At 41.3% G+C, this 206,440-nt stretch overlaps 3 protein-coding genes across 15 annotated transcripts in view; 1 reads left to right on the plus strand and 2 right to left on the minus strand.

Annotated features, from left to right (window-relative positions):
• Nucleotides 1-726: 726 nt before the first annotated feature.
• Cep192 (centrosomal protein 192) lies at nt 727-88,180 on the minus strand. Of its 10 annotated transcripts, none has more exons than XM_052155885.1 (47): nt 88,116-88,180; nt 87,456-87,626; nt 85,555-85,722; nt 83,742-83,870; nt 83,159-83,304; nt 80,835-80,887; nt 79,421-79,541; nt 78,229-78,356; nt 76,397-76,538; nt 75,022-75,146; nt 72,307-72,667; nt 70,999-71,142; nt 69,523-69,587; nt 68,275-68,484; nt 64,798-64,921; nt 64,355-64,429; nt 63,490-63,683; nt 57,415-58,231; nt 57,203-57,323; nt 54,031-54,199; nt 50,931-51,834; nt 49,270-49,418; nt 45,349-45,579; nt 42,115-42,240; nt 41,796-41,939; nt 41,611-41,671; nt 40,325-40,464; nt 40,144-40,236; nt 38,981-39,099; nt 37,668-37,844; nt 36,102-36,192; nt 35,150-35,326; nt 29,877-30,137; nt 29,374-29,489; nt 27,240-27,349; nt 25,470-25,614; nt 22,450-22,640; nt 21,884-22,007; nt 19,884-19,989; nt 18,941-19,148; nt 16,032-16,111; nt 14,962-15,057; nt 9,764-9,883; nt 9,183-9,304; nt 6,990-7,119; nt 6,523-6,581; nt 727-1,159 (listed from the first exon to the last, which is right to left on the minus strand). In XM_052155885.1, exons 3-47 carry the CDS (start codon nt 85,716-85,718, stop codon nt 1,021-1,023), a joined length of 7,707 nt encoding a protein of 2,568 aa, XP_052011845.1. In that variant the 5' UTR covers nt 85,719-85,722; nt 87,456-87,626; nt 88,116-88,180; the 3' UTR covers nt 727-1,020. The 10 variants fall into 10 exon arrangements, with proteins under 10 accessions (XP_052011845.1, XP_052011850.1, XP_052011849.1 ...); XM_052155890.1 differs by having other exon boundaries at nt 63,556-63,683; nt 88,089-88,178; XM_052155889.1 differs by having other exon boundaries at nt 6,990-7,116; nt 22,462-22,640; nt 88,089-88,178.
• A 3,745-nt stretch (nt 88,181-91,925) lies between these two features.
• Seh1l (SEH1 like nucleoporin) lies at nt 91,926-116,588 on the minus strand. 2 transcript variants are annotated; one of them, XM_052155897.1, is made up of 9 exons: nt 116,261-116,462; nt 111,748-111,798; nt 105,635-105,781; nt 104,480-104,691; nt 101,563-101,661; nt 98,496-98,636; nt 97,821-97,978; nt 95,379-95,529; nt 91,926-92,690 (listed from the first exon to the last, which is right to left on the minus strand). In XM_052155897.1, the coding sequence occupies exons 1-9, from the start codon at nt 116,369-116,371 to the stop codon at nt 92,498-92,500; spliced, it is 1,263 nt and encodes a 420-aa protein (XP_052011857.1). In that variant the 5' UTR covers nt 116,372-116,462; the 3' UTR covers nt 91,926-92,497. The 2 variants fall into 2 exon arrangements, with proteins under 2 accessions (XP_052011857.1, XP_052011855.1); XM_052155895.1 differs by lacking the exon at nt 91,926-92,690 and adding an exon at nt 93,731-94,297 and having other exon boundaries at nt 116,261-116,588.
• Nucleotides 116,589-165,970: 49,382 nt separating this feature from the next.
• Ptpn2 (protein tyrosine phosphatase non-receptor type 2) overlaps nt 165,971-206,440 on the plus strand; it is a 68,823-nt gene continuing 28,353 nt past the window's right edge. The window contains exons 1-4 of one of the 3 annotated variants that reach the window (XM_052155212.1): nt 165,971-166,186; nt 182,808-182,898; nt 196,096-196,196; nt 206,168-206,266. In XM_052155212.1, the coding sequence (XP_052011172.1) occupies nt 166,118-166,186; nt 182,808-182,898; nt 196,096-196,196; nt 206,168-206,266 (360 nt within the window). In that variant the 5' untranslated portion in view covers nt 165,971-166,117. The remainder of the gene's footprint in view (nt 166,187-182,807; nt 182,899-196,095; nt 196,197-206,167; nt 206,267-206,440) is intronic. The other 2 variants (XM_052155213.1, XM_052155214.1) reach the window with 2 other exon arrangements.

The following is a 206,440-nucleotide window of genomic DNA, read 5'->3' on the forward strand; positions in this document are numbered from 1 at the left end:
AAAACAAAAGAACAAAAACAAGTTTTTCAAATCCTCCTCGCCTCTACCTTTTCTTTACACCAGTTCTCGCCGCATCCCAGGTTAGCCTCTCACCCTCATGCTTCAGATTCCTAAGTGCCAGCATTACAGGCATGAGTTATCACATTTGACTTTGCAAGTCTGATCTCTAAGCAAGGGGAAAATGAGAATGCAGAGATTCGGTTTTCTATCATATTCTATGATGCCTTTTAACTGTTCTTGTGTGTACGTTGTCTGGGACCACAACGGTAGCAATACCTGTGGGCTTGTTCCAGCCAAGAGCCAGCCCAGAGGCTGCTGGCTAGGCCAGTGGCTCAGGAAATACACCAGAGACCAGCCAGAAAGCAGCCACTCCCCAGGTACCTCCTGGGTAGCTGCTGTCATCTGACCTCACAGGCCTGGTTCCTTGACCCCTCCCGGCCCCTCCCAGCCCCATTGAAGGCCACAGAATTGGCCTTGTCCTGCAGCAAGTGCATGACTGCAAAGGTCCACACTGGGCCCAGGAGCAAATACAGTGAACAGGAAACAAGTAAGCTTTCCTACCATCTCCACAAAGAATATGAAGACTATCTCAACAACCAGCTCACAGACAGAAGCTGTATAATACAGAAGAAATCATTACAGACTCCGAGGCCTGTTCTTGGGAATAATTAGGAGGATAAAGCAATATTCTCATTTTTATAATGTGGCAACACATAAAAAGACAAGTTCAGTTTAAATATCAACTTTATTTGTAAACATACCACATTAAAACATATGCCATATTTATTCAGAATGTCATAATCAATGTAAAAATAGAATATTCTCCCCTGTAAATGTTAATACTATGAGCGAGATACATGATATTTAGTGAGGGCTTCAGGAATAAATTCTTTATAAAACAAATCTATAATTTATACACATTGAATTTATCATACAAAATATATACAACAGCATAATTTTGGTGTAGAAAAATGAGATTGCCAAAATATAAGCAGGTCATTTACACAACATGTATTCTAGTTAACTTTTTCCAAGGGATTCACCAATTAGTCGCACAGCAATACTCTTGCCTTCATCTGTCTGGATCACAAGTAAAGCTTCAAATCTGCCCACTGCCTCTGGTCTGAAGTGCACTGGGATGTGGATATAGTGTCGGGCCCTGTGGAGGACATGGGAAGACGTACAGTGACAGCAGCCATCAGCTGTCTGTTCCAGCACAAAGCTGGCACAGCACAGGCTTGATCCAAGAACCACTGAATTCCACTTCTAAATTCTTTAACACTAACAGTAAGCAAGATGCTAACAAAAGGAAAGGAAAATCTCAAGTCAAGGAGACTCAGCTCTGGTGTGTCTGCCTCGCACCCTGAGGTGTGTGGTTTAATCCCCACCCTCTTTTTGTTTTCCTGAAGCAGGGGTTTCATGTAGTTCCAGCCGCTCTCCAACATGCTGTATGGCTGACAAAGACCCAGAATTTTAACTCTCCTTACCTACAACTCCTACCCATGCTAGAGTTTTGTGAGAAGTTATAGAAGCCAGGACTTCAATCATATAAAGATAAGCACACTCCCCAACAGAGCTACATACCCAAGCCCCAAAACAAACAAAATGAAACATGGAACAAAATATACCAATTAGATTAACAGAATATTGGAACTCTAACTAGGGCTAGCCAATTAAAATAGGAAAGAGAAATATTTTGCTTCTCTGCACCCATATACAAACTTAAGTCACTACCTACACATCTACTTATATAAAAATCCTGGATTTCCAAGGAGGAAGACCAAAGTGTGGATGCTTCAGTTCTTCTTAGAAGGGGTAACAAAGTATTCACAGGAGGAAATGTGGAGACAAAGTGTGGAACAGAGACTGAAGCAAAGGCCATCCAGAGACTGCCCCACCTGGGGATCTATCCCATATACAGTCACCAAACCCGGACACTATTGTGGATGCCAGGAAGACCTTGCTGATGGAAACTTGATATGGCTGTCTCCTGCGAGGCTCTGCCAGAGCCTGACAAATACAGAGACAGATACTTGTAGTCAACCATTGGACTGAGCATGGGGTCCCCAATGGAGGAAATGGAGAAGGAACTTAAGGAGCTGAGGGGGTTTGCAGCCCCATGGGGGGGAGCACCCGGCCAGAATCCCGCACACCGCCCCCACCCCCAGCAGCTCCCAGGGACTTAGGGACTGGATCACAAACCAAAGAGTACACATGGAGGGACCCATGGTTCCGGCCACATATGTGGCAGAAGATGGCCTTGTTGGACATCAGTAGGAGGAGCAGCCCTTGGGCCTGCGGTTGTTCAATGCCCCAGTGTAGGGGAATGCCAAGGCAGGAAGGCAGGAGCACAGAGTCAGGGGAAGGGGGCTGGGACAGGGGGTTTCTGGAGGGGAAACCAGGAAAGGGATAACATTTGAAATGTAAATAAAGAAAATATCCAATAAAAAATACTTATTAGTTAATTTAAAAAATCCTGGCTTTACTTAATCCAGGCACCAAACTATAGTGTAAAATAGTTAAAACCGCTCCCCTTCTAATCAACATTACTGTGTAAGTTTGTTTCTGAATAAAAAATTTTTCTTGAAGCTTTATTTTTTAGATTATAAGGACTGGCAAAAAAGGTCTATGTTAAAGATCAATATTAGCAGAGGTGTGTCTTGTCCATAAAACTGTCCCTGGATATACTTTGTGGCTATAGCGAATGATCTTTCTATACTTTATGCACAGCCTGCCCACATGTAGTCAACAATGTCTGGTGTAATCACGCCAAGTCAAAGTCAGTAGCTTTCCAGACTCCCTTATGGCAATGGACCCTACCCTCCTCAGAGGCATGGGATCTGAAGTTTGGTGATCAGAAGTGGCATACTCTCTTACTAACATATCTGAGTGTTAGTTTTGTTACTAAGCATTGTAACTAATGTTTCCTAATGAAACAGTACTAGCTTTCAGCTGCAGAAAAGCACCCCCAGGCTGGAAAGATGGCTCAGAGGTTAAGAGCACTGGCTGCTCCTGCACCACTCCCACAGGACCTGATGCCCTCTTGCGGATTAGCTGGTACCAGGCACACAGATTACACATAGATACATGCAAGCAAGGATTCATACCGAGAAAATATAAATAAATCTTTTTAGAAAGCAGGAAAAAACTAGCTACTGAAAGATTGTCTGCTTATTTTCACATGTGGTGAACCCCTGCCTCCACATACACATGATTAAAAATAAAATCAACCTTTAAAAATCAAAACGTCTCAAAAAAACCAAAATCAAAAAAAAAAAACAAAAAAAATTAAAAAAAAATCAAAACAAAGAAAGATATACTCTTTTGTGAGTCTAAGTTTCTTTAGATGCATAACTGTGATCTGAAGTGATGGCTAACACTGTCAACCAGACAAGATCTAGAAATGGCTGAAGAGACGAAGCCCGTGAACAAGACTCACACAGCACCAATCCCTGGGCTGGTCCTGGGCTGCAGGAGAGGCAAGCACCCGGAACAGCAGCACGGCTCCTGCGTGTGGCTCCTGACTGCAGCTGCAATGTGACCAGCTACCTCACAGTCCTGCCGCTGACCTTCCCACCACAGCGGGACACACAGAGATGAAATAGGCTCTTCTTTCTTAGGTTGCTTTTTCATTAGCAATTTTTTCATTTTTTTTCAAAGAAAATTAACTAAAACACCCAGGTTGTACACAAAAGTAGGGTTCAACCTTAAGACAACATTCTCTAGCTTTAGGGCAAGAAGTCCACAAACTCATGTCAATAATAATGTTTACTTTTACCTGTGTAACAATGAGACCTTTCTTTTTAAAGGACAGAGTTTTATCGTGGAGTCCAAGACAGCTTCCAAGTGCTCCAGCTCTCAGGGTGCAGAAACTGCAGGTGTGTGCCACCATAACTGTCTGCACTTTCTTGGATTTGTTTTTTTTCTTTTTTTTGTTTTTCCCGAGACAGGGTTTCTCTGTGTAGCCCTGGCTGTCCTGTCCTGGAACTCACTCTGTAGACCAGGCTGGCCTCCAACTCAGAAATCCGCCTGCCTCTGCCTCCCAGAGTGCTGGGATTACAGGTGTGCAACACCATCACCTGGCCCTGTCTGCACTTTCTAAACGGTTTTTTAAAAATATTATTTCATTTATTTGAGTACACTGTAGCATCTTCAGACACACCATGTGGTTTCTGGGAATTGAACTCAAGATATCTGCAAGAGCAAGCAGCTAATACTCTTAACTGCTGAGTCATCTTTTGGAAACTGAGTAAAATGTTATTTCAAACAAACAAACATATGTGTGTGTACATGTATGTATATATGTATGTATATATACACATATGTATATATTGTGTATATAATGTATATATGTATAACATATATATAACTATATCTGTTATTATACATATATATACATTATATACATAATTTATATGGAAATAAGTTCCCATTTTCTACTGGGACTGTTATAGTGCAATCTGTAAGAATCTACAAGAAGCAGCAAAATGGTGACTGTACTGGCTGGTTTTGTGTGTCAATTTGACACAAGCTGGAGTTACCACAGAGAAGAGAGCTTCAGTTGACAGAAATGCCTCCATGAGATCCAGCTGTGGGGCATTTTCTCAAAAAATCGAGTGGGAAGAGCCTAGCCCCTTGTGGGTGGGGCCATCCCTGGGCTGGTGGTCTCACACCAGTCAAATGGCTAAGGTCAAAAACTCAGGAGAAAATTGGTGCTGGCGAAGATGTGGAGAAAGAGGAACACTCCTCTACTCCATTGTAGGGTTGCAAGTTGGTACAACCACTCTGGAAATCAGTCTGGCGGTTCCTCAGAATACTGGGCATTATACTACCAGAGGACCCCGCTATACCACTCCTGGGCATATACCCAGAGGATTCCCCAGCATGTAATAAAGACACACGCTCCACATATCAGCCCTATTTATAATAGCCAGAAGCTGTAAAGAACCCAGATGTCCCTCAATAGAAGAATGGATACAGAAAATGTGGTTTTACACTATGGAATAATACTCAACTATTAAAAGCAATGAATTCATGAAATTCTTAGGTAAGTGGGTGGAACTGGAGAATGTCATCCTGAGTGAGGTGACCCAAACACAAAAGAACACACATGGTATGCACTCACTGATAAGGGGATATTAACCTAGAAGCTCAGAATACCCAAGAAACAATTCACATATCAAATGATGCCCAAGAAGAAGGAAGGAGAGACCCCTGGCCCTGGAAAGGCTCAGTGCAGCAGCATAGGGGAATACCAGAATAGGGAAGTAGGAAGGGGTTGATTGAGGAACAGGGGGAGGGGAAAGGGGCTTATGGGACTTTCGGGGAGGGGGGATCAGGAAGGGAGAAATCATTTGAAATGTAAATAAAGACTATACTGAGAGAGGGGGGGGGGGCTGAGCAAGCCAGGGGAAGCAAGCCAGTAAGTAACATCCCTCCAAGGCTTCTGCATCAGCTACGGCTTCCTGACCTGCTTGAGTTCCAGTCCTGACTTCCTTTGGTGATGAACAGCTGTGTGGAAGTGTAAGCTGAATAAACCCTTTCCTCCCCAACTTGCTTCTTGGTCATGATGTTTGTGCAGGAATAGAAACCCTGACTAAGACAGTGACTAAATCCAGGCAGCTCCAAACAGATGAACTATATCTTGTTAAAAATTGAGATGAGGGGCTGGAGAGATGGCTCAGTGGTTAAGAGCATTGACTGCTCTTCTAGAGATCCTGAGTTTGATTCCCAGCAACCACATAGTGGCTCAAAACCATCTCTAATGGTATCTGGTGCCTTCTTCTGATGTGTTTGAAGAGAGTGGCAGTGTAGTCACATAAAATAAATAAATAAATCTTTAAAAAAATTGAGATGAAGCAAAACATATGAAATAATCTGACATTTCAATTGTCAAAAAATTACATTTGAATTTAGGTGTCAATATTTAACAAATGCATAGTGTCACAAAGATAACTGATTCTATACCAACCACAGACTGAATTCTGTGGCCCTACCCCCAAAATGTGTCTTAACCTGGTCATTGTCTGGCTTATACCTGTAATGACTCAAAAACAAAACAAATAACAAAACAACAATCATTAGCTTCTGAGTACAAAGAACACAGAGTCTAGACTTAAGAACACCCAGTGGTGCCTGACGGAAGACAACTGGGAAACATAACAATAAGCATGTCCCTAATTCACTGCAGAATTCCTGGCTCAATGAGTGAAAATAAACTGGTAATCTCGGTCCTGACTGGGGAAAGCAGCACGGAGCAGGAAAGCTATGTCTGCTGTGGACACAAGTGAGCAAAGGGGACTAGCACTGGCTCAAAGCCTGCGGCCCTGTGGGGCCACACTGTCAAGTGACCCACAGAGAGTACTGACACACCCTAAGCAGAATTCTTAGACTGCTTGGCTAATTGTGACAAGTGAGCAGGACGCCCCTCACTGTGTCGCCAAAGCAGAAAGGAAGCTTCAAAGAGAAGATTTCTCCTGTCCTCCACCCTCTCAGAAGAACAGCAATTCTCCCTAAACTTACCTCAGAGAGTACTTGGAGTGTTTGATGTGGAAAGGCTCTCTGGGGCTCAAAAACTTCAGCTGGAAATTAAAAGGGAATACATTGTAACAGTAGGAAAATTTGGAATTTGTCATACATGAAACTTGGCTTTGCTTTAAAGATACACTGAGTAAATTTAGGTTCAGGAAAAAAATTAGAGACTTATGTAACAAAAACACATTAAAGAGTTTTAACACAAATTTTCTCTATTTTGATTAATGTAAATGTTATCTAGAAATGTACTGTGTAGCAGAAGATATAAGGAAAAGAAGTTAAAAATTTTAAATTTGATTTTCAAATTAAAGACAATTTGCAAATAAATTTCTTTTCAAATACAGAAAGCAGCATTAAAGCATTTTTTAAAATGTATAACAACTGAAATATGCAAAATATATCTCTAATCATTAAGAAAATAATTTTTTGAATCCCACATAACATTTTCAACTTACCACATGAGTAAAAAAAGAATTATTTCGCAAATTGACTTTCAGTGTCCTGGATTCCCCAAGTTTGGTTGGCAAGAACATGTAGACATCCTTTGGGGCATACACTCCACGATGACTCAGGTCAAGCTGCCTGCTTTGAGAAGAGGTTTACAAAGACAATCAAGGAGTCTGTAACTAAAGTGTTTCCATGTACTATATATATACTGCAGTGCAGCTTCCGATTCAGCTCACAGACTCTTCTTGTTTTGGGGCTTATCTAATCCATGTGGATGAGGCCACAGGGAGGCTCTGCAGGTGGGCTGGGGCAGGGGCACTGTGAAGGTGACATCTTTCCCATTTTTGCTTCAGTTCTTGTCACCTGGACCAATCATATCTCCATGGGCTGTTCTGAGTTGTGCATAGATGCTGACCTCGCTGAGAACCTTGGCCTTTCAAGAGGAAATGGGGGTGCTGCCTGTTTCAGCCCCAATTCTATATACTCACCTGCCAATCTGCTCCTAACCACTCTCTAGACTCCACTTCAAAACTGCTAACCTGACATTCACCTCAGGCAGCTGTTTGTCATATTCCCTGTTTACTTCCTCAGTATTTTTCAGGGCTTATGATCAAATCTACCAGTGTAAAGGCGGGCCTGTCAGGGCCTTCCATTTGAAAACTGCGGAGGGAGACTCGGGCAATCCACCAACCTCAACTTTAGCATCTCTGAGCATCATCTGACCTCAAAGAATATGAGAGGAACAGATTAAGGACAGCAGAAAGAGGATGCTCTTTATAAAGAGTTCTATTTCTTTAAAACAAAATACATTATTGCAAGCATTAGAAGACAGATAACCAAATTTATATATTAAACTTAGTGGGTTTTAGTAGACCTTCTTCTAAAAATCTTATTCCAGAAAAAAATTAGGCTTAATTATTTATCTATCATAAGATTTTCATTGATTATGATAAATATTACCATTAGAACAGTATCAATTAATGATATAAAAATCTACTTTTAAAAATGTTAAGAATATACTTTCAGGGCTGGAGAGATAGCTCAGTAGTTAAGAATACTTCTTGCTCTGGCAAGATTGTTTTCAGAGAGAACATGGTAGTTCACAACTAACTGTGTGACTCCAGTTCTAAGGGATCTGATGCCTTATTCTGGACTCCAAGAACACCTGCACTTAAGTGATATATACTTCACACAACACACATACTCATCAAATAAAAATAACATGACTCTTAAAAAAATGATGATCATGTACTTTCAATCTGCACATGCCTGTCCCACTTACAAAGAAACAAACAAACAAAAAAAAACCCTACTTTAAGGATTTGTTTTTATTTGTGTGCATATGTATATGTCTAGATATGTGCAAGAACCTGTGTATGCAGTACACGCGGAGGCCAGAGGAGAGCACTGGACTGATAATCCTTTGGAGCTGACATTTACAAGCAATTGTAACCGCCCAACAAGGGAACTGGGAACTATACTCCAGTCTCCTGCAAAAGCAGCAAGTGTTCTTAACTGCTGAGCCATCTTTCCAGCCCCAGAATCTACTTTCATACTCTTCTTACAGAAATATAAAACAGTACATCCATTTTGGGAAAACTATTTGCCAACTTGTTTTAAAGTTAACATATGCTTATCATGTGATCCAGCAATTTGGGGTAGATTCTCCAAAATGCACATGAAAGACAGGCGTAGTAGTCTGCACTTGGTAGGCTGAGGCAGATGCAGCTCTGTTAGATCAAGGACGACCAGACCTACATAATGAAACCCTGTCTCAATGCCCCCACAAAAAGAAATGTACATAAAATGATGATCATAGTACTTTAGTTTCACAGTAATCCAAAACAATAGGATACCCAAATGTCAATGGAAAAATATCATTCATAAATGGAATGCGAAACAATACAAAAGAATAAACTGTATGCTCAATAGCACTAATGAATCACAGGAAGTGGAATGTTGAAAGACCTCAGACACAAAGATGTGCATGCTCATGAAGCTAAAGCAAAATCCATCCTATGAAACAGAAGCCAGAACAGAATAAACTTTACTTCAAAAGGATACATTAGAACTTTTCAGAGGAGAGATACTATCTCGGTGAAGAATGGAAGTGACTCTTGTAAGAACAAAGGTATGTTAGTGCTACACCGATTTCTCACCAACATGCACAGAAACTCTCAAGGTAGACACAGTGTACACACCCAGGCTTGTGAGCAGTGGTCTCAGACATAGCACACCTCCGGGACATGACTGCGGCATCTACTTTAATGAGGGTATCTCTGGAGGAGCATGACTCTTCAGGATCATTCTCTGCCCTGATGCTCTGTATGAGGGGGAAAAGAAACACACACACACACAAAGTGGGAGGAGAAAAGGAGAATACTCCAGAAAGCACAAAGACATTTCCTCATGTGAATTCCATTATTTAAAAAAAAAGAAGGAAAAAAAAAAGAGTGTAAAGACATGATTATTTTTAAATCCTTTGAACTACAAACTCTGTTCTGTATACTGTTTAGTTTTGTTACCCCCAATGCAAATGCCCAGACATATACATACACTTAGCAACTTAGTTAGGTCAAACATAGTTTATGTGGAGTTTAGACAATAGAGGCTAATGCAGACTGCAAAGACATCAACTAATAAAGCCTGACAAGAATCATGAGGCTACACAACATATTAGTGAAAGTGAAACCATATCAGGAAATTGTATATTTTGAGATTTTTTTTCATTTAGGGTTTTATTATATACACACTCGCTTACTGTATTCAGGAAAATACTCACCTGCCCAGAGAGCTGGAATCTCAATGTATGTTTCATGTGAGGTTCTTTAGCAGGGTGGCACTCTACATCCCAAAACTGGGCATAATTTCCTCTGTCTCTGGGCAGAAACATGATAGAGACCTACAAAACACATAAGGCAAGACATATAGGCCCCAACTCTACACACAGATTAGGAATTCAAAGTTTAGTGTGAATCAAGTAAAGTAACAAATGTATTTACACTGGCTAGTTTTCCATCTGAAAAAATTTGATTTGAGGGCTAGAGAGATGGCTTGGTGGTTAAGAGCACAGGCTGGCTGGGCAGTGGTGGCTCATGCCTTTAATCCCAGCACTTGGGAGGCAGAGGCAGGCGAATTTCTGTGTTCGAGGCCAGCCTGGTCTACAAAGTGAGTTCCAGGACAGCCAGGGCTACAAAGAGAAACCCTGTCTCCGGGAAAAAAAAAAAAAAAAGCACAGGCTGTTCTTCTAGAGAACCCAGGTTTGAATCCCAGCACCCACGTGATGGCTTACAACCATTTATAGCTCTAGTTCTAAGGAATTCAGTGCCCTCTTCTGGCCCTCAGGCACTGAATTATGTGGTATACAGATATACATGAGTAAAAAAATTGATACACATAATCTAATAATTTTAAAAGGATTTGGAAAATTTTATCACTAGTATGACATATCTAAAATATATTTCTGTTAAAACTTCATATAACATTTCCCTCAAATGTACAGTATATGCTTTTATGGAGGAATGGGGTTTTTCTAATACTAGAGCTGTGTCACACATATCCTGGAGAAAATCCCACCAGGAAAACAATCTCCTCTTTCAATCTCACTAATGAGGCCTTCTCAGTGAGACAAGAGAACAGAGGAAGGTGAGGGTCACCAGCCCAATAATGCACATGGCGCTAAACTGTAATAGCACATACAGTAAGCCATCAGGATCTAGTCACAACTAGCTGCCATGCTCACACTGCTTAGCTACATACAGTCTGCACATGTACAAAGGACAACAGGGCTAAAGGGCCCCCAGTAGTAATTCTGGTTAGTGACAACAGGAGAAAAACTCCCAACAGTAATCACTGGTCTGTAGCAGTATCCAGGGCCCAAGAAACGTAGGTGTGAAGACAACTGAACCTTTACAGCAGCAACCACGAAACCCTTGCTTCTCATACAAACAGTGTCCAACTGCAGCCTATAGTCACAACTGACTTGATGGGCCCCAGCAACCACCCAACAGAGCACCACTTTCTAACAGTCAGGCATTTATTTCCCTGCAGCTGCTGAGGCAGCAAGGGAAATGAAGCACAAAACAAACAAAACAAAACAAAACAAAACAAAACAAAAAACCCAGCTGCTACTGAAGCCATGTAAGAATCTCCCCCAACACCCCCCCCAAAGCAATAGGCTCTGTTTGATAGCCTTATATGTGAACAGTCCCAGTGTCGTTGCCGTGGTGACTAGGATGAAGCAAAACCCCACTAAACGAAAGCTGGCTGGAGCCCCGAGTGCAAGTGAAGTGGGGAAACAGGCTGCAGCCCCCAATGAGTGAATGTCTACCTGCTCCTGGGGGAGTATGGAGGAGCAGCCCCTCTCCGCAAAGGTCATTAGCCACCCACAGCTGAGAAAAACTTGGGGTCCCCTTTGAACAGATAAATATCTGCTTCCCTCCACTTCCATGGCAGAGAATGGGGCCTACTGACCTAGTTGAGTATGCCCTTGAGTGTTACTAAGCTCTCTTGCCCCTCCTGGGTTTGATGCGAAAGGAGAGCTTGAGAGAGACAGATATGGGTTAGACTGTCTGAAGGGGAAGAAAACCGTAGATTCTGGCTCCCAGTCGGAATCCACTCAGCCTGCTGTGTAGCCAGGATAGAGGATGACCTTCAAGACAGACCCATTGGTAGCTTGCCACAGTGGCAGCTTCTGCTTCAAGTAAGGAACTCACTGGAACTCCTAATGTTCTGCCCTCAAGGAGTCAACCTACAGCTGTAAGTAGGGGAATTTATTCTTACCCCAACCCCCAAGATGCAAACAGGAACCCATTTCTGCACCTGTCTATAGCCTTTAAGGTCTGTCAGAAAGACAAGAGGCTGCTATAACCTATTTTCTACAGACTCGCTCTACAAGGAACTGCTCTTGGTTAGCACCCCGAGACACTCTGAAGGCTTCAAGCTGTAACACTTGCTGATTGTCTCTGAGCTGGCACCTGTGTAGGGCACAGCACTGTCCTCTACTTTCCTATTTAAGTTGTTGCTCCCATGTGGCAAATAAAGGCCCTGCCATTTTCCCTCCATTGTCTGCCCACTCCATTCTTGGATATCTTGGGACAAGAAAACTTGCCATCTCACTATGATAACAATGTGACAATATTTTAAAGTAGTACTTTATAAAGTCAGTGTTTAAAAGCTGTCTTAACCAAAGAAACTAGAGTTAACAACAGTGATCACCGATGAGTCAGTATCTGAGTCTGAGCTAACAAACACGAACACATGCAAGCCTCATGTGAGCGTGTACCCATTCCTGCCCGACAGTGTAGAGACAGTGCCCCGGAGGCTGAGAGCTTAGAGGGAACAACAGAACAGACCCAGATGAGAACACCCAGTCCCAGTCCAGGAAATTAACACTTACTGAAGCAGAGGGGGCGTAAGCGTGAAAACAGTAACAGTAACATCCTACTCAGGTATAAAGCAGGCAATTTGTCTAGAACCAGGAAATGTCAGGCCTCTTTAAAAATTAAACTCAATGTAAAACAAAGGGGGGGGGGGGACCCTGGCATTACTGTCCATCACACACTCAATACACATCCTGAAAACCTCCACACTTACTACCTAAGTCAGCCTTTATATCACACTGACCAATACTTCAAAAGATTATTGCACACTACTGACACTTTTCAATCAGGCAACTCCCCAGGATTTACCCTATATTCCTATTTAGTAACTCCCAATTCACCAGGCTAAATGGGTGGGTTTGTTTCTTTGGTTTATTGTCAGTGTCATATCCAGAGGGAAAGTGTATCTGCTCACATTTCACTAGGAAAAGTCACATGACATTAAAAAATAAAAACAACATGGAGCTTACATTTCTAAATAAACATACATACATACAAAAAATACACACACACACACACACACATGAATGAATGAGACTACCCACAGAGAGTACAGAGAGAAGCTTCTTTGGACAGTGCATGGTGGTTAATGTAGAAACTCACAAACGGTCCAAGTGCAGGGACAAGAATCAAGGGAGTTCCCCATCACAAATGTGACATCTGTACAACTACCCTGCCTAAGCTCAGAGACCATCTGGGAACAGAGAGCTCAGAGGATGAAACCAAAACTGTCCTCAGGACAGGACAGGACAGCTGACCTCACACACTCACAGCAGGGCTGTAACAGTGAAAATCCAAGTCCACCCAGTTAGCTTTCAGCACCTCATGCTGTGCCTCAAACGGTCAAGCTCAGCTACTGCTGCAGCATCATGGCTGACTGCCTACTGCCACGCTCCCTGCCATGATAGTTATGGACTCTAACCCTTTGTAAGCCCTAAACAAACCCCTAAGTTGTTTTGGTCACGGTGTCTTATCACAGCAGTAGAGAAGTGACCAAGGCAGCAGGCCCGCTTGCCTTGGAACTCACTATAGAACAGGCTGCCTCAAATTTAGATCCGCCCATTTCTGCCTCCAAATGTTGGGATTAAAAGTATGTGCAACTATGCCCAGCAGCCATTTGAGGTTATTCACAAGTATAGATCCAGAAGTAGAATTGCTAAGGCATACTGAAATTATATGTTTAAGAACTGTCAAACTTAACTTCTATGACCACACCATATTATAATACATTCCCAACAGCAACACATAAGAATTCTAGTTTCTATATGCTTAGTAAAACTATCGCTTTTTTATTTTTGTTTTTTAAGATATCTTAAACATTTTAGTAGATTAACAAGTGACAGTCCATTTCTGATTATGATTGCATTTTACTAATGACTAACAATTCTAAGCATTTCGAATTAATTGAGAAACATCTATTTGAATCCTTGACTCATTTTAGAAATTGAATCATTTGTCTAAGTTAAATGTTATATATTCTAAAGGCAAGTCCTCTGTCAAATACATGGTTTTCAAATATTTCTTCCACCTTGAGAATCTTTTTATTTTATGGATGGAGTTGTTTGGATGCGTAAGTATTACTGTTAACAACTCACCCTTCTTTGACACCTTTATTGGTGTCATATGAAGACTTGCTGTACCTATCTTCTAAGGGCGGTTTGCATGTGTAATGTCCATCTGTCTCACGTTTGCACACTGGTGCCCGGCTGGTGGTGCTGTCTTAGAAGGCTCTGGAACCTTTAGGTACTTGGAGTCTACCTGAAGGCAATGGATCCCTGGGAATAAGCCTTGACGTGTTATAGCTCAGCCCACTTCCTGTCCACCCTGTGCTTCTCATTCTGCTAAGAAGTGAGGCAACGGGGAGTCCTCCATAAAGGGCTGGGTCCCCTCAAACTGTGAACCAACACACCCGTCCAGCCCTCAGGCTGCTGCTACTCGTCGGGTGTTTTGTGGCTGCAATGAGCAAAGTAACTACTGCTGTGGCGACCAGTGAGCTCATGTCTGACCTGGGCAGATCATGTCATCCAACTGCCATTTGCTGATTTCTCCACTTTGTCTCAGTTTACTAATTAAGAATATCAGCTGAGCACAGACATGAGGGCTGAGTTCTCTGCCACCGTGTGCCCTAGTCACCAGGTTTGGACAGTGCTTTGAGGTTTGAAACTGAGGACTATGAGTCCTCCCCGCAGGGCTCTTTTCATGTTCTTTCCATTACTGTGGATCCCTGTGGATGCATCTTTGGGAACTTTAGGACAGCTCTGTCAACTTAAAACAAAATTAACAGGAAACAGTAGTGTATGAACACAGAGAAGTAAAAGAAGGTTGGATAGGAGCACACAATCAGAAAGTAAATGCTTAGTCTCAGAAATACTGAAACCTAAAAGGAGAAGACTCCACCAAGACACACACACACACACACCCTTTTCCGGCTTATTTTGTGATATAATACATAACATTCCTGGTACCATCTTCCCACATCCTGGTTTATGCCAATATCAACTTTTCTATTAACTATGCAATTTTCTATTAACCTCAAAATAGATTTAGTACCATCAATGATGATGCTCTTACCAGTTGTCTATAAAATTCCAAAACTCACCTTTTGGATTCCATGGCCTTCTAGTGTGCCAGAAATGGGAGAACACCTGAATGCTGTGTAAGTAGCTCTAAAAACATCTTCAGTTTCATCAACTCCCTGGAAAATAATAATTTAAAAAAAATTACATGGCTATTTAATTATTATTCAGATTATAAAAACCATATCCAATAAACTAATCAGAGATCCCATTATTCTTACAGTTATGGGGGAACAGGACAAAAAGTGGATCTGGAACACACAGTACATTCCTAAGAAAGAGCCTCCTGGCCAGATGAGCTCTGTACATGACATTACACTGATGCTATTTATGTCAAATGATTGTCTGCCCCAAAGACCCCAGCACCTACTGAATGTACAGAGTATCTACTGCAGAGCTAAACATTATTGCAATATATCCAGGAACTGTCTACCTCAACTGTGTAACAGGCAGACAGAGCAGTGCACACCTTTGAGCACTTAGGAGCAGAGGCAGGAGGATCTGTATGAATTTAAGGCCAGTCTAGTCTACATAGTTCTAGGCCAGGCAAGGTTACATAGAACTCTTGTTTTAAAAAAGAAAAAAAACCTCAAAAACCAAAAAAACAACAACAAACAGTGTCACAAAATACTGAGCCATAAAAATGACAAGCGGTTCTCTTTGGGCAGTAGCACTGGAAAAGCTACACAGCAGGTGCACGGGGACAAGCACCAGCAGTGTCCCACCCCACCTGCAGCAGTTCCCATGGGCTGACACATGACAGACATACCAACAAGTGAGCACGGAGCACAGTGCACATAGAAGGAAGCAATGTGTGCACGCAGGTTCAATAAAACCCTGAACATTTCTTAAATTAGATTATTTCAGACAAAAATCAGGACTAGGAAAATTAAATGGAGTAAGCACTTTTGCATTCTTAAATACATTTTCCAAGTTGACTCTCGGAATTATCTGGTGAAAGACTAGGGCTATATCATCCCTGCCTACAGAAAAACACAAGTGAATGATCTGGCGGCACACACAGCCAAGATGCAACCTGCACTTGCATTCAGGGTCTGAAACAGCTCAGAATCTTAACAGTTAGATGACTGACCTTAACATATGGGGGAGCAAAAGATGACAGGTGCCACTTTACATCTGTGGGGCCACAATTCTCCAGTTCCAGATAGTTTTCTGAAAAGAAAAGAAAAATGTACCCCTTGACTTTGAGAGATTAGTGGCAAGCAGTTCTGTGACAAAGTTCATGACCTTACAGTCCAGTGGAAACTACAGAATTTTCTAAAGAATCAGATGTGTCAGATATCCTGTTTCTAGACTTTTTTCAAAAGCACAATGCAAAGATATTGAAGGGCTGAAACATGAAAGCAAGATTCTAATGGACAAGGACATGTGTCAATGATTCTCATGGTCAGACTAGAGAAGAAGCAGATTTTGTCCTGGGTCCAACACCTCTACGAACTCATCACATGAGCACTCAGCAAGCACCAGTCACAGTTTACAGGCCAGTACCCAGGGAAACCACAGGGAAGGGGAAGGACTAGGTGATAGCAGGACACAGGGCATCAGTGGACTCAGAGCTCAGGTGCAAACTCTAGAACCTGGGTTACAGGAGTAGCACTGAAAGGAGCTCACAGAGGAGAAACAGAAGGCCAGGCAAAGGACAGGGACAGGAAGAGTCCTGAAAAAGCAGACTAGATGGGCCTAGATTTAAGCAGAAGGTGTCTATGATGACAAACTTTATTTAGTCTAATGACTTCTTCTCTATGTGTGAAACAAGTCAGGAGTTGAAGAAAGTGAGATGACTTAGAACAACTGGGACACAGGCTGCTGGAGAGAACACAGTAAAGAGCATTTGGGACTATGAACCTGTTTGCCCAGCAATGTCCTGATGCTGGAGTGGGGACACAAGTGGCCAGACAGCTAAGTTAAACCATGGCTTAACAGGAAGGCAAAGAAAATCAAAATCAAAGAATTGGGGGAAGGCTGTTGCTACATGGATAGGCCTCAGGATTCAAGGAGTCTAAGAAAAGAGGGACCTGAGCTGAATGGAGAGGGCATGAAGGATGTGGCCATTGAGTGGGGATGTCACCAAGGTTGGAAAGACTAAAATCTCTGGAGCAGAAAACAGGTCCTGAGCTACGAGTGAGAGTAGGGTGAGCTCCACGGGTAAGCAGTACACACAGCAGAGGACTGCAAAGACAACGAAGTCAGTGGAAGGTACCATACGTCTCAGGGAGACAGGGACCAGAGTCCTTTCTCTGACACCCAAATAATATTGTTCATTTAGCAAGGGTCTGCAAGGAGAAGAAAGAGACAAAGATAAAAAAGAAATTATGTGAGGACTTTGGAGGAATATTAACTAAAGAGTACCTACTAGTTGGGAAAGACCAGGTTTATTGCTTAATATACATAAATGAGCACATGACTGAGTGAATCCGCCCTCAGTGATGGTTACAACAGTCCCTTAACACATGGGGAAACAGTGGTGTATGTAGCCTCTTAAGAACCTAAAAAACAATGAGGGTCCAACCCACTGTGGTAGTCTGAATAAAAATGGCCCCTATAAGTTCATAGGGAGTGGCACTATTAGAAAGGTGTGGCCTTGTTGGAGGAGGTATGGCCTTGCTGAAGTAGATGTGGCCTTGTTGGAGGAGGTGTGTCATGGGGGGGGAGGGGAAGGTTAGCTCTGGTGTTTCAGAAGCCCAAGCCAGGCCCAGAAAGTAACACTCTCTCTCTTTATGCAGCCCACTGATTTGGATGGAGAACTCTCAGCTACCTCTCCAGCATTACGTCTGACTATGTGTCATCAAACTTTCTGCCATGGCATAAAAGGACTAAACCTCGGAACTATAAGCCAACCCCAATTAAATGTTTTCCTGTGGGGCACGTAGGCTGTACCACCATAGAAACTAGCATGAAACTAGCAAGGTAGAGCATGTTCAAACCACAAAAATCTCAAAAACCTGAGATTTAAATCTCAGCCTGAGATCAGCAAGAATGGAATTAACTTCGTTTCTGTGCCTGCCTCAGAGCACATAACGGACATCCCCAACCAGGTGATCACAAGTAGTCAGTCACATAGCCCCACACCTGGAATTCTTCCCCATGCTAATGAAGCATCTCGGTAGCCTTAGCCTTTAGTCACTGACCTTTGCCCACCGTAGCTATTCTCACCTTTTCCCCAAACTATATAACCTTTAGTTCATCCTGAATAAAGGTGTGTGTATAAGGCTGCCCTGAATAAAAGTATATCTAAAAGCTAAGATCATCTCAGTTGTTTCATTGAAACTCACTGGAGAAGGCCTTTGCCTAAAAGAACTGTAATATTAAGATCTTCAGAGAAGGTCTTCTCTCTCTCCCTGTTTCTGTAGCATTAGCTCCAGGGATCCTGTTTATATTAGACTCTGATTCACCCCTCCAGGATCCAGAAGGAAAACGGACATCAGCTCCTACCCATTCCAGACTTGTCAAGTCCTCTCCCAGCCAGTGTAACAGATGTCTGGACACCCCAAGAGGAGAGGCAGAACTCAGAACCACATTTTCCTTTGTCTCTGTGATTATGGTGTCTCTTCACAGCAATAAATCCCTAACTAAGACAGTCATCTCATTTCTTCAACTACTGGGTCAGAGATCTGGTTGGAACAGGATAGTAATTACCATCTAATGAAACCTAAATACACAGTTATTAGAGTCTGAGCTTCAGATTTTAAGACTGTGTTTCCATTATTGAAATGACTGCCAATGGCTCCATGATGTTCTTCTTAAATAGGAATAAAATTTGTACTTATTAACTCAAGGTGACCTTTCAACAGAAGGGGCAAAAAGTATAGTTCAGAAGGAAAGCATGTGTGATGCCCTGGCTTTGATCCCTAGCATATAAAAACAATTGAATACTAAAAACAAAACAAAAGAAAAAATAACTAAAAACCAAGTACCAGACTGCATGCATCCAATGCCATCTGACCCACCTGACTCTGTAACACTGTAACCCACTGACCATACCTGAGGTTTTACCAGGTTCTGTTGGAGGAAAAACCACTGTCTTGCTTCTAATTTCAACTTTTGTGGAAGGTGGTTTTGATATTGGTTTTGTCAAATGATGAATAGAAGGCTCAGGTGCTGGGGCAAGAATTCCCAATGTGCAGGAGGAGGGCAAATGAGGTAAAGGTTCTTGAGTCAAATCTTCTCGAATTTGAACTTTTACAATTTTCTGAAATGAGCCAAATGAGTAAGACACAGAAGTAGCTACTAGTTTAAAAGACACACATTCTGTGATTTAAATTATGGTAAAGAAATTCCAAACAAATAAAACATTGAGGAATTTAGAAATTAAAGCTTATTCAGACTCTGGTTCTATTTCTGCTCTCAGCAGTAGCCTTTCTTCTCCTCCCTTCCTTCCTTCTACTATCCCTGCATGCATGTGCTATGTATGTGTAAGTGCACACATATATGTGCCTTAGCACTCATGTGACAGTCGGGATAATCTTGAGTATCATCCCCCTTGCTTTACGTCAGGCCTCTTGTCTGTGTCTGTGTACGATGCAGCTGGCCCTCCAGGGCTCTCCTGCCTGCACCTCCTACCCCCGTGGGCTCCTGGGGATAAGCAGATGCCGACTCCTGTGTCTGGCTTTTCCTAGGTTCTTAAGCTCTGAACTCAGGTCTGACACTTAGAAGGCAAATACTTTACCCACTGAGCCAACTCCTCCTCTCTCCTTCCTTCCTTTTTGATTTTAAAGCAAATAGTTGTCAGGCCCTTACTGTCTATCACTAGTCTCCCAAGAAAACAGTTCAGATCACAAAGGGCAAAATTCTGTACTGTAAGTGCTCTGAGTCAGAATGCCTACCTGGGTTTCATTTGATTTTTGAAATGTACAACTTAATAAGGATTCTGAACCTGAAACTACAAAATAAAAGGAACACTGTTCAGAAAAGCAAAGAGACATACCTTCTGTCCGTTATCACAGTGTATGTAGATCAAACCAGTCCATGGGAACATTGACTCTTTTGTAGACACAGAAAAATTAGGACTTACAAGAATTTGTATTTTACTCCTTTAAAAAAAAAAATAATGAACACTGAGAATATTCTTCACTTTTATATTATTAATGACAAAAGTTAGAAATAATGTTCTGCCAATAACCATTTCCTGTGGCTAGGGAATAAAAACAAGCAAACAAACAAAAACAACAACAACAACAAAAACCACAGAGAATGTGTTTTTTTTCTCTCCTTAATTTCCTGACACAGTTCTTCTGCCCTCAATACCCAACAATGACAAACAGAAAGCATATTGGCACAAATCCTCAGCCCAAAGGAAAACTCACTGGAATACAAACCACTGAACAGAAATACTATCTCAGAATCAACTCTAGACAAATTCATACTACACAAACCCTGAGCCAACTTTCAAGTAAACTGAAAGAAAATGTAGGTGAAAGGGTATGTGTGTGTGTCTGTGTGTGTGTGTGTGTGTTAATAATCCAGTTATTGATCTCTGTTCTCAATTTCTCTTCCAGGACCATGTACGCTAATATAAGTTTAAATGTAAAGATCAGACTTATGTCTATGAAAAATCACATGTGTCAAAATAGCATGGCAAAATTATTTCCATTGCTAATATCGAATACATGGGGCACCAAGGTCATTTGTAAAATAACTGTTTTACCACCCCCATTCTTTTTCCTCACTGGTGGCAAAGGTCTGCTGCATGTGATAAGCATTCAGTACAAACTGAGCTGACTGCTTTACTCCATGGATACTCTGGGTACCCTGTCCTTACAGTAGTTCAGAGCATTAGTCCCAAAACTCCACAAATATGCAGTCATAATTTTGCAAATGTAAATGAACTCTATGTTGTTCTTCTGCAATGCTATTATTTACAAATACTGAGCCCCTTACACGGGAGAGAACTATGCTAACCAGATAAAATCCCCAGAAAGCTTCAGAGCTACGGTTTTCACTTTGTCCACATCAGGCTGTGTACAGAGAGTACCCGAGTAGGAAAGGCTACTCTTTAATAGACTCCATCTTAGGACAGATTATGTAGAAAAGTATATGCTAGGCTGTGGCTTAGACATTTACAAGTAAGAAAGTTCTGGCTGAAAAATGTCTTCAAAAAAATACAACAACAAAGCAAGCAAGCAAGCAAACAGAATGGAATGCACATGTCAAGCAAGGGCACAGGAGGCAGAGCAGCCAGGCTCTATAGAGACTGCCAGCCCATCACATACCTGCTTTTACTCCCTACATTCTGAATTCGTTAGCAGAGTAGTGTGTCAGAAACACTTTGATATCATATATTCCAGGGTCTCTGTTCCTTATCAATCATGTCTCTTTACCACATCAGAGTACCCTACTAGCTATGTGTATGATCTACTCCACTAAAAGTGGTGATTCTGTGTGTTACAAAAATCACATGTGTAATTTGTTGGCACAAAGCAAACTTCTATTGAATAACTTTATTTGCTTATTTGTGCAGTGCTGGGAACAGAAAGTAAGTCCTTGTAGCTGCTAGGCAAGAGCTCTTATGACAGAGCCATACATTAACCCAGAACAAGGTTATATGAGGTGAGTTGGTCCTTCAGCTGGGACAAGGAAAGGAATCAGTGGGAACAGAAGGGAAATACAATCAAAATACATGTATGTTAATATGCATATAAAATGTTTTATACTCATTATATGTAATTAATACATGATTTTAAAAGGTCTCCAAAAATCTGGGCATGGTGGTGCGCACCTTTATTCCAAAGACTCTGAGGCAGAGGCAGGGAGATCTCTGAGTTTGAGGCTAGAAGATCTCTCAGTTCAAGACCAGTCTCATCTACAGAGCAAATGACAGCTAGGCCTACAATGAAAAACCTTGTCCCCCAAAAAACTAAACTAAACTAAAAAGCCTCCATGATGGCATTTGAATAAAACACAGAAGAAAAGAAAAAACATACTTACTCTGGCATGATAAATCCATGTTGTGGCGTGACTGTTAGACAATGTGCTGGCCAGTACAGCTCAAATTTCAGTAAAGTAACAGAATTATTTATAATCTGGAAACATCCAGTTTTTGCCAAATCACCTATTGTATCAGATAAATATTAATTGCATTTAGGAATAATGAAAAAGATACATATTAGTAATAGTGAGTCCTGAGTAAATGCACTTATATAATAGTTTTACTTTTCTCAACAGTTCAATTGTAGGAATTGAGTCTGTGTTAATGAAGGTCTTTCTGATAACCTGGGAACTAGAAAGACACTGGCTACATTAAACCAGGTTAGAGGGACTATAAACTTGACAATGCTCTCATTTCAATGCCCTGATTTCACTGTGGGAAACACACATGTGTTTTCCTACTCTGAACCCACAGTATCAATGTTAAGTCAATAAGCAGCAAGTAGAGCTCCTTAGGTAGAGCAACAACCAGTTGTCAGGTGTCAGAGGTGGGAGCCAGTCTAAAGTGAGCAACAGATACAGCGATGTAGACCGCATTCCAAAATGCTCTTCTGAGAAGTTCTTACCAAGATACTCACAAGAAGAAGGAGCTATCAGAATCAAGTGTTCCGGATGGACAGCCCACTTCTCTTCAGGGGTTGGTGTGTCCTGAGCAGGGTGGGAAGTTTGTGAGAGAAAAGATGGACCCTGAGGGCCTTTAACTGGCAAGACATCCAAAAAGACATTGCCGCTTTGTTTCCCGGAAGTTCCAGATTCACTGGGGAAATTAGTTAAAAGTCGAAAAGTAAGAAAGATACATTAAAAATATTAACAAATCTGTTTGTTTCACATGTTTATATCAATGCTTCATAAAATAAAAAATTATGACAGGAGTAAAAGGGTATGATATACCACATATATTTCAGTAAATACAAAGTCTCCATGTTTTTATACACTTGAAAGTGCTCTATCAGGCCTAGGGTGTAGCTCTGAAACAAGTAAGACAATGCCCTAGGATTTGACCCTAGTGTCACAGGAGACAAGACAGAGAATTAAAAAAACAAAACAAAACAAACAAACAGTGTAAGCTACAGAGCACATGTGTAACTTAAACTATTTAGTGATTTCCATATTTTCCTTATTTTCCTGCCTGATTTCTGTATCTTAAATCTCTTAAAAGTTTTACTGGAAAATGGCCAAATAGAAAGAAAAACCAAATACACTAAGCATAGTGGTACACGCCTTAATCCCAACACTCTGGGGCACTGACAGGTAATTCTCAATGGAAGAGGCCCACATGGGATACCAGCAAGAACTACAGTCAGACTTGTTAAATAAAGAACCACAGTCAGACTTTGTCAAAGAAAGAAGAAAAAAAGAAGAAAGAGAGAGAAGGAAGGAGGGAAGGAAAGAGAAAAAAGAAAAACCAAATTACATTTTAAGGTATCTACAGCTGTACATTGATAACTGGTTTCATGCAGTGACAAAATCCATTAAAATAGCAAAATCTTCTGGAAAAATGTTAACACAGCCTCGGAAGACTCTTTATTCTCTAGTAAGCCTTGTAATCATGAAGGTTCAAATCATGATTGAAGTTTTATTGTGCAATATCAAAACTCTTCCTGACACATGGAACCCAGCTCTATTTCCAAACAACACCAAACAGAAAATAAGAGGGGAACCCCCACTTCCTCTTATTTGGAGATTGGAAGACTGAGTGAAACCTTAAGGCAAAAGAGGATAATGGGGTTAAAGAAAAATATGTAATTGTGGGAAGGATATACTATAGTGATAGATAGGAATTGAAGGCACTGACACAAACTCATGTTTGCTTTGTCTGACATATAGAAATGTGGATGTCTGCATGAACCCATGCATTTCTTAGCTTTTCCACCACAACAGCACGAGCACATGCAGTGTTATTCCCAGATTTACAATGCCACTCTCTAAAAAATGGAACTTCTAAGAGAAATGAGCAATGTAAAGCCGGGCAAGGGTATGTCAGATAAACCCTGAGTATCTTGCTGTGATGGTGAGCTAAGAAAATACCTGAGGACTGATGGAAGATCCATCAAAAGACAATGAACCAGAGTGAGATGGGAGAAAAGGTCACAATGACTCTACCAACCACCCTGCTCTTAGGACATAGCAAAGTCTCTTCTTTACAGTGGACAGCCAACTAATAAACATAGACATGGAAAAAGGAATACCTTTGGTTACCTGATAGGAATAACATGAAATCCTCCCTGACAATTCTTTCAGGCAACAATTCCAGATGTAAAAAAATGTTACAACAAACTAATTTATCATATCTGAATATTTGTTCAAAGATAGTGATTTTGTAGTGGAGAACCAGAGACACTGTTTTAACCAAGTGATTGAAACATTGCTACTGCTGATACGCTTCTAATCCCAGCAGCCAGGAGGCAGAGGCAGGTGAGTCTCTGGGAGTTTGAGGCCAGCCTGGTTAATATGTGAGGAAACAAAAACAAAAACCACCAGGACAGGTCTATGTCCAGATGCCACCTGTGAAGATGCACAGAAATAAATTTAAACTGTGTCATTTCTTTGAACTTGCAAACTAAAAAGTCATTCCTAGGAAATGGCCAGCAGAGGGCTGTAGTCTATTTCAGTAGGAATACTCAGGTAAAAGGGATGACTAGTGCAAACGTACTAATCTCACAGTCAGTAGTACATTAGTGCCTCTGTCTATGGAATGCCTGTAGTAGCGTGTTTAGTAGTACCAACTGTACACAACTGTCTGTGGTAGAGAAACCTGAAATTCATGAGCCTGTGAGATAATCCCCTTAAAAATTATTGTATACATTATTTAATAACCAAACTATAAAACAGAACTTTCATGTTTGAAATAGCTCCCTTCTGCCATCCACTGCTGGACACAGAGAACCTGTATTATACTGGACTAGTAACAATATAAAAAGTATCTAGGAAACACAACAGACAATCTCAAAATTGACATAAAATTACAATCTCAAACTTGATTCTCCAATTAAAAGCAAAACTTAAGTATGGAATTCTTTTGACTGAAGTTCTGACTTGATAATCCATTCATATACTCTCATCTATGAATGGTAAAAAAGGATAGAGACTGTTCATTAATGAGAAGACAGGCCATCAACATACAATATAATCTTGGACACTATAGAAAAAGAGGATCTTCTTTCATAGTTTAACTATGGAGAGCTTTATAGTAACACTTAAAGATGTATAAACAAAGCCCATGTACTATGGATATCTGTCTAGATGTTAAATATTCTAATTCTGATAGGTTAATTATAGGAGTAATATCAGCACCTGAGGGTTCCTCATTTCTGCAATTCACTGTAATGTAATTAGGACAAAATCTCTATAAATAAGAGATGGCAACAAAGCGTGGTAAAACACTAACAACTAGGGTATCTGAGACCTGGGTTTTTCAAAAATAGTCTACACTATTTTCAAACTTTTCCAGGAATTATAAACAATTTCAAATCAAGCTAAAAAGGAGAATACCTGAGAGAAAATAGCAAGGCATAGAGGGGAGAAGATGAACTAACTGCAGGATGGATCCATCCTGGAATCCGGGGAAAGATTCTATTTGTTTTACCTTTTAGTTTCAGCACTAGAGGAAGGCTGAAGAAATTCTCTGCTACAAATGGAATCTCTGAATTCTCCGATTACTGACAGGGTAATTTTACGTATGCTTCCATAAAAGAGCTGAATGTCATTAGGCCGCTGAGGAAGATCACATGCTGCAAAAAAATACACTTTGAAACACATAAATCTTCACACAAGCACAGCATTTACAAATAGTCATATTATTTCCTTAGGTTCGGGTAGGAAGTATCTCAATTATTAATACCATTGACTGGTATAGACCATCCACCACCACAGCTGAGAAAATCTGAATCAAAATGTAAACTATCATCATTGCCACTCTGGGACCTTTGGCAACTTAATGAACTTGTCTGAGCTGTAGCTTTCCTTAGCTATCTGGAGTGGTGGTAATCATCTATCTCAGGGTGCCATGGACATTTTTCAATATCTATGGTGAGCAAGATGCCATTCCAGTTTTTCAGGCTAGCTAAACTTCTAGAGTGGCGCTCTGAGATAGCTATTGTGAGGCACATATTTAAAAGGAAGAACCTGAAGCACAGAAAGGTTAAAGGCAAGGTTCACAGGCCAATCTAGGCTTCCTCATCTAAAAAAGAATGAAATTTTAAAGTGTATTTCATTCTTTAAAAGGTATATATTTTAAGTGAAAATCATAAACTAATACAGTAAATTGTTTTGTTTTTCCTGAATCAGGATCTCATGTAGCCTAGACTGATCTTGTACTTCTGACCCCGACTCCACTCACAAATGCTTGCGGTACATTCATTTATCACCATGCCACACAGTAAATTTAAATTTATAGTAACGATGCTATGACTATAAATTATGAGAATAGATTACTTATTACCCACTTTGTAAGAGACCAAGACAAGTATTTGTAATAGTGATATGTTCAAACAGATGTCATGAACATACTCAGAGTTCTACAACCTTCTCACAGGCAATGAATGCATGGCACCCATCATCACAACCACGTGAGACTGTGTCTATCCACACCACAGAATACTATATTCTGATGTTCAGAAAGCTGGTCAAAGTCCCAACTCACACCACCTTAGATGAGTGATCTTAAAAGTTATTTGAGTTCCCAGTGGATTTGCCAAAACATCTCTTTTCACAACACATTTCTTCAATTTCTAAACAAGGAGCTACCCTGAACAATCGCTCCTCATCATGGTCCATCTTCTCCACTTGGTCTACATTTCCTGTTCTTCAATTATTATTCAACAGTCAACTCATTCTCAGTGACTGGCCCTTTCTCTGTGCCTCCCATTTTATGATATAAAAATTAGAGTTTGTACGTCTTAGTACATTTATTCCTTGTGGATAAATAAACACAAACATCTGAATGTTTCTCTCAAGTGAGACTAAGCATCTAGGCTAGTGCTCTGCATGTCTATTTGGGATTTTTTTTTAACACCTCTACATCACTAAACACGATCAGGAAACCTAAAACAACATGAACCTGAATGTAATAATGGCTTACATCCTTCTTCCATTTATGAACCTGAAATCTAGATACTTTACCAATATCTAAAATATTTATAAAGCAACACAACTCTTCCATCTTCCATCTGATTTCCAAAGCAACTCTTACAGAGAAGAAACAAGAAGGAAACTGAGACTCACTGATGTGGTTTGTTCAAAGTCAGACAGCTCTGACTCAGATGGATACCATATCCAAAGTAAACTCCTTCCTGTTCCACTCCATGCCTGGATAATACCACGTGACCCAGAACATCAAGGATGTTACAGTTCCTACCTTCATCTAATAGTAGCTCATCCTGAAATGCTTCAGCAAAGTCGATGTGTTGTAGCACACTATGTTCTGGAAGTATCTGCTTTATGATTCCTGGTTTATGCAACAGAGCTCTGCGAGAAAAGATTTTTATTGACTTTATATATAAAGTGACCTAAACCAGATTCTAACTAAATTACTTGGCAAACCCCACTAATAGCAGGATATATTCATACATAGATCACATATCGTAAATCATAAAATAAGTACTTTTTAGAGCCAAACCTGCTTTCGAAGTTCAGCTTAAATGGTAGCAGAATCATTAGTTTTAGTTCAATAGTAGTATCAAAGTAGGGGCCTTTAATGTAAGAGTAGAAAGAGAAGTGGATTCTTCCCAGGGCTTATCTTGCCATTATTTGTGACAATTTGGTCAAAGAACTTGCCTCAGTGGGGAGAAAAGAATAATAAGAATAAGCTGTTTATGGAAATATTTAAGCAACCACTTAACTACTATAAAAATAAACATCTTCCAAAGAATCTTTACAGTGAGAAATAAACTATAAACGTCTCTATAATTCTCAGATGTTCACAACCAAAGGAAATTTCAGTACATAACTCTATGGTAAATAGAAGTTATGAAACAATACGCTAGGGTTTTTTGCTTGTTTGTTTTTTTTTTTTTTTATGTTTCAATATAGAAAAGGAGAAACAGGAAATGTGACTATGTCCTTTCTCCAAATTATTCTAAAATAATGAAGAAGCCAGGTTTACTGTGCTTGGTAGTAATGCCTGTAATGGCAGCACTCAGGGAAAAAGAAAGAAAGAAAGAAAAGAAAGAAAAGAAAGAAAGAAAGAAAGAAAGAAAGAAAGAAAGAAAGAAAGAAAGAAAGAAAGAAAGAAAGAAAGAAAAGAAAAGAAAGAAAAGAAAGACAGACAGACAGAAAGAAAGAAAGAAAGAAAGAAAGAAAGAAAAGAAAGAAAGAAAGAAAGAAAGAAAGGAAGGAAGGAAGGAAGGAAGGAAGGAAGGAAGGAAGGAAGGAAGAAAGAAAGAAAGGAAGAAAGAAAGGAAGAAAGGAAGGAAGAAAGAAAGGAAGAAAGGAAGAAAGAAAGGAAGGAAGGAAGGAAGGAAGGAAGGAAGGAAGGAAGGAAGGAAGGAAGGAAGGGCTGGAGAGATGGCTCAGCAGTTAAGAGCACACTGACTGCTCTTCTGAAGGTCCTGAGTTCAAGTCCCAGCAACCACATGGTGGCTCACAACTATCTGTAATAAGATCAAACGCCCTCTTCTGGTGTGTCTGAAGACAGCTACAGTACTTACATATAATAAGTAAATCTTTGGGCCAGAGTGAACAGGGACTGAGTGATCATGGTTAACCAGAGCGAGCAGGGCCAACAGGAGTGAGCAGAAGTCCTAAATCCAATTCCCAACAACCACATGAAGGCTCACAACCATCTGTACAGCTACAGTGTACTCATATACATAAAATAAATAAATCAATCTTTTTTTTTAAAAAAAAGCCAGCTTCAAAGCATCACAAAGTAGCCATCACTCTCAACATGTGTTTCATCTATCTTGTCCTTAAGTTCTGTAGCCCTAAAACCTCCATTTTGCAACAAGAAACACCCAGAACTTAACACATAATAATGCACCAATATTTTAATCATACTTGGCCTAGAAAAATATTCCAAACTTTCCAACTCTATATTGTAAACCACATGAATATTAGATGTACCAAATTTTATGAACTATCTATAAGGTATACCCATCTACACACTTCTAAAATATAATGATCCTTTCTAGTAATTTATAGCCTTTCTAGAAATATCCTAAATTAATCATGTAGGTTTATATACTATAACCTGGGGTAGGAAAGCATGATGCAGTATGCTTTAAGTTTGTAGGAGCAGTGTGAAGCATGATGGTCCTACTGGATAAGGGAAAAAAGCATCCATAAATCAAGAAAGAAGGCAGATTGTAGGAAAGCACATTTATGTTTCCTCCAAGTATCTCTAACTCACATTATGCCAACTTCTGAGCCACACAAATTTTACCAATGTTTTTCTTTATCATTTGACTACCAAATAGTGAGGTGTGTTCTAAGTCATCAACTGTCCAGATTTCACCAGTCAGCTCCCAACGTTGTCTAAAGTTAAGCTCTACCTTCGATACTGCTGTCTGGAGATTTCATCACCACCAAACATGTAGACAGTTAACAATTCTGTTGTAGGTTTATCGTCATTCCTTCTGCTTGATGGATTGTATACTAAAGTAATATCCTGATACAACAAAAAGAAAAGCAGGAGCATGAATATTCAGTATTTTTCCTTAGTAAATTATCTCACTCTGAATAAACAGTCCTACAATCCTAAGGAGACCACAGAGAGAACACTTGTATACTCAGAAGGCAGAATCTGGCCAGTCTCTGAGGACAAGGCCAGCAAGGTCAACAGTTCCAAGATAGCCAAGGGCTACACGGGAGAAACTCCATCTTGAAAAAAAGAAAAGAAAGAAAGAAAATATGTAGAGCAGCTCTCCTGGAAAGACTAGGTAAGTCTTCTATTCCACACTTCGTCCCTACATGATTTTAACACTTGGACATAAAATACTAATTAATATTAACCAAAATATAACTTTATGTTTTAGGGTAGAGATTGTATACTTACTTCTTGGGTTCTTTCCTTAAGTACAAATTTATCTGGAAAAATCCTCAATACTTTAGGATCCAGCAAGACTTTCCTCTGAGAATCTTTAAAACATACTGCTCTAACAAAGGCTGCTCTGGAGCCAGTGTTGCGAACAGAAAAAGTAACTTTACTTTCTTTGCCAGGAATTAAGCCATTCATTGTTACCAAGTAACTGTCTGATAGTTTCTTAACATCTTCTAAAATAAGATTACTTGTTCCTCCATATCCAGACAAAGGTATCTAAAAAAAAAATATAAACATATCCAAAATTATTTTTATATAAGAAAGCAGAAAATTTAATTACAGTCAAAAGAAAACATAGATTTAATACAATTAAAGCTTTTAGTGTTTGTATCCTTGAGCTAGCAATTATCCAACTTCTAGTCCACCACTACAGGTATATGTGTACGTAGGTATGTATATACATTTGTAAAGGAAATACAAACAGCACTTCCAAACTCTATTAACCTTCTGACTACATAAAGAACAATCATTTCCTGTTGCATAACTCAAGCTTAACCAAAGAACAATAATATGCTTCACCTAACAAATGAATGCAAGCATAGCCATACTAGTAATCTTGTAATTTACTTTGAAATGCCTAAAAACTAAGTGGTAAGTGTCAGCTGTGTGGTAAAACTGTAGAATGTAAGTGGTATTTTTGCAACTTCTTTGTAATTTAGAAACTTTTCATAATAGGGTTCTTTAGGAGAAATATGATTATCTCCTTTCTCCAAATTATTATAAAATAATTAAGAAGCCAGGTTTAACTGCTTAGTGGTACAAGCCTGTAATCACAGCACTCAGGGAGGCAGAGGCAGGTGAATCTATGAGTTCAAAGCCAGCCTAGTGTATACAGGACAGCCAGGGCTATACTATCATCTCAGTGTTTTTGGCAGAGTTACTGTGAGAGAGAAGCCTGCAAACACAACTAAACTGAGGACTAGTACTCAAAACTCCAGGCAAGGTAGAGAACTGGAAACCTGAAACTGAAGGCAGGTTTGAGAGATACTTGCTGCAATTTTTAACAGGATCTGAGCCTTCTAAACAAGGAGACTCAGAGACACCTTCTTTTATAATGAAAGAAAGGAAAGCATTTACCTTGCTAAAAACTAACTTTCTATGCTGGTCAACAGGCATCTCTAAAACTTATTTTTCACAGGTTCCAAAAGGTCCGTTGAGGATATGGAAAAATCAACAATTGATTTTGACTTGCTTTATGTACCTAATCAAAACAACACTGAACACTAAACTGAGGATCCTCGTAAATTTGATTTATTATAAAGTAATAATATTTCTAAGACCTTCAGAACAGAAACCTACAAATCTTATAATTTAAAATGACTTTCTACAGCTAAAGGAGACAAAAATATTTCAATTTTTCAATATTTCAACTTTTCTACAGTTTTATGCATAAATTATCTGCATAAAATTAAACAGGAAATGATAAAGAGAAAAGGCATCTTTGAAAACACTCAATATATGTATTCTTTCTGTAATTTCGTCCCTCAATATCCTCAGGGGATCTTCCAGGCTAGCCTCTCATATCCATGAGTACCAAATTCTGTGATGCTTAAGTCCTTTATATAAAATGGCATTGTTGTTACACATGACCTCTGCACATCCCAACATACCCTTTAAATCATCTCTAAAGAATTTATTATGCAATACAATATAATTGCTATTGAAATAACTATTGTAGCATTTAGAAAAATATCAAGAGAAACAATATAAATGCTCAGTAGAGATAAAGGTTACAAGAGTTTTTTGGCTCTATAGATAAAAGTTCTTTCGGTACAAGCATGAGGTAAGAGTTCAGATCACCTATAACCCAGTACTTAGTAAATATACCCAAAAACCCTAAGGTAAGCTAGCTAGCCAAAACAGCAAGTACCAGGTTCAGAGTCTGATTTAGTAAATAAAGCAAAGTGACAAAGGAAGATCCAAAGTCAAGCTCTGGCTTCCATGTGCATGCACACATGTGCATACCCACACGTGTACACATCATACATATATGCTAAAACACAAAAGCTAAAACTAACTTGACTTGATGTCAACAGGTCCACAGATTAATCATTGTTCTAAAGGAGGGTCTCTTAAGCTCAATACCATTGGCATCTGGGCTGGATTTGTGGTGTGAGGTGGTGTGGTGGTGGGGGGGGGGGGGCGCGAAATACTCTTGTCTTAGTATCAATTAAGGCAAAACTCTCAATCACCATAGATGGAGAAACTAAGATATTTCATGACAAAACCAAGTTTACCCAATATCTATCCACAAACCCGGCCCTAAAAAGGATAATAGGAGGACAACACCAATACAAGGAGGGAAGCTTCACCCTGGAAAAAGCAAGATAGTAACCTTTCATCAAACCCAAAAGAAGTTAAGCATTAAAATTTAAAAAATAACGTCAAAAATGATAGGAAGTAACAATCACTATTCCTTAATATCTCTTAACATCAATGGACTTAATGCCCCAATAAAAAGACACAGACTAACTGAATGGATACGTAAACAGGACCCTACATTTTGCTGCTTACAGGAAACACACCTCAGGGTCAAAGACAAACACTACCTTAGAGTAAAAGGCTGGAAGACAATTTTACAAGCAAATGGTCTCAGGAAACAAGCTGGAGTAGCCATTTTAATATCAGATAAAATTGACTTTCAACCCAAAGTCATCAAAAGAGACCCTGAGGGACACTTCTTGCTGGTCAAAGGAAAAATACAAAAAGAAGAACTGTCAATCCTGAACATCTATGCACCAAATGCAAGGGCACCCTCTTTCGTAAAAGAAACTTTATTAAAACTAAAAGCACACATTGCACCTAACACAATAATTGTGGGTGACTTCAACACTGCAATTAAGGCAATCAAAACTGTATCCAATATTTCCAAAAATCTCTGGGAGCAACATAGCCTGGGGTTGACCACTGCTCTCAAAGACTACAAAACAGAGCTGTATTTAGCACCGCAGGGATTACATATGAGTTATGTGGGTTCTATACTTACATAGTCTCAGTTAACCTGAGTAGAATGAAGAGTTTTATCTTGGGTTATGTTGAAAACAAAATGTGATATTCTACCTACCAATTAAAAATGGTGCTTAACATACACTCAACATGGAAAAAACCTAATTTTTATTTAAGTCCATCATGCTATGCTATTCAAAGCACAGAACATTCCATTCATTCCTCAGAACCAAACCATAATATTGGGACAACAAGAAGCCATATGTCATGGGGAAGATATTGAAGTGCCAATTCAGAGTGTGTAAATGATGAGACAGGGCTGGCTTTCCAGATTCCCTTAAATATTTTATCTTTCATGGTGTCTTTTTGTGAGATACAAGCCATTTTGACCTGGAGAATCCACAGATAAACCTGACCCTACCCAGCTCTATGAGACTCTATGCAGGCAGAAACTGCACTAAGACCCTGGTTTAAGGAGGTCCCAGGCTAGAACTAGGACTCGGTGACTGTTAAATCAAATGGTTCTTCCCTAAATGACTAATGATCTCAAATCTTGGCTAATAACTCTGGAAATTATCACATCATATTCAGGATAGAGTGAAGAACACAGTTCATTTAGCCTGTTCTACAAACCTAATTTTATTTTCACAGGAAACTATGCAGCCATATATTAAAGCTTTGTCACGAGGTCTGAGAATGACCACTTTACATATTCAAACCATTTGGCCCACCCTGGGACCAAGTACACTGCTCTACAGATAACAGGTTAACTCACTATTCTGGGCAATCTTCTAATTGATTACATTCCCATGTGACACTAGAAAGAACACAAATTTCAGTCCTGCTCTCCCTTTCAGATCAATGTACAATTTGAGGGTTCACATCTACTTGGTGGAGTGTCATTTCACTGTGTTACCCTTGTTTTCTTTCCTCAGTGACTTATCCCTCTTATCTATGGTTTTTCTGAATATATTTATGTAAATGGTTTAAAATTTGTCAGGCTGAAGAAAAAAATTGTCTCAACAGTTAAGAGCACTGGTCCTTCTTCCAGGGGACCCAGGTTCGATTCCCAGCACCCGCACAGCAACTCTAAACTGCCTGTAACTCCAGTTCCAGGGGATCCGACATTTTCATACAAGCAAAACCCCAATGCACATAAAGAAAAATTAAAAATCATTAAAAAAAAATCTTTGTAGGCCCAGTATCTGGAACACAGTCTAGAAGATTATATCAAGGGATATTTGCCAAAGTTTGAATGTTGGTGTCTCACAAAATTCATCTGTTGAAATAATCCCCAGCATGGCAGTATTAAGAAGTAGGACTTCCAGGAAGTAATGAAGTCCTGATAGGCCTGCTTGCCAAAGTGGAATGAGTGTGCCTATAAGAGGGAGGGGAGTGTCATACCCTTGTACCAAGAAAAGACATGGAAAAAAGAAGTGTCAACTCTGAAGCAGACTGCAACAGTCAAATTGCTGGCAAGTCAAAAGCTTGGAGACTCAGCTTGAGAACTGTAAGGAATAAATGTTTAAGAATGATCAGGTGTAGCCAGACGGTAGTGGTGCACACCTATAATCCCAGAACTCTAGCAGTGAGTGCTTTTTATATGAGAGGCAGAGGCAGGTGATTTCTGAGTTCGAGGCCAGCCTGGTCTACAGAGTATCAGGACTTCCAGGGCTACAAAGAGAAACCCTGTCTCAAAAAAAAAAAAAACAAATAAAACCAAAACCAAAACAAAAACAAAAAGAATGATCAGGTGTGGGGCTGGAGAGACGTCTCGGCAGTTAAGAGCACTGGCTGCTCTTCCAGAGGACCCAGGTTCACCTCCCAGCACCCACATGGAGGCTCACAATAGTCTGTAACTCGAGTTCCAGGAGATGCCTCACCCTCTTCTGGCATCCATGGGCACCATACACACATGGTTCAGAGACATGCAGGCAAAACGTTCCTACACATAAAATAAGATAATTATCTAGCTTATAGTATTTGTTGTTTACAATGGACCAAATGGGCTAAGACAATATTTTGCTGAGTAGACTAGTTCTACCTGGATATTGTTAGGTATGTTTCAAATATCTCAAACAGAAATGAAACTTTAAAACCATTTAGGATTGCTTTTTATATGAACCTCATAATGGTCACTTTTAGTGACTTGATAATTATTCTATAATTTGTTTTTAAGTCTAAAACTGAAAAATCAAAATATATAATTTACCAATATTAAAGCAATGGTTATAATTTTACGTGAACTTCATGGAAGAAAAAAAGCAATAAACTTCTCTTACCATAAACTTAATGCCTGGCTGTGATCGATTTCCAAGTTGTTTGATTTCTAGTTTAGCCAACATGCAAGATAATCGAGTAGGTGCAAATAACACAGAGATTACAAAGTCCTCTCCTGGGCAAATTCTGATTTCACAATTACTGGTCAATCGCTCTTCTGAGCCAAAAGTGTTCTGAATCTACAATTTAAAAACAATCACTGTATAAACTCAAACACTAGCACAAATAAAACAGGCATAAATACAAACTCTTACACTTAAGTCTGAGTGTGAGACAGGGCTCGGCAACTAGGATCACTGCTCTTACAGAGGACCCAGGTTTAGCTCCCAGTGCCTACATGACACTCACAAACCTCTGTAACTCCAGGCCCAGAGAATCTGACACCTTCTTCAGAACTCTATGGGCACCAGGTATACACATGTTGCATAAACATACATGCAGGCAAAACACTCATACACATAAAACAAAATTTAAAAATTGTTAAAATTTATAAACAAATCAGTTGGTCTGAATATGGAGACAGTCTAGTCATAGAGCGCTTACCTAGCATGTATACAACCCTGGACTGCAAAAAAAAACAGATACAAAAGACACCTAGTCTGGGCTCAGTGCAGTGGCATATACCTATAATCAGTGTTTGGGAGGCAGAGGCAGGTAGATTGCTGTAAGTTCAAGGACAGCTTTGTCTACATATTGAATCCCAGGCCAGCCAGAGCTACATAGTGACAGCAATCTTAGACAAATTAAACAACAAATGCTCTGCATATATTAAGTGTTCTGAACTCTGAGAAAACCTCAGACAGAAGCCATGTGTAGGGTACTGTCTGGGGGAGCCAGCAGGATCATGAATTTTAGGCCAGCTTTGGCTATACAATGAGCCCCTATTGTATAAACAAAACAAAATAGTTTTTAAAAAGTATTTAAATCAGACAAAACAAAGATCAGAGTACAAACCTGAAAGCAATCCTGATCTTGTCCTTTGATAAATAGTCGCAAATTTTGGACTGTAGTTGTAGAACTGTTTCTTAAAGCTAGTTTCTGGAGCCTAAAAACAATTACATATTTTAAATGTCCTTTTTTCTATAGATACTGCTACAGTGACAAACACAAAACCAACTAAAAACCTGACCACAATCCACAATGTGTAAAGATAGGATGATTGTGTCACCTTAATAGGCTAAAATCATCTCTCCACAATTATGGAATTTGTTTCTTAAAATGTAAAGCTTATCATCTTATTAAGGCTCACCTTAACAAGGGAAGGGTTTTAGTTTAGTATCTCTAATTTATACATTATATATATATTCTACACTATAAAGAAAGTCTACAGAAGTAACTGAAGAAAGTCTCGTGTCTTTAATAGAGCTGAAATTCTTTGCTCAGTCTTGTTTTCAGAGAAACAAGTGGTCAGAGCTACCAGGCTTATTTGTACAACAGTCTTTTTCAGCAGTATGCTGAATTAACTCTACTTTTTAAAAACATTAGAATATAAGTGGATATAGAAATATCAGGTTAACTGGGCGGTGGTGACACACGCCTGTAATCCCAGCACTCTGGGAGGCAGAGGCAGGCGGATTTCCGAGTTCGAGGCCAGCCTGGTCTACAGAGTGAGTTCCAGAACAGCCAGGGCTACACAGAGAAACCCTGTCTCGAAAAAACCAAATCAAAAAAAAAAAAAAAAAAAACCAAATAAATAGCAGGTTGCTAGTATGAAGAACCCTGCATCTTTGAGGTTATTTCCTCTCTTCACTTAATACAAAATAAGTGTAGAAATCCCTGTTGTGCACACACACACACAAAAAAATGAAAGTCATTATCACTTAATTTGAAGTCTGGCTGGGCGGTGGTGGCGCATGCCTTTAATCCCAGCACTTGGGAGGCAGAGGCAGGCAGATTTCTGAGTTGGAGGCCAGCCTGATCTACAGAGTGAATTCCAGGACAGCCAGGGCCACACAGAGAAACCCTGTCTCAAAACAAAACAAAACAAAAAAAAAAAAAAATTGAGGTCTCTTCTAAGTATTTGTCAACTGGGCTGGGCAGTAGTAGCACACACCTTTAATTCTAGCACTTGGGAGGCAGAAGCAGATAGATTTCTGAGTTTGAGGCCAGCCTGGTCTACAGAGTGAGTTCCAGGACAGCCAGGGCTACACAGAGAAACCCTGTCTCAAAAAAAAGAAAAAGGAAAAAGAAATTGTCAACTGGATTGCAATCTCCCTAAACAAGATACAGTGCCTCGATTATCTTCTTTCTGACTTTCCATAAAAGGAGCTCTCATACTCTCAAATGCTCAAAGAGCCTTTAAAAAAAAAGGCAGTTTGCAATGCATTCTAAAAATCAGATATAAATTTTTATAATTTTTTTAAAATTTTGGTTCATCATCAAAAAGATTAGGCAAATATATTATACCTTTATCTCAAATCTAAAAAGAACTATACAGTCATATTTAACATCTGAGAAAATAACATAAGGGAATTAGACAACAGAGTCTCAGTCATCTCAGCTGGTTGTGTGAATACTTACTGAGTCCTGCCGAGAGGGACACCACCCCAAGTCAGAAATTGCTTGTTGGACAGAATCAATGGAATGTCTGAGCAGTGAGGCCCAGGTGGCAGAGATTTACTCCCAGAAGAAATCACTTCACCTCTTAACATTACTTCATATTGAGGTCCTAATGGCTGCACAAATATTATCAGGATCCTACCCAAAGAAGAAAAGAGAGTAAAGTATCCCATAGTCAGTTCTTCTGGCAATTATAGCCTATCCACTCCCTTTGTCCAAAAAACTAAGTTTGTGGTGAAAACAGTATCTCTACCCCAAAAGCTTATGTTCCAGGGAAAAACCCACATAAAAGTGATAATCACAATAAGGCCTGCATGGTAGCACAAGAGAAATTTCTTGAGGCTAGCCTGGTCTACAGAGTGAGTTCAAAAACAGCCAGGACTACACAGAGAAACCCTGTCTGGGGGGAGGGGGGAAGAAATTTCTTGAGGAATTTGGGAAAAGTTGACAGCAGCAGGGTTGAGGCAAGCACTTGAGGCACAAGTACTTAACTAGTGCCTCCTTTCCACAGAATTCTAGTAATAAACTCCCTAGACATGGGTGTTCTGCACTCCACGCTGGGGAGAAGCAGTGTGTGTCTCCATGGGTACTCCTGAGGCATATACTAAGCTAGCTCCATACAGTCAAGTTCAAACACAAATAACAATGAGACTCTGACTGAAAATTACTAATGACTTAAATGTAAAAGTCACAGGTCCTGGAAGAGACCGGGGAAGAATTATAAAGCAATAAATAAAAAACCAAAGTAAAGACATTTTGGAAGAAAAAAAGTTAAAGAGGAACACTATAATCATGCTTTATTATTTATTTTTGTTAGAGTATACCAGAAATAGCAATTTTTAACGTGGATTTAGTTGGCTTAAGAGAAGCATTTTACTGACAAAATAGAAAAGCTGGGCCAGTGAGATCATTCCGTGGGGAAAAAGCACTTGCTGCAGAAGTCTAAGGACGTGACTCTGGTCCCCAAGCCTGCAGTGGAAGGAGAAACTACTCAAAGTTGTCCTGATCGCCATACATGCACCACAGCACGTGATGTCCATACCACCCACATCATACTTATAACAGTGATGATATATATGTGTGGGTATATCTGTTGTGTGTGTCTGTGTAAGTTACATATGTATATATAGACAATATGTGCATTTTCACACACAAAGGGTAACTTAAAAGATTAAAGCACAACTGCATCGCTTGTAGCGTGCATTAGGCAGCATAATCTGCACATGAGTGAAAAACAGAGAAGCAAGCGGTCATTATAAGCATTTTCCTATTACCTTTCTTCACATGCTTTGGGATCCTTTGGTGTAAATGAAACTGTAACTTCATGTTCTTCTCCAGGTCTGAGAAACAAACTTTCTGGGTCCACTGAAAACTGACTTCCTTGTTCAGCAACCTAAGCAATTACAGAACCACAACTTAACTCATGTAAGCAAGCTCTCCCTTAGATGTTCTTGTCTCGTCTTAGATTTTTTTTAATTTCTTTTTCTTCAGGCTCACCTTAAACTCAAAGATCCATCTGTCTCTGCCTCCCAGGTACTGAGATTAAAAGGCATGTGCTGCCACCACTACCCAGTTATTTTTACATTTTTAAATTTATGTATATTAAGTGTTTTGCCTACATGAATACATGTGCACCATGTTTCGTGCAGTGACCACAGAGGCCAGAAGAAGGTGTCAGATTCTTTAGAACTGGAGTTAGAGAGAAACGTGAGCTGCCACGAAGGCTGGGAACCAAACCTGGATCACCTGAAAGCGCAGCACCTGCTCTTCACTCCTGAGCCATCTCTCAAGACCTAATGTGTCTTTCGTATTAACTAGGATATGTTGCTGTTCTTTCTTCCTTCTCATTACAGTCCTAACTTGTCTTATTCTTTTTCAAAAGATTATTTCTGCCGGGCAGTGGTGGTGCATGCCTGTAATCCCAGCACTTGGGAGGCAGAGGCAGGCAGATTTCTAAGTTGGAGACCAGCCTGGTCTACAGAGTGAGTTCCAGGACAGCCAGGACTATCCAGAGAACCCATCTCAAAAACAACAACAACAACAACAAAAACCAAAACCAAACAAACAACAAAAAAAGATCATTTCTTTCTTCCTACAGCCTCCATTTCAAATCTTCCTCCTATCCCATCTCCAATTGTTGACAGCTATACTTCACTCAGCTAAGGACATCAGAAATAACCCTGTATGTGTATACTCTTCTACATAATCACAGATGTCACACAAACTTCTAGGCAACTATTCAAGAATTCTTATATTCAAGCATTGGGCTTCAGTACTAACCATAACACATACTTCAGGCTAGTGTGACTCTCAATTTTTATAACACTGTTGGAAATTCTTAGTTTAATTCTCATAGCATCAGGACAAGTTTGCCCACACAACAGCTATTGGAAAGTAAGGAACATAAATACTACTGCACTTTTGCAGAAATTCTTACCTTGATGTCTAGATAAACTTCAATATTTCCAGCGTTTTTCAAAGGCAAGGGCTGTTTGGTTGAGGAATTCACATCAGCCAACAAATAGATAGTCTACAGGGAAAATGCATTCAAAAAGCTGTCACAATTAAAGGACTATGAACCTGGACACAAGAGCATAACAACAGAGAGAAGAGGGTACCTGCAAGTCCCGAGGGGCATGGATCCTAGCTACTCCTGCTCTGGCTCGGAGATCCACACTTCTAAGAACTGGCATAGGGTTTGGGCTGTCCACTTCTATATCCACCCTGGCCAAGAATTCTTCTGCTGAGCCTAGAATTTCTATAAAAGTTTACTTTTTTAGTTCAGTAAAGAGATCCCAAATCCCGCCAGTCATCCAAAAGGTTGTCTTTAGGGATCCAAAGAAAATTCAGGAACCAGGGAAATGGCTTAGTGGGTAAAGTGATTGCCATGTAAGTCTGATGACCTGACTATGATTCTCAGAACCCATATAAAGGGAGGAGAAAACCAACTCCATAAAATTGTTCTCTGACCTTCACACACATGCCCATAGACATACACAATATTAATACATTAAACAAATTTTTAAAAAACTCAGTTAAGGCATTTACAACAATCTGTACTGGCTGGTTTTGTGTGTCAACATGACATGTGCTGGAGTTATCACAGAGAAAGGAGCCTCCCTTGAGGAAATGCCCTCATGAGATCCAGCTGTACGGCATTTTCTCAATTAGTGATGGGGGGACAGGGAAGGGCAGGCCACTGTGAATGGTGCCTATCCTGGGTACTATAAGGAGGCATGATGAGCAAGTGGGGGAGAAGCAATCCAGTAAGCAGCACCCCTCCATGGCCTCTGCATCAGCTCTTGCCCCAGGTTCCTACCTATATGAGTTCCAGTCCTGACTTCCTTTGGTGATGAACAGTAATGTGGAAGTATAAGCTGAATAAACCCTTTCCTCCCCAACCTGCTTCTTGGTCCTAGTGTTTCATTGCAGCTATAGAAACTCTTGACTAAGGGGCTGGAGAGATAGCACTGACTGCTCTTCCTAAGGTCCTGGGTTCAAATTCCAGCAACCATATGGTAGCTCACAGCCATCCATAATGAGATCTGATGTCCTCTTCTGGTGTGTCTGAAGACAGCTACAGTGTACTTACATATAACAAATAAATAAATCTTAAAAAAAAAAAAACAACCTTAAGACATAATCCAAATATAGGTGTGACTAGAGAGATAAGTGGGGAGAAAATGTATTTTCTTCGACGTTCATTTAGATTACCTATAACTACATAGGTTTGACCCAAAATATCATTGACCTAAAATATCATGCCATCTTTCCCATTCTCCAAACAACATAAAATTCTTAGCAGGAGCCTAAAATACTGTCATTTTCATTAACAAAGTAAACTGAAAATGTAAGTTTAATTATAGGATAACTCTCCCCCCGCCCCAAAAAAAACCTATGATACCTGAAGTGAGGCGTTTCCTTGGGCTATGAAAAATAACCCAGACAATCAGAGATTCTGGATCCTATGGAAAAAAAATTAGTGTATATTAAGACTGAAATCCCAATGAGCTAAAGGTAGCTTGAAAAAAGTAGCTTAAAAGTTCTTTACTTCTAAGCTAGTTTTGTTTTTAAACTGACTCAACTTACCTTTCCATCGTAACTGGCAGGCATCACGTGACTAACTACGGATGGGGCCACTAGCTGAGCCGTCACATCAGCATACGGAGCGGCTTTCAGAGAAGCACGGATGGGCTCTTTGGAAAACGTGAAGCAGCGCCAGGCTAAGGCATTCTGTTCAGAACACAAAAGTCAGGTTCAGCAGAGTCACAGCAGTAGAGCTGTTAGTAGGCTCTTTAGCAGTATAATTTACTTTTACAAGGAAAAATGTACTAAGAATATTAGCACTGCCTATAATTTTAAATCTATATATTCTATAGGCAGTGTCTAATTCGACGCCACTACTCACAGCACTAATAATCAGTCTGACTGGAACAGTAGCATGTGTCCTGTTTATTAACTTGAGTGGGAGAGCTTTCCAGCCTTCATAGGTCAGGTCACCAAAATCCAGAACACCTTTCTTCTCTGTTTCTACCTAAGTATGAAGAAAGGACTGAGTGAGAAAAGCAATCTATTATTAATGAACTATCTTATCTATGTGCTTCTTTTAGCCAGTTAAGAGTCAGAATGATGGCATTTGACAAAATTCAGCATCCCTTCATGTTAAAAGTCTTGGAGAGATTAGGAATTCAAGGCCCATACCTATACATAGTAAACACAATATACAGCAAGCCAGTACCCAGAGGTCTTTCAACGGAGGAATAGATACAGAAAATGTGGTATATTTACACAATGGAATACTATTCAGCAATTAAAAACAATGAATTCATGAAATTTTTAGGCAAATGGTTGGTACTGGAAACTATCAAGCTAAGTGAGGGAACTCATTCACAAAAGAACACACATGGAATGCAGTCACTGATAAGTGGATATTAGCCCAGAAGATCAAAATACCTAAAACACAAAGCACATATCAAATCACTTCCAAGAAGAAGGAAGGAGAAGGCCCGGGTCTCTGAAAGACTTGATGCAGCTTTGTAGAGGATTGCCAGGACAGAGGAGTGGGAGGGGGTGATTGGGGAACTGGCAAAGGGAAGAGGACTTAATGGGAATTTGAGGGAGGGGGAACTGGGAAAGGGGAAATCATTTGGAATGTATACAAAGAATATAGTAAATAAAAAAATATGAAGCTAAAAAAAAAAAAAGAGTCAGAATGATGGATAAACTTATACCTAAGTTTTCCCATTCTATTTTCCATTTTACTCTATCATTATCTATAAAACTAAGAGTTAAAGTAGGCCATGTATCCAAATATACTACAGAATAAGGCAAAGTGGCTACTACTACTTTGAAAACACTATTAGATCTTAAGATGAGACCAACATTTTATAAAATGTAAACCTTTTAATTAGTTCTATCATTAGATTAACTCCTTAATTCCTTTCACAACTTCATGAAGATCTTGGTGTATTTCAGATTCAGTCTGATAAAAAAACAAGTATTTGAAATGATGTAAACTTAAAATGATAAGACATATCAAAGGTTAAAAATGAGTGTATACGATGGAAAGACTGATTTATCTTTAACATTAGAGAACAACCTAACAAATTGGGTGAGATTTTATACAATATTTAAAACACATAAGCTTTTCTTTTATAGTTTATGAACCTACAAGGAAACAAAAGATATATTAGCACACAGAAGCTGAATTCCACAATGGGCAATAAAGGTCAAGAGGTTCTCCAAGATAGTTGAGGTTTGACACTTTCCAAAGTTAGTATATTTTAGGCTCCTTGTGGGCCAGGCAAAACTGGAATAAAATATAAACACCACACATAAAGTCCTGAAATTCAGAGTGTCCTTTCTAGGAATATTGTTTTTAAAACCACCTGAAAATTCTGTTCAAAAAACAACAGGGAACCTTCCCAAGGATGGGTATGTTTCAAAAGATTGTTTACAAGAACATCAGAGTCTGAGTCTAGGCCACACCAGCCTAGACTCAGCTGAGGCACACAGAGCCTTTCACACCTTCTTTGCATTTCCACAACATGTTCTTGGGATAATAAAGACATGTACAAAGGAAGGAAAAAATTTGGCTGAATTTTAAAGAGACATTGTAACAAAAGGATGTTAAAAGAAATTAGATTCCAAACAAAAGAGAAATGACAGAATGATAACCCTGGTCAAAAGAGACTTTAAAAAAAGCAATAAAAGAATGGCTCATTTTCAGTCCCAGCTTCTAAGACAGTACCTCGGATGGTCTAGTGTACACTGACTTACTGTATCTTATTACACCTACCTACGGCACTTCTCAAAGTTGCCTTTTAAACTCAAAGTTCACACATATGACACTGGCATTTCTGAGATTGCCAGGTGAGTACAGCAGGTCCCTCAGTTTGGGACACAGCTTCACAATGCAAAGTAACCACTGATGTTAGGCACCGGTGGCATGACCTGGAAATCTGAAATACTGTGCAGTCATAATTTTTCACATCTGCTAAAAAATGTAAGCTGCTCTTGGGCAAGTCCAAAAGTCCTGCATGATGAAGTATGCTGACCTGCAGAAAACTAGAGACATTCTTTCTCAATGGTTCCTAACAGTTTCTGAAGAGGCAAAAATAGAGAATGTCTGTAGACATTTTTGGTTGTTACAACTAGGGAAAGAGACAGTAACTGATTTCTAATGAGCAGTGGCCAGGAGGAAAGCTGTGTATCCTACATTGCCCAAGACAGGCGGCCCCTTGTATCAATAGCTTTCAAAGCTGAAAACCTAGACCTAGCAAATGGCAAACACAGCAGAGGTGATGGAGTTCTTAAGACTATCTCCAAGTTCATTTCCTTCTCCCTCTCCAACAAAATAAACAGCTGAACTAATTCCCTTCAAAAACATGAACTACGAAAAATCTCTGAAAGATTCTCCTCAATCCTATCTCTCAAGAAGGCCGCTTTGTCCTTCATTCACCCACCACACCTCTAGTCACTATGTCTTTGCAAAATTAAGTGATAAATGACAAATTAACCAAGATCCCTGCCTGCATCTCAACAGGTACATCACCTAATTAATAGTTATTATTCCAACATGGGACAATGAAAGAGAGGAGAAAGAGGAAGAAAGGAACTACTGTAACTCTGATAAGTATGTATACAAGAGAAATCATATAAAAATAGCTTAATGTTATACTCTATAATTCATTTAGTAGGTTTATTCATAGTTCCTATTTAAAAAAAAAACAAAAAAACAAAAAAAACAGTAGTTTCAAACCTTGGAATAAGAAAATAAGGGCTAATGTAGTACAAGCCTTTAATCCCAGAATTAAGAGAAGCAGAGGCAAGTGGATATTTAGGCCATCTTGATCTGTGCAGTAAGGGCCTGTATTAAAAAAAAAAAAAAAGGAAGGAGGGAGGGAGGGAAGAAGAGAGGGAGGCATAGACATGCACGCAGATATACACTCATATATATACATGCAGATATACACTCATAGGCATACATGCAGATATACACTCAGACACAAAAGTAAATAAATCTAAAGAAACAAATTTTAAGAAACAACTAAGATTTAGCTTGAAACACTGTGACAAATCTGCCCACAAATTCTTCCTTTATTAAAACATTAGCAAATGAGACTCCTTTACAGATAGTTACCTCAATAACAGGGGTTTCAGCAATGGCAGTAAGAGTAACTCTGCTTCCCAGAGCTTCTGCTTGCACTATTGTATCAGCATCTGCTGAAAATGACCAAGAAGCAACACTGAACGTACATCTGAAAATTCCAGAATTTGTGGGGATAAAAAGAATTTTTATCTCTTCTGTGGCATGAGGTCTTATTACGACTTTATTCTTGAAAACTAAATATGTTTGGGTTGAAAGATCCACCTGTAAACAGAGCAAGGAAATATGTTAGAAATGGATTTACCTTTCGAGGCTAGTTTCTAGTTTAAGATTCTTTTTCAGTCAAACTATAAAATCTAACCTTCATTACATGTTAAAGAAAACCTCTTGTAACTCATTAATTGAAAGGTATAATCAGTCCAAAAGCAAAAAGCTTCTTGACAGCTGGTAAGGACTTGTTGGTAAAAGGTAATTAATACAAACTTTGAGTTTAACCCTGGAACTCACCTGGTAAAGGAGAACACCAATGCCTACAAGTTGACCTTTGAACTCCACACCTGTACTATGGTACACATATACCCACCCGAATCTATAAGTGAAAACTAATCCATTCTCACTACGTAAGAACTAGATCCACTTCTAGTAGATTTTAAAGTGAACATATTTGCCTGTACCTTTACTCTTCTAAAAAGAACACTCAACACAGAATTCTCAGCTTCAGAAGCCTGTCTAGGATATGATTTCTATTTCTACATGCAGTGTCAAATCTCACCTTCCACCTACGATCCTTTCTGCCAGTTATTTTATTTTATCTCATTAAATGATCTGGTAACAGATGAGAAAGTAAGGAAAGTAAGAGACAGAACGCAGAGGTGATAGTTAATGCTGTCAACTACAAAATCTACCTAGCAGATGGGCATCAGGATGTGCTGGAGGAGATTATCCTCATTTCTTTATGTGAAGTGGGAAGACCTACCCATTGTAGGTGGTGCCATTCATGTCTGGGATCCTGAACTACATGTGGAAGGAGAGTTGAGTAGCAGCATACATTCAATGCTCTTTGTTTGTGGACTATGAACATGACCCAGCCAGCTGCTTCAAGCTCCAACTGCCCTGAACTACTGCCATGGTAGAACACACCCTGGGACTGTGAACAAAAATAAACCCTTTCTCTACCCTCCCTACTCACACCTTATACATCAGAGAAATAATAATTGATACGATGAAAACTATAAAATATATTTAGATGTCTTACAATGTAAATGCTGTTACAACAGGGGCTTAAAAAAGACTGTGATCCAAAATTCTTCATTTGGGTTCTATGTGAGCAACAAAAATTTAAAAAAAAAAATCTGGGCATAACAATATCTGCATATTAATCCCAGCACTTTGGAGGTAGAAAGAAGGGGATCGAAAGTCTAAATTCATTCTTGGGTTCTTAGCAAGTCTGAGCTGGCTGGAGGTACATGAGACCTAGCCTCACAACAAACAAACAAAATGAATTAACTGCAGCCCACATGTCTGCTATATGCAATGGCTCTGCACATACCCACCATTTATAAGCAGGAAATAAAAGAATCGCATTTGTATTTCTATGTATGTTAGAGAGACAGGAGCACCACAGACATAAGCAAGGGAGTGAAAAGGCCAGGCATGGTGGCATACATGCATTAATTATCCTAGTACTCCAAAGGCAAACCTAGAGGATGACCACAAAAAAATTATGGGCAGTATGATATACATAGCAAGCTGCAGGCCAGGTAGAGTTACATAGGTAGTCTATTTAAAAAAAAAAAAAAGAAGAAGAAGAAGAAGAAACAAACAAACAAAAAACAAAATGAGGCCAGTAAGATGATTCTGTGGGTAGAGGCACTTGAGCCACTCATCCAAGAGCAGCATGACTGTTAGCAGGGAATCACCACTTTCAGATTAAACTGAGACCCGCATAATAAAAGGAAATTCACACAAGATACTGTAAACCAGATAAACTCATTATAAGGGAGGTCCTAAGTCTTCCTGGGAAAACTCACTACTACTGTTTAGCTTAACATGGTACCAAACTACATGCTAAATATTCAGGTCTAAACCCAGAGACAAATGCTATCTTCAGCCTTACTCGGGGAAACTTTTCTTTGCAGAGAACAGTGATGAATACAAAGATTCACTGCCGCTCAAGGTGCTCAGAATAAAAGACAGCTGAGATCTCAGCCCTAAAAAGGAAGGGCATTTATACCAATCCCTCTAAGGTTCAGGGAATGTTATAAAAGAGGGAGCAGAAAAAAATGTAACAGGTGGGAAGAAAGGCTGAAAACTACTATGTTCCAGGCATGCCACTGCAGATTGACCTCACAGCAGCTGCCGGCAGCCTCAACTGGGACTGCTTAAGACTGACCTACCAAGGCCAACCATGAATTGGGGAGGTCTTCATGGGCCCCTCCTTTCCCTGTTGAACTATTATCGGCTAGCCATAGATTGATTGTTTTTAGCTGTATACCTACGCACGAGCTCTACACAAATCAATGGATAGTTCCAAACCTGAGGTCACACCCCATTCAGGCTAACACCAGTGAAATACATGCTGTCTTAATCAGGGTTTCTATTCCTGCACAAACATCATGACTAAGAAGCAAGTTGGAGAGGAAAGGGTTTATTCAGCTTATATTTCCACACTGCTGTGCATCACCAAAGGAAGTCAAGACTGGCACTCAAGCAGGTCAGGAAGCAGGAGCTGATGCAGAGGACATGGAGGGATGTTTCCTCCTGGCTTGCTTCCCCTGGCTTGCTCAGCCTGCTCTCTTACAGAACCCAGGACTACCAGCCCAGGGATGGCACCACCCACAATGGGCCTCCCCACCTTGATCACTAATTGAGAAAATGCCCCACTGCTGGAACTCATGGAGGCATTTTCTCAAGGGAGGCTCTTTTCTCTATAATAACTTCAGCCTGTGTCAAATTGACACACAAAACCAGCCAGTACACACAAAACAAAAATGAATATAGAAAAGGGACTTGCAAGGGGAAAGAGAACGACAGGTGAGAAGAGGTGAGACAGGGAAGGCAGATGGTGATCAGGGCAGATCATATACATGTAGAATCATGTATCAAAGAATAGTCTAATACTTCAAAAAGAAACTTTCAAAAGGCGAGTGACAGATGTCTTGTGGCTAAGAACACTCTTGGAGCAGACTTGAGTTCAGGTCCCAGCACCCACATAACTGCTTAAAGCTGTCTACTACTCCAGGGCCAAGAATCTTACACCTTCTTCTATCCTCTATGGGCACTGCACAGTTTTGGTGCGCAGACAGACAGACAAAGCACTCATATGCATAAAAATAAATAAACCTTAAAAAAACTTTCAAAAGAAAAATGTAATCACCTAGAAAAAGGAAGAAAAGAGGGGTGGCTGTAGGAGTAGTTAGGGAGAGAGGGGCCACAATACTCAGTCTGTATACAGCATCACCAATGGATGAAAGTACTCTGCTATTTTCTAAGGAGAGCAAGAGAAGTCAAGCACATCATTAACGTGTAGAGAGAATCTCTTAAAAGCAACACCTGTCAATAAAAAAGCCGATGGCCAATGAGCTGAGGTAAGAGACAGGGAGTGGGGCACTAGGAGGAAAAGAGAGGCTTCTGGGAAAGGGTGAGAGAATAAAAGGAGATGAAAGTAAACCTGCGGGGGACTGAACTCAGGATAGGCGAGAGATTGAAGGAAGTAGCGGGTCAGGACTGAAGGAGTGGTAACTAACCATTCAGAAGACTTAGAATAGTTTAAATGGGTTAAATAAGTTATAAGCTAGTCAGGGAATGAGCAAAAGTTATAGCCTAGGCATTTAATAATAAATAATTAGTCTCAGATTTGTCATTATGGGAGCAGGAACTGGGAGGAAAAATGGATTAATTTTTTTAACCAAAGTACAACAGTGAAGTCCAATAAGAAGATAAAGCAAAACTTACCTTCTCACCGTTCACACAAATACTGAGAACTCTGATGCTGACTTGTAGCCAGTGGTCAGTTGGGTTGAGAACACTAAGGAGGGTCTGTGAAGCAATACCTACACAGCAAGCATGAGGAAACCTCAGTTCCTCAGGTACTCTGGCATTCCCTGCATAAGAGTAAGTCAAAACGCAAGTTACACTAAACATCTGACTAAAAGCACCAATGGTTAAAAGGAAATGATTACATACGATTGTCTGATTATACCCAAGAGCTATAGAATAAATGCCCCAAGTGTAAGAATCCTTGACATAAAAAGGTCTCAGTGGAAGCTACTAACAACTTCTATGTCTTGTTTATAGCTCTGGGACAAACAACACAAGTAAAACTAACCAAACACAGCGAATTTACAGAGACAGAACTTTGTTGCTGCAGTGAGGCTCTTTGTCCCTCCCAAGTTATAAGCCACTGACAGGTGAGACGCTCCCGAGGCTCTACTTCCGGGTGTGCCTGGCTACAGCGTCTTCACAGCACTGTGTTCAGCCCTGTTCCTATCCTCTCACTCAGGTGAGTGTATGGACAATCCCCAGCTCCACAGAGCCAATGTCTGTCATCAGGAGAGGAGGCTGTGCATGAGAGCAGAGTCCTGCTCCTCACTACCACCGTGTCACACTCATGAAGAACCAGTGGAAGGGAACTCATTCTGGGAAATGGTCCTAAAGAGGACATTTCCTAATTAGGAGAATAGCAAAATCCAGTACAGAGGGGAAAAAAAAAAAAAAAAAAAACAATGGGACAAGACGACCTAGGAAACTACCAGCATATCATTTACTGCTCTTCTTAGTCAAATTCAGTAATCCCTTCATAGAAACATTCTGAGGCTCTCAATATAAGACAAAGGAAGAGCTTATAAGAAATAACCTAGGGGCTGGAGAGATGGTTCAGCAGTTAAAAGCACTGACTGCTCTTCTGAAAGTCCTGAGTTCAAATCCCAGCAACCACATGGTGGCTCACAACCATCCGTAATGAGACCTGACATCCTCTTCTGGTGTGTCTGAAGACAGCTACAGTGTACTCACATATAATAAGTAAATAAATCTTTAAAAAAGAAAGGGAGGAAGGAAGGAAGGAAGGAAGGAAGGAAGGAAGGAAGGAAGGAAGGAAGGAAGGAAGGAAGGAAGGAGCCCAAAATAAACTGTGTGATGCATGCCTATAATCCCATCACTTGGGAGGTGGAGATACAAAGATCAAAAGCTCAATGTCATTTTCCCTGCAGAGTAAGTGTGAGGCCAATCTGATATACAGTGTTTTTAAAAAGGAAAAAATAAATAACTAAAGGAAGGGGCTAGAGAGCTGGCTCAGCAGTTAAGAGAACTTGCTGCTCAATAATGAGGACCAAGTTCAAATCCCAGCACCCATAGCAGAGAGCTCACAAGCACTTGCAGCTCCAGCTCTAAGAAATCCAATAACCTCTTTTAGCCTCTGTGGGCACTTGCACATGTATGTGTGTGCATACACTCATAAAGACACACATACATAAATAAATATTAAAGATTAAAAAATTAAAGAAATTAATTCCAACCAACATTTCTTTCAAACAAACTAGCTTTGTGGACCCATTTGAAAAAAATTCAACTTTTAGGTAGTAACAAGCAATACTGGAGAAGAAAACACATCTTACCAAATCCAGACATCATCCCTGAGTCCCATGGTCCAGTTTCACAGTTTGTACCAACAGACTGCACAGGAAATGGCTTTGCTGTGCTAAGCAGGTTCTGGTGTACAGCAGTAGAACATAGGTTATAAAGAGAAGAGGGAGCCATCAATCCAGAGGCAAGATTTGGTCCTAAATACATCCCAGAAGCCACATGCTCTGGTGCAACAGGAGGATAAGGAGAATACCCTGAAATCCCACAGACCTGCATGCCTGCATGGCACTGTGACAAGGTGGCATTCCCAGATGAAGAGACTGGCCCCAAATACTGTGGGGCCCCAGGAGCTGTGTATAGAGAATGTCCAGTCCAGAGGGCAGGACACACAGCAGGCTGGTTCTGCACCTTAGCAACAGAAACATGAGCTGAAATGTGAGGTGCAGGATTATGCTGGTTTCCAGAGGTGCCCAGATTAGGAATCTGGCTGCTAGATTCACTGCTGGCAGTTGACAGACAAGTAGATGTTAATCTTTGACCTTGATCCACAGTCTTCTGGCTCAATACAGGAAGGTTTGGTATGGTTGGCCCAGACCGGTGGTTTAGACACGGCTTGTTCAGAAGAGTTTGGCCAATCAGATCCTGCTCACTGGAGCCAGATGTTGAATCCTTCTTACCAGCTTCCAAGGATTCCCCACTTTTGGAAGAAATATCTTGAGTGGATGTAAAGTTAGGTTCTCCATCTTCAAATCCGATCCTCAAAGGAGTTTCTGTCATGTTTCCTAAACCAGACTTACTCTGGATAACACATGGCACTGATACTTTTTCTGCATTCTGACCCGGAATTTTGTCTCTTAGTTTCTCCATAGCTTGTTCCTCTGGTGGAATAGGACTGGCTCGAACAATTGTGGTACTCAGCTCACTGGTGAGATCACTCTGAATGTGACAAATTTTGTTTCTTTGATAATCCATAAATTAAACAAAATATAACAGATTCAAACAATGCTGGTATAAATCTCTATGTGAAATCTACATGGTTTCCTGAAATACAGAGTGCACAAAGAAAAATATCTGCAAATATAAAATTCAGGCTTACACGAGTGAACTGCATCTATTGTTTTATATAAAGTTTTAAATGAAAGTTACACACCAATTACATCTAAAACACTGCCATAAAGAACCAAAGTAGTCTAACATTTTTCAGATAAGGGATTCTTTGTTAAGTTTATAAGAACAACATAAAGTAAATTATTTAGTAAATAAAAGATAAGGGGAAAACAAGCTACCAAACAATATGGACAGGAGGTTGGGATGAGTACCAAGCCAGCACCCAAGTCCTCCCAGACCCATCATCTGTTTACACTGTAAATATGCTTCAAGAGTTAAAGATGCAGGGCAGTGGTGGTGCATGCCTTTAATCCCAGCACTTGAGAGGCAGAGGCAGAGACAGGAGGATTTCTGAGTTCAGGGCCAGCATGGTCTACAGAGTGAGTTCCAGGACAGCCAGGGCTACAGAGAGAAACCCTGTCTTGAAAAAAAAATCAAAAAAATCAAAAAAAAAAAAAAAAAGAGCTGAAGATAGTAATTTGTGCAAATAGTACACCTTTTCTAATTTATAAACTACAGAATGGTTATTTTTTATTTCCTCATAATATACTACCTGAGGAATAATAGCTATAGATCTGCAAGGTGAACAATCTAAAACAAACCCCCAGGCGCACATCTAACTCTCACTCATTATATTTTTTGGTTGCATTAGAAGTTACCCTCAAGCCAAAGCTTTAAAAACAAAGATATAAAGAGAGTCCAGATTATTGGTCAATTGCTAATTGTAACAAAAAAAAATATGTCCTCATGGATTAAACTGCTAAGTGATAAGCACTGACTTCACACCACAAGCCTTCACAAAGATGAAGAAAATAGGATTTGAGAGGGCTAGTAATCCAAAAAAGTAGCAGAGAGGCCCCATCATTCAGCAGTAAAACACTGTGCTGAGAAAAGAGACTCAGGGGACAGGGGACAGGAATGGATTATTTTAAACTAAAGATATATATCAAAAGCTTATGAGGAGCTGGAGAGATGACTCAGTGGTTAAGAGCACTGGCTGCTCTTTCCAGAGGTTCTGAGTTCAGTTCCCAGCAACCACATGGTGGCTCAAAACCATCTGTCATTGCAGGTGCCCTCTTCAGGCCTTCAGGCATACATTCAGGCGATTGCTGTATACATAATAAATAAACAAATCCTTTAAAAAAAAAAAAAAGCTTATGGAACCCCATTGCTTTGTAAGCTAATCAAAAATTAAGTTTATTTTAAAAGGAGTTTGAGTGGAGGTGCCCTACATGGGTGAACAATGCTTCCTCTAGAAGATATGGGTATATGGGTTTGAAAATTCCAGTGCCAGGTTAGAATACTTTCCTACGGTCAGGGAGATCATAATGATTCCCCAAACAACATAGCTACTGCCACTGCTTTGGCTGCTCACCATATCTAGACAATAAGAACCTATTACTGAAGACACAACACACTTTGGTGGCAGAGCATAGGGAAATCAAGCTAGACCTGACCCAGAAACTTCCTCCCTGCTGGCTAGTCTTCATTGACAGATGTTATACCAATCACAGGAGAAAAGTCATCAATGGGCTTACACAGTGGGGATCCTATCTGCTACAATACTGATCTGCCAAGACAGAAGAACTCATTGGGTCAATAGTGGCTTAATAGTTATTGGGGTAACCAAATGCTTTTTAACTGAATTCGAGGGCTGCTCCAAGGGAAGGAAGTCATACTTGATATTATAATCCTGGTCAAAAGCCCATGGCTAGGGAGGTCATAGGCCCGAAGGAAACTACTAGTGTTTTGCTAAAAGGACATGTTGTCACAGTGCCTCCTAAATACTTATGTTTACACCTGTAGATCAATGCTGCTCTCAACCTTGGTCAAAGATACTTCTTTTGAAGTGGGCAGGAGCGAGTGTAGAGACATACGTACAAATACATACACACAGTAATTCACTCTAAAGATACAGAACAGCAGCACAGAGGTCAAACAGACCAGAATTCCAGTCTGAGTCAAGCATCACAAATACTTCTGGTCTCAAAGCCTTATTAAAGAAACAGTCCAAGTGCCACCCACCTTGTGGTCCTCTGCGCTTTCAGCAGCAGCTGTGACAGGAAAGGTATATTCCTGTGCAGACACGTAAGTCAGCCTGCTCATGTCAGCATGGGAGCATGCCAGCTGAGACAACTCACTCTTTAAGTGGGGACTCTGGTGATAAGCTGAGTCAAGAGATTCCAGAACACATCTGAAAGAAAAGTACAAGCATGGTGTAAGATTTTGTATAAGCAAATGACCACTCCAGCCTATCTACCACTCCTGTCTATCTATAAGCTTGAGGAAACTCAACCACAAACTTACTATCTTTAATTAGAATGATCAGTTATACTCCTGCTATTGACCTACCTGGTAAGCAACCATTAAAGAAAAGGTTGTCTCATTTTCAATAGTAAAACTATATACAGACATGTAACACTTAGTTATTCAGTCAATAAAAAATTATTGAGTACCTGACAAACAGCAGTTAATAAAACCATTAAAAAAAAAAAGCCCCTATCTTCAAAGAGCAAAACCAACACAGAAAATGGCATAGGTAAGGCAATAAAATATAAAAACAGATGAAGTGAACAACTTTTGTTTAAACAATTAAGCAGCACCTAGAAAAATCTTGACTCAGATATTCTGTACTTGAGAAATTCATCCAGAAAGAAAAAACTATTAATGATAAATATAAAACACATCATAAAAGGTATCTTTTTGATAATAAAGTAGGAAGTTGGAATGCGGTGCAAGATGAACCAAGGCATGGCACAAGCATGCAACAAAACACCCTTAACTACCAAACCCATGCTGTGAAGCCTGAGGCTATTAGCTCAATGGCTATAGCAGAATGCTTGTCTTCATTGCTATCATATAATAGAAACAAAAAACCTAAACCATGGTGCTGAATACTGTCCTCTGGCTCAAAAAGATGCTCACAATATAGTAAGTTAAAAAAAAAATTCAATGGATGAAGGCTAAGGATGTGACACAATGGCAGATCATGCTTTAAAAAAAAAAAAGCTATCAATTACTAGGACCCATATTAAAAAAAATTAAAAAGCAAAATGATAAAAAACAGTCTTTGCTATGAAACCCACATCTATTTAACACATACACACAGGCATGCACAAGCATGTGTGCACACACACACACATACACACACATACACACACACACACACACACACACACACACACACACTGGTGTTGCTTCTAGCTTATTCTGGTCTTCATCAGGCACAACAGAGCCTCCAGCCCAGATCTGGGAAGAAAAGCAGAAAGCTAAACTCAGATGGCTCAGCAAGTAAAGGCACTTGCTGCCAAACCCGCAGGCCTCGGTTTAACCCCAGGACTCACAGGGTAGAAGGACACAACCGACTCCGACAGGTTGTCCTCCCACCCCACATATACATTGAGGCATATGATGGACGTGAATGAGTACAACCACCACATAACCACACATAAGTATAACTTTAAAATGTATTCCACAAATGTATCCTATCATGAGAATTCCCTCCTAAGGGCAGAAGGAAATGAAGCAGGAAAATATTTTTCAGAAATAATGCTTGAATTCATAAGGGAAAAAATAAGATAGCCTGAGAAAGTTAAAAGATAGCTTTGAAATTTCAGTAGCTACTCAAATTTGCTCATTTATTAGTATCTTTCAATAGAGAAAACATTTGATCAATCTCTTATGAAGCCACAAAAGAGAACATTTACAGAATTAAAAATTAAAGGAAAAATTTTCATCTCAATGTTATTAAAACAACAAGACATGGCACTGGAAAGATGGCCCAGAGGTTAAGAACACTGATGTTCTTGCAGCCAGTGGGTTCAATTCCCAGCACCCACATGGCAGCTCACAAGTACCTAGAACTCCACAGGGTATCTGACAACTTCTGCCTCCTCAGTCACCAGGCACACACATGGTATACTTACATATATGTGATCAATATACTCATACACATGAAGTAAAATATCTTTAAAAGATAGTAAAACACCTGAGCTGGACACACGAATCCCAGCACTCAGGAGGCAGAGGTGGACAGATCTCTGAGTTAGAGGTCAGCCTGGTTCTCAGAGGAAGTTCTAGGACAGCCAGGGCACAGAGAAACCTTGTCTCAGAAAAACAAATAAAAACCAAAATCAGTTAGTAAAACACTATTCCATTCACTAAACCATACTAGAAAAATTGAATAAACCATGAAAGTCCCTGTTCTATTTAGCATTAAACTGTCAACTTAAGACAGTCTAGAATCACCTAAAAAAATTCTTAATTCTCTTTATCAGGTTAGTATGTGGGCATGTTTGTGAGGAATTGCCTTCACTGTCTTTAGGTGGCACCATCCCTAGGCATAGACTGTATAACAAGGCTAGCTAAGCATGACTCTTGCAGTCAGAGACTTAGGCAGCAAGCAGCATTCACAAGGTTCCTGCCTTGAGTTACTGCCCTGACTTCCGGCAATGATGGACTGTAACCTGGCAGTGGAAGGTGGAATAAACTTTTTCTTCCCTGGGAAAATGGCTCAGTGGGTAAACTGCTTGAAGGCAATCATAAGGAACTGAGTTTGAATCCCCAGCATCCATGTAAAGAAATACAACAATAAAAACAAACAAAACACCCATCAGGTGTGATAGTATGTATCAACAGTGCTAGTATGGGGAATGGATAAGAGGAACCCTTGGAGCCTGCTGCCCAAAGCTTACTGGCTTCAATAAACAAACAGAGCTCTAGGCTCTGTCAAAGACCCTTTCTCGGTATAAACTAAGGTGGGGAAACAACTGAAGCAAAGAAATTCAAGTGCTGGGCAAAGGTGGCGCACGCCTGTAATCCCAGCACTCTGGGAGGCAGAGGCAGGCGGATTTCTGAGTTCAAGGCCAGCCTGGTTGGTCTACAGAGTGAGTTCCAGGACAGCCAGGGCTATACAGAGAAACCCCGTCTCGAAAACCCCAAATCCAAAAAAACTAAAAAACAAAAAGAAAAAAAAACAAAAAAAAAAAAGAAATTCGAAGTATTTTAGGTACTACTATAAATGAACCTAAAAATGGGAGATTTTTCTTCTTTTTGATTTTTTTATAATTTAATTTTGTGATACAGAGTATACATTTTTTAAATTAAGTAGGGTTGATCTGATCAAACACATTATATGCCTATATGAAATTCTCACCTAATAGAAATAAATAAAAATAAGGTTGTGACAAGCACTTACCCTGAGAAGTTTCCAGAAATTTCACTGGGAGAAGAGTGACTGAGCGGTGACGTAGATAGTCTGTAGTTCTCCTCGTCTTGAAAGCCAGATCTATCACTCTCAGGAGAGGCAGTTTTCAAATCTATGAGAAAGGTGTATTTTCCAATAAGAACAGAAAAGACCACCAAACAACAATCCCGTACATCTGCAATGTGATTAGCCACTGTACTTACCAACACTTTTACGTAAGACTACATGACCGTCCTCAAAGGTGACATGTTTGTCACTGCTGCTTGTCTCACAGACACACTCTTTCTTCCTTCCAAGTTCTTGGTTATCTTGCATTTCTTCACATTGTTCTACAATGCTAAAGGAAGGTCCTCTGGGGTTCCTTAGTGATGAGTCACTCCCGGATGCTACAATGGAAACTGAGGCAGCTTTCTCACTGTTCAGCCTATCCAGTAATTTGTCAACAGAGTGTGACATCTGCCGCATGGCTGTATTTCTAGTCTCTCTCATGTTTGTGAGAACTGACTCTGAAGAGGTAACTTTTCTAAGTGATTGAGTATCGCTCCCTATATTTTCACCACAGAAAACAGCTTCTGCATCTTCTTCTGCTTCCCTTGTATCAGTAGCACAAACGTTCACCATACTCATGTCCTGAACAGTCTGCTCGGGTAAAGGTAAATCCCACATGTCAGATGTGCCTGCTCTTGCAAAGGGCTCTCGTGTACCTTCACAGTTACTAAGTTCCGTTTTTGTAAGGTATTTCTCCATATCAAATGCATTGGATCTGTTACTTTTTTCTAAATCATTAAGTAAGAAATGAGAGATGGGCGAACGGTCCTCTCGTGTCTCACCACCCTGGAAAGTCTCGCCTCTTCCTTTATTTGTAAGTGCCTTCATCATGGCAACAAGCTGGGTGGGATCGGTGCTCACTGACACATCTGCAATGGCTGAAGTAATGGTGCTTATTCTAAGGACAGAATCTCCACCACCAGACAGTGTGTTTTTATATTCCTGAAGCTTGTTATTACTGCAGAAAGTGTCCTAGAAGTAAGAAACTTTTATTAAATTAACTCACTCTACATACAAGGGCATGCACTGATTAGTTTAGTTTTTATTTAGTATAGTCTTCTCTTATCCAAGGGCTATATTCCAAGGTAGCATGCCAAGCTACAAATATGCTTATCCCCAGACAATATACAAACCTATGATAAAACTTAATTTATAAATTAGGCACAACAAGACATAATGGGAACCACAGGTATAAAACTGAGATGGACCCAAGAGCAAAAACTTTAAGCTACTATCCATGGTAGACACATACCAAAACATGTACCTCTGGTGACAACAGGATAGGTAATGCTAACTTCCTGCTGTGAATAACTGGAACCCAACAGCTTGTGTAAAAGCATCCTATTTGCTCAGTGTGCTGGCACATGTCTACAGTATCAGCACTTGGGATGTGCAGGCGGGAGGTCAGTTCAGTCATCCTCAGCTACACAATGAGTTCAAGGCCAATCTGGGCTACATGAGAGACTGTCTCAAACAAGCAAACAGGAAGGGAGGGAGGGAGGGAGGGAGGGAAGGAGGGAAGGAAGATGGATGTACAAAGTGGGAGGAAGAAAGTTAGTTTTATTAAACATTATTTAATCAAGGAGACAGGTTATAATTTCTTAGATAACTGTTAATACAGAAAAATGTATGAAATTAATTAAAAAAACCAAACTCATATAACATATAATCCAAAAGAATATCGAGAGAGAGAGAGAGAGAGAGAGAGAAAGCAAACTCAGAGAAACAAGCAACAGATAGAAAGAATTCAGATTCACAGACTAGTATTCCACTAAAGAAAAGTACAAAGGCTGTGAAACTGACTTTTTTTAAATCTTTTTCTCTGTTCTTAAATGAAAAATATTCAAAATAAGAATAAGGGAAAATATCCAGGCGGTGGTGGCTCACGCCTGTAATCCCAGTACTCTGGGAGCAGAAGCAGGCAGATGTCTGAGTTCGAGGCCAGCCTGGTCTACAGAGTGAGTTCCAGGACAGCCAGAGCTACACAGAGAAACCCTGTCTCAAAAACACCAAAACCAAATCCAAAAAAAAAAAGAATAAGGGAAAATTAAAAGTAAAGGGCTGGCAAAACAGCTCAGTGGGTAAAGACAGTTACCACTAAGCCTGAAGACCTGAATTCAATACCTGGAGACTCAGATGGCTCATGGCAAGAGAGAGCTCACTCCTGAAAGTTGTCCTCTGACCTTTACACACAGTCTCTGAGAAACATGCATATGAACACAAATATTATGTTTGACTATAAAAAAATTATGGGTAAAACACAGCATGACAAGCCTAAGGAGAAAAGCTTGTATTTACATAATTGATAAAAAAATCTTAGTAGTAAAAAAGCAACTGGAACAGAGGGAGATGCGGAGAATGTAGTGTTAAATGAAAGTCCCACGCTTCTGCTCAGCACCCACTCCTTCCATTTATCCAGTAAAGCACAACTCTTAAACTTGAATAGTTAACCAATTATATTTATATATAAGAAACTCCTGGGGCTGGAGAGATGGCTCAGCGGTTAAGAGCACTGACTGTTCTTCTGAAGGTCCTGAGTTCAAATCCCAGCAACCACATGGTGGTTCACAACCATCCATAATGAGATCTGACGCCCTCTTCTGGTGTGCCTGAGGACAGCTATAGTGTACTTATATATAATAATAAATAAATCTAAAAAAAAAAAGAAAGAAACTCCCAATTTCATAATGCCAATTTACAATGATAAAGTATTATCCCAGTATTTCTAACCTCTCCAAAACACCAGAAATAAGTCTGAAGCTATCAGTCTCCTCCTCTGCTCTGCCTGTCCAGTCCACCCAGCCTCTCTCCACCCCTCACTTCTCTTAGCTTCTCCTCCTCTCTCCCCTCCAATCACTGGTTCAATGTGAATGGATAGGAAATATCTTGCAACACAGAATGGTAAAAAGTTGACTACGCAGACAATTTTGATTTGTATGAACCTAAACTATAACCTCAAAAAATTTAAAGTAAAAACTGACTGAAAATAAAAACCAGATAAACATATAGTCATAGTGGATGATGTCAAAACCTAAATACCTGAAGGAATAATTTTAAGATACGATCAACTATCATTCTTATTTAGCATTAATGAAATAAAGAAGAAGGCAACAGTTATAGAACAGGTATCTCCTTCAAGGAAACAAAATGCATTTTCAAAGACTAAACAAATACAGATGTACTTAAGATGTCTAAATAAATAAAAGATGTCTTAAAACTAAGAGCAGAATTCTTGAACATACAACAAACAACATAAAACCAATTACTTTAAAATCTGGAAAACTGGACTGGAAAGATGGCTCGGTGGATAAGAGCATGAACTATCTGACAAACCACCTGAGTTCAGTTCCCACACACATGTCAAGTGGTTCACAACTGCCCAGAACTCCAAAGCAGAGGGTAGGCACCCACACACATGTCCAGACCCTACCCTCAACAAACACATAACTTAAAAAATAAATAATTTAAAATAGTAAAAATAAAATTAAGAATCTTGAATATCTTATAAATGCTTGAAAACCTAAGTAAGTTTTTTCAAGATATGTTGAACAGGGATGGGGATATCAATTAGTAGAAGAATATTCCCCTAAGAATGTGAGGAGCCAGGGGTTCAATTCTCAGCACAGCAAAAGCTGTGCTCTCAGAAAATTCATCCCACTAGATAAATGTCCGTATTAGGAAAATATTAGGAAAAGACAGAAATAATTCAGTAAAAACCAATCAGTAAGCTATACATTCATCTCAAAAAGTTAGGGGGAAAAAAGAGGAACTCAAAGCCAGTCTATGCTATATAACAAGAACTTTTTCTAAAAACAAGATTAATAATAAAAATAATGAGAGGATAGTTGGCACAGACCTTTAATCCCTGTAGTAGGGAGGCTGAGATAGATCGTGAGTTCAAGACCAGCCAGGCTCTCATAGTGAGGTTCTAGGATAGCCAGGGCTACATAGTGAAACCAGAGGAAGGAAGAAAAATACTAAAATGTTCAATTTAGAAAAAAACAAACAAAAAACAAAGGAAAATTTGCCCAATCATAAAATGTAAAGGAAAACTACAATAATTATTAAATGCTCATGGGTTAGAAGATTCAGTATTATAGAGATGTGAATTTTATTGTTCTATAGATTAAATTAATCTCATTAAAAACACATGGTTGCCAGGCAGTGGTGGCACACACCTTTAGTCCCAGCACTTGAGAGGCAAAGGCAGGCAAATTTCTGAGTTTGAGGCCAGCCTGGTCTACAGAGTTCCAGGACAGCCAGGGCTATACAGAAACCCTGTCTCGAAAATATCCAAAAAAAAAAAAAAAAAAAAAAAAAAAAAAACAAAAGTATATGGTTGTTGGTGGGTTAGTTCTTTGTTATATTAAAACTGTATGAAAATGATTTTAGTAGATGCCAAGGCAACAACAGTAGATATCAAAACAACAATATTTATGAGTAATGTAATACAGACAAAAATGATTATCTTGCATATGTGATTTTTTTTTAAGATTTTTTTTTTTAATGTGTAGGAGTACACTGTAGCTGTACAGATGGTTGTGAGCCACCATGTGGTTGCTGGGATTTGAACTCAGGTACATCAGAAGTGCAGACAGTACTCTTAACCGCTGAGCCATCTCTCCACCACTGAGCCATCTCTCCTGCCCCACATATGTGATTTATTAAAAAGTCAACACATTGGTGAAATAGAGAAAGCATAAACTAATTAAATAAACAATAGTAGATACTACTGAGTGAAAAGGCTAGGGCTGGAGAGATGAGTCAGCAGTTAAGAGCACTGGCTACTCATTCATAAGACCCAGGTTCAATTCCCAGCACCCACATGGCAGCTCACAACTATCTGCATCTCTGATTCCAGGAAATCTGACACCCTCACACCAATGCTCATAAAATAAAATTAAAGAAGTAATTTAAAAATAAAAAATAGTGAAAAGGCTAAGCCAGGCATGGTGGCTCGCATGTGCCATCCCTGCATTAGGGAAGCTGAGACAGGATGACTTATAGAAGTTCAAGTCCAGCCTGGATAACATAGTCCATCCAAGTCCAGCTAAAGCTATACAGTGAGACCCCATCTTTAAGAAAAATTGGGGATAAGTCACAGACTGGAAGAAAATAGGTAAAACTTTCATGACTGGCCAAAGGATCCTACAAAAAGATACAAAAAAACTCAAGAAATGGAACCTCACAAAACAAACTACCTAAAAGCCAAAAAAGTTATAAAAGTACTTAATTTCATTATCAATCAGGAGAATACAAATTAAAACAAAGAAGTCCCACTACAGAGCTACTCAAATGGTTAATAATACCACCTCTGTGAGGAGAGGTCATATGTCAACAAATTCTTACAGACCACTGGGAGACAACTATATTGGTGTAGCTCCTCCAAAAACTATGCCAAAGGAACCTCAGTCAAAGTCACAACCTTATTTGTGAACCATCAGTTGCACTCCACAGAGACACACACAGAACAGGGATGGTAGAGTGGGTCAGCCAACAAGGCAAAAATACTAGGTTGTTTCAGCACACCAAACATTCACTGACACTCATATAACAGAACACAACATACTAAGGAAAGTGACTGTTTATACATTCCTTTACCGGGTAAAACCTAAAGCAATCAGCCAAAGAAAAAGAATGTATGCTACATGCCTTTTATACAAAGTTAAAAACAGGCAAGAATCATAGTATTATAATAATACAACTAGTAATAAGTACTGTTAAGAAGAATTTTTTTAAAAAGAATTCTTATTTTGTTGGCTTTTGTTTTGTTTTATTTTTTCCAAGATGGGGTTTCTCTGTGTAGCCCTGGCTGTCCTGGAACTCACTCTGTAGACCAGGCTTGCCTCAAACGCAGAAATCCACCTGCCTCTGCCTCCCAAGTGCTGGGATTAAAAGCATGTGCCACCACTGCCTGGCAAAAGAATTCTAAATTATTGACAATATTTTCTATTTTTTTCATTCTTTTTTTCCTTTTCATGACTCTGGTGGTGAACACTGACGGTCTGTCTACTAGCCAAGTCAAGAGGGACACCAACTGGGAAGAAACAAAGAGTGTATGTACATACCTCAGTGTGCTTTCTCTTGATGTGAGACACAAACTGTCATAATGCATTCACTATAAGTCTATTTTATACATTCTTCTATATGTACATTATAAATTACTTTTTAAATGTTTTTCATTTAAAGGACACTGTAATAAAACTGAAGCCAGAAAAATACAGGCATACATTTTTCACAGATGACCTTGGTCCATCAAGAGAATCTAAGATGCCTTTAGGGAGAGCTTGAGCTACCTCTGTCTGGCTTCGGCTGGCAGTTAGTGTCGTGTCTTCATCCACCTGGGGATTTCTCTGCAGTTCTTCAGCCTCAAGTGTAACCGATCCTTCACTTAGCTGTGCTTGGGACTGTTGATTCAAGTCTCCTATAGGAAATAAGCAATATTCAACTTAAAGGCATGTATCACCCCTTGGAAACAATCTGATAAGAAAGTACCAGTCAGAATGATTAAATGGCAAGGAAAAAAAAATCTTTGTACTGTAAACTTTAAGTTGTCCTCAGTAAGAATGTTTAAATGACAGACATTTGGACAAAGGACAGGCTCTGAAGGAAGTCTGTGGATTTTTATCTCCCTTAAATTATTTATTCCCTTAAATTATTTAAATAAGCTAATTTAATATACTTGGGCTTCAAAAATTGATTTCAAAATTGTATACTTCTTCAGAATAACAAAAAATGAACTACACCCAGGCTTTTTATCCTTCATCCTGTATTGGAACACAGGCACATCCTGGGGGTGTAGAGATGGTTTAGTGGTTAAAAAAGCACTGGCAGTTCTTCCAGAGAACCTGGATTAAATCCTCTGCAACCACACAGCAGCTCCTGAGGCACTAGGTAGGTATAAACATGGTGCACAGATACACAGATAGACAAAATACCCAAATACATACAATAAAATAAACTTTAAAAAAGGATGGAGCACTGTTATTCAACTTCATAATCATGCAGTAAAAGATAATGGATTAGCAATAACTTAGCTAACGAAAAAAGTCTAACTTAGAATATTTTCTATTAGCTGAGAGTGGTAGCACAAACCTTTAGGATCTCTGAGTGCAAGCCAGCCTGGTCTACAGAGTGAGTCCAGGTGAGCCAGGGATACACAGAGAAACCCTGTCTCGAAAAAGAAAAACATTCTATAGATATTTCAGGAATGGTATATATAGTCTACTTTAAATTTCAAAGCATCTCTAATTTCTATTATTCCTTAACAGTAATAATTTAATAAGCCAAATTTAACTAGGTCATTTTAAATTATTCACATTTACTATAGTAGTTTATACAAAAAGATAGGTGGATTTTATCTCTATTCTCTACTTTCAGTTGAAAAGGAAATGTGAAAATAAAAAAAATTAAAAAAAAAAACATATCTACAACCCATGTGGAAATCTTATAAAGCAATGTATACATCTTCACCCACAGAATATGTTCACACGATTACAAGACAAAAGTTCCTTGCAGTCTTTTATTTAATCCACTACCTGAAGAGAAACCATGGTGAAGATGAGTTACTTCTTTTTCCAAATTACTTCTTGACACATCAGATTTTATTAACGCAACAGGTTCTCTCTCCTCTGGTGATCTAATAAAATAGCCAAAGGATGGCTGCAAAAATAATTAAACACAAATTAATTTTCCTTAATTTCCAACCACTTTGAAAAGCTCTAGATGACTTTATCTACTACTACTAAAACATCCAAATGACTTCATTCTTGCCATTTAACTTAAGACGAACCTTTTGTTTCTTCAGTCACAGCTATCATTTAATCACTGTAACTGATGTTATGAAGTAAGCCTTCCTAAAAAGTCAAAAACAAATCAGAAGTGGCACTTCCGTCAGTCCTTCAATAACTGTGATGAACACTCTCTGTTTATTGGCACTGTTCTGAATGGGGACTGGGAAAACATTGTAGAACTTAAATAATGGATACCTTGCTCTATAGATTGATCTAAAGAAAACATGCCCTGAAAGTAAGCATACTCCCATTGACTTTCATTAAGTTTCAGAAAGATCTAGGTTCAAAGAGCTTACTAAAGAGAACTGAATTTGCACTTTTCTTATATGACTTTCATATTGAAGATCTAAAATATGACTTAAGATTCTAGTTGATATTCATTTGGAAGTTTCTTCCCTGGATCCAGTAAGCTGGATATATGAAAGCTCACAATACCAAAACAAAAACTCTGAGTCAGACCTCTTTTCCTAAGCTCTAATGCTATGTTCATCTATTTAGGAAGGAGTTCAGAAAGCCACGCATGGTGGCACAGGCTTGTAATCCCAACACTCAGGGAGCAAAGATAAGTCTATGACTTCAAGGCCAGCTTGCTCTACAATTTTCAGGTTAGCCAAAGGTAGCTACATCTCCTATATTAAAAAAGAAAGAAAAGAAAAAGGAAGAAAAGAAAAAAAGAAAAAAAGAAAAAAGAGTTCAGAACCAAGTATAATGGCACACAACTACAACAAAACATAGAGTAAAAAGAGACAAGAAAAGTACAAGTTCAAGGCCAGCCTGGGCTATACAGTAAGACACTCTCTTAAAAACAAGACAATAGAAAAGGAATGGTTATTTTTCCATTTCTTTCATTGTCTCTAAAGGCCCAGTCAATCCACCTCTTTCAAGCATTTCATGTTTTAGTTCACTATATGAATCAGATGGTTCAAAAGCATGGTCTCATGTTAGGTTCTGAGGGGCTGGAGGGATGGCTCAGCAGGTACAGAGTATACTTACTGTACTCGCAGGACCCAGGCTTGGTTCCCAGCTCACAGCTGTCTGTAACCCCAGCCCCAGGGGCTGATACCCCCCTTCTGGTCCCTACAGGCACTATATGGATGTGTACAAATCCATACACACAGACACATGCATATACACCTAATTTTTTAAATTAATTTAGGGACTGGAGAGATGGCTCAACAGTTAAAAGAACTGACTGCTCTTCTAGAGGACTGAGGTTCAATTTCCAGCACCCTACATGACAGTTCTGCTCACAAGTTCATATAACTTCAACTCCAGAGGATCTAACTTCCTCTGATTTCCATGAGCACCATGCAAATACACTGTGCACATACATATATAAAGCAAAATACTCATAAACATAAAATAAATAAATCTTCTTTAAAATGCTTCATGTTCTATTCAAATTTAAGAAGCTGATTTCATTATATTGTGCCATAGTCTGGATGTGGAGTGGGCCAAGGCCTATGTACTAAGGATTTAATGAGCAGTGTGGCATCCTGGAAGGTGGTGGAACTTTAGGAGGTGGTTCCTAATAGAAGGAGGTTGTATCTCTGAGTGCATGCCCTTGAAGGGGACATGAAGACACCAGTCACTTCCTTCCTTGTTTCTCTCTCCCCCCTGCCCTCTTTGCTCTGCTATCTCTTTCCCCTTTTTTCCCTTCTTTTCTCTCACCTCCCTTACCCCAAGCTCCCTCCTAGCTGCCATGAAGTAGTTTCCTCTGTCACACTCCTGCTATGGTGTAAAGGGCTGACACAGGTTCAAAACAACAAAGCCAAATCACTATGGAGTGAAACTGTAACTCAAAATATACCCTACTTTCCTTTAAATGAATCTTAGCCATTGTACTACCATCTTACTAGGAAGCTAACACATGCTCTTAGTGAATTCAGCTTTAATAAACACTCTGCAATATAAATTTAACAAATGATGTTGCAACTCAAATTCCCTATGTAGAATAAATCTTGAATCCTTGCACTTTCATATTTCAATAGGTCACACTTGTCCCCAGCCTTCACCACCTCTCTTTGCACTGACTAAGCCTCTATCATCTGTTCCTCCTATTGTGTTCTACCGGCTTTCATCATGCAGGCTCCTGGCAAAGGTAATGGCAACGTGGAATGGAACCTAAGCAACATGACCAAGTAATTCTCTGACTCCAAGTCCTTCCTGGAAGTTCAACTAAGATACCGCCAATCTCCTACCCTACTTACCTTCACCCTGGCCCCTCTCATTAGTTCTACCTGCCTTTGATGAGCCACTCTGACACCTGTCTCCGGGCCTCACACACAAGGTTTCCCTTACCAGGACACCGTTCTCTGGATCTCTGGATGGCTGCCTCTTTATTCCATGTCATCCCCTTTGACAAGATTCCAAACAGCAGAGTGAAGCAGCTCTCTGCTCAGTCATTCCTTATAATGCTTACCACTACATGAACTGCTTGCATTTTAAAAAGCTGTATAACTGTCACTTTTTTAAAATCAAAACATTCCAACATTTTAAAATCAGATGGATGCAATAAACGAACCCTAGAATTCTACCAATCGACCACAAGTTACTCAGTACATACCTGTGTTAACTACTGTATATATAGCAACACGTTTCAATCTTACAAAATCCCACAAAGAGCACTACACTTTAGAAATGGAGAAATTAAGGGACAGAAGACAAATTGATCAGTGTCACAAAGCTAGTTAAAAGGCAGAGCCAGAACTGAAACCAGGTCTGACCGACCACAGATCCTAAGCTTTTAACCACTAGTCTGCCAAGCTCCCACGACCACAGATCCTAAGCTTTTAATCACTAGTCTGCCAAGCTCCCATTCTGCCTATGCCTGGAATATGTTGCTATATTCTAAATAGACCATTACAGCATTCTAAGTAAAAGAAACCTGGGATGGTGGCTATCCCCACAAAAACTCATGTTGAGGTTTGGTCCCCCAGATTCTGAGATGGTAGGGCCTCTTAGAGGCTTTTCTTCTAAGAGGGATGTGCCCTCAGGAAAACATTAGGGTAGCTCGCAGAAAAGTAGTCAAGTAAAGGCAAAACAGGGTTCTTTTAAAGTAAGTTTGGTTCTCTTCGCTTTCTCTTACAGACATCTTTTCCACGCATACCCATTTCCCCACTATGAGTTGTTATAACAGATTATCCAGTCTCAGGTCTTGTGGTCCAGCAACACACAATGGACATGAGTGACTTTACCATTTTACATGCATTTCATACTTACTCTTTTCACATCCTTACCACCACCAAGGCAACCAAGAGCTTCAGATCTTTCTGCAAAGAACTCTCCTAATGACAGGCGTAGATAACTGCCATCATCTTTATCGAAATCTGACGTGCCAAGCGATTTTTTCAATAAATGGTAATTAATTGTTGCTACCCAGGATGTATCGCCAAGTGCCACCGAAGGGTTCTGATCATCCATTTTTTCATCCTAGAAAAAAAAATATTGTTTTTTTTTTTCTCAACAAGGCTTCTCCTTATTTTTCTAATGTATGAAAGTAAAAATAAAAGAACTGGGAAAACTTAAAAACTAACTTTTTCAAAGCATTGTACAAACCATTCAGATAAACTTAAGGATGAGTAACTACTACAGTCTACAGAAAAACTCATTTCTGTATATCTGTTACAATATGTACTGTCTGAATAAGTTAAACACAAACTGTCACAAATTAGAACATACACATCTTTACCACACACAATAGGATTACCTTCATAAACTGTATTTTTTTTAAAGCACAAAGATATCCATGGAAATTTTAGAAACAATTTTAAGTAAATTAAAGATAAGTTTAGGGGCCAGAGAAATGGCTCAGTGGTCAAAAGTGTGAACTATTTCCTAAGGAGGACCCAAAAAACAATCCCAGCACCCACCACATCTATCTGATGATTCACAGTTGCTTGTAATTATAGATCCAGAGAGATCTGATACCATTGGCCTCTGCAGTGACCTACTTACACATTCATTCATATAACTAAAAGTAATTTTTATTAATTCTTTTTTAAAACATTGTCAGGCCACTAGCCTGACAATGACAACATCACCTTGGACCCCAGGCCACACAGCAGAAGAAGAAAATCAACTACCAAAGCTGTCCTCTGATCTCTATACATGTGCCAGCACACATGCTGGCCCTAAACATCCCTACTACAGGCACACAATAAACAGGCAAGTGCAGACCTTTAAAGATAAAGAGTTACTGCTCTGTTGTTACGGCTATTATGTACAGCACTGGAAATGAAGGGCAGTGCTTTATGTACCAGGAAATTGCTATGCCTTTAACCTACATTCCCTCACAAAGATGCATTTTAGTATTATCAGTTTTCAGCTAATAACTTAAAATAAAAGAGTTAAAGTTGCCATAACATGAAAAAATGTGAAATAATTCTATACTAACTGCTGGGGGAAGTTTTTTATCTAAATTTAAATTAATAAAAATTTAAATTTAGGTCGGAACAAGGAATTTCAAACCTGAATAAATGGATGTTCTTTATTGAATTCTTCTTCATCTTTTGCAATTAAATCCAATGCTTCAGCTTAAAGAAAAACAAGTTTATATAATTACATTTATATTAGCACACACAAAAAGCAAATTTAAGAAACAATAAGAAAAAACTTTGTCAAGGGGACAGGTGCACATGTGAGGAAGGTGCACCTCTGCAGGTGTGCCCGTCAGCTGTAGAGGCCACACGTCAACGTCAGGTGTCTTCCTCTAGTGCTCTAAGTCATATTTTTGAGAAGGGTTTCTGAACCTGAAGTTTAAGTTTTCAGTGTGCTGTCAATCCCCTAGCCTCGGCCCACTCTATCCCCAGGCCTCACTGGAGTTGGTACGTGCAGACCACTACCAACTTCTGACCCGAGTTTTTACATGAATACTAATAATCAGAACACAGGCGTCGTGCTTGTACAGCAAGCACTTTTATCTATTATGTAACTCCCTAGCTCATGAAATACAATTTATTTTAAGTATGTAAAACTTCCATTCACATGATTTATACAATTATATTAAGTATGTAAAGTTGTCAAATTTCCATTAAAATGCACACTCCTTTAACTGGTTTCAGTTGTGAAAGTTTGCCCTGGTTGATTTACACAATTGAGTATTTACACAATTGAGTATTTACACAATTGAGTGCAAGCATGACAGCATGTGCCTAGAGTCCCCGCCATTCATGAAGCTGAGGTAGGAGGATCATTTGAGCCCAGGGACATGAGACCAGCCTGATTAATAGCAAGATTTCTATCCATAAGGAAAATTCCAGACTCAGGAAATGGCTAAGTGGGTAAAACACTTTCCATGTAAGCAGGAAGACCTAAGTTTGAATCCCAAATACCCATAACTAAATAATTAAAGAGCTATGGTAAAATGTGAAAGCAGCAACCAAGAAATCTAACAGCCAAGAAAGGAGGAGGAGGACACTCAGCCATAGGAAGACTGTACAGAAGAACCTTAACTCACTTGCAGGAGCTAACCATTACATAATGTTTACCCCCCTGGCCTGATACCTCAAATACTATTATATTTCAAAGTACTTTCCCTGAGGAATCTTCTATTCAATCTGCAATGCCCTAGAATGCCCTAGTGTTGCCATTTCTACCCCTCAAAAATCAGTCATGAACATTAAAGAAGAGTTTTAGATTTCTAGAAAACTATAAATAATGATCTTCTCACTTGTCACCTGACTTCTTCACTGGTTAAACATTAGTTAAGCTGTCCCATGTCTTCCCCTGAAGTTTACTTGTTAGAACAAAAAGAAATAATGTAAAACCTCATCTGTGTTTCCTTCTACCAAACCTTGTAACCAACCTTTGTACTAAAGAATTTACAGAATGCAATTGTATTTTAGAAGGGATTTTATATGACTGACCAATACAAGCCGACTAGATTCAAAACATCATCATAAGCAATGAGTCTGGCACAATAAAAGTGGCTAACTCCATACTTACAGCCAGATCTGAAGTCTTCATTCATTTCATTATTTGGAGACATCTGTAAATCTTGTTGATCAATAAAAGATGTGTAGTAGGCAAGGTCAGTGACCCATCTGCCCTCTTCATTTTGGTAGACTACATTCTGTGAGAGATCCATTTCTAAAGAGTAAATTCCAAAACTATTAAATGACACGTGTAACAACTAACTTGCTTAATAATGGTGCTTAAGTCTGCTCTAAGTAAGTTTAAAAAAGGAAAATCCATTTCCCCAAAAGAGAGAACTACCTCTGATGGCAACAAGACAAGCTTACCCACCACGTGTATAAGAATGGGGTATAATGGGAAGAAAAGAAGGTGCATGTGCACTAGCTATCTGCTTAACATTATTATTTCTGAGCAACAATCATGCAATACTAGTATATTTGAAAAAAAAGTTTGAGATTTATTATATGTAAGTACACTGTAGCTGTCTTCAGATACACCAGAAGAGGGCATCGACCTCATTGTAGATGGCTGTGAGCCACCGTGTGGTTTGGTTGCTGGGATTTGAACTCAGGACCTCTAGAAGAGCAGTCAGTGCTCTTAACCACTGAGCCATCTCTCTAGTCCCTATTTTAAAAATCTTTAAAATCCATAACAACAGGGAGGAAGTCATAGGGTCTTCCTCTACATAGGGGAACCTCTGGCATTCAAGGGCTGATAGCGTACGGTGAGGAATTTTCTTTAGTACTGTTAATTACTAGGGAGTTATTGATACTCCAGAAGACAGGCTCATGACCATGCTTACTGACTCTGACTAAACCCCGAGGAGCACAAAACAAAAACAAAAAAGACATGAAGGTGGGATAGGGACTTAGTGGAGAGGAGTTTGTGGGTGAAGAGGATAAGAGAGGGTGGAGGGATGAATGTGACCACAATGTACGCCATGGCCGTTTAGCCTGGGCTGTTGTGGGACTCCTAACAGTGGGTAGGGCTGCCTCTGACTCCTCTGTGTGCTGTGGGGCCCTGTTCCTCCTGTGGGTTCCCTACGAAGCCCTGATATGAGGGTCTGTGCCCAGTATTATACTTGTTATACTTAGCCCAGCTGACATCCCTGGAGGCCTGCTCTTATGGGAAATGAGGAAAAGTGGATCTGGGGGGGGAGGGGGCTAATGGAAGGATGACGAGAGGGGAGGCTGTGACCAGAATATATTGTTCATTTTTTTTAAATCCATAAAAACATTTAAATATTTCAACATAAAATACCAGATTTCAATGGGGAAACTTAGCCTAAACATCGTACACACTCTTAAATTCTATTTAAAAATGAAATAGTCTACTCACTGTCATTAGTCTTTGCACCAGACTCATAAAAGTCACATGCTCTCCTGTCACAAGTTGGTGACCAAAGAGTATCAGGAGAATTAATTCCATTGTCGCCATTAGTCTTCGAAGATGCAATGTTCCCATCTTTTTGAATAAACACTGCAGGAGTCTCTGTATTTAAGCATCTATCCACATTCAGAACTGTTTCTAAATCTGGAGCCAAATGTTTATTTTGGTGAGGAGATTCTGAATCCTGTTGTATGTAGTCAGCTGGGTCAAAGGCACCTTCTGTTTCATTTGTGCTGTGACTATAAGTAGGTCTGAGAGTCTCACCCACAGCAGGCAGCCTCTTCACCAGAATATCCCCTCCTCCACATTCCTTTAAGAATTATTAACAATAGTAAGTTTAGCTTTTCACACTCATTTTGACATTTAATGGACAAAGTGATGCAATTGCTATAAAATGTTTATTATATAAATAAATGGCCTATACAGAATGCAGTATGTCCTGGACTATGTTTGAGCCACAGCTAAGCAATTTATCAAAATCCAACTTTAAAATGTGCTCGGGCTCAAGTCTATTTTCAGAAACTGTGGGGACACCAAGTTCTCAACTTGGTTATTATAATTTAAAAAATCAAGATAAAGGAGAGAAGGATATTCGTGTACTGACAATACTAATGTGCCTTATCAGCTGGGGCCCAAATGAACTAGAAGAATTCAGAAGCCTTTCAAGCTCTTTAAAGAAGATGGTGTCTGCCAATATATCAGAAAGCCTCAACATAAGAAGCCCAGGACCAAAGCACCTGCATCTCATCATTGACCCAACTTGTCCCACAACTCAAACACCAATGCAGTGCTCTGAAGAAACAACACACTAAGAAAAAGGAGGAGGAGGCAGTAGAACATGCTGAACCAAGAAAGTGAAGAAAGCCAAAGAAAGATACCCGAAACCAACTGCCAAGAGATAGAAGCTATCCTTCTTTATTCTGAATGAAGTCAAAACTAAGCCTTTAAGAGTAAATAATCAGACCTTAAAAAAAAATTTATATATATATATACATATATATATATATATGTATATATATATATATATATATGGTAATAGCAATTACACACATCAACAGATTTACAAACCAAAAGCAGGCCTCTATGTCCTCACAAGACTTTAAATTACACATTTTCAATTACCAATAAAAGTGTCTACAAAAGCAAGCCCATTCGTGTGACAAGCTGCATAAAACCAGTATAAATAAAAGCCTTTAAGCCAGGCGGCAGGGTGGACATGCCTTTAATTCCATCATTCAAGAGGCAGAGGGAGGTGGATCTCTGAGTTCAAGGCCAGCCTAGTCTAAATTGTGAGTTCCAAGAAAGAAAAGAATAGAAAAGAAAGGAAAAGAAAAGAAAACAAAAGAAAACAAAAGAAAAGAAAGAAGGAGGGAGGGATTGTTGATTAATTGTGGTAGTATATGTTCCAGGGCATCAACAGGGCCATCCCATGGAAATCTTTGACAGACAAGGCAGCAAAAGAAACAGGCAAAGGCATCTATGTTCCATATAGTTCCTGCTTTCTCCTCACCCAAGTGATGAACAAGTAGGGAATCTAGAAATTTTTAAAAGTTGCTGGGCAGTGGTAGTAGCGCACGCCTTTGGTCCCTGCGCTTGGGAGGCAGAGGCAGGCGGATTTCTGAGTTCGAGGCCAGCCTGGTCTACAGAGTGAGTTCCAGAACAGCCAGGGCTACACAGAGAAACAAAAAACAAAAAACAACAAAAAAAAGAAAGGAATTTTAAAAAGTCATCTAAGGGAGATGTCTCCTAGAACTACAATGACAGAAATCCTAAATCAGCTCCACCAACTGAGTCCCTGGGGTCCATGAGCCATGTGTGACAGTGTCCTAAAGCTTTACAGATACATTAGAGCTCTATACAGAAGCCAAACAAATTACAGAGTTGTCCTGTGTATAAAAAGACAAACCCTAAGGAAGCAATGCAGGAAAGACTGCATCTCCTCAAACCACTTGCCCAAACAGCCCTTCTTTAAGCTGCTTTGTTAGGTCTATGGAGCAAGTTATTAATATAGCATTAGATTGGTAAGTCAATTTCAATCTAGGTGAGGGAAGAAGGGGAGGAAAGCCAGGCTAGACAGACACATACAAATGCACAGACAAAAAAGGTTTGGAGTCAGAAACACCTACCCTGTTTCAAGACAGGAAAAACAAGGTGGCATCAGAACAAAGAGAAAAGTCTAACCTGAAAACAACCTTGAACAAAGTAAAAAAAAAAAAAACAATGTTTACTTTGGGTTTCTTGTTTGTTTCTTTTTAATTTTGTTTTTAGACAGGTTCCCATGTATCCCACCCAGGTGTGAATTCAGCTATGTAGATGAGTTGACTTTCAATTCCAACCCTCTTGCCTTTCCCCAAATGCAGGAATTAAATACATAGACCACCACACCCAGCTATGAGTTTTAGTAAATGACTATATACTAGGCTAAAGAACTTTTCAAATGAACAACTAAATGCATGACATCAGATGTTTAAAGCCAAGAAAATGTATACTATTGTATGATAGTGATGCCAATAATATATACAATCAACCACAAACCGTAGAAATAGTAATTTTATATTTTTTCCATATTTTTCAGGGATCAACAATTTTCTTCTGAAAATGTGGCAGGTATCATACAAACACGAGAGATTACTAGGAGATTAAATAAAATGTTCATCAACTTACTCTGCTTTGATTTGGAACAAGATCCTTCAAATGGTGTACCCCTTCCTTCTCAGTTCTCCAGGTATGAGAGTAAATTGATATATTATCTACCTGCTTTTTATTATCTATAGTACCTACACAGCCACCTAAGATAAAGAAAAAAGGTTAATGGAACAATGTCAAAGTCTAGATAGCCAAATGCAATGTCTTCTTACTTAATACTCAGTATCCATATGACAAATTCCGCAGATTGGAAACAAGTAAAAACAAGCATCAGTAGGGGTAAACATGAGAAGCCTGGCGGCATACTGAGAGCTGATTTCTAATTCTCGAAGGTCTGAAGAGGACACAATCATTTCAAATGGCCACCCAAGAACATACTGCTGAATTTCTATCAGTACCAATTCATGCAGACATGATTGCAATTATTTCTATTGTCTTTATATACACAGAACTGTTTTTTTTTTTTTAAAAAAAATGATGAGCTGGAGAGAGGGCTCAGTGGTTAAGACTGCTGACTGCGGGCTGGAGAGATGGCTCAGCGGTTAAGAGCACCAACTGCTCTTCCGAAGGTCCTGAGTTCAAATCCCAGCAACCACATGGTGGCCCACAACCATCCGTAATGAAATCTGATGCCCTCTTCTGGTGTGTCTGGAGACAGCTACAGTGTACTTAACTATAAAAAAGAAATAAATCTTTAAAAAAAAAAAAAAAAAAAAAAGAGAGACCGCTGACTGCTCTTCCTAAGGTCCTGAGTTCAAATTCCCGCAACCACATGGTAGATCACAAGCATCTATAAAAACATCTGATGGCCTCTTCTGGTACATCTGAAGACAGCTACAGTGTAGTTAGATATAACAATAAATCTTTAGGACAAACCAAACAGGGCTAACCAGAGTGAACAGAGGTCCTGAATTCAAATTCCCAGCAACCACATGATGGCTCACAACCATTAGTACAGCTACAATGTATTCATATACATAAAATAAATAAATAAATCTTTTAAAAAAATTAATGACAACATAAGTTTCACATCAACCCATCAAACAAAACCACTCAGAAACAAAGTTAACCAAGAGGTAACTGACCTCTTGCTCAGGCATTAAAAACTCTTTTCAAGGTTTTTGGGCTAAAGATTCAAAAGGAAAATGAAAATAAACTGAAAACTAATCACAACAAAGGCTTATTTTTCCTAAAAAAAATAAACTCAAATTTAAGAACAAAGGAGAGCCAGACATGGCAGCTCATTCCTAAACTCTGAGCAGTCAGAAGTCCAAGACTGAAAGGTCAAGTCCATCTGCAATACACAGTAAGACCCTGGCCAGCCTGGGTTACTATATGAAATCTTGTGTCAAACAAACCAAAAAGGAGGAGAAAATCACATTTCAACACTTACTGGTCCCCGGCCGACTACCATGGCCTTCCGCAGACTCTGTTTGAGTAGTATGACAATTTCCTGAAGTATAGGCATCATGAAGAATCAGAGGACTGTTATTTTCTGATTGAAACTCACAGTTTAAGAAACTGTTTTCATTTGCCTGTTAAGAAAGTATCTTCTTTTAAATTACAAAAGAACATTTTGAGGAAAACAGAATGTCTGCCTTATTAAGGGATGCTAGATAAACAATAAGAATCAGAAAAACCACCATGGCAAACAAAGTGTATAGTGCTTGATTCCAAGAGGCTTTAGCAACTAAGCTAACCAACAGTTTGTGAAGACTTGCTGGAGACAGGATGTTTACCAGGCCTTGATGTGTCATCCCACAGATGATTTAATTACAAAAAAAAAAAAAAAATCATCCACATCAGAGACAGGAGCAACAACATTACCATAGAGCACCCATGGGAGAGCCAATGTGAAGCAGAACAACAGCAGAAGCAGATGCCTCCACTGCTGTGAGGTAGTGTGTACACAGCAGCCATGCTTAACCAACTTACTCATGTGGAAAATGGACCACTAAAGTTCTTGCCAAACGTCTAACCTATTCTAACTAAGGGATATGGTAATGAGAAGTTCCAGATTATGGGTCTACAAAACAAAGAGCCTAAATTATATAAAATCCTTAATGCATCAACAAATTGCAAGTTAAAACAAAGAAATCCAACAACCACAGGTCATATAACCTTTGATTAAACTATGAATCACAAACAGTAAAAATAATGTTTTAGAGATAATTGAATAAATTTGAATATGGCCATAAATGTAAACCAATGTATCAGGGGCTAGAGAGATGGTTCAATGGTGGAGAGCTATTCTCCAGAATTTGGGTTTGGTTCTAGCACCCATATAAGTGGTGCACATCCATTTGTAATTGCAATCTCAAGAGATCTGACACCCTATTCTGGCCTCTGAGGGCACCAGGCACATAAGTAGTCTATATATGCATACAAGTAAAACATCCACATGCATAAAATATATTTTAATTTTAAACTACTGTACCAAAGGTATATAACAGCATATGGCTATGGAAGATGTTCTTTTTCATTGTTGATAAATTTTAGTGCATAGTCATAAATCATTTGCAATTTTTCAAATGATCCAGAGAGAAAAACTGCTATGGCAACAAGATGTTAATTGCAGAAAAAGGATTGACTACACTTTCTTCATTTTCCTGCCTTCTTGCATGTAACCCATGCTGGCCTCAAAATCCTAATCCTCCTGAATCAGCTCTCAAGTGCTGGAGTTCTTAATCCCCTTTTTTAACTTTCTTAAGCAAGGCCAAAGTAAGAGAAAATAAGAAAATCAATATTTTTCATCAATTTGAAGCCCACAGGAAAGCCATAGACTTAAGTTTAGAACATTAACATGAAATGAACAAGGTGTGGTAAACCAAGCGATGATGGCGCACGCCTTTAATCCCAGCACTTGGGAGGCAGAGGCAGGAAGATTTCTGAGTTCGAGGCCAGCCTGGTCTACAGAATGAGTTCCAGGACAGCCAGGGCTACACAGAGAAACCCTGTCTCAAAAAAAACAAATCCAAAAAAAAAAAAAAAAAAAAAAAAAAAATGGTGTGGTAGCAGGAAACTCTAATCTTAGCAAGTGGGGAGGCGTAGGCAGATAGGAGAAGTTCAAGGCAAGTTGTAGGCCAGCCTGCTCTACACGAAACCATACCTCAAAACAAAACAACATAAAAAATCTTAAGACAGTGATCTACAGGGTCAAATATTTATAAAAACAAACAAAACCAAAAAACAAAGACTAGAACATACTTGACTGGGATCACTTACAGGGAACTTAAAATCATTCTCTGGTGACTCCTGTCCTCCTGCTTCATATATCATCCCTGGTATGGCTAGTTGTTCAAAATATGCTTCTAAATGATCATCATAAAATTCTTCATCATTAATATCATCATCTATTGACAAAGTAGAATGAAAAATAAGGTGGGTTTTCAAGTAAAAACTGAACTACACATAATTTTTAATCATAAAGGCTGACAAAATATGGCAGGGCAGTGGATGACATAATTTTATTTTTATACCAAGCATAAAAAAACTATGACAAAGTCAGATGAGGCAGTGTATACCTATAAATTCCTAGCACTTAGAATGTAGGAACAGGGCTGGAGAGATGGCTCAGCAGTTTAGAGCACTGGCTGCTCTTCCAGAGGAGCCAGGTTCAACTTCCAGGACCAATATGGCAGCTCACAACTATCTGTAACTTCTGTTCTGGGGACCTGACACCCTCAAACACACACTACATGCAAGCAAAACACTAATGTACATTAAATAATAAATGAAAGAAAGAAAAAAGGAAAAAGGAAAAAGGAAGAAGGAAGAAGGAAAAGAAAAGAAAAGAAAAGAAAAGAAAAGAAAAGAAAAGAAAAGAAAAGAAAAGAAAAGAAAAGAAGAAGGAAAAGAAAAGAAAAGAAAAAAGAGAAGAGAAGAGAAGAGAAGAGAAGAGAAGAGAAGAGAAAAGAAAAGAAAAGAAAAGAAAAGGAAAGGAAAGAAAAGAAAAGAGGAAAGGAAACAGAAAATGTTTGCAAAGTCAAGGCTACCCCAGTCTACAGAGTAAGTTTTAAGTTTTAAGACAGTTACAGTTACATAAGAGTCTGTCTTAGAAAGAAGGGGAGAGGAGGGGAAGGGAGAGGAGGGGAGGGGAGGGGAGGGGAGGACTCAGAGGTTAAGAGCACTGACTGTTCTTCCAGAGGTCCTGAGTTCAATTCCCAGCAACCACATGGTGGCCCACAACCATCTGTAATGGGATCTGATGTCTTCTTCTAATGTGCCTGAAAATAGCTACAGTGTATTCACATACATAAAATGAATAAAATCTTTAAAAAAAACAAAACAAAAACAGTCTTGTCACAGGCAGAAGGAAAAGACAAAGACCATGACCAAAAGTGTACTAACTCCTGCAGTACAGACAAAAAGTGAAGTGGCAAGGGAAAGGCAGACAGCACCGCTCATGCTGTAGTACCAGAGGAGTCGTCCAAGTGTGTCAATGTTAAAGGTTTCTCATTGTCTAATAAGCTGGTGTGGCTGAAATCACTGTTTGGATTCATGGCTTCTAGATGCTTCTTTGGATCAGGCATGGCAGTCTAAAAGGAAACAAATGGTACACAGCTGTAAAAAAGACCAAGTATTTAATCTGCAGTGCAGTTAATAAATAAAAAATACAGGTTAGTCGATCAGGAATTCCACTTCCCACGGACTAGCAGCATGCCTTCCTGGCCCACTCTCCTTCCCTGCTCTAACCCACCTTAAACGCAGGCGCATGAGCTAGCCGCCTCCACAGCTCACACATCTAGTGACATGGTCAACATACCTCACAACTGAATGTGGACAATACAAGGCTTACTACGGGAAGTGAACGCACTACAAAAGCTGGAATAAGCATCCTTAATCCAAGCAAGCTTTCCCATCATTATTCAGAACTACCTATTTCTCTTCTCTCTGACCCAAGGACCAGCTAACACTAAAGGGCATGGGCAGTTAGTTTACCACAATCACGGCCCAGAATGAAGATTTAACACTTCCTTGTCTCATTTATTTCCCACTAATATATACCATATAATATATACTAATATATACTAAAACCATGGATACCAGCTTAAGAGTTGACTGCAAAATGTGCCAATTTTGAGATTGAAACCATTACATGTCAATGTGCTTTCATATTTATACAGGACAGGACTCAACTAGTCCAATAAATACATATAACACAAGTTAGTGCCAGGACTTTTATATTATTTGAGTCAGGGTCTCACTATGTGGCTAGCTTGGAGCTTGATATGGAGAACAAGCTTGAAGTTGTAGAGATCCTCAGCAGCAGCAAGAGAACCTAAGACACAGAGTCTTCCCATATACCCCAAGCTGGCCTCAAATTCATAGCAATTTTCCTACCCCAGCCTCCCAAGTGCTAGGAATATTGGAATATACCACCAAGCACTACTAAATTTCCATTTTTACTGTAAAAGTTCTGTTATGCAAAAGCTTCTATCTCTCTCTCTATCTCTCTCTCTCTCTCTCTCTCTCTCTCTCTTTCTACCTCTCTCTCTCTTATCCTGTGTGTGTGTGTGTGTATGTGTATGTGTGTTTAATGCAGGGTATGTGTGTAATATAAACTTTTACTCCATTACAGCATTCCAGAAATTGATAATATAACCAGGCAGTGGTGGCGTATACCTTTAATCCCAGCACTTGGGAGGCTGAGGCAGGGGGATTTCTGAGTTCAAGGCCAGCCTGGTCCACAGAGTTCCAGGACAGTCAGGACTACACAGAGAAACCCTGTCTTGAAAAACCAAAACAGGAAGGAAGGAAGGAAGGAAGGAAGGAAGGAAGGAAGGAAGGAAGGAAGGAAGGAAGGAAGGGGATAATATATAAAAATTTACCTTGTGTTCTTGATTATTTGTCCATGATTTTAAGTGAAAATCAAGAGCTGAATCTATTAAAGAAACAAAAACAAAACATGAAGGGACAGATTATTTTTCATCCTAATCATATTTAAAAGCAACAAATAAAAGTACTATCTTGAAACAGATAATACAGGATGATAACACAGGAATCCATCCCTACCCACCAGGAGTCAAAGACTCGGCCTCTCTCCAGGCCCACAGCAGTACAACCAGCCAAACATGGACAGAGGCTACAGAAACCACAAACTACAATAAATCCTTTCTCCAACTAAGGTTTTCCTGGAACTTGTCATAATTAAGGAGTGTGATTAGTATAAATTCTAGTCTATTTTATTGCTTTAAGTTCTGTCAAACTCATTTCCAAAACAGGTCACCATTTCCTTTCAGTCTCTTCATTGTGGTTATTGTTTTAATTGGTTTGATTTTGTTTTTGTTTTGAGACAAGGCCTCACTATGTAGTCCTGACTGTTCTGAAAGTTAAGCTATATAGACACTTTGGCCTCAAACTCCGAGATTTCCCTGCCTCTGCTTCCTCATGCTGGGATTAAAAGTATTTGCTACCACACCCAGCCACCATTTTCCATTTCTACCATCAAAGTCTGAGTTTCAGTTTCTGCAAAACTTCTTCAACAATGCTTGCTATTTTTCCTGTTTGTTTTTTTTGATTCTCTGTAATTAGCGTTCTGTCTATCTGTGTCTGTGCACATGTCTGCAGTCCCCTCAGACATGAGAAGAGGAGTCGGATCTCTTTAGAGTGGAGTTGTGAGCTGCCATGTAAATAAGAGGACTCAGCCTGGGTCCCTGGAGAAACAAGTGCTCTTAACCATGGAGTCACCCTCCAGCCCCCAATTTTTATCTTCTGATAAACCTATTTGGGGTATGAAGTAGTATTCTCATGATTTTTGACTTGCTTTTTTCTGGTGACTTAAGCTATGAAATACCTTTCTGTGTGTTTACTGGCCATGTGTACAATTTCTATAGAGAACTGTCTACTCAAACCCTTTATATATTTGTCTTTTCAATATTAAAGATCTTTATATATTTTAATACTAGTACCTTTCTATATATATAATTTGTGATTAATATATACAGAAAATATTTTATACATTTTAAATATATATTACATGCAATTATATACAGAAAAAAAATATATTTTCATTTTGGTTATTTTGCCACTTTCTTGACAGCTTACAATCTCTTCTAGCTAATCTCCTCTATCTTCAAAGATAATTGAAATTTTACATTAGGAGAAACACAAACATACCTAACAATTGTTCAAACTATAAATGTATATTTATTTGCTCATCAATCTTCTTTTTCTAAGATTTATTTATTTATTTATTATATGTAAGAACACTGTAGCTGTCTTCAGACACCTCAGAAGAGAGCATTAGATCTCATTACAGATGGTTGTTAGCCACCATGTGGTTGCTGGGATTTGAACTCGGGACCTTTGGAAGAGCCGTCAGTGCTCTTAACCACTGAGCCATCTCTCCAGCCCCGCTAGTCAATCTTCTAACACTCAAACATGGTATTATAAGTACTGAATTACCGCTCCAATTTCTATCATTGCTATAGTAAACCAAAAGTATATAGTTCTTAATTTCTAATTTTGAGTTCTTTCACAAAGAGAAAGAACAACTTGAGGGAGGAGAGTGAACACAGGTGAGACATATCCGCAGTCCTGGCAGTCAGCAAACTGAGGCAAGAGAACTGCTGTAAGTTAGTGTCAACCTTGGCTACACAGCAAGGTACAAAGTCAGTCAGAGGTACATAGCAAAACTGTCTTCAAAAAACACAAGGGGCACAAGGAAAGAAAAGGAGCAAGAACTTAAGAGTACACACACAAGAGCCACAAGCAGGAGCATCCTGTAATTGTTGATAACACCTCATACTTTGACAGAGCCTCACACTTTGTAGCTTTCCTATTTTATATATCTACTTTAAAATGAGTCACCTTTGAGTATTTTAAAAGTATAAACTTGATTGCTAAGAATCAATAATTTATTTTAGAATTTCTAATTCATCCATTATATTAATACAAACGTAAGTTTCGACTGGTAGGAAGAAAAGTGAGTAATAGCAGCACTGGAGTCTGTAATAAACAGGACAGTGCTTCCCCTACCAACAGCATGGTTCGCAAGACAAAGGAAATCCATCAAGAGAGCTCTACAAAAGCCCATGAGAAACAAAACACTGTGTTTACCACAGAACAAAAGCAGAAGACAGACAGCAAACAAAGGACAGAGAAATTAAAACCATTAAAACATATACATGAAATAATTTCTCACACCTCATACCTGGTAGCTGCAGAGGGGAAACTCCATCTGTAACACTCTGACCCTGAACAGATGTAGTGTTAGCTTGCTTCCCTTCTGCTGTTGGTTTCATTAGAGCACGTGACAAATGTGGACTTTCTATGCAGTTCTTTTTCCTTGTAGCAGAACTTTTTGAAGGAGTAATAAAATTGTTAGTTACCTTTAGGTAAATCTATAAAAATACCTGTTATTCAGTTCTCTATTCTATCTTTCTAGAAAAATTCTGGGGATTGGTGCCATGGCATGCTTATATGATCAAGCACACCTTGCACTCCCCACCCCCAATGTAATATTTAAAAAAAAGAAATGAAAAGAAAATGTAATCAGTGTCTCTTCTTTAGTCAACAGATAAGCTTTGATGCTTTGATTGTCTTCCTAATAACTGCCAGTATTTTTACTTTTGTCAATGACTGTTTCATTTACAATGAGAAAAAAATTGTAAAGGCTAAAAATGTAGTTAAAATGTAGTTAAAAGGTGTACAGAAAGATCTTTCTTACAGGCACTAAGAAGTAATAATCAAAGACAAAGTTAGACGGTTTCCCCAAGTCTAAGACAAGAACTTACTCATCACCCTGAAAGCTGAGTTGTAATCTTTCTCTTGGCTCAGTGTTGTCACTCTTGCAACTGGGAGATGATGCAGAAGGAACTGAAAACCTGTCTTCAATTAAGTATGATGCCTCGACATCAGGACACCTACACAAAATTGTTAGGATAAATTTCTTACAACTAAAACTCCCCTTGTTAGGCAAACAATATAGGATTTTTGGTAGAGTACTTGCCTGGCATGCCTAAAACTCTGGGTTTGATCCCAGCACTACATACCCTGGGTATGGTAATAGAGGCTTATTCATAAATCTATGTAGAAACAGGAAGACCAGAAATTCAAAGTCAACCAAAAACAAAAAAAACAAAAAAAACAAAAAACAAAAAACAAAAAAAGTCGGGCAAGGTGGCACACACCTGTAATCCCAGCATTCGGGAGGCAGAGGCAGATGGATTTCTGAGTTCGAGGCCAGCCTCGTCTACAGAGTGAGTTCCAGGACAGACAGAGCTATACAGAGAAAGCCTGTCTAAAAAAACCAAAAAAAAAAAAAAAAAAAACAGAAATTCAAAGTCATCTTAAGCTACAGTAAATTTGAGGCCAGCCTGGTCTACTTGAGACCTATCTCAAAATTAACTAATGTCATAGGGCTAAAAAATAAAACTAACCACCATCAAATAAAAACACAGAGGAGCTCTAGTGTTATCATAACCCCTTTATCGCAAAGGTAAAAATGCTATCCCTCATTAAATTGTTAGATTGGAATATAGTTCAATAGTGGTCAGATATTTAACCACAATCAGAATTTACACATTGCAAAGACCATACATGAAACCATATGTGCAAACTACATATTGGTCATGTGGACTGATATAAATAAAATGTACTAAGCCAAACATGTACTTGGTTATAAAACTAGAATAAAAAAATATAGCCGGGTGGTGGTAGTACACACCTGTAATCCCAGCACTTTGGAAGGCAGAGGCAGGCGGATTTCTGAGTTCGAGGCCAGCCTGGTCTACAGAGTGAGTTCCAGAACAGCCAGGGCTATACAGAGAAACCCTGTCTCGGAAGAACCAAAATATAAATAAATAATAGTAATAATAATAATAAAAGGTGGTTTGGTTCCTAAAAAATAAGATACTTGATTTGAATAATTTAAAATTATTTAAATACAAGATAAGTTACTTCATAACCATACAGCAAGGGCTAGGGAGGTGCTTAACATGCACAAGGTCCAGGGTTTAAGCTGCAGCACTATGAAAAGAAAAACAAAATCAGAAGCATTCAATAAACTGAGCTAACAAGGAAAAGGCAATCACACTAACCTAGTAAAGCATGGAGTTGGCTGAAATGAAGTAAAAACAGGAAATTATCACATAAAAAGATGCAATGGGACTGGAGAGATGGCTCAGTGGTTAAGAGCACTGACTGCTCTTCCGCAGGTCCTGAGTTCAAATCTCAGCAACCACATGGTGGCTCACAACCATCCATAATGAGATCTGACTCCCTCTTCTGGGGTGTCTGAAGACAGCTACAGTGTACTTACATATAACAATAAATAAATCTTTAAAAAAAAAAAAAAGAGGCAATGACTGCCACAATCAGGGGTCAACAATGAGAAATAATTCACCAGTCTCCTTCCTCCAACTAGAGCATATTCTTGATCATAAACAAGAAAGCATATAAAGCCAGTATTCTGAGAGAAGAAGAGAGTAAGTTATCCAGAGAGAAGCACTGCGAGCCGGAAACCCAAGTCCTAACACAGCCCACACTCCACTCTCAGTATACTGCAGGATTTATAAACCTGAAAAAAAATGTTTGTTTGAGTCTTACCTGTTGTCAATGCTAGGTCTGTTCTTGGCAAGTGTAGAAACAGCAATGGGCAAGCCAAAATTTGATGGAAGAGTGACATTTTCCAAAACCTCACTACTACCAAGAAGTGAATTGGCTAAAAAGCTGGGAAATGATTCTTCTGCTATACCTCGGAAATCTTCCATCTCACTGCAACAATAGCATTTGAAAAATAAGTTGAATATTTTATTATCATAACATCTTCCAGTGATTAAAAGAAAAATGTCTCTTTTAAAAAAAATATTTTTATAACATCAATAAGAAAGAATGGTTACTAAAAAAAAAATACTCTAACCTAAAGTAAGCTTCAGAACACCTTGATACCTTACAATTAAGAACATACATACCAAACACTAAACTTACCTTCTTATAACCAACAGAGCACAGAAATACAAGTTGGATTTACTGATTCTGGTGATTTGAGTAGGAATGCCCCCCAAAAATTCTTGTGTTTGAATGCTTGGTCTTCAGGGAGTGCCATTATTAGGTGTGGCCTTATATGTCACTGTGGAGGTAAGGTTTGATGTCTCATATGCTCAAGCTAGGCCTAGAATGTCAGTGTCCCTCTGCTGCCTGTAGATAAAGATATAGAACTCTCAGCCCATTCTTCAGCACCATGTCTGCCTGCAGGCTGCCATGCTTCCCACTATATGATAATGGACTAAACCTCTGAACTGCAAGCCAGCCCCAATTAAATGTTTTACAAGAGTTGCCTTGGTGATGGTGCCTCTAAGACGTCCATGTGTTCAGTGGAGGAAGGAATATGAAGAACCAGTAAGAAAACATAACTAGTAAGAAAAGCACAAATAGTATAAAACTAATGACTTTTAGGGTAAGCTTAAAATTTTGGTATTTAATGTTTCTGATTTCAAATGCTTCTCCAGAGCTGAGACCCGACGTGTGCTGTTCAGTACATTTCAAGCCACTGCACAAGTGCTCCAACTATCCTGTCTAAGTCTCCCCTTGGATGCCAGGAAGCTGAGACGAGGCTGCCTCAGGTTTCAGACCAGCCTGGGCTGCACAGCCAGCACCATGCCAGAAGAAAGAAGGTCCTACATTAAAAAAAAAAAAAAAAAAAAAAAAAAATTTAAACAAACTACTAGCCAGGCGGTGGTGGTGGTGGTGGTGGTGGTGGTGGTGGTGGTGGTGGTGGTGCACGCCTTTAATCCCAGCACTTGGGAGGCAGAGCCAGGCGGATTTCTGAGTTCAAGACCAGCCTGATCTACAGAGTGAATTCCAGGACAGACAGCCAGAGCTACACAGAGAAACCCTGTCTAGGGAAAACCAAAAAAAAAAAAAAAAAAAAACCCAAAACAAAACAAAAAAACCTACTAACAACACAAGCCTGATAACCTGAGTTGGATCTCTAGGACCCATATGATGGAAGGACAGCCAACTCCCGAAGGTTATCCTCTGACATGTGTATGCACACATGGAATGACAATAAGTTTCCAAAGCTAACCAAAACAAAACCCCATCTATGCATACAGCACATTCCCAAACCTTTCCTAAATGGGAAAAGGCACTAATTCCCTTAGTATTCCATTATACACCGTGTAATGGGAAGAAAATAGAATGTTATTTATTATTCTAATGCATTTCAAACAAGTAGTCACCTATGCAATTTCTCTTGCTGTTTTTTAAAAGACTGTAGTGGCTTCAATTTCACATATTGGTTTACTTGTATTTAATGAATCATGTTCATGGTACATAAAAGATTACTTCCTGTAGTCATCACAGATCTATGGATATAGTTACATACATTTTAAAAGAACATGCTGTAGCACCCAAGACAGAGTTGCCGGCAATCATCTAACTACTGGCACACTGTGATACGTGTCAAAACTAGGTAGACATTTCGTATATACTGTTTTAAAACTTACCGTGAAGTTCGCCCACGACGCTGAAATCTGAAGTAAAAGTTGGTTCGGTCGAAATGAAAACACCAGAAGCATGACTTCAGAAGGGTGAGTGCGAATGAATGCACTGTCCTATAGACAGCTGGCCTCCAAACGACTGTGTCAGAAGGGACCTCATGCTTGACTACACAAAGTCTGAAATCAGGAGCAAAGCAAAAGGAGGGTAGTAAAGCCAGTCTTTCAGTTTGCATTAGCTGTTAGGCGACTGTGCACGAAGCTTAGCAGACGCCGGTTGACATAAGAGCCCTCCCCTCAGAGCGAACACAAACTTCCTGCGGCAGAATCAGTCAAAAGGACAGGACCGCCCAACACAAGACGACAGAGAAGCAGTCGCCAGAGCACTTTGCAAGAAGAAAACACCGCGAAGCTCAGAGGCCACGGGTGCGATCCTCAGAAGGGAGCCATCACTAGCCGGACCGGAGCAAACACGGATGCGGCCGCGCCAAAGCCCAGGGAGGGAGCCTGGGCCACACGCGGACGCCTGATCTCACAGAGCAGCCTAGCCTCCAACCCGTGTCCCCACCAGGCCGGGGGGTCACCTAGAAGCCGCAGCCTTGCCCTCTCCCTCAAGCCCACCGCACCGACGACCCTCCTCACCAGGCCGCGACCCCCAGCTCCGCTAACCTCGAGCGCTAGGAAAACGTCCGCTAGAGGGGCGGACCCGCGGCGCTACAGTGCGCCTGCGCGCGACCCGGTGGCCCGCGAGGTCTCCCTCCCGTAGGAAGCGGGGCGTGGCCTCTGAACCTGCCGGGATTGGGCTAGGCTCGGAGAAGGGGCGGGCAAAAGCCTGTGATTGGTAAGGAGCGCGGGTTCCTGGATTTGAAGGCCCGAAGCCGCGCAGCTTTGCCGGGAGAAACCTTCCCGTAGGCGCCCATTTGAAAGCCTTGAGATTTATTCCTCAGTTTGAGATCTCCCCAAAGATCCGTAAGTCGCCTTCCCCGACTAGGTTTTTGTTTTTTGTTTTTAATTTTCATAACGCCGCTTAGTAGACTCATAAGCTTCATGGTTTGTTTTTAACCATTCATTCCTTGGGGTGCACACGTCTCGAAAGTCAGCTATACACCTAATCGCCTGGGATAAAGCTGGTACCAACTGGGGAAATTTTTTTCCCTTAACTGCCATTCTTCCTAAATCGCACAAATCCCATCACCGTCTGTGCTCCGCACAAGTTTTACCTGAAAAATGTATCGTGTCTGTCTTAAAACTTCAGAAGGTTTTAAGTCTTAAAAGGGAAGGGACTCCCTCTTTTCCTAAACAAATTCCTTGACACCCACAGCTTTTGAATGCCTTAAAAAAAAAAAAAAAAAAAAAAAAAAAAAAAAAAAAAAACCTTGAACATAGTATTAGAGAATTACAAAGCCCACAGTAACTGTACCTGATTTTTGCCTGCTGTGGATATCTGTTTATTTGATCATTTTCCTTTCTGTGTCCTTCAAAAGCCTCCTGGGCAGTCACTCTTGGTAAACCAACTCAAGGTTTCTTTCCGGAAACAATGCCTATTAATGGCCCACACCAATAATCCCTGCGTTTTGGAGGCTGAGGAAGTAGGATAGCGTGTTCAAGGCCAGCCAGCCTGTACATACTAAGGTGTTGCCTTAGAAAACTGAGACAATTTATAAAAACAGAAAGCAAAAAAAAAAAAAAAAAAAAAACCATCTTCTCTGCTGTCCACCTGTCCCCTTGTCATATTTTTTTCCCTTTTGTGATAATTGTATGATACATCCAATGAAAACCCAAAATCAAACAAAAACTTAACAAACCCTCAGCTGTGGGGCTCAAAGCAGTAACACAAACTGCCCTTCTTTCACAAAGATCTTAACCCAACTGGAGGTGAGCTCCTAGGTCGTCTAGGAGTTCTTTTGTGTCATTCATGCTGTGTCCCTTGGTTCCCAACTCAAGAACTATCCACAATCCTCAAGTCACTAGAACTTCCTCTAAAACACTCAGCAAGCAACCTGTTAATTCTCCAATGACAGAGATGAACTAAAGTTTATGCAGGCAGGAAAGCCTGAACTCTTTTTTTTCGAGACAGGGTTTCTCTGTGCAACCCTGACTGCCCCAGAACTCACTCTGTAGAGCCTGAACTCTTTTTTAAAGACTTATTGTATGTGAGTATGTTGTCGCTCTCTTCAGACACACCATAAGAGGGCATCAGATCTCATTACATATGGTTGTGAGCCACCATGTGGCTGCTGGGACTTGAACTCAGGACCTCTGGAAGAGCAGTCAGTGCTCTTACTACTGAGCCATCTCTCCAGCCCCAAGCCTGAACTCTTAAGGCTAGACTGCCTATATGTAAACCTTCCTCCCTGGTCTTTGTTATGTGCCCTAATTTGTAAAATGGGGATAACTGGAGCCTTGGGTGGTCCAATTCACACACCTGGGAAAGCACTCGCAAGCAGAAGCCCTTGGTATTCCTATTCAACAGATCGGAGCTCCCAATGTCTTAGCCTGCACCTTACCTTACTTGCCAACTAGAAAAGAAGACTAAAATTCCCAAGTGTATTCTACAAATCATTTTAGAACTCAGAGCCCTATAACCAGTGGTGCCTTCCAAAGAAATAGAAGTGATGCCTATCCAAAACATAAAAACAGGACAGCTCCAGTTCCAACCACTTTCAGTGGACCGCCTCAGGCAGTATCCAATCCCAGTTACAAGATATGAATTCAGAGTAATCTCACTTTGATTAAATATCATGTGTAGCCAGGCAGTGGTGGTACACGCCTTTAGTCCCAGCATTTGGGAGGCAGAGGCAGGCAGATTTCTGAGTTCGAGGTCAGAACTCTGGTCTACAGAGTGAGTTCCAGGACAGCCAGAGCTACATGGAGAAACCTGGTCTTGGAAAACAAGCTTTAAAAAAGAAAGAAAGAAGTATCAACCAACAATCATGTTCCCTGAAAACAGCTGAGGCCAGGCAGGGATTTTTATACCTACTGTGCAATCTTGACTGTAGAGCAGAGCCCATATTCACTATACTACACAGGGTTTTCCCTCACTAAAATGCAACTGCAGGCTGACTGATTACCTTTTTATTTTCCACATATCCTCTAGTGTACGCCATTAAGTATACTGGACATTCTAGCTATGAAATACTACATTAAGTTAGAGAATGGTCTCAAAGTCTCATTCTAATTCTGTAATAGAGCCACTGAAATCTCGAAGATATAAACTATTCTAAGAATTATCACAGCATCCCAAGAGCTGTAATTACAGACATGTACCACCATGTCTGGCTTATATGGCATTAAACACAACTCAAATATTCCTAAGTTCAGTCCTAATCTTTATCCTCTCCAAGTTAAGATGTTCTATAAATAAGGTTATAACAATGCCACCAGTATAAAAAATGTACATGCACATACGAAATGCTTTTCAAAACCTCTCTTTGAGCTGGAGAGAAGCCTCGGTGTAAGAGTGCCTGCTACTCCAGCTGAGAACCAAGTTAGGCCAGCAGCTCCCAAATGCCTGGAATTCTTCAGCTCCAGGGAATCTGGCACCTTCTTCTGGACTCCAAGAGCACCTGCATGCACTCATGACAATTAAAACACAACTTTTAGAAGTCATCCTTTTGCCTTGAAAGGTAAATCCTCAACAATTAAAAAAAAAAAACCAAAAACAAAAAAACGGCCAAAGTAGAATTACTAGCTCCACAGTTTTAATATAGCTTGATTTCGAACTTCATCTACAAAATAACGCTGAGTTGGGCATGGTAGTGCATGTCCAAAATCGCAACATTCAAGAGGCAGAGGCAGGCAAATCTATCTCTGAGCTCAAGAACCAGCCTGGTGTACATAGTGAGTTCTGATTCCAAGGCTATGTAGAGAGCCTGCCTCAAGAGAACTAATGAGAATAATAATGTTGAGTAATGAGACTGAAGATACTTTCCAGTTCTGAATGTCAATTTGCATGCTGACATTCTATCTTTAATGACATCTTTATTTTTTGCTAGTGTTTGTGTGTAAACTCACTCTCTATATGGTATTTGTGTGGAGTCAGGCGACTACTGCAGGGGTTGGTTCTCTCCTACCACCATGCAGTTTCTGGAGAATGAACTCAGGTGGTCGGGTTTGGTGGCAGGCATCTTTACCCACTATGCCATCTCAGCTGGCATTGTACCTCTAAGTGTAACATTTACTTACCCCTTGGGGCTGGTTCTGCTTTATTTTTTAAGCTTTTACTTCTCTTTCTCTGTTTTGTTGTTGTTGTTGTTGTTGTTGTTGTTGTTTAGTGGCAAGGGAAAAGGACACAAAGCCTAAACTGTCTTACAGTGCATTCATTTTTGCCTGGTATGGTACAAGCCTCTAATCCCAGGGAGGTAGAGGTAGGTAATGTGAGGTCCAGATCATGCTAGGCTACACCATCAGTTCCAAGGCAGCCTATACACACTCTCAAAACACAAGGACATGTGGTTTTTGTAAGACAACAGACTCACATCTTTTAAAATATTTTTATTAAATAACCTACTTGGAGAATAATTACAAAATCTCTAAGTAGTAATTCCAAGTAGTGAAAGGCTTTTTCCTTTAAAAAAAAAAAAAAGACAAAAATATCCTTATGATTTGCTGCTTTATACACAGGAATGATTTATTTTACAGTCATCTGTAACATCAGCCTATAAAATTAAAAACATTTCTTAATGTCTGAAATACAGAGTGAAGTTCACAATGATATGCTTTCCTATGAAACTACCTATCAACAGACAAAACTGAACTCTATGATAACAATTCCACACAGAATTTACAAGACAGGCACTTTGAATCAGATACTGGGAATTTTTCACAGTTAATATTGCTTTTTTGAAGCTCATCTCATCATAACCAACTAGTGAAGCCAAGGTTTCCTGGTGCAGAAGTACAAACAGGTTTGGTTTCAAACACTTGAGTTGTGATACATGCAAGACATGCCCTAAATAAGAAGGATCTTCTAAAAGAAAATGAAGAAACCAAAAAGCAGCCCAGAATAAAAGCATTTACAAGCATCTGGATAAGGCCTTTAAGTCAGTATTTTACACCCCTTCATTCTCAGGTAAGGGATTAAGAGGCCGAGAGAGGCACCCTCTGCGAGGGTGAGGATACTGGAGGCTGGCAGTGTCAGCATCGCAAGAGTGCTCTAGCAGAGGAGCAGGAGGAGGAAGGAGCTGGGCACAACTGGACCATCTTGATCCAGCCCGTGGGGAATCCAGAGGGGGAAAGAAATACCTGAAATAATGAAGACAGGAACAAAACACCAAAACAAAAACAACAGGGGGGGAAGGAGGGAGGGAAACAGAAGAAAAGAGAAAAGCAGTAAATACAAAGAGAACCAAAGAAGAGAAAACATGCTGGAAGGAAGGAAAATAAAGCTTGTATATTCATGCCACACCACTACAACAGTACAAATCAAGACTCTCACTTGAATCAAGGTTGCTTAAGAAGTATAGAAGTTTGAAAAAAATACAATCTGTTAAAGTTAAAATGCCCCCCAAAATTATCAGTACATATGTTACAGAGACATTCATTTTATAAATTTAAAGCCTTATCTAATCTCATCTGATTCTTAATTTCCAGGTCTGCTTTTCATTTTCAGCAATGCTGCATGTGCTGCAGCAGCGGGCACACATCTTTAGTGCATACATGATACTGAGAACCAACTCCAATACACTACATGGGAAAGCTGGTTACTGCCACGTGCTTTTGAAAAGTACAATCATTGGACAGCATTAGTTTCCTGCAAAAAACTTAGAATACCTACAGAATTTTGGTGCATAAAAAGGCTCAAATAATTATAGCTTGTTATTCTACCATCTTATAACTTACCCGTAATATGTAGGCAGTTTAGTAAATGAAAACGTGTATAACTTTGTCATCAAAATCAAAAGTTTCAGAAGACAGGAACTCATTGAAAAAACACCTTAAAAATCCTGAGACATGGAATTTCAATTGCATGCACATTTTCTGAAAAATGTCAACTCATGTTTCCAAATTGTCTTAAAGGAAACCAAGTCATATAGGATCACACCATAAACATTCATGCATATAGTAGAAACAGCCATCTCTTTAAAGGTATGGGATGGAATCTTAGAAGTACTTCCATCATTCCTACCACCAAATAAAACCAGCAAACGCTAATGTGCTGCTTGGCTACAAACCATGTCATCTCAACTGTGGTAGCAGGTTAATGATCCCTTCCTTTACAAGTATTTTTAATCACAAGAAAAAGTAGTTGTGTGGATAATATCACCTGTAAAGTAGTTGTGTGGATAATGTCACCTGTAAAGTAGTTGTGTGAATAATGTCACCTGTAAAGTAGTTGTGTGGATAATATCACCTATAGAGCAATTCTACAAAAGGTAAACACATTACCACTCAAAACAATCTTTATGAAAATATTTATTCAATTTTCAAATTAAAATTATAAAAACTCATCATTTTAGCTTATTGTTTTAGAAAATAAAAGACATATTCCTATATTCTGTAAATGGAATAAAATTATATTTTTCCCTCCTCCCAACTGTTTATGAGGATAATAGCAATGCTTTCCCAAGTTAGTCTCTAGAACATCCCAAAAAATTGTTTTGGTGATGATGTGTCAACAAAAAAACCTTTCCATTTATAGTGTCAGGAGACTGACTAGTACAAAAGCTATATACACTGTAACATTAAAGGCCTTTGGACTGTGTGTAGTGGTGAACAGGCTGCTGGTGCATCTTGGAAGAGATCGAATGGCGCTGGGGAAGGGAAAAAGGAGCTGATTCCATTCCTGTGTGCATGCAACAAGCAGCAAAACAGCAAAGTTACTCCAGCTAGCTTGTACTCAGCTGTGCTTTCTGTTAAAGGACACAACACAAATGGAGAAGGGAGAATGCATCACAGATCTAACACAGATGGTTACTGGCACAATAAGAAAACAAATCGAAGCTATTTATGTTAGAAAATAACACAGTACTAAAGCTGTAACCTAAAACCAGATTTTTTAAAAATTAACTCTAATATGCTTTCCTTCATAAAATAATTTGTTCTTCTCAATAGTAACTGAAAACAGTTTCTATAGTTGCAAATACTTAAACCTTCAAAAATCAAACAGCAAGATTCCTTTATTAAAAGAATACAGTAGTATCAAAACAACAAAAAATAAAGTCTATGTTCTTCTTCTGCTTAGGATGGCAACAGGATAACCAACCACACAGCCATCTTAAGGTAGAACTTTGAAGTTTCCCATCCTTTATTCCAAATTATGCCCAATTAAGGAATATTTTAAAAATTTTATATTACAAATTTACATATTTGAAATTTGAATTGAAAAAAATGACTCTAGATTATGTCAAATTTGGTTTTAAATGTATGCAGAGCAGCCTAAACTTCAAGCTCTCATATTTTACCATTTTCTCTTAGTTATTCTACTCACAAAAGACAAATATTTCACTCACTGGTCTCACAAAGCTGTAGTTATGTACTTTATTTATTTAAAATTTCAATGTGACCTGATATAAAGCCTACTGAACAGGCACTTAAAAAACAAAAAAAAACAAAAAAAACAAGTGTTTCGCTAAGAGTCAGTCCTATTAAACCACACCTCCTTTCACTGCTGCAGAAAAGAACACAAATTCATAAAGCTACTAACAGTTTTACTGACTACTGAATTTCAGAATATAGTTCAGTGGACGTAAAAACCGTCCAGCAATTAAGAGCACTGGCTGCTCGTGCAAAAGAACCAGGTTTGATTCCCAACACCCACATGGTGGCTCACATGGATCCATTACTTCAGTTCCAAAACACTGGACTCTTTGGCCTCCCGAACACCGCGCATACTGTGGTGCACGGGCATACAAGCAGGCAGAACACTCACACACGTAAAGAGTGTGCATGGGCCGGGGTGAGGGGGGTCTCGGTTCCCACAGAAGAGCCTACCTGCCAGCGGAAGTTCCATTTAATGAGTTCTGAAGGTTTGGAATATTGGAGCTCAGAGAAGGGTTTGAGTTTCCCAGCTGAGAACTCCCATTTACTGGGCTCCCATTACCTTTCAAAATACCAGTACACTTCCAGTTGTCCATGTAATTAGCTGAAAGAAAAACAGCAAATGTATTGAAATGACACATCTACTCATATAAATACATATATCTTCACTCTTCTCCTAAAGCTACAAGTAATGAGATAAGCTATGGGCTACATTTCTAAAACTATCTGTGTATGATGTATTCCCATTCAGTGCGGATGCATGTGCACAAGCATGCACATGGAAGCCAGATGCTGGCACTGGCTGACTGGCCTCCCCTTGGACTCCCCATCTTAGTTTTTGAGGTAAGGACTCTCTCTGAACCTAGAGTTCACCAATTTGACTACCCCAGCTGCCTGGGTAGCTCCAAAGCCTGCCTTCTCACAGCTGCCTTGAGCGGGAGCCTGGGCTTCACGGAGGTGCTGGAGAGCTGAGCTCAGGTCCTCACGTTTTTTACAGCAAGCTCTTTCCCAACTCAGCCATCTCCACAGCTCCAGCAAGCTACAGTTACTGCTAGGTAAGCAGTAAGTATAATTTTTAGATGAAATACATTAAGGTTTTCAAAGAATTACTAATTTAAACCAGCCATGATCACTCATAATTGCGGCAGAAGAATTGGCCTGAGTTGGGCCAACCTGGGCTACAGTGAGTTCCAGACCAGCCTAAGGTGCAGAATAAGATCCTGTATCATAGGCAATTACTTGTTTAAGCAACATGAAAGCTTTTTTCTCTTCTTTCAGAGACAATTATCTAATCTCAAAGATAAATAAGTTAATATCTGAGCTGGGATGACAGTTCAGTCAGTGGAGTGCTTGACTTGCAGCCATGTGGACCACAGTCAGCGACAGAACCCACCAGGTGTGCCCTTGTGATCTCAGCAACAGACTATTAGGGACAGACAAATCCCCGGGGCTCAACAGCTGATCAGCCAGCCTTGCTACTTGCTACTTGCTGTGTCTCCAACACAAAGGTGAGTCATAACTAAAGAACAACACCCAAGAGTGTCCTCTTACCTCTACAAACACAAGTGTTACTATCAAAACAAAATCTTTACAAGAAATAAACCCAAACTCTTTGTCTTTCTTACAATTAATCTAAATAAGGATTGGAGCTGCCTTCTTGGTGATGCACATTACGTGGGTACTGTGTCAGTGATATGTTATTGATAAGAAAACCTCTGCATGGCACTTTAGTGGTTCATCCAATGTGGACTCATTCTTTGAATGCAAAACTAGTCACAGAAGTCAGTAAATCAAGACTAATGGGAAACAACTAGGCTGTCCTACTTTAAGCTTAGAAACAAAAAAAGAGAGAAGTCCTTAAAATCTAAAAGAGGAAAGGAAAATTTGGGCTGGTCCTACAGAATACACCGTTAAGACTGAACATGGGAGACCTTCAAGGCTTAGCCAAACTGCATTTTATGAAGGAAGAACTGCTCAGGGCAAATGACCCACTGCAGTTCTATAGCTGACTTCAGAATGGAGTCAGCCTCTATGATGCTACAGACAGAAGGCAGTGTCAACTGATTAGACCAAGTTCCCTCAATGTGGCACAAGAAACTCACAATCAGAAAAGTCTCTGAGTGAGTGAGAAAGAATGTATATGTGTGTGTGTGTGTGTGTGTGTGTGTGTGTGTGTGTGTGTGTGTGTGTGTGTGTGAGTGAGTGAGAACATGCACGCATGTCCGGGTACCTGTGTACCACAGCTCTACTGGTTTTTTTTTTTTTTTCCACTGAGCTATGTTTACCAGATTAAGGACCCTGAGCTTCTTAGAAGTCTCCTCTCTCTGCCCCCAGTTCCCTAAAGGATCGGACTGCAGAATTCATACTCATGTCCTTACTCATGGGAGGCAAATACTTTTATCAAAGACCAATGGAGGCCTCTCCAGGATTTAATAAAGCAGTTACCCGAATTAGCTTTTCCTGGAGATACCCCACATCCTAATTAGTTTTAAAACTGGCTTTCTTCCACAGAGATACAAAACAATTCAATTAGCCATTAACTTCTTCTTTTTCTTTTTTAAAGATTTGTTTATTATATGTAAGTACACATCAGACACACCAGAAGAGGGCATCGATCTCATTGCAGATGGTTGTGAGCCACCACGTAGTTGCTGGGATTTGAACTCGGGACCTCCAGAAGAGCAGTCAGTGCTCTTAACCACTGAGCCATCTCTCCAGCCCCAGCCATTAACTTCTATGAACTAGGTTATCTGATATTTCAAAATAGTACAAATATAAGACAATTATTTAAAAAAAAAAAACACTAAAAAGAATTTTAAAAATATATTTCAGAGTTTATGCTTTTAAATGAAAGGTAGATATAAGGAACAACTACTCCTCTATTAAAAACCTTACCTTTCCACAACCTAACACAGCCGTCATCTCCTGAAGACGCTAGGACTGTTCCAGTTATGTTCCAACTCACCCTCCAGACCTGAGAATTATGATTATCAAACTGAGCCACAATATGGATTTCAAATTTTGTTGGACCACCAGAAGAAGTAAGTTCTTTCCTAAAAAGAGATTAACAAAGTTTTCAACAAGTGTCTTGTGTGTATATACACACTTACACATAAACACATTTGAAGTAAGAAATACAAATAAGTACACTTACCATATTCTTTCCTAATATGCACTTATGTGCCCTGCCCACTACCCCACTACCCACTACCCACTACTCAACCTTCGGGCTACATATACATCATTTCATTTGACTTCTCCAAAACCTGGACTCACTTCACCCCCAGATGATACTCAGTGCCTCTTTTTGTTGGAAGAAACAAATGGGCACATTATTCTCTGAAACCAGGTTCAGAACCCAACAGATGTAACAATTCTACAAGACAGAGGAGCAGAAAGGAAGCACAGAAACAAGGAACTGAACAATTCAGACTAAATCCTCACTCCAAAAAGCTACATAAAACACTCAGGAGGACCAGCCTGCAGATCTCGGCTTTTACTGGTCTCTACAAAGGAAGAGAAGCAGAAGGAAAGAGTACTTTCAAATTCCTCAATTTTTCTACAACTCACCTCACTGGTTTTAATGTGAAAATTCTTACATCTTTGGTTGCTATTGCCAGGATGTGGAAAGATCTTCCCAAATTTGGAGCAAACGCAGTATCATGGACAGGATCCATGACTGTCATAAGAGTCTCAGCTTTTGCATATTTCCTAATTCAAAGAAATATGAATTAAAATTTTCAGAAATAAAACTTACAAAACTTGAGGCTGGAGAGACAGCTCAGGGTTAAGAGCTTGCCGTATCCTGAGTACCACAGCTGGATTCCCAGCACCTACTTCAGGTGCTTCACAGCTGCCTGGAACTCCAGCTCACTACTTTAAGCCCAGCACTGTGGAGGCAGAGGCAGGAAAATCTTCTGTGAGCTCCAGGCCAGCCAGGACTATGTATGGAGGAGCCCCCCGCGCCCCCCCCCCCCCGTTTCAAAATAAATGAAAACAAATGTTTAATGTCAAGAAACTTGAAAAAGTTCATCAACCTATCTCAATGTTTTTCATAATGTTCCCAATAAATGCTTGCCTTTCAGGGGGGACACTCAATAGTGACCCCCAAATGACTAACTCCTAGGCCCAAACTGGAGCCTACAAATGTAACCTTATTCAAAAAAACAAAGTTTTTTATTTATCTATCATTATCACCAGGGTAGAACTAACCCTAAAATTCAATGCCCTTAGATAAGACAAAACAGGATAAACAGGGCGATGACAGTCCGCACCTTTAATCCATTAGGGTGGTGGAAGTAGGTGGATCTCCACATTAGAGGCCAGCCTAGTCTACAGAGTAAGTTCCAGGACAGTCAGAGCTACACAGAGAAAATGTTTCTAAGAAAAAACAGACTGAAAAAAACCACAAAACAGGGAAAGTGCCTAGAGTGGCTTCCCCAGCCCAGGATCCTGGGCTCAAAAGCTGAAGAGCCAGCAAAGATTGCCTAAGAGCACAGCGAAGCCAACAACTGGACTTCAACTCTCTGACCTCCAGATAGATCACCAGTTGGTAAAGAAAAAACATTCTGTTAGATTGGCCCAAGAACCAAAATAAGGCCCAGTCTGCTCCTCTACAGTTTAGTGTATCTTAAAATACTTTAATCAAAACTTAGCAAAATGAAGTCTGGGTCTGGGCTGGAGAGATGCATCCCTTAAGCACCAGCTACTCAAAAAGTGTTTAAGAGCACTGAATGCTCTTCCAGAGGTCCTGAGTTCAATTCCCAGCAAACACATGGTGGCTCACAACCATCTGTAATGGGATTTGATACCCTCTTCTGATGTGTCTGAAGACAGTGACAGCATACTCATATATATAAAATAAATAAAATAAAAACCCATTACAGATGGTTGTAAGCCACCATGTAGTTGCTGGAAATTGAACTCAGGACTTCTGGAAGAACAGTCAGTGCTCTTAACTGCTGAGCCATCTCTCCAGCCCTAGCTTTTTTTTTAAAGGGCAAGAACCTAGTATGGTGGTTCATGCCTTAGCACTCCATAGAGAGGGAGAACCATGCGAGTTCAGCCTGGTCTACGTAGTGAATTCTAGGCCAACAAAGCCCCACCCCCCACCCACCCCCACACACACACACTCCAAGCCTGTTGAAGGAAGGAAGGGAGGGAGGGAGGGAGGGAAGGAGGGAAGGAGGGAGGGTGGGTGGGTAGATGGGTGAGTAGGTTAGGTATGGCATACACCTGTGACCTCAGCATTTAGGTCAATGTCTTAGCACTAGACAAGACCATTGAGTTCCTGGCCAGCCTGTGCTGTCAGTGTCAAAGCTTTTTACCCTGCTTTTGTGCTCAGACTTCCTAAGCACCAAGACAAATGCATCATGTACCTGCATTACCTAACTGTCTTCCCCTTTCTCACTGTCCCTAAAGCCACTGTCATCTCCCAACTAGATGACTTTAAAAACCACTCACCGGGCAGTGGTGGCGCACGCCTGTAATCCCAGCACTCTGGGAGGCAGAGGCAGGTGGATTTCTGAGTTCAAGGCCAGCCTGGTCTACAGAGTGAGCTCCAGAACAGCCAGGGCTATACAGAGAAACCCTGCATCCAAAGGGAAAAAAAAAAAAAACACTCATGTTCCCTTCTAAATACTTACCACACCTCTGAAGAGTTAAACTACCGTCTGGCCCTGTACTCAGTAGGATAACAGACATACAGCCGCGGAACAGGCTCCTGCACTGTCTGTCTGTCTTCACACCCCAGCTGCCTGTTCTGTTACAACCGCAGTGCTGTTGCTGGATACAGTCTCATTCATGTGGAAGGCTTTCTGCCTCTGTCTAGCTGACTTCTACTCACCCTGTAGGTGTAAGTGAACATTCCTAACCTAATCCTTGAACCAGGTTTCCTGGGGTAGGAAACTCTTCAACATCCTGATTCTTTTAGTTCAGAAAGTTGTCCCACTCCTTAGTATTATGTTCCATTTTCTCTACAAGGTGATAAATATTGAGGTCCAAGTTACTGTCTCTTCAGTTTCCTCTTCATAAACTGGGTGCATCCCTTAAGCACCAGCTACTCAAAAAGTTGAAATGGGAAAATCGGAATGAACTCTCAGTCAAGACCAACCAGGGTAACAAAAAAGCTAAAAACAATGAGCTAGAGCCAGCTCGGCAGTGGGGAGCACTTTTGCTCCTGCAGAAGGCCTAGTCTTTATCCCCAGAACCCACACCCATCCACAACTATAATTCCAGAGGATCCAATGCCCCCTTAAGACATGTCACCAGGCATGCATTCGGCCCACAGAAAAAATGTAGGCAACAGACTCAGAAAATAAATCTTTTTTAAAAAAGCAAAAACCAGGCCAGGGTATGGTGGCATACACCATGAATTCCAGTACCTGGGAGGCAGAGGCAGAGGCAGGTAGATCTCTGTGAGTTCAAGGCCAGCCTGGTCTACAGAGGGAGCTCCAGGACAGCCAGGGCTACCCAGAGAAACCCTGTCTTGGGGAGAAAAAAAAAAAAAAACTATAAATGAAAGCACAGCACAGAAGTTGGTATCTCTCAGGAAACCAGTAACAATGAAATGACAATGCAGATAATAAAGGACAATCAGTTCAAATAGAAACACAGTTCTGAACAAAGCAGTACTGACCTGGTATTTTCATTGTATTCAAAAATCTGAACCTTGGCCATTGAATTTGGACTGCTGTCATCACTTCCCACAGCGATCATGGGGGGATGAGCACGAGAGCTAGAAAGAAGGGAAACACTTAGACAACAATACAAACGCTACTGCTGGATTAACACAATGTAAGAACTGGACTCAAGGAGACAAATAACCTACAAGTCAGTCTGACCTCACCATCACATCTGGATGTCCACCATGGACCTGCCACGCTACATGTGTGTGTGAGGACTGTCCCTCGTGAGGACACCTGCTTCTCAAGGAGCACTTCTTCTGAACAAGGGCATTCCAACAGTTAGCCCTGGAAACATCAGCAACAGGAAAGTATAGTTCTTTAATATTAGAGCTAACTAAAACTTTGTTACTAAACCATCACAGGATTAGATCCGCTAACCTAATAGAAAACTCAGATAAGCTATAAAGGGCTATGGTAATAACTGAAGGTACGGAAAGATTATTCTACATAAACAGCTTCATGAGAGTGTATCTATAACAAATATTCATATAACCTGGCTGCTAGTTAAACTTCAGAGTCAGCTAGTGCTCATAGATAAATATCTATACCCATGTTAAATATTTACAGAACCCAAATGTTATGTTCAACATGTATTTATAACAATGTAACAGAAACTAATATAAGGAAGGTTCAACATGAAACAGAAGCAAAACAAGCTCAGTCATTTTCTGTGTCTCTCTCCTCTCCTTTTTCCTCCCCATTCCCCTCAGGTTATTAAGACAGAATTTCTGTGTGTAGCCCTGGCTGTCCTGGAACTCACTCTGTAGACCAGGCTGGCCTCAAACTCAGAGACCCACCTGCCTCTGCCTCTGGAGTACTGGGATTAGAGGCGTGCGCCACCATCACAAGGCTAATTTTCTCCTTTGTAAGAGAGGAATCACTGGGACTATGTAGATGGCTACAGGGTCAAGAGCATTGGCTGCTGTTCCAGAAGACCTGGGCTCGATTCCCAGCACCCACATACATGGTGGCTCACAGAGGTCTGTAACTCAATTCCAGAGACTCTAATACCCTCTCTGGCTTCCACGGACACTGCATGACGGCAATGTAATGATATACAAACAGGAGAAATACCAATATACATAAAATAAAACTTTTTTAAGTTTTTAAAATTTGAGGAATCATATAATCTAAGAACTAATAAATCACTAAGTACAGATAAACTTAAAGTTTCAATTACCAATATAACAACTATAAAGATTACCACAAATAAAATATATACTAGTCATATTCAGGAATCAGTGAATATAAACAGTTTAGATCTAAGAGAGCAAAAACAATCAGAATAAATCATCTACATATGTAACAGTAGCTAGCAGAATTAAAACCTAAAACCTATTGACAGCACTTCCTTTCAGAAAAAGAGAACTTTCAGTTTTGTTTTCCATTCTTCTAAATATTTGCATATTTTCTTACCAAGTTATTAAAATAAACAAATAAAAAGCAAACATGAGAGCTGGAAAGATGTCTCAGCAGTTAAGATCACTTGTTAGCCCTCCAGAGGACCCAGGTTCAATTCCAAGCACCCATATGGCGACTCACAATAGTCTGTAACTCCAGTTCCTGGGATCCAATACCCACTTCATGCCTCCAAGGACACCAGACACATATGTGTTTCACAGATATACACACAAAATAAGTACTAGCTTTGTTTAAAATCTTTTTTGTTTGTTTGTTTTTTGTTTTTGTTTTTTGGATTTGGTTTTTGAGACAGGGTTTTTCTGTATAGCCCTGGCTGTCCTGGAACTCATTCTGTAGACCAGGCTGACCTTGAATAAAAAAAAATATGCTTTTTGTAATTAGATAATATTATCTAGAAGACAGTTTCCATTTTACTATCTCTATAAAATGGAGGAACCCATTCATTATCAATAGTTCAGTGAGAACTTCTGGAAATTTTTCTAAGCACAGAAAAATAAATTAGAGTATTTTTAAGAGATAGATCTGTGTAAAAATCACCAGATACATACTAACCCAAGAAGACATACTATACTTAGTCATGTATAGAACTCATACATTTTTCACAGAAAAATACTTTGGGCATTTCTTCACATTTTATCTATCTATCTATCTATCTATTTATTTTTTTGGTTTTTCAAGACAGTGTTTCTCTGTGTAGATTTTGATCTTTTTGATTTTAAATTTTATTTATTTCATGTATGTGGGTACACTGTCACTGTCTTCCAAAATAGGGCATTGGATCCCATTGCAGATGGTTGTGAGCCACCATGTGGTTGCTGGGAATTGAACTCAGGACCTCTGGGAGAGCAGTCAGTGCTCTTAACCACTGAGCCATCTCTCCAGTCTTCTGTTTAAAATCTTTTAAAAGCAACCATTGTAGCCAGGCAGTAGTGGTGCACGCCTTTAATCCCAGCACTTGGGAGGCAGAGGCAGGCGGATTTCTGAGTTGGAGGTCAGCCTGATCTACAGAGTGAGTTCCAGGACAGCCAAGGCTACACAGAGAAACATTGTCTCGAAAAAGCAAATAGATAGATAGATAGATAGATAGATAGAATGTGAAGAAATGCCCAAAGTATTTTTCTGTGAGAAAATGTATGAGTTCTATACATGACTAAGTATAGTATGTCTTCTTGGGTTAGTATGTATCTGGTGATTTTTACACAGATCTATCTCTTAAAAATACTCTAATTTATTTTTCTGTGCTTAGAAAAATTTCCAGAAGTTCTCACTGAACTATTGATAATGAATGGGTTCCTCCATTTTATGGAGATAGTAAAATGGAAACTGTCTTCTAGATAATATTATCTAATTACAAAAAGCATCTGAAAAATTAAACCAGTAAATTCTTAGCTTGAAAAAAATCACCTGCCTGCTTCATTAGACTTTCCAGAGGTGTGGTGAGCTTACCTGGAAGGGTTCCAGGAGATACAGCTGCAGCACAGCTTGCACGAGATCTCATGCTGTAGCGACCACTGGCTGAGATTCATCACATCTGGAGCCTCGTATATTCTCACTATGCCGTCTGCTGAGCAGGTAGCTAACATCAGGCCCATATGTTTGGGAGCAAATTTCACATCAGTAACAGAGGTTCTGCTGTCCACTAGAGTTGTCCTCTTCACCTGGAAAAAAATACAATTTAAACCATACACAAAAAGAAATGTGATGGATCTGAAGAACAAATGTTTTAGATTCACAATCTGCCATTTATTAGGTTTTCATTCTTGCATAAGAAACTTAAGGCCACTCTTGGTCTCTATTTCCATGAAGCACTTTGTATATACAATCTCTTAACAAATTAATGAACACTTATGCCTTTAAGAGAGAAGTCTGCCTTTAGAAAGCATCATATATTAGGTTAGTAATCTCACTAAACAGACTCATCACCAAACCAGAAACATTAGCACTTTTACACACACAGTTGTGTCTTACAAGGCTACAAGCAGTAAAGCAAACAAAGTGAGCTCCTTCAACAGTAAACCTAAGGCTTGCGACCTCTGCGGCAGCAGTAAGGGAATGGACTACATCACAGACAATACAAAACACCTGCAGACTAGACACCCTTATGGCAGAACCAGGTAAGAGGAAGTTCTCACTGCACACAATCTTTTACGGCTTTGAATTTTATATTGTGCGTGTTTATTAAGAAAAATAAATTGAAAAGAAAATAAACAATAAACTTCAATAAAAGCGGTGGAAGTCTTACAATCCAGTTTAATTCTCTGCTCTGAGAGTTGAGGAACGTGAGCAGCACACAGGTAAAAATCAACAGACAAAGGCCAAGGTAGACAAAGGGAAGGGAAGCTTTGAGCGCAACTCAGTGATAGTGCAGTAAGCCCTGGGTTCAATCCCAGGACTGCAAAGTACCTACAAATCAGAAGCCAAAAACTGTAATACTAACTACTGTACAAAATGGTATAAAATTCACAAATACACAAAATCCAGTACAAAGAAAATCCTGAGTTCCCCACTGGAACACTGAAAAGCAGGGGTACCAGTGCAAGCCCAGCAAAAGTGAAATAAATAGGAGAGAATACGGAAGGAGGCGCAAGGAACTAATCTCACCCAGTGACTCTGTCCTCGGAGTTTATCGTTTGATTCTCCGACTATTTCTTCCCATACAGCTGCTGTTCGGTCAAAAGAACAAGAAGCCAAAACTTGTCCAAATTCAGGATGAGCCCACGTCACACGCCATACAGATCCACTATGTGTCTGTTTAAAAAGCAAAACTGATTTTACTTACTTCACACATATCGTTTTACTTGTGAACATAATAGAACACAAGTAGTTCTACTTCAGTAAGGCAAGAAAGACAGCAATTTTAACATTTAAATAAAAAGTTAATTTCCAAAAACTTAAAACGTTTGGAAGCTATTTAGGATAGTGGACTTCTGGAGTTGTATTTATTATTTACTTATTCTTTCCTTATGTATGAGTGCTCTGTCCACACGGAGTCCTGCATGTGAGAAGACACCATCAAATCCCTTTGTAGATGGCATGAGCTATTATGTGGTTGCTGGGAACTGAACTCCAGACCTCTGAAAGAACAGTCAGCCTTAACTGCTGAGCCATCTCATCAGCCCCTACAGTTGGTATTCTTTTTAAATTATTTTATCTTATTTTGGATGTGTCTTCTCCATCTCCTCACTGAACCTGTACCTCACGGATTAGCTAGGCTTGGCGGCCAGCTAGCTTCTGTAGATCCACTCGTCTCTGCCTCCCCAGCACTGGGATTAAAAGACCGTGCTTCCACGCACGCACACTTCATGTGCTTCCAAACCTGGGTCCTAACAATTGCATAATTTTATTCGATTAAGAGCAAACACGGAGATGGCTTAGCAGGTGAGAGTACTGGCTGCTCTTATATAAGATTTGGGTTCGGTTCCCAGCACCCTCGTGGTAGCCACAACAATCTGTATGTAACTCTATTTCCAGGGGATCAGATGCCTTCCTCGGGCTCCTGAGGGCACTCTTGATGCACATAAATACTCAGGGAACTCTTTTTTTTTTTGGATTTGTTTTTTTTTTCCGAGACAGGGTTTCTCTGTATAGCCCTGGCTGTCCTTGAACTAAGGCATGTGCCACCACCGCCCGGTGGAGATTTTTATTTTTAAGAGTTCCCTGAGCTGGGCAGTGGTGACACACACCTGTAATCCCAGCACTTGGGAGGCAGAGGCAGGCATTTCTGAGTTCGAGACCAGCCTGGTCTAGAGTGAGTTCCAGGACAGCTGGGGCTATACAGAGAAATCCTGTCTCGAAAAAACGTAAATAAATAAATAAATAAATAAATAAATAAATAAATAAATTTAAAAGCTAACAATAGACAGAAAAGTTACAACAAAATGGTTAAATGATTTGAACTGATGTGAAGTTAAACAAGAAACTGTTTTATGGGTGTGAGCCTAAGCAGCCCAAACCCTTGTACACAGAGAAATAGTGAAACGGTCCAGGATGCATGAGGGTGCCTCTCATAGACGCACAGCGCAGCTTTAGGATGATGAGAACTGGTACTTTAACCGTGAGTCTGATGTACACCTAGCTGTCAGCTCTGCCAATGTTGGCAGTGGCAGTGGACCACAGCACCCAGTCAGGATCCACCAAGAACCCGTGTGTGCTGTGCTGATGCAGGACGCCAGACAAGGAGGATATACTGAAAGCATTTAGCTTACAGCACTTTCAACCTAATTTATGTTTATTGGTTAATACCCCATTTAAGCCAAGGAATACATCTAATTTAAAGCTCAAAATCATTTCATTGTATAAGACATATAAAGTTACATATAAAGTACTCCCTCATGATGTCAAGAATAAAAGTGGACTGATGTGTTTCACCATCAAAGAAATTTGTAAGGTCACTAGATACTTTTGACAATCACTCTACCAATTACATTTAGAAAATCTCACACTTCAATGTTTCTTTATTGTTGTTGTTTTAACATGTTTTCACATAGCCCAGGGTGGCTTAGGATTCCTTATGTATCTAAGGATGATCCAGAACTTGAGTTCTTCCTGCCTTCACATCCCCGTGCTGGGTTACAGGTGTGTGCTAAGATTTCAGGCATGTGCCCACACCTGGTTTTTGCACAACTGCCAATCAAATCAGAGTTTCTACTAACAGAGCTACGGCCCCAGCTACTCTTCTGTATTTCTAACACTTTCTCCACTTTCAGGAACATCAGCCTTCTTAAACCAGGCACGGTGGCCTACGACTTTAATCCCAGCATTTGAGAAGCAAGCAGGAGCCCCAGGAGTTTGAGGCAAGAATATTCTACAAAGTGAGTTCTGGATCAGCCAGGGCTATGTAAAAGGATCCTGTCAATATATAAATAGATAAGAAAATAAATAATAGAATGGTTTCTGAGACCAGTAACTTCTACAAGATCACAATGTCATGACAAAGGGCAAACCGCCCACTTCTCGTCTGTCTCAACTTCTGGGCTTCACCAAATGTTAGATTCTTATTTTAACTGAAGAATGAGGTATGCACAAAGATGTCACAACAATTTTTAAAAGTTTAAATAATCAGACATGGTGGCATATGCCTTTAATCCAGGCAGGTACATCTCTGTGAACAAGTCCAGCCTAGTTTACATAACATTAGGCCAACCAGGGTCAAAAAGCTAGATCCTGTCTCAAAAATTAAATTACATAGCCAGGAGTGGTGGCAAGTGCTTGTACTCTTAGCAGATGGAAGACAGATACATAAACAATGTCACAAACCTAAGGACAGCCTGCTTGATTTACATTGCAAGTCCAGGCTATCTCAAACAAATAATAAACTTGTAAATCACCATCCATTAAACACAGAATATTTACTGGATGTTTCTAAATAGCCTTTAAAAACATAGGACAGTACTAAAAAGTGAGACAGAGGCTTCCTTTGCACATGGCATGTTGATATACACTTTACTTCCAGCATTAGGGAAGCTGAGGCAGAAATACTACTGCAAGTTCAAGAACAGCCTGGGCTACAGAGCAAGACACTGTCTCAAATAAACAAACTGGAGGCCTGTGGAATAGCTTAGTCAGGAAAATGTTTGATACAGAGCTACAAAATGTGTGGGGACGTTACTCCACCTATTCTTACCATAGACCTAAAGCAAAAATTGGCTAATTAGCCTAACTTACCATATATTAAAGTTGTGAGCCTGTTACATTTAATTGATTATAGTATTTTGCTATAATGGCAAAAAACAAATACAAACATTTCTCTTTTATAATATTTTTTTAAGATTTATGTATTTATTTCATATATATGAGTATACTGTAGCTGTCTTTAGACTCCAAAGATGAGGGCATCAGATCCCATTACAGATGGTTGTGAGCCACCATATGCTTGAACTCAGGACCTTGGGAAGAGCAGTCAGTGCTCTTAATCACTGAGCCATCTCTCCAGCCCCCAAACACAAACATTTCTTACACTAAAAAACCAGAAGTAATTCAAATGTCCATCACAGATGAGACAATAAATAAAAGATGGCTGGTAATATTCTGGTAATGTGGTAATAACACATTTTATAAAACACCATACACACACACACACGCACACACACACACAACCAAAACAACAACAACAACAAAAAAAACACCAAACACACTGAATATGGTGGCACATGTCTTTAATGCCAGCACTTGAGAGACAGAGAGAGGCAGGTGGATCTCTCTGAGTCTAAGACCAACGTGGTCTGGGATAAGTTCTAGGAGAGCCAGGGCTATACAGTGTGAACCTGTCTCAAAAGATAAATACATAAAACACAACATGGATGAAACTCAAAAATATGCTACGGAAACTAGCCAGAACAAAGGAGTATATTAAGCTACTACAGTGTTGTGTGACCCTTCCTAAGGGGAATCCAATAGAATTCTATCCAAACAGAATTCTATCCAGGACTAGCTGAGCAGACCAGTGACTTTGCTTGGGTTACTTACGGGATTCTGAGACTCGGTTAACACAGAAAGATAACTATATCACCAAGTCCCCATCAGCCTGGCTGATCACAGAAGCTGACCCTGTAGCATGCTACCTTCAGTCAATCTCCTACCTTGTCTATATAGGAACACCCAAGACCATTGGCAGCTTCAAAGGAGGGTCTGACTCTTGCCCATCTCTAAGAAAGAATAGTAACAGCCTTCTCTATTAGCATAGAGTCAGCCATCATTGTGCTGTTTATTCATTCCCTTACTGTGACTACAGGGCCAGGGTACTCTGGAAGTCACCAGGGCAACTCAGCTTTGTGACAGCAATAGTCATGTGAGGCCAGGAGAAAATAGCACTGCTACAAACTATGGTCCCATAACAAATATGCAGAAACTGCTTTTGCTAAAAATTATGAACTCCTCACAGATCCACAAGGTAATTAAACAGAGGATGGAAGAACTGGCATCTCTGCCTTCATCTGAATAGGTCAAGCTCCTGCTCTACATAGGCATGAGAAATTACTTACAGGAGTATCTGTAGCCCATTCGATTCCCCTTTCAAGGCTGAAGACTTGGAAAGAAATCTCTGTTCTCAGTGAACCTATAGTCATGTTGGGTTATGAAAAGAACCAACCATTACAGGACAGACCACCCCACACTAAAGAGCAATCAATTATCAGTAAGTATAAGGCAGAAGTAATCATTCTGTAAGGATCAGACTGAGGGGGAAACATTGATCCTCAAGCAATGACAGACATAAAGGTCTCTTTAGACCAATTTTTGAAACTAGAGGTAAGATAATGATTTAAATCTAAAACACATGATAGTACCTGAAAGCCACAGTTGGAGTCACCCAGCTACAAATCATGTGACCTACAAGTGACCCACCTACAAGACATATTAGAGCAATAGTAGCAAAGATATTTTGGAAGAAACCAACCACTTTCTGACTGACTTGACACTGCTAAAATGGCCAAGAACCTGCAACTAGATAGATCAGTAACCATTATTATTCTGACAAAGGATCCTAACAATAAAATGACTCCTAATGACAGGCTGCTGTACCCACAGATCAGGGCCTTGCTCAGCCCTCATCAGAGAAGCGTCTTCCTGAAGTAGATGGAAATTACCAGAGACCCACAAGTGGACAGTGAAGAGTGACGGACTTCGGAACACTCAGTCCTACATGGGATGTGTTCATCAAAACCCTCCCTTCAAGGCTACAGATCTATACTGTAGAGAAGGCAGAAAGATCTTAAAAGTCAGAGTGACAGACAACACCACAACACCAAGAACAGAGTGTCTTCTAGTATAACAGGAGCAGTGCACACACAAACTCAGACACTGGAGCATACAGAGGTTCAAGTCAGAAGGGTCCCAGGGCTAAGAGAGAGAATTGGACACAGGGTCACACCCCTAAACAAGATGCTACCTACAACGGATACCTGTTAGCAAAGGAAAACTCCATTTCCTCCAGTGGCGTCTCACTGTATATATCAACCACACCTCAGGCAGGTCCCATACCCAGGAGCAGCTGGCCGACACAAAGACCTCCATGGTCATTTTACGAAGTTTTTGGTTTCTTTCAGCATTTTTTTTGCCTTACAGTCTTTTGCTTGTTTTAATTTTCATTTTTGTGGTTTCGTAGTGGTTTTTATGGACTTTTTGTTTTTGTTTGAGAAAGAACATAAAGTTGGGTAGGTAGTAAGAGGAAGGGAAAAAAAAACATGAAACATGCTAAAATCCTAGAGGAATTTATTTCAGGATGATACAAAATACTATTTTTCCACTCTTTTTTTTTTGGGGGGGGGGGTTGTTCGGGACAGGGTTTCTCTGTGTAGCCCTGGCTGACCTGGAACTCACTCTGTAGACCAGGCTGGCCTCGAACTCAGAAATCCGCCTGCCTCTGCCTCCCAAGTGCTGGGATTACAGGCGTGTGCCACCACAGCCAGGCATTTTTCCACTCTTTGGTTTTGTTTTGAGACAGGGTCTCTGTATCCAGGCTGGATTCTTAATTCATGGCAATCTCCTGCCTCAGTCTCCTAAGGCACTGAGATCCCATACCTGGTCAGACCTACAAATATTCTTATTATCAAATTTACTATTAATAACAAAACAATAATTTAAAAAAACAGAAACTGTATTTCCAGGAAAAGAACACTGTGTCAAGTTTATCATTTTTTCAAAGCTGAACTCAAATCATTAATACTAAAATAGCAAATATTTCAATGTTCTCAAACCATGCAAAAAGAAATACTAACCTTCCAACTAGCTGTACAGTGCCAGTCTCCGCTCTCACTCTTATCCCACACCTGTAAGGAAACAAAGGCAAGTGAGCAAGATGCAAGGAAACCTCGCCCACCGCGGAAGCCCTCCCCTCCCCTCAGGCTGCCAGAGGCCTCTAACAGACAGCCTAGTTCCTCCACTCATTCCTCCCCCGCCCTTCCTCCCAGCCCTGGTATTGCTTTAGGGGCACATGGTGCACTAGCAACAGCCCAGAGGCTCAAGCAGCATGGCAGATATGCTCCACTGAAGAACTCTGACTATGACTAAGAAGACACCGTTCCTAGCAGGTTAGATTCCTGTATCTGGTGGAACATTTTCACCAACCAATCAATATATAATGTTTTTTAGTGTGTATTTCAGTTTAAAGACTCCTGATTTGACATAAACTGGCCAACCAGCTCAACACCTAGCTCAACCAGAAGCCTGTAATCAGGCCAGAAGGACACTTATCAGACACAGTTTCCAAGGCAGACCACACCCTGCTAGGGCTTCAGAACTACAGAAAGCATTTCAGTGCCCCTCCAGGAAACCATTTTAGCCTTGGAACTCACTGACAGAAAGGATAAGAAATAAATGCATGAGAGCTGGGCGTGGAGGCGCACTCCTGTAATCCCAGCACTTAGGAGGCAGAAGCCGGTGGATTTCTGAGTTCAAGGCCAGCCTGGTCTACAGAGTGAGTTCCAGGACAGTCAGGACTACACAGAGAAACCCTGTCTCGAAAAACCAAAAAAAAAAAAAAAAAAAAAGAAAAGAAAGAAAGAAATGCACAAATTGTGGCACTAAGTAAGTGGACTGTAAAAAAGAATTTGCTTACAACATGAACCAAATACAAAGGCAGCCATCCTGATCCATCTCAGCCAGGAAGATGTAACCAGGAGACTTACTGAGGAATAAAATGATTGGATTCGGTGTCAATGTAGACGTGAAAATATTCTACAGCTACACTGCATCATCCCACAGTTTTGCAACTGATTGCAAAGGCACAGTGGGGCCAAGCTTGGCGGCATAGCCTGTAACCATAACTCATGGGAGGCAGAAGCAGCCTCTAAGTTCCAAGCCAGCCTGGTCTATGAGTCTGGACCAGATGAGGGGGAAACACACAGTGCCTGTTCACTTTGAGGTAACAAATTTTAATGAGGTAAAAGAAAAGAAAATAGCAACAACCCATGCTGGAGAGATGTCTCAGCACATAAAAGCACTGGCTGTTCTTCTTCTATAGGACCCAGGCTCAAACCTCAGCACTCTTCTGAACTCTAGAGGCACTGGAGGGACAGATACATGCGCAAACATTTATCCATTCATATAAAATAATAAAACTAAATAAGATAACTTTGGCCAGCGGTATGCGAAGCAAAGCTAAAGTAAAATATTCAATAAAAACACCAAAAAAAAAAAAAAAAAAAAACCCAGACTACAAAAAAAGTTCCAATTTAATCTATCAAAAATATATTAAGAGCCAGGAGATGGTGGCGCATGTCTTTAATCCCAGCACTTAGGAGGCAGAGGCAGGTGGATTTCTGAGTTTGAGGCCAGCCTGGTCTACAAAGTGAGTTCCAGGACAGCCAGGTCTACACAGAGAAACCCTGTCTCAAAAAGAAAAAAAGAAAGAAAAAAATATATATATATTTATATATATATTCACATATATTTATATATTTATATATATATATATAAAACTGGTAATTACTAAGAAAATGTAGCAATATTGGGAGAAAAAGTAATTCACCATGAAAAGCTTACACACATACACACACACACACACATACACACACACACACACACACACACACACACACACACACACACACACACACGACATTCAATGAAGGGTTTAAAAAGATGGCTCAGCAATTACACTTACTGCTCCTGTAGAGGACCCTGGGTCAGTTCTCAGCACCCACTGCCTACAACTCCAAAGGATCAGTTCCTTCTGACCTCATACAGGCACATATACAAACATATATAAAAATAATGAGCCTTAGAAAGTCACACTGACATTCAACTAGCCCAAAAGGAACTTGACAAAATTCTGTTTGTTTTGTTTTGTTTCACTATCTCACTCTTAACCAAGCTGGTCTCTCCGCCTCTTGAGAGTTGGGATTAAAGGCACACACCACCACCTCCCAGCCTTTTATTTTTAAGTCAGGGTCTCTCTACACAGTGCTGACTGTCCAGGAACCCATTACATAGACCACACTGGCCTAGAACTGTTCCAGCTACCCCAGCCTCTCAGGAGCTGGGATTATAGGTGTGTGCTACCATATCCAGCTTAACGATATTCTTTAAAAGATAGTGAAATACATTCAACGAATGGAGAAGATTGGTAAATGCAGTGAGCGTTCAGACAGCAAGGAGCTTACTAATTACTTTAAAGAATCACGTACACTGCAAGTGTATGTGCATGCTTGTTGGGTGAAGATCACAAAGAAGCCAGAGGGCAGCACTGGACACCAGATCTCCTGGAGCTGCAGTTACAGAGAGTTGTGAGCCTCAGGATATTAGCGCTGGGACCCACTTAGTCTCTCTGAAGAAGATACTCAGTCATACTCACTCTCTAAAACGTGTGTATAAACACAAACCTCTTGAGTAAGACAAAGTACTCTAGGCAGGAGTAGTGTCGCACACCTTTAATCCCAGCACTTGGGAGGCAGAGGCAGGTAGACCTCTTGAGTTCCAGGACAGTCTGTTCTACACAGGGAGTTCCAAGACAGCCTGAGCCACGATGTAGTGTCGATAAAGAAAAAAGAAAATGCACTCTGGACAATCCAAACACCAACTATCTGAAACTCTTCCACAAGTCAAGAGAAAAGTACCCCGTGACCACATCTGACTGCACTCCTGAAGGTGCGGCCCCAGCTCAGCGGCCTGCACTTTTACTCTCACGAGCTTTCGGGAACTCTGGATGGCCTGTCAACCATTTCCCAGTCAATTCCACCAAGTGCTCTAGCAGGGACTGCTGTAACGGGTGCTAAAAGGTTGGAGGCTGTGAGGGGCTCCAAGGCCACCTTCTCTGGGTCTACAAGCACGCGGCTCAGGCTCACTAGTACTCGAGCTGTAGGTCATCTATCCTAGTGGGATCCAGGCCTAATAAAGGGCTTCCAGAGAGGTCTTTTCTTGCCTACTTTCAACAGGGTGAACAGAAGTGGTCACACAAAATCCAACAGAGATGGGAGAGGGTTGACTACAGCAGAAACAGCACAGACCGGCAGTCCAGCGCCCAAGCTGTGAAAGCCACAGGCAGTTTGGTAACTTGACAGCCCCTTCACTGGTTGTCTATGCATGTAAGTAAGCTTTACAATGCAAAATTACGTTCTCTCCCAATATTGCTACATTATCTTTGTAAATACCATTCCTAATGGGTATAACTTGATGTCAAAGGACCCAGGCTCAGTTCTCCCAACAAGATGGATCGCAATCTTTTTTTTTTGGGGGGGGGGGGGGCTGGTTGGATTTGTTTTTTTTTTTCCGAGACAGGGTTTCTCTGGCTGTCCTGGAACTCACTCTGTAGACCAGGCTGGCCTTGAACTCAGAAATCCGCATGCCTCTGCCTCCCAGAGTGCGGGGATTACAGGTGTGTACCACCACCTCCCGGGGATGGAGCGCAATCTTAACTTGCTCTTCCTACCGGTACTTTCATACTTGAAGACAGAACACTCACACAAATAAGTCTTTAAAATTGTGGTGTTGTGTGAGTTCGAGGCCAGCCTGGTCTACAGAGTGAGTTCCAGGGCAGCCAGGGCTATTCAGAGAAACCCTGTCTCGGGGGGAAAAAATTGTAGGGTTGGGGGAGTGGAGTCGTTCTTGGTGGCACACATCTTTAACCACATCTGCAAAGGCAGGCAGATCATTGGGGCTACAGAACTGAGACCAAGTTTCTAAAAAATACATCGTAGCACACTCAACGGGCACTTGTGATAACCATCTTCAGAGACCACTTGAACACGAACAAGAATTAAAAACTGGTGTTCAGCTATTTTGGCGTTGTGAAGGAGTTTATACTTATAACCCCAGCATGGTGAAACTGTGCCTGGAGGACTACAGGCAGGTCTAGAGTCTAAGTCGCAGAAAACGTGTGAGTGTAACTGGCTAGTATTATCCCTTCAAGGAATCTCATGTGTCCTGGGCGAAGGAACACAGGCAACGCCCACAGACATGAGACACAGAGTCATGGGAAGAGGACATCCCCAGGGGAAGCCCAGGGTCAGCACATGGGCCTACAACCACAGCCGCGGCCCACTCGGCAGCCAGCACGCGCGTGCGCTTAGCGCCCCGAGGCCGAGAGCCGCCCCGCGCAGGCGCGGTAGGAATACGCCGCGAGCGCGGGCGGCCGTGACCCCACAATCCGCCGGCGGGGAGGGATCCCGCTGCTTCCGGCGTGGCGGCGTCCGCGGCTGCGGGTCGCGCGCGCCTCGGTCGGGGTTAGTCCCTTCTGCGCCGCCTCCCTCCCCTCTGTGCCGGGCCCTGGGCAGCAGAGCGTGCCGCGCGCACCTTGACGCTCTGATCGCTGGAGCAGGTGGCCATCCGGCGCCCGTGGAAATCGAAAGACACATCGTGGATGAGGTCCTTGTGGTCCGCCGCGATGCTGCGCGCCACAAACATGGCCGCCGCCGCCTGCCCGGCCCGCCTCCGAGAGGGCGGCGGTGCGGCCCGCAGCCCCCGGACTGCCGCGGAGGCACGTACGGCACGTCGACCCTCGCCTGCCCGCGTCGCCCCGGTGCGCCACGCCCCGAGGGACACGCCCTGCGCGGGCGGAGCTTCTGACCAAACCTCGCTGCAGCCGCCGACTGAGCCCAGAGATGGTGGAGGCTGGAAAAGGGAAAGCGCCTTCCGGGGTCGGCCTGGGGGTGTGTGCCTCCGAAAACACGTGATCGGTGCACCCAGCGAGTAGAGCCCTCCGGCTGCAGATTTGAATGGGAGACTCAACTGCCGAACTAGAGCTTCTTAGGAATGATAGAGGCGCCCAAAGTAGTAGCTTAGGGAGTCCGTCTCAGCGAGCACGAAGTCCGCCAGAAGGATGAAATTGAGATGAGGAGAGGAGGACCTGAAATAGTGCTGAAAGATGGCACAAGTACAACCGGCTCGAGGGTCAACAAAACCAGAATGGGGAAAAAGTTCTAGAAAGTCACCTGGGGTGATGGCAAGACCCAAAATGATGTCCAGTATTTACTTGCATGGAGCCAGTCTTTAATGGAGAAGTAAAATAAACAAAAATAGCCTGCAAAGAGAAATCTGTGAAGGAAAGTGCTCAAATCAGAAGTTGAGTCAAATTCAGGAAGTAGTGGAACATTCATTCTAAGAGGGTTTTAGGTGAGAGGTTGTCTAACTCCACCGGATCAAACTCCTGACTTTGGCTCCATGAACACCAGGATGCACGTGGTGCACAGACACACATATAGATGGAGCATGCATACACATAAAGATGTTTAAAGAATGGGAGTCGTTTAAAAAAGCACACTTTAAAGGGTCTCAAAATAATCGGTCCCAATGTTCCCTAAAGGATTTGTACAGAAACCCGCAGAGACCAATACCAGTCTTGAGTTTTCCTTATTCTTCCTTAAATTAGTAAGATTTGGGGCATGACTTGAATGACTGAGCTCCTTTGGTTCTAGCTCCAGAGAATCTGAAACATCTGGATTCCTTGAGGATCTACATGCTCCTGCACACAGCAGATACACATACATGCAGAGACATAAATAAAAGTAATCCTCTTTTAGATTATACTCCTTTGCTAGAGGTTCATCAAGTCCATCAGCTGTGCATAAAACTAATAATCATTTCCAGAGACATTAATTTCCAGAAACAAAACACATTATATAAAAGTACAATTAAGCCGGGTCTACCGCGGCGGCGGCGGCGGCAGCGGCGGCGGCGCACCCCTTTAATCCCAGCACTTGGGAGGCAGAGGCAGGCAGATTTCTGAGTTCGAGGCCAGCCTGGACTACAGAGTGAGTTCCAGGACAGCCAGGGCTACACAGAGAAACCCTGTCTCGAGAAAAAAAAAAGTACAATTTAAGCCAGGCAGTGGTACACGCCTTTAATCCCAACACTTGGAAAGCAGAGGCAGGCAGATTTCTGAGTTTGAGGCCACTTCAGAGTGAGTTCCAGGACAGCCAGAGCTATACAGAGAAACCCTGTCTCAGGAAACAAAAAACAAAAAAACAACAAAATTTTCTATACTTTAAAAAAAAAAGGACAATTAAGTCTATACTTTTAAAAGTAAACATTTATGAAAGCTAAGTTTATCATTTTTTAAAGCTTATTATATATGTTAAGAGCGGATTGCCTGCATGTGTGTAGTATAGCATGGTATATGCAGTGCCTGTAGAGGTTGAAGAGAATGCTGAATCCCCTAGAACTGGAGATATACACAGCCGTGAGCTGCCTGGTGGGTGCTGGGATACCAACCCAGGTCCTCTGCAAAAGCATCCAGTAACCTTAGCTGCTGGGCCATTGCTCCAGCCCCTGAGAGCCAAGTTTAAAGGCAGTAAACAGTTACTGAAAGTAGAATATGGAATAGAAGGGATAGAATTTTTAGAAAAAGAGGCCTGCCAGGCAACAACAGTGCGCTCCTTTACGCCGAGCGCTCATAAGGCCGAGGCAGGCAGGTCTTTGTGAGTTCAAGGCCAGGATGCTCTTCAGAGTGAGTTCCAGGACTACAAAGAGAAACCCTTTCTCAGAAAAAAATAAAATGAAAGAAAGAAAAAGGAAAGGAAAGAGAGAAAGAGAGAAAGCAGGGTACTGGAAAGATGGCTCAGTGATTTAAGAGCACTGACTACTCTTAAGAAGTCCTGAGTTCAATTCCCAGCAACCACATGGTGGCTCACAACCATCTGTTTTTTCTTTTTCTTTTTTTCTTTTTTTTTTTCTTCTTTTTTTGGATTTGTTTTTTGTGAGACAGGGTTTCTCTGTATAGCCCTGGCTGTCCTAGAACTCACTCTGTAGACCAGGCTGGCCTTGAACTCAGAAATCCACCTGCCTCTGCTTCTCAAGTGCTGGGATTACAGGCGTGTGCCACCACCACCTGGCTGCTCACAACCATCTGTAATGGGATCTGATATCCTCTTCTGGTGTGTCTGAAGACAGCTACAGTGTACTCACATACATAAAACAAGTAAATAAATCTTTAAAAAAAAAAAGGAAGAAAAAGAAAGAAAGAAAGAAAGAAAGAAAGAAAGAAAGAAAGAAAGAAAGAAAGAAAGAAAGAAAAAGAAAGAAAGGAAAAGCAGACTTTAAAGCACAGCAGGTAGGCACATGCATTATTGTTAGGGTCAGTGAATCTACAGTGGGACCGTGAACAGCAGCCTCCTAGTCTGTAATTGACAGTAGGGCTCAACCTATTCTATAGGTTTTGACAAACAGAAAATGGCATGTATCCATCATTGCAAAATCATACAGAAGAGTTTCATTGTCCTAAAAATCCTATGCTACTAGAAATCACTCCCTGTTCATCAGTCCTTCCACATGTGAGGCTGTCCTCAAGCATGCTGAAATGTCACTTGATGAGGTGCAGGCCTTGTGCAGGCCGCTCCCCATTCATGAGTGCAAAGTCTAGAAAACAGTTTCACCACAGTTCTCCCCACACCTGGCTCTTGCAGTCTCTCCATCCACTCCTCTGGGATGTATCCTTGGGAGAGAGAATGTGACTACTGATGTCCTGTTTATGGCGGTGCACTCCACAGATAATTATTCTCTGCATCTTGACCAGTTGTGGATCTCTGTATTAAGCGCTATACTCAGTGAAAAAAAGAAGCTTCCATGGCAAGGACTGAGAGCAGCATTAATCTCTGGGTATAGAGATAAAAGGATAGATTATACAGTGTGCATTCAGCAAAGTAATAATAGTAGCCCCACAGCTGATGGTTTCCCCAGCAGTGGTCTCCCACCTGATTTTATACACTAAGCATGAGTTTCCTCCTGTGGAGCGGAGCATGTCCTAAATCCAATCAGAAAGCAATTTGTTACCCAGTAACATTTATGCCACTATTGCAACACATGGGTATATCTTGCCAAATCAGTCATTATTATAGCTTGCAGGGCTCACAGCTAGGTAAGAATATTAGTTTTTCTTCCATAGCAGCCCATATAGCACCTTCTTGTAGTACCTAGCAGGGGAGAAGTCTGTCAATCAGTAACAGCGTGATTTTTCCAAGCCTTGTGACCAAAATGATGTCTTCGGCAATAGGGTCTTACCATCAAATTCTGGCAGGCAGTCAAGAGTATTGCCCTGTATTGTTTTAGGGATCTCTGAGACACCTGCAACTTTGCGTATATATTTTTAATATCACTGTATTATTTTTGCTCATTTAGCTTCAACAGTGACTCCCTAAGATACATAAATTTAAAAATCATTTGAAATTGATGTTATATATAAACATCCAATCAAAACAACAGATTTCAAGTTGAGACTCTGAAACACACACAAATTCTCAAAGGTGTTGGAGGAGCTAATTAAAGAAAACAGTTCTGGGTATGGTGATGTGTACTTGTAAATCCAGCACTTAGAAGGTGGAGGCAGGGCTGGAGAGATGGCTAGATGATTAAGAGCACTGACTGCTCTTCCAGAGGTCCTGAGTTCAGTCCCCAGCAACCACACGGTGTCTCACAACCATCTGTAATGGGATCTGATGCCCTCTTCTGGTGTGTCTGAAGACAGCTACAGTGTACTCATATAAATAAGATAAGTAAACGTTTGCTTCAGGCAGCTACTGGATCACTTTTTAAAAGAAAGAAAAGAAGGTGGAGGCAGGAAGAGCCCAGATTCGGAGCTACAAGCAGAGCTTATCTAGAATCAAAACCAAAAAGAGCAAAAGTGCCAGGCAATAGTGGCACAGTCTTTAATCCAAGCAATTGGGAAGCAGAGGCAGGCAGATTTCTGAGCTCGAGGCCAGCCTGGTCTACAGAGTGAGTTCCAGGACAGCCAGGGCTACACAGAGAAACCCTGTCTCTACCTTCAGGCTGGAAGAATGAAAGTAGTTTTATCCCCAGGTACACTGCTGACACTGTCCCCAAAGGTAGCAGTAGCCACAGCAGTCAGAATCTTCAAAGTCAATGTTAACATGGACTCACACTGTAATCCTAACATTTGGGAAGCTGAAATGATAGAGCCAGGATGGGCTATAGAGTGAGACACTCTCTAATATACCCTCTCAAAATCAAGCAAACAAACAAGAATGCCTACAACAGAAATCACACCAAGGTTCCTAGTTTCCCAGACTCCACAGACACATTCCTTTAAAATGCCTCTTAAGATATCTAGGTCTATAGCTCTTCTGTTTAATTTTTCTAGAAAATTCTGCCTCAACTGCCTCAGTCTCAATGCCTTTTTGCCCTTTATAAATTTAATTGTACAGTGTATATTTCCAACCTGTGTTTCTGGTGAGGATCACACCACACACACACACACACACACACACACACACACACACACACACACACCACACCACTTTTCACAGGTCCATCCAGGGCTCTGGCGTGCCTTACCTGACAGCAGCCGGCAGGTGGCACCAAAGCATCTCATACAGAACTATGAGCCTCAGTAACTGCAGAATTGAGAATTTATGTCATCCCTGGTGTTTTCCATGGCCTGTGAAAGCAGATAGCTTCATTAGACTGGAATCTGATTTTTCCAAGTTCCACACAGGTGGAATTTCCTCAATAAATTCAGTGTGCCTCTTGATGACTTGATGGTGAGAACAGGTTTCCTCTCTTCAGTTAGAGCCAGACGTCGGCTGCGGTAGGGAGACGACTGACCACCTGGATGGCTCTGATATCCTCCTCTACCAGGACAGCAGTGAAACTGTCACGCTGGTGGGCACTGATGGCAGGCGCCGTGGTTTTAGTACACATACTGTCTCGCTTCACCATGAAGAAGCCAAGTGACACCTGCTTCCCCTGTGGCTTCTACTTAGGCAGGATCTCTGTGCTTGGGGACCTTGAATATCTGCTCCTGGAGGAATAAGCCTGCCCAGGCTTATATTCCTGCTACTGTTCTTTCCAGGAGTGTGACATGTTGCCCTGGATTAAGGGAAACACACTACTGTACCCAAGGCTGTCTGCTATGTCTTCTTCAGAACTGAGGGCTGAACCTAGAGAGGCTTGTTTTTTGTTTGTTTGTTTGTTTGTTTGTTTGTGTTTGTTTTTGTTTTTTGAAACATGGTTTCTCTGTGTAGCCCAGGCTGGCCTGGGACTCTCTTTGTAGACCAAACACTTACATACGCCTAACAAATGCTGCACCACCAAGCTCAATGCCCACATCCTCCCGTGAAGTGCTCTCACTGAGTTTGCACAGGCTGGCCTTGAATTTACCCTGTAGCACAGGTAGGCCTTCTGCTTCCCTGACCTCGGCCTCCAGCGAGCTAAGGTAAGATTACATGTTTTTGTTACCAGCTTGATAATAGCTCTCTTTGTGATTCATGAAGTATGTTAACCTACAGTGAGTTAGATTTTACACATTTTAGCCAGGCAGTGGTGGCGCACGCCTTTAATCCCAGCACTTGGCAGGCAGAGGCAGGCGGATTTCGGAGTTCAAGGCCAACCTGGTCTACAGAGTGAGTTCCAGGACAACCAGGGTGATACAGAAAAACCTTGTCTCAAAAAAAGCAAAAAAAAAAAACAAAAAAAAAAAACCCACATTTTATCTGCTCTCAGTCAGTTCAAATAACACAAGTAATTCTGTAGTAGACAACATGCATAACATTATGTATGGCTAAGGTCTTTGGTAGAAATGTATAGTTTTTCTTTTAAAAAAATTTCCTTGGGGGGGCTGGAGAGATGGCTCAGCGCTTAAGAGCACTGACTGCTCTTCCGGAGGTCCTGAGTTCAAATCCCAGCAACCATTAAAAAAAATTGCCTTGAATATGGGGCCTCTAATTGGTTACACAATCATACATGGTTTCGGACTTCTAATCCATATCTCAAGTACTAGGACTACAGATATGTACCACCACACCTGGTGTATACAGGACTGGGAATCAAGTCCAAGGCTTTGTGCATGTTAGGTGTAAACACTGTACCGACTGAGGGACAGCCCCAGTGCTGAGATTTGTTTGAAATTGCTGTCTTCAGACTTTGTTGCAAAGGTTATTTAGAGCAGAGTGTAGGGGAAGCCATATTTGACTGCAGAGCTCTGGGATGACCTTCTCACAGCATAGATAGGCAAGGTGCACGCAGGATCCCATGCTTGTGGGAGGTTTGACAGGGCAGAGAGAGATGAACTCTGAGGTAGGTGGGCTGGCGAAAGAGTATCCCTAAGGATTTCGAAGTGAACCTGGGTCCCTAGCCAGGCTTCAACCTGAAGCCCTGAGGATTTTCCTGGAGTTTGTGTGAGACATTCGAGAGCTATGTGTTCGTGAGTTCTCATGATCAGACTACCCCAGTCAGGAGCAGCCCGGGAGTGCTTTCCTTTCTGAATGGAGCAGAAGGGAGAAGGGGACATGGAGTGGCTGCAGCGAGGACTATAGTGTGGGCAGAACAGAAGGAAAATGTGGGAGCATGGCCGAGGGGGTGGGGTGCTGAAGGACTTGATGTCTCTCAGGGTCTTGTTGATTTGAATTTTTAAAGGGGTACGTGGGTTACTCAGAGGTAGTTCTTGCAGGGGACTTGAGTTCAGTTCTAGCACCAACGTTGGGCAACCTGCTATTGCCTGCAAATCCAGTTCCATGGGGAATCCAACAGCTCTGGCTTCCACAGGTGTCTGCATTCACAGGTGCCTAACTACCCAGTCCCCAACACACAGGCACATAATTAAAAAGAATAAAAGTAACCTTTTTTTTGATACAATGTCTTGCTGTATGGTCCTGTTTGTCCTGGTATTTATTATGCACCAGGCTGGCGTTGAACTCACAGAGATCTGTCTGCCTCTCAAGTGCTAGGACTAAAGGCATGAGACACCACAACTAGCAATAACAACGCATCTTTAAAAAGGGTAAGTGTTACAGGCCTGGGTCCGTTGGCTGTGGCTGAGAATGAAAAAAAGGCAGATCTTCCCTGATTACTGTTACAAAGGTGTTATTTCCCACTGTAATTGGGGGTCATAATTAAAAGTCACAACAGGGCCCTGGGCAGAGGTGACACATGTCTTTAATCCCATCCTTCAGGAGACAAATGCAAGGAACCACAGAGAGTTCAAGGCCAGCCTGGTCTACAGAGCTAGTTCAAGGACACCAGGAACACACAGATACGCTTCATCTCAAAAAAAAAAGCAAAAATAAATAAATATAAATAATAAAAAGTCACAATAGAACCAGGTGTGTTGGTGAATACTGCAGCCCTAGTGCCCACAGAGGGTGGCAGGATTGCAGGCCCAGGACATCCCTAAGTGATAGCTGTCTCAAAAAACAAGGTCAGGATCAACGCTATAAAACGGCGGTAAAATCACAGCCTATTCTAAGTTAATTATTAATTTATTTTGCAGTGCTGAAGTTGAGCCTCTGGGGATGTAGTCTACTACTGATGTTCACTCCCATAGTCCTGACAGGTTTTCACAGGCAGAAGGGTCTCGGAGACAGGCGGTAAAATAACATCTTAGCTAAAGTCCTGGGCTCCTCAACTGTAGATGCATTTCAGAGTCCAGCCTTCTCCTAAGAAACTCAGTTGACTTTCCAGGAGTCTGTCACTTGGGTGCAAGTAAACTATTAACAACGCAGGACTGTCATGGACTTTGGGCAAGAAATCTGTGTGGCAGGACTAGGGGGCAGATGCGGTCCAGTGTGAAGAAGTGGCCATTGAACAGGACCAGGGATGAGGTACAGTGACAGCCCCTTGGGCTGACGCTCACTCTGGTGACTAAGTATCCAAGCACCGCCAGCATTGTCAACTGCGACCTTTATGTAACCTTTATGTCAAGAGTTCGATATTTAAGCCCAGATATGATACTACGTTTCCCTGTAACCCCAGCACTTGCGTGGGGAGGGGCGGTCAAAGGCCACACAGGAGTCAAGCACAAGTTCAAAGAGTTCCAGTTCAAGGCCAGCCTGGGCTATTCCCAAAACTCCATCTCAAAAATAGCAAACAAAGAATTTAGTCCTTAGGTCACATGACTGAAAACAATTTAGCACGGCTTGGTTTTGCGCTATGCATACTGAGGAATGAATGCTATAGACAAGACAGCACCCTAAGTTCAAGGCTGGGCACCGGGTCTTCATCGCATAGATCAGCAAGCCCCCACACAGGGAACAGCTGACAACAGCGACGACAAAAGTAAAGTTCCCATGGAGGACTGGCAGCAGAGAAGACACATTCCCATATATTCTTTGCCTACAACACAGTAAACTTCCAAAAGCTTAGGAAGAGGAAGTGTACATGCTGGGTCCTGCTGGCTTCTACAACACAGGGCTCTACAAACAGTGCTCACCGCCATGCCATCGTGGCTAGCATTCACATTTCCTCTCCCTGTGGTAACAGGGCAATTGCTGTTCTCGCGTCCTCACGTCCTCACGCTGTAATGGGGCTTGCTGTCCTGGGACCTGAGAAAGGAAATTGAGTTCTCAGATAATGCAATGTACTACTACCTCAGGGCCTGGCTATCTGGGACAACTGATGTGTGATGTTAGAGTCTGGGGAGAGAGAATACTTTTTTGTAGGTCACTTCTAAGACTTAGTGTGAGATGAAGGATGAAACTTTCTCAGCCCTTTGACTTCGAGTTTTTGTGATGGAGATGAGTGCTCTCACTGGCATCTGGCAAAGTATGTTTGCAACAGCACAGGATGGTAGGATGAACAAGGCTCTCCAAATGTCTACATCCAACCCCCAGACCCACAAACAGGTTGCCCTTCATGATAAATGAACTTTAAAGAAATGATTCAGTTGGGCTGGAGAGATGAGGACTCAGTGGTTAAGAGCAGTGACTGCTCTTCCAGAGGTCCTGAGTTCAATTCCCAGCAACCACATGGTGGCTCACAACTATCTGGGATCCGATGCCTTCTTCTGGTGTGTCTGAAGAGAGCAAAGGTGTACTCATATACATAAAATAAAGAAATCTTTAAAAAATATTTAAGAAATTATTATAATCTTGAGGTGGACCAGGCAGTGGTGGAACAGAACTTTAATCAGAGCACACAGAAAGCAGAGGTAGGCAGATCTCTGTATTTCAGGATAGCCTGATCTACAGAGCGAGTTCCAGGACAGCCTGGAACTGGAAAAAGCAGAAACTGACCAGGCTACCCTGGAAAAGGCTTAGACCACCTGAGGCTCCTGGAAAGGATGCCCGCCAACCTGGTGCACTGCCTGCAGGCTGTGCAGTGTGCTCCAGGGTCCCCGGTTCCCAGCTTTGTGAGCTGCCTTTTATGCTGGGGTGGGCTTTGGTAATGCAGCTGACTTTGAGTCATTTCTGCTCCTGTGCTAACCCCTCTTTTATATTCCTGTAAGTGACCTGTCTTATTCAGTGTTCTGTTGCTATGAAGAGAAACCATAACCAAGGCAACCCTCTTAAAAAATTGTAAGTGGGGCTTTCCTACACTTTCAGAAGTTTAGTTCATTATCATCATGACAGGAAGCATGGCAGTGTGCAGGCAGAGATGGTAGCTGAGAGTTCTTCATCTGGATCCACAGTCAGCAGGAGGAGCGAGACTCTCTTCGGAAACCTCAAAGCCCACCCCTAGTGACACACTTCCTTCAACAAGGTCATGCCTCCTAATCCTTTCAAGTAGTGGCACTCCCTGTTGATCAAGCATTTAAATCTTTGAGTCTATTCTTACTCAAATCGCCACACAACCCCAATCAAGCTCATTGGTTCACCAAGTTTGACTTTGGTGACATCATACTTTGGTCTGCTGTAGGTTCCCTAACTGGGTGACGAGTGTTGCATTTCCCAAGGAAAAGTTTTATCACACACTACCCATACTTAAAGGTCAGAGGCAAATACTGCGCACTTTCTGCCTCATGTGAGATGTGGACTGCTGGGCTTCATGGCTCATGCTTTTAATCTCTGCACCATGAGGAAAAAAGAGGTGAGACAGGGTGACGCGGGGAGGCCCTATCTCCTCCTTAAAAAATTGTGTGTGTGTGTGTGTCTCTGTGTATGTATATATGTGTGTGTGTGTGTGTGTGTGTGTGTGTGTGTGTGTGTGTGTGTGTGTATAATGTTGGGAACAAGCATAAGAAACGTATTCTAACTATTTCCATTTCATTTTCAGGCTCCATTTAATCATAGGGAGAAACTAAACTCAGGTTGCAGGCCCTAGGGGAGCTTGGGACTTCCCTGTGGCTAAATAGGTTCTGTTGTGTACAGTTGTCGGAGTCCAGACATTTCAGGGACAACTTGTAAGGAGACAGTTCTCTTGGGTCCAGCCCTCTCAAAGACAATTTCTCCATCTTGTTGGCAAGGTCAAAGAAGTTCATGTTCCCAGGTCAAGGAGCGAATACCTATCCCACTTCTCCAAATATTTTAATTGTCTGTTAACTGGTCAAGAATATAGAAACTGTTATCTAAATGAAGGTGCATAAGTTGTAAAAATATATAAGCAATTGCCCATTATGCCCTAATTGACTATCTATAGCTTACCCACTCCTTTGTTCCATTATCAATTTAAAATTCCAGGCCAGAATCCAGAACAGGACCTGGCTGCAAAAGCTGAATTGAGTACCTGGAAGCCTTGTGCCCTGGATACGGCCCAGTCTCCAGTGAGAACTCCCTTACTTAACCCATAATCTCACACTACAATTGGATCACACCGCAACTCCCCCCAGCTCCCCCTCGCTTTCTGTTCCCATACTTTAAAACCCGTTGTGCAATCTCCCTTCAGGGACACGGTTCAGATCCTGAGCTGGCCACCCCCATGAGCACTCAGAAAATAAAGCTCCCCAGAAAATGGAAGCTGTCTGTCAGTTTCTGCCCCGAACCCCAACAGTGATAAAGTATAAAAAGAACTGTGATAAAGAAGAAAAGATTTTCAAATCCATGGGACATGGAAGCAGAAGGAAGGACTGAAACTACAGGTGGGGAGGGGAAGAAAGAACGAGTCTGAGGCAGGGGGTTAGGCAAAAACTGTGGGAAAAGGTCATGAAGAAGAGGAAAGTGTCACAGGACCGTGAAAATGATGTAATAAAACCCTTAATTTTTATGATAAAAAGGTTTTTTGTATTGTTTTGTTTTTTAAGTTGAGGGTTTCTCTATGTAGCCTGGGCTGTCCTAGAACTCATTCTCTGGACCAGACAGGCCTCGACTGCCCACCTCTGCCACTAACCCGTTTTATGCTAACTTTTAACAATAATAACTAAAGAAAAAGAGATAATCCACAGCCTAATTACCATAATTCTTTAATCAGAGCAGACCATGAATAGTTGCATGTATTTGTTTTAGTATTTTGTAATTGTTAAGGCCTGGGTAACTGCTGTCTAGGCAGCCATTTTATGCTGTTATTACTGTTACAAGGAAATGTTCTCTTCTGCTGTTACTCGGAGGCTTTCTCATGCCCGAGTTGATTGCATATTTTGTTATCTTCTATGCTTTAGTGTTCTTGGAAACCAATCACAATAGAGATCAGTTAGAACTGCTTTGTATAGTTAGTCACAATAAGCTTGGACCTGAACCAACTGTTCAGCAGCACTTCCTGTATCTGTGTATGAGCTTTTATGGATTTTGTCTTGATAAGTTGCCCCAGAGATGGACCCCAGCATAAGAGAGACACATGCACCAATATAAGAAGCCATTTGAAATAAGACTTCCATGTTGAATGGGGGTTGAATAAAGTTTTAAGTTCCCAAGACCACCCTGGGAATTGACATTCTACTTGACAGAAAGAGATATGTGTGTGGGCAACTGACATCCTGGTTAGCAAGTTGAGACATGAATGCTAGACAAGTCAAGTCGACCCACCACAGTCAAGTAACCCAACCAGTGAGGACAGGACAAACATACAACAAAGACATATTCCTAAGGAAGTTCCCTGTCCCTAAATCCTGATTGGTGAAATAACTTGGCACAGATGTTTGTGGATTTCAGAGCTCTGTAGGTTTCTGGCTCAGGGTTGCAATCAGCTCTAAAGTCTAGTCTACAGCCTTGATCCATCAGTCCTGGGGCAAATGCTTAATAAACTACTCCTGACTAGTCAGTCACCAGTGAAACTGGCAGTTTGTGAGCCAACTCATGGACCCAAATGGTAATAATTTTATTAAGAAAATATGCATGTGGTGGCACATGCTTTTAATCCCAGAACTCATAGACAGGCAGATCTCTGAGTTCAAGGCCAGTCTGATTTACAATGTGAGTTCGAGGACAGGCAGAGCCACACAGTGAAACCCTGTCTCGGACAACTCAAACCAAAAAGAGGTGGGGGTGGGGAGGAAAATGTGAGTGTTATCGCAAGTTGCAAAAGAAAAAGAAAACAAAAATAAAAACCTCTGGGCACAAACCTATAATCTCTATAATCCCAGGTACAGAGAGGCAGAACCCGAAAGATCTCAAGATTTAAATTGAACTTGGGCTACACTGAGAAACCTTTTGTCAGGAAAACCAAAGCTAGAAGAAAAAAGAGGATAAGGAGGGTGAAGAGGAGAAAGGGGTGGGGGGAGGATGAGAAGAGGAGGAGGGGGAGGAGGAGGGAGAGGAGAGGAGGAGAAAAATAAAACATTCTATGGTGAGTGCTGTGTTCTTGTATGGTGATGTCAGCAGTGACCCAAATACTATACCGTTATTAATTAAATGGATCAACAGGTCTTAGATTTGACTCTATTGTCATATGCTGCTGACACCTGACCATTTAGAAATTGTTTCTCAGAGCCAGTGAGATGCTTAGTAGTTAAAGGGGCTTGCCACCAAGGCCTTGAGTGCCTAAGTTCAATCCTCAGACCACCCACGGTAGAAGAAGAGAACTGACCCCCCCCCCCCAATACCCCACCTTGTTCTGTAATCTCCACAAACAGATCAAGGCACATGAGCACATTAAGTATCTGTAAAAGTTTCGAGGCTGGTGTTCAGTGAGGCAGTAGCAATATAGGGGTGGGTTTGCTGGATGGCAAACTACTGTCCACACGCCTTTAGGTCTCTGCTACTTTTCTCAGGAGTAAGCAGGTTGAACATACCTAAGTCAAAAGGACCTTGCTCTAGAAAACATTTTTCCCTAGTGTTACCTAGTGGGCCTGTTTGACCCACTCACATTTCAACCCATCTTAGGGTTTCTATTGCTGTGAAGAGACACCATGACCACAGCAACTCATACAAGAAAACATTTAATTGGGGGCTGGCTCACAGTTTCGTTGGTTTAGTCCATTATCATCATGGCCGAAAGCATGACAGCCAGACACGGTGCTGGAGAAGGAGCTGAGAGTTCTACATCTAGACCCACACGCAAGAGGAAGAGAATGGCACACCTGGCAGCCTTGCCTCTGAAACGTCAGAGCCCACCCACTAGTGACATGCTTCCTGTAGCAAATCCACACCTATCCCAACAAGGCCTCACCTCCAATCATGCCACGCCTGTAAGCCTATGGGGGCCATTTCTTTTCTCTTTTTCACATAACATTTTTGTTGATTCTCTGCAAGTTTCACATCATGCACCCTAATTATAAGCCCTTCCCAGTCCTACCATGGCCGCCCTTCCTTGTAACCTGCCCGTTGTGCCCACCTGAGAACCTCAAAAGACCTCCAAGGAGCTGACTCCAATGTAATCGTATTAGGGTCTTTTTATTCAAGTTTGAGCCATCTCTGATACAGCAGGAGAGGAGGGTGAAGCCCAGAACTGAGTTTCAAGCAAGCACTTAGAGAGGTAAGCAAACAAGCAAGGGGCTTTCTAGCCTGGCACATGTCTGATTGGAGGGGGTGGGGGCTATTATGGAATTTTGTTGTCCTTTTAAAATAATTGGCTGGTGCTCAAAGAAAAACCATAAACTTAACTTCTGTTTTCCTCCTGATTGGTGGTTGTTAGGGAATGAAGTGCCAGGGCAGGCTTGTAACCTGGAAACTAGTGTTAGACGCAAGTTTGTTGGGGGACCAACTGGGAAACTTATACTAGAGAGTTCAACCTTAGGTCAGGCTTTCTAAGATGGAGTCTGAACCAAAGATCTGCCCCCCCCCCCAAAGAAGGAAAAATAAAAATATGGAGCTGCTAGCCAGGGGTGGTGGCACACACCTGTAATCCCAGCACTCTGGGGAGGCAGAAGCAGGCGGATTTCTGAGTTCTGGGCTTCACCCTCCTCTCCTGCTGCATCAGAGATGGTTCAAACTTGAATAAAAAGACCCTAATACGATTACATTGGAGTCAGCTCCTTGGAGGTCTTTTGAGGTTCTCAGGTGGGCACAACAGGCAGGTTACAAGGAAGGGCGGCCATGGTAGGACTGGGAAGGACTTATAATTAGGGTGCATGATGTAAAACTTGCAGAAAATCAACAAAAATGTTATGTGAAAAAGAGAAAAGAAATATATATATTTGGGTCTGGAGAGACAGCTCAGTAGTTAAGAGCACTGGCTGATCTTCTAGAGGACCTGAGTTTAAATCCCAGCAACCACATGGTGGCTCACAATCATCTGTAATGGGATCTGATGCCCTCTTCTGGTGTGTCTGAAGACAGCTATAGTGTATGTATATATAATGAATAAATAAATCTTTTTTTTTTAAAGATGTACAATTCCAATTTGTGTTATCTACATACTCACTGGAGCGTGCTTTAACCCTCAGTGGTCCATCTCTTAAACAGAGATGAGCCCCTCACCCCTCTAGTCCAGGAGCCTTCAATTGTGGAGAGACTCCACAGCAGCTCCAGCAGACTTTGTAAGAGTCCTCTTCAGCCAGGTGGTGGTGGACATTCTTTTAATCCCAGCACTTGGGAGGCAGAGGCAGGCAGATCTCTGAGTTCAAGGCCATCCCAGTCTACAGAGAGAGTTTCGGGATAACCAGCACTACAGCGAGAAACCTTGTCTTGGAAAAGCAAAATCAAAACAACAACAGCTAAAGAGTTCTCCCCAGTGGCTGCTGCTTTTTTTGGAGGGGGGTTGGGGTATGTGGAGGAATTGTCACAAGAAGCCTTTCAGATCCCCCTCTCTCAACTACACAAGTGCAGTCATTGACATCACAACAAAAGTAACCTCCTTGCTCTTCATAGGCAGAGGGTCAGCACTCAAGCTTCTGGTGACAGCACAGATGTGAACATGGCTCCGGCTGCTGCAGGACCACACGCCCAGACAAGGCCCTCGGGGCCTGCCTGGACCCTGGACATCAACACAGACCCCAGCTGTACTAGGGGCTTGGATCCAGATGTGGCCCTTAAGAAGAATCCAGATATTTTCTGAGTTCAAGGCCAGCCTGGTCTACAGAGTGAGTTCCAGGACAGCCAGAGCTATGCAGAAAAACAAAAAAACAAAAAACAAAAAACCCAAACAAACAAACAAACAAACAAAAAAGCGGGCAGCTCTACAGCCTACCATGCACAGCCCTCCAGGAGAGAGTTGGTCTCCCAGGAGTGTGGACACAGGCTTACAGGCCCACAGGAGGAACAAGCTCCAGCCACAGACAGCAAGACCAACTAACATGAAAGATAACCAGATGGTGAAAGGCAAGCACAAGAACCCTACCAACAGAAACCAAGGCTACTTGGCAGCATCAGAACCCAGTTCTCCCACCACAGCGAGTCCCGGATACCCCAACACACCAGAAAAGCAAGAGTTGGATTTAAAATCGTATCTCATGATACTGATAGAGGGCTTCAAGAAGGACTTAAATAACTCCCTTAAAGAAATACAGGAGAACATGGCTCAACAAGCAGAAGCCTTTAAAGAGGAAACACAAAAATCCCTTTAAGAATTATAGGAAAATACAGTCAAGTGAAGGAACTGAACAGAACCATCTAGGATCTAAAAGTGGAAGTAGAAACAATAAAGAAATCACAAAGTGAGACATCTCTGGGGATATAAAACCTTGGAAAGAATTCAGGAGTTGGCCAGGCTGTGGTGGCACATGCCCTTAATCCCAGCACTTGGGAGGCAGAGGCAGGCAGATTTCTGAGTTTGAGGCCAGACTGGTCTACAAAGTGAGTTCCAGGACAGCCAGGGCTACACAGAAAAACCCTATCTCGAAAAAACAAAAAAACAAACAAACAAAAAAAAAGAATTCAGGAGTCATAGATGCAAGCATCAACAACAGAATACAAGAGATAAAAGAAAGAATCTCAGGTGCTGAAGATACCATAGAAAACATTGACTCCAGGCGGTGGTGGCGCACACCTGTAATCTGGGAGGTAGGGGCAGGCAGATTTATGAGTTCAAGGCCAGCCTGGTTTACAGAGTGAATTCCAGGACAGCCAGGGCTATACAGAGAAACCCTGTCTCGAAAGAAAGAAAGAAAGAAAGAAAGAAAGAGAGAGAGAGAGAGAGAGAGAGAGAGAGAGAGAGAGGGAGGGAGGGAGGGAGGGAGGGAGGGAGGAAGGAAGGAAGGAAGAAAGAAAGAAAGAGAGAGAGAAAGAGAAAGAAAGAAAGAAAGAAAGAAAGAAAGAAAGAAAGAAAGAAAGAAAGAAAAAGAAAGAAAGAAAGAAAGAAAGAAAACATTGACTCAACAGTCAAAGAAGTTGCAAAATGCAAAAAGCTTGTAATGTAACACAAAACATCCAGGAACTCCAGGACACAATGAGAAGACCAAACCTAAGGATTATAGGTATAGAAGAGAGTGAAGATTCCCAAGTAAAGGGAATCTAAATAAATAAAGGGCCAGTAAATATCTTCAACAAAATTATAGAAGAAAACTTCCGTAACCTAAAGAAAGAAATGCCCATGAACATACAAGCAGCCTAGAGAACTACAAACACTGGACCAGAACAGAAAATCCTCCCAGCACATAATAATGAAACCATCAAATGCACTAAGCAAAGAAAAAATATTAAGAGCAGTAAGGGAAAAGGGGCAAGTTTCAGGGAAAGTTTCCAGCCCGGGAAAGCTAAAATCCTGGGGTGTTTGTTTGTTCATTGGTTTTGTTTTGTTTTTAGAGTTAAAGGCCTTGGCTTTACGGCAGCTCTCTCTCTCTCTCTCTCTCTCTCTCTCTCTCTCTCTCTCTCTCTCTCACACACACACACACACACACACACACACACACACACTCTGACAGACACCCTGCTAGGGCATTGAAGACAGGATTTCTCATTGTGGAAGTAGAGTTTACATCAAAGGATTTTGCTTGGATATGTGTTTGTTTGCTCTTTTTTTGTTGTTTTGGGTTTTTTTGTTTTTTGTTTTTAGAGACAGGGTTTCTCTGTGTAGCCTTGGCTGTTCTGGAACTCAGAAATCCAACTGCCTCTGCCTCCCAAGTACTAGGATTAAAGGCTTGCGCCATCACCACCCGGCCGTTTGTTTGTTCTTAAACCAGGATATCACTATGTAGGCCTGGCTGACCTGGAGCTCACAAATATAGACCAGGCTGGTCTCAAACTCACCGAGATCCGTCTGCCTCTGCTTCCCCAGTGAAGGTATTAAAGGAGTGCACCACCCCAAGGGTGGCGGGTATTAATGATAATGATGTAATTGGTGCCACAAACCCTCAGTTCCCCACCTAGTCCCAGTCCACTTAGTCTAAGGCCGGGGAATTAGAGACCTAGCTGTAGGCTTTTTCTGTGAGATTCCCTCTATCCTCAAAAGGAGAGACCATGTGTACTCTGAGTCACTTCAGAGACCTCATCATGGTGTCCTCTCTGGTGCTAGGACCTAAATTCTCCTTGGAGCCTGCTGCTCCATGTTGCCCCTCTGTCTATCCATGTTAGGATCCCAGGAGCAGACCTGGAGGAGGAGTCTCCCCCTCCCCTTCTCCCCCTCCCCTCCACCTCCTCCTCTCTCTCTCTCCCTCCGCTCTCACCCTCACCCTCACCCTCTCCCTCTGCCCTTGCCCTCTCTCTCCCTTCCTCGCCCTTGCCCCCTCTCCCTCTCCCTCGCCCTCTCTCCCTCCCCTCCCCCTCCTCCCTCACCCTCTCTCTCCCTTCCTCACCCTCGCCCCCTCTCCCTGTCCCTCTCCCTCTCCCTCTCCCTCGCCCTCCCCCTTTCCTTCTCCCCAATGTGGCCATGCTGAATATTCCCTTTTCTGCTTTTCACTATTAATTTTGCTCATTTAAACTGGCTTGTGGAGGCACTGCCTGTGATTGCTAAGTCTAATAACAAAGACAACTTGAGAAGCATGGGCTACATAGAGAAGTCTGGGATAGCCTGGAACATGGAATAAGACCCTGTCTCTAAAAGAAGAAAGAAAGAAAGAAAGAAAGAAAGAAAGAAAGAAAGAAAGAAAGAAAGAAAGAAAGAAAGAAAGGAAGGAAGGAAGGAAGGAAGGAAGGAAGGAAGGAAGGAAGGAAGGAAGGAAGAAGGAAGATGTTAGACATATATATATATATATGTACACACACATTTATTTAATTTTTTTAGGACTGGAGAGATGGCTCAGTGGTTAAGAGTACGGACAGTTCTTCCAGAGGTCCTGAGTTCAATTCTCAGCAACCACATGGTGGCTCACAACCATTTGTAATAAGATCTGCTGCCCTCTTCTGGTGTGTCTGAAGACAGTAACTGTGTACTCAAATAAAATAAATAAATCTTTAAAAAAAATTAATGTATATTTGGTGTTTGGCTTACATGTATGTCTGTGTGAGATTGTCAGATCATCTGGTACTGGACTTAACAGCTGTGAGCTTCACATGGTTGCTGGTAATTGAACTCAGGTCCTCTGGAAGAACAACCAATGCTCTTAACCAATGAGCCATCTCTCCAGCCCATTTTTTCTCTTTTCTTTTCTTTTTTTTTCCTCTCGAGACAGGGTTTCTCTGTGTAGCCCTGGCTGTCCTGGAACTCACTCTGTAAACCAGGCTAGCCTCGAACTCAGAAATCTGTCTGCCTCTGCCTCCCAAGTGCTGGGATTAAAGGCATGCGCCACCACCGCCCAGCTCAACCCATTTTTTAAAATAGTTTTTATTATGGCTCTGTGTTAAATTATCACAAGGCAAAGCAAACTTAAAGATACAGAAGAATTTGGGGTACTTATATAATGTGGGGAGGGGGGATTAGGACAGATTTATCTGTGTAGCCATGACTCTCTTAGAAATCACTCTGTAGATCAGGCTGACCTCAAACTCATAGAGATCTACCTGCCTTTGGATCCCAAGTGCTGGGATTAAAGGTGTGCACCACCACTGCCTAGTTGGACACCATGTTTGGTCATTGTAAGCACAAAGTTATACAGGAAGAAAGGTTAGAAGGCAGACAGGAACACCTTACTGTTAGTATAAATTTTTCTCTACAAAATATTATATGAATCAAAAAATAAATAAATAAAAGAGCACCTTTTTTTTTTGTTTTTTTGGAGACAGGTTTTCTCTGTGTAGCCCTGGCTGTCCTGGAACTCACTCTGTAGACCAGGCTGGCCTTGAACTCAGAAATCCACCTGCCTCTGCCTCCTGAGTGCTGGGATTAAAGGCGTGCGCCACCACGTCCAGCTAAAAGAGCACTTTTAAAATACAGTTAAAGTCGGGCAGTGGTGGCACATGCCTGTAATCCCAGCACTCGGGAGGCAGAGGCAAGCAGATTTCTGAGTTCGAGGCCAGCCTGGTCTACAGAATGAGTTCCAGGACAGCCAGGGCTACACAGAGAAACCCTGTCTCCAAAAAACCAAATCCATAAAATAAAATAATATAAAATAAAATACAGTTAACATACTGAACGTAAAAGTGCCTACCTCACTCAGCAGCCATCAAAGGGAGAACTAAGAAAGCCGGGGAGGAGAGCAAGCATGGCCTTTGCATATTGAATCTCTCCCCTGTTAGAATACAGTGAGAGTAAAGCCGCGCTGGGACCAGGTCAGGCACAGGACCAGAACCTGCGGCTCCCCTACAGCTGAAGCCCCGCCCCCGCCCTCCCCCCCCCCCCCCCCACACACACACATAGGGAATGCCCTGGGTGAATACAAAGATGGGAATGAACAAAGACATTTGCAGGCTACAAGTCAGGGTAGTGAAACATAACTGATTTAAGGTCCAGCTCCATGGGGAGGAAAGGAGAATCTGGATTCCTCTCCATCTTTACAGCAGGGAAGATGTTGTTTATTCAATCCCCAGAGATTTCTCCTGCATTAAGATGCTCCTGAATATCACCAGAGCACCACGGGGCTGCGAGAGGACAATCTGTCAGGCAATTATTGAGTATTTTCCGAAAGCGATGCTGCTCTGCAAAATGTTTTAAAATAAATTGAATGCACTCTTCCATTTGGAGATGAGGAGAAGCATATCACTTGGCTTTATTTAATAATGATTTAGATGATGGCAAGAAAAGAAAGCAAATTCAAATTAGATTATTGGCTTCTGTGACCATAAAACAGGACTCGAAACGAGAATAACCAATAGAGATTTGTCTACCTGAAAGTGTTTCAGTTGTTTTAAAAATAACATGAAAAATGCATGCTGGCTACGATCTGTGATGAATAGACATGCTGGCATTGTTATTCATAAAGTCCTTGGAAGGTCCAGAACTTCCCAGTGAACTATCGTGAAGTCGTTTTTCTCTAGTGACGCTGGAGGATGATGTAATGGAGTCTTCCACACAGCTCTAATCCCTGCCCATTAGTGCTGCACCCTAGATGGATGCTTTCCAGGCAACACATAGAACTTACTAATAATAACTCAATATCCATTGAGCATCCTGTAGCAATAATGAAAGTAGACCCAAAAGTAAACCTACATATATTCCTGTGACCCATCTATTATCTTATTCAATTTCTCACACTGAATTATGGGTGTTTTTAATGTGGAAGCTCTATTTATCCTATGGGTGGAAGATTAAATGAAAGGGATATTTTATCATCTGCTGGAAGTTTATCTCGGGCAAGAGATTCAGAATAAAAATTTCTGCCTATTCCCAACATACTATTCCCATCTCTGCCTATTGTTGTAGCTTCTCTTTTCTGAATTAAAATATCCACTCCTGGAGCCAGGTCCCTTAAGTGTCAGAGAGAAAACTAAACTCACGATTCTCGGGAAGTTCCTGAAGCTTACAAAATCACAAGGCTCCTCCCCAAGGCTATACAAGTTGTAACAATTATGGAAGGAGACTCTAGCTGGTCTTACTGACTACAAATCCTGCAGAGAGTGCCAGAGATGGAGCCTTTGTGAGTCTTCACTCATGCTGGGGTGAACTTTGTGGGGATACTGATCTCTTTGAGTCAGATGTAATACTGCAACTTCTTACCCACACTTCTGCAAATGACCCCAATAAGGTCACTGTTTCACTAAGATAAATCTGTATAGAATTGTTTATTTGGTCTATGATTGCAGTTCTTTTTTTAATTAGATACTTTATTTACCTTTCAAATCTTATCCCCTTTCTTCATTTCCCCTCTAAAAACCTCCTATCCCATCCTCCCTCCCCCTGCTCACCAACTTACCCACTCCCACTTCCCTGTCCTGCCATTCCCCTACACTGGGAGGGACATAGAGCCTTCACAGGACCAAGGCTCTCCTCTCATTGATGTCTGACAAGGCCATCCTCTGCTATATATGCAACTGGAATCATGGGTTGCTCCATGTGTGTACTCTTTGGTTTGTGGTTTAGCCCCTGGGAACTCTGGGGGTACTGGTTGGTTCATATTATTGTTCCTCCTATGGCGCTGCAAACCCCTTCTGCTCCTCGGGTCCTTTCTCTAGCTCCTCCATTGGGGACCTTGTGCTCAGTCCAATGGTTGGCTGAGAGCATCCCCCTCTGTATTTGTCAGACACAGCAAGAGCTTCTCAGAATACAGCTATATCAGGCTCCTGTCAGCAAGCACTTGGCATTCACGATAGTGTCTAGGTTTGGTAATTGTATACGGGATGGATTCCCAGGTGGGGCAGTCTCTGGATGATCTTTCCTTCAGTCTCCGTTCCACATTTTGTCTCTATATCTCCTCCCATGGGCATTTGTTCCCCCTTCTAAGAAGGACTGAAGCATCCACACTTTGGTCTTCCTTCTTCTTGAGCTTCAGTGGTCTGTGAATCATATCTTGGGTCTGTGAATTGTATCTTTTGGGCTAATATCCACTTATCAGTGAGTGCATACCATGTATGTTCTTTTGTGATTGGGTTACCTCACTCAGGATGATATTTTCTAGTTCCATCCATCTGCCTAAGAATTTCCTGAATTCATTGTTTTTAATAGCTGAGTAGTACTCCATTGTGTGATTCCAGTTCTATCTGGGATGAACAGATACTTGTTTATCTATTTCCAGAAGTCATACAACCAATGCTGGACAACATGAACACTGTTACTCCCCAGTATAGCCATCCCTTACTGTATCTGAATCATATATTTGTCTGGGTAGGATCGACAGTTAATTCATTTTGACAAAAGTAAACATATTTACTTGAGTCATAAGGAAATGAAAGCCACTCTTGTGTTTTGTCTATGCTGAACGTATTGTTCCGAAGCTTCCGGGGTGCTGGAATTACAGGCGTGTGCCGCCTTGTCTACCTTCATCTTATACTCCTAGATTGTACTCATCCATGTGAACAGTTCATATAGATCCTGCCTCTAAGATAGAGACGTGGACTCAAGACATGCCTCAGTGGCTAAGATCACTGGCTGCTCTTCCAGAGAACCAGCATCCACACAGCAGTTTGCAGGCACATGTAACTCTATTTCCAGGTGATTCTATGCCCTCTTCTCTCCTCCAAGAGTACTGACAGTCATACAGGCAAACCACCCACACACATAAAATAAAAATAAAGGTTTTTTTAAAAGACAAAAATGTAAGTTTGTGGAAAGTCCTACATTAGAAATAGTTTGTGGGGCTGGAGAGATGGCTCAGTGGTTAAGAGCAGTTAAGACTGCTCTTCCAGAGGTCCTGAGTTCAATTCCCAGCAACATCATGGTGGCTCACAACCATCTGAAATGCGATCTGATGCCCTCTTCTGGTGTGTCTGAAGACAGTTGTATACATAAAATAAATAAATATTTTTTAAAAGGATAGTTTGTGGATTCTCATAACTGAATGAAGCTAGTGTTAAAGGCTATTTACAGTGTATGATTTAATTTAACTATTACAGACTTTAGCTTTGCAGATTCATTGATTATTCAGAGTTGGTAGAAAACCTGGACCTAATTCCAGACTGTCAGACAGTCACGTTCCTGCCAGTAGATTTAGTATGTCTTTTTTTTTCAAGACAGGGTTTTTCTGTGTAGCCCTGGATGTCCTGGAACTCACTTTGTAGACTAGGCTGGACTCATCTCAGAAATCTGCCTGCCTCTGCCTCCCAAGTGCAGGGATTAAAGGCACCTGCCACCTCCGTCGGGCTCCAGTCTGTCTTATATAGCATGTTCCTGCTGCCTCTGAAAAGACTGACCCCAGGGCTTCTGTTGATATCACACAGGGGAAGCCTTGCAGTCTTTGGCCTAGATGCCTTCCTCACCTACAAGCAATGGGGCAGAGAAACTACCAAACTAGACTGCTATGTGGGTAGGAAGATTTATTGGAGATCACACTGCCAAGGTCATTCTGGAGGTGAGGGATCAGAGAGAAGAAAAAAGTGGCTGAAGGGCAAATGGATTTTATATGATAGACAGCAGGGATGGTACAGGCTGTTGGGATTGAGCAGGAACTAGGTGCCCTTGCTGAGGTAGTTAACCTTTCAGAAAGGTTAAGGGAGATTTCTGGAGGATTAAGAGTGGTTCCTGATAAACAGAAGCCTGATTTAGGAGATCTGCTTTTCTGGGAAACAGAAACGCTCCTTTAGGCCTCTTTACCCAACAACTGATCCTTTCACAGTGCACTTTTACAGAATATCAGTTTCTTGTATGACTCAGACTATCCAAATAACTAAAGCTATTTTCAGGAGGCAGAGCAGGAGGATCTCTGTGAGTTAGAGGCCGGCCTGCTCTACAGAGTGAGCTCTAGGACAGCCAGGACTACACAAAAAGACCCTGAGTCAAAAACAAACAACCAAAACGCCAATCTCTCTGTAAAACTCCAGAGTCTGTCAACTGTGGGCTCCTATAAAAGAAGAAATAAGTTACATACTGTCAAGAAACCGGGCACAGTCAAAAGTCAAAACAAAATTCAACAGTGTGAAAAGTTAAGTGCTCGATATCCGGAACCCACCATCCATCCTCTGGGCTCCAGCGGGCCTGGGCAGCTCCATGTATCTGGCTCTGCCCTCTGCAGTGTATACAGCTCATCTGTAAGCTCAGGTCAGGTGCTCTCACAGCGGCTGCTGTCCTTAGTAGTCATCCCACAGTCCTGACGGTTTCAATGGTTTCAATATGCTGGCGTCTCCATAGCCTGCACTTACCAATGGCTTCTTGGCCCAAGCTTCGAGAACTCTGCCTCTATCACATGATGACAAGCTTCAACTGTTCTCCATGACCGCTTCATGTCTCCTAAACCAACCCCATGTGTGAGACTCTTAGAGATAACAAAGTACACCTACTAGTGTGAGATACATCCTTTGGCCACCTGCGGACCTCAGCTTTGTGTACTGACCTTGAGGAAATCTTCCCAGACTTCACCTCAATGATGCTGGTCCCCTAATCACAGCTGATTTTTCAGCCCCAGAAAACAGTCATTGACTGTCCCAGCAAAGCAAAGGTTTTACTTCTGTGTTGGCCTTTCCTTTAACATTGTTGATTCTACAGCCCAAGCTGACCAGAACCAGATTCTTTTTTTTTTTTTTTTTTTTTTTTTTGATTTTGGTTTTTGCAAAACAGGGTTTCTCTGTATAGCCCTGGCTGTCCTGGAACTCACTCTGTAGACCAGGCTGGCCTCGAACTCAGAAATCCGCCTGCCTCTGCCTCCCAGAGTGCTGGGATTATAGGCATGCGCCACCACTGCCCAGCCGGAACCAGATTCTTAATTCAAAATAACAGACAAATGGTAGCGTCTTTAAGTGACTTTCAAACTTCCCTCTGAAACTTCAGTAGCTGGGCACGTATTGCCTTCACTGCTCTCAGCATTATTTCTGAAGCTCCCACAATAGCTCTGACCATGTAACAACTTTTCTAGCATCAGTCTCTCAAATCCTTCATAGCCCTCCTGTAACAACATGGTTAGGTCTGTCACAGCAATAGTCTACTCTCTGGTACAAATTTCTGTCTTAGGTTACATTCTATTCCTGAGCTTTAAAAGTCCATGACTGTGGTGGTTTGTATATGCTTGGCCCATAGGGAGTGGTACTGTTAGAAGGTGTGGCCTTGTTGGAAGAAGTGTGTCACTGTTGGGGGTGGGCTTTGAAGGTCTCCTCCTATACTCAGGCTCTACCCATTTCAGAAGAGAGCTTCCTCCTAGCTGCCTGGGGGTACGGGTCTCTCCTGGTTGCCTTTGAATCAAGATGCAGAACGCAGAACTCTCAGCTCCTTCTCCAATACCATGTCTGCCTGCATGCCTCCATGCTTCCTGCTATGATGATAATGGACAAAACCTCCGAAACTGTGAGCCAGCCCCAATTAAATGTTTGCCTTTCTAAGAGTTGCCTTGATCATGGTGTCTCTTTATAGCAATGGAAATCCTAACTAGGACAATAACCAAAGGCAACTTGAGGAGGGAAGGCAACTTGTTTCATCTTACCCTTATAGTCCATCATTGAGATAAGGAAAGAAGTCAATCAGAAACCTGGAGGGGGAACCGGACAGAGGTCATGGAGGAGTGCTATTTACTGTCTTGCTCTGCCTTGCTTGAACTGCTTTCTTCTACACTCCAGGACCATCTGCCCAGACACTGTCCACAGTTGTCTGAACCCTTCGACATCAATCAAGACGATGCCCTACTGTTACAGGATATTAGATCACACCGTGAACCTCAAGATTGAGTTATTTATTGGAAAAACCTGTATTTAGTTGTGGAGTGCTCACCTTTAGCCCACACCTTTAACTAAAGAGCTTTCTCCTTGAATATTGTAAACAGGAGTAAATAAAGTTATAGGTCAAAAGGCAGAACAAGCAACCAGCTGACAGGAAGTGACCATAGGATTGTTAAGAAAAAGACAGAGGGAGTCAGAAACATGGATAGAGAGACTCACGGGAAGTAAGAGGGAGGATCATTCAGATTGAAGGAGGTTTCTTTGAGACACAGTGAGACAGAGGATCCCTTCCAGGACTCAGCTGGTGCTTTCTCTGCCTCTCTGAGCTAGCAGGCTTTCACCTCAGTGTCTGGCTCCTGAGTCTTCACTGGTAAAACGAGCTGATTGAGACTATGCTTAAAAAAAAAATACCACCACACAGGTTTGTCTGTTGGCCAGTCTGATAGAGGCATTTTCTCAGTTGAGGTTCTCTTTGCCCAGATGTTCCAGCTTGTGTCAAGTTGATAAACAACAAGCAAAAACCCAACCCACACATATTAGCATATTATGCATTATACATTTTTAAATGTTTTTAAGGGCTGGAGAGATGGTTCAGCAGTTAAGAGCACTGTATTATTTTTACATATAATAAATAAATTAATTAAAAAACATAATTATAAAAACACTTTTTTTAAATAAGATTTATTTATTGTTATATGTAAGTACACCGTAGCTGTCTTCAGACACCCCAGAAGAGGGCATCAGATCTCATTATGGATGGTTGTGAGCTACCATGTGGTTGCTGGGGATTGAACTCAGGACCTTTGGAAGAGCAATCAGTGCTCTTAACCGCTGAGCCATCTCTCCAGCCCCATAAAAACACTTTTTTACATTTTATTTATTTCAGTGTGTGTGTGTGTGTGTGTGTGTGTATGTGTGTGTGTGTGTATACACCACAGAACATATATGAAGGCTGTCTTAGTCAGGTTTATTCCTGCACAAACATCATGACCAAGAAGCAAATTGGGGAGGAAAGGGTTTATTGAGCTTACACTTTCACGTCGCAGTTCATTACAAAAAGAAGTCAGGACTGGAACTCAAGCAGGTCAGGAAGAAGGAGCTGATGCAGAGGCCATGGAGGCATATTTCTTACTGGCTTGCTTCCCCTGGCTTGCTCAGCCTGCTATCTTATAGAATCCAAAAATACCAGCCCAAGGATGGCACCACCCACAAGGGGCCCTCCCCCCCTTGATCACTAATTGAGAAAATGCCTCACAGCTGGATCTCATGGAAGCACTTCCCCAACTAAAGCTCCTTTCTTTGTGATAACTCCAGCCTGTGTCAAATTGACATACAAAACTAGCCAGTACACAGGCCAGGAAGGATAACTTGGAGAAATCCATTCTCATTCAACATGTGGGTCCCAGAGTCAAGCCCAGGTGTTCAGGCCTGGTCTCAGACACACTTATTTATTGAGACATCACACCAGTCCATTAATTATTTTTCTCAGGGTCTAACACTAACATCCAGCTGGCCTCAAAAGTAAGGCCATTCTCCTGCCTCAGCCTACTGAATGCTCAGATTACAGATAAGAATTACCATGGCTAGAGTTTTATAATTTTTAAAAGAATCTATATGCTTTTATATTAAAATAAATGTTGGGGTTAAAACAGTATAGAATCCAGAGGAAGTATATATTTTCCCATGAAATGGATTCCTGGCATGGGGAGAATGTTTTAGGATGAAAATAGCTTCTTTTCTTTTCTTTTAAGATTTATTTTATTTATATGAATACTCTATAGCTGTCTTCAGACACACCAGCAGAGGGAACTGGATCCCATTACAGATGGTTGTGAGCTACCATGTGGTTGCTGGGAATTGAACTCAGGACCTCAAGAAGAGCAGTCAATACTCTTAACCGCTGAGCCATCTCTCCAGCCCTAGGATGGAAATAGTTAAGAGAAATATACATGCTCTCATTTTTGTTTTTTAAAAATCTTTTGTTATTTATTTGGTTTGAGACAGGGTATCTCTGTGTAGCCCTGGCTGCCCTGGAACTCACTCTGCAGACCAGGCTGGTCTCCAGGTCTACCTGCCTCTGTCTCTGGAGTGCTGGGATTGAGGGCGTGTGCCACCACTGTTTGGCAGGTTTTTTTTTAAACTTCTAATGAGGATGTTCATGTTGCCTGGAAGGTGAGAAGAGGCATATCTTTATACTATTGGCAACACTCACCCACGGGCGTAATCCTCTCCTCAGTGAGCACAGCAGGAGAGTGTCACCCTTTTTTTGTTTGGCCTTTTTATCTCTAAGTGTAGGTTGTTTTCAAAAGTGCTACGCTACACTAACAAAGGCCTGGATAACCAATATAATGGTTATTTTGTTCATGAAAAGTGAGTAAAAGGTCACATACTCTTCCCGGTTCATCTGAAAAGTAATAAGCCAAACTGAGCTGTGTCTTATCAGGCCTGGGTGATGGTCAGGGGCTGTCTGTTTACCCATCTGGATAACCAGTCAAAGCAAATTCCCTATATATATCATCTCCCTAAGAAGTAACTGTGCCAGTGGTTTTATAAACTTGATACAAACCTAGACTTACCTGGAAAGGGAGAATCTTAATCGAGAAGTGCCGAAGTGCCTCCATCAGACTGACTTGGAGGCAAGCCTGTGGGTATTGTTTTTTAAAGTGTGTGTGTGTGTGTGTGTGTGTCCACAGAGGTGAGAAGAGGGTGGCGGATTCCCTGAAACTTGAGTTATAGACTGTTGTGAGTGCTAGGAATTGAATCTGTGTCCTATAGAAGTGCTCTAAACTGCTGAACCACCTCTCCAACCCTCACATGCCTTTTAGAGTTGCAGTGTAGCAAACATACACACATAACCTCGTGTGTTTTTACACTTTTTAATTTAAGTGGTGTTGGAGCAAGAGAACCAGGCTCTATCTTTTCAAATGTATTGAAAATGTTAAGTTGTGATTAAAATGCTAAATCTCAAATAAATCCTAGCAATTAAGTAAAAGAGTAACTTGTTTAAAGTTAAAAGCAGGAAAAAGCAGCATCCTGGGTGGGCAGCAGTCTTTTGCGGTTGTGATGTGACTCTGGCCTCCTGACTCAGAGCTGTTGACATAGGAACTGTACTTAACTGGGGAATTGACCAGCTCAGCAGTGCCGGAATCACTTCTGTGATATCATCTGTGTCCTGCTGCCAGTAAATGTTCTGAAAATACTCTGTTCTGGAAAAGCTATGTCTCAATGAGAACAGTCAGTCTGCCAAAATAATTCTCACCACCTCCTGACTCCAAACAAGCTAGCCATACAAACCAGGGAGTCCTGAATGGCTGACTCTGCAAGTAGCTGTGCCTGAGAGTCCCTGACCAGTGTATGATCCCCCTACCCCCTTACTGTGATAAAAAACAAAAACAAAAACAAAACCCAAATAACAAACATCAAAGGAGAAAATAATCAGAGTTTTAGAAGTGCCAGCCCGTGACTGGGCAAACCCAGTGCTTGAGACTTTTGGGGTACACTGAATGGTAACAAGGGGGAGGACATGGGTAGGAAGCACAAGGAGAGGGCCAGGGCCCCACAGTCGGCTCTGAAGGGAAACCCGAGCATGCTAGTGATCCACAGACCTCCAATGGACCACCTTGCCTCCGGAGGGCCACCTGCTCACTCCTCTTCCCCATCCACCTCCCGGGTTTCTCCTGCCTCTCCTCCCCCCTTTCCTCTCCCCCCTTGAATTCTCCCACCCCCCTTGCTCCTTTCCCTCCCTGGCTTTTCTTCTTTCTCCTTCTCCTTTTTGATCTCCCTTCTCCTTTGGAAGAAAACCAGAAGGCCAGAGCCACTTCCATAAAGTTTTTTGTTTGAAGCCTGGCAGGTTAGACACTCCAGTAATCCCACCATTTGGGAGGCCTAGGCAAGAGGATCCAGAATACAAATCTAGCCTGATTCTCTCTCTCTCTCTCTCTCTCTCTCTCTCTCTCTCTCTCTCTCTCTCTTTCACACACACACACACACACACACACACACACACACAAATAGATGTTTCATTTGGAGGATGATGTTAGCACCCCAAATCCCAAGATAAAGGTAAAATTTCACAAAGTTAAACATTTGCATAATGTCCAGGTAGCGGTGGCACACTCCTAGTCCCAGCATTTGGAAAGTAGAGGCAGGCGGATTTCTGAGTTCGAGGCCAGCCTGGTCTACAGAGTGAGTTCCAGGACAGCCAGGGCTACACAGAGAAACTCTTGTCTTTGGAAACAAAACAAAGCAAAACAAAATTTGCCCAGTAGAAAGACAGACTTTACTTCCATAATATAAGGAAATTCTCTTATTACTCTACAGAAGATCAAAAACTAGTTTGAAACTGTCCCTACAACACCTCAGACAATCTTTTAAATCCTATATTCTGGTAAATTAAACCATTACTTTTGCTTTAAATGTTTCTTCAAAATCGTATCCTAGCATCAGTACATTTTTCATATTCTGAGTTCTTTGTTTAAAAAGCATCATCTGTTCTTTGGAGAGTTCATAGGAAAAAGGGCTCATCCTATGGACTTTGGCAAGCTTTATGCAGACATGGGCCCTCCTCGGGGCATTTTAGCTGAAGTTAGTCCAGGGTTTGGCTAAGGAAAAAAGGGATCCAATGGTCTGTAAGCAAACATATAGCCAAAATAGTGTTTTTTAAAAAGGTGGGGGGACACCGGGCGGTGGTGGCCCACACCTGTAATCCCAGCACTCTGGGAGGCAGAGGCAGGCTGATTCTGAGTTTGAGGCCAGCCTGGTCTACAGAGTAAGTTCCAGGACAGCCAGGGCTATACAGAGAAACCCTGTCTTGCAAAAATCCAAAATCCAAAAAACAAAACAAAACAAAACAAAACAAAACAAAAAAAAACTAAAAAGGTGGGGAGAAGGGCACTTGAAGTTATTTTCAGTTGAAGAGAATTGTGTGTTCCTGATTTTTCTCCTCTTTCCTTCTAAGCTGTTGTCAACAGTAGGGCTGACAGAGGGCTGATTACATTTGTCAGAAGGCATGAGGCTTTCCACACTTACCCCTAGTACTATTACCCACCCCAGTAAGGGCAGTACAAAAAACCTCTCCACTCTTAGTGGTGAATGCACTGTGGACACGGTCATTTAGTGGTAGCTATGGGCAGTTTCTGCCCTGAGGTCCAAGCGCCTTGCCTCAGAAGTCTACTTTGTTGTCCTTCCCCACTCTTCTTAGATCTCTGAGTGGGCTTGGCATGCATCTGAAGCTCGGACCAGGCTCCTTGGGGATCTTGATTCTACTTTTCCCGCTCCAGTGCACACTCACACCAGCTGATGGACAGCTACCCATTGACGCAGAGCTGGCCACTGGTGCAAGGTGTGCACAATTTCAGAAGATTCTCTAACCATGAGGTAAACCCTAGAGCTTCATTGCCATGTGGTTCTTCTGGGAAGGCAATGAGTAGATTGCAAACCTTCCCTGCTTTAAGGTTCATTTATTTACAGAAACTTGACAATTGGCTGACCCTAGTGAAGCTATCATTGTGGTCTGGTAGGTTCTCCCTCCCAGAGAAGGTATATGGCCACACAGAGCCTTCTGTGTCTGTGATTGGCCGCATATGAGGCAACAAGGGTAAAATTAATATCCTTTCTCTATTCCTCCGTCATCCACAGGTGACAATTGTTCTTTACCGTCTTGCCACATTTTAGAGAAAGATTTTATGTTTCTTTTTAATGTGCTTATATGTGACAGGTACTTGAACACATCCATGTAGGGCCTATGGATGCCAGAAGAGGGATTCCCTGGAGCTAAAATTAACAGCAGTTGCAAGGTGCCTAACTTGGATGTTGGGAACTGAATGTTGGGTCATCTGTAGCACTATTTTCTCATAACCTGTGAGCCATTTCTTCAGTCCCCGCATTTTATTATTATTATTACTTTTCTGTTTTTTTTTTTTTTTGAGACGGTTTTTCTGTGTGGCTGTCCCGGACATCCTGGACCTCACTCTGCAGAGCAGGCTAACCTTTGATCTCAGAGATCTCTGCTTCTGCTTCCTGAGTGCTGGGATTAAAGGCATGCCAGACGTCAGATATTCTTAGTATGTAACCATGAAGATGGTTTGTTTGTTAACAATCCACAGTGATGTCAACTTGGTCCTCTGCCAGTCTGGTTTTCAGCAGCAGCTTGCTCTGTTTGTCCCCCCTCTCCCATGATCCCACTCCGAGATGGCTTTTTGTCCTCCCTTGTCCCTCAATAACCCCCTTGTACCAGATCTGATGCATAGTGTCATCTTTAGTGACACTCCTTGGCCCCAGACCTACCCTTCCCAAGGCTTTGTCCTAATACAAGGGCTTTCACCCACGCCTGAAATCAATTACACCTGTGCATTTGTGCGTGCGCAAACTCAACCACCACTTCAAGGACAAGCAATGAAGGCTGGCTGGCTCTTCTGAAACAAATATGATTGTCACTATACTGGTTATTGTCCTTTCTGGGGGCCATTGGCTACTTTTGCTTAAAACTTGCATTTTTAATCTTGCAAAATTTGTGGGTTCTAGGGTATTTGAACACTTTAAACTGCCACTACAGGACATCTAAAGCATCTTTTCCAACTAATAAGTAAAGTAGGGAGAGAGCCTGTGGTCCCTCTCAGGCAGGAACTAGGGCCTTCACCAGCCTGGAAACAACTATAGAAGATTGATTATTACACTTCTGCTCTACCCCCTCCAAAAAGAATGATTTCTGAGACCACAGCTGTGGGTGGGAACTTGTGTCAGAACAAAGAGACTGAAAGATAGCAAGTTCAAAATTAATGTATAAAAGACGCCAGTTGGCAGAGGAAGACTGGAAGCCCTTCCCCGTCTGGGTTTCAGACGGCAAATGGAGGGAGCATGACTGAGGCCATTGGCAAAGACAGGAAGCCCGAGTTACTTGGGATCCGTGCAAGGATCAGAGCCTGCACAAGGCAAGCCCGTGATCTAAATACAGGATAGGTGTAAATACACGCAATGCAAGTGTCCTGTGAAATCATAGTCAGTGCGCTGTGGGCTTTAGCCTCGTCTTAGCAGCCGACTCCCAATTCCCAAACTTGGATGTGATTTCTTCTTTCTTTAAAAAAAGTCTTTTTAACATTTGTTTAGCATGCACACATGCTCAGGCGTGTGGGTGTGCGTGCTCATGAATATTCATAAGGAAACCAGAGGAGGGTGTCAGGCATCTTATTCTATCACTCTGCACCACACACAACAATAAATAAAAAATTTAAGGGCTGGAGAGATGGCTCAGCGGTTAAGAGCACTGACTGCTCTTCCAGAGGTCCTGAGTTCAAATCCCAGCAACCACGTGGTGGCTCACAACCATCTGTAATAGGATTCAATGCCCTCTTCTGTGTCTGAAGACAGTGACAGTGTACTCACATACATTAAATAAATAAAAAAATATATATATTTAAAAAAAATTAAGAATGAGAAGCAATTGGATAAGATGGAGCATGCCTGTATTCCCAGCATATGGAAAATGGAAGGGAAGGGTCAGGAGTTCAAGGTCATCCTCAGCTACACAGCGACGGCTTAAATTTGCAATAGAAAATTGTCTTCAGAAATTGAAAGAAAGCTGGACCTCGCCTGGGCAGCACAGTAGGGTGAGAGCAGGGGAGCAGGCCTTGCCACTCGGCTGCCATGAGGTGGCCTGGACAGGGCAGAGATGCTCTCTGTCCCCTTGCCCTTCAGACACGTGAGGCAGTTGGGAGAGATGACCTTGGGTTCTGAGCCTCTGAGCTGGGCCCTGACCCCAACAGCACTCAGGAGAGTGGGCCCTGCACCTTGCCTGGACAGCACAGCAGGGCTGGTCCTGACTGAGGATGTGGGAGTGAGCCAGCCTCGAGGGGGAGAGCTGGCTCTGCCACTGGCCATGAGGTGGTGTAAGACCCCCCAAAACCGAGGGTGCCCCAGCACCCCATGCCTAGGAAGGCGACACCCAAATCACTGGCGAGAAACGGTCTCGATGCAATAACATGAGGATTTCTTTATTCCAGAATTCTGGGGTCCACAGCTGTACACCACGCAGGGTTAGATGACTATGGACCCCGAGTGCCGAATTGAGACAGCTTTTATAAGTTTACAACAAAGCCCGCGAATCATAAACCAATCATTTCTTAGCATGGAGAGCTCGAGAAATGAGAGCCAATCAATTTGTACCACTCCATTAGTTTTTAGGCCAATCAGTTTAAATTATCGGAGCCCGCGCTCAGTGGACCAATTAGTTTCCTATTTTCTTGGATATCTATAGCTGCGTGAACTCCTGGATAGGGGTAATGGCGTAAGCAGTTTACAGAAGCAAGATAAGCTTAGCTCATTTCCAGTAACCTTACAGGGCCAGGATCACCTCTATTCAAGGCCTTTTTGCTAGCTCTAAACAAAGGGCAGGCTCTGGAATATGAAGTGTTTGGGGCTCCTTAGAAGGCTGGAGTTAGGCTGTATTTTCTATTCTTTCAGTGGTATGGGTGAGAGGGTGATGCCCTCTCCCTCTTTACTCCTCACAACCTGGCAGCAGTCAGAAGACTGGCTGTGAGGTGATGAAAGCAGGTGAACTGACCTTCTCCCTCTCAGGCTCACTGCAGTGCTCAGGAGAGTGGGCCCTGCTCCTCATCTCCGTGGCACAATAGAGCTGGCCCTGATGGACAGATGTGAGAGAGCTGGCCCTGAGGGTGAGAGCAAGGGAGAGTTGGCTTTGACACTTGTCTAGCATGATGTGGTATGGATTTGTGTGTGTGTGTGTGTGTTTCCCCCCTCCCCAATTGCCAACTGGAGTAGCAGAAGTTTCTGATCCATTGGCTCTCAGCACTTGCAAGAGTGGCCCTGCACTTCACCTGGGCTACTGAGTGGAGTTGACCCCTGATAGGGAGGGCACAATCAGAGGTGAGCCAGTCAGAGGGTTCGAGAGTAGGAGAGCTAGCCCAGCCCCTCAACAGGCTGTAACACTTGGAAGAGTGGGCCTCGAAACCTTGACTGGGCAGCTCAGTGGAGCTGGCTCTGGAGACATGGATGTGGATGAGCTGTCCCAGAGGGCATGGGAGCAGGAGAGCTGATGCTGCCTCCCGTTGACTGCAGCATTGGGTGGTCTAGCCAGAGCAATGCTAAAAAGGTGTCCCTGGTGGTATGCTAAGGGAGAGCCTGCAGCCTGACCAGCTGGACTACTACCACGCAGGCCCAGATTCAGGGCTCTGCCTTGGCCCACCCCAACATCTATATCATTTGTAAATGGTTGGGAGGTGTTGAAAGGGCCAGTTCTGTCCTAAGGCTTCAGGGTCTCCATGACACAGGGCAACATCAGGATGAATGGAAGGAGTCCCAGTGAGGATCTGATGTTAATGATGTCACAGAAACGGGAGATCTGGAACCAGACCAATGACTCATCGCAATGAAAATTCACAAGGGAAGATGTGTGGACAGAGAGACACACTGTGACATAACTACAGCTTCCATGGTGAGATGGCTCAGCGGTTAAGGACACTTGCCCCTCTTCCAGAAGACATAGGTTTGGTTCCCAGCACCTAGCTGGTGGCTCACAATCATCCACAATGTCAGTTACTGGGAATCCAGTGCCCTCTTCTGAGCTTTGAAGGGACAAACCATATGCATGTGGTGTATTCATATACATGCAAGAAAAACACCCATACACATATAAATAAACAAATAGACAAGTAAATATTAAATAGAATGTTGAAGAGTTGGAGGGTAGGGGCAGCAGATACAAAGATTTTCACATAAAGAACACATAGGAAAAAGTAAGAAATAGTTATAGATAAAAAGAATTGAAAACAGCCGGGAGGTGGGGGGCGCACGCCTGTAATCCCAGCACTCTGGGAGGCAGAGGCAGGCAGATTTCTGAGTTCGAGGCCAGCCTGGTCTGCAGAGTGAGTTCCAGGACAGCCAGGGCTATACCAAGAAACCCTGTCTCCAAAAAACCAAATCCCAAAAACCAAAAAAAAAAAAAAAAAAAAAAAAAAAAAAAGAATTGAAAACAAAATAAAGCAGTGAAGTCCATCTGTATTTTTGTTAATAATAATTACAACTGCTAGTATTGGGAAGCCTGGGAGGAGGGGCTGTTTATGCAGACTGCTGGGGAACTGAGGGAGGAACGGTTGGGAGAAGGTCTGGACTGGGAACTGGGAGGAGCAGTTGGGAAAATAATTAGATCAGGGGTCTCTCTCTCTCTCTCTCTCTCTCTCTCTCTCTCTCTCTCTCTCTCTCTCTCCTCCTTTCCCTCCTATCTAGTATTTGGGGGTGAAACCAGGGGGATAAAGGGTAGGAAAGAAAAGAAAAAAAACCACAAAGTAGTAAAGACCAGATACAAATAATAATTATAACTGTCACCTCTAGCTTTATATAAAATTAAAACATGATCAACACAAGCCAGAATTCCAGCGTGTAGGAGATTGAGGCAGGAGGATCACAAGTTTAAGGTTATTCTTAGTGAGTTACAAGACAGTCTTGGCTATGTGACGAAGGAAGGAAGGACGGAAGGAAGAAAGAGGAAGAAAGGAAGAAAGAAAAGAAGGAAGAAAAGAAGAATGAAAGAAAAAAGTAAAGGAAGAAAGAAAGAAAGAAAAGAAAAGAAAGGACAAACTATCAGGGTCATGGGGCTCAAGCAAGGTCAGAGTTTCAAATTGCTAAGTATAGTATACATTGGTTCTGTTCATTCATAGAGCAACTTAATGGTGAATATAAAAGCTATAAAAATATCTGTAGCAGACACTCTAAGTGCCTTTCCCATTACCATCTGCTTTCACTTCTAAATTCAAAGGTTATTTTTCCTCTTGTACATTTTTGTTCCATAGAACAAGCTCAGATTACATATACTGGGCATGCTAAGAGTGCCAGGGAGCTAATATGTTCTAGAAACATCTTTCACATTATGACAACCAGGCAGTTGACGCATAATACTCCAAGTTCTTTGCCTTATGGTTTGGAAAATTTGACAGTATGCTCTGTGCGGACTGCCTCCCCAGGTTCCCCCATGGGCCTCAGGTTTAATAGTCTGTGTGGTAAATGGCTGATGATAAGCCCCTTAGTGGCTTCCTTTTCCCCTCTCTTCCTTTGCTGCTCTCTAGTGTTTCCTGGAATCACCTCCCATATCAAATACTTGGGCTCCACTCAAATCTCTATCTCAGGATTTCCTGCTTAGAGAAACTGAAGGGAGATAACAGCAGGATCTTTTCCCAAACAATTTTATTTTTAGCTATATATATTTTTTAATCCTTTGAAAGGAAAAAAGAGCCAGTGTGCAGACATGGGCATGTTCCTGTGGGCCTGTAAGTCCAGTGACTTTGGGAGCTGAGGCAAAAGGATCTCCAGCTTAAGGACTGCTTGGGGCAATTTAGCAAGCCCCCTTTTCAAAATAAAAATTCAAAGGGGGATATAGCTCATCAATAGAGTGCTTTCCCGGCATAACAAGACTTTGGGTTCAGTTCCAGGCAAAAAAGAGGGAGGAGATATGTCAAAAAAACAGATATTACAATGCTTTACTATAACAGAGAAATGGAAATAGTTGAAGCCAGGCATGGTAGTGCATGCCTTTAATCCCAGCACTCAGGAAACCGAGGTAGACAGATAGATCTCTGTGAGCTTGAGGCCGGTGTGGTCTACATAATGAGTTCTGGGAAAGCCAGGGCTACATTAAAAAAATAAAAAACAAAAACATGGGTTGGAGAGATGGCTCAGCAGTTAAGAGCACTGACTGCTCTTCTGGAGGTCTGGAGTTCAATTCCCAGCAACAACATGGTGGCTCACAACCATCTGTAACAAGATCTAATGCCTTCTTCTGGTGTGTCTGAAGAAAGCTATAATTGTACTCATATACACACAATAAATAAATAAATCTTTAAAAAAAACCTGTTTCCCCAGAAAACAAAACAAACAAACAAACAAACAAATAAATAAATCAATAAATGAAGGAAGGAAGGAAGGAAGGAAGAAGAGAAGAAAAAGAAGGAGGGGGAGGAGGAGAAGAAGCACTTGTAATATTCAAAAGGATTCACTCAGTCACTCTTTGTCTCATTGATTTTGTTTTTATTGCCTCTGGGCATTCCTGGCACTCCAAGTACTAACTGGAATGCTGCACGGTTGACTAGAAAAGGATAGACAGGAAGAGAGCAAAACCCTAAACCAGAGCAGCCTCAGAGAAAGGCAGTGCAGAGCACAGAAGTGAGGTTTCTCGGAAGGCCAGAGTCAACAGAACCAAGTGACCCACTGGCTAGAGGACCTAGAGGGCAGAGATATGTTGCCGAGAATTTCCTGGTTTGGGTGTGGGTGAATGAGTGATTGTCATTAATGATGTCTTTAACTGGAACAGAGAATTCAGGAGAAGAAGCAGGTTCTAAAGATAAGTCTTTCATTCAGATTTGGATGCAGAGTCTAAGAAGACTGAATAGACTGTACTAATATTACATGGCTTCTATGGGTCCTCAGAGTAAGTCTAGGACTTCTGTCTAAGAGTTCCCTCATTCAAAAAGAGGCAAACAAGCCAACTACAGAAAACATAAAGAACACTTTGCACCTTACAGGATTTTATCTGTGTGTGCATGTGTGTGTGCATGTGTGTTCTGTGGTCTGTATTCAGGGCCTGTGCAGCTGGGCTGGGCAAACCTCCTCCACTAAGCTGCACCCCAAGTTCCCCTTTTTGAGGTCCTGGGGAATGAACCCAGGCCATCTGCATGCTATGCACACTCAGTACCACAGAGCCACACTTCTAGCCCGTAGGATGTCCTCAGGCCTCATCCTAGGAGTTACACACTAGGAATTCTGCAGGAACTCTTCTGTGGACACTGCCTTTTCCTTTCATATTGCTGTGGTCACAGACTCTGCTCCTGTTCTCCCTCACACCATACTTTTCTCTAAGAAATGGATCTGGGCTCTCAAGAAAATGATCGCACCCTTTGGAGTATTTCTGCAAGGTTAAAGAGTTTTACTTTTGCTGAAGGGAAGGGTGTGAACCTATACTGAAGCAAACAAGCATGCAAGCACACCTAAAGTCCACTGCAATCTTATGCCTAATGCGAAGGGGGTCTCATGTCTCGCTCTCAAGTAGTCAGATGTGGTCAAATTCTTAAATGATTTGGCTATTACTGAGCAGAGCAAGCAGAAATAAATAAAATAAGCACATATTTTGATTTCAAAAAGAGCTGACCAGGCTGGAGATATGGCTCAGTGGTTAAGAACACTGATTGCTCTTCCAGAGGTCCTGAGTTCAATTCCCAGCAACCACATGATGGCTTGCAACCATCTGTAACGATTTTGGTGTATCTGAAGACAACTATAGTGTACTTATATACGTTAAATAAATTAAAACAATGTAAAAAGTACTGACCTTAGATGGATTTTAATTTCCGCCAAGTGGCTTGAATTTCTGTATGCATTTTGTCTTATTTAACCCTTTGTTTGCCTTTCCCACACCTCGCCACATTTCTTCTCTGTTCATCTTCCTCTGCCACCTCCCTCTGTTCCTTTAGTCACCCAATTCAAAGTCCCTTTCGGACTAAGCGATGTCAATTAGAGGCTATGCCTAGCCTTTTTGAGGAGGAAGTGCTAATGGGAATGGGTGTGGTTTATTGATGCCTTGACTGTTTCACCTGCTTGAAATTCCGTGGGAATGTGGGAAAGCAGAGGAAGCATGAAAGATCACGCCACACGCCACAAAACGGCCCCAGTGTGTTGTCTGCCCCATGGAAGCTCTCATGATTCTCTGACAGTTCTCCTGAGAGGCTCTGAGCCCCAGTTTGCCCAAGACCCATAACTGGTCTCCTCTGCGTGGTAGGATTTGTTTCTTGTTTTCTTACTGTTACAAAATACCCAACAAGTAGCAAACTTAAAGGAGAAAGGGTTTATTTTGGCTCAAAGTTTGAGGGTATAGATCATTATAGAAAAGCCACCCAAGGTGGCAGGATTTTGAGGCAGCTGGTCACATTGTATCTGATGAAAGGAAAGCAAAGTGGTGAAATGCCGCCCACAGCTAGCTTTCTTTTTACGCAGTACAGGACACAAACCTGGTGCCACCTCTTTGGGATGCATCTTCCTACCTGGTATCCCTCACAGCTATGACCAAGAGGCTTGTCTCATCGATGCTTCTAGATCCTGTCAAGGTGAGTGAGTCATCACAGTAGCGTGCATCTGGCCAATCGGTTAAAGCATTCTCGGAATCTAAGCACCGGGGAGGTAGCGGTAGGAGGGTTGAGTTGAAGCCTTGGCTTACATAGCAAGACTGTCTCTGTCAAAAAGAAAATCTTCCATTTTAACCAACTGTGGGGGATTGCATCACTCAGCATGCTTTGGGCTTCACGGAACATAAAACCAGGAATGAAGACTGGTTTTAACCAGATGGAAATGTTAGTGAGATCACACTGCAAGGCAATCAGAAGGGCAGACGAGTCCTAATTAACCTAGTGACTCTGATGCTGTTTCTGTGGAAATTTCTCAGGCATTACCTTCTGCCTGAGGGCTGCCTTTATTCTCTACAGTGGATCATAGATACTCGCCCTAGGAGAGGTGCAGTGATTCTCAACTCTCCTAATTCCTTTTAAGACAGTTGCTCATGGTGTAGTAACCTCCAACCATAAAACTATTTTCACTGTTACTTTATAACTGTAATTTTGCTACTGTTATGAATTATAAGATCTGTCTTTTCCAATGGCTTTTAGGTGACCCTAAAGAGGGTCACCTGTGAAAGGGTCAGTTGACCCCAAAGGGGTCATGATCCATAGGCTGAGAACCCCTGGTTTAGAGAAGTAAGGAATACACCTATGATTGTTTTTTGCCACATCACACAAGGCTTTATAGAAGTGGTTAAATTCCTGGCTTTGAGATGGAGAGATAACCCTGTGGAAGGCATTGTAACCACAAGGGTCCCCCAAAAAACCCTAAGAGGGAAGTAAAATGTCTAAATCAAAAAAGCAGGTGATAGACTGGTCAGAGTGACACATTACTAGAACTTTCTCCCTTGTGGCAGAAGGCTTGCGGTCATGAACTGATGGAGCAAGGTCTGTTTGGAGTCCTGAGTTCAGAGATTTGGGATCAGGACACCTGGTTTTGCCACTCTGGACCTGAGGCATATGCATGCACGGTAGAAAAGGCCTGTTTCCTTCCTTGGTGGCCAGGAAGCACAAAGAGAAAGGGACCAGGGCCCCAGTAGCCTCTCCAAGAATAGCTTCTTTCAAAAAAACAAACAAACAAACAAAAAACAAAACCAAAAAAACAACAATTAACAAAACCCATCTCAGATGTATATATAGCAACAGAAAGTCTGGTAAGGCAATAGCAGTTGTGGTTGCTCCATGTTCCCCACTTTGTGTTGGGGCCAGGTCTTAGTACAGTTTTAATTTGCAATCCCTGGTGACTACCAATACTGATGTTCATCTGTACATTGGCTATTGAAATATCATCTTTAAAAAAATCCCATTCAAATAAATGTCTTATCCATTTTCAGATTGTGCTTCCTTCTTCCCTCTCTTCCTTCCTTCCTTCCCTTTTGTTTTGTTTTTCTGAGACAGAGTTTCTCTGTGTAGCCCTGGCTGGCCTTGATCCACCTGCCTCTGCCTCCCCAGTGCTGGGAGTAAAGGCATGAGTCACTACCACCTGACATGTAGGCATTCTTTATACACTTGGGCCTGATTCCTTTCTTGTGTTCATTGTAAAACCTCCTCCACTAGGGCTTAATCATTTCCTTTTTTAAAATTATAAATTTAAGCTGGGTGTGGTGGCAATACCTTTAACGCCAGCCCTCAGGAGGCAGAGGCAGGCAGGTCTCTGTGAATTCAAGGACAGCCTAGTTTACAAATCAGGTTCCAGAACATTGAGGGCTGTACAGAGAAAACTCAAAAAACAATAAATAAATAAATTAATTAATTAATTAATAGAAATTATAAAATTAGGCCAGGGAAATAGCTCACTAGGTAAGGTTGTTTGCTGCCAAGTGCAGAGACCTAGTTTGATCCCCAGAACTCACATGATGGACAGAAAGACCTGACTTAGGAACGTTCTGCTTCCCATTGCACATAAATGGCCCAATACATACAAATAAATAAATAAGTGTCAAAAATTTAAATGATAAACTACTTATATAGAACTATCGAGCTAAAAACTATTTTTTAAAAACTTCTTTTAAAAGGCAGACAGGGTAGAGGATATTAGCTCCACTTTACAGCAGATATGAAAACATAGCTTTTATCTTTAATATAAGACAGACCTGAGATATAAACTCTAGGCTTCTACATCCATAACTGTGTTTCCATGCCTTTGTGATATGGCATTTTAGAGTAATCTAATTTTGCAATGCTTTACAATGTCAGAGTAACATGTATTACATCTGTCCCTGGCGGGTTAGCTCTAGAGACAACCAGCTTTATTAATCGTCATATAACAAGAGAACATTGTCATACTCTAACTTAATTTCAAAGCTATATTGGAGAGCACCAGGAGCTAAAACCACAGCAAGGCTGGTCTGCCCCGGCTGGCCTTAAACTTACCAGAAAGCCAATGATGACCTTGAACTCACCCCATGTCCTCAGTGCTAGGATTATAGGTGTGGACCACCATGCCAAGCAAACACATTTTAAAGTGAGCCTGGAGCATCCTCACTAACTGTTTAGATGACAGGCTGGGGCTCTGAGTGAGGGGGATGAGGGAAGGCTTATTTAGGAGTGGTCACTGAGGGGAAAAGAAAGTGACATCAGAATCACTTTCTTCAAAATCAACAACCCCAGAGCCCTGTTGATGGCCTGCCACATCCTTACCAGCAGGTCAAAGGGCAAGGCTTCTTTCAGACTATTGAAGAAAAGGCTCACATATGGTGATGGCCTGAGACCTACAAAATACAAACAGTGCTGATTTTACTCATTCTGAACCAATTGAAATAGCCCTGCTTTTCCTAATATGGGTTTTAAGGAAAAGACTGACTACCAGAGAAACCAGAAAGTTCCATCTGGAAGCTAGGAGGTAGAAGGCTTTGTGGCATTTCTTGGAGTTTATAGATGGTACAAAAATTAACATAGTCTACCACTGTGAGTTCATAGATGGTACCAAAAATAACATAGTCTACCACTGTGTTATTAGAAAACACGTAAGTTTTCTTGAAAGGGGAAGCTACTTGGTAAACATTGGTCTCCAGAACTTGGGACCAGAGACAAGGGTTAGTGGGCATGAGGTATCATTACATCAGATGCACAAGTCTCTGAGGGTAAGGGCTTATGGACCTCCCTAAAAGCACAAGCATGTCTTTCTAGTAAAAGTTACCTCCTTTCTCAAACCCTAAGTTATAGGAAAGACCCTAAGTCAGATGCAGAGTAGAACACAGATCACCTGGAGCCAACCACATCTGAGCACTCAGTGGATTGACAGCAGAGGACAGTTTGCTTTTGTGCTACTTTTTTTCTTTCTAATTGTATTTTGGGTCTTTGCAAACCAAGGCTTTGGGGATATTCAGGTTCAATATGGCCTCTGGTTTGGTCCTCAACATCATCAGTTCTGGGGAGTCTTGTGTGTATGCCTTTGTCATCTAGTTGTAACCATTAAACCCTGGGACAGAAGACATAACAAAACAGGACCCCTTCCTTCACAGTATGTTCTGATTTCAGAGGAAGCCAACATGTAAAACAATGGGATATCTCCCTGGAACTGGAGGGTGTTGAGATTTGCCTACTATGAGCAGAACCTAATGTCTTCCTGCTGACCCCCCCCCCCCTTTTTGGTCAGTAGGGTCTGCTAAGCTAGAAAGGAATCTCTAAAATACATGGTAACATTTCCAAATGCCATATACTACTACAGTGTATTGTGCTTGGGTTTCTGGGTCTGCTTTGACATCTAATGAGCTGGTTGGTAAAGGCACCTTCACAGCCAGATGATCGCATCTCTCTGAGGAAATCCAAAGCCTTGGGAAGAGGGAAGAACTATGGCCTTTCCTGGAAATCAGGCACCAGCAGGCAACTTGTGAATGAGATCTTTTGAGTAAACAATACCAAATCTCACCAGGGCAGTGGTGGTTCAGGCCTTTAATACCAGCATTTGGGAGGCAGAGGCAGGTGGATTTCTGAGTTCGAGGCCAGCCTGGTCTACAGAGTGAGTTCCAGGACAGCCAGGGCTACACAGAGAAACCCTGTCTTGAAAAACCAAAAAACCAAAACAACAACAATAAAATAAAACAAATCTCCCTGGTGTTCCTCTGTCGCTGTGCTCTGTGGTAGACAGATGATCTTTTCACCTTGACATGTTATCAGTCAGACTTCAGATTCAGAACTCCTGGGGTCACTATAGGCTTTTGTGACAGCGACTTTTTATGCTTTGGTAAAGGAGTGACTTTGGCAAAGACTAGGCAAGTTCTTCCGGTGAAGTTCCACAGCAGTCTCTACAGAGTAAACATACTGATCCTGTGGGTGGAACCACAAAGGCTATAGGGTGTTCAACTGGTCTTTCCACAGCATAGAGGTCACTGCTACTTGTCTGATACAGAGCAGGATTCTTCACAGAACTGGCTCCAGTTGTCTATATGTGATTCTTCTCTTTCACTCTTCCTTGGCCAGAAGCATGACCTTGGCCTGGAGAGTCGATGACTTGACAAGCCTTCCTCCATTTCCAGATTTCTCAGGAGCCAAAGGCTTCTTTCTTCTTTACCCTTGAGCCACTATTTGTTCAGTGCTGTCACCCTGTGCTTTGGTCAATGCCATTTTGGCTCAGCAGAAATAGTTGATTTTATTTTCTTTGCTTTTTCTTTAGTTTCTTAAAACAAGATCTCATGATGCCCAGGGTAGCCTTGAACTCTCCAGGAAGCAGAGAATAACCTTGATTGCCTGATCTTCCTGCCTCTGCTAGACCTACCAGGAATGATAGTGCATGTGTGTGTGTGTGTGTGTGTGCCTCTATAATTCCATAGCTTGGGAGGTGAAGCAAGATTAATTTAAGGCCAGTCTTGGCTACATAGAAAATTCCAGACTAACCTGGGGTATATGAGACTTTATCTCAAAATAAATTAAAAAAGAAAAGAAGGAAAATAGCTGACTTTACAATTTATTTATTAACTTTTGGGACAGTGTCTCACTCTATAGCTCAGGATAACCTAGAACTTACTATATAGCACAGGCTTGGCCCCAAACTCATGACAATTCTTGTACTTTAGACTTCTAAGTACTAGATTTACAGGCATAAGCCATCACAGATGACTAAATTTAGAGTTGTATGAGGTTTCTTTTTCTTCCTACCATGTCAGTATGTTTAATTAGAAAAGAGCAACTACTTGGTAATTTTTTGTTTGTGGTGTTGGGGATGGAATAGGATCCTGAACATGCTAGGTAAATTATATTATCTACCACTAAGCCACAGTCCCAATCACAGAATAGTCTAAACAGAAAAAAAAAACAAAACCCTACTGTAAAGAATAGTTCAGTGGGGGCTGAAGAGATGGCTGAGTGGATAAGAGCACTGACTGCTCTTCCAGAGGTTTTGAGTTCAATTCCCAGCAACCACATGGTGGCTCACAACCATCTGCAATGGGATCTGATTCCTTCTTCTTGTGTGCATAAAATAATAATTTTTTTTTTTACAAAAAGAATAAGTATAGTGGGTTGGAGTAGCAAAGATGTACTAGTGAAAAGTTTAGAGAACTCAAAAGGATGTGGGGATAAGAGAGGAGGGGCCCAGTATTCTAGGAAGAGCACTCTTCCCTCCCCTCCCTTCTAGCCCTAGCGAGCCTGCAACCAAGGCCTCTCTGGGGAAGGCACTGCCTCTGGTTCACTGAAGGGAGGATGAGTCCCTGTGATACTGCACTGGGAAAACATGCTGAAAACCTCGTGCAGCTAGCTGTCAGAACTAATCAGGATCTCGGTGGCCTAGGGAAACAGCAGTTCAGTTAGCATGGTGGCTCATATGTGTAGCCTTGGTACCCAAAGCCAGAGATGCTCCATTGAAAATATTTTAAAAACTAAACCAAACCAAGCAAAACTGCTCAGAGTATATTCTCTCACCAATGTAGAGGCCAGCAACCAGCAACCCATGACCAGAGTCAGCAGGCTCTGCTTCCTCTAGGGGTTCAGCATGGGACCTCACTTGGTTTCTTCCACCTTCTGGGGCACCAAGTGTGTGTGTTCCTGTGCTTACTGGATCTATTTTTCTTCTCTCTCTCTCTCTCTCTCTCTCTCTCTCTCTCTCTCTCTCTCTCTCTCTCTCTCTCTCTCTCTTCTCTCTCTCTCTCTGTCCCCCCACCCCCATAATCTAAGATGATCTCATCTTAAATTACTTACTTTAATTACATCTGCAAAAGCCATTTCCCCCCCCCCCCCCCATGGAAGGCCATATCCACAGGTTCTAGGAAGGAATATCTAGAAAGGCCAACACTCTGCTCTCTAGAGCTCGTTGCCAGTCATCTAAGTTGGAAACTGCTCATGGAAAAATATTTCACTGACTAGTTCCTGCTGCAAAACCTCCCGAGGAATAGGGTACTAGGATGGCACTGGGTGGTGGGGACTGTTGACTACTGCAGAGTAAAGCTGTCTTAAGAGGGGCAAAAGAGTCCAGAAACTGATTTCACTTCAGCAGTGTCTCACCACTGAACCTGGGTCCTCTGTAAGAGTTAACAGAAAATCTTTTTTTGTTGTTGTTTTTTTGTTTTTGTTTTTTGGATTTTTTTTTTTTTTTGAGACAGGGTTTCTCTATATAGCCCTGGCTGACCTGGAACTCACTCTGTAGACCAGGCTGGCCTCAAACTCAGAAATCCACCTGCCTCTGCCTCCCAGAGTGCTGGGATTACAGGCGTGCACCACCACTGCCCGGCTTAACAGAAACTCTTAACTGCTGAGCCAACTCTCCAGGCCATAATATTTGGTCTTTGGCTTTTTTTTTTTCTTATTTATTGCAAGATAATGTTTCTCTATTTAGCCCTGGTTGTCCTGGAACTTGTTCTGTAGACCAGGCTAACCTTGAACTTGAAGATCCAATTTCCTCTGCCTTTTAAGTGCTGGGATTAAAGTTGTCTGCCACCATGCCCAGCCAGTGTCTCTCTTTGTAGCCCTGGTTGGCCTACAACTTACTATGTAGACCAGGCTGGCCTTGAACTCACAGAGATCTCCTGCCTCTGCCTCCAGACTGCTGAGATTAATGGCATGTACCACCACACTGGGTGGTGGTCAACATCGTTGTTGTAAAATACTTAACCAGCTTAACTGAAGCCGGCAGAGACACACTTTATGGGTTCAAAATAAAGCATGAGTCCTCGTCTTAATCCCATGTGGTTCACAGCTGTACTCGGTAACTGTTAGCAACTTCAGAGAATCAAAGTGCCTTATGTGGCTTTGGAGATGTCACAATCTTGTTATGGTCCCGAGGTGGCATTAACCTATTAAATACAAAGTGAGATACTCTATGTGGCTACCATTTCTAAGTAAAATATCCATAACTTCTTAAACTTTATAGTTTTATTGAGGTTGGCATAAAGTTAAAAAAAATCTTACATGTGCTGCTCATTGATTAATACACACAAAACATGAGTATATTATGTTCAATACCGTGCTTAAAGATGTAAAATATCGGGGCTGGAGGGATGGCTCAGTGGTTAAGAGCACTGCTCTTCTAGAGGTCCTGAGTTCAAATCCCAGCAACCACATGGTGGCTCACAACCATCTGTAATGAGATCTGATGCCCTCTTCTGGTGTGTCTGAAGATAGCAAATGTACTTATATATAATAAACAAGTAAAATCTTAAAAAAAAAAAAAGATGTAAAACATCCTCATGATTCTGGAACAACCAATCCCCCCCCCCCACCCCACTATTCCATCTGCCCCAGCATTACTCACTACTCTGCTCTTAAACTTCAAGTAAATGAGACATACGATACATCTGGCCCTTCCTAGTAGAACACCACTTGGGAACAGCACCATATGTGCACCCTGGATGACTGTGTAAGTCTGCCGCTTGATAGACTAGTCAGTTTATCCTTCCAGAAATACAGTAACATTGTCAGGAATATGTTACACAAGCCTTTAATCCTAGCCCTTGGGAGGCAGAGGCAGGAGGATATCAAGTTTAAGACCATACTGGACTACAATGTAAGACCCTACCAAAACAAAACGCAACAAGCCACACAAACCAGGCCCATCATCCCAGCTACGTGGAGAACTGCAAGTACAGGCTTGATTCGGTTTCAGAGCAAGTTCGAGACCAGCCTGCTGAATTTAGGGAAACCCTAACATTAAAATCTAAAGAAGAATAACCTTTATGTGCATGATGATCTTGCAGGCACGTATTACACCACGTATGTGCTTGGCATCTGTGGAGCCTAGAAGAGGGCATCAGACCCCTGAGCATGGAGTTACAGATGGTTGTGAGCAGCCACACCAGTCCTCTGAAACAGTACCCAGTGCTTTGAACTGATGAGGCAGCCTAAATTGAAAAGGTTGACAGACAGACAGACAGACAGACAGAGAGATGAGAGAGAGTGTGTTGGGGCTACAGCTAAGTAGAGAGTTTGCTTAGCATATGCAAGGCCCTGAGTTCACATGGAAGCCACAGCTTGGAGGTTGGGTTGGTCTTGGCGACCTTTTCAAACTAAAACCAACCAACTGACCAACTATAAAAACCAACCCAACCCCAACCAATCAAACCGAAGAATGTTCCTTGATGACACCAACATTCTACTTGTGCTTTGCACCCCACAGCAGCCACGAGCCCCGTGAGGCTGCTGAGCAGGTAAGCAGACAGACACTGAGACATGGAATTGCTATATTTAGGGATTTTATTCTTTGTGCCCAGTGCTGGGGTTGAATTCCAATTCCAGAACAGAGTTAAGTGTCGATAAAACTTTCAATTCAATACTGGACACCACAGTTCATGCTTCTTTACCCCTTCACAGTTCTTCACTTGATCTTGGCCAAAAGGCCCAGAGGCATTTTTTCACATCTCTTAAGATTATCAGATGGTTAAGATTTTTTAAGCACGTGAATTCACCAACTTTGAGTTATCTTAAATCTGAGGCAAAACGATTTCCGGAGCCAGGCGCTTGTTTCGTAGAAGGGGACTTTACATGTGCTTTGAACAGACAACACTAACTTTGGAGCTGTGAGTTGTGCTCTAAACAAGACATATTCTCCTAAATGCCTTCCCTTTTCCTATAGCGATTTGTTGGGCACAAAACTTGTTGAGATTGACATCACCCTAATGTGTTTCAAAGTTGAGCAGAGGCCATTAGACTAACTTAGATAGTATTTAAGTAGAACTTAGATAGATACTGCAGTTTAAGAAAAAACTTGAGGACTACGGAGAAAAGGAGAACTGGAACTGCGAGGAAGACGGAGCTGGCCAGAGACTTTCCGGGGACTTTCTCACCTCCTGGGCTGGGCTAGGCTCTGTCCAACGTAGCACCAGGGTGGCGCCCGGCCCCGCCCCTCCCACCTGGGCAGTCTCTGGACCACGCCCCCGCCTGCCCCGCCCCGCCTCCTCCACGACGTCCGACCCACGCGGCGCCTAGGCGGCGCGCTGACGTTCGACGCTCCAGGTACTTTCCCCAAGGCCGGCTTGGCTCAACGTGGGGGCGGGGCGGGGCGCGGAGCGCGCATGCGCCACAGTGCCAGCGCTCTCCCCGGATAGAGCGGGGCCCGAGCCTGTCCGCTGTGGTGGTTCCGCTCGCGCTCCCCCGCCGCCATGTCGGCTACCATCGAGCGGGAGTTCGAGGAACTGGATGCTCAGTGTCGCTGGCAGCCGTTATACTTGGTGAGTCTCAGGCCCGCGCGGCGTTCCGGTCTTCCGAGGATCCGAGCTCGCGCCTGTCGGCTCCGTGTCACCTCCCCCGCCTCCCGCTCGGGCGGAAGTGGCGAGCGCGGGCCGCGTCAGGGGCGCGCCTGCGCGGATAGTCCTCACCTCTGTGAGGCTTTAGAAGGGAAGCTCCGAGGTGGCTGTAGGCAGTTGGTTCTGAGGGCGGCGCCACAGCGGCGCCTGCTGGCTGCCCGGCCGGCCTCGGCGTGCGGTGCGCTGGGTGGAGGGTCGAGGGGCATCCGGCGCGGGGTGGGACGGTCTCCAGCTTCCTCGCTGACCGCGTTCTTGTCGGCCGATGTTCGGTGGCGGAGCGCGCTGGTAGCCGGAGCAGCGAAAAGGGCGAGAGAGCCCTCTAATCTGGGCCAGCGAAGGCAAAGCGGGGTCTCAGGGGTCTCGATCACTTGCGGTATCCCGGGGGCCTGTGGCGATACCAGAGCCGGTGCTGAAGCGGCGGCGAGAGTTCCTGAGGGGTCTGGGATCGCCAGTCTTTTCATTGGCTACTTTCTCCGGGAGAGCGGGTCATCTTCTGCTAGAGCTTCCCGGAACAACAGAGGCTTTGGTTGTATTATCATTGATTAAAGTAGCGTCCTCTTTAGAATTTCCTTTGCTTAGGCATACTTTACAGATGTATATATAGAACCACAGATCTTTATATGAGCTTTGCACTTGGTTGCATTTCCCAGATGAGTGCACCGGTCGTAGTAGCACTCAAAGTAACCAACAATTCTTTCGGTCCAAAAGAGGCCACATGTTTATAGGCCGCCGCTGTGCCCTGTCACCAGAGAATAACTAGTCAGCTCATACTAAAATAATCTTTACTATGAATGCTTGTGACTACCTTTTTACAGCGTGTGGGTTACCTTTTAATCCAGGCAAAACTTTCACCCCTTAAAAATGATTGATTGCTAATCATTAACGTCTACCCAAGATCAACTTTAGTGAATGATGAATTGTTAAACATGTCTCCTATGTTTTGGCTCATTACTACAGTACAGAAAGAAGCTAGAAAGCTTTCTTTTAGCTCTGGATGACTCTGGATTTTCACCATTCCATTTAATTAGATGACAGTAAAATTTTGTTTTGTTGAGGACTTCAATCCTCCTTTGAGATAAGGTCTCAGTCTATAACTTTTGCTGGCCCAGAACTTGCTTTGTAGATCTGCCTGACCTTGAACTCAAAAATAACCCCCTCCACCTTTGCCTCCTGAGTGCTGGGATTAAAGGTGTGTGCCACTATGTCTGGTAGAACAGATTTTCTTAAACTACGGACTATATTAAATACCCTGATGTACCAGGCTTAGCATAAGGCACTAGTTATCTTCATCATTACAGGGAGGTAGGCATGCCCCTTTGCTTTTCGTGGAAATCAGAGGACAACTTTCAGAATTTCGTTCCATACCATGTTGGGCCTGGAGATCGTGTAGAATATGTGTTATGCTATATATTGTTTTGTAACAGGATCACACTGTAGCCCAGACTGGCTTTGAAGTCCAAGTCTAACTACCAGTGTCTAAGTTCTGGAAAGAAATGGTAGAAATTCTTAAATGCAAATTCTAGTGGGTGTGTGTGAACTTTTCATGTTCCCTTTTCTATGGTTACATTAGTTTTAGCAGAGACTGCTTCATGCCAATGCCAAATGCCAAAAGGAGTACTGAGTCAAGAAGGAAGATTGCTGGGTGGTACATGCCTATAATCCCAAAGTTTAAGAGGCAGAGGGAGGTCTGTGAAGTATTTTATTTTTGTTGTTTTTGAGACATGATCTCCGTATGTAGCCTTGGCTGGTCTTGAACTCAGATTGTTGTGCCTCCCAAGTGCTGGGACTAAAGTCATGCACCATCATGTCCAGCACAGATCTGAATTTAAGCTAACTTGGTCTGTATAGTTCCAGGCCAGCCACGGCTACATAGTAAGATCAAGTGTTTCGAGGCCAGCCTGGTCTACAGTGTGGGTTCCAGGACAGCCAGGGCTATACAGAGAAACCCTGTCTCGGAAAAAAAAAAAAAATCCAAAAAAAAAAAACCCAGAAAAAAAAAAAAAAACCCAAGTGTGTATGTATGTATATATGTACACACTTATATACATATACACACACACACACACATAGGTGGGAGGGGGACTGGAGAGATGGCTCTTGGTTAAGAGAGCTTGTTCTTCCAGGTTGATTCCTTCAGGCTTTCAGGGACACCAGTTATGCACATGGTGCCTATTGCAGACAAAATTCAGAAAAAGCCATAAACTCAGAATTAAGAGGGAAAAGTAAAATAATAATAGTAATTACCATTATTACTACTACTATTATTAAGAAAACAAGGGTTAATACTACAACTTAATTTAGCCTAACTTATTTATTTTCTGAGACCAGGTCTTGCTTAGTATCACAAACTGGCCTTTAATTTATTACTAGGTTTGGATTTGTGACAGTCCTTCTGCCTTGCCTTAGTCCCCCAATCGCTAGGATTATAGGGAAGAGCCACCACATATGGCTTAATTGGGTACATACATGAATGCCATTAATGTCTTTGAGAAGTGAGTGAAAGTTGTGATCCCACTTAACAGGAAAAGAAAAAGCACTTACGCTGTTTGGTTGCTCAGCCTGTAACCTGTCAATTAGGAGGCTGAAGCGGGATTGTTGTGAGTTTAAGACTAGCTTGCAGCTGGACTTTGGTGGCCCAGACCTTTAATATCAGCAGAGGCAGTGTGATCTCTCAGTGTGAAGCCAGCCTAGGCTACATAGTGAGTTCTAGGCTACCCAGGACTAAGTAAGATCTTGTGTTGAAATTAAAAAATTCTAACTCAAAGCCAGTTATAGTGGCATGGTTTTAACCCTAATGCTGAGGAAGTGGTTCCAGAAAGTATCTGGAGTTTAAGGTCGTCTCCAGCTACCTGTGGAGTTCTGGGACTGCCTGGGATAATTGAGACTGTGAAAAAATAAAAATTTTGCTGGCAAGGTTGCTCTGTGGGTTAACAGTTGCCTAGCCTGAAAACTTGAGTTCAGTCCTCTGATTCACAAGGAAAAAGAGAATCACTTTTCTTTCACAGATTGTCCTTTGATCTTTATATACCTGCCTTTTTGTGTGCACTCACAGTAGCAAAGTTAAATAAAATGTAATTTTAAACAATCGGAACTTCCGGGAGATAGCTTATTTGTTCAGTGTTGCTGTGAAAGTATGAAGATCTGTATTTAGATCTTCCCAGTTTCCATAAAAAGCCAGTGTGTAGCTCTAACCTTTGTGCTGGGGAGGTGGAGACCTGCAGCTCTCTCTGGAGCTCACTGGCCAGCCAGCCTAGCTGAAGCAGTGAGCTCCAGGGTTAATGAGAGACCTAGTCTCAAAAGAAAAGGGTTTGGGGGCTATAGAGATGGCTCAAGGCTTAGGAACACTTCTCTTGCAGAGGACCCTAGTTCAGTTCCCAGTGTCCACATCAGGTAGCTCAGAACTGCCTGTAACTTCAGTGCCAGGGGATCTGACATCTTCTGTCCTCTATGGGTAGTGCAATCCTGTGCACAGACACTCCTTTACACACAAGGGTAAAGATACTTTTTTATTTTTTTTAAATAAAAAGGTATAGAACTGTCAGTGGTAAGATGATTCAGAACGTGTGTCACCTACCAAACCTGACAGTTTGTTTGATTCTTGGGACCCACATGATGGAAGAAGATAACTGATTCCTGCAAGTTGTTCCCTGACCTCCACATGCATGCCTAGCCTTCATAAGTAAATATCAGAAAAAAATAAATACAGGAAAAATACACTTGTGCTCACTAAACATTTCTTTTTCAAAAATCCTCCATAGACAAGTGCCCAAGATCTTTAAGCAAAATAGTAGTTCTGTGCTGGTACTTTCTTCTCAAGCCCAAGAGCATTAAAACCATGCTATGCACATTGGTGTTACAGTAAAAGCAGGTCAGGAGCCACTGAAGCTAATAATGGAAAGCAAGTCAGGAAGAGTTTGGACTTAATGCTTTCTTAGTATCCATTTCCCCATTCCACAGAAAAGGCTGCTGACAACATCCGTGTTGGCAAGGCTTCTAATTTTGTGAGTCTTGAGGACCTCTTTGGAAGTTTATACTTTGCTTTCTTGTTGACCTCTTGCTATAGTGGGTAATTGTCAGTCTCATAATCTGAAGGTCATGTGTTCTCAAACCTTTAAATGTTTTGTGCTAGTATTTGGCACTGAAGATAACAGTTGAAAGACAATACTCATTAGGGTCCAACCTAGTGAGAGACAAATGGCTAAGCAAATAAAAGCATGAAATTGAGGGGTCTGGTAGGGCTTGGCAAGCAAAGGTGCTAACCAAAGCTGGGCAACCTGAGTGCTCTACTTGGAACCCACGTACAGGTGGAAGGAGACGGCTGACTTCACACTGTTCTCTGCCAGCACGAGCTGTGCATACACAACAGTTTGCTAGTGTTGTATGTTTTGTATGTGAAAGCAGGGCCTGGTGTGTAGTTTGGTGGAGTATTTGCTTGGCCTGCATGTTCAAACCCCAGCAAGATTAGGTGTAATGGCGCATGCCTGGACTCTCAGCACTCTGGAGGTAGAAGCAGAAGGATTAGAAGTTTAGTCATCTTTAGGTACATAACTTGAGATTAACCTGGTCTCAAAAACATGTGGGAGAGTGAGAAGAGGATTGAAGGATAGAAAACAACATGATTAATGTATATGTACATGTATGAAATTGTGATGGAAAAGATAAAAAGTTTTAAAACTTTGACTTAAAGTGTTTATTATCAAGCTAGTATTAAGTAAAGGATGCTGAGTGAATGGGTATTTGTGCAACTATTTCTCAAAAAGTAGGGGTTTTTTTCTAGTTTATTTTTGGTTGCGTGTGTGTGTGTGTGTGTGTGTGTGTGTGTGTGTGTGTGTATGCTTGTTGTACCTGCATGTATTTCTGTGTATCATGTTTGTGCCTAGTGCTCTAGGAGTCCTAAAGGTAACATCAGATTTCCTGGAACTGGAATTATAGAGTCACCATGTGGGTGCTGGGAATCAAACCTTAGTCCTCTGGAAAAGCAGCTGTGCTTTTTAACTGATGAGCCATCTCTTCAACCTAGTAGTGAAGTTTCTTGAGAAAGGAGTGCTTGTTAACAGTCTTGAAGGGCAGATTTGTCCATAAAGAAACTGAGGGGAGTGGAAGATAATAAGTGTTCCAGGGAAAAAAGTGTGGGAAAGCCATGGCATCCTTGCACTGCTCAGAAGAAATTCCAAGTGTTGTCTGGGGCTGAGCCTGCTGTGAGGTTTAAGTGTGGGAGAATAAGGTAGAGTCTAGAAGGCTTTTGGAAATGAGAATTTGAATGTCTTCCCCTTCCTCACCCCCCCACAGGGTTTCTCTGTGTAGCCTTGGCTGCCCTGGAACTCACTCTGTAGACCAGGCTGGCCTCGAACTCAGAAATCCGCCTGCCTCTGCCTTTTAAAGGTGTGTGCCACCACTGCCCTGCACAAGCTGAACTCTTATGCCTTTAAATATAGGCTGTGGCAAGAGAAATAGAGGATAAACCCAGTTGAAAAGTTAAAGTATGTCTGGGGAGATGATGGCTATGCAAAGCCAAGTGCTTACTGTACAAGTCTGATATCCTACACTCATTTAGAACTCAAGATAAAAAAAAAAATCCAGATGTAGTGGTGCAGTCTTGAATTCTAACACTTGAAAAGCAAAATGAAAGGGACAGGAGGATGGCTTGGAAGTTCTCAGGCCAGCTAGCCTGGAGTATACAGCACAGAAACCTTGCTTCAATAAGGCTGAAGGCAAGGATTGACTCCTGAAGTTGTCCTTTGACCTCTGTGCCTTGGCAAGCATGTCCCTTCCCCACTGAAAGCAGTAGTAGTAAAAGTAGTTAAAGTAGATGTGATTGAGTTACTTTTAAGATATTAGAATAACTGAATGTAGAGTTCAGAAGAGAGGACTTAGCTATAAATACAATTAGGAAATATGAGCATATAGTTTGTATTTAAGGCTTGAGATAACTAGGCCCTGTTCATCAAGATTATCCAGATAGCCAAGTTGTAGTGAATACCTTTGGTTCCACCTAGTTCTTAGGAGGCTGAAGCAAGCTGGTCTTCTCCATGATTTCAAGGCCAGTCTGACCTACATAATGATATGCAGTGAGACCTTGTCTCAAAAAATTTTACCCAAGTAACATATAAATGGTTTGGAAATACTGAAGGCTAAGGATGCCTTCTGCATTGCTAGCAGTGTTTTTAAAAGTGGAGAAAGGAAGCCTGCTTACAGTAAAGACTGAAGATAATAACTAATAAGGTAGGACGGAAAAGCTGTCGAACATAAGAGAGTTGATAGTTCACAGGGCCACGTGCTACAGGTGGAGCAAATACAATCATTGTATTGAGCCGCCAGAAGATCAGCAGAGGACGTAAAGGGCAATTTCAGTGTTTAGCAGTCCTGCAGAGCTGGGAGCAAAGTTGGAAGAAGTGCAGAGAACTGTAGATGTTTGAAGAACTCGAAGGGAAGAGTCGGGAGAAGTAGCTAAAGCGAAGCACAGTTATTTCTCTCCCTCAGCCCTGCAATTGCTGTTTTCCCAGTTCCCACAGGTAAAATTCAGCCCTTCTGCCTCAACACCACTGGAGGTGCCTCTGTGGCTTCATTTCCCAAGTCATTTTTCTCCCTTCCCCCATTATAGTCTGTTCTTGGAAATGTGTGTATCCACTTATCCCCTTGAGCCTCTAGAATGACATTTCCTTTGCATAACTGCTCTCCTGTTGCTTCTTTCTCCTGTTGCTTAACACCTCCTGCTCCTGTCTGAGGTTGGACTAACCTACCAGTCCATGCTGGATATGAGCAAATCTTTGACATTAAGGTTGAAGAAATGCAGAAGATCTGTGTGTGTACCCAGCATCCACATGGCAGCTCACAAATGTTTGTTACTCCTGTTTAAGCATTCTGCCTTATTGCAAGTAGGTGATGCTTATAATAATATTTTATGAGTTCTGCTTTTTCTGATAATGCTAAAGGAGCTAGAAGAAAGGATTGCTCTCAAGGGTAAATCAGGATGCTCAGCTTTTAGCTGCTTGCTGGACATGAGAATGTTTACTTTGTATTTTATTACAGATTTTGCAGGTAAGAATAAATAGAGTATTTTGGTTGAGGTTCTGGCCTCCTAGTCTTTTTTTATTCCCTATAGACAATTGCTTTAGAGCATCGCTTTTGGAAATTGGTGTAGTAGCTCATACTGATACTAGCACTTGAGATACTTGAGGGTTGAGGATCTTAGAGGTCAGTCTGAGCAGTATATCTAGTTTCAAGTTAGCTTATCTAATTTAGCATCGTCCTATTTTTTTTTTGTTTGTTTGTTTTTGTTTTTGTTTTTTTGGTTTTTTGAGACAGGGTTTCTCTGTATAGCCCTGGCTGTCCTGGAACTCATTGTGTAGACCAGGCTGGCCTCGAACTCAGAAATCTGCCTGCCTCTGCCTCCCAAGTGCTGGGATTACAGGCGTGTGCCACCACGCCCTGCTCAGCATCATCCTATTTTTAAACAAAACAAAACAAACCCCAAAAAGCCATGAGTTAATAGTAGGAAGAGTTTTTTGATTGGTTGGTTGGTTAGTTGGTAGGTTTTTGAGACAAAAAACTCACTGTAGCCTTGGCTGACTTAGAATTCACAATGTAAACCAGGTTGGGCTCCAGCTAGAGATCCATCTTCTGCCTCCTCAGTGCTGGGATTAAAGTCATGTGTCACCATGCCCCAATTGTTTTTGTTTTTTGAGACAGATTTTCAATCTACAGCTCTTCCTACCTTGGAACTCACTGTTTAGCCTTGAACCAATGCTAATCCTGCATCAGTGAGTTTAGACATGGGCCATCATGCCTGGTGAATGTTGTTGGATTTGTGTGTTTTTGTTTTTTTGGGGCGGGGGTACCAGTCCCTCAAGTCCATGGCTAGACGGATGTTCTACCATGAGCCATAGCCACAGTTATCTCTTTCCCCACTCATTTTTTGAGCTAGGTCTCTGTAATTGAACATGTTGTCTTCCTTCTTTAGTATACAAGTTGTTGGGTTTACAGGCCTTGGCCACCAGGATGGGCAAGGTGAAAGACACACACACACACACACACACACACACACACACACAGAGACAGACAGACAGACAGACAGACAGACAGAATGTTGCAGTTGTTAAAATCTATATTAAGGCCAAATCTTCAGTCTGAGGAATTGGAAGGATAAAGAAATTTGCTGGTTTTGCTGCTGTATTGTGCGTAAGTGTGCTAAGGTGGAAAAGGACTTAAATTGCAGAGCTGAGTATTATCTGGTGTTACACATTCACTGGGGAGCTAGGAATGAACCCCCAGAGATAAGTCCCTTGGACTACTGTATGTATTTATATACTCATTTGTAAAGTTAATTTTGTGATGTATAGTGTGATGGCTTACTATTTTTACTTGTGCTGATGTATAGAGTCCTGAATTCTGTAATGAATTGTATTAATTTATTAAAGGTGCAAGTTTCTTTTTCTCTCCAATAAAATCACAAATAAAAACTCAAAGTAAGATTAGGTATAGTGGTTTATGCCTCTAATCCCAGTCCTTAGGAGGCAGAGGCTATTAGATTTCTCAGTTTCAGTTGAGGCAGGGCTACATAAGTGAGGCCCTGTGTCAAAAAACAAGAGTAAGATTCTCTGGCCACTTAGTAACTTGGGTCTCCTGAGTTCTTAGATTACAGGTGTGAACCACCACACCACCCTCATGTTGTTTTGGAACTGGGTTTCAAGTAGCCCAAACTGACTTCTAACTATCTGACTGAGACTGGCTTTGAGCATAAAGTCTTAGTCCATTTAAGTTAATACAATGTAGGAAAAAAAAGCTGTGTCATTTGACACAGTAAGGTTTCTTGTTATGTGTGTAAGTACAGCCTGTTCATGCCATATGTGTATAGAGGTCACTGGAAACTTTTGGGAGTAGTTTTCTCCTTCCTCAGTGAGCTCCTGGGATCAAACTCAGGTAGTCAAGTTTGTGTTGCAAGCCCTCTTGAGCCATCTCAGCAGTCTGAGACTCAAGACTTTTTACATACATACTTTTAAAATTAAAAGGTTGTTTTAATATGTAACACAGCAGGAAGATTTTTAACTAAAAGCATTTGCTTATCTCAGTTCCAGTAACTGCACTGTAGTAAATTCCTCCCTCCCCCAAATTTGTATTTAGACCAGGTATCACTTCAAGTTAATTACAAAAGCTGTCTCCAAAATATATGTGCACATACACACACATACACACACCACTTACTTCAAATTAAATTTGAATTATCTCCTAACCATATATGTACACATCTTTACATCTGTATATATACACACAAAAATAGTGTTTGGTCCTGTATTCAAATCTCACCTACCACCACCATCTGGTTCTCTTTTTTTGAGATAAGCTCTTATTGTGTATCCCTGGCTGGCCTGGCACATGGCATTGTAGTCCAGGCTAACTTTAAACTCAAGATACTCCTCTCGGTTTCTCCGGTGCATGTGTAACCTATGCCCAGGTCGCCTGTGCTCTCATTTCATATGCATAGTGTCTGTCTATCTCCCCCACCCCACCCCCCTTTTTTTTAAGCAGGGCTTCTCTGTATCCCTGGCAGTCCAGGAACTCTGTAGACCAGGCTGGTCTCGAACTCAGAAATACTCCTGCCTCTGCTTCCCAAGTACTGGGATTAAAGCTTTGTGCCACAACCCAGTTGACATGCATAGTTTTAAAAACAATTTATCCCTTTTTACCTTAAACTTGTTACTGAGCTATATCCAACAAAGCAACATTTTATTGAACTGCATACCTTTATGTAGGGCTTTTAAATAAGCTGCTGTCAAAGACATATCAAAGAAAGGTGAGCTGAGCAGTGGTGGCGCATGCCTTTAATCCCAGCACTTGGGAGGCAGAGGCAGGCGGATTTCTGAGTTCGAGGCTAGCCTGGTCTATGAGTTCCAGGACAACCAGGGCTACACAGAGAAACCCTGTTTTGAAAAAAAACAACAACAAAACAAAAAACAAAAAAAAGAAAAGAAAGAAAGCTGATCTATATTAACTATTAATTTGTTATGGAAAATACATTGTATTTCAGGGTATATTTGTGTGGTTTTAGAATTTATCAATCCGTCTTATGAAGGAAAGTATGATAGCATTAAATGCTCCACTTTAACAGAGTAGAATCAGTATAATGAGTTTCTGTTGCGGTGAAGAGACACTATGACCATTGCAACTCTTTTAAAGGAAATCATTTAAGTTTGGGCAGGCTTCAAGTTTAGAGGTTTAGTTCATTATTGTCATGGCGGGAAGCATGGTGGAGTGCAGGCGGACATAGTGCTGGAGAAGGAGCTGAGAGTTTTACATCTGGATTCTCAGGAATCCTGATCCCCAGAATCTCTGAATCCTCAGAAACCCACCTCTGGTGACTCATTCCTCCAAGGCCATACTTTTTTCTTTTCTTTTCTTTTCTTTTCTTTTCTTTTCTTTTCTTTTCTTTTCTTTTCTTTTCTTTTCTTTTCTTTTCTTTTCTTTTCTTTTCTTTTCTTTCTTTCTTTCTTTCTGTTTGTTTTTTGGATTTGGTTTTTTTTTTTGAGACAGGGTTTCTCTATACTATAGCGCTGGCTGTCCTGGAACCTACTCTGTAGATGAGGCTGGCCTCCAACTCAGAAATCTGAACTCAGAAATCCACCTGTCTCTGCCTCCCAGAGTGCTGGGATTACAGGCGTGCGCCACCATTGCCGGCTAAGGCCACACTTCTTAACAGTGGCTCCCTCCCTTTGAGACTCGGAGGGGGGCATTTTTATTCAAACCATCACATGAACTTAAATGAAAAAACAAATCTTTGCAACACATGTCTTGGAGCAACATTAAATTTCCTAGTGCTCCTGTTCTCTGCAAATGAACATTTCCTATCTTTTTCTATCCTAGATGCTCTTTTTCTTTGTAAACCTGAATAAGATTAGTCAGTAATAATCATGCTCTGACTCAGATGTTTCTGTCTTAAAATTTCTTCCACAAAGAGCATTACTTTAAAATTAGCTTCATGTAAATTCTTAGGGCACTGGTAGAAGATAGCCAGATTTTATTATTTATTTATTTATTTATTGCTAAAAATTATAGGAGTAGTCTTTCGTCCAGTTACTAATAAAGTCCTTGCTTACTTCTGAAACCCTATGCACTGGAGCTGTCTTGATCGTTCTCAGCACTTCTGTCTACATGCTTCTACTGGTACAGTCCAGTAAGTGCTGCTTATAACATTCAGTGGCTTTTCTCCTACTTCCAAAAGTCTTCTACATTCCTCAAAAACAAAAAGTACAAAACATGGCTAGCTTCTTTATAAACAGCTCCACTTCTTGGTTCCAACTTATGTGTTGATTTTTTTTCTGTCATAAAATACTATGTCCAAAGATAGTATTTTCTTAAGGAAGAAAAAGGGTTGTTTGGCTTATGGTTCCAGGAAAGGAGTCCATGATGGTGGGGGAGGCACAGCAGCAAGTAGCCCGGGCAACAGAGTGAGTGAGGTGGGCGTGGGTGAGGCTCCGAACTCTCAGAGCCTGGTGTTTCTTCCAGCAAGGCTCCTTGTCCTTAAGGTTTGATCACCTCCCCAAGTAGTGCCACCAGTTGATGACCAAGTGTTCATATACAGCAGCTGGGGGCATTTTCATTCAAACCACAGTAGTGCTGAATGTAATGGGGGTGGCTGCCTGATGCTTTCTTCCTTTAAATGTTGATTTTTTTATGGTGAGAAAGGCAACATATGAGATAGACTTTCTTGCGGCTCTTTAATGATCATCTTATAACAAATTATTTTAAGGATTCTATAAATGTCTACTTAGGAGAATCTTCTCAATTCTGTGATTTTTGTAAAAATTATTTTACTGTCTGGTTTGTTACAATTAAAAATCCCTTATAATATGTAGTGAGTGCAGTGTGCAGGCCAGTGATTTCTTAAGCATAAGTGTGCCATCGGGTGCCGTTCTTCACCTGGTAATGCAGAAGCATAGTCCTGGCTTCTGCTGCTGCAGAAGAACTCAGCACCAGAATGCTCAGCAGTTGGTTTTGCAGCATAGCCTTGGTGAGTATCTCAGCTGTTGGCCTTCCTTGTCTCTTTTTGAGAAACACTTTGTATTTCATTGACTATACTAAATGATAGGGTACATGCAGGGAAGTAGGGTACCTTTGGGGTCCTGTGCCAAGCCATGCCATTAAAGAACTATGCCATGTAATATGTTAGAGGTTTATTGGGAGAGTAGGGAGACTGAAATGCCTCCTTGGACTGGGGACATTAGGGAGAGACGGAGACACACCGTCAAAAAAGAAAGGAAGGAAGGAAGGAAGAAAGAAAGAAAGATAATGAGGGAGAGAGAGGAGAACTGGAGAGAGAATGAAGACGGGGAATGAAAGCGAGAACTGGGTGGGGCGGGGTGGGGTTAGGTGGGGGTTACACACTGCATGCACCTGCCACACCATTCACACCTGTTGCCTGGGGTGGAAGGTGACATAAGCTGCCTCTCTGTCCCTGAGATCTAACACTGAATGCTCATAAAAGTTATGTCTTGGGTATTGCCCCAAAAAAGAAAAGAAAAAAGAAAGCTGTACAGTGTCAGATGGTAGTTTGTGATGAGATTTGGTTATGCTCTGTCTCAGGGTTTTTGTTACTGTGATGAAACATCATGACCAAAAGCAAGTTAGGGAGGCTTAGACTTCCACAGCACTGTTCATTGAAGGAAGTTAAACAGGGCAGGAAACTGGAGGCAGGAGCTGATGCAGAGGCCATGAGGGGTGCTGCTTACTGGCTTGCTCCTTAAGGCTGCTCAGCCTGCTTTCTTTCTGAATCCAGGAGCACCAGCCCAGAGGTAACACCACCTACAATGGGCTGGATCCTCCCCCATTGGTCACTCATTAAGAAAATGTTTACAGTTGGATCTTATGGAACACCTGGGGTTCCTTCCTATCAGCTACCTATAGCTTGTCTCAAGTTGTCATAAAACTAGCCAACACAGTCTCATTATTTAAACACCTGATTTAGTTGCATAGGAAGGAAAATAAAGCAATAATTGACCATAGATTTATGTTTTTTGTATGGTGAGAATTCTGAAGATAGGGCTACTGCTGTGACTCCCTAATGCCATTGATAGCAGCCTTTAATTTCTGTGTAGATTTTCTTGGAATTTGCCTTTTCTTTTCTTTTAACCTAGTGATCACAGGAGGTTCCTGCCTACTCCCACCCCTTACTCCTGGACATCAAAACCCAAGAGAGGAAAAGAGTTTGCTGAGGCAGTTTTTCTTAATTGATTTAGGTTTGGTTTTTGAGGCAGGCTCTGTTTTTTTTTTTTGTTTTTTTGTTTTTTTTTGTTTGTTTGTTTGTTTTTGGTTTTTTGGATTTGTTTTTTTTTTTTTTTTTTCCGAGACAGGGTTTTTCTGTGTAGCCCTGGCTGTCCTGGAACTCACTCTGTAGACCAGGCTGGCCTCAAACTCAGAGATCCGCCTGCCTCTGCCTCCCAGAGTGCTGGGATTACAGGCGTGAGCTACCATCGCCCGGCCAGGCTCTGGTTTTAAGTATTGCCCTTGATCACTACTTCTTGGGGTTCAGGTGGTCTCCCCACCTCAGCGGAGTAGCTGCTACTGCCCAGCAGCATATCCAGGTCATGGAGCTGGCTGCAGATAGCAGGATAAACCTTGTTCTACAGCCAAGCCCAGTGCTGCTTCTTATTCCCATTAGCTACCTTTTGTCACAAGCCCTTTTAAATTTTGAGACAGGGTCTCATTCCCTATGTAGGTGAGGCTGGCTTCACAGATCCACCTGGCTCTTCGTCCCTAGTGCTGGGATTAAAATTGTACACCCTCCTGCTTGGCCCATAGGCCTGTTCTTATCTGTAAAAGGCCTTTTATCAGGCTCTTGTAAACTAGAAAGTCAAATTAGAATCCTTCCTTTAGGAGGAAGAGAAAGTGGGATTGACTGTTGGTGTGTCTCTGGAACTGCTCTTTAAAGCATTGGGCTTTCTTGTTACACAGTGAAAATTAAAAACATGGAAAACAAGCGGCAGATTGACGATCTGAGAGAATTAATTTACTAAGAGAGTTCTTTGTATTCTTAGCTAACAAAAGAAACTAAGATGGCTCTATTTTTTAGGGCTGAATATTTGGATTGGGGTGTACGTATGGCAATTTTTGTAAATCTTAAATCCTTGCTGTACTAGCTTCTACTATCTTTTATTTATATATTTTTTATTTACTAATACATTGTAATTGATTCTTGAGAACTTCATACCATGTGTCTTGATCATATTCATACATCCCTGCTCTTTCCCTGAAACTCCACTTCTCACCTCCCCACCACATTGTGCCCTTTTTTTTTTGATTTATTATTTTTAATTTTATGTGTATGGGTGTTTTGCCTGCACGTAAAATTGTATTATGTGAGTATGGTACCCACAGTGTTAAGCCGTGCGGTTGTGGCCCATGCCTTTAATCCCAGCACTTGGGAGGCAGAGGCAGGTGGATTTCTGAGTTCGAGGCCAGCCTGGTCTACAAAGTGAGTTCCAGGACAGCCAGAGCTACACAGAGAAACCCTGTCTGGGAGTAGGGGTGGGGGGAGGGAAGAAGAGAGGGTCAGAGCCCCTGGAACTGAAGTTATACATGTTAGCCACCATGTGGGTGCTGGGAATTGAATCTGTGTACTCTGGGAGAACAGTCAGTGTTCCTGTGTTCTTGACTGCTGAGCCATCTCTCTGGTCTCTATGCTTAGTATTTTAAGAAGAGAACAGGTCTGGAGAGATGGCTCAGTGTTTACACTGGCTGTGCTTCCAGAGGTCCTGAGTTCAATTCTTAGCAACCACATGGTGACTACCAACCATCCGTAATGAGATCTGATGTCCTCTTCTGGTGTGTCTGAAGATAGCTAGAGTGTACTTACATATAATAATAAATAAATCTTTGGGCCTGAGTGAAAGGGGCCTGAGTGAGCGGGGCCAGAATGGGTGGGGCCTGAGCAAGCAGAGATCCTGAGTTCAATTCCCACCAATCACATGAAAGCTCACAACCATCTGTACAGCAACAGTGTACTCATATACATAAAATACATAAATAAATCTTTAAAAAAGAAAGAAGAGATTGCCTAGCTGGGTGGTGTTGGTGCAGGCCATTAATTCAATGGGAGGCAGAGACAGGTGAATCTCCTGAGTTCGAAGTTAGTCTGATCTACAGATTGAAGTTCCAAGACAGCCAGGATACAGACTATCTTGTTGCAGATATCCCGGTCCTCTGACTCAATCTTTGTTCCCTCTTTGTAGATTTTCCCTAAGCCTTAGGTATGTAGGAGTTACATTGTGGATTTAGTAGCTGGCTTACCTGGTTAGTCCCCTGCATTTTGGCAAGTTGTGAATTACTGTAATGGTTGTGTGTGTGTGTGTGTGTGGTTTTGTTTTGTTTTTTGTTTTTGTTTGTTTGTTTTTTGGTTTTTCAAGACAGGGTTTCTCTGTGTAGCTCTGGCTGTCCTGGAACTCATTTTGTAGACCAGGCTGTCCTTGAACTCAGAAATTCGCCTGCCTCTGCCTCCCAAGTGCTGGGATTAAAGGTGTGGTTGTGTGTGTTAAAAGAAGCTTCTTTAATAAGCAGTGAGTCCTATACTTATATCTATTGATATAAGATGAATATTAGGAATGGAATTGAGAATTATACTTTGTTGTTTTTTGTTTTGTTTTCAAGAGTGGGTTTCTCTGTGTAACAGGCCTAGCTGTCTTGTAGACCATGCTGGCACTGAACTCACAGAGGTCCACCTGTCTCTAACTCCTAAATCCTGGGATTAAAGGTGTGTGTCACCAGGCCTTGTCTCCTCCCCCCCCCCCCCACTGCAATGTCAGTAATTATTATAGTGTATATATATAATTGTCTGTCTAGACTGAAAAATAAGAATTAGCAACTGATGGACAAGATTCACTATGGAAGATAGGATTATACAAAAGAACAGTTGAAGATTCTTGTGAAGGTGTCATGGAGGGAGCCCTCCCCTCTGCTCACCAGTAAAGAATTTCGCTCTTGCTCTCGCTCTCGCTGTATCCATCCAACTATCCATCTAGCTATTGAGTTTGGCCTGGAACTCAAGTGATGCACCTGCCTCTCTAGCCTCTAGTTCTTAAGTGTTGAAATTAAAGACATGTGTCACCACACCCAGCCACAAGTAGTTTTTCTTTTTTTATTAAATCCCATTTATAGTTGCATCAGAGTTAATAAGATTTCTCAGATGAAACTGTTAGCATATTATACTTGAAGAAAAAAATATGAGCTGTAATGCAAATGGGGTGAATAAATAGAAACAAAGCAACTTTGGTTTCCATATATTTAGACTTGACTGTTTAGCATTAGTAAAATTTAATCATCTTGATGATAAATGATATTTTGAAATAGAATTATACTGTGATAGAGCAAGTGTAACTGGTGGATGTAAAAATTAATAAATGCCATTTCTGTTAGCATTGTGAGGTTTGTTATGATATAAACACTGCTTTGTAGAGTATATAACGTAAGTACTTAATGTTATCCTATATTGCCTAAGAGAATATCTGTTGTTATATAACATTTAAGAGCGATATTAAATATATATTTTTGTTATTTTAAGGAAATTCGAAATGAATCCCATGACTATCCTCATAGAGTGGCCAAGTTTCCAGAAAACAGAAATCGAAACAGATACAGAGATGTAAGCCCATGTAAGTACTGTGGGTTTATGTGCATGTATATGCGTTTCAGTTTGTTTTAGGAGACATGATGCAGTGACAGTCTTTGGGTAAAGATTAATTAGTATAGCAATTTTTAAACTTTTAGCGACTTTTTTGTTTTGTTTGAGTCAGGCTTTCACTATGTAGTCCAGGCTATTCTGGAAATTACCATGCAGCACATGCTGACCTCAAATTTGCAGGCGTCTTCTTGTCTCAGCCTTCAGAATATTGGGATTATAAGTGTCAGCCAGTACCCAGGATTAATGTCTACATTTTCTCCTGTGTGTGCAGATGTGTGTGGAAGGTTGAGGCTGGTGGTCAGATGTCTTCCTTGATTCCTCTCCATCCTGGAGATCAAATCCGCCTGAGCCCAGAACTCTTATTCCAGCTAGTCAGGCTAGCCAGCTTGTTCTGTTCTAAGTTGTACTGGGGTTACAGTCAGGCTGTCACACCCACCAGACCTTCCATGCAAGTTCTAGGGATCCAGACTCCACCCCTTCCATTACTTAGTCATCTCCCCATCCCTCTTTAGTTTGAGGAACATCTGATTAGCTTTTCTAAGATCTGGTAGAATTCAGCACTTAATCTGTCTGTTGTCCTCAGATGGAGGATTCCATATTCTTGCCCTGTGTGTTGCCCTATAGGAGGATTCCTATAACACCTTAGCATTTCCTAGCCTCATCAGGGTTCTTCAGTCTGCCAGTGAACGACCCTCACCAAGGCTCTCTTTCCCTGTTGTGCAGCTCTCTTCTCCAGGATTCAGAGCCACTTTTGGGGTTTCATGTCATCCCCCTCCTCAGCACATTTATCCTGGTGTCCTAATAACTGAGTGAACACCATGAACACCAGTCCTAGAGTTCCTAGACCTCCTCAGCACTCTCTACTTTGATCCTGTGCCCACAAAGAAAGCAGGGATTTCTTATTTTGTTGCAGGGCTTCCTGCATCTGCTCTACTGTCCTATAGCTGTGACCTTCCAGGGTCAGCTCCTAAGTGCTGGGATCACAGGCCTGTGCTCCACCCCCAGCTTCCACCCTAAGCACCTAAACCCTGCTGCCTTGAAGGTTACTTCTGTGTGTCACCACTGCTTTTTGTTGTTTATTGTTTTGTTTTGCTTTGTTGTTTTTGTTTGTTTTTTACTATATTACTTAGAGTGTATATGGTTCTCATGGCACTAGGTTCTTTACGACTGACTTTTAGTTTACTCAAGTGTTGCTCTATTCCACCACTGCCCAGCTGTATACAACAGTTTAAAAAGAGGACGCAGGTTTAATTCCTAGTCTCACAGCATCTGTAACTACAGTTCTAGAGAATCTGATGTCCTCTCCTAGCCTCTGTCGGCACTGGGCACATAAGTGGTACATAGATATACACATGTAGGCAAAATGCCCATACACATAAAATTAAAATATAAAAAAATGAAGACTGGTTGTGGTGGCATACAGACAATCTATGGGGGGGGGGAGAGAAAAAGACAGACAAGAAAAGAAAAGAAAGAGGAGAAAAGAAAAGGAAAGGAAAGAGAGAAGAAGAAAGATCAGTTGTCCTTTCTGTCTGTCCTGATCACCGCTGCTCTCTTCACATACCCCCAGGCAGCTACCGCACCCTCCTCACTGGAACTTAAAGACAGTTACCTTGCTAGCTTTCAGATGCAATCAAAGACTTTCCCTTGGTTTCTCCTCTTACCCTCTGTGTCTTGTGGGATTGTTGACTGTGTCTTCCTTTTCAAAGACTTGTTTTACTTTTTCTGTTTGCTCTCCCATTTTTAGAACTGTGCATCCTCAATTTATATTTATTTTTTCTAAGGATCATTTCTTTTCCTCACTATTTTTCCCTTAATCTATGAGTGATCTCATTTTCTAGGGGGCTGATTGCCATGTTTATTTTCATGACTTCACATTTGATCTGCAGTCTAGGTCTTAACTCCAAACAGATGTTTGCAACTGTCCATCCATCTCTGTTGTCATGTGCCAACCTGACATGGAGTCACAGAACCTATGGTGTGGTTATTCCCTATATGCTTTATTCATTCTATTCATAACTGGTACACCATTTACATATTGACTAATACTGGAAACAGACTCCTTATTCCTCTCCCACATCTCATTAGTAACTAAGTAGTTAGAACTTTCATTTCCGTGATCTATTTAAAATGTTTTCTTATGTATATATTAGCTTTTTTTGGTGATTTATTACAGTAACTTCTCAAGTATTGGGGCTATGTAGATGGCTCAGGCCAAATACTGCTTTTGCAGAGGACTTGGGGTCAGTTCTCAGTATCTATATGGTGGCTTAGAAAACACCTGTAACTTCACCACATTCAACAGACATGTGCATATATTCACGCAACATGCAGGTGCTCTATCTCTCTCTCTCTCTCTTTCTCTTTCTCTCTCTCTCTTTCACTAAAATAGCCTCTCTAGCTCCATTCTATTACTGCTTTCTTCCTTTCCTGCCCCTTTAAGGCAGAAATTTAAGTTTGTCATCATTATCATTCTAGACATTTTATATACCTCTATGACCCTTTATACACATCTAGATTTTTCTTGTAGCTATTTTCCTACAAATTATTCATTTTAGTAAGACTGAATTATTTAGCATTCTCCCATTATGGCTAGTTTCTAATAAACCATGTTTTCAAGTACTGTGCTTCCTTACTGAAGTATCATTCCTTTCTTCTCTCTTTAATAACAGTGACAGTCTTCTTCTTGAAATACCAACTCAACAGTCTCTTCCAGTGGCTGTTCTTTTCACCATATAGAGGAAGTTGTGGGAGCAATGTTTTGTGTGCATGTGTGTGTGGTGTGTGTGTGTGTGTTTTAATGTTTTTTGAGACAGGGTCTCTGTCTGTTATATAGCCCTTGCTATCCAGGAACTTACTCTTTAGACCAAGCTGGCCTCCAACTCACAGAGATCTGCCTGTATCTCCTGTTAGGATGCAGAGACATTGAGGTCACTGTGAGTTTGGGGCCAACCAGGTCTACATAGTGAGTTCCAAACCAGCTAGGACCAGACCCTGCTTCATAAAGCCAAATAAATAAAAGCTGCATAATGCATAGCTGCACTATGATTCTATTAGTATGGCAGAGCTAGAATCTTGGTCCATTGCTGCTACAGAACAAGAATATTCTTAGTAAATATGTGTTTAAATGAGTTGATACGTGGAGAGAAAATAACAAAAAGTTAGAGACTTCTTGTCTTCTTCCTCCAGTGAAATGACATGGAATGGTATGGTACTCTTTTGAGAGAGGGTCTCAATATATAGCCTTGGCTGGCCTGAAATTTTTACATAGATCTAGTTGAACTCAGTGATCAATCTTTTCAGCCTCTCATTTGTTAGAATTAAAAGTGTATATTACCACACCTGGCAACAAGTCTGTGTTCATGGGTTTTTAAAATTTATTTATTTTTTATTTTATGCATATGAAGGTTTTATCTGCATGTAGTTGTATACCACACATGTATCTGGTACCTAAGGAAGCTAGGAGAACATTGGATCCTTGGGACTGGAGTAACAGGTGGCTGTGAGCTGCCATGTGGGTCTGGAAATTAAAACTGGTCTTCCAGAGGATTAGCAAGTTTTTTTTTTTTTTTTTTTTTTTGTTTTTTTTTTTTTTGGTTTTGTTTTTTTGATTTTTTTGAGACAGGATTTCTCTATGTGGTCCTGGCTGTCCTGGAACTCACTCTGTAGACTAGGGTGGCCTCGAACTCAGAAATCCGACCTCAGAAATCCAGAAATCTGCCTGCCCCTGCCTCCCAAGTGCTGGGATTAAAGGCATGCGCCACCACGCCCGCCTTCTGCAAATATTCTTAACTACTGAAGCACCCTGTCTCTCCAGCTCCTTGGACCTTTTTTGAGATAAGTCTCATACCTATCCTAAGCTGACCTCAGTTGTGGTAACTCTTCCTGTTTTAGCTTCCTGGGTGTTGGGTTACAGTTGTAAGCCACCATTAGCTGGCCTTATTTTTGACTTTTTGAGAAAGGATCTCCCTTTCTCAAACCCAGGTGGTCTTGATCCTCCTCCTCCTGCCTCCAAGTGCTAAGACCATGTGTGTTCATGGAGGATACAGTATTACAAAGAAGTTGATTTATCTCTTGCCTGTCACTGAATTGCATGAGAGGCAGAAATGTGAATTTATTCAAGATTGCCTTCTTTCTTAACCCTCTATAGTCTATGAAGGTATTGCTGCTGGAAATGTAGTAAGTATTAATTCTGTATTGCCAGAGGTGCTGAAGTGCCCTTATCCTAGCAAAATGGAATTGACACAGTTAGCAGCATGCCTGTCTTTATGTGTGACTCATCCACTGTGATGCGTGTCAGGTTTGCTGAGCCCAGAATCAGCCTCACTAGGGTTGGTGATTAGATGACAGGGAAATGAATAACCCTCTGCAAGACTAACCGAAAGGGACAACTTTTAAGTACTTAGTTGCACTCGTCAGGGTTAAGGACTATACCAAAGAATCTCAGGTTAGTGATGTCATTGATGAATACTTCAAATGCAAGAAATGAAAATAAAAACTTTTGGGGGTAGAGATGGCTCAGTGTATAAGAGTGTGTGCTTTTGCAGAGGCCCTGGGCTCAGTTCCCAGCACTTACAGGTTGCTCATAGACTGCCTCTAACTCTAGTTCCAGGGGATCTGATGCCCTCTTCTGATATCCTTTGGTATCAGGCACACACATGACATACATAACATACATGTAGACAAACTAGTCATATACCTAAAAATAAGATATACAGTTATAAAAGTTTTTTTAACAATCATATTTAAAAACAGAAAAGTGGGGAATTTGGACCACACTATTAAGTCTGGTATAGTAGGGAAAATATATAGAATTCTGTATCTAACAATTAGAGAAACATATTCTAGGACTAATCTAAATTCAGTTATAGGATAATAACCAGAATAAATGCATATTTAACCTAAATTTAGTAGTAGCTTTTTGCTATTTTCCTTAGCAAAATAAAACTTTAAAAATACAGATGAAATTTTAGTTTAGTGCTTTAAGTTCTCATTGTTGAAAGAGTTTTATTTAAAAGCTTTTTCATTAACTGTTAGAGGACTTGAGTCTTTATTTCTGTCTTCAGTTTTTAAAACTTGTTTCTAATATTCAGTTTTAATTAAGGTTGATCAAAGCTAGCTCAATTCATTTCTGTAAGTCATCAGCTGAACTGGAGTAGATTTAAAGTATAAAAGAACCAGAACTCAGTGAATAAGCTAGAGTTGATTATGCAGGAAAAGAAAGGACCTTTTAGCAGTAGTATCTAGCTTATTTTAACTCTTGAACTTTTATATAGAAATGAAACTATTCTGCATTAAGTCCAAACCAAGGAATTAGGCTCATGGGTAAATAGGCTAACATTGGATTCTAGTTTTATAGACAATAAACTGTCACCATTGCATTCTTTGTGTGTTATTCATGCAGAATGTAGACTCCTTGCAAGTTCTTTGTTGAGAAAATTTCTAAGTACGTGGGAAGTTTCACCAGAGATCTGGAAACAGCTGGTTTATACTTTTTTGTGGTTTGGGGATCAAAGCAAGGACTTGGTGCATGTTAGGCAAGTGCTAACCATTTGGTTACACCTCTACCCCTATTGTACTATTTCTTTTTCGAGATAGCATCCTGCTAAGTTGCCCAGGCTGTCTCTTGAACCAGCATGTTGGCCTAGGCAGGAAACAGGTCTTGCCTCAGCCTCCTAAGTGTCTGGGAAGTACAGGTCTACCTCATTGTTATCTCACCATTATTTGCCCCCATTTGTTTCAAAGCCAACCCCTCCTTCCCTTTATCTCTTGATTCCTTATCAAATGCAGCCTTCCTCCTCACCCTTCCTAGACTGAAGTTTCCATTTCCTAGGAAGGAGCTGTTTGGGTGCCAGAAGTCAAATGCTGGGCTAAGGACTTCTAAGTTGGTTTCATTTCCCAGCTGTTGTGACTAGTTCATAGTAGTAGTATACATGGATGTGCAGCTGTCTGTGGCATTTGGCATAGATTTCTTTGCCCATGCTTTTGGGAAATTGTGGGAGTCTTTTTTTTTTTTTTTATTCTTTTGGTATTTGTTAACTGTTTAATTAAGATTTTATATATTAGCTTATATTTTTCATTCATCATAGCTTGGGTATTCCAGTTTTCTTTTGTTATTTATGGATAGTAGAATGACAAAGGGAGTATTGAAAACATCATTACACCACCATGATATATGCCTTTAATCCCAGTACTCAGGAGGAAGAGGAAGGTGGAACTTTTGAGTTCAAGGCTCTGTGAGTTCAAGGCTAGCCTGGTCTACATAGCAGGTTTCAGGACAGCCAGAGAGATACACACAAAGATACCTTGCCTCAAAAACCAACTAACCAACCAAAACAAACAAACAAAACTTACCCTCCCACTCACTGAATAAATCAACCTGATAGTTCTTGGGGTTGTTTAAAAGGCATGTAAAGGTGATAATGTCCTTTTTTCTTCTTTTTCTTTTTACTTTTTTTCTTTAGACAGGGTTTCTCTGTGTAGCCCTGGCTGTCCTGGAACTCACTCTGTAGACCAGGCTGGCCTCGAACTCAGAAATCCGCCTGCCTCTGCCCTGCTGGGATTACATGCATGCGCCACTACCTCCTGGCTGGTGATAATGTCCTTAAAGGAAAGACCTTGTGTGACAAGTGAGCTAGAGTGAGCTGGTACTGTTAGATTAGACTTGCTGTGTTCCTGTATGTGAGGACCTGGCTTTCAGTGAGTACTAATATATAGAAAAGGCTGGGAATGTATAGCTTAGAAATCGAGTGCTTGCTCAATTATAAAGACAGGTTTGAATTTTGGCAGCCATATCCATATGTTTATTAGCCTTCTTTACTGAGACTTTTTTTTTTTAAACATTATTACTTTTGTATACATGTACATGCATTTGTGTTGGGATGGGTGGGCATGTTACTGCACACATTCTTGAAATAATGAAGTTTCAGTAGTGGATATTGTGTTAAGAGTGTGTTTAGAGGTAGGGGTGATTGAAATTAGACTCAGTGAAATAGCACACAGTACCTTTGGCAATAGTTCTATACTACATCACAGTTACATACATTTATGAAGAATTATATACACATAAATGAATGCCTATAAAAATGGGAGAATTACAGTAAGGGGTGGATTGGACCAGTATCTTTCCATGTTTTTGAATTTAATAGCTGGTTGAAGTTGGCCTTGGGTAGCATAATCCACGAGAGATGGGAGTCAGTGGTGAGCGTAATGGTCCCTAACTACCAAGAGCTTCATTTTAAAAGGCAAATCATAATGGGTTGGAGGCCTGAGGGAATGTTCCCTGCTTGCTGACTAAGTGACGGAGAATGCCCTAAGGTAACATTTTGAGCAGGCCCATGCAGAAGCCATAGTTCATTATCTGGGAAGCTCTGCTGCAGAACTCGTTCAGGATGGTGGAGCCAAAGTACACATGGAGAGCACTCTGAGTGGGAGAGCATGGCTTGTCTCCCAGAACTACCTGTATTCAGGATTTGGGGATTCACTAAAACGAAGGTGAATGTAGGAGAATTTTCAAATTACTAAAAATACTTTTAGATAAAATAGGAATGTGAAAGATTTTTGTAGCTGTCACTGGAATGTTAGATGATAACTGAGTAGTAAAGCCACTCTGTCTTTTCCTTCCTGTGCTCTATTTCCTTTTGTAGCAGTCTGCTTAACATAGGGTTGATTGCAAGTATGTGACTTCTAAAGAAGAACCCAGTATTAAATGGAAAGTTGGGCATGATTTTGTTTAATACAAACATGTAGACTGCTATAATTATGGGTTTAAGACAGAGTCTCTCACTGGTCAGGAGTTGCTGAGACTGGGAGGATTTTGAACTTGTGGTATTTTTGTTGGGATGACAGGCCTCTCTGTCACCATCCTCATTAGGAGGGGCTAGGGAGTTAAAGCCCGGTCCCTGGTGTTCTAGGCCAGCATTTTCTATCCATTGAGCTACATCCTAAGCACGAGGACTCTAGCTCAGAGTAATGGAATTGCCTTGTTGATAGACCCCAGTGAGGTCATAGTCTTGTTAATCAATACATAGAATTAGGGTGCCAATGATTGAACATGGCCTTAAGGAAACTCTATCTATGCCTTCCTTATTTCTCTTCTAAGTCTGATCACACAATACGATGGGAGTTGTCCAGTAGTCTGGAGCTGTGAACTGTTCTGTATGATTGAAATCCTTATAGTTCAGGGATGGAGAGATGGCTTAGTGGTTAAGAGCACTGACTGTTCTTCCAAGGTCCTGAGTTCAAATCCCAGCAACCACATGGTGGCTCACAACCATCCATAATGAAATCTGATGACCTCTTCTGGTGTGTCTGAAGACAGCTGTAGTGTACTTACATATAATAAATAAAATCTTAAAAAAAAAGAAAAGAAATCCTTTAGTTCAAATCCCTCTAGTCTGAAAAGAATGATGACATTACTACCTGATATCAGCAAATGGGGCATGATAGTATACCATCTGCTTTATAAAGTTATGAGGATTGAGGTGGTAACAACCTAGTAAGATGTGCCGGTGTCCATCATATCATAATCACTAAACAGTGCTTTTTGGTAGTTCAAGTTGATTCTATGGCCAGTGAGAAGCTATTTATAGTTTTTCTTTCTTTTTTTTTTTTTTAATGAGTAAACAGTTGAAATGTTCAGAGTTCCATATGTGCTAAGATTTATATTTCATCTCCATTAAAATGATAGTGGTTATGGGTCTTAGATTTAGTTCTGTCTTTGCATAGGACTCCTTGCTCAAGTTTATGGAAAAAATTATATTTATTCTATATCAGTTTTTGGCATTGAATAGTGTTGATATAACTATAAGATGTGCTGAGTTCTTCTCAGGGAAGTACCCAAGTAGAGAGTAGGAAAATGTAAGGAGAAAAAATAACCCATAATACTACCTTTTTTTTTTTTTTGGTTTTTTGGTTTTTTGGTTTTTTTGGTTTTTTTGGTTTTTTTGAGACAGGGTTTCTCTGTATAACCCTGGCTGTCCTGGAACTCACTCTGTAGACCAGGCTGGCCTCAAACTCAGAAATCTGCCTGCCTCTGCCTCCCAGAGTGCTGGGATTACAGGCGTGCGCCACCACCTCCTGACTCCCATAATACTATCTTAATAGAATTGTCCTGTCTTTGCTCAGCTTGTGACTTCATAATTGGTTTCTGCTGTGATGAACATGAACCTCCCCTCTGTTTGGCACATGACACTCTACAGTAGCAGAGGCCTTTACAATAGTGATGAATTGGGTGAAATTACTGGCTTCTTTTCTTTTTCAGTTTATTGTGAATGTTGAAAGAGGAAGCTTCTGTGTACGTCAGCCGAGGGCTGAGCAAGTCATTTCTTGAGAGATGAAACAATTTCTCAGAAGACACTGAGAGTAGGAGGCAAAGAAACTTCATCAGAAGTGGGTGGGCTTAATTTCTATCGAACTTTTAAGTTACAGTATAGTTAGATACTGAATTTCATAATTCACAGATTCACTCAATGATAACAATTAAGAACAAATAATATGGTGTTCCTTACAGTGCTGCTGCTGCTGGTCCTGTTAGGAGTGGAGAAGTGTGATTGCCTGTGGGAAGTGTGGTTCCTTTCCTTTATTTTTTAAAAAGATGGGTGGGCTGGGGCAGTGAGAGTGAGAGTGAGAGGGAGGGAGAGGGAGTTGGGGGGGAAGAGAGGGGGAGAGAGACGGGGTGGAGAGGGAGAGAGAGAGAGAGAGAGAGAGAGAGAGAGAGAGAGAGAGCGAGAGCTCTCGAGAGTGAGCGTGCATGAACTGTAGCCATAGAATGTTGAACAAGTACCGTGGACTTTGGAACTCAGGTGACATTTTGGTGATCACACTTTAGAGAGGCTGGAGGAAAAAAGATGGAAGAGGAGAAAGCAACTGTTAAGTCAAGTGTTTCCTTGTTAGAATAAACAATTCAGGCCTCCAAAGAGCAGGTAGGAGGGGCTCATGGTGCCCTTTAAAGGACTCAAGTTCCCAGCATCTACATCTGGCAGCTTACAGCGGTGATTCTTCAGCTCCAAGGAACCCGCTTTTGGCCTTTAAAAGCACCCACATACACATGGCTCACATATCACATACATATATGTAATAAAAAAATAAATCTTTAAAAATATTAAAACAGTCCAAAGATTTGAGACCAGCAAACACTACTGAATCAGGGCAAGGAAGCAGTTAATTCCCAGGTTGTCAGGGAACCTGCATGTTCATTCAGACTGAGCATGTGTAAGTGATTCCTGGTAAGGGAAAATGCAGGGTCCTTTGCCTTTGTTGAGCATTAGAAATTGTAAAGTCATAGTTTCTTAAGGTTTTGATGGGAATTTCACTTCCTGAAATGTATATATGTATGCTTTTTGTTAAGATAGCTTAAGGTGGTGTATTTTAGATAATACCAAAAACTGTCTATGGTTTTCTTTTTAGAATCTCTTTTGAGTAAAAAAGTTAGTGTTTGTGTGTGTGTGTGTCTATGTATATATGTATTTTGATACAAGATCTTATGTAATCCCTGTGGTTCTGGAAATCACTATGTGGACCAGGCTGACCTAGAATTAGAAACTCAAAAAGATCATCTGCTTCTGCCTCTGGAGGGCCGATGTTAAAGGTGTGTGCCACCATGCTCTGTTCTCAAAGACTTCTTCATAGAACTAAATAATGACTTTGCCGTTTATCTGAGAGTTTGGTTTCCTGATAAGAAAATACAAATTTAGTTACCAGCTGTGCCTAATTCTAAAAAGCTGTTCTGTTTCCTAAAGATTACTATTTTCTATTTTCATCTGCTAACAAAACATTAAACTTGTTTTTTTTAATCTTTTTTTTCAAAATTTTCTTTATTTAAAACTTGTTAAACTTGTTTTTTAAACACCCCAGACAATGCAGTTTTCCTTCACTAATTGGATAAATTATTGTTAGACAGTGAGGCAAAGGCCTGCAGTTGCATGGGACTTTGGGTGACTTTCACATAGTATCCAGTGCACCGTGCTGTGCTTTTAGTCATTGGGTGTGATTACTGTAAAGTTTTGGGTTAAAGACTGGAAGAAAATACCTGAATTCCAAGAACAGGGAAGCAATGCTTAAGCTGCTAAGCTTTTTTCTAGTCTTAGCTTCTAAACCTTGCCTTGGTGGTGGGGGGGGGGGGAGGGGGGCGGGGGGGGGGGGCATTTTATGCAGGTGAACTGAGTTCCTAGCACACCCTGTGGGGCCTAACTTATTGAGGTGTGTGTTGGCCAAAAGACTGTATGATTTGTGTGTGTGTATGTGTGTGTTTCTGTCTGTCTTTCATTTGGATTGTATTCTTCCTGTGATTGCAACATGAGAGAATGCATCCCTTTGCAGGATACTGTAGTGGAATTTACATTTTGGTGGTTGTATTGCTTTCTCTAAGAGCTTGCATTCTTCTATTGGTATGTTATCCAGGAAACATGATGGTCATTATTTTGTTAAGTAGGAAGTTGTCCAGTATCTTATACAGTGTGTCATTACGAGATGATTAGACTGTTAATAAAACAAAAACAAAAATCTTTTTAAAAATTGCTTGCTGACATCATCTTTCCTCGAAGACGTATATGTGATTTGTTATAGCAAGATCTTAGTTTTCCTGTTGGCAAGTGACATGTAATATTTACAGAGGTCTTCTGTTCAGTCTAAGAGGAACAACTGAGATAAATTATGGAAACTAAAGCCATTTAATATTTTTATTCATAGAAGAAATAGTGTCTTTGGGTTTTATTGCTGTGGAAAGATACCATGACAAGGTAACTCTTATAATGGAAAACATTTAATTGGGGCTATCTTACAGTTCAGAGGTTTAGTTTATTATCATCATGGGGGGACACATGGTGGCATGCAGGCAGACTTACTTAGTTCTGGTGAGGAGCTGAGAGTTTTACATCTTGACTCATAGCAGCAAAGGGTGACTGTGTCCCACACTGATTGTCACCTTCCTCCAAAAAGGCCACACCTATTGCAGCCTTCTAATAGGGCCACCTGTGGGCCTAGGGGGATCAATTACCTTGAAACTGTGGTAAATAGTTTAGACAGTTTGGAGTTTCCTTTTGTTATAGTTGTTTGGATTTTGGTTTAAAGTGGTAGCCCCAAAACCAGTTAAAATAGCACACACCTTTAATCCCAGCATTCCAGGAGGCAGAGTCAGGCAGATCTCTGAGTTTGAGGCTAGCCTGGTCTACCACAAAAAGGTGTGGGTTGGGGGTGGGGTGGAAAAAGGGGGGGGGGCGGTGAGGTTAGGGGTAGCCCAAGCTGTGAGATGTAACTGTAAAAAGATTGGGATTTTAAGATCATTCTTTACTGCATATCCAGCTGAGGGCCAGTCTGGGCTACATGAGATCCTAGCTTAAAAAAGAAAAAGCCAAGGGACAGTGGAAAGAGAGTGAATATTTAGGATAGATTTCTTTGAGAGGAGTAGTTTATCACAGAATATATTCTCTGAAGTTAAACATACGTTCAATTTGTAACTTAGCTTATGTTTGTGTCTTTTTATGTTTAAGATTCTATATTAAGGTTCATCCTGGGGACAGTGCTTACATGCTCATTGCTTCTTTTCTTCCTCATCTGAATGGTACAAGGTCAAGTTTGCATTTTAGATGTTGAAATTGGCATAAATTTTAAATCTGAAAATTTTATTTTTAAATGTAGAAATGTGTCTAACCTGTTAACACAGTCTTAAGTAATAAAGTGTTTCCAGCAGTCTTGTAAAGAATACAGGTTGGATGATCCAGTTATTTTAGCTTCTCCATGTTAAGAGTTATTTAAATACACTTGTATGCATGCTACCAAGAAGTGAAGAGTCTGTTCTCAGTTTGAGCCCAGTTAAGATTTTCCACATAGATCCTCAGTTCCTAGGCAGAGACTTGAGATGATGTTTCACTTCTGGGAAGGTAAGTGTCCTCTTCACTTTACTGCACATGCTGGACAGTTTTTCATGTCACTGTAGACGATAGAGCAAACAGAAGCACTTCCTTTCCAACACCAGGAACAGGATTATATTCTCACTTCCTTAATTTAAAAATAGAAATAGGTAATTTAGGATATGTCTCAACTCTCCTTTGGTATTAATTTGTTTTCCTTATTTCTCCTCTATAACTACATTAAAATATTAACATCAAATAAAAAGTAATGGAAAAGTTGAAATGACAGTTTATGACGATTTATCATTCTCTACTTTCAGATGATCACAGTCGTGTTAAACTGCAAAGTACTGAAAATGATTATATTAATGCCAGCTTAGTTGACATAGAAGAGGCACAAAGAAGTTACATCTTAACACAGGCAAGTAGTGTGGTGCTGAGCAGATGCCTGGAGGTGGAGGTTGGCTGCAGTACTTCAGACACAGCTGAAAGTGGGTCTTGACATTTGCAAATGACATGCTGTCTTTTAGTTTTCTGATTTGGAAATCAGTTGCAAATGTCATAGTTTTCGAATTTGAATATATTGATAAAATAAAATTGTTTCTAATATTACTATTTTCAATGGAGGAAATTCTTTTCAAATGGCTTGATGCAGTTCTCTTCAGGAATTGACTGTATCTAACCTGGCTTGGAATTCTCATCCCTAACTTGTGATGAAGAACTAGGGAGGCCCCTGTAAGCCCTTTTCTATCCTTCTCTATCCTATGAGTGTATTTTCAGAGAGTACAGCCATGCATGCTGAGGATAGGGTCTGACCCCCTGCAGAGCCTCGGCATTTGTACACTGCTGCTCGGCTGCCTTTTCTACTCCTCCCCAGTGGCTCCTCACACCAGCCTCCACAATGCAGGAATACGTTTCATTCTGATATCATAGCTTTCTCTTTATCAAGAGGTTAAACAGCAAGCAGCACTGTCACTTCCTAGTCCAAAGTGTTCAGAAGTGTGACTTATAATATTTGAGAATTGTAAATTATATTTTATTATTGTGTCTCTGTGTGTATGTGTATATGTATATGTGCACAGGGTGCTCCTGGAGGCCCAAAAGAGGTGGCCCTTAGAACTGGAATTACAGGCTGTTGTGAGCTGTACACATGGGTGCTGGGAATCAAACTTTGGTCCTCTGGAAGATAAGCAATTGTCCTTAATTATTTGTAGTACCATGCTTGAAGTTTTTATTTTTTTTATTTATGTATTTATTATATGTAAGTACATTGTAGCTGTCTTCAGACACTCCAGAAGAGGGAGTCTGATCTCATTACGATGGTTGTGAGCCACCATGTGGTTGCTGGGATTTGAACTCAGGACCTTCAGAAGAGCAGTCAGTGCTCTTAACCACTGAGTCATCTCTCTAGCCCATGTTTGAAGTTTTTAAAAAGCCAAGAGATTAATGCAGCCTGCTATTTGAAAGACAGAGAAAGCGTGAAGTAGAATTTTCTATGCTAGAGAAACAGATTGTTTCACTTGAAGTTTTCTCTGACTAAAAGGAAGGAGAAACAGTCTGGTATAAATAAACCTTGTTAATGATATTAATTTACGATTCATAGAACAAAAGAAAGCTAGAGAATAGGGCTGGAAGATGGCTCAGCGGTAAAGAGCACTGACTGCTCTTCCAGAGGTCCTGAGTTCAAATCCCAGCAACCACGTGGTGGCTCACAGCCATCTGTAATGGAATCCTATTCACTCTTCTGGTGTGTCTGAAGACAGCTACAGTGTACTTATATAAATAAAATAAATCTTTGAAAAAAAAAAAAGAAAGCTAGAGAATATACATTTTAAAAGTTGCTCTGTTTATCTGTAGCATAGATTTAAAGTGGGCCCAGTCACCGAGCCTGCACCGAGGACTCAGCTGCCTCCCCTCGTGCCTCCTCTCTTTCTTCCCTCAGATCTTGCCCTGCCCCTGCCTCCCAACCTTCCTTCTCCTGTGGTCACTTTCTGAAGGTAGTTTACACCTAGGATAATGAGTGTTTTAGTCCATTGAGAACTTTACTCTTTTGACTCCTTTGCTCATCCAAATAAGAGTGATGAATTGCTTCCTGCTGGGCACCCACTTGAGAGCAACAATTAATTAGCAGGAATATCCTGACTGCCACTCTGGGATTGCTAGTGATCATGCAACTAGGTGCGGCATTATGAAACAGATTTGCCTGCAGTGGTACTGTAGTTACATCCAGAATATGTAGAAGTCATTCATCTACCCTGAGACTTGTTCGAGAACAGACAATAAATAGTAGTTCATTGCAGGGAGATTGCTAAGAATAATAAACTGAAAGTTCCTGGACCTTTTGAAAAATTACTTGCGACGCATATTCCCGTCACAAGTTTAACAGCCTCGTAGCTTTTATAATTTGGATCATTTGATGTCTCTTTAACTGGGACCTAGTATGATTTTCTTCAGAGAATTGAAAATAAACAACTAAAGTATATAATACTCAGTGGTCACAATGTGTTGAGAAACTGACCTGAGAAATTCCACATGAAAATGTGTTTATTCCAACCTCAGTTTCACGAGAGGGTTGAATGATTAATCATACACATACCTTTTAGTAGCAGTGTTTAATGGGAATGGGGAATATAAACCTTAATTTGCTGTTATATAGTGAGTGAAGTTTATCTCATTATAGGCATAATCATTTAGGACTTTTTTTAAAAAATCAATATTCAGAACTAAAAATGGACTTTCTACTGAGAATGAGCATGAGAATATGGAAAAGCTTGTTGTTAAGTTAGACTCTTATTGCTATGACAAATACCTGAAGGGAAATTGAAAAGGAAAAATCATTTATTTTGGTCTTTAATTTCCAGAGATTTAGTTTGAGGTCAGCTTTAAGGCTAAGGTGAGATAGAATATTGTGGCAGCCAGGACACAGAGAAAGAGCCATATGACAAGGGCGTCCTTGTGCCCTGCTTCCTCCTGCCAGGCACCACCTCCTAGTACTGGTACACTAACCTACCAATAAATTAGCCTGTGTTTAGGCCAGAGTCCTCCCAAGCAACCATCAGATGACATCAGGCCTGTAACACCTGAGCCCCAGGTGGAACATTTCATACCTAAACCCTAATACAACTAGCTATTCCTTCTCCTGATTGTATCATTGTTCTTTCTTCTTAGTCCCTAGAGACAGGTCTTTCTTAAAATTCTCTTCGCTATCCCCAATTCTCCACTTCAGTTTTGGGGGCCATGTTTTGTTACTGTGTTTGAGTTTGGTAGGGTAGGCCTGAGGACCTCACACATATGAAGTGAGTACTGTCCCCTGAGCTAAGTCCCCTGCTTGGGACCTTAGCAACTTCTGTAACCTAAAGTGTGCTGTGCTCTAACAGAATCTGCAAAGTCCTGCTGCTAACACTTAAATGACCCTTCATCCAAAGACTGAGAACTACTTTGGCAGTCATTGCTTAAATGAAACAGGTTTCTTAAACAAACAAAAGCTATATAGTAATTGGTAATACATGCCTATAATCCCGGGCTGAGGAGGATCAGACAGAGGTTTAGAGGTTCAAGGCCAGTCTCAATTTATGGGTGCCTATTTCAGAATAAATTAACACCCTACTACTATGAACATTCACATTCTAATGAGAAGTAAAATTAATTTTAAAAAGAGTTAAATATTTTTTGGGCTGGCAAGATGAGTCAGTCAGTGGGTAAAAGTACTTTTTGCTAAGCCTGACAACCTGAATTCAGTCCCTAGAACCATATGGTGTAGTGAACCAATTGTTTCAAGTTGTTCCCTGACTTGCTGCACTCTGTAACACATAGCACACACTTCCACATGCACACGCTCAAGTACACACACAAAAGAAATAAACATAATAAAAGGTAATTTTGGAACACAAGCCCTGCTTTGCAGGTTTTGTATACTTTAACCTTGGAACAAACTCTGTTAATTGCTATTATCTTATATTGCAGAGGAAGAATGTGATTAAGTCATACAGTCATAACAGTGGGTAAGATTAAGCCAAAATTTGCAGCTACAGTTCCTTCTCTACTGTCTTTTTTTTGTTTTGTTTTGGTTTGGTTTTTTGGTTTTTTTGGATTTGGTTTTATGAGACAGGGTTTCTCTGTATAGCCCTGACTGTCCTGGAACTCACTCTGTAGACCAGGCTGGCCTCGAACTCAGAAATCTGCCTGCCTTGGCCTCCCAGAGTGCTGGGATTACAGGCGTGCACAACCACCACCAGCACATTTTCTTGTTTTTTTTTTTAGAGAGGTTTCACTGGGTAGCCCTGAATGGCCTTGAAGTAACAATGCTAGGATTAAGGGCATGCACCACCACACCTGGTCCCTGTTATCTTATAATTCCTGGAAGGCTTTATATAAATGATTTAACTCCCCAAGCATTTATATCTGTATTATCTGTTAAATCTGTTCATCCATCTCTCTCCTATAGAGAGATGTGTTGTGAAAGCTCGTTGTCTTAATTAAGGTTACTGTTGATGTGATGAAACACCATGCCAAAATTAACTTGGGGAGGAAAGGGCTTATTTCTGCTAGCACTTTCTTATAGTTCATCAAAAATAATGAGAGCAGGGATCTCATGGGAGGCAGGAGTTGATACAGAGGCTATGTAAGGGTGCTGCTTACTGGCTGTTCCTCATGGCTTACTAGCCTGCTTACAGAACTCAGGACCACCAGCCCAGGGATGGCACCACCCACAATGGGCTGGGCATTTCCCATCAATCACTAATTAAGAAAATACCCTTCAGGCTTGCCTACAACCTAATCTTATGGAGGGAGGCATTTTCTTAATTGAGATTCCCTTCTCTCAGATGACGTTAGGTTGTGTCAAATTGTACTATCCAGTAAACTCATATAGTACTTAACAACTCAATGAATTATTTATTGTAGCTTTTTTTTTTTGTTGCTGCTTTTATTAGCAATAGTAATAATGGGATTAGTGATTCTTTTTTGTACGTTCTGTTTTGTTGTTTCAAGACATGGGTTTCTCTGTGTATCTCTCTGGCTGTCCTGGAACTTGTTCTGTAGATCAGACTGGCCTCCAACTCCCGGAGATCTGCCTGCCTCTGTTTCCCTGAGTCCAGGGATTCAAGGCGTGCGCCACCACCTCGGCTAGTGATCCTTTTATAAGCATCTAGCTCTCATCGAGACGAAATTTCCTGATGAACAGTTTCATGATTTTTTAACTCTGTTATCCCTGTTGGAGTGTTCTCTGTCCTGAGAGACAGGACTCTACACAGCAGAGTGTGAGAACGTAGCAATTTTTTATTGTTTTTTGGTTTTTTTCCTGATTTCCTTTTGTATCCTGGTATATTTTCCCCAGTTTTCTCTCCTGGTCTTTTCAGAGTTGCTCAATTCCACACACAACGGTGCAGCATCCTAAGATGTTTCCTTGCCACCAGCTCTTCAGACATGGCTCACTACGGTGTTACTCCCATATCTACCATGTGCCCTGATTCTTCTGTGCCTCCTCTCCTTATGCTCAGGACATGTAGAGTGACCATAACTGCCCCTGTCCTTCCTAGCACCTTCCTGCCAGACTCACCTTCCTTCGGCTAGACTGTAAAATCCCCAGGTTTTCTTACAACATAAGGCCTGAGGATTTGGGCGTTTGGGAGCGATGCTGCTCTGTGTGCACGTTGTAGGGCTGAGACAGTATTGCAGTTGTACTTGTGCAGAGTAAGTTACTTGGTCACAGAGACCACCCTGCAGCATTTAATGTTTGTTACCTACAGTGTTCTGATTGTTCTTTGTTGCTTATTAGATTAATTCTCTTTCCTCTAAGTTTTAGGTTTTTTTTTTTTTCCTAATCAGCCCTTTGGTATATTGTGTCCATTTTACAGTTTAAAAATTAATAGCATTTATAGTTTGTGGAAGAACTGATAGATGAAAAAGTTTTTGTCTTTTTAAAGTCCTTTCTTCTTTATACTTTAGCAGATGTTGCATGTTTATTGTTTAGTCTTTAAAAGCAGTATTGAAATGAGGTATTCAGCTGGGTGGTGGTGGCATATGCCTATAATCCCAGCACTCTGGGAGGCAGAGGCAGGCGGACTTCTGAGTTCGAGGCCAGCCTGGTCTACAGAGTGAGTTCCAGGACAGCCAGGGCTATACAGAGAAACCCTATCTCCAAAAAACCAAAAAAAAAGAAAAAAAAAAAAAAGAAAAAAAAAAGAAATGTGCACACAAAGGACTTTACTACTGAGTTGCTTCATGATATTTTTAAAGTGTACCTTATTTTAATATTTTTTGTGCATATGTCTTTCTCTCTGTATATTTTCATATGTGTATATAAGTTCCCAGAAGAGGCCAGAAGAGAGAGATCTGAAGCTAGAGTTATCAGTAACTGTGAGCCACCACATGGAGTCCTTTGAAAGAGCAACAGAAGTTCCTAACTACCAAGCCACACGAGTCCTACTTCGTGATTGTTGTTTTTGAGACAGGATCTCACTGTGTAGCCCTAAGTGGCCTAGAACTCACTGAGTAGACAGGCTGGCCTTGAGCTCACAGAGATCCTCACTCCTCTGGGATTAAAAGTGTGCATTGCCAACTGGGTGGATGAATTTTTTTTAAAGAAATTCTTAAAAAGAACTACTTATTTAATATGAGTACACCATAGCTGCCTTCAGACTCACTAGAGAGGATATCAGATCCCATTACAGATGGTTGTGAGCCACCATGTGGTTGCTGGGAATTGAACTCAGGAGCCATCTCTCCTTCCTCTCCATGATTTTTTTTTTTAAGATGAAAGAAAAAGGCATTTACTTTACTGGGGATTTTCTCATTGTTCTTTTTGGTAGAGAAGATGTTGTTTTTTCACCTTTGGACTATGTATTTTATATTATAAGTAGATAATGTGCATTGGATGGAGAGAATATAATCCTTTAATGTAAAGTGGTCATTTCTCAGATTTCTAGTTCTTTTACAGGTTAACCTTAGAGTTTATTCATCTAAGCAATATATGTATATTGAGCAGTATTGAGTATTGGCTAGACACCAAGAAATACATCTGCCCTAAAAATGATTTCAGTGTCAGTGTAGAACTATTTTACCTCCTAATTAGGGTGGGGTGTAGCTCTGGTCTTCACTGTTCCTGGCACTGGAGTTTGCCACATGCTCTGGAAGTTGGTAACATGTTACAGTTACTTTAGGCACAATGGAACTTAGTTCTGTTTCAGCCTTCATTCAGAATTAGTAAGGACACTGTCTAAGTCAGGGTTTGTATTCCTGTACAAACATCATGGCCAAGAAGCAAGTTGGGGAGGAAAGGATTTATTCAGCTTACATTTCCACACACACTGTTGTTCATCACCAAAGGAGGTCAGGACTGGAACTCAAGCAGGTCAGGAAGCAGGAGCTGATGATACAGAGGCCATGGAGGGATGTTACATACTGGTTTGCTTTCCCTGGCTTGCTCAGCTTGCTTTCTTATAGAACCCAAGACTACAAGCCCAGGATAGCACCACCCATAATGGGTCCTCCTACCCTTGATCACAAATTAAAAAATTGCCTTACAGCTGGATCTCAAGGAGGGATTTCTTCAAGGAAGGCTCCTTTCTCTGTGATAACTCCAGCTTGTGTCAAATTGACACACAATACCAGCCAGTACAACTAGCCCCTTGTCAACTTGACACACAAACATATCTCCATTAAGCCGCAACCCTTAATTTCTTATTTATCCTCAAGGTCTAAATAACGTTAAAAGTTCCATAGTCTTTACTAATTCTTATATATTAAAATCTCAATCCCTTTAAAATATCCATTCTATTTTAAAATTCAAAGTCTTAGCTGGGCGCTGGTGGCGCATGCCTTTAATCCCAGCACTTGGGAGGCAGAGGCAGGCAGATTTCTGAGTTCAAGGCCAGCTTTGTCTACAGAGTGAGTTCCAGGACAGACAGGGTTACACAGAGAAACCCTGTCTCGAAAAACAAAAAACAAAACAACAAAACAAAAAATTCAAAGTCTTGCTTGGCAGTGGTGACACATGCCTTTAATCCCAGCACTTGGGAGGCAGAGGTAGGTGGATTTCTGAGTTCAACTCTAGCCTGGCCTACAGAGTGAGTTCCAGGACAGCCAGGGCTACACAGAGAAACCCTGTCTCAAAAAACCAAAACCAAAACAAAACAAAAAACAAACAAAAAATTCAGAGTCTTTTTATAATTCAAAGTCTTTTAACTGGGCTCCACTAAAATACTTTCTCCCTTCAAGAGGGTAAAATATCAGGGCACAATCAAAAGTAAAATCAAACTCTATCTGTCCAATGTCTGGGATCCACTCACGCTCTTCTGGGCTCCTCCAAGGGCTTGGGTCACTTTTCCAGCCCTGTCCTTTGTAGTACACACCTTGTCTTCTAGGCTCCAGCTGCCTGTACTCCACTGCTGCTGCTGTTCTTGGTGGTCATCACATGGTACTGGCATCTCCAAAACACTGCTATCTTCCACTGTAATTAGGCTTCACGAATAGCCTCTCATAGGCTCTCTTCATGGTGCCAAGCCTCAACTCCTATGTATGACCCCTTCAGTCCTGGGCCATCAATTGCAAATGAGACTGCACCTTCACCAATGGCCTTACATGGTCTCTCACAGTGCTGAGCCTCAGCTGCTCTTCATGATCCCTTCATGCCCTCAAAACCAGTACCACCTGTCTTACACATTACCAAGTACAGCTGCAGCATGAGGTACTACAACCTTGGCTATCTCTGGAACACATCTTATTTGTGTACTCAGAAAACAATTCCCAGAAAGTTTCACCTCAAAGACGCTGGTCTCTTCTTAATCACTGCTAATTTCTTAGCTCCAGCTGACCAATTTCAGTAGGTCCCAGTAATGCAAAGGTTTCATTTTAGTAGTTCTGGTATCTTGTAAATCACAACTGATTCTTCGGCCCCAGCTAACCAAAACCACAGAATCTTCAGAATCAAAACAGCAACGGCCCTGATAAGAGTCTTTAATCTTCCCTCTGAAATTTCACAAGCCAGGCCTCCATCGACTGTAATGTTCTCTACCTTATCTTCCAAGCTCCTACAGAACATCCCACAGAGCTCTTAGTACCCAGTGTTGCTTCTAGCCCAAAGTTCCAAAATCCTTCCACAGTCCTCCTCAAAATACAGTCAGGTTGTCACAGGAATACCTGACTATGCTGGTACCAATTTGTCTTAGGGTTTCTATTCCTGCACAAATGTCATGACCAATAACTAAGTTGGAGAGGAAAGGATATTTATTCAGCTTACATTTCCACACTGCTGTTGATCACCAAAGGAAGTCAGGACTGGAACTCAAGCAGGTCAGGAAGCAGGAGCTGATGCAGAAGCCATGGAAGGTTGTTTCTTACTGACTTGCTTCCCCTGGCTTGCTCGGATTGCTCTCTTATAGAACCCAAGACTACCAGCCCAGGGATGGAACCACCCACAATGGGCCCTCTCCCCTTTGATTACTAATTGAGAAAATGCCCCACAACTGGATCCCATGGAGGCATTTCCTCATCTGAAGCTCCTTTCTCTGTAATAACTCCAGCTTGTGTCAAGTTGACACACAAAACTAAGCCAGTACAGACGGAGATCAGTTTTACAACTCAGTGGTAGAACATCTGCTTAGCTTGTATGAGGCCCTGGGTTATGTCTTCAGCCCTGCATAAAGGAAGAAAGGTAGTCACATTTGGATATGCCCTTTTATTTCATCTTTAAAAAACAACAAACCCTATGCCATTAAGCCAAATGTAAAAGTCTTTGCAAGTATATATTTGATTTTTCCATCTTCATTGCATTTTGTAATATGAACTATTATTCCCTTTTAACTCTGCCAGATGATACTAGCCCCAACAAAGTGAAATGCAGGTACTTTCATGGTCACTTCTTTTTCCCTGCAAATTCTTTTGTGTTGACTTGGGCTAGTTGGTTGGTCAATAATGATATAAACTTCCATATTTTCCACAGTTTCCTGATGATCTGTGTTAGATATTACCTGCCAGTTAGAGAAACTGAAAAAGACAGGTGTTATACTGTAGGCACCTTTGGTAATAACAGCAAAGCCATATGTAATAAGACAGTATCAGAAATAGTGAACTAGGCTGGCTCTGTTTGGGACAAAATTTTACCTGTATTTTATAGTTGGTATTTGAACCTAGCTGTCCAACTCTTACCTCTGAAAGGCACCAGGTATTCCCTATGTCCTGTGTGGTTCTTTTCCTGCCAACGTAAATAAAATGTCTTTACATAGAGGTCAAATTTTATTGGATACACACTATGTTTTGGATTTAAGTGCATTTGAAGTCTTGATTTACTTGTCAAGACCTAATCACTGACTATAAGTGTGTTCCTGTAGCATCCTTGAATGAAGCCTTGTCCTTCTCCAGCTCCTTCCCTGATGTGCTCTTCTGTCATTACAGGGCCCACTTCCTAACACATGCTGTCACTTCTGGCTCATGGTGTGGCAGCAAAAGACCAAAGCAGTTATCATGCTAAACCGAACTGTAGAAAAAGAATCGGTGAGTTTTTTTTTTTCTTTTTCTGTTTTTTAAAGTTTTATTTATTACTATATGTAAGTACACTGTAGCTGTCTTCAGACACCCCAGAAGAGGACCTTGGATTTCATTACGGATGGATGGTTGTGAGCCACCATGTGGTTGCTGGGATTTGAACTAAGGACCTTTGGAAGAGCA

The sequence above is a fragment of the Apodemus sylvaticus genome, chromosome 13 (assembly GCF_947179515.1).
Source record: "Apodemus sylvaticus chromosome 13, mApoSyl1.1, whole genome shotgun sequence".
Lineage (NCBI taxonomy): Eukaryota > Metazoa > Chordata > Mammalia > Rodentia > Muridae > Apodemus > Apodemus sylvaticus.

Bases quoted from the DNA above. Each gene is read 5' to 3' on its own strand.
- Cep192 (XM_052155885.1), bottom strand. From the start codon at position 85,718: ATGGAAGATTTCCGAGGTATAGCAGAAGAATCATTTCCCAGCTTTTTA. The intron at 83,871-85,554 runs GTAAGACTCAAA...AATTTTGTGTAG, and splicing joins AGACCTAGCATTGACAACAG to GTGTCCTGATGTCGAGGCAT. The intron at 57,324-57,414 runs GTAAGTACAGTG...CCTTTCTCATAG, and splicing joins AGTCTTACGTAAAAGTGTTG to ATTTGAAAACTGCCTCTCCT.
- Seh1l (XM_052155897.1), bottom strand. From the start codon at position 116,371: ATGTTTGTGGCGCGCAGCATCGCGGCGGACCACAAGGACCTCATCCAC. The intron at 105,782-111,747 runs GTTAGTATTTCT...CTTTTTAAACAG, and splicing joins ACTGTACAGCTAGTTGGAAG to ACACATAGTGGATCTGTATG. The intron at 95,530-97,820 runs GTAAGGTTTTTA...TTTTTCTTTCAG, and splicing joins CTGTGTTAGGTTGTGGAAAG to CTAATTACATGGACAACTGG.